Consider the following 288,358-nt stretch of genomic DNA (forward strand, 5'->3'; position numbering starts at 1 on the left):
TGAAAGAGTGCTAAGCAAACACAAAAAAACTATTATGAGGCAACAGGTACAAAAGTGCACACCTAAGCTCTGCTTTAGCCACGAGTGTTTCTTTTAGTGGATGTTCGGATATGTATATGGGATTTGACTGATTAACCTCAGTAGTATAGTACATTGCATTTAACAGGCCCTTAGTACTAATGTTCATGATGTCCAAAGTGTCAAGTATAAGTATAAGTGCGTAAGGATATACACAGACAGCACACAGTGAACACACACTGTGAAGTGAAGCACACACTAACCCGGAGCAGTGAGCTGCCTGCTACAGCGGCGCTCGGGGAGCAGTGAGGGGTTAGGTGCCTTGCTCAAGGGCACTTCAGCCGTGGATGGGAGAGCAGTGCTCAACCACTTCCCCGCCCACATTTTTCCTACTGGGTCGGGGATCGAACCGACACCTTCGATTACAAGCCCAAAGCCCTAACCAGTAGGCCAGGGCTGCCCCCGTCATTGTAGTGATAAATAATAATGAAAACAACAAAGCTACCAAATACATGGGGATAATTATAATAATTTCTTATTGGACCCCTAACAATACTACTACTACTACTACTACTACTACTACTACTACTACTAATATTAATAATAATAATAATAATAATAATAATAAATAGTTTAACAATGTTTTGGTATCTTGAAAACGAAAAGTTGTTCCCTCTCCAAGCTGGATATATTAACAAAGGCAATTAAATTGTTCCCATGGATTTTTTTCCTAAACAATCAGTTCCCAGAGCTGGCTTAAACATACTGTACACACACACATACACACACACACACACACACACACACGCATGCACACACACACACACGCATGCACACACTCACACACGCACACACACAAACACGCACACACACACACACGCACACACACACACACACACACACAAAAGAACACTCACAAATGTGCCCATGCACATTGATGTGATACCATAGCCCACCATGTCCCAACAGCAATGTAAACCTCCAAGACCACACAAAGTGTATTTACACCTCACACATCTCTGCATAAACAAAGCCCTTTATTAATTGAACATTGCCAGACTACTAATGTCCCTGAGTTGGATGGCTTAGTGTGCAAAGCCGTCTCCTGTCTCTCCCGCCTCTAAATGAGTGATCCTGTGCTGATCCTCTGCACATTGCCCTGCGTCTCTATCTCACGGCGGCTATTATCAGGACCGCTTGTCAGCTGTGACTCCTAAACGGCTCGCCAGGAATGCGGGCGGCAGCGGTGGGGCAGCAGGCCCTCTCTGCAGGCCCAGCTTGCACCATCGCCCTCCGGCCGTCAGTCAGCGGCTCACCCCCACCTTCCCCATCTACCATCCCCATCCTCCACCACCACCCAGGGGGCCGATTCTAAAGAACAATCACTCGCTAAGCAGTGCGGAGGTGCCAGGACTAATTTTAAACAAATCAGCAATGCTGCAGAGGACTGGGAGCAGACCACTGGCGTGCTTGTGGTGCAATAAGACTGTCCTGACTCTGGAGCTGTTACACTGACCCTACATCATTGAGATACTGAGAAAGTGGAGGAGCCTCCAGGAAAGCTTGTAAAACATGTCTGTAAACAGTCACAACAATTTCAGAGACAAAAGGGTCTGATCTGATCAAAAATGACCATAGTGCTATCTGGAAATGATAGGTTTGGGTTTAAAGATCACCTTTAGAACATACTAAACTTTAAACTATCCAGTGATCCCAGATTATCTTGAAGTCTCTGTGGTTTAATTAGGGCAAAGAACAGCCTGCCTGCGAGTAATGCTTAGATGTATAGTTGCAGACATGCCTGTGTTTAGGGAGTATAAACAGAAACATTCTAATGAGGAGACACAGCACTCAAAGAATCTCCCATAGAGATGTATGGGGTTAGTTTGTAACGCAAACATGGCAGTTGTCTACACATATTCTGCCCCTTCCCCCGCCAAAAGGTGAATACATTGTGCCAATCATGTGGTATGTGAATACATTGTGCCAATCATGTGCTGTGATCTCGCAGCTGGAGCGAGGTTGGTGTGTCGTACCCGCAGTTCTACCTGAAATCGATGCCCGATAAGTGCCCAAAAATTGTTGCAATATGGCCACCGAGTGGAGGGACTTGCCTAAAAGGACTTTGGTATACGAAGCAAATATGAACAGGAGAAACACCGTGCACCCTTCTGAACTTGGTCTTCTTGGGACATGCCTGTAGGCATTCGCAAATTAGTGCTTTGGTGCCATTTGTACTGTAGCCTTGTTTCTTACTGACAGGCTGAGAATAGTGAGACAGACATTCTCCAGAGCCTGATAAACTTCTCCATCTTCCTCCAGGCCGAAAAAAAAAGGAAACACTGAAATATTTGTGAGCTATCTCATTTTGCAACCCACCCCAGTCCAAGGACTTTTTGTTTATTTTGGTGTCGGCTGCAGTGTTTTTTTTTCCCTGTGAATAATGATTTTTATAAAAACGTGTCGGCGCAGTGTGGGAGAATGGAGAATTTTGAGTGTGTGCCTGTGGACGTATATGTGTGTGTGCGTGTGCGTGTGGACGTTCATGTGTGTGTGTGTGTGTGTGACAGAGAAAAAAAAGGGGGAGTAGAGAGGATAGAATGAGAAACAGAGGAAGAGACATGATTGTGGGGAGGGAGTAATAGTTTCTCACTTGTGTGACTGGGGACTGAACATCGGTGACCTTAACAAAGCTTATGGAGCCTGAGCGATGATCGAGAGATCTGAGGGGAAAGTTGGTGAGGGGAAAACTAACAAAGGAGACGTGTTGTGGGAACAGTCACTAACTATCAAATGTGTGTGTGTGTGTGTGTGTGTGTGTGTGTGTGTGTGTCTACGTGTGTGTGTGTGTGTGTGTGTGTGTGTGTACGTGTGTGTGTGTGTGTGTGTGTGTGTGTGTGTGTGTGTGTGTGTGTGTGTGTGTACGTGTGTGTGTGTGTGTGTGTTTCCCTCTGTATCTGTGTGTGTGTGTGCGTGTGTGTGTGTGTATGTTTGTGTGTGTGTACGTGTTTGTGTTTCTCTCTGTATCCTTCTGTGTGTGTGTGTGTGTGTGTGTGTGTTTGTTCAGCATGCAGGCAAGCATATTTGTCAGATTGCTCCACTCTGGATGCCGTAATGTCCCGGAAATGTGACTGTCTCCTCGGGGGCTTTCAGGCAGCCCCCACCCCCTCACCCCCTGGGCTCTGGACTCTCCGCGTCTCCTGTGTGTAGCACGCCATTTTCCTCCCAGCACAGGAGAGAGGGGTTAAATAAATGTTAGTGGTGTGATAACCAGCCCGAGTTCGGCAGTAGGGGGGCGGCCGGGGGATCCCAGGGGCCTGACAAACAGAGGAGGCCGTGGAGCCGGGCGCTGCTAGTGTGGTGCTGGTGCGCTGCTGCTGGCTGAGGGTTGGGCTTTTGGGGGTTACAGTAGGTGCCCCGACTTGGCTTGCACAATAGATCAGTTACAGGTGGGACTCCCCACACACTTTCAGTTTATCATTGACACACACACACACACACACACACACACACACACACACACACACATACACACACACACACACACACCTATACACACACACACACTCACACACATACATGCACACAGAGAAACACGCACATACACACTCACACACACACAAACATACACACACACACACACACTATCACACCTGTTCAAATAGATAGAGGCCATATAACATTAGCCGCTATATAACATTTCTGGTTGTGTGAGCCCAAACTAAAACCTTTTTCCCGTCAAAGATTATGATATGTGTCAAAAGATTTCAAAAGTTCCTCTTAGTTCATTTTCTTAAAAAACTTGGTTGGCACTAAAGGCATGACTTGCCTTCCTCAAAGGCAGCTCTTCCCATTCTCTTTCCTTTCCTGTTTCCATGTGAAAAACAGAAGGGTGAGGCAAGAGGTGAATTTCAGTTCACAGTTGAAAAGGGCAATATTTGGAATTGCTGGCAGGTATTCAGCAAATAGAGTGCATTTACAGAACCAGTCAGGTTGACGTGTTGCTCTTGAGAATGCTTTGTTGATTTAGTATAATTATAGGGGTGGGTAGTGGCCTAGGAATGGGAGGGGACAGATATATAGCCCCCATGCAGATAGAGTCCGCAGGTGCTGGGAATCAAAGGCTTGAATTCCAGGGCAACACTTGTTTGCTGTTGGGATTGTGTTGGGATTTGAGTTCTCTTGTGTGTTGATCCTCCAAGATCCTGCTAATATGGAATACTGCAGGGAAGCTAGCAGAACCAATTCAGGAGTAATTCTGTGGAATTTGGTCGTCTGTGGAGAAGGCAAAACAGTTACAGGGAGCATGAATCAACAGACCCATTAAAAAGAATGCACTGAGACACACTGGCGTACTCTCTCTCTCCCTCTCTTTCTCTCTATCTCTCTCTCTCTCTCTCTCTCTCTCTCTCATACATACACACTCACACACATACACACACACATATACACACACACACACACACTCCTACAACTCCTTCCTGCACTCCTGGGTAAGTGGGTGCAGGAGTGTAGCAACAAACACGTAAGGCAGAGATGGATGTTGGATGGCCCTGACCTTCGGCACGTACGTGCTGGGGAGGGCACTAGCCCGGCCCTCGCCGAGCGCCACTCTCCGCACAAATTCCCACATTAGGCTCCTGCTCAACAGGAAGTAATGACAGACATCATTTCCTCCGCCATCAAACATTGTTGATCTTTACATTAACGCAACCTGATGCAATCTGCCCGCCGTGCAAAATAATTGAACGTGCTGAAATTGGGAACTATTTCGAGGCACTTCCTCCCTTGAAAGCGCAGATTAGCTTAATGAAGGAGTGAAAAACAGGAAGTTTTAAAGTCATGTCTATAATTAATTGGTTGCCAAGGCCAAATAGTCTGCCTGGTCAGTGGGTGCAAAGATCAAGGACGAAGCCCGGACTCAGTGACGACTGTACAGCACCCTCTGCATATAATTACAAGTAAAAGGAAATGAGCGAAGGTCCAGTGGAAAGACCCTGCTTCATTTATCAAAACGTTAGAGGGTGGAGGATACAGTCCAAAACAGCAATATTTATCCAGAAATAAACTGTCTACCAGGAGTATAATAGAGTCAGAATGTTATATATATATACAGTATATAAATACAGTATATAAAGTGTGTGTGTGTGTGTGTGTGTGTGTGTGTGTGTAGTACTCTGCAAAATACACCCATTAGATTTGTTGTTTTAGCAATGCTATGATGACCATATATGTTTATTTTTCATTGTCTTCACTAGAATACAATCAAAAGTTAGACAGTATATAAAAAAACACAAACATTGTGCATTTCTGGTTCAGACAGTCTTTTGCATCTATTTGACTGGTTATTTTTGCAGTGTTATAATGACCAATCTCAGAAGGGGGAAGCTGAAACCGGTTGGTACTGGTACTGGTTCTGGTTCTGACACATTGGACAGATCAAAGATCTCATTGAAAAGCTACAGCTGGAAGAGTTCATTGCTCACCTCAAGTGGAAAAGTCATGGCCAAAGATTTCTATTCAAAGAGCCTTAATGAGGCAAGATGACTCTGTATTCCTACCTGGGAATACAATGAAGAGGGTCACCAGAGATGTACGGTATGTTTCAGGTGGCTCCTTCACTTTGTGCCATGTCAAAATGCTCTTGACACAGCAGCGTCAGTTTCAGGGTTAGCCACGGTTGCCTTCTCAAAGTAAACGGTAACACTAAAACAAGGAGCTACATTAAGATTCCGGGGGGAACGATCAGGCAGTGTGCTGAGAGACCTACCCCAATAGATGGCATTTGACCGTTAAACCACACAATGATCCAAAATATACAGCCAAACAAGGCAAGAAATGGTTAGCAGAGAACAATATCAAAATTTTAGAGTGGCCCAGCCAGAGTCTAGACCTCAATCCGTCAAAAAAGTGAGCACATGGGCCAGAGTGATGGCAGAGAATTGTTCCTGCCTTAAAACTCGGATTGCTGCTAAAAAGGTGCAGTCTAGAATCATTGTGGAGACATGGAGAGGCTTTGTAGGTATTATAAGAACCATTTTGAGAGCTATGAATGCAAATAAAGATGTTTCCACTGTTTTTTTTAAAAAGGGTATAAATTATTTTGGATAGGCCATTTTTCATAAAAAAATTTAAAAATATTATTTTTGTCTTACAACCTTTAGCCATGTGGCAGTGTCATTTTCAGTCAGAACAAACATATTGATCAAGAGAAAATCAACATTAAATTAATATTTGTCATAATTAATTTGAACTAGATGTACCGCAGAGCGGTACAAAATATGACCGCCACCCAGTCCAGCACATTTTTTCCACAAAAATAAATCATGCTGAAAGGCCTATATGATTCTAACTGTCTCACTAAATTGCATTATCCACACTCAATTCTCACTGGTATCTGCTAGACAACAAGTACCAAAACATGATTAGTTCATAGATTTCACATGTAAAATTAATTTTATGATTACTGTGAATGTATGTGTGTGCGTGTGTATCTGTTTATGCACATGTGTGCACATGGAATGGGTTAACATGACCCCTGGAGGCAAACATACGGAAAAAATTGGTCATCCTAGGCCCTACGGTTCTCAAGATATTCACAGAAAACTGTGTCTGCCCTACCCTCCTTTCAGGGGGTCCAGTACAGCGGGGGGGCTACAGATTAAAACGAAAAACGATGGTTTCATGCTATCCATGTGGGTTACATGCCCACCAAGTTTCGTGTACCCCGGTCTTTCATTGTCCCGGGAATCCTTGTTGGTGTACGGTCACTAAATGTACACATAAATTATTTTATTGTAAGGCCCCCCATGAACGAAAGTTCACAAAACTTGGCATGCATTTGGAGGGTGTCATAATGATCCTACACTTTCAATTTCGTGCAGTTTTGACCATGTCAGCCAGAGATATTGTGATGAAAACAACTACTTTTTTGCTTTTTAATTTTTAACTAGGTGGCGCTATACATGAAATAAGTGGTAATGGGATGGGTTGACATGCCTCCTTAAGACCAACATTCCCGTGTCCCGGGAATCCTTGACGGAAATTTGGACATGCGAAAAAGAAAAAAAAAAAAATCTGACTAAACCTATATGCTGCGCGGCGGTCATAATAATTTTTAAGATAGATAGATAGATAGATAGATAGATACAACCCCAAATCAGAAAAAGTTATACGTTGTGTAAAATGCAAAAAAATCATAATGTGATAACATACAACTCTTGTAAACCCATATCTAGCTGCAAAAAGGACATACTGTAGACAACATATCAAATGCTGATATATGATATTTGATGCTAGCAACATGTTTCAAAAAAAGTTGGGACGGGGACATGTTTACCACTGTGCTGCTTCACCTCTTCAGTTAACAACATTCTGTAAATGTTTTGGAGGTGAGGAGAATAGTTGCTAGAGTTTTGAGAATGAAATGTTGTCCCATTTCTGCCCGATATAGGATTTCAGTTGCTCAAAAGTATGGGGTATTCTAAGTCATGTTTTTCATTCCATAATGCACCTAATTTGACAGGTCTGGAATGCACCTGGATTCCTCCTGTGTTTAAATATGTGCAGAATTCATTTTGCCATTTGTTTTCCTGAAATATTCAAGGTCTTCCCTAAAAATACATTATCTGGATCACAGTATATGTTGTACCTGTATACATCATTCAGAATTAATATGCCTTGCCAGATATGCAAGATGCCCATGCTGTAGGCACTGATGCATCTCCACACCATCATAGATGCTGGATAGGAACTGAGCATTATAATAAGTTGGATAGTTGGATAGGCCCTCTCCTGTTTAGCCCAGAGGAGTTCATAATTTCCAAAAAGAATGGAAAATGTCGATTGATCTCAGCACAAGACCTTTTTCCACTTTACCTCAGTCCATTTTAAACCAGCTCAGGCCCAGATAAGACACTAGCATTTGTGAATTGAGTATCAAACTATGCTCAGAGACTATGCTCCTGTGCCCATACAAAAGACCACAGCCATCCAATATTATTTTTCAGATCTGCAACATTTTGGCAAATTTCTCTGGATTCTCTGTATATTTTGATGTTTTATGTACCATGGATGATGAACTCCCCCACAATGTCATGTTAAAGCATTATAATTATACTGTTTCAACATTTTTCCACATAGGTTTACACAGAGTGATGAATACCTCTACATATTTACTTCTAAGAGACTCTGCCTTTCTAGGATGTTCTTTTTCACACTCAATCATGTTGGCAGTTACCCTAATTAATTGTAAAATATTCCTCATCTGTTTTAATTCTTTATCATTAGGCCACACATTTTCCAGCATTTTCTTGGCCCTGTCCAAACTTTTTTTGAAACTTGTTGCTGGTATCAAATTCAAAATCAACGTATATATTTCCATGAAATAGAAAATATGTAATTTTCAACGTTTGATATGTTGTCTGCGTCCTTTTAGGAGCTAAATATGGGTATGCGAGATTTGCAGATTATCACATTCTGCTTTTATTTACATTTTACACAGCATCCCAACTTGTGGGGTTGTAGATCGATATTAAAACAATCTGATTGGATTATAAAAGCAGCCTCGTTAGACAAGTTCATATTTCAGTTAGCATACCAAACCTCTTTTCAAAGAGGGGACTGACTGTGTAAATATTAAGGACCAAAACACTTCTGTGTGAGTAATAAACTATAACCTAATAATAATCAACTTCATGCATTACTGAGGTCATTTACATCAAATCACTCACATCTCACACTCATGTCGCACACACACACACACACACACAAACACACACACACACACACACACACGCACACACACACACAAACTCACAGACATACACATACACACGCGTACATTCTCACACACTCCCTCACACACACTCCCTCATACACACACACACACACAAACATGCGCTCCTGACCTGGCGTGCAAACTGAGCCACGTTAGGGTCATGTGTGGGCCAGATGACCACTGTGGTGGTCAGATGAGTCTGTGGTTCCTGTCACTAGAGCTCTACTCCTACTGCAGAGGACCCTGTCATGATTACAGCATGTAAGCCGCCCGCTGCTGCTGCTCAATGGCTGATATCAGCACGGGGCCGGTTCCACTCGCTCTCACTTCCACTCATCCATACAGCACGCTGGCCACCCTGCTGATAAGGTGATAAGGTGCCACGCAGAGACACCACGGTAGAAGGGACCACGGTAAAAACAAGAGTGGGAGAAAAGTCACGCTTAGTACAAACTTGGACTGTTGCTGGAGCAAACCAAAATAGAGTATGAAGATGATATAATTGGTGTTGATGTTCATGCAATGTATAGTGTTGAAGGGTATCCTTAATTTCTCTGTTGTTTTTGGAATAAATCCCAGATTTCTTGACCACCAATATCAGAAATACATATAGATATGGAAAGTATGTACACTGCATAAAAGTCTGTGTCCTGACTTGCCCAAACTTATTTACTGCACATTGAAAATACACCCAAATGTACAAAGTACAAAAAAATGCTTCCACTTAAAGAATGATTAGCATGTTGTTTGTTGACACATAGGCAATTGATTCAAATGGGGCTCCAATGAGTTCAGTGATTGTGTTGTTTTTAAAAGGCCAGAGCTCTGACAGAAATACGCCGGGAAGTATTGCATTTGGCGACGAGCACAGTTTCCCATAGACCAATGTGTTGAACTTAGCTCAAGACTCCTTGGACGAGAGCTGACTGTTGAGCTAGTGGGAGAGGAAAGATAGCAGTGACCTTGCTGTGAACCCTTCCAAAACTTGGATTATGTCTGGAGCTTCAGGGAAAATACTTAAATGAGTTAGTTACATGATTTAGTGACGTGATTCACAGCTCGGTCTTTTAAAAGTGAGGTGGTGGTGGGGTTGGGGGGGGGGGGTCGGCTGAGGCAGGGGGATATGTCTCTCTTAAAGAACTCACCTCTCTCTGTTTTCGGCTAATGAGACTGCTTGCTTAAAACACTCGGAGGTGAATGCATTTTTTTGCTGGACAAATAAACATGCAGGTCTAGGTTCTCTTTGTCTCGTCTCAGGGTATTATTTTGGTATGTGTGCTTGCTAAAATAGCTTGTTTTTGTCTGTAAGATATAATGAGAAAGAATGACTTCCTTTTTCCTTCCTCAGTACAGGCAGACTGACTGCAATAAATCACAATTTCAATACAACAAGCAATGCAAAGTCCCACAACATTGGGTATCATTTCAAAAATGTTGTGACACAATCCCTGAAATCAAACTACTTGAAATTCGACATATGGACTATCAAATCGTAAACATGTAGGCACACAATGGGATGCTGTTTTTGAACACAGGACTAATTTTAGCCTCTCAGCCAGTTGTTGCTGTGAACTAAGTTGACTTTGTTGGGTATGCAAACCACATGCCACAACTGCCAAAGTTTATGTGTCCATATTTCCATATAATTCTCTTTCGCTGCTGTCCAGGAGTATGCGTCGGTTCACAAAGCATTCCCGACCAGGTATACCTGCTCCCTCTGCGTTGACTCAGGGTTTGGTCAACAAGAGGCTTGAGCAGATAGAATTGTGAAGTGCCTACCAGTGCTAAGGGAGCAAACACTGCTGAACGTGGCCTATCTCTCCCAAGCAAAGGTAACTGCTAATCTGGCCATCTCTCTTGCCCTGCTCACACTGGACTTTCACACATCTCCAGCACAAAGCTACACACATGTCTTTATCTCTGGCCAAGATTGCGCAGCATGCTTGCGAACCATAACCGAGGGCTCCTTATCTGTCTTATTTGGCTTGTTATTTAGTTATGCAATGTAACCTTTCCCATGTAGACAGCTCTAGTGGAATGTAGTAAAATAAATTCATTCAGGCACTTTTTTTTACCCTGAATAGCAAGGCCGTAGTCATGATGTCAACATTGGGGGGGACCAAATCTGTGGTGGGGTCTGAGGGACCCCCAAACAGAATTTCAATACATTTCCTACCATGCAAAAAATATTATTAAAAATCACAAACAAGTTGTTAGTTAAGTCAGTCAATTAGAGTATTCCAAACTTTTGACGGACATAGGCATGGCATGGATGGATTATGAACCCTTGGGCACAGATTTTAACATATGCAAGATGCAACAACCATTTCTAAGAGGCCTATAAACGGCAATTTCTGGCATTACTACTAGCATATGAATGCATTAGCCTATTTATGTTGAACGACATGTGAAAGAAATGAATGACACAGGCTTGCACGAATTCATCATTTAAAATAAAATGTTTCACTTTCGCTATCATTGTGAGAATAGGCTACAATATGGAAAATGTTTCAAAGTTCCCTTTGAGTCTGATCGGCTCCAAAAATGTATGGGATTTCCTTAGCCTGTGCTACACCTTTCCAACAAGTTTTGTTAAAATTGTACCGGTAGCTTTTGCGATATTGTTGACAGCCCTACCTCACCGCAGTAGGGTGCAGTAAATGGAAACTTTTGATAGCGCACGCCACTAACGAAAAACAGAAAACCACCAGGACAAACCACTCAGGGGTGTAGGCTACTCTGGAGTAGGTCACTAATTTGTGCGTTATTTTCGTTTGATTACATTTCAGATGGCGGTGCGTGTTGGTTTCCTGTAGGCCTATAGCGCTTTTTTCTTTCTTTATTTTGCTATGTCCGTATATTGGGGGGGACATTTTGGTCATATTTGAATATTGGGGGGGACACGTCCCCCTCAATGTCTATGGTGACTACGGCCCTGCTGAATAGGGAAACTGTCTTATAAGAATCCTGATGATTACCCAATTCCACAAGTGAAGTCACCACTCGTACAGTGTCCTCAACGGTGCTATCAAGCTTCTGATGAAGAGCTCAGTGCTAGCGTAGCACACTGCTCAGGTTTGTGATCAAACAAGGGAAACGCATCTCTAACAGAACCCCACAGCATGTTTCAGCAGGTGAAAGCTAAACGCTAAGCGGCGCCTCTTATCTTAAGCGTTCCAAGTGAGGGATTGTGGCGAACTGGAGAGAGACTCGCACACCGGCTTCTTCAGGCCCTTGGTTGTCAGTGGTGACAGATGCCTCCTCTTTCCTTTCTCTCTCTGAATGAAGACCTGTGCTCTTGCCCTTCCTTCATTTCCACCTACAGCACTTCTGACCCCCCCCCCCCCCACACACACACACACACATCCCCTCCCCACCCCACCAACACAGCTTCCTCCCATTTCTCACTCTGTGACAACACTGAGCCGCACACAAAAACAATAACCCCAACCTTGGCTCCACTGTTCCACCTCCGAGACTGAGATGTCTACCCCCCCCCCCCCCCCACACACACACACACCCCACCCCCCTCTGCCTCACGGTCTATGTGTGTGTGTGTGGTACTGGATCAAACAGGCCAGGAGAGGAGTCCTTGTATGACCGTGACCTGGTACTTGAGGAGGTCCCACCAAGAGGGAGTCCACAAGAAGATAACTCTTCCCAGAGAAAGGATGATAAGTGAGGCAAAGTGTGGGAAAACAATATGGTGTTTTTTTCCTGCATTCACAAAAGATGAGCGCTTTTGATAACCGCAACTTAACTAACCTCAACTAAACCATTCAGTTGGTCTCAGTGCTCTTTCACATTACATGCACACATTACACAGAAATTCATTCGGAATTCCTGAAGTATATTACCGGTGCATCAGATGTACAGTGCTCATGCTGGAAGAATGTTTCCCATTAAGCACTTTTACACAGCATTCTTCATAGTCTAACATGTTACTGTAGCTCAAAAGAGGCGCAAATACTTTGCTGGCGTTGAGAGATAAAGGGAGACTACAGACTAACTACTTTCTGTTCTTCTGTGGAAGACATTCCCCAAGAGAACTGTATCCTCATAGCTTTAGCATGTCTGCACTGTGAGCTTGTCATAATCTATGTCATGTGAAGTAAATGGCTATTTTCATAATTTAGTGTGTGTTAGGGCCATTTTCATTTTCCTTTGAAGATGTTGTAGAATTTATATAGTTTTCTCCCATTCAGGCATTCCTCTGTGAAGAGTGGAAGAGTGGAATCAGCTCCAGAGTGTGTGTGTGTGTGTGTGTGTGTGTGTGTGTGTGTGTGTGTGTGTGTGTTTAAATGTGTGTTTGTTTAAACTCTGATATGAGGCAGAATCCTTCTAGGAAACAACTGAAAGCTGACCCAGATGTCATCTCATCCGGAGCCCGGGACCCCCTATCTGCCTCCCCAGGCGCCTCGCCGAGCCTTGCCAAGCCCCGAGCCCCAGAGAGCGCACGCGTGCTGGACGCCACAGCTCAAACAACCCCAGGGCCCTCGCCAGAGCCTCCGCAAGCAGGGCGTGTTTACACTGGCACAGGCTCATGGACTTTCAACTCCCAGCCTGCCCGTTCGTCCATCCGCCCGCCCACCTACCCGTCGGCCTGCCCTCTCGGCCGCCGCAGACGGAGGGGGTGACACTGACCCTCTTACTCACTGTCTAAACAGAGCTGTCAGAGTCAGGGCACCTCTGCCTTTGTTATCAGCCCAACACATGCCACAAACACAGCGGGCCTCGGCGTATTTATAGAGCACACTACCCACAGTAACCAAGCCAGCCGCATAGGTAATCCTGGGTAAGAAGCAGACGTACTACGTGAGAATGTGCATATATACGAAGGCCGAGGGTGGAGAACCCACAGGCATGAAAACCCGGTCCTTTAGTAGGCATGGTGACTCATTGGTGATTTCAGTATAAGAAACACCACCAAGGGAAGAAATGGCGCAGCACACGTGCACATCAAGGTTTGAAAAATATTTTGCTGTTGTCAGGTGCCTCTTTGGCTGCCATGACGACATGTTCTCCTCTCTGTATTGGACTTGAACCATATGTTGATTCATTTCATGCCTGAATAATTTCAAGTGTAATAATCACATCACACAGCATGACCTGATAGCTTTTAAGTTTTGTTCTCCCAATGATAATGTATTTTTAGTGGCCGTATGATACTTACATTGCCTGACTAAAAGTATTCTTCTTGTTGGTCACTTGTGTGAACCTGGCCCATATTGTGTTAGTAAACACTCTCCTTTGGCTCCATGGATACTGCCACTCATACATTTTCAAGACGATAAATATTTGTGCTTAATTTAGTTTTCACTGGTCTGAATTTAAATATTTAAAAAATGGTTTGTAATTTGTTTCAGTTGCTCCGGACCTTACTTGTAGCTTTGTGCACGCTTGCCCATAAATGTGTGTTGAGCTTCATTACCCAACACCTAAAAAGAAGGAGCAGAAGAAGAAACAGTCGGAGTGTACCCGCGTAGGCGCTCCCTCATCCTGAGCTGCCAGGCAGGCTGTAAGTAGTTTGAAAGGCTGTTGTACACATCATCTATCAAATGATATATGAGCTCCTTACTGCAGTCTAATTAGGATAGGCATTGTTTCTGTCGGGGATTTGCCTCTGGATTAGGACAGGCAAATATCAGAAGAATACTTTGGGAGGAGAGATGGCACAATCCTCAAAGTAAAAACTGTGCTTTGATAGTTTGCACTTGAACATTGGCACAATTTCTAAAACATTTATTATATCAATACATAATACAATTTAGTAGTATAATTGAAACTGTTAGCTTATATTTGAATAATGCCATTTCACTTCCTATCAGGGATATGTGAACAGCAAACATCAATCAAAGCACCCTCCATAAATGGCATAGAGAGAGAGAGAGGGAAAGAGAAAGGGAGAGAGAGAAAGAGAAAAGGAGTGAGTGAGGTCATTGCACTAAACATAAAAGTGTTTCAGACCAAGTTTATAGGTACTAAACCACTCACAACACATATTTTTGCTTTGGAAGCTCTCTCACAACGAGTACAGCCACACCAATACTGCCCAGGAGTATTCCACTACAGCCTTTAAAAATGGCCCATCCTGCCAGCATCTTCCACGGATCCTAACACCAATAAAGCCGCCGGTAATATGTCACAACCCGCACACTGATAACCTAATGCCTGCAGATAAATCTTCATCATCCGCGGAGCACGACACAAGAGAGGAGGGTATCTGGAATGCAATGTGACATTATTAAAGCTTTAGTGGGGTTTGTGAGGCCCTGCCAAGCCCATTACTCACCCCCCAACCCCCAGCTCCCGGCCTCTAGTTTGTGTTGTGGCTGGTACCACGCTCCAGTGTCAGGGTGCAGCCGTAGTTCACTGGAATATTTTGGGGAGCGTTCTTGGCAAACAGTAGAGCCGATGCAGCAACTTCATGAGATATTCGCCAGAAATAAATACCCTCCCTGCCTCTCCAACTTACTGTTCACTTTCAACAAAACTATTCAGTTGATAGTCACTATCACACACATATTTTTTCTTTTTTGCATTGGACAACATAGTAAAACCTAATGCGTCATGAGGCACCCCACATTCACACGAGCTAATAAGACCAAATACCAGAATTGGCTGCAGAGTTCAGGGACAGAGGGGACATCTTATTTTTTATTCCTAAAATACGTGTTTTCATTGGGCAGCAATAGCCTGGCTAACATCAGGGCAGCAAGGGGATTCACATGCTTTTAACATTTTAACATCACACAAGAGCAGTGTTGGTAGTAGTTTAATGCAGTAATGCATTTAAAAAGTAATGTAATTACAGTAATGCATTGCTTTTTGCTTTAATGCAGTAATGTAAGGCATTACCAATACAATTTCAGTAATATTTTACTCGGTACAATTCTAAGTAACTGAAGTTACTTTGCTTTTTAATCCACAATTGAGAAATGCTCAATTGGCACCAGAGAAGATTATCCAAGAATTAAAAAAAGTCATCTATGCTGGTCCTGGAATTTGATTGCCTTGTTTAGATGACTGTAGAAAGGGAATTTGAGTTATCTCTGCCATTCATGCAACAGATTTAACATGGTTAGGCTATACTTATACTAACTAAAAGTTAGTTATACTAACTAAAATGTTGCTTTTACAGATAAAGAGCGTAGCCATTATTCTCAAACTATTTGCATCAAGTCTACACCACTGTAAGTGGAAGGAAAGGCAACCAGCAATGATGAGAACCATTTAAAGTCAGCATGCAATTTCACTATGGCTATATTTTACTATATTAAGTTGTGAGTGACCTTTGGGGCCTACATTGTCCCATGAGCCATAACTTCAACCATTATATTGTTCTTTTGTTTATTTGTTCATTATGCCATTATACCACATCACCTCCTGCCGTGTAATGAGCTGCATTGAACACATGAAGATCTATTGAGAACACCAAATCCATATTTCCTGTTATTTTGGTGAAAGTAATGTAAACACAGTGTAATGCCTTACAATTCAAAGACAGTAATATTGTAATGTAACAAATTACTTTGAAATGACAGTAACAAGTAATGAATAATGCAGTACGCTTTTGAAGTAACTCGCCCAACACTGCACAAGAGGGACATTACTAATGTGGGAAGAAAACAGAAAAAGAGAAATATTTGAGCTAAAATCACTGTTATTAAGTTAGGCTATTATGCGTGGCATACTCATATTCATGTTCAAATTCATTCTATACTTGCTGGTGCCCTTACAGAAATGAGATCCCTTTTCCTGAAAACAGTAAAATATAGAAGCCGCCCCCACCCCGATCCATTGTGCTAAAGCTAAATGGTGTTCAAAGTCCAAGCAGTGACATGGCTGATGGACAAAAATCAGTAATCTTTAGCCTTTCGTCATCCAGCTTCCAACAGCTGTTATCAAAACCCTTTCAGACCCTTATCAGGAGGTCTGCAAAACAAACCATTCAACAACAATCCATGGGTTTACCAAACATATTGTTACGCCATAGGAGGTAATCATACAATATCATATTGTTACGCCATAGGAGGTAATCATACAATATCATATTGTTACGCCATAGGAGGTAATCATACAATATCATATTGTTACGCCATAGGAGGTCATCATACAATATCATATTGTTACGCCATAGGAGGTCATCATACAATATCATATTGTTACGCCATAGGAGGTAATCATACAATATCATATTGTTACGCCATAGGAGGTAATCATACAATATCATATTGTTACGCCATAGGAGGTAATCATACAATATCAGCCGTTCATTTTCTGCATAATGATAAGGCTCTTAAAAGCATTTAAATACCTCACTGTGTCCTTACAACACCACACCTGTTTCATCTGTTCTCATCAACTATGAATGTGAATCTTTGCATGTGAATGTTTCATAATAGTCATAATAAACATGTACCCCTCCTACCATGCGCTCACTGGGTTGTATTGTGAAGGGTGTCTTGAATCAGCTAGGTTTTGGTTCGGTTCTGCACACAGGAACACAATGAAATGATGTGTGTAGTCATAAATGGATTATGTTGAGAATGCAGGCTGTTTGCCAGGCCTATTGTAAATATGGAAACGGACACATGCAAAAACTGAGCATGGGGGGGGGCAAAGACAGACCATAATTGTTACTGGAGGTAGCAACATTTCCTTATGTTGAAAGCGTAACCATGGACTATGAAACATAAACAAAAGCTTGTTAAAATGAGAAGAGACTACAGCTCCAGCGCTAACTCATTCTGAACAGCAAGCCTCCAAACTGTGTGATACCACACAATAATAACACACAACAGATCTGAATCACACCCACGTGGAGAGTGATTTAATGCTGCTACTGACACAGATCAAGCACAACATTAAGAGGATGTTATCAAGGAATTTTGGCTAATGCAATGCCATTTTGTCATAAAATATATTGTAAATGTATATATATAAATGTCTTACAACATTTTAAAGTTCTGAAGGAATACTGTTTGTATGTATATATATATATATATATATATATATATATATATATATATATATATATATATATATATATATATATATATATATATATATAAAGCTGTATGTCAGAACGCCTTACTTGCTTAAAGAAAGTCACACACACACAAATGTGTACACACTTGAACATGATTCTTTAAGACGGGAGAAAACATTTTAATCTCAAATTAATGTCTTAGGTTGAACATTCATGACAACAGATTTAAATACGAAAGAATGGAAATTAAATCCAAAGAAACAATCCTTGACATACAAATAACATCAAACCAAATGAAACACATCAAAAAAAAAAAAATTCTACTAAACACAACAAATAAATAAGTCCAGAATACCAGAGGACCCTACTTAACAGGGAAAAAAGGTATGACCATGGAAGCTGCTTGTGTTGGTTACACAATGTTCTAGGTGACCTACAAACTCAAACTGATTCCCCTGGACTGTTTACTCCACGCACTGGGTTGGAATTTGTCTGGCCCGACAGTGGTTCACGGAGCATGCTCACATTACACTCTCTGGACTTCACTTTGGGGCCAAATGAAATACATGGGGAGATTAATGATTGGACAGCCCATACATCATACATGTCATGAGCATCGGAGACTTTTGACTGATCCTGCTTGTTGCTTTAAATTGCAATGCGCTCACGTGTAATGTCTTCTGATTTATTGCATGGTCAGACCGACACTGATTTGAGGCTATAAGCATCAATATAATCCATGAATCCATAACATTAGGCTTAAACTGACCAAGTTGGATCTATGTCTTCATCCAGTGTAATATTAGTGGGTTAAGCCTTTTTGCACAGCCACCAAGGATGCAATAGTGTTTCTCATCATCATCATGTATCTCTTTTACAGATGGATCCCACACAAGGATATTGACCAAACGATGCCTGGTATTTTTACATGTTAATGTTTTGCTCTAGGTAGTTCTGTCTCTGTTAAATCCAGAAGCATTGCAGTAAAATACTGTTAACCCTTAAAGGTGTAGGTTTTTGAACATTCTAAGTTCCGCAACAATTGAAGGTTCTAAAAATTCTATGTTGAATTCAATGAACCCAGATATTCTTTAGAATGTTCATTTCTCAACATTCCCAACTCCTTTAAGGGTTAAACTTCTGTGCCGTAACAAAAAAGATGTCAGTTATCAAATTGTCCTGAGTGCCGTTTGTTCTGAGTGAGTGTTTACGTGGATGCAATTTCACCTCTTTTTCACCCTTTTGTGATTGTTGTCTTTTAAAACATGCTACGATCTATTAAAATAAAAGTATATAAAATAGTACCATTTGATTTGAAATGTTCTTTTTTGCCAATCAAGTGTTAAATCAGCAGGATCTGATTTAACATTGCTCAAGAAGAGTAAATAATCAAACTAAAAGCAGACAACAGAGAGAGTGGCTGTCTTGATCTTTGTTACCCTGTTTAAACCAACAAAATTTCAGTCCCATTCCATAAGAGCTTCATCAGGCAACACGTGCAGATATGTAATCAAAGACAAAAATACACCATGAAAACTAGATCCAAAAGGTTAGACCATGTTTCAAAATAAAGATATTTGTAAGAATAAACATTTCATCCTATTCTATTTGTCATTCCCTTTATTGACAAAGATAGGCATATTTCAACAGCATTTTATAAATATTTCATTCAATCAAAAGGGGATGTCTTGGATGTCTTCATCTTCGATTCCAGTTGCAACAAAATCAAGCATTTCTGTATTTTTGTACGGGTTGTGCATTTACTAAAAATTCTCTCCAGTCCAATCAACAATGTTATCTTCAGCGAGGGGAAATCCACATCCATACCCTTATATATGTATATATTTATATATATTTAACTTTCTTTAAAATTAACATTTCATCCACTAACTCTCCAGAGTGATGCCCCTTGTGCACTGTCTCCAGAGAGTACCAAATGCAAAAGCAGTGTTGTGTTGCCTCATCATGAGTGTTCCTTTGCAATGGCACAGCCAGATTCCGAAAAATATCCGATCCAAATATTCCAGGAAAGAATGCAGTCAACACATGGAGAATGTAAAAATAAAAAGCTGTTGGCATGTCAGCAGCATCCATGAAACTCTCCAGAACTGGAGAACAAGTTTACGGCAATCAGCCAGAAGTGAAATAATTCCCATTCCATTGCCACTTTGAAAGGAACACCAGCGTTATGTCCCAGGGAGAGGAAGGCCAAAATGGAGACCCCGCTCCAGACGACCCACTATCAAGCCAAGGCCATCGGGCACCAGGTCTCTCCTCGGACGGAGGCAGTCCCGTCGGCTGAGGATGTGAGTCCCACACTGGTATACAGCCCCTCCTGTCCAGGGTACTTCACTACGGAGTCGGTCGAGCTGACCACCTCTGCTTGAGCAGCCATGGCAGAGGGGTTCACCTGTAACCAACAAGAGTAGGCAGGGTCATAGTTAGCAGGGTCATAGTTCTTTGTTTTTTAAAAAGTGTGCATAATGTTGTTGAATTTGTTGAATTCACCTTGCCCTTGGAAAAAAATAAACAAAAACATCTCTTCTATCTGCATTAGACTCCATATTGAAATTGTCATTGACTTTCTTAAGCTGTACAGAAGCCTAGATAAGAGCACTTTCAATGCACTGTCAGTATAAAGTTATGTTTGAATGCAAGATAATATACTGACATTGATAAGAAATGTAAAAAGTCAGTAAGCCTAATACAAATTATAGACATGTGATTTGTACTGTGACATACTTACTGGAGATTATAGCCTACTATTCATAAAAGAGACAACAAGGTTTGGCATATGAAGCTTATTTGTTTATCAAAAATGTTTGATATAGCCTACTTCAGTTGTCATATATTTGAAATGTTTTCTTAGCAGCTAATATTTGACACTGGAGTTACAATACATTTGTATATTCAAAGAGTAACATGTGTTTAGAAATAGAGATAAAATGCTGCTATAAAGGTCGTCATCATTGATTAAGGGGTCATAAAAAAACAAACATAACTTTAAAGGATGTTTCAGACAGGCCTAGATATAACAACTGATCTTTGCAAATCAGCAGAAAAAAAATGCATTATAGAAGTGAACATGGATAGAAAGGAGAATGGAGAGAAATTAAAATAATTTACTTCCCCTTTACGCCATCTTAAATTGTAACAAAATTAGTCATGTAGGCCTACACTTACCGAAGACACCTGCGTTGTCGGTGAGCTGTTCTTCGTGCACTCTTCAGAGTTGGAAGACGAGGACGAGGTCGGAGTCATGGGAACAGAGCTGCTTCCTGTCGGAAATAGATAAATTGTATAAAATTAGATCATTTAGGCTATTCATGCATGCTTCAAATTTCGACAGATTAACATATTGCATGCTCCAATATAAATAGACAATCACTTTACCGGAGGATCCTTTGGATTTGTTCAACGTTTTCGGTTTTCGTTTTCGCGTCTGAATACCCTCTTTCTTCATAGCTAGTGGCCGTGGTACCTTTAAACACATTTAATCACAACACATCTTTAATCTCACAATATAATAATAATAATAATAATAATAATAATAATAATAATAATAATAATGGATGATTTTACTGATTTACTGATATATATCAGACCTATATATTCTGTTATTATATTGATCAGCACATAATGGGTAGGTGTAGCCGAGCATTAAGTGAAATCATTACCCCGTGCAATTTCGTGTAAAGTCCGCAAGCGTTGCACACTGGCTCTCCCTCGGCGTTCCTGCGCCACAAAGTGGTGGTGCTGGTCTGGCAGTTGGCACAGGAGAGGCCGATCCGCCTGGATGACGACTGTGTATAAAATTGCAAAAAAATACTCAAAATACCCCTAGTCCATGTTTGAATGTACATATCTATGACACTGTGTAAGTCAAGAGGTAGCCTACAGGAAAAGATTAAACTAATGATTCGGGTGTTGTGTTATAGGCTACTGATGACGTACGGCAGTAAATAAGGAATGACAATGACAGGTAGAAGCCAATGTTTAAATCATGTAGGCCCGTGTGTAAATACATATTCATATGGGGCTTTTTTATGCATGTAGACAACGCATTTCAGGACATTGTGTCATTTTTGCACATGAGCCTCACATTGCTCATTTTAACATGCAATTGCTCCCTTGAGATTCTCGTTGACATTACACTGACCGCTGTGGCAAACTCCAGTTTACTTTTAACATTGTAAAATAGCAAAATACGTTGTCTACGTGCCGTAGACTGCCCATTCTAACCCATCCTGAGCCAATAAAAATAACCTTTATTGTGGGAGTAGGCCCAGGAAGATCCAAGGAGATAACCTTTACCTATTGTTTTAAATAAATAGACAGGAAATTGAGTGGCTAAGTAGTTCGCAAAACGGGTGCTTACCATGCGCTTCTGGGGTTTAATTAATGGCCGGCTGAGTCCATTCATTTTGCTGTAGAGACCACATGCGTTGCAGAGAAAATGACCCGTGCCGTCACGCCTCCAAAGCGGTGTGGATATGGAGCCGCAGTTGACACACTCCCGGCTCTCCACCATGTCATCCAGTATATCTGCAAAGCGACCATAGTTGAAATTTATTTAATAAACTACCAAGCCAAAATCCATCACACATTATCGGTCTTAAATTATTTATGAGCTGTCCTTATTCGAAACACTGCCATGTTTCAGGCCATTGATAAACAGTTATCCATGGACAAATTTAAACATTTAATTCTACACTTTTAAAAGGAATGTGTTTAAAACAACACAACATGTGTGTCCAGACAGGGGCAACACAGTTTGTGTTGTTTCCTTTTTTATTTGTTACACAATATGTGTTGAAAACCACACAACTTGCGTTTTTAATACATCTCTGTGTCCAGATAGGGACAACACATTTGTTTTAAGAGTGTAATGCCAAACGCATCAGCTACAAAATGGTAGGCCTCATATCTTACACTGAGGCTAACACTTATTAAAGTTGGAATAATTACCTATCTGTTATATTATTATACACGCTACTTAATAAAATAATTAATTTAGTTCATTCTCATTTCGAATCTCTATAGGGAGTCTGGTGCGTTAGGTATATATATATATATTTTTTTTTTTGTGCCAAACTATGGGAATGGTGTGCGTAAAATGCAATCGAATGGAAACCTACCTATGTCTGGGCTAATGACTGCTATTAGTTTTAAGAGAACATTGCCTGTCAGTAAATCTGTCAAATTAAGCGAAAATGTCAAGACGTACCTCCATTAGGTCCTCTGATAGATAAGGATGCGCCTCTTGTTTGTAAGGAATGTAGCATGGAGTTTTCAAATGGTCCTCCAGGCCATGGAGTGGACAACTGGGATAGCTGCGGTGCCACATAGGATGGGTAGGGGCTGGTATAGGAACCACTGATCGGTCGGGTAAGGTTATACTGATCTCTGCTGTTGACATTCAGAGGACTTGTATAGCTGCTGTCCCTGGATGTCCCATTGTTCATTGGCGGGCTTGGAGAGTAATGGAAACGATTGGAGGTATGAGGGCTCCCTGTGCTGTACGACGGGCTCTCGGGGGTTGGCTGCGACCATACCGAATGGCTGTTCACCGAATGACTTGGCTGAGACGATCCGTTTTGTAAGTAAGGAAGACTCGGAATCATAGGTCCGACCCGGGAGGTCGGCACATAAACGGGTGAATTCGGGTTGGAGTGCATGTAGCTGGCAGTAGGCGAATCATAACCTGCCTGAGTTTGAGCCGCGGCGATTGCCAGTGTTTGATACATGTCGCTAGGGTCCACGATTAGTCCACTCTTGTGCGCCCCGCCGGAGATGATGAGCTTGTTGCCCTGGTCCAAATCCGTGAACAGCGTGATATCCTCTGAGTTTGGTAGGGCGGTGTTGTGATGTCCAAAGTGAACGTAGGAGTGTAGAGACCTGCCCTCTGTGCGTCGGGTTCCCACAGAGTCAAGATGCGTGTGCAGTGGCGCCGGTGACCTCAACTCATCTGAGGTGTGGCGGTCCCTCCTGTCACCCTGTAGGTAGCTCTGTTCAGCCGGCGACCCTGGGCTGCTGGTGACCTCACGCTTGACCATTGACCAGCTGTTTTGACCCAGGTCCATCCAGGATCCTTTGACTGTTTCACAAACTGAAGAACGAAGAAGGTGCTGTAGCCTGCGTCAAAGAGAAAGTACAATTAACAAACTTAGCAAAGAACAGTAGCCTATTTCCCCATGAGCTTTATCGACAACACAGACACAATTAAGGTTTGATTATCAGAATAGACTGCAATGCTACCATGCTTATTTAGATAACCACATAATGATGGGTAAGCAGTGATCTCAGTTTAATCTCATACAGTCTACATAGCACATGCGATTTAGTTTCATTTTAACAAAGAAATGGCAGGCGCATTCGTGTTTTGCTTAGTTAGTCTGGGCTACTAATGATTGCAGTACCATCACGGTTAGATTGTATGTCAACTCTAACCATTTGTTTTCAAAAAATATTTCATCCTGAGTAGCTCAAATTAAAAGAAACATCTGCGGGTTCAGACATGGCATAACCGCGAAAGTCGAATTTTAGGCTACTTGTAACAACCCAGTCTGGTAAAACTTTATAATTACAAAAAGCAGCATAGTAAAAGATAGGGAAAAAACGCAATATGTCTTTGGAACAAGTAGATAACCGCTTGATAAGACTCGCTAGAGATAAGAACTTCAGGCAACGTAACGGTGACAGAACAATACCCAAAATGATTTAGATTATCCGCAGCTGGTACTTCACGCCACTGTGAAAGACATATTTTACGCCGCCGGTGCACAAACAGTATAATGAAGAAAAAGGGTGAAAACACCTTAAAGATGAATGTGTACTGACCTATAAATGGTTTCCCATCGGTGGTTCGCAGCTGTATCCAACAGTTATGTCGTAGCAGGTCTTTGGAAAGTTGGGAATGGAAGGCTGAAGTCACTCATGACGATTTAAGAGGAGGCGCTTCGTCTTGATTGGAGCAAACACATCAGCTCAATGGGGGTGCTAGCCTGTACCATCAATCAAGAAAAACATACTTTGATCACCACAACATGACACAAATTTAAGAGTATCGCCTAGAATAGTTGTGTGGTTCACTGTTTTAAGTGGACAACATCACAAGTTCTCTCGTGATCTTTCATGCTTCCAGAAGAGGGGATTGTCTAGGCTACAGTCTACACTAAATGACATCATACTTCCAGAATAGCAGTAATGGATTCGAAGTAGCCTCCTATCAATCAACAAATGTAGCCTAATTTCTCTTTTTGTTTTAAAAATAAAGTATTTTGTGAGACTGTTTTTAGAAAGAGTGAATTTGTGGGATTACATTTGTAAATTATGATTATTACTACTACCACAATGCGCAATGGCAGTAAATTGCAACGTCTATTTTCGATTCTTCAGTGTGGTGAGTATCCTAGTTTAAAAACGTATATTTCTTATATGTTTTCATAGGTAAAATCTGTCAGTTCCTTGGAAGCTTAACAGTGTTCTGCGTGGAGATTGACAATGTCATGCAAATGAATACCAATGGTCATTAGTTTATTTAGGACGATTTCATTTAGAACTGAAGGGGTCCTGCGCATGGAAACACAAACACGCAGCGGGGTAAGATCGAAAGATCTGCTTTGAACACGCGATAATTGATTCAAGTCGAATACACTGTAGTGCGCTGATCAAAAGTAAAACAGAGGTGACAATTGAATTAACCCAAGAGGTGCTGATGTTGTACAATTGGGTTCAGTGGGTATAGTGCATTAAAACTTAAAGACCTTGTGGGCTTGGCTTGGATAGACATCCTCTAGCCGAAATATGTTAGGCTATTGTTTTATAGCAATAAACTAGTCAAGAGAGATTTTGTAAGGCTTATAAAGTTAACCTTAAAAATGTAGGGTGAAACATAGGTCATAGACATGATGACGCACAATGACAGGGATGGCTATCTGTTTGTCGACTCTTCATGCAAATTAAGGTTAAATAGTGTCCATTCTTTCAACTTTCTGTTTTAAGGTCCTTTCTCAAAGGGATTTGGTAACAAGAAGTAGGCTACTTTAGCCTACACTCAAACACTATTCTCCTTCAATATTTAGATAGCCTAACTTTCACTCTTGGCCTAAATTAACAACAAAAATTGAAGTCTGTTGGGGAGAACTTATTAGAGTAGCCTATAGCCTACATCAGTGGTGCACATCCCCGTTAATGAAAAAAGCCGATCAAATCAATCAGGACCTAAAATGCTTTTCTGTTGACGATTAAGCTACTCTGACCTGAGAGACACCGAAGATTGAATTATCCGGATGAGTCGTCCTCTGTCTATTTTGCAGTCATTGTGACAGATGAAGTGTTCTCTTGTTGCTGTCATGCTGTGAAGTTCTATGACACTAACTATCGATGAATCACTCCGGGGAAAGAGACAAGACGTCTCTCAGTCGTAGCCTATCATCTGCTAATTATCCAGAGATGCTCAGCACTAATAAAACCAAAAGGGTATAAATACACATGTCAAATCGACGCCGTGATTATGTTTTATGGCATTGTTCGAGCAGTTTATTTAAACAATGAAATAACTGTCTGCAAGTTTAAACAGCCTGTCAGAAACTGAAGCTTTGCAGAATATGACCTAAAACGAAGAACGTCTAACAACAACAACAACAACAATAATAATAATAATAATAATAATAATAATAATAATAATAATAACATGCTAATAATAATAAAAATAATGATAATAATAGCCTAATAATAGGCTAACAAAAATAAAAATAACAACCTGTTCAATAATAACAATGTCTTATTTTATTGTGATTGTGTTATTACAATAACATCACAGAATCGTATTGTTTTTGTAGTCGAAAAACGCCATTGTAAGTTTACATGAATTAGGCTAAATGAAAGTTAGTAGACCAAGGCCAATGAAGCCTACTTACAAATAGCCTTCTGAAAATGATGTGTAGTCTAGGCTACTGATTATTTAATCGAATAATAACGTTATAGTATGACAACCATAATATTAACTAGGCATATTGGAATGAACAAGCTGTGGTTGCATGTTTTCAGGAATAGGCCCAAGCCTATAAAATCAGTCCAAAGATATATATTATTATTTTTCAAGCTGTAGCCACGTGCACTGCTCGTTTTGAAAGATAAATACCTGCAGAGTAGCCTATTTGTAAATCGTAGCCTAATTCATTCAGTAGGCCTATGTGTATTTTTGTGTTTTCCCGATAAAAAAGTAATGTCTGGCTGACGTGAGATGTTACCAATGTATTTCTTCTTTTTCTTTACGTCTGGTGATAATAGGCTATTCAAAACCGAAGTGTTTTTGCCTGTAAATATTCAATAAATTGGTATTACACATTTGGTTATAAGAAACCTGACATAATTTATGCGTTACGAAATTAAAATAACGTCTGCTTTAGAATAAATCAATCAATTTCGATAGTTCGTGGCATCTGAAAAGTAAACCATGGCATTGCAATTATACACTTCACAACTAGGATAGCTCTGCACTCTTCTGTATTGGCTACGTCTATGGGGAGGATTAGGCGCGTGTTTGCATACATATAGGCCTACCGCTTTTTTATTGAATATTGTCATTAATAGCTTGCCTGTTAGACTAGGCTACTTTTAAACACTCCCTTTCCACCAATATCTCAAATTAAATGTAGACTGCATGTAGGCTCTGCTTGCCCAGAAGACCCGCCTTTGTTATAATCTGTCTTCTAACTGACCAATGCTATGTTTTAAAACCGACTCGTTTAGGCTTATGTTTTGTAGGAGACGCAGTTGAGCATCAGCCATCCCTGGCGCTGCTTTCTCACACAGGCTATATGCGAGTGACAGTATTGCCCGTGTCTGAGATGGAGAGCCAGAGGACTCCGGTGCTGTTTGAAATGGTAGATGATTAAACTGAGCAAGCAGGTGTAAAAGCAACCTTTGTCATTTGGACAGTGCGAACCGTCCTTGCTTCCCTCCATGGCCCCGCCTGCGATGGAACGCCCTCACCTAAAAGCTCTCTCTCTCTCTCTCTCTCTCTCTGTGTCTGTGCGATCCAAATGGCTTCTCACAGATTATTCCTCGGTCATTTCCAACATCTATTTCTTTGGTGCCTATGACAACTGAGCACACCTGTGCGGCATTTGTCAACTGAAACGCATAGGCCCAATACAAGAACAATACAAATACGACCATTTTATTATAAACCACTAATGATAAATGAAAAACTTATATTCAGGTTGGTGATGAATACAATATTTTCAGGTGTTTTTTTTTAAAGTTATTTTCCATCAAGGAAAAATCATGTAAATATTGTACAATGCTCAATGCTGCAGTCATTTTGAAAAGCACGTTTTTCTAGCCATACAATGCAGAGTGCACATTTAATTTCACATTTGTGTTTAGTTACACTTGTTTTAAATATTCTCTCGGGTCCAAACTCCTGAAACATAAAGATAGCTATGCATTTGACAATTGGGGTACATTGCAATCAATTCAGAAATACAGCATTACTCTAAGACTATGGGAAGATTTATTCCTATATAAGAAAGCCATATAGTCAAAAATAAGTTAATCATAGTCTACCTGTAAAAATACATTGTAGGCATTTTTTTCAGCCCAAGTCACTGAGGAATCACAATTACTACAATAATTCAAAAATAAAAGAAAAAAGTCTAAAAAAAAGGAAACCTTCTGCTAAAGAAAATATCAGTATGTATATGTAGGTCTTTTAATACCCATTTACATTTAGATATGTATTTATTGGAAACACCCTTTTCTTAGGGAATAGATCACAGTGAAACACATATCAACATTGTATTTATTTTTTAAATCAGATCGACATAAAACGATTGCAATTTTCTCTTATAACAGCAATAAAGCCGCAGTGTATTTTATAACTATATATCCTGCAATCTCTTAAGAGACAGCTAAACCAGGATGCATGGTAATGTCTCCTACTCTCTCTCTCTCTCTCTCTCTCTCTTGACAGGGGCGCTGGTTCTCATGGTGCCTGTGTGTCTGAAGTGGCTCACGTGATACGAGTGCTTCTGACCCACTTGCTTTCGTTCCATTCTGTCAGTTTATTGGTAATCAGATGGCATTCAGCCATCGGCACAGAACAGACTGTATGGCGTCATTCACTTTCAATATCATATTTTATAAAGTTGAAGACAAATAAGGCTCTTTCACATACTCCACAGTCTGACAGACAAAGAAAGCACATGCACTTAGCAACCTAAAATGTTTCCATCATAATATCTTTACAGACTGCTGGGCATACAAAGACCTGAAATGATGAAGCTATTGAGAAGATATTGATGCAAATCCCTGTCCAAATGCAAATCCCTATATATGCCTACAACTAGGCCTATACCAACCTTCGACTATCAGATTCTCTGTGTCAAGAAACTACATTTCCCTTTCACCATTGTGTTCAGCACTATCTCCATGATCCAGTTTCCTTCAGAGCAAGGAATACCTTTTCAGCACGAAAGCTACATTTTACATCTCTCATGCAGCATACTTCAAGCTCATTGCGCTGAAATAAATAATAATAATAAAAAAAGACTGTGGGCTCATTTTTCCAAGGTCTTGTTATTGTTTCCACATTACATCCTAGCGGCCTCCATCCTGTTGCACTCTCCACGTGTTTTGTCTAAGGAGAAGGTCAGCTCTGCTGTCCGCTCTGTGACTTTGTCTGAATCAGCTTATTTTGTGTGTGTGTGTGTGTGTGTGTGTGTGTGTGTGTGTGTGTGTGTGTGTGTGTGTGTGGAGACAGGCGAAGACGGCTGTCTCCAGGCTCAGTGACGTTGGTGATAGGAGGGAAGACAAGCCAAGAGCCAGCCCAGGATTCAGGAGGAAGACAGGCCACACAGATAAGGCCAAAGCAGGCTGCAAGGAGAACTTAGAACTTAGAGCTTAGAACTTGAAAGTCCCCGATCACATGGAGAGGAGCTGGGGGAGGAAGCATCTTTTCTTTGGAACTTCTCAGTGGGAAAGCACTTGATCAAGAGTGTGGGTTGCTGCTGTTACTGTTAAGCACACATGGCATGTCATGGTTACACGCCTTTCTTTCTCCTTCCACTTACTGACAGTCCCGACCGAGAGAGTGCTGCCGTGGCTCTGCGGCGCTCAGTGGGGGCCCTTTGTGGCAGGGAAACAAATGAAAGTGGTGACACTTCTCTGAGCGTCCGTGAAAAGAAGTCTGCGGCCTCGTACAAACACGGCAGCCATGATGTGGCACCGCTTCCCCTTGTCCTTCTGTGACCGCTCCAGGCAGCCAGCTCCTCCTTGTCCCTGTGACCCCTGAGTGTGTGTGTATGTGTGTGTGTGTGTGTGTGTGTGTGTGTGTGTGTGTGTGTGTGTCTACGTGATGGGGTAGGGGGTAGGCACTCGGGTACATACCACTCTCAACAGCAAATACACAATGGAGACATTGAGGTCAGTTTCTATGGCGTGACTGAAGCTTTGTTTGACCAAAAGGAGAAAAAAAGAAAACATATGCATTCGACATACTCCAATTATGTTTTTATCAGAGCTCCATCAAACAGTCAAGCGGTGGTCATTCTTTTGTAGAGTTCCAGCACCAGTGTGCTGTACCAGGCAGTGCTGGGGACGACGGGCTCACTGTTTGCCCGGAACTGTTTACCCATGGCGGGAGTACGGTGTTTGAGCCTAGCCGTGGCCCCGACACAGAGGGAAAAAAGGGGACGTGACCATTAGAAAAACAACGTGTCACTCCCAGCCACTTCTTGGTAACTGATAGGTTTTTAAATTTTTGGTGCCTCAGTCTTGCTCTTTTATATTTCAAATGAATCTTTGCATGGCCCCGTTGCAAACAAATGTCTTTGTTTGCTTTTGTGAAGGCGTCCATGGTCCAGAAGAAGCGGAACTCTCAAAATGGAGGTCTATCACGCTGATCTCAGGCCTGTGAGATTGGAATCCACCGGTTCATTCTCCACCTTCACACCCTTTCCGTGTTAGCAGAGGCTCGCCTGCACTCTATAAAAGCTGCTTTAGTGCCCATGCTTCCCTGTGAGCCATAACGTGGCTGTATGTTGAGCAGCAGAAAGAAGTGGGGCAAGAAACACAGTACATTGTGTAGGCAGCAGCAACTCCATGAACCCTCACCAAAGCTTTTGAGTCACATACAGGTTATGGAAGGTTATGAAATATCTGCAGTTCATATTTGCAATTGACAAATGCTTTTTATTCTGTGAGTGTGTGTGTGTGTGTCATATTTGACCTTTTAGACATTTTGTTTTTCTTTGAATGGAAAATATCAGTCGTTCACAGCCTCTAAATTAGACTCACTTAAATTCGACTCGCTCTCTCTCTCAACGGCACAAGAAGCAGGAGGTCAGTGGGTGCTGATCCGCTGCTGATCCTCCCAGCCGGAGACGTCACTTGTTTTGGTGTGAGGTGAGAAAGCCCAAGCCCCCTTATCCCCCCCCCACCCCACCCCCAGCATGGAGTCCCAGCCCCAGCTTCCCTGTCCTCCACCTTGGCTATTGTGGAAGCTTTTGTTTTGACAGGCCTGGGCACCCAGTGCCAGAGCTGGCTCCGGCCGAGGCTGTGTTTACAGAACTCCAAGACAGAACAACACGGCTGGCCAGCCGACGAGAGCCCCGAGTCTCTGCTACACTGATAACGGCCAGATGAAAAAAGCCCGTTGGTGAGCTGGATGGAGTCAGTAGGCCACTGAGATACGTAACCTATATATGATAGAATTCTGTTGCCGAAAGGGTCAGTGGTCCAGCCTGACCCAAATGAAAATCAGGAAAAGTGACAGTGTGTACATTTGATATGACATGTGAACGTCTTATCAAACTACAAGTTCATAAAGACATTTAATGTTTAAAACAATAATGATAGACACAGGCGGCGAAGATAGTGTGGTGTGGTCATGTGTTCTGTAAACATATGTATCTTTAAAAAATGTCAAAGTAAAACATATAAAGGTGAACAAATAGTCCAGGTTTTGCTGGGACAGGACTTCTTTCAGTCTCAATATATTTGCATGAAAAAAGATATATAATAGATATGATCATGGCAGTGCATGCAATTTAACTGTATGTAAAACTGAGGAGCTGCATGCTTCCAAAAATGTTATAACAAAAGGAGCCTGATAGTGACTCAATGTGATTCATGCTCAGCATGCTTCATAAGGCATTAGCTTGATGAGTGTGTTATTTGTTCTGGTGTTAAGGTTAAAAGGTAATTGATACTAGCCATGTTGTCTCACAGTATTTAAAATGCTTTGATATACAAACATTTGATAACATTTCATATGGTTTTTTGTATTTTACTTGGGAAATGTACTAACATGTAATAATGGCAAATAAGCATATTTGTAGAACTGTTCTATTTGGAACCGTGTGTGAAGGAGACCTGCAGATAGGTCGGGCGTGGGCCTATTCCATTTGAGCATTCTCACTCAGCATATGACACAATCAACAGTGTAGAAGGGCTATTAGTAGACTACACATGCTACAGGTGGGAGTTTGGCATTTCTCAGTTGTCTCCTATATGCTGCATATTTGCATGTACAGACGTACAGGATGTTCTTATCCATCGCTCATGGTGAAGGTTAGTGCCAATACCAAGTATAATGGATTACAACATGTTGATTGTTGCTGGGATGTGGCAAGAACAGTGAAAAGTTGGTGTCTGGTGTGTCGTGTGTTGGCTGCTTAGGACTGCCCTCGTAAGCTATACTATCTGAGCATACGGCAACTATTACAAATTCTTACTGACTGGAAACCCAAAACAAAGAATACCATAACTAACAACCGATTGAACAAAAATATTTGATCATTTTGTCCTATTAAGTGTTTCAGTTTTACTCAAATTTTCAGAGCTGCCATATCAACTAATTTATGTTTAGTTACTATTCTTTTCTGCAGCATACATCTGAACCCTTTTTTAATTCAGTCAGTCTATGTATCCAGTATGTATGCATGTATATCACATGTTACCGAGCCACACATCACATCACAGAGTTTTGCCCTGACGGAAAGCAAAAGAAGTCCTAGAAGTCCCCCTTCACTTCCTGGTTGTTGTGAGATGACATCTTAATGCCCTGGATTTGTATTATTATATTTAGGGGAGCAGGACGAAGGCCACAGTGGAGGTCACAGTGGAGGTCACAGTGGAGGTCACAGGCGTCAGTCACACTGCTGCACCTGAGCCCCAGAGGCCGTTTCCCGACAGAGAACTGGTTCTTGAACTGGTTCTTGAAGTGGTTCTTGAAGTTCAGAATTTTTTTTTAACCTTGGTGCTACATACTGAACCAGAACACATTTCCACTAGTTTTGAACGGAACCAATGATGCATCATCAACTGACGGTGTATGTGTGCTAAGCTAAGCTGCATACTGACCTGTCAGACCATTTCAGGTTTTGAAAAAAAAAAAGATTTTTGGTCCGAATGCTCTGAGCGGTTCAACATTCGCAGCGTAAACCAGAGCAGAGCCGGGTCTCTCGTTGGGAGAGCCCAAAGAGGGGACCGAGAGGGCGCAGTGGGAGAGGCCGGGGTAAACGCCAGGGCAGCGTCCTCGTGGACAGAGGTACCGCACCTCGAGATGTTCCCGCCGGATAAGGAGGCACCTGTGTGTGGGGAAGATATGGCCCAGGTCAGAGAGAGTCTCAAGAACAGGAGGTGTCAATCAGTAACATGGTTATATGCCCTCGTTAATGGTTAACACAGGACCCAGACATGTGCCCCAACAGTCTCTTTTTTACAGGCAAACGCCAAGGAAAAGGTAAATACACCATTCACCCTCTGTACATATAGATGTACTCATACATACAACGGTGTAAAATGTCTGTCTGTTTTACATGCTACATGGAGATAGCATTCAATGAACTTTGAATTTGAATGCTTCATATTTCATACAATTTCATAGGACAGAACACTGAGTAAGGAGTTTGAAGTCACTTACTGCTGTGCTATTCCACTCCTCCACCCCCACGCCTGGAACACACCAGGGTCATAGGCTCCAGGATCGAGGGTTATCTCCACGCCCCCCCCCCCTCTAGTCCCCCAACGCCTCCTGCCCCCAATTCCTCCGTAATGGCCTTGTGTCTCTGGGCAGCAGAGGGAGAGGAGCGCCATCCTTGACAGACATCTTCAGTGACAGACTATCCCCTCTTCTCTCTCTCTCTCTCTCTATTTCATCAATCTCTCTTTCTCCCCCTTTCTCTTCCTCTTTTTCTTACATTCTTTCTCTTTCTCTCCATCCTCTCCTCCCTCTCTTCTGCCAGCACTCTGACCCCCCCCCACCCCACCCCCATTGCCACCCCCACCCCCGCCAGTCTGCCGGCCTGCCTGCCCTGCCCTGCCTGCTTGATAAACGCAGCCGGTGGAGCTCAAACATAGGTCAGGATAACCCCATGGTGACCTAGAGGCTCCATCTCCTGCAGTGAGCCCCTGTGGCCCACCACCACCCCCTACACCACCAACCAACCCCCAGCACTGGTCACCTGCCTCTCCTCTCCTGCCCCCCCCCCACCCCCCTTGCAGCCACACCTCAAGGCCCGCTAGCCTGCAGTGAAAGTGCCCTCGTCAGTCCTCGGCAACGGCATCCCACGCACTGGTGGTTAACGTCAAGATAACGCCCCCTCCAAACCCAAACACGCAAGTTACTCAGTCGCCACCGGAGATTATAATTAGACTGACTGTCTGTGGATTTCAAGGTCCAAAAAGCTTGATATGAACATAATAGTGATATTATGAGGAGGGCTGGACTCAGATTTTGGAACTGGCAGATGGACATGTGTGCACTGTGCAAATAGACCACTGCACATTACAGTCATAATGTCTATGGCAGGCATTGTGGTCACACTGTCCTTGGATCTACATATGCTCAGTATGATGAACAAACTATCTGTTGACACTCTGTTAGGGATGAGGTTGTTGGTGGGGTTAGGTTAAGGTGTTGTTCAGTGATTGTTCAATAACAATTCTACATACTGAACTTGAATATCTATAAAGTCTCTGTAGGCAGACTATCCAAGTAAAGTGCTACTGGCATTGTTACTGTCAAAGTCCAAAACCTCTGTATTTCTCAACTAAGGCCAAAGAGGAACCAAGGGCACTTTGAGGCACTTTGAGAAGTATTTTTGGACAGCTTATAATGACTAGATTCAGAGATGATCTTCTCTCATCTCCAACTGCATGGACCCCAAACCAAGTTGGCCTCTATTTCTCCTCAAATACCCATGTGTGGCATGTATGACTGGTGCAGTCCCAGTCTGTACTGTTATATATAAACACCTCTGTGCTGTACGATAAACCACAGTGTAAGACTCGGGCCTGATGTTGCAGTGTGTGTGCTGCTGGCAAGCCTCAGCGTCTCCTTCTCTCTCTCCCTCCCTCTCTCTGAGGAGTAATGAGGAGGAGCAGAGCTCTTTACAGCCTTGGTCAGAGGGCAGGACTGCGGCACAAGGCCATGGGGCTGAAGGTACACAGTGTTCAGGAGCTGGCATCAGACGAGGAACTCACCAGCGTGAACACCTCAATGTTGCACTTCAAACTGAGGCCAGAATGATACACTATATTGTGGCAAGATTATATAACAGTCTTCATCAGGAAATATTTGATCTTCTATAAATGCTTTCAATGAAATTGTTTACTAGATGATTTTTTATTGGAAAGAGAGAGAGAGAGAGAGAGAGAGAGAGAGAGAGTTCTGTGTTCAATTCTGCAGGACAAGCGTGTCTCCAGCGTGTGTGTGCAAATCTCCAGCGTGTGTGTGCAAATTTTGAAAAACTGTCTGTCTTTCATGTTATAAACAAACAGAGCGGAGACACACAGGCACGTGCTTTGGACTTGAAAGGGAAGAGGACCCCTCTTGGCAGAGAGATCACTGGGGGCAAACAGAGCACAGGCCCTGAGTGTGTGTGTGTGTGTGTGTGTGTGTGTGTCCTGCAGGGCCAACAGACGGTACTTACGGTACCTCCAGTGGTGCTGTCTGTGGCCTCCCTGCTGCCGTTGGCCAGTAGAGCCTGAGCAGCACCCCCCCCTGCTCCTCCTCCCCCTCCTTCTGCTCTCCAGGAGCAGGCACCACGGAGACGCGCTATCAGGCCCAACACCTCATCCATCTACTGGCCTGACACACGGCCTGATACACCACAGGAGGGGTGTGTGTGTGTGTGTGTGTGTGTGTGTGTGTGTGTGTGTGTGTGTGTGTGTGTGTGTGTGTGTGTGTGTGTGTGTGTGTGTGGGTGGGTGTGGTGGGGGCTTTGTAAGACAACAATGACAAATTTGAGTGCATCCAGTGCCTCTCAAAGCTTTGGTGGGCAGTACAGTTTCTTTGTAACTGTTACCATGCATGGCAAAGGTCAGGCATTCCAGCATCCACGCTGGACGTCCCTCAGTTTTCTTTCTGAAGCAAGTGGATGAATCTCATTTGATTCAGGTCTACCTCCACCTGCTCCCTCTCATTGAACAGGCAAACGCGTACACTCGCAAACACAAAAACATGCATGCACACACACACACACACATGCAAAAAATAGGTGCAAACACCCACACACACACACACACACACACACACACACACACACACACACACACACACACAAAAACACATATACACAAGCATGCACACACACACACACAAGAATGCATATGGCCTTGTACTGAGGGGGGAGAGCTGAAGGGCGAGTGGTTGGAGGACGAGAGCGAGAGCAACAGCAGTTAGTGACAACGACTCTCTCACCCCCCCCCCCCCCCCCCCCCCCCCCCCCCCCCGCCTGCCAAACGCCCACGCCCAGCTGCCCGGGAGGAGGAAGAAGGTGAAAAACAGTAACCTTGACATACAGGTGTGAGGGTCCAGGCCCAGGTGTTTCATTCTCACATCTCTACAGGACAGCGTAAGTCATAATGACCTTTACCACGGCCATACGGATGGTGACAAGTAAAGAGTTTACAAAAACAGCGCTTACTAGCTGTGGTTAAATGACAAAAATCACACAGGTTATAGCTATTTCAAGCTAAACATCAACTCAAAATTTGTGAGAATGTTTTACTACAATATGACTTTATAGGAAACAGCTGTTTTACTACAATATGACTTTATATGAAACAGGTGTTTTACTACAGTATGACTTTATACGAAGCAGCTGCAATCAAAGGGCAGGAGAGAAGTGGAGACAAAGAGCTCCACAGTTAGGAACAAAAAAAAAAAAAAAAAAACATTTGCATTTGGCAGGTGGTCCTGCCCAGCTCCCAGTAACCTTGAAGGGAGTGGACCGGAATGCTGCCGCATTATCAAGAGTGAGAGCGAGAGAGCGAGAGAGAGAAGCGTTTATGCTTAGACTCTTCTTTTGTGAGAGAAATGGCGGAGGAGAAAAAAAGAAATCAATATTCCAGAGTCCACTGCTGAAGTCGTTTTTTGCCAGGCCCGTGTGAAACCACAGAGTGACCCCTGCAAAGAAGTTAATGCCTAACTTTCTTATCTCGCTTTTACAGCCAAGGGTTGTACCCCAAATCAATAGATGATGCACGAATATTCCGGTGTGCTGTGTTCTAGACACGGCGCGGTGATGAAGGCCTGAGATCTGCAGAGCCTGCCTGTCAGAAGGGTGTGTGCGGACCCCAGACCCCCGATGCTGGGGGCAGCTGAAATGTGATGAGCACACTGATGTGACCGAGTCTTGCTCCGCAGCTCCAGCAAACAACAGCACAGCTCAAGCCGACCGCCCCGTTAATAGAGCTCGGGCAGTGTTTTATTGCCGTACACTCACAAAATGTCGGAATGGAATTTCCTCATGAGCTTTGCGATGGCAAGAAACAGAGTAGATATCTGAAAAGGAGCCAAGTGCGTCCGCGCCGCCACCTCCTCCATTCCCCTGACTGTTGCAACTCATGGGAGTGAGGACGCCAGCGGCCCCTGGGCACCAGGCCTACAGGTGCTCCAGCACACAGCTGCACCACCACTATTTAGTGTCTACTCAGAGAGATTTGGAAATCACGATTGGGAGATTCTGTTCCCGTTTTTAGAGGACAGACAACGCGGTGCAATGTCTGATAGTCGCCTGAATCTTTTCCTTTCAGAGACTGACGGTGCACATGCTTAAGTGAAAGAACAAGCTCCGTATCTGTCTCTAAAATACATGCTTGGACCATGAGTTTTGTGCAGATCAAGCTCACTCTCTTGCTCACACATTCCTGCGTCACCCACTCTGGGGAAGCACAGTTCCTCATCCTCTCTATCTGTCTCAGCCCTGGGCCAGCTGCCAGGCTCTGTGTGTGTGTGTGTGTGTGTGTGTGTGTATACACCCAGGTTCATCTCCTCAAGTCCAATGCCAGTAGGCATTCTCACCTGCTCCCAGGATGCAGGCCGAGGGCGGCAAGCCGCTGGCTCCCTCGGGATTGGGGTCAGTCCATGTGGTCAGGAGGATGAGAGTCAACATTTGAGAGTTGCACAGACTTATGGGTGACGAACCCACTTTTGGCATTAGAAAAATGGGGATCAGGTAATGTAGGTGGTGCAAAGCTTAATTGATTAAATGATGAAAGAAACTTTGCACAAAACAATAAGCAGCTTCACATGCAACAATATTCATTGGTATTTACTGGGTGAACTATCTATCATTGTGACAAAGCAAACTAATTCGGCTACGAATTTAAATGGAGGCGACAACTTTTTAATATTTATTTTACTTTATTACATTTTTATCTTATCTTATCTTATCTTATCTTATATATCAATATAATTACCATATCTACAAAAAACATATTTGACATTTTTGTAACTGAATGTGACTTACAGTAAATAAACAGCACTGTGGTAACAATTAGAGGAGGTCACATGTGCATAACAGCCATATATCATTAAAGTTGAGGGCTAATAAGTGTCCCCTAATCAGCGATGAACCAAAGGCCGGGTGAGGAATTCGCTGAATTCAGTACGAACCCCTTCATCCACTTTATGACACCTCCACCATCCTGTACCTGCCTCATGGCATGTAGGCAGAAGGAGAGGTGAGAACCCAGCAGAGTAGGGGCCCTGAGGCAAAGAGCTGCTGACTAGTGTTTCTGCACCACGCTCCTCTTCAGCAGATCTCCCTATCAAAAAACTCCTCCACTGGTTTACTGCCCAAGCAAAGGTTGTGTTAGCTTGGGGTTTATAGAATTATTAAGAAAGCAATTATGATAACCCGCTGGTTTAAAGATAATAGAATGATAAGGGCTTTTTTTCTCCCCTGGCGTGCTCCACTCTGCCTGCTGTGAGGTCAATACTTGATGAGGGATCTCTTACCTCCCCCAACACCTCCCCCCAACCCTTCCTCACGTGAGCTGTTTGGTCTTGAGGAGGCCGATCTCAGCATTGGCACCAGAGCCTCACCGAGCGTTCTGTCACTGTGACCCCAATCAGCAAGTGGCATTTTTTTTTTTTATCAAGCCTCATAAACCTTGAATGACTAAATATTGATAAAGGCTGTTTAAAGTGTCATTGGAACGATAACATTTGCACTGTAAATGTGGCCTGCAGGCTCGAGCCACCAGCGCTCCACTGCAATCATTCTCCATTGATAAGGCCAGTGATGGAGTGGCTGAGACGGGGATCTTCAGCTCGTCCACTTGCACAGGCTATTAACCTCCTGACAGGCCCAGCAGGAGCCCCGTAAACATGTCTGGACGGTCATTTATAGCTGGACTACATTTAGGGCCCAGTACTGAAGGTATAGAGCCCCCTCATTGTAACCCTTGGAAACTATAGGAAACTACTGTAACTTGTTCCTGTTTGTTTGAATTAAATTCGATAAATTTGTTGGTCTAAACCTCACTTCATTTGGATATCTTACTATGGGTTAGAATTAGCATCCCTTTCACTCAAATTACAGTGTATACCATGTTTGTTATATGTTTGTTTGATGATGTAAATTCTAATCTTTGGAAAAATGTCTGTAGATTGAGGACATCAAACAGGTGAACATGTTTCATAATGGCAAAATAACACTTGCTCTTAGGATCATACTTTAAAGGCGAGGTTGCTGTCTTTGTTTAGTTTTATTTTGTATTTGTTTGTCATGGAATATTTTATATATTTACAATTATGCTGTGATTTTGTAGGGGTGACAAATAAACAATGTTCCCCAATATTACTGTTTTTTTTTTTTTTACAAAAACCACTGACCATCTTTTAGAAGGTCGGTCCAAGAAGGTTTATGTAATTCAACCACTAGGTGGCACAATAACTGCCAGCAAATTGACCATAAACCAAATGAAATATAAAACCTTTTGTCTTTAACTACCCTAAACATCTGATAGTAATGCAAACATCACCCAACACCCCAATCTGGACATAGCCATTCCCATACCTTTAAATATTGACACCTCACTTGCTACTGTGTGTCCAAGAGCATCGGTAGCATCCAACCACTGAATCCAAAACTGACCCAAATGGAAGTGTTTAGCCTCAGCAACACTATGATTCTGGGCCTCTCCACAGTTGTGTGCAGAGACATTATTGTAACCTAATCCAATATTTGGCCCTTGATATAAATCTGTTTTCATTAGTGTATCGGTGATGACTTAGTGTTTGTTTATTTTTTATTATTGTTGTTTATTGTCCTATAATAAAAGATAACATGCATCTCAGTAACATATATGGAAAATGGCATGAATTTACATAGATAGTTAATATTACAGCAAATTATAGACAGCAAGTCTGAGGCCACCAGACAAGGTTATTTATGCATTTTCTACATAATATGGTGTTTATGTTTCTGTGTGAACACACTAACTAATTTGTTCCTCTTTGCACATACTTACAGATAGGCTACACTGAATCAAATTAATTCCAAAAAATTGGATCTGAAGTTGTTTGACCAAGACTGAAATTGTTCTTGACTCATTCAATCTCTAAAATTCGATCTCTATGACTCCAGAGACAAGGTTTGCGAAAATGCTGAGAAGACTAATATTTCCTCCAGAACAAGGCTTTGAGGCAAATGAAAGAATCAGTGGTGATCATTTTCTCCTCTGGTGAATGTTAATCAGTATGGAAATAACGAAAACTAGGCCAATGGCAGTGCAATCATCAGAGTGTTCTTACGGCTCACAGTGTATGCTTAGTTCATCTGCTGGAGAAGTATCAATTTGTGGTGCTTTTGTAAAAACCGGGTCCAATTATTTCCAGTGTCCATGGCTTCACGCAGCATAATGATGACTATGGTTGATGAGTCCAAATCCAATTCATCTCTCTTCACACAAGATACAGCGGGGAAAATAAGTATTGAACACGTCAACCTTTTTTTCAGTAAGTATACTTACAATGAGGCTATTTGCATGAAAATTTCACCAGACATTAGTATTAACTCAGATAATCCACCCATATAAAAAAATCCAAAAATTAAAGTCCATAGGTAGAGTTATGTGCAATAAAGTGGAATGACACAGAAAAAAGTATTAAACACACCTGCTGAAATTTCTTAAATACTTTGTGGAAAAGCCTTCGTAATGACAGCTTCAAGGCATTTCCTGTATGATGAAACTAATCAGTCACAGTATCCTGGTGTGAGTTTGGCCCATTCTTTTAAACAGATAGTCCTTTAATATTGAAGATTTCAGGGGTCCCTCTTGTGAATCCTGATCTTTAGTTAACTTCCAAAACTGTTCAATTGAATTGAAGTCAGGGCCTCGATTTCCTTTCTCTGAAAACAATTGAGAGTTTCCTTTGCTGAATGGTTTGGATACTTGTCCTGCTGGAAGGTCTAGCCATGTCTCATCCTCATTATCCTGGTGGATGTAAAGATTCTCCCAGAACAAAATGACTCCATTCATCATTCCTTCAACTGTATGAAGTCTGCTAGTACCATGAGATGAAAAACAGCCCACACCATGATGCCACCACCTCCAAACCTCACTGTTGGTAGGGTATTTTTAGGGTGATGCACAGTGCCATTTCTCCTCCAAATATGGTGTGTAGTATGACATCCGAAAAGTTACATTTTTAACCAGAATACATTCTCTCAGTATTTCATAGGATTGTTCAAATGTTGTGTAGCAAACTTTCAACGAGCTTTGACATGTTTTTCTTCAGCAATAGAGTCATGCGGGATGAGCGTGCATAGAGGCCATGGTGGTGGAGTGCATTACTTATGATTTTCTCTGTAACAATTGTACCTGCTGCCTCCAAATCTTTCTGGAGCTTTCTCAGAGTGGTCCTTGGCTCTTGGGCTACTCTTCATGACTATCCTTCTGACTTCCTGGTCAGAAATCTTGCAAGGAGATCCTGTGCATGGCCAGTTGATGATGTAGTGATGTTCCTTCCACTTGCAAATAATGGCTCCAATACTGCTTGCTGGATGATTCTGAAGTTTTGAAGTGCATCTGTAACCAGTTCCATTAATATGTTTGGCAACAATAAGGTTGCAAAGATCTTGGGAGAGCCCTTTGCTTTTACCCATCATGAAATGTTTCTTGTGTGACACCTTGCTAACAAAAAACCTTTTTATAGCCCACCAGTATGTACTAACCCAGCTTATATCAATTTGCACAGACAGGAGAGATAATTCTCTAACTACTTATAGATTCCAGTTTGTTCCTTGCCATTCCTTGCGTTTGTGTACTGCTTTTTCTTAGCATGTTCACTTTTTCCCTGTGCCATTCCACTTTTTTACTCATAACACTACTTTTAGACATTAATGTTTGGAATTTTGTATATGATAGATAGATAGATACTTTATTGATCCCAAAGGGAAATTCAAGAATGTGTGTGGATTACCTAAGTTAATACTAATGTCCGGTGAAAATTTCATGCGAATAGCCTCACTGGAAGTATACTTACTGAAAAAAATGTTGACGTGTTCAATACTTATTTTCCCCGCTGTACTTAATAACTCTGTTGGACTACTCGGAGGAAAGTTTAATAATAATCCTGGTGTTATTATGCAGAGTACAAGGTCCATTCGGCCCCCAAAGGTGATAATGATGTGGTTAACGTATGGAGTTAGTGTAGTTGTAGCCCCACCTGTCCTATAGGGAGTACTGTAGTAACCTTTCGCCCTACACACCAGATCGCATCCTGTCTGTGGCGGCTATTAGCCATAGTAAATGGGGAAAACCGCACTCTCTGCTGGTCTCATCTGCTGGTTTGGAAATGCCACCGTGACACAGAAAAAGACAATCAGAAAAACAGTTACAACTGCCAGCAAGTTACTATCAAGCATTGAAAACATTTACAGACAGACTGGTGACAAAGACCAATAACACTGTATGTGACTATACTCGTCACCCCCTCGCATCTCATTTGGAAATGTAAATATAAATGTAAATCAGGTTTCTTGGCCAAGTATACTTGCGTATACAAGGAATTTGGTCTCTGCATTTATCCCATCCATGAATTAGTGAACACACAGAGCACACAGTGAGGTGAAGCACACGCGAGGAACAGTGAGGGGTTAGGTGCATTGCTCAAGAGCACTTCCCACTGATCGGGGATCGAACCGGCAACCCTTCGGTTCTAAGCCCGAAGGCTTAAACAGTAGGCCACAACTGCCCCATGATTTTAAACTATTGCCATCTAGGTGTCATTTCTGCTTACCCCTGCTGACCAAGAACAGATCCAAATTCTCTTTCATACCACAAGCCATAAAAGCCTTAAATCAGTCAAAAGAAGCTAGATGTCCAGCTGGCCTGGTGATACCCAAGGGTGTCTAGTGTATTGTAGGGTGTGATGTATGTTCTTCATGCTATATATCTGTTGGTGTCTGATGTATGGACTATTTGTTTGTGTCATATGTCTGATGTCCTGTTTGCGACTGCGCCACAAACCCAACTGCCCCACGGGGACAATAAAGTTATCTTCTACTACTACTACTGACTGGTGACTCGTTAGACTCACTGCAGTAAGGTTGAATTGTTCTCTTATGACATCCTCAGACAGAGCAGCGCCAGGACCTGGCTGGGTCTAAACTCCAGCCCTTCGTTCAAACCCATTTTCAGTACGTCTTTTTTTTTGGAAGACAGCTGGTGCGCTGGGTGTCGGGTAGGCATTACCACTTGTTTGCCCTATAGCTCCCTACCCATGTACACACACATTCTCTCTCTTACATACACACACACAAGATCGAGCGAGAAAGGTGCTCACAATCCACCGTTTCGTTTCTTTTTCCCACTTGGGAGGAAGGTGGAGACAGACCTTTTGGCCCAATCAGTATCAATAAAGTAATTGAGGTGTCAGGACCCAGGGCGCCAACAAGGACAGGGGGCCGCAGAAGACACACACACACGCACACACATGCACGCACGCACAGAGGGAATATAAGCACTTTATTGCCTAACAGTGCGGGTGGGGCCGTGTTCAGAGGGCTGTGCAACCGGGGCCTCTGAGTCTCCGGTGGACCAAGGAGTGTCTGTCCAGACATGGCGGCCTTTGCCCGGGCCTGCAATAAACAGCCAAGCAGTAAACATCTCGCCTCGGCGGCGAAGCGCATTGACGTGCGAGGACCTTCAGACCGCATGGGGATCAATACTTCCAACAGGGCAGCTCCACTTCTTCATCTGACCTGTCAGACTGGAGTCCACACAGCATTGTTCAGAAGAAGCAGGCAACCGTGTCATCAGGAGTTCTGTGTGTGTGTGGCTACTGAATCTACATCCAGCATGTTGAAGTTTAAACTGCTTTTTGGGTCTTTAACTTATCATAACAGTGCACTCAGTAGCCAAGTTATTTGTTCTATGAATCAGAGCATACCACAACATAAACCATCAGCACACTATTTAAACTTTAAAAACATTAAATGGAATTGAAGACATATTAAGGGGCACATTGCCACCTGGTGGTGACATCACCACCTACATTTCTGGCTCATCTCTCATCAAGTCATCTTCCCCACTTATTTCCTTTTGCCTGCTCTTCAACACATATGGCTAGTTACCCAATAATGGATTAATCATAGTCAGAGAATAAGCTTTTCGCCCCCATGCAGATTCTCATTTAAGGACTAGACTTAACCCAAGTACAGAAAACCAGCCCTTAAGCCGTGATAGCTGATCATGAGAGATGCCACTAAGGAAGTGAAAACAGTTAAAAGCATAGAAGCCTTCCAATCCTGACTAAAACAGCAGCAATACCCTCAGCCGACCTGGTTCACCCGGCAGGGGGTAGCCTACTGCCAACAATCTGATAACAACTGGAGCCATAACACAGACAGATTGACTTGGGATCTGTGGTCACACACACACACATCTCAAGCCATGAATGTCACTGGATTGTCTGTCTGTGCTGGTGGCCAGGAATCAGGCTGGCCAACTGGACTTATCTGCTGATGAGATAAAAAGCTTCAGATGGGATTTTTTTTTTTCCTTTTTCAAAACAAGAACAGATAACATTCATGTGACGGTTGAAAAGCCAAAGGATGCATTAAACTAGTTTAACACCATGCAGCTTGTCTATCTTCGTAGGACCCAACTGTCTAAAACAAAAGGAAAAGCAACTGCCTTATCAGAAGCTGTTACAGGACACAGGGTGTTCTTGCTTTTTTATGATCTAAAGTAAAAAGCATAAAAAATGTTGCCCTCCCATTTACACAAGGGTAGCCTACTGTTCTCCCCTTCACCGCCACCTTTCATGAGGACCCCTCTGAAGCCTGAGTTAATTGAAGAGATTTCTGAAGAGCCATAAGAGGCATTTTGTCCAGGAATTTGATGGATTCCATGTCTCCCCTCAAGGGCCACTCAGCCTTGGGCTTGACAGCGCTTTCATACACAGAGTTGAACCAGTAATGAACCGAGCGATACGCCATCACCGTGGGCCCCGTAATATCCACCGAGCGCCAACTTTAGCTGACAACAGTGAGATAATGTTACGTTGGGCGCCTGCTCAGCGAATCTCACACTGCAGCACATTGAAAGCCGTACTGTAGCAGGGGGAGAGGGAGCGTGGGGCACTTTGAGAGCGAGGCTCAGCTTTGCACGGGCTATTGTAAACACGGCGGAGGGGCGAGCCAGAGAGAGGAGGGGATTGACTCATCCCAGTGAAGCTAAGAGCCATTAAGATTATGAATGAGACGGGCCGCGGACGAGTCTGATAGGAATGCTTTCTACTCGCAGCCTCTCAAGGCTGGGAACATGCATCAGCGGGTGGCTGTCACGGCTCCCGCTCCGGGAGAATGCATAGCATTATTAGGGATAATGTGGCCCCCCTCTGGACAGATGGAGCTCTACACTACTTACTGTCTGGAGCTACTAGGTCGGCAGTTTTTATTTGCTCATTTAAATTGGACACTCATCTCAAGTGTGTGAGTATGCATGAGTGAGGGATTGATAGAGGAAGAGAGAGAGAGAGGAGTCGCTGGAATGCCATGACTGTAGTAAGCCATTGTCGCAGTTGAAGCCTCCTCTGATGAACCGTGGCAGTCAAGGAATAAGCACCTACATAAAGTGTTCCTTTAGATCTTTATTCAGCGATGCATTTCATTTAAAAGCACTAAACAATACGGAGTGACAGCATTTCATGATACAGGCTGAACCGCATACAACACAAACATTCATGCCAAAGAAGAGAGTAGTGAATTTTTTGAAACCAGGAGAGTGTTACAAACAGAAATAAGGTACAAAACCGGCCTTTACTGTAACACGGTACAATACTACCATTAAAGTACGTTAGTGCATCTAGCTTCAAATGTCAATATGATCGTTGAAAAAAAATGATAAAAAATTGGTTAAAAAGGCAAAGTATGAAGCTACTTTTTCATAATTCTTTTTAAAACAGGACCTTTGCATTGGCAGCCAAGATGGCTGTTGAAACACATCATCAAGGTCTTCTGACTTGCAAGAGGCGGCCAGGTCTGAAATGCTGTTCTCAGACACAGGACTGACCAAACACACCTGCACACACTCACACTCAAGCCAACTCACTGGCATCCTCTTTTCCTAATAATAAACATGGTTGAAGAACAGGACATATGACTCGAGATAGTAATTAGTTCAGTTTTAACTTGTATTAGGCTGAATATAGTCTAGAAAATACTACAGAACTAAAAAAGTGATGTCCATCAAAATCCCATTAACATTTCCTCTTTTTCATTATTTTTTTCCCAGTGAGGATGACCGCTTTGGAGAGAAAAAAAGCTACCCCCTTTAGACAATCTGAAATACCCCTTCTATATCTTGGTAACAATATAAAATAATTTATTCTATCACTACTAAAGTAGAGGCTTTGAAGTCTTGGCTTTATATTAGATTGTACTCTCTAGCTCATTTCATTTCTGTTTTTCATGACGATGCACTTAAATAAAATGGTATTTGTTTAAAAAAAAAACAAGGTAAACGAGCACCTTATCCCCAAGGGTGTTGTAGTGTTCTTTTTGGAAGCAATGGCACAGAATCCTCTATGGTCATTAGCAAACATTTAGAAGGAAAAAAACAAAATCACAAATAGCTTCATAACCTCATTGTCCATAGACCTGTAATGTGACTGTGGTAAGGGGTGAGAATACATGCCTAACCGAAAACAATCCAGTTCCAAGCCTTATTCAACATGAACACACATGTAACAGCACAATTTTGCATCAGTGGTGGGGGTTGAGGGGGTGATGAGGTGTTGCAGTAATACTCAAGGCTTGTGTGAGATTCACTGAGACCAATACTACATGTGAGACGTCATGGGCCTCCTGCAGCCTCCTTCCATTTCCACAGTGGACAGTGTGGGTGAGCTTTGCACCTCCTGTCGGCACTGCGACAGGACAAGACTCTGCCTCAACTTCTTGGGGTTTTTACTACAGGACTCGAAGCACGTCCATTCAGGACTGGATAAAACTTGAAATGCAGTACACTAATATGGCCCCCGAAAGGACTGAGGCGAGTTATAACACGTAAGCGTCTAGCATGATAGTAGGCTTCGTGTGGAAACCAAGCTCTGCTATACTGGCCAGAACATCAGGAGATCCACATCGAGCAGCATCCTCTACAGCTCGGCTTGCATCAGATTACATTATTGTGAAAAAGAACAAGTAGCAAGAGGACAACACAGAGTTTTTTGTAGCAACGCGAGAGTTGAGGGGGGGCTTGGGAGTGAACTGCATGCTCACATATGCAGTGACACTTACAAGGAAGGAGGACTCAGTGGAACCCTTTTCATACACGACCGCATCTGCCATTAGTGTTTACGTTCTCAACAAGGTCTACCCATACTGACCGAACCTAGGACACCAAGGTTGGCAGACAAACGGGGCACCAGTGGCCAGGGGGGGGGGGGGGGGGCTGCTAAAGAGAACTGTTCAGCTGATACACAGACAAGGATAAGGTGTTCTTTTTTGCCAAAGTAGACAAACCAGGACAAGGCTACGCCATTAACACTGATGACTGACAGCTTAGTGGGAAAGTTGGGGGAAGTCTTGCAGACACAGGAGCGCTGTGTGCATGAGAGAAGCGGCTGGCTTGCTGGTTGGTTGACGAGCGGTGAAGAGGCCTGAAGGACGAAGCCTGGGGCTCTAGTAGAGCAGGATGCGGCGCTCGATGGCCTTGCGGCAGATGGGACACTCGCTCATGCGGTCTCCGCACAGCTGGCAGGTGCCGTGGCCGCACATGAAGATCATGTTCTTTAGCCGGTCCAGACACACCGGACACATGGTCTGTGGGAAAACAAAACAAACTCTTAGTTCCACTTGGATAGCCAAGCAGAACTGAATCTATAAGAAATACATAACCACTTTTAACTCACTCCAGGTCGGGAACCACTGCAACTATGTGCTATGGCACGGAGATTACTAAGCATACCCAGAACTCGATGGTGCTGTACACTCTGTGCCTAAGCAGCTAGCACATCCTTCTTGCTAATACAGTCATTTCCTGACGATTAACCACACTTTAATTCAGTGATTTTGTAAACGTTCTGGAGCCCTGCAGTAAATACTCCAGTGTCTTATATGTGTATGATTATATTTTTCTTAATGAGAATAAAAGCAGTATGATCAATATATCTTTTCAAGGCAAAAGTTGCCTTTATTTCACAGTGTCACAAGGAACACACAGTGTCCCCATGTATCAGTACCCCCAACAGTATCCCAGTTGGTCCATATATGAGCGAGTCCTGTCCCTGTCCCTGTGCCCGTCTCGTCACGTCTCTGAGCAGCTCTCACTCACCTGCTCCTTGATGTCCTGCAGCTGCTGCTGGAGTTTCTGCACGTCAGCGTTGACGTTGGTATTGTCCTTATCCCTCTGCAGACCCGGGATGTTGCCGCTGGCTGTGGGGGGAAGGGGGAGAGCACGCCTCATTACTCCTCAGCCAATCAGAGACAGATATGCAAGGTGCATCATGGGACAGCGCTCCCCGACAGAGCTCCAGGGGAGTAAGCTGTCGGAGGACCCTGGCTTGGCCCGCTCTGCACAACCTGAGCCCGCACCCCTCTATAACAAGATGAGCTTTGGCAAGTCTACTGCTAAGAGCTTTATAAAGGCACACTAGCCAATGGGATGGAAACCACCTGGCTCCATAGGCAAACACACACAGATAAAGAAACAGCAGTAGTTCTCCACTGGTGATCAAGATCAATATGCAATTCCGTTCAATCATTGAAAGAGGTCTCTTTTGAGGTATTTAGTTTTCCTTTAAGATCACAAACATTAATCAAGCAAGGATGTGCTTTACAATTCTCAGGGACACACAGATACTCTACTATAATGTACTACTAAGCCACAATGGAAATGTGGTTAGCATTGACAGGAACCTTTGTATTTTAGTGTTTGTGTGTGTGTTGGTGTGTGTGTATATTTGTATGGTGGAGGTGGTGGTGGGCCTCTGGGGCCAAAAGGGCTGGCCCAGTCAGAGAGGGGTTGGGGGGGGGGGGGGGGGGGGTGATAAAATACTTACACCAACTTAGCGCCAGATTGTTGGGCTGGAGAAGCTCCTGCGAACCCCCTGCCACTGAGTTAGAGCCCCCTGCTGAGAAGCAACCAGTCACAGTGTTACGTCAAGCAAAGGCCGCCAGCACCTCCTGAGGCTCAGCCACAGTTTGTGCTCCTCACAGGGAGCAGAGGAGTGGCGGCAAGAAGGAGGAGGAGGAGGAGTAGAGCAAAGGAGAAGAAAATGGCCTGAGCGGCACGCTAATCACAGCAGCTCAGAGACTGAAGGTTAAGGGGTGGGGTGGGGAGAAGATGAGGACATTCGCTGGTGGGGCTGTTTTGGTATTATTTGAATGTGTTGTCTGACCTCTGTGGGCAGTTTTGAGGGAAAAAATGATCTTTCATTTTCATTGATCATCAAGGCAGACAATGGGCCAGCGACTACATTTAGGAGAAGGTAGAGGAATAGGAGACAAACCTAAAGAGCCCACCGTGTGCCGAGTTACGGTGGTTGACTTTACTTAATACATAACCGCTACCAACTACCACACAATCCGTGCCTGTATGTACAAGCCCGGCACAGGCCATGCTACTGTGGCGGGCAGCACAAAGCCCTACATAGAAGTAGGTGGCATTAAAGCATGAAGCAAGGTCGTGTAGCCCTGGCATGGTGCGCAGCCAGTAATGGAGGACATCACGTGAGACGCGAGACGCCTCGGCAGAAACGGGGGGCAAAAAAAAAAAAAAGTTGACCTGCTGCTGGTCCCGAGCGAGCGTGCGTGCGGGGCTGACCTCCCCTCTGGCGTGGCTATTTAGGGTTTGTGGGCCACGTGGAGCGTTTTAAGTCCTTATCTGCCGCTAGAGTCCTGTGCACTGGATGGGATCTGGTCTGAGGGCTGGAGTGTGGGAATGTGAGAGTGCACACAGTGGCCGTGCAGACAGGCTGCTGCTGCTGTACACCACCGTGACTTATGCAGGGGAGAAGAAGCCCTTCTATGGTGTTCTCCATCTCTCCCCCTGCCCCTGGAGTGCCAGACACAGACCATGATGACGCGCAGGGGTGAGGGGACGGAAAAAAGCCCTCTGCTTATCCCTGCTTGTAGGCTTGAGGAAGGAGGGGGGTGTCACCATTAGTGCTGTGTGTGTGTGTGTGTTTTAGTACTGAAGCCTCTTGAAGGGATGGAATTGGTGGATAAGCAGCATTCCACTATTGCTTAGACTATGTGTGCACGTGTATATATGAGTTTGTGAGTGTTTGTGTGTGCGTGAAAGAGAGAGAACGTGTGCGTGTGTGTTTTCTCAGTGGTACTGTTTGAGTGTATACACGGATAGATGTGTTTGACTTGTGCACTTGGCTACATAGAAACAGATCCCTCTGCAGATTAATCTCTTTAAGAAGTGAACTTGCACCAGTTTCCCTTTTAACTCAAATCAAACCAACAAACAGGGACCATAGGAAATGTTCTCCATGGCTACGGAACAAACGGATGATAAAATAACCAACACAACGAGAACTTAATACGGAACAATTTAAAAAAGCTGGATGGAGGAATGATCCAAAAAACATCATTCATAATTATTAAACACTAAAACAATAAAAAGGGAAAAAATAATGATAAAAAAACATGATAAATAATAAAAAAACAGACGAAGAACACATGAAAAGACCACTGAGGCCTCAAACCCATCTCCACCCTATCAATGAGCTCCAGAACCGCAGGATGGAGGGCAGGGGGACGGATGCTTTAATCCTTCTGGAGCAGGGCACACATGAGGCACTGGTCTCGGTCCAGGGCCAAGATAAAGAACAAAAACAATTAAATAATGAGCCCAATTTAAAAAAAAAAAAAAACACTTTTCGGGACCCGCTACTCTGTGGACTTTTAGAATGAGTTAAAAAAAAAAAAAAAGATTAACATGATTAAGTTACATGTTATGAGTTGGGAATGTTCCATGACATTCCAGAACTCTTGGTCAGAATGCTCCAATGTGACTGAACTAATTGAATCCATATTTTTGGTTCTCCCTAAAGGCCCAAGGAGGGGTTTAAGGTGTGACCTGGTCTGGAAACACATTCAGAAAATAACACAGCCATAGGGGATGGGAACTAAAGCATGCGGCACACACAACACAAAAGAGGCACACAAATACACACAATCCAGAGACAAATGGGAAGGTTCAAACACTAGAGGGTAAGCGGAGGAAAAATAAAGAAAAGAGCAAAGAGAGATAGAGAGAGAGAATTAAAAGGGAACGTGTGGAAGCTTCACTCACTAAGGTCCTCATCATCATCATCATCATCATCATCATCATCATCAGTGGCATCCTCCATACCTTTCCCTCCGCAACACATGACGAAAGGAGTGCGCCGCTCCACCACCGTGCGACACTGTACACACTTCTTCATGAGACTGGCACAGTCTGCAAAAACAAACAACAACAAAAACAAACAATGGTCAGGTCAAAGTTGTGTCAATAGGTGATGCCTGCAGGCAACTACTTTGCCCAAAATCAGATCAGGTTTCATTTTTAAATGAATGAGGAGAGATCCGTACAGTATCTCCGCACAGAATGATCTAAAAGTTCAAGTATATCATGTGAATTAATGGTTAAAGGTACTGTCCATGATTCTAATCACTTTAAAAAAAAAAATCTAATTCAGCGAGGGCTGTAAACTGATTGGACGCTGAACTCAAATATTAACAACAACTTGCAAAACCGAATCATGGACTGCATCATTAATGGTGGGAAATTATTGCAAGTGTTGACTTGCTCACTGTATACACCACAAGCACAGAATGAAAATGTGATTGGACTGTTTGGTGTTGTATTGTTTAACATTAGACTGGAATACTCCACATGCCTTACTTTGATTATTGGCTAATCCTAATATGATTTTATTTGGGTAAAGGCAATTAGAAAAGACTATTTACATGGCAGTGTCTTATTTGGATTATTATGGATTGAATTTATTGTCTTAATCGGGTTAATATCGGAATATTTGTGTCCATGTAAACATACTCAATAACGGACTAGCATAGATGCCCATGTCAGTCAATGTGTACTTTAGCTAAAACCCTAAAAGAAATGATTGAAGGTCCACAAGATAAGTGTAAATATTAAAGCATAACAGACATTAATCCGTACAAGAGGGACATGATTGAGCTATCCCCAATTCCTGCTGCATCTGACAAGGTGGACATCTCCACACACACACACACACACACACACACACACACACACACACACACACACACAGCACTGAGTGATTATTAGGCATAATGACTTACTCTCACAGGCGCACATGTGTCCGCAGGGCTGGAAAAGAACGGCTGCTTTCTTATCAGAGCATACCACACACTCCTCGATCTGGGGACACACACACACACAGCGATGGGCCAGGGCAGGTAAAAAACGTTCAGCGTCTTGATTTGCCCTTCAATGTCCCAACACGCTGTCCTGATGCGAATGGTACAGTACAACGCGTTTCTAGGCTACTTATTTTCCCGTCCCAGATGAGATTAGATCAAATCAACTAACAAACACATTCATTGGCATGGTAACAGAATAGAATGCAGTGACTGTGACTGACACTGACACAGCTATCGTTGGAATCCTCATCAGTGTCCAAATATTCTTAAAACGATCAAGAGTATTTGTGAATAGGCCCAATCCGAGAGGATTACTATTCCAGTATATTCCTTAATTCTAAAACGGTCCTGTTCTCAGAATGCAATCTGATTGAGAGCCTTGACTCGGGTATAAACTGCTGGTTCATCACACAATGTGGCGTGTTGCCTTACCTTAGTCCTGGACTGGACCTGGTCCTTGCAGATGAGACACTTCTTAACGCGGGGCGAGCAGAGGGAGCAGGTAGCAATGTGGCCGCAGGGCCCAAACAGGGTGTCCCTCTTCATGTCCGAACACACCATACACTCCTCCAGCGTCTCGTTGTTACTGTTCAGAGATGGGCTGCGAGAACCTACCTGCCCACTGCAGAGAGACAGGGTGGGGAGAGAGAGAGAGAGAGAGAGAGAGAAACAGTGTGAGAGGAGGTGACATACAAACAGCAGAAATAAATCACGGCATTTGAGCCTATGCATGCGTTTTCCTTTCATTGCATGGCCTGGTACTGGTGACTGTACCTCGTTTTCTCCTTGTGGCACTTGGCCAGGGCCTTGCACAGGCTGGGGTCCGGGCAGAGGTCCAGGGGTGACTGGCCCTTCTTGTTGCGGATGGTGAGGTCGGCGCCGTTGGCTGCCAGAAAGCATGCAATGGAGGCGGCGCTCTTTTTCTCGGCCCCCTGGGTCCCCAGGCCCATGATTAACTGTGATGGAGGCAAAAGCACGCACATATGCACACACATGCACACACGCACACACACAGACAGACACACGCACACAAACATACTCATTAGATGTGCAAGCACACCCTCCTCTCCCCTTCAATAGAATGGCGTATCCATATAAAACACGTCGGGCCAGTCTATAGCCCTGAATGTGAAATAATGGATTCTGCACGCTAGTTGAAGTGCCGTGACAGATTATTATTAGATATTTCAGCATACAAATTCCCTGTCTGGAAGTCTTTTAAATGGATAGCTGGCCTCCACCTCGGCCCTCCCCCATACACTACCAGCACCGCGCCTGTGATAATAGGGTGATGGCGTGATACAGGAGAGATTTGTCACTCTGTCTGCAGTAATAAATGACAGGCGCCTGGCCTGGGAGCAGCCTCCTGTCAGGTACGCACTGATTTACAGCAGCCATTGGGGGAGGATGATGAGCGTTCGGCTGGTCCCAGGTCAGCGCGCCAGCGCTAATCTCAACACGATCGAATAGTGGTGATGTGGAACGGCAGACCCGAGACCGGCGTCCAGGGATGGGCCGATGCACGACAGCACCACGCGGTGTGGAGCAGAGCGGACAGAAGGGGGGTGATTTGTCAGCGACAGGTGCAAAGTCGTGGGTGTGATGATGGGAGGTGGGGAGTGGACCTCACTGGGGGGTACCGGAGGTGTCACAGCAGCCCCATGTCAGGGTACTGATGCTGGACAGATACGACAATGTATAAAATAGAGTACGCCAGGAAATTCCCACGGACACAAAAGGCTTACAGCTAAGCTCCTGCTTCGAAGTATATGAGTGGATTTCTGTGTGTGTGTGTATGTGTGTGTGTGTGTGTAGCCCATAAACTTTCAATATGAGCAGTGTGAAATTCCATGTGAGTGGATGGGCCCAATTGGTTCATTTCCCTGATTGCGCTCCGTTGGCGCCTCGCTCCCTCTCAGCGCAGTCTCAGTCTGGGCTGACGGACCCGTTGAGCCGGGTAATTCAATTCTCATCTTGTACGCGCGCGATGGCAGCGCAAACGCACAGCTGATGTCTCAATTAGGCCCTGTCTGCCGCTGTGCGGTCCTCCCCTGGTGACAGAGGACACCTCCCCACCCACCTACGGGCAGGCCTTGGTGACACACACACACACACATACGCAGACACACACACACACACACGCGCAGACACACACACACACACGCGCAGACACACACACAGACACACACACACAGACACACACACAGACACACACACAGACACACACACAGACACACACACAGACACAGGTTTTGTCCGATTTCGGCAAAGGACTCCTACCTGTGCAGGGTTTGTTTAGTGAGCATGTGCTTAGGCAGACAGCTTTGGAGGCGCTACACTGTAAAGCCTTGTGTCTGTCTGAAAGGCCTCATTGGGCAGGTTACTCAAGCGACTGAGGAACACCATGCACAGACCAAGACCCAATCTGTCACCGTTAGCTGGGAGAGATACAACACTACAGCCTGTCCTGACAGCTATGGAGTATAAACTCCAGTAACTTGTGGAAAGAGAGAGAGATTTGGCCTGACTGGGTAAAATCCTGCACACTTTCCCATTTTGCAGGTCGCTATCGCTGTCTATACAAAACACTGCACAGAGGCCACAAAAAGAGTCTCTGCTATTCGGAGCCACAGGATTTGTTTTGCGGTTCAGACGTTTATAATCCCCCAATCTTCAGTGAAACTTACAGTAGAAGCTCCTGGAGCTCTAATTAGTAGACAAGAGATAAGTTCAATACACCTATGTCATAGGTTCGATTCCCTGTAACATAAACTGATGAAAAATCACACCTTCACTGTGCTATAAGATACTTAGATCAATCCATCTCTAAGTGGTTATGTGTGCATGTAAGTGCGCGCTGGTTTGCGATGGTGTTCCGGTGCGTGATGGTGATGGTGCGTGAGCGGCGTCCGTACCGTGTTCTTGGAGGGCTCCCAGGGTTCCACCTTGCTGACGTCCTGCATGTCCTGCAGCTGCCGCAGCTGGGAGAGCGTGTGGTGGCGCAGTGCCTCGTGCAGCGGCGTGTCCCCGTCCTTGTCCTGCACGTCCAGCTTGGCCTCCGCACGCACCAGGAGCTGTGGAGAACAGCGTGGGACGCACCGTGAAAAAAAACCCCTCTAGGTACCATGACGTCTTCTAAACACCATCACATGACATTAGTCCAGCCCATTTCTTTTCATAGATTAATACATTAGAGAAATAATGTTGATCACAAGCATTGATCGCCATCATAACCATAAAAAGTAACCTCCCTCCCTGCAACTGAGCAGGATAAATGATTCTGTGTGGTGGACACTTACAGGACACTGCATTTTAAGAGCCTTTCAAATGAGTCACAAAAACTTCCTGGCTTTGGGTGAAGAGCTATGCTGTAGTCCCATTAGTGTCCACAAGATGGCAGCTCAACAGGCCTTCCCCAGGACTTCCTTTTCCACCCACAGTCAGCCCCCCTGCTCTGTCCCATCCCTGTGCTCCTCCTCAGCACTCCATCAATCAGCACCGAAGGGCTCAGCCTGCCGCAGTGGGCCCACCATCTTAATGTTCACACACACACACCACTCCGAGTGCCATTGGCAGGTGAGCAGGGAGGGCATGGAGGGACGGGACAGAGATAACGGGAGGAGAGGGGACGTGTCAGATGGGCTGGAGATTAAGGCCAGGAGTGGTGCAGGAAGGACAGCACAGAGGGCTGCGGGGGGGGGGGGGTCACACTTAACCTGTACACACTTTACAGATGGTTGGCGATCAGTAGGGGAAATATCCAAATGTAGTGTTACCGGAGGGAGGAGTGGCAGGGACTCAACGAAGTGGAGGACAAAGGAGGAAGGGGAGGAGGAAGATGAGGAGCAGGAGGGCACTTACCCGAACAATCTGGGTGTGTTGGCGCTCCACTGCGAGGTGCAGTGCTGTCTGCTGGTTGACATTCTGGACGTCAAGGCTGGCACTTCCCTGAGGAGAGGAGGCACGGGGACAGGCATTACAGTGTGGACTTCCGTCACCTTCGGTGGAGCCGTTGGCTTGTGTGTACACAAACAGCATAGTGCAGCACAGTGCTGTGCGCTCGCAGACTACCGTTACTAATGTGAAAGCCCAAACACAGTTTAACCCACTCAAGTAATGAACAGCCCTGTCAGACTGGTAAGAAGCATGCTGCCTCCTTCCTTGTTTTTCCATTTGCAAGCGTGGCGTTACAGTGAGTGTGTGGGCTTTCAGCATCAGCAGGACTCACATTCGTTTCCCGGACAGATTCAACGGGGGAAAAGAAATCCAATTTTCATTTCCCCCCTGCTACCTTTCCAAAAAAAAACATTTGACTACAGTGCGCTCCATTACAGGAATGACATATCCTGCAGGCTGCTCTGAAGAGGCGTGTGTGCTTTTTACTTGGTACAGGTCGTTTATATTCAGACGTTCTCTGGGAGAGACACGAGCGCGACGAACCACAGGGCTCGGCGCTTCTGCGCCACTGCAGATTGTGCTAAACCTGCTCCAGCCGTGGATTTTCTGAGGGGCCTGTAAGCCACGGGCACAATCAAGCCGGTCCACACAGCCATGGCACCGAGAGGGTGGCGTCCTCACTCAGCTGCTGGAATGCCGCAGTAACGGCTTTGCACGCCAACGCTAGCTAGCGCCTCCCTGCCACGGACCATTGCCGGACAGGGCCCTGGTGGACCAGACTGGGGGTTGTCTGACACGACGCAGCAACTAGAGCTAAGGGCAACGCTCCAGCTGTGGCCATCACAGAGATGGCTGATGAGGACGTAATGAGCCTCTTTGATGCCCACTGCCGACCATCTACCATCTACCCCCCGGCCTAAACAACCACACTGGTCTCTGCATCTAATGAGCTTTAGCGCTCATAGTTCCATTTTTTTTAATCAAATAAAACACACCATTTTCCAAAATGACACCATTATATTATGTAACATATTAGTTTCCATTTAGCTGTCCCTGATGGTCATAAGCTGTCATTGTCATTGACCAAGTCATGGTTTCTACTCACTAATGAGTTTTTATCTACCGTAGCCTCCTCAGCATGGCATTTTCTATTTACTAGTCAACTGGATATAATCACCTAGAGAACGACATATGAAAATGCTGATGTACGACATAAGCTCATCACACTGACATTTTGACAGAAGATTCTAGCTACTGTAGCTGCATGCAAAACACATCTACATCTGATTGAACACACCTGTATGTGAGCTTCTGCTTCTCGTCACTTCAATATACTGTATATAAAGACATGTGCTAGCTGTCAGTGGGTGTACTTTGATTGGGGGGGTGGGGCTATGGTTATGGATTGGTTACCTGGTGCACCAAGAGTTCGGCCACCTCCACGTGGTTGTTAAGCGCTGCCAGGTGCAGTGCCGTGTAGCCGTCGTCTTTCTTCTCGTCTACAATCCAGGGCCTGGGGAGCTTGGACAGCAGAACACGCATGGCACTGAAGGGAGGGAGAAGAGAGAGAGATAAAGGGAGGGAGGGAAGGAGGGAGGGAGAGAAAGAAAGAGAGTGTGGTTATTGCACTTGTAAGGTGACGTCACTTGTAATGACGCCGGTGTAATTGCTTAAACGTTGCAAGTCCTACTTATCCCTGCTCAGGTGAACGATGAGGGAGCGGTAACTATTAACATGCATCTCACTGCTGCAGTAATAGTATCCTATGCATAATGCGCCTATCATCAGGATGCCCGTTTCTTGCTGGGGGAATGCTAATACGCCAACACGCTGCTGCTTATCGAGAGCCCGCTGAAGGTTCATGAAGGTCACAGGGAGGGGACAGAGCCGCAAGAAACCACGATAAGAGAAACAACGAGATGGGGATGCCTGCACAGGGGACAGCGTGCAAGTGGCAACCAGGGGCTGAGACTCTGTAGGAGCACACCCTCTCTCTCTCACACACACACACACACACACACGAGGAGGCTGATTGGGAATCTGTGCAGCATCTGCCAACAGAATGGGCTGCATCGGTGGGTGAGCAGCGAGACAGATGAGATAGACGAGAGGAAGCCAGGCAAACGAAAAGGAAATGTAGCTATGGCAAAAAAAGAGTGAAGGCAGGAATATGGACATCAAAGAACAGTCTGAGGGGACTCAGGGCGTGATGCACATCACTTCTCTGCTCTCGGAAGGTGTCTGACCTTTCCCCTCTTTCATCTCTCTATCTCTCTTTCCTCCTCCTCCTTTGACTGTCTTCTTCTGTGCTACTTCAGAGTGGTTCTGTGCCACTGGTTCCGTACAACAGAGTGACCTACGGATCCTACACCATCAATGGGCGGCACATTTTATGCAAAGACAATCTGTCTCTGAGTTTGGTAGTCCGGGCCGCGCTCTGGCACTCATTTGATCCCCCCTGTGTCAAAGTGGCAAAGGTAACCTCAAAACGTCATGAGGGCTTTGCCATTACCCTAAGAATTATTCTGAGAACAGCTTTTTATTCTCTTCGATAGCTTGAACATAATGGAGGGAGAGAAAGAAAGAGAAAGAGAGAGAGAGAGAGAGAGAGAGAGAGAGAGAGAGAGAGAGAGAGAGAGAGAGAGAGAGAGAGAGAGAGAGAGAGAGGTGGGGATGATGTAGTGAGAAAGAGGAGAGGTTAATGAAATGTAATTTCTGTGATGAGAAAAGGTGCTGGAGCACAGTCCACTGGAGAGCTGCACTGCTGCAGGGTGGATTGTGCTTAAGCCAGTCTCTGGCTTTTGTGTGATAGAAGAGAGAGCGAAGGGGGGGGGAACAGAGAGAGAGAAGGAGAGTGAGAGAGAGGAGAGAAAGAGGGGGAGAGCGCACATCAGCAGCTTCATACCGACTTGAAGCGCTGCAGAGCAGTGTTGCTGTGCTGCAGTGCATACGCCAATGTGAGTGTGTTCTCTCACTCTCACACACACACACACAAACACACATATTTGCACCTGCATTGCCCGGAGCTACATACATCAGTTCATTTGGCAAAGCCCGATTAAACATCCAAGTGTGACTGCTGCTTTTATGGCACAACTCTAAAAGGAACATAGGACAAGATAATGATCCAGCTGCTCGCTATTGGCTTTTGCTGGTTTCACACGCTCTTGATGATACTGTAAATATTATATGCATATTGAACACGGGCAATCTATATTTAGGAAAGAGATACATTCACTGGGAAGCAGTCAGTGGTAATGAGGACATGATACCAGTTCTGTTGTTTTCAAGGACAATAAAGTGCTAAGTGAAAATACCACACGAGTCAGAGTAAATCTATGGGCAAGGTATAGCTGTTAGGCTGGAAACTGCTCCCATTCTTTCTGTGCGTCTGAATGTTACAGACAAGTTCCAGAGGGGGCTGGACTTTGGGAAGCCTGGATGCATGCTCTGCATTACTGCACATGGAGACTTTCCTAGAAACAGAGTGGGAAAGGAAAAAAAAACCCTAACATACCCCAAGAAGGTTGCGCTTGCGTCACATCCGTGCAATAGTGCATTTGCTAACACACAGATCTGCATTAACCTGACTGACTCCACGGCTGGGCAGAAAACTGTCAGAGGCATCTAAGGCCTGGCACCCCACTGGCGAGGGCTGGAGGGTGGTTGGCGTTGCGTGGACACTGGCCAGGGTGGTTGTGGTAGGGTGGCGCAAGGGGAGGCGGGCCCCCCACAGATGCAGCCTGGACTGACAGGCTCCCTGCCATGTTGGGTGGATTGGGCGGCATAAATATTAATGCACAGGCTGGCACTGCTGCATTGCAGTTAGATATTTGTTAGAAAGGCAAAGAGAAAAAAAGAAAGCGAGAGAGAGAGAGAGAGAGAGAGAGAGAGAGAGAGAGAGAGAGAGAGGAGAGAGAGAGAGAGAGAGAGAAAGAACGGGCCCTTTCTCCTTATGTAAGGATGAGGTTGACATGGGAGCCAAGGTTGAACGGGGCATGGGTGTGCATGCAGCAGTGTCCATGGCTGACAATTTAAGGGTGTGTGTGTGTGTGTGTGTGTGGGGTTCTGTATGACCTGTGTGGCTTATGTGTAGAGTGGGCTTTACAAGATGGGGAGAAAGGCAAAGCCTCAGAGGCGGGTGGGTGATTTCAAGGCAGAAACAGCAGCTTGCTTCCCCTCCAGTGGACTTTCTGTGGCCTATATCCTGAGCATACCGCAAACACTGCAAGCAGAGCAGTGGAGAGGAGAGTAGAGGAGAGGGAAGGCAGGAAGCAAAATGGAGAGGTACAGAGCGAGGGAGAAGTGAAGTGAAGAAGGCGTGATGGAACTGGGTCACCCTGTGCAGCATGCTTGGTCTTGAAATTTTCGTAAGAATCCATAGATGTAAAATATCTACATTGTTTTATTGCCAATATATTGAGTAGTTGTACACGCCAGTACAAACAAAACAGATGCATACGAAAAGAAGCGAAGTAAAAACTTATTTTTCGCGGAAATCCATATATTTCGGTTCTACTTCCATTATTGTCGCTGGATTCACGGTACTCTGCGTGTTCACGAGGCTCTTCTGATTCCATCGATACCAATTACATGTCTGTAGGACCAATGAGAGTCGAGATAGATGCCATCAAAGCCAATGAGTCACGTAAGCGATGAATCTGACAACCAGTCTTTGAATGGCAATAGCGCTGCGTCTGATTGAGCCAATGAGATGGGACCTAGATGTCTGTGTAGCCAATGAGGAGAGCTTTCTTTAGACATGTGACACATCGTCACATTCTACTTCCTTGTCGGCTAAATTCAATGCGTAAAACAGATGCGTAAACATAGTCACCGAAGCAGTGTTTTGGAAGTGTTTTACTGAACAAGCAAGAGGCAGTTTTTGAAGGTTTTTGTTTGTAAAAACATGCCAAAAAGACAAGCAAAAACGAAACATGTTGAACCGGAGGACATCGATGATCTGGAGGAGCCGAAAGTAGTTTCTCCGAATGCGACTCCGAGGAGGAGCACAACTTTTTAGCTGGGAAGGACCCTGATTTCGAGCTGTGAGTATACTACTTATATCCATATACAGTTACAGATACAGTTTCGTTTGCTTTTGTAATGTTTAGTGCATAGTTTTTAGGTGTTAGGTGAGAATGCAGTGTGTGTGTGTGTGTGTGTGTGTGTAAAAGAGAGTGCAGGGGGAGGTGTGAATAGTTCTGGTATCTGGGGGAGGGGAGTTAGGTGAGAATGCAGTGTGTGTGTGTTTGTGTAAAAAAGAGTGCAGGGGAGGTGTGACCTGAGTACACACATTTATATAATTTGTATAAGTTGTTGGGAAGGGTTTTCATATACTTTAGTGGGTCTGAGTCTAACTTCCATCTGTACAATTGTTTCAGTGACAGCAATGAAGACTGGGTCCCACCAAGCAAAACATCAAGAGCTGAGGATCCTGTGTCTGAGGAAGAGGAGCCGGTGGCTGAGACCAGTGGGACACAAAGAGGAAAGGGTGCTGCAAGAAGCAGGGGGAGAGGCAGAGGAAGGGGGAGATAATAATATTTACTATTTTTACCTTTGTTTCATTTTATAATACAAATGTTTGCTGCATTACCTTGTTTGTCATTTTTTCATGGAAATCTCAAAGGTGTTGGAGCAAAAGTAAGAGTTCCAGGTCAGATAATGCATCTCTAAATGTATGGCACAGCCACTGCAAAGCTCTCCAGGGATCACTCCATCATGAGACACAGACTGTAACCTTTCATTTGACACCAAGATCATGGTTCTGCATAAAGGGGTTCTTGTATAGGAAGAGTTTTAGTTTTGGGTAACCAAAGGTCCTTTTGGAGTCTCCAAATGGACACTTAGCAAAACGCATGTGTATGCCCACACAAATATGGGTCCCACACAGTCATACTTCATCCTATAAGGATCTACTTTGACATACAGATTCACAAGACCTGGTAGTGGGCCTCAGTGGTGTTTTCAAGAGAAAATAAGTGACCAAGAGGGCAGAATGTGGTCATTTCTAGAGATGTGCATAACCGCCTATAAAAAAAACTATCATTCTACCCTTTGCCACTCTCTGATAGTTCATCACACAGTCAATCTATTGGTACCAAAAAATTCTACAAGGCCTTAGCTTTCCAAAGAGGTCAGGCACTTGATTGTAAGTCAAAGTATGTGGCAACAGGGCCATTTTAAGTAGGCGGTGTGCAATTTCGAGGAACAACTCCAAAATAGGGGTGGAAATGTATAAGGTTAAGGGTGTGTGTGTGTGTGTGTGTGTGGGGTTCTGTATGACCTGTGTGGCTTATGTGTAGAGTGGGCTTTACAAGATGGGGAGAAAGGCAAAGCCTCAGAGGCGGGTGGGTGATTTCAAGGCAGAAACAGCAGCTTGCTTCCCCTCCAGTGGACTTTCTGTGGCCTATATCCTGAGCATACCGCAAACACTGCAAGCAGAGCAGTGGAGAGGAGAGTAGAGGAGAGGGAAGGCAGGAAGCAAAATGGAGAGGTACAGAGCGAGGGAGAAGTGAAGTGAAGAAGGCGTGATGGAACTGGGTCACCCTGTGAGATGCTGGGGTCCCTCAGGAGCCAACCGGCAGGGCCTGTTGTCTTGTGCAGCCCAGGCGCAATTTGTCATTGACAGGGGAGCTCATCGCCTTTAAAAAGTGGGGAGTGAGAAGCGGCTCCAGCTAAAACAGCACAAACACATGCAAGCGAATAGACCGGAGGGTTTGTGTCCACCTTTTCAACACCAGATGGAAAAGCAAGGATGGAGAATACCAAAAATAACTTGAAGCTGAGCAATTTGCATATTTAATAGCCACGTCCTGTAGGTATGCAATGTCCTGTAGATAAACAATGTCTGAATAGCACGTGTGTGGAATGCTAGCATCCTCACTTGTGCTCCAGGAGGAGAAAATCCTTGAAGTCTAAGAACCAGTCACCGTCCCAAAGGTGGGCTGGGAAGGACTTTAAATAAACCGTAAAATCAACAGTCTGCGCATTATTAATGCCATCAGCGGCTATGTCCCCTGGGAGTACTTCTCCAGACACCATGCTAGCCGTTGGAGAATATGACAGCTTGGGCTCATGCCGTTCATTTGCATGTGCCGTCCTCCTGTGCCAAAGCAGCACCTACCCAAGTGTGACTTGCTACAGTACGTGTGTTTCACTGCATAGGTGTGTGTGTGTGTGTGTGTGTGTAGGGGGTGAGTTTTAGGAGGTGCCCAACAGGCAAAATACATAGAATCAAAAGGTCACTGCAGGACTGTGGGGAAGATGTGTAAACGAAAAAAAAAAAAAAGGCATGCATTTTCTGAGCCCTGGCTGGAAATCAGTTTCTCCCTTTCAGTGTGACCTTACTGCGCCTTTGTCTTCCTTGTGTGTGCGGCTTCATTAAGGGGCATTAGCATAAAGGCTGGGGGTTAACCCGCTGCATTTCTATGATGTTCCCTTGTCAGCGCCAAGCCGAGGCGCTGCTGTTTGTGCCCCGCACCGCGCGCGAGACCACTGGTGCATTTTAAAAGGGCGAGGACTGCACCATTCCACCGCAGAGGCTGAGAGAGAGGTGCAATACCTAGCTTAAAAAGAAACCCTTCATTCATTTTGCATCTCTGAGCTCAGCCTTTTCAAAGCAATCATTCTAGACGGAGTACGAGCCAACAGCCCACTGATACCCACGACCCAATTATTTATGCTCTTCTTTCCCTCCATCAGTTATAAAAAAATATGCTGCTGCAATAAAAAGAAGGCCTTGCTCTGCTAACAGATGCCCCTGATCTCACAGATAACGGTGCACAGATGAAGAAATCAAATCTTGATGGGGAGAAATAAAAATAAAAATACTTATCCATCAGTAAATACTTCAATTTTAAAGATGCAACCCAGAAATAAAAAAAAGGACCAGTTCCTCTGATCTGCTCATCTTTTCTTAGGTTGAATGAGTGTGTCCCATCCTTCTCTTCCAGGAACGCCAGTTGCAGGAATACACAAAATATGACAACATGTCACCCACCACCACCACCTCACTTAGAGAGCATATGGCATTTGACAGCGAGGTATACTGGAGAATTACTTCCTTCATGGAGCAGTGGAGAATTCAGTCTCTGGGAGTAGAGGTGTTCGATCGGCCGCCAGCCTCAGCTCTGTCAACATCAGCGGGTGGGGGTGGGGGGCTGTGGGGTGCTGGGGAGGTGGGGTAGGTGTGTGTTGGGGGAGGGGGGTTCCCGACAGAAGCATTGCTGATGTACGGCGGGGTCATAAATCTCTGGCTCTAAATCACCTCAACTCCAAACTGTTTACCGGAGGTGCTGGAGCTTAGACTGTGCGAGCTGCAGGGGGTTTCTAGTGAGCTTGTTTCTCCAGCAAATCTCCTCTCTTTCTCTCCATCTTGCCCTTAGTCTTCGAAAACGGGGCATAAAAAGGCCCCCTAATGAATTACCGGAAAATTCTCTATGATGCATCAGTCGAAAAGGAAATTGGACATGCTGAAAGTTCAGACTTGTCTTGCCTAGCTTGTCCAACAAGTCGTTCACTACATTCCAATAATGTACAATATATGTAACAGACAGGTGAGGGTGCAAAGAAAGTCTTCAGGAGGTTTTTGGTGGAATCCAATAGTAGTTTGCCACTGTTCCCAAGTGAATGCTAACAATTTATTTTCTGGGCTGGTAACTAAAATGCACAGTGTGAGCTGTTTGTGTGTATTCTTGTTCTGGAACCACACCCACCACACACACTTTAAAAGTTCACTCTGCAGTTGACAGGCTGCATTAGATGACCTCAGAGACGTGCACCTCTCAGGGAACCATGCAAGTTTCCACGGCTACGGAATGCTAAATTATTCAACGGCTAAGCAGAGGTCAGATGTGAACACAGGTTAGAACATGAGGCATGGATCTGCACTAATGGCTATCCAGTCTTAAACATCATTCGAGTGTGTGCCTCCGCCACCAGACACTATAACCTTGCGCAGGCGATGTGTAGTGAAGCCAAACACAGCTCCAGTGTATCAGAAAAGAAGTGGCACAAAAGTGCATGCCCATGCAGCAACCGCTTCACGTGCTGGGAGACGTACCTCCCGGCATACTTTATACTTTAACAACAAGTTTGGGATCACAATTAAAGAGGAAGTTCAGTGACCCTGAGCTGCCACGAGGGGGATGTGTATAAATAAGTAATGACAGACACCGCCTGATATAAAATGAATATGTATATGATGAATTCTCAAATAAGGTTAGAAGATATACATGTACCCTTGTCAAAAGATAGGTGAACTGCATTAATACAGCTCAGGGTGGATGTTTTAATTATTTACAGAGCAAGGGGGAAAAATACAAGATTGATGGACAACAAATCTTGTTCTTTCTAGAAAAGCAATAATCTTTGGTGAACACATGCAGCGTGAGGGTTATTAATCATCGGCTCTAAGTCTGACTGTGTCCTTGAGCAGTAAGCACCCCTCTCTGCACCTCACGCCTCTTCTACTGTACGACAGGGTGCGCTGGAGTTGCCCCCCTTTTTTTGGCAGGGATTTACTCTGGCACTGAGGCACAGAGAACCGCTATTGGTCCACTCAGTCCGTCTAGCTCCCTCCCGAGAGGGCGATGAGCTCTGTGAATGGCTGAAGGTGGTTGGTGTTGCCCAGATATGTGTGCCGATTGGCTTGTGTGCGTCACAGGGTTCCGGCCAGGGATGGTCACATGCAGCTGAATGGAGATGGAGTCATTTTGATCTCTACTCCCATTCAAACACAGAGGTTACCACACGATTGTGTATGTGCTTAAGTATTGCTTAAGTATTGTTCTTCAATGTCTGCATCAAGGTCACCAGTTTGGTTAATCAAGGAAATATTTCATCCATTGGTCATACAAACTTGAGTCATCTTTTTAAGACTGACAAAGTAAAAATAGTTCTGCAATGTTGGCGACTGATTAAAATGGACAAATCTAAGTGCAAACTTAAACTAGTAGCAATTTAGCAATGTGTTCAGTATAATTTATTTCACTACTATTACAATTTTTGGATAATTAAACATTGTGGTCAAGCAGCAAGTTGCATGCTATGCTACAGTCTGACATTCCATGAGTTCATTAATATATGTATTGTATTGGGGAAGTAAAATCTGCAGTTATTTATTCTATTTTATGTAAGCTTACTTAATTTCATTTTAAATATGATCAATCTTTTCTGCTTTTATTTATGTAAAGCAAATTGAATTGCCTCTGCATATGAACTGTGGTATTTAAATAAACATGCTTTGCCCTTAACAAAATGTGAACTTGCCGTAGAGACTCATTAAGTGTTTGTGTGTGTTAGTCTCTGTGTGTGTTTGTGTATGTCGCTGAGGGGTCAGTGACTCTAGGCTGAAAGGTGGCTGCCACAGGCTTCCCCCAATAGCAGCGAAGCTGCACCCCAATAAATCACTTTTACGCTGCTTGCCACTCACCAGCCTGACCTGCTCAATGATGGAGCACTTAAAGGCACCAAGATGGAGGGAGCGAAGTAGAGGCAGAGAATGAGGAGCTGCTGTAGAGTAAATCAAACGGCTACAGGCAATCTCTTCCCCCACGGAGCCCTGCTAGGGGCAATGTCTGCACACTCAGAATCAACATAAAGAAATTTCCGAGGTGTAGTGGTAGAGGTGTTCTAACTTGGGCAAAGGGTAGTGCACTTTGAGAAGAGAATTATTGAACTTCTGTTAGATCACAGACTTGAAAAGAACTAGAAAAGTTCTCAAAGCGATCAGAAGCTTGTTTCATCAACAGAACTTCCTCTGAATCACTTTAGACTGTCGAGTCAATTCACAAGGCATAAGAGTACAGCAATCGTGTCAGATTATTAGTAACACAATAACATGCAATGTACATAATTACTAAATTGATTGTGAAATTGAATACCAATAATCTTTCTCCCAGTGCAATTGACAGGTGACCAAAGATATTTGAATTTTAGCTTAATATATTTTCACTTTCAATGCCTGTCTATAGCGTTGCTACATACATACTAATTCAGACATGTTGAAGATCATTTTCAGCACAACCAAAACTAGGGATTTACTGCTGACCTCCCAAACACCTGTGTGTTAGCAACACAGATATACAAAATTTATTTGCTGAAACAATGTTTTTTAATGTTTTTAATTTTTTTATTTTATTGCATTTGTTTTATTTGCCCCATAACAATGTCTCATAAGAAAGTAAATCTTGCTCCTTGCAACTCTGCACCACTGGTAGAATAAAATCTTACTAGAGTGGGAGTGCAATCCGCTGCCAAAATGAAGCCGAAACCAATAACATTAAGAAAGTAATTTGTCTCTCTGTGCCCCTGGGTCTAAAGCAATTAAAAGACTTGTTTCAAACGTTCACCAATCATAAACATTTGCCTCTTTCAATCCAGCCAGACAAGTACTGACATGATTGATGGTACACTTTATTTTATTGTCAAATGAACTCAAACTCAAGTAGCTACAATGAAGGAGCACCTTTAAAAAACAGAAAAGCACACCAGTTGTTTTAAGGCCAACCTATTTCTGTGCAGCAATGGCAAGTCATTTTTGAAATATTTCCATTTCAACAGAATTATCAGCATAACTGGAAGAATATATAAGCCTTTTGAATGGAAATAACATATACACAAAATAACTACCGTATTTTCCGGACTATAAGTCGCACCGGAGTATAAATCGCACCAGTCAAAAAACGTGTCATTAAGATGAAAAAAACATCTCACACACACACACACACACATATATATATTGAACCTGAGTCGCAGGACCAGCCAAACTATGAAAAAAAGTGTGACTTATAGTCCAGAAAATACGGTAAATACCTCAAGAGACAAACAAACAGTGTCCATATGCATTATCTCTCTGATTGATTAGTTGTTTGGCTTAACATCAAGTGTACCATCTAAGAGCATCAGGCGACATCCAGTCATTTACCTGGCACTCACATCAGGGCAGCTGTAATGGCCTCCTTCAAAAATCACTGTTTGACATCACTGGCTGACGAGACAGATGGTGACTAACTGACTGATTAAGATTGAATAAGTGCAACCTGATATAAAAAAAAAATAAAAAAAAAAGACAGCCCACTCAACCACTTCTACCAATCTGATTCAAGTGCAATAATGTTCAGATGGTAGGACTGTAAACAAAGCTGCACCACACCACACTAGATAGCATGGCACTGTGTATCAATTATGACGTTACAGTATATCCTATGTTAGTTCTGCTCTGCATGTCATGTCTGGTAATCGTGTCAATGACCACCTATGTAAAGCCACAGTACTGGCACGAAGAAGCACAGCACTGAGGAAATGTTTTAGACAAAGACGCTGGCAGGTGCACACAGCAAATGGTGTTGGAGCAGCAGCCATTCAATAGTTACACTTGCCTCATAAGATGGAAGGTTAAGCTCTAAGTAGATGCATTAGGCTGGCTCATACCTGGCAAACAGTCAATTCTTGTAATAGTCATAAACACAATGCAACGCAGTGGCAATAAATTAGAGCGGCAATGCATTAATTGAATTGCATTCTGCCATCCAAGCCAAAGATTCATTAGAGAAAATGAGGCCTCTACTGAGCCACTGTGACAGAGGAGTGATTGGCCATACAATTCTGTTTTAGCACCCGCTATTAAGAGAGCGTGAACAGCAGCCAGATAAAGAACAGTGGCATTAGGTCCGGTCTGGATGTATCCCAAACGAAAAGATGAGCAACAACCCTCGCCCTCATTCAGTGAACAGCATGGGAATCAGCCCCTTATTAAATCAAACCTTTGATAGCAGGTGCATATTTGGATGTCTGGGGTCTAAGGCCAGCTTATTCCTCTCTAGTGGGTTTTTCTTTTCTGGGGAGGGGGGTTCCCTGAAGGGCAGCAGACATGACAGTGAGCACTGAAGAGGGATGGGGAGAATCCAAGGTCAACCCGCTGTTTCCTCAAACCCCATTATTATTTAAAAAGGGACGCTGCGCTAAACGGTGAGGAAATGTTACGCTAAGAGATTAGCTGATGCCTCCAGCAGTGCAATTAAGATGTTGGGAGAGTGGGGTAGCAAAGGCCTGGCTTTAACCAGAGCTGGTGTGGCGTGTTGTGGAGTGGTGTGACGTGGATCAGGGAACAGAGCACACTTTCGCTCAGCCAGCCAACTTCCTAATTAAACAGATATTTCAGCAACTGTGCCGTAGGAAATGAGGAAAAAAATGAATGAAAACTCCAACATGAGGGGGAGCAGGAGAGGAAAAGCATGCACCACGCAAGTAGTAAGATAAATCACAGCACACACAAAGCTGTGTGCATGAGAGAACAGGAGGCTCTCGGACTGTGCTGAGCCACCGGACCAGCTGCAAGAGCAGTGTTGTTGTAAGTTTGGTTACAGGTGTGATGTAGTGCACATAGCTCTCCTGTGCCTAATAGATTTCCCACAAATACTGCCACTATCGCTACACTTCCCTCCCAAACCCTCCTCCCTCCCTTCTCAGACACTCAACTGTGCCTGTTTCTAAGTATAGAGTTGAGCAGTAGCAATATCTACCATATCCAGCATGTTCCCGAGCTATTTAAAAGAGAGGGAAGTAGCGTTGAAAATGAAAGAGACAGAGGAGATGGAGAGAGGAGAAAAAGAGAGAGAGAGAGAGAGAGAGAGGGTGAAGAAGAGATGAAAAGAAGATGCAGGGAGGAGGGAAAAAGAGAAGAGACCACTTTATTTGGCAGTACTAAAAATAGTGCAGCAAATGGCAGCCAGGGCTGCGCTAACATGGGCTAGCTCCTTGTTGTACAGGACGTGCAATCGATAGGCGGAGCGCTGGATGGAGGCTTCCCGGAGCATTCAGAAGGGGGGACAGCTGCATGGGGGAGGCTGCTGGGGCTGGAGCCGGGTGGTGGTGGTGGAAGAGTAGGAGGAGGTGGAGGACGAGGGGGGGGGTTATTTTTTGCACTGGTTGACTAAATATGGTCACAGGGAGGTGAGAGAGACACCGGAGAGGAGACCGTCGACTGGCCAGCACATGTTTTGAATGCCTTCCTGCCTGCCTGCCTGCAAAGCTCAAACACGGTTTAGTTTTTCTTCCCTGAAGTGCAAGCACAGGACCTACAACAGTTAGCCTCTTCCTCATCTGCCAAACCCTGTCAACGTCAATCCCCCCACCCCTCCAATGACTCGACTCTTTGACCTTTTTCCCTAAGGAGAGACCAGCTCCTGGAAAGCCCCCACTGGGGGAGGAAACCTCCAACTTGCATCAAGCCTCAGGTCAGACACACTGGGCCGCCATCGTCAACCTCTGCCCAACTCTCATTTTATGAAAGTAAAATTAGCCCTCGTCAAAATGTTGAAGTGACATGCAGAATACTGAACAGCACTACACATAAAAAAAAACTATAAAAGTGTATATGAGGCTTATATGGTGTAACGATCCTGGTTCTCATTTCCTTCCTAAAATTTGTAACATTTTGACTTTGTGAAGCTTTCAAGTCTCCAGAGTTTCAAAAATCATATTTGACATGGCAAGCAACTCATTATTTGTCTGTTGACAGAGAGAACAAGAATGGAACATAAACAGGGTAGAGCGTCCTACAGTACAGTCCTGCAGTCCTGGACATCCTCACAGAAAACCCAGAGAATGCACATGGTGGAGCCGGGGGTGGGGGGGGGGGGGGGTGCTGCAGTTCTTTTTTTTTTTTCCCTCCCTCCTCCTCTCCCTCTGCCTCATTTTTAGAGCAGCAGCGGCAGCTCTGCGTGTCAGCATGATGTCTCTCCCCTCCTAAAAGGTAAGGCGTGAGTATGCTTTCTTCCTGCAGCTCCCTTTCTCCTCCTTTTTACCCCCCTCCCCTTGCAGCTCTCTCTCTCTCTCTCTCTCCCCTTCACTGTCTCTCCCCCATTCAGCATGTTCAACTCCCTCCCCTGCACAGCAACCCCCCCCCCCGCCCCCCCCATCAGAGGCGCTGATTCAGCGAGTCGAGCATGCGATGGCTGCAGCAGCTGGAGCGCTCTGGAGGTCATTATGGCTCTTCACACACACTGGATGGAAGCGAGAGGGAGGAGCAGGGTGAACACGGGGGGGAAACTGAGCTGACAGGTAATATATGCCGCCTGTGCCTGCCTCCCCCTGGACCAGAGTTTACCCCCCAGCCGGCCTGCTCCGCACTGACGTCTTCCTCGTTCTCCGGTGCGCTCGCTCACTCGTTCTCTCTCTCACTCCCTCACTCACTCTGTTAGCTCGTTCCCTCTCTCCCACTCTGGGTTATTAACTGCATGTCTCGCCTTGCCCGTGTGTAGCGTGGTCGGCATGGGGGAGTGGAATTTACTGTTCTGCAGCGACACTACGAGACGAACTACTTACCGGGAGAGAGAGAGAGATGTTTTTTTTTTTAAATCTTTCTATGGCTTTTGCTTTCCTTCTATCTCATCAAGGGAAAAAGGAAAAGGAAGAATGCGGAAGCATGAGGAAGTACGGGACTATAGAGGAAGAACAGGTGAACGAGGATTTGGTGGGTGGGGAGGGAGGGCTGCTATCATCCACATGGATTTGCCTTGCTTGCTCATTCTCTCTCTCTCTCTCTCTCACTCTCCCTTCCTCCACTCTCACTCTCTTGCCATCTCCCTCTCTCCCTCCCTCCTCTCTCCTCCTCTCTCCCTCCCTCTCTCTCTCTCTCTTGCGTTAGCTGCGCCGGCCGCGCAGCTGCTGCAGCAGAGTGCTCTCTGGCTCATTAGCGTCTCATGGCTGCAGCGCTGCTGCTATCTGATGCCGGACTCGTTGACTCACAACCGCTGGGCTAGGGACACAACAGTCTTTTCTTTAAAAAAAAAGAAAGAGATAAATAAATACAAAAAACAAAAAAATACAAATAAAAAAGGCCTCTCATTCCTGGCCTGGATCAGATTACTTTCAGCCACTTGTGATCGGATTCACTGTGATTCTCTGCTGGGACATTTGCTTCCCTCTCGGATGCCTTTTTTTGGCCCCACCTCCTCTACTCTTGGCTCTTGGTCCCCTCTTACTTCCAAAAGGAGTTACAGGACTTCCACTTTGCCGAAGAAAAAGGATGGGAAGGATAACTCGATGACGGCTGAAGGAGAAATATTGGTATCATGGTGGGACGTGAGTTTTAAGGGAGGGCAGTCTGTGCATGTGCGTGTGTGTTGGAAAGGATAGAAAGCGGATTGACGGCAAACAGCTGTGGTGGTATATTAACTGTGGTAGCCGCCATAGCAGGAGGGCGGGCGTGGGAGGGAGGGAGGGGGACATGTGGGGTATGTGTGTCACTGGCTGAACCCACGACACTCAGGGTAGTAACCCAGTTTCTGTTGCTCTCCTGCTCTCTCTCTCTCTCTCACCCTGCACTCATTGTACCCTGCACTCTCTAATCACTAGGCAGAGGCAGGGGCACGGCCGGAGTGCTGCAGTGCTGTCTCCATGACTGCAAGTTAGGCGAGCCCGGCGACTACCCACCCTTCTCCTCCACTTGTGTTCCCCGTCACAAGGAGTCCATGCACAAGTGGAATCAACTCCAACGCATCCCACCGTATACTTGCCTTCCCTCCCGCCTCTCCGTCTCACTCCAACCCGCCCTGGGCCTCTCGGGCCGCTGTGACATTTCCTAAACAGGACGTCATACCTCAGACCCGCACCAGTTAGCCCCTTTGCATTCCAGAACTTAGCAACACCGCCGCGTCATCTCAGCCTCCGCCATTCATCCCCCAACTCTCCCACCCCCCCGTTCTAGATCATTCTCGCCAACATATCTTAACTTATCCAACCTTGAGCTCCTGGGCAGGAGATTCGTTAGTGCCCAGAATAGCACGTCTGAGTGTCCTTCCACTTATGTTTTTTCCACCAGTGCCCCAACTGGGTGGCCTGGTATCTAACTGAAAAGCCCAGAGGTGCCTGAAGAAGAAGGGGGGGGGGGGGGTGTTGACCTGTGGAATGTATAGGGCTGGGGTAAAGATTCATTAGAGAACTACTGAACATTTCACGCTGCCACGCAAACGGGTATTGATCTCTTGTACCTCAAGTGTCACAACTTGAGCTGTTGATCACAAAGCAAACAGCCAGGTGAACCAGCAGGGAATGGGAGATTTGAATGAGAAAAATCCAGGGTGGGGAAAGTATAAGGGGTGGAAAACAGTGTGTGTGTGTGTGTGTGTGTGGGGGGGGGGGGGGTCGTAAAAAATGCACAACACCCAGTGCAATCCGATCCACAAGTGCTGAGTGGGCATTAGCGCTTGCATGTGACCTCTGCCCTGGTCTGTGTGCCTAAAGCCCAAATCCTGCTCACAATAGCTTCCTGTTCTACTTGGATCACCCTCGTTTTCAAACATCAGCAACCAGTCTGATGTCTCTCCTGGGATGAGGTTAAAACGAGAGCCAACTGCATAGAGATGGCGAGAGACAGATGGATGAAGTGGGAGAGAGTGAGTTAAGGAGGGAAGAGGGAGGGATGGAGAGAAGGAGGGATGGATGAAGGGAGGGAGAGTGAGAGCGGAGGGTAGTGAAAATGTGTGCAATGTTGAAGAGGCCATTTGGCTTCAAACGCACCTATTCCCAGGACAGTACAATCAACTTTCATGGACGACAAGGAGTACAGGAGCCAAGTCGCAAGGACATTGCACAGAGGGGAACAGTCTCCCCCATCTCTTGTAGCCACAGCCCAACCTCCTTCTCTCTCTATTTTTCCTCCAGAAAAAAAAGCAGCAAGGACAACCTTCTTTTGCTGCAGAAATCCCAGGCGCTGTTCTTTTCTCTGCTCCCTATGGACATCCCTGGCCCGCTCGAGGACAGCTGGGGTCACTAGGACACAGATACCAGTGCTGACCAGAACACACATGTAGTGTGCTGTGAAGGAGAGTCACTTCAAAAAAGCCTTAACTGTTTCTCTGGACTACTGCCGAAAGTCACCTTTAGGTCTTCGATATACTGCTGCATTTCTAATTGTATGGAAAAAGAACAAAAAATGGCTATGCTGACAGTCTACAGTAAGTGAATGCAGGGGTTTGGTCTGTTCGAAAAAAAAATTGCGCCGACACCCCGGATAAGGTAAGGACACAAGCTGTGCTAGAGGCTGCCTACTTGGTGTACATACTTCTTTATGTGCCCATATGAACATATGATAACTATGGAATGTAAAGAAGTATGTATTCTTGGTCAGGTCCTAATCGTCCAAATAGGACATCAATGAATAAATATTGCTAATTGCTAATTTGACTATCATGTAGATGTTGTGGAAATATGTGGGATGCTGCAAAGGGAGTGTGGTGTAGAATGCGTTTACAATCGGGGGGTAGGCTGTGTGCTGACTGCAGTAAGGAGTAAGACAGTGAAGTTACTGCTATACATCAGTTTTAAATGAGTGTTTAAGCGCAGTTGTGTGCAATTTGCTAGTATCAGTTAACAATTAGTTTAGTTATGGTTATAATCTAAAAACATAATGATCATTGATGGATCATTCTACACAGATTTTTTTGTTGTGAAAAGGAGTGGTCTGATTGAGCTTTCACGTGCTAATCTAGTTGCCAAAATATGCACACTTGCCTTAACGCGAAAAGACCAATGATTGGGCCGAGACATCTCCATAGGAACAGAGGTTCCTTTCATTATTGGTGAGTCTACTGCATTACAGGCCTTGAATCTTAGCCAGCCGCAACTTATCCTTACTTCCGCAGGCATAGTGGTATGCCACGGCCAGTCCAAATAATTAATACCATAATCTTTTCCAAAGGTCCTTTCCACCTTTCTCAGAATAAAATATGGGGGAAGGAGCATTGGGTTGTACTCGCCTTTTATTTTAGCACACTGAAGGTGTGGGACCAGTGGCACAGAGCTGCTGAGGTAATAGATCCAGAAAGGTGCAAAGCCCTCATTTCTTTCTTTTTTTTTTTTTTTTAGTTTATAGCAACTGGCCTCCCAGTACTGCACCATATGGTAGCCTGTTTTAACCCTTCTCAGTGCCCCCGGTACACCCCTCGACCCCTCAAGCTCTGATTCCTGGCCCCATTGTTCAGGTTTGCTAGGCTTGCCAAATGCTTTGCTCGGCCGCATGGCAGCCAGATTAGAGCAGGAGCAAATGACAATGCAGGATCAGAGTGGGGTCTGCCTGTCAGCTGATTCTAATTGTCGCCCGGCTCGCACAAATGCGGGAGGTGGCGGGATAGGGGGAGTGGGGTGGTGGCGTCAGCAGCTGCAGTCATGCCCTTCTCCCTATTCCAGCCCACAAGCTGGTGCCCTTTCCAGAACTAACACTTTCCAGAACTAACACTTTCCACTCGTCTCTTTTCTATTGTCAGTATTTTAGTGGTGTGTTCCGACAACCAACAACACTGAGCATTCTATCCATAATGCACAACGCTGGAATATTCTCTAAACACGCTCAGGTTATTTTTTGCATGCACTTTTCTGGCAGGTGGTTGTGTGGAAGCACAACAGAGGTGGCACATCACTCTCACTTAAAAGCTATGGTGTTTTCATCACAGACCATCAAATGCAGTTAATTACAGTGGAAAAGGCAAAAACACTTGCTAGTTTGCTACCAAAGAAGAAGAGCTGCAATTTGTAACCTACTTTTCACATTTGAATGTGCTCCACATATCTTCCGTAGTGAGGTCATATTTGATTTATGAGCAGAGAGAGTCTAGGATTAACCGTTGGCATTTCAATGCCTTGCTTTAACAGACATGTTAACCTCCCACTACCATGACACTGCCCCGTGTCAACTAAGAGGACCGGCTAATAAGCGCTTCTGCAGAAGCCAAAATGAAGGACATATCTTTTTGACAATGCAAGGTGAAATGGCCTCAGTGAGTGAACGCTGGCTGGGGTGGGTCAGTGGGGGTCTTTCTCGCCTGCTGTCTTCCAACACTCTTCTGCATAGGGTAGTTTTAATCTTGCCGTCATGGCAATGCCTGCTCTTACTCCCTTGCCCCCTCCCTCCGCTGTCCTCTTCTCTTGCATGAGTGACACACACAACAGATGCTGACATTATCAAATGTTCGGCAGTCGTCCTTGCCTTTGCCCTGTTATGGACGATGCATTTGGGAGGAGAGGTGGCTTTAACCACCTGATCCAAAGATAGCATGCAAGTGTGTTTTACAGGGGGAGAGGGGAGCAGTGGTGAAAATAGCACTTTAAAAGACCACTTTACTAAAAGGAACCGACTATAGCATCCCTCTGTAAATACACAGCTGATGTTCGTTTATGTTTTTTTAATTCAGAAACACCAATTTGGCAAGTTAAGGAAGTAAACACAAGTTAATTGCCGTGTAGAAAGTAGTTTCCGTTTGATATCAACTGACAAAACAGTAGCACCAGGGACACACATGCTCAGTATATTTGCTTATTTACAGCTGCTATGGGACACGGCCTAGAGACGTGGGAATGCAGGTTAGCTTCCTCCGTTTCTCATCAGCTGAATTTAACCAGAAGAATTACCACACTGTCGTCCCTGCATGTAGCCTGGAAAGGCAGTATAAGTGTGAGTGTGTGTGTGCCACAGAGAGGCAGAGCGGTCCCTTCTCAGTGGTCTGAGCGGCACTGTGCCCACACCAGCCTTCATCCATCAGCTGCTGTAATTGCTACATGACTCCCGGACATTTGACTCAAGTGCACCACGACGGATTATTATTATCCTTTTCTCTGGGTACAATTTTTCTTTTTCTACAGAAGGGGGGCCACGACCACTGGATAGGGAAGGGAAGAGGTACTGCCAGAGAAAGGGGGTAGCACACTGGCTAGAGGGGGGGGAAGAACGGAGGCACATGGGCATAAGGTGAAAGTGAATAATGTGGCCGTGGCACAAAAAGAGCTGTGGAAGAGCACTCAAGGAAAGGGCACCCCTCGCTGGTTTTCAAAAATGAAGTACTACAGGGCGGTGATGACTAACCGAGGCACTTTTCAAAGGAGTTTTCGCTCTCTGTCGCCCTAGCGGAGGTGGTTTGTCAGCTTGAGTGCTTCCAGTGTAAAAATGCAGAACCAAGATTCATATTCAGATCGAGTCTCCTATTCAACAGTGCTTACCCAATGCTTTGCTAAAGCTGGTAAAATGGAACCAAATCACCTGTTCAATGGATTTGGTCCCCTTCAACCAGCTGTAGCTATGCTTTGATGACACCGAGAACAGCAGCCATGTTAAGCTTGTGTTTTCTGTTCACATATATTCCTTCATCTCCACATGTGACAGGGTTGACTGTGTGACTGCAATGATTTCATGTATGCTAAATATACTAGATATTTTTTTAAATAGCACTTCATTAGCCATAATGTTAATATATTCCATGTCACCTGATGTAAAGGGTAGAACTGAAGTTGTAACTGCATTTATGTGTGCCTGTGCTGTTTTTCTCTAATTGGCTTAATATGATGAGTTTTTATAGTTTTATTATGTTATGCATAACAGGAAGAAATAATTAAATCTACTTGTGTATGTCAAACTTAATTCACATTTTCAGCACTTATCCTTGCCACTTTTGTTATGTGAATAGAAAATCCAATGCTGCCAGTGTGATACTTGTACATTAATTTGCTGGGGTTTCAACCGACACAATTACACACATTCTCTGTTTTATACTTTTTGTTTTTACAAAATAAAAATCAGGTAGTAATTTTAAAAAGTGCCGCCATGTTATTATTTATTACACTGTTATTCACCTCGACTTATTTGTCCTTCTAAGCAGTTGTTCAAAATTTTGCAGCCTATGTATAGCCAATGGAGATATGAGGGGACACATAAGCTCTGACAGGGCTTGCATGCCTCTTTGAGAATGCAGGGCAAGACTGCAAGAGCTGAATGGGGAATGCTGGGGGTGTTAGCAGCACAGAGCAATGAGGAGTGGGGTGGGGAGGTGGCTCCATACAACCGGCTAAGAGACATCAGAGAGAGCCTTTTACAGACTTGCAGAGTGAGAGCAAGTGTGTGTGTGTGTGTGTGTGTGTGTAGGACACAGGCAGACGACTGAGTGAGCAAGAGACAAGAGAGAAAATGAGCGTGAACATGATCTCACTGCGACACATGCAGGCAGAGTAGCCACTGCTCGCCTGCCCCAGCCCAGCTCGCGACAGCGGGTGAGGAATGAGGATGGAAGCCAGATGCCTCCAAATCTGGGAGGGGGGTTGGGGGTGCTGGACACACAAATCACTACAGCACACCCTTCAATGGCTGGCCCTCTCCGAGTGTCGCAGCAGCGTGCGCACACACACACACACACTTTTTACACTGCCTGTGTTGGAGCAGCCCCCACATACACCCCCAGAGCACTAGATCACGAACACACGCACACACTCACTCCCTCCCTCCTAACTCCACTCATCCTCGTCCATGTTGCTCTGACCCCTGCAACACACACACACACACGGGAGGCTGAACAAACATACCTGCTTCTGACTCAGACAGGCAGCTACAAACAACACACAACACATCCAGCCTGGGACATGCCCTGGAAAATGGATTGAAAAAAAAAAAAAACCCAGAATGCTCCCATTTACCCAACCCAGGGCAACGAATCAAGCCCTAACCACAGGCGACAGCATTACACAAGAGTAGCAGCAGCAGCAACGCTGCCAGTGGCTTTTACATTAGTCAGCACATTCAAACATCTGGGGTAGGACAACTGGCAGGCTCCGGGGCCAGTCAAGCCAACTCCACCAGCGACTGGGAGCAAACAGCCGGGGCACATGTACCAGGCAAGGGCTGATCAGCTTGAGCACGCTTAGGTACCTGTGCAATGTACCGTCTGCTCATCCCAGGGACCCACTGCACCCCATAAAGCACCTCCTCTAGAGGACCACAAACACACCGCACACCGCGAGTAATTACGCTCCCCGTAACGACTGCGGGCGGTGGCGGCCTCTATTGGTTCTGGCAGAGTGAGCCATCAAAAGGGGTGGGGGGGGGGGGGTCCTTAATTATTTTTCTTTTTTTCCCGCTTTTCCTGAATCACACTGCGTTCCCACGCAGTAGGAGGAAGCCACTCGGTGTGGTAATTAACAAACAGGTCGGCCCATTTGTTGGCGAGAGTAGAAAACGGGTGAGAAGCTTGTAAATGTGTGTGTATGGTGGCGTCTGCCTGGCACCGCGGGGCCAATCTGTGTGAGTGAGCGGCCGTGTGTGTATTGGAGTGAGTGTCCGTGTGTGTATTGGAGTGAGTGTCCGTGTGTGTGTGAGTGATTGAGTGAGTGTTTGTGTGCAGCACTGTTGTGAGTCATGGGCTATTAATCGTACCGTTTACAGTGCTGTAACGGCACTGCCTCACCATGCTGTGCCAGAGAGCCACTGAGAGTAACCAGTCGTCTGCTGAAAGCCTGAGGACTGCTGCAGTAAACACTCTCACACACACACAAAGACATGTCACAAACAGAGCCACAATGCCTTCGACCAGACAAAGACACACACAGTCTTCCATATAGACACAGATGCCAAACAAAGGCAAATATGCCCTTAACCAGAGCACACTTGAATGTACACAACACATCTAGGGCAAGATGGGAATGCTTCCATCTTTTATTGATCTTTGGTTCTTTGATTTTCCTTTGCCCTGTCATTTATGGTTATGAGTGATGACACAGACTACAGGGGACACCTTGGCTCTCTGATGTTTCCAGTGCTCAGAGCCACACTCTTGCGCCTCACACAGAAAAAAACTGTAGGTCCCACTCGTCTGACAACAATCAGTCTGTTTATTTGATAAAAGAACTAACTTCTGTTTTTTTATTAAGTATAAGTACAAGTATATATACTTTTTTTGATCCCGTGAGGGAAATTTGGTCTCTGCATTTATCCCAATCCGTGAATTAGTGAAACACACTCAGCACACAGTGAGGTGAAGCACACACTAATCCCGGCGCAGTAAGCTGCCTGCAACAACAGCAGCGCTCGGGGAGCAGTGAGGGGTTAGGTGCCTTGCTCAAGGGCACTTCAGCCGTGCCTACTGGTCGGGGTTCGAACCGGCAACCCTCCGGTAACAAGTCCGAAGCGCTAACCAGTAGGCCACGGCTGCCCCCGAGTCAGTATTATTAATAAAATTATTTTTTTTTGTGGAAAAAAAGAACACCACTTATATCGATCCTGTATATTGACATTTTGAAAGGGTTGCGTCACTGGCCGCAGACTGGAAAAGAAATGTCCACTAAATGGAATACCACTGTGCTATTGCTAGAATATAGTAATTCTTCACAGACTTTGCTGCTTGCTCTTAAGGCTGTCAGGGCAGACAAAAAAGAAAAATCTTGATTGCAAAGAATTCTAAGAAGAATAAAACAAAAGTATCCAGCTTCGGCATTTAGACTATGTGACAACTGGAAGCAGTTCTCATTTTTTTTTTCAAAGTCAAAGTCAGCTTTATTGTCAATTTCTTCACATGTTCCAGACATACAAAGAGATCGAAATTACGTTTCTCACTATCCCACGGTGAAGATTTCAATGCCACAGACTGAGCATATGCACATCCTAAATCATTAGCGGAGGGTGAACAAACCCTAAATGCATTTTAAACAAAGGAAACAATACAAACGAGCGAGCCTCAATCATAATCCAGTCTCATACTCAATGGGCACTTACAGCATACTAAGACTATTAGATGTGTCTCATACTGATAACAAAAGGGTAGAGTAATGTATAAAACCTGTTTACCTCGACAGATCTATACCATCTAAGGCCATCGAAGCAATCAGCGCTGCATTTCTTAGAGAGCAAATGGCTAATTAATCAGCAACAAACCATATTAGCCTACATTATTACATCTTACATGCCTATACATCTCTGTCACCTTTCTAAGTTTGAGCCAGGTTTATACACCTGAGAATTTTAAAAGAGTAAATTGCCAATGAAGTTGCACCAATTGCCAGCCCTGTGACAACAGCCCTGTGACAATCAATTATCACACTTAAAATAAATCTCTCTAAATCGTTCTCAATTCTGAAGAGGTGCACACAGTTTAGAGCGCAGTGGGGACGCTCCTGTTCAGCGTCGCCACATGGAGACGGAGGAGTCTCAGCCAGCGCGAAGGGGGAAAGCGAACTTTGGGGGGTGGGGTGGGGTGGTCGCAGGTCTCAGAACGGTGCACAGGGCTACCTCCAGGGGGAAAAGAGAGTAAAAAAAGATGCAGGCATGGGAGCTGAAGCGAGAAATAAGAACTAAGAGTAAATGGTGGAGGGTGGAGAGCTATATATCTGCAGGATTTTCTGATGGCGAGGGGACGATGAGCGCACCAAAGCACAGCTCTGCTGTACAAGTGTGTCATAAATACTGACCGCGGCGCTTTCTCATCGGCACAGTCAATAAAAAGGGATTCCCGTGCTGCCCACAAGCGAGGGAGGCAGAGATTGCAAAAATTCAGAGGTAATGCTAGAGCCCCTTAGCACCTTATGCAGCTGTACTGCAGACTTCCTTAACAGCATAGCAGAGGCACACAAACACACAAACACACACACACACACACACACACACACACACCCACACATGCAGACAGACACTCACCTCAAACAGCAGAGGGAAAGGTGAATTTGTTTCACTAAGTTACACTATTGCTCGGCAATGATTCTACTGAGCAGGGTTGTGCACAATTCGAATTGCAATTCTGCTTCCTGTTTGCTACCTCAATTGTAATGCAAGTGAAATTCAAGAATTGAATTGGAATTAAAGAGACAGTTTCAATTAAATTCTGGAATTTTGCACAAGCCTGCTACTGAGGAATATGAAAAACGAGTTGCGATGCATCTGCCTGCACTAGCTCATAATTGAAACGTCAAGCAGAGGCTGACTGCTCTCCCTATTGCCATTTATCAGTGAGGGGGGAGCGGGATAGGCAGGGGCTATAGGCCATTACAGCAGGCGCACCCTAACCACCATGACCCCGATTCCCCATGTCTGGGTACCGAGGGAATGTGTGCCACCACAGACACGGCAACTGCTGGGGTTTCTAATGGCACACGTGAAATCACCCTCTGGAATTTATGGCCTCTTCTAACGGTCGACCTTATCTAACTGATAAGTGTGGCTTCTCGGGTCGACTGCAGGTAAGGCCATCAGTCCATCTCATAGGAGAGACATGGCGGCAGCTGGGGGGGTCGGAGGATAGGTATGATGAGGCAGGTGGAACTGAACACTCACATCCAGGCTGAAATCAAGGGCAGCTCTTCGGCAGAGGGACTCGAGACAGCCGCAAGCACATCAGATAACAACAAACATAACCTGCCCCCATTAAACGCAGACACTTTCTCCTCTCAGCAAGGGATTCAGTCTCAGTCAAAGTGCAAGATGCATCAGGCTGTTCTCAGTATGTGTGTGTGCACTCGTGTGTGTGTGTGTGTGTGTGTGTGTGTGTGTGTGCACTCATGTGTGTGTGTGCGTGCGTGCGTGCGTGTGCATGCGTGTGTGTTGTGGTACCTAGGGTTCCCTCGCAGGGCTGCGTGGTGCAGGGCGTTGAAGCCGTTGTTGTTGGTGATGGTGACGTCAGCGCCGGCCTCCAGCAGCACGGACAGCATGTCGTCCCGCTTCTTACTGATGGCGTCGTGCAGGGGTGTGTCACCCTCAGAGTCCTGTAGGGGGCAGCATAGAGTCAGCCAAAGCAAGCTCACCCACACAGACCAGCAAAAGGTCTGCCACTAACAAGTCAAAACCTTCCAATTAAAACATTACCTCTTTGCTCTGTGTGTGTGTGTGTGTATCTAGGTATAAATAATAAAATGGTCATGCAAGGCCAATGTATTCTGTTGGAATTATACAATTACTTTCAGATATGACATGTGCATCATGCAAAAGCCAAAAAGGGTTAGGGGTGGATCCTGTACAAATAAAATCATTCTGACACCTCTAACAGGTAGCACACTTGTTTGGATGATGAAGAATCAGAATGTGTAGCTAAAGGTAAATGTATACATTATCCATGCACTGCTGCACTAAACACATGAGCGATTACTCAGTTGTAGGATAGCAGCCAGATAAGGATGCTGATTCGTAGTAAAAACCATTCTGTGTTGTTCTGAGCTGAATGAAGTGAAATGTGCCACAGCAGGGTACAATATCACCTTGTAAGAACAAGTCCTACATCAAAATAAAGAGTAAAACAAAACCAAAAATAGATCTTAGAATGTCTGTCACTGATTTTCAGTGTGATCTAGGATAATAATAATATGATCTCTTTGGGACACTAGTACATTGTTTTCTGCAAAGACAACTACTCTTTTTTTTTTTTTTAAAGAATTGACGCAATCCAGACTTATGCTACATTAAAAATAAGGAATACTAAATAAGCTTTCATAACTACAAATGGAACTATAAAATACCCTGCCCAAGATGAGAAGTCCAGGATAAATGTTCACAGTCCTGTAGCAACAATGATTGTTGGTGTTAACTGGGCCTCATTTGGGCCCTATACATTTTTAACAAGGTTCTGTACATAATATGTGGAAAACATGTCTCTGAGTAAAGCCAGAGACTTTCTAATGTGGAGACACAGCACTCAAAAAATACTCCACAGAAATGCATGGGGCTAGTTTGTCACGCCAATATGGCCGTTGTCTACACATATCCCACCCCTTCCTCGGCAAAACGTCGACATGTGAATACATTGAGCCAATCATGTGGTGTGATGTGAAGACATCGTGCCAATTATGTGTTGTGATCTCGCTGCTGGAGCAAGATTGGTGTAGTGAAGCCTTGCGCACGCGCAGTTCGACCCAAAGACTGTGCCCGATGAGTGCCCATAAAACGTTGGTATATGGCCGCCGAGTGGAGGGACTTGCCTAAAAGGACTTTGGTAAAGCTAGTCAAAGCTAAAGAAAAACAAATCAGTCTTTCCATCTTTAACAATAAAATGATCTTTTCTGCAGACACAAATAACACTTGTTCCCTCATTGAAGAAACTGTGCTGTTACAGTAAAGAATAGTCTGTGCAATAAATAGGAGGAGCTAAGTGAGTGTGTTCAATAGGAGGAGCTAAGTGGGTGTGTTCAATAGGAGGAGGAGCTAAGTGAGTGTGTTCAATAGGAGGAGGAGCTAAGTGAGTGTGTTCAATAGGAGGAGGAGCTAAGTGAGTGTGTTCAAGCGGAGACTTTCTAATGAGGAGACACAGCACTCAAAAAATCCTCCATAGAAATGCATGGGGTTAGTTTGTAACGCCAATATGGCCGTTGTCTACACATATCCCACCCCTTCCTCGGCAAAACGTCGACATGTGAATACATTGAGCCAATCATATGGTGTGATGTGAATACATTGAGCCAATCATATGGTGTGTTGTGAAGACATCTTGCCAATCATGTGTTGTGAACTCGCCGCTGGAGCAAGATTGGTGTCGTGAAGCCTTGCGCACGCAAATTTCTGCCGAATAGGATGCCCGATGAGTGCCCAAAAAGCGTTGCATTATGGCCGCTGAGTGGAGGGACTTGCCTAAAAGGACTTTGGTTCAAGTGGGCCTGACACATTTCAAGTGTCACATTTCACATATCTTTAGGTCACTTCACAAATTTCTAATGCAAAAAAAAACAAAAAATTACCTTCACTGAATACATAAATATAAATATCATATTTTTCTTCTCCATCAGCCAGACATCAGGCTTCACTTTCTGAATTCTCCTCTCTCTCTCTCTCAAAGGTCAGTAAACTTGAAGATCATTAAACAGCATGCAGCATGGTGCTCTATGCATATGAATCATTCTTTCGAAATGCAAGGATCAGATATGCCTAATGTGACTGGTGGCGGCTAAACACCATTTCAACAAAAAACGAAACAAAACCATAATCTGATAACATAATCTGTGATATGACATCATGACCTGCTAGTTCTTGTGGCCTTTAATTAAGAGAACTAGCCGAGGGGACATGTCACGTAACATAACTCAAAAAGTTGTGTCTCATGCAGTAACCTATTACTTGGCATACGCAGTGTTATTCTTTCCTCGCCAATTGACGCTAACAGGGCTAAAAGGGTTTCTGTAGTGCTAAGTGAATGAGAGTTGTAGACTTCCCCTGGATGGGAAACCGGTCCATTACAGGTTGGTACCCAATTTACAGCTGAGTTTACTGCGAAAATCCAGATGAAGTGCCTTGTCTACATCAAGTATCTATCTGTGATTCGAACTGGCGATTTCCCAATTACCATCCTTATCTCTTAAACCACTGAGCTACACATTCTGTGCATGATATCAAAAACACATGAATGTCAAAACACCATGATTGGCTGGATTACAGACCTAAAGGGATCAATGAAGGCCGATTCCAAATTTCCCCATTTAACATACTGAATGCTACAGTCAGATAGGAGCCCCACACCTGCCCCAAAGTCGCTGTGTCTGACTTCCACTGGACAGTGCAACTTGTGACGTGGCCACCGTACGCACCTGGAGGCTGGGATGACAGCCCAAGTCCAGCAGCGTCTTCACCACCTGCAGGTGGCCCTTGTTGACAGCGATGTGCAGCGGCGTCTGCCTGCGCTTGTTCCTGGCGTTGAGGTCGGCTCCGCCCCGTTGAAGCACCTCGATGACCGAGCCCTCATCCCCAAACGCCGCGTGGTGCACGGCCCTGTCCCCATCCTTGTCCTGTGGACAAAAGAATGATCAGTTTTCAGAAAACAAGGCTACCTGCAACTCCTGGTGTAACAATGACGGCTGTTGGTGTTAATTGGGGCCATATATCTGAGAACATCTTCATCTGGTCCGAGTTATTTTTTTTAAACAAGTTTCTCAAGGCCAACATGAGTGACATCAAGGAGCCTAGACGGCAGACAGGGACCCTAGCAACTGTGTTCTCAGACCAGACGACAGGGGAAGCAAGGCGCTATTTTGTAAGTGTACATGCTGTCTGGACCTGTCTGGGTTGGCTATCTGGGTCCCCAGTGAGTCACAGATGAATTATCAGGACACGCCATGAGAGCTCTTGCAAAATGCTGCAAGTGCTCATTCCTACCCTACAACATTTTCACTGTGCTCACATAATGGTTCTTATGCAGTGGCATCTAACATTATACCCCAAAAGCTATTATGTCACTCTAAAATATTTTATTACTGTAATCTGAAACCTTTTATTTAATATAGAAGTGACAGGATAAAAGAATATCACAGAACATCCCAAAACAGATATGTGAACAAAACGAGCCACTGGTAAAGTAAAGCATGCCTGTGATACACTCCACAGCATCAAGCACCTTCACGCTCCTGAAATAACAATAGACATGAGACCATAAATATTCCCTCTTGATTGCTGGCGGAGGAGCATTCACGTGGGAGGAATAACAATGGCTGTCTCACCAGCTTGCCTGCCCCCCCCCCCCCCCCCTTCATTTAAAGTAAACAACAGCAGCCGGCCCTGCTGCATGCTAACTCCACTCCCCTCGTCCGGAGGAGGGAAGTGGCCCTGCAATCAGACGCCTCAGGGAGACGAGGGCCAGTGATTTACTCGTTATGGGAGAGAGAGGGGTAAATGTCTGCGCTCCGTGCTGACTGAGCAAACATGTTAGCTGGCTGTTGGAGGTAAGGGATGAGGGAAGGGACAAAAGGCCGAGGGGCAGACGGGGGGAAAAACTCAATTTGTCTGACGGCTGAAGGTGTGTAATAAAGTCAGTGCCACACTGAGAGAGGAGAGCGATCTGCACTGGTGATACAGGTCTGGGTTAGGGAGAGGGATAATGTTGGAGAAGGAAGAGGAACAACAGCACAGTGGGTCAGAAGATGGGTAGGAGTACAGGTGACGTCACACACACACACGCACACACACACACACCTCGGCTTCCAGATCGACGCTGTATTTGAGCAGCAGCTTGAGGACGTCCACATGGCCGTTCTGACTGGCTGCCTGCATCGCTGTGTGGCCCGCACACTGCCCATTCACCTGGGAAAAGAAGACAGACACAAGTGTAAGAATATGTGTGTGTGTGTGTGTGTGTGTGTGTGTGTGTGTGTGTGTCTCAGTTCTTCAGAGACAACCCAGAGCAGCACTGCGGAAAGGTAAAACAGCGGGGGCTTGCTGGTGGTGGGGGGGGGGGGGGGGGGGATGAATATTGATGCGGGCCTTGCGGGTATTTGCAGGACACGTCTTGTGTCCTAGCGGGCGGATCGCTTGGCTAGTCAACCCTGCGCGCCCCTTTCCCTCTGCCTGCACTCAGCCATTACTCCAGTGAAAGGCAGCGGGGGCACAGTGCCAGCCGTCAGCACGCTGGCACCATACACGGCATGCAGTTAATGCCTAATGCCTCAGCCTGTAATGAGCCTGCAGAGGGAGCAGGGGAGAGGGTCACTGGAGAGGGAGGGAGGGAGAGAAAGAGACAGAGAGGAAGGGAGACAGAGGGAGGGAGGGGGGACGGAGAGAGAGAGAGAGAGCGAGAGAAAGAGAGGGAGAGCAAAATGGAGGGGGGAAGAGAGAGAGATAGAGAGAGGAAGAGCAAGAGGAAGTGAGGGAGAAAGGAACTGAGGGAGAGACAGAAGAGAGGTAGAGTAAAATAGAGAGAGTGATAACAAGAGGAGAGAATTAAGGGAGGAGAGAAACTAAAGACAGAGGAGAGCAGGAGTGACTATCTAGGAAGCAGACTGGGAAGACTGCAGTGTATCTGGGTTAGTCACAGGACAACACTGCCCTACTGCAACTTTTAAAAATGGGGCCAGACATCTGCATGGGCCCTCGGGTTCAATGCTAAACCCACCGGAAATGTTCAAAGGAAAAAAATCCTTCTACTGCTAATCATTTGGTAGTCCTGCCTGGACAATTACAAATCACTACTTTGCCAATTATGCAGCAGACAGTCTGGCAGTTTGCGGGGCCTGTTTCCACTGTTATCACCAAAAGGCCACTTACGTCCACGTCAGGTCTCTTCATGATGTCCTCTACTTTGGCTAGGTCACCGTTGGCAGCTGCCTTCACCAACTCCTCGTTGATGTCACCCGACTCCTGGGTCTCAAAGAGCTTCTTGAGCAGCTGAGAGAGACGCTCTGGGAACATAAAATGACATATTGCATTAGTCAGGATACCACTCACCAACAGGAGAGTGTGGTGGTGGAACACAGCGGCACAAGAGCAGAACTAAATTTCCCTGTACATATTGCTGTATATCTATAGATATCTACATAATATATTTATATTTAAAAGGCAGTGAGGAGAGTGGCATTTAAGACACGAGAGTGTATGTTAGGTGGCCTGACTGCAGGCTGGTTAGGAAGCAGCTCCTCCTCCTCCTCCTCCTCCTCCTCATACCTCCAGAGGCGTTGGTGACGGCCGAGCCAGACGGAGCCACTTTGGTCACGGCGGCCGGGTTGTACGTCCACGAGGTGCCGCACACCTCCACCTTCAGATCGCTGTCCGAGTAGATCTGCTGCACGCGGCCCACCTTCCCCAGTGTCTGCAAAGGACATAACGCACAAACGGTGAGAGGGAGTGTGTGTGTGTGTGTGTATGCGTGCCTGCATGCTCATAAGCTCCCCTATCTCAGAGGACACTGCCCAGAGCGTTCTCAAAACATGGATGAGAGAGGAAATCAATAACTCCACAGTTTTCCTTTTAAAAAATGAGATTGGCTTATTTAAAATAAGAATACCCAGAGGCCTCTGGCCTTGTAGGACCATTTTTCATTTCTATTGCTCATAACTGGATCTATTGGAATTCTGTTAAGCCTCGTCCACCGAGAACAACAAAAATGTGTGTGTGTGTGTGTGTGTGTATGTGTGCCTGTGAGTGTGTGTGAAGAAATATAAACCAAATGTGCAGACCAAGGGCACTTAGCACAAGCTCTCACACCTGCCTGCCTCCTATTTCTTGTTCTGTGTTAAACAAAGAGATCGTCCAACAGCATAAAGGGAAAGCTGGGACGCAGCAGTAACTGCCCATAGCTACGGTTTAAAGCTCATCAGCTCCTGGAAGTTATTTGGCGTGGGGATGATGTCTGTGCACCGCGAGCTGTTGTTGAATCACAGTGTGGTTTTTACGGCCAGCTTATATGGTGGAGAACAGAGCACATTGCTGGGTCAGAAAAACAGCAGTTTCCAAGGCACACTGGGGCCCTTTAAACAGTGGGGCTAATATTGGATAGACAAAAGGTTATGAGGCTGAGGAACATTTGAGAGCCAAGTGGCTGTGGCATCCCAATATGAGATGACAGGATACTTGGAATGACACCAGAGACCGAGATGGGCTTTGGACAGATGGCTTTAAATTTTTAATTCCGTGGTCGAGATGTGCAGCGGAGCCAGGTGCAACACGAGGGCCTCACAAAGAAAGCTGCATCATCACAAACACGGCTAAACACACCGCCGGGTACACCAGGGCTGCCATTTTCAGCCACTGGCCAAGGGTGTATCACTTGCGGAAATAATATCCCACCCCCACCTCCCTGGCAGATCTGGGGCCAGATGCAGTCTGCGTCCAGGAGAGGATGCAGCTCAAATCGTCATCATGATATGACATCGTGCTCATAGCCAACCATTTGGGGTGGCAATCACTATTAGATTGGTGTCAAATTCACTGCAGCCTTATGATTCACCAGACTTCCATCAGCTTACCCACCTACATAGAATACAAAAATTATAAGCTGTTTGTTATAGTCTGTTTATTATTATAATAATATATATTATAGTCCGTTTGTGCAAGCCACATCAGCCTTTACACAGAAGTGTTAGCTAGTGTGATAAAGCACTTGTAGGCATCTCTAAGACTTCACTTTTACTTTACTACTTGCACTTCACCAACACTCAGAGTTATGATGCTCCATGGGGTCATTTAACTAAAAACATAAATCTCAAATTCAGTTAAGCAGGTTTTCCAGAAAAACTGAGCTCTCTTCAGGAATAACAATAAACTGCATTTAACTGAAGTGTCCCCTGTGCCAAAATGTCATGTCACAGCTCTAATTTCATTAATATTTCTAAAAAGACACTACATGTGCCCATGCAGTGGAATTTTATAAGATGTGTAGCCAGGAAAGGGCCTCTGGCATGTTCGTTTGAAAATGAAAACCCTACGAAATGAAAACCCTACGAACATGGAATGAAATGAGATGGAACGCATGGGAATTACTTGGTCATTTAGTGAAACATTTGGAATTTGCCAGGGCGCTGGATGCTGTCAGTCGTCCGGGGGGGGGGGGGGGGGGGGGATGCAACCCAAATCAATAGCAGACTTATCCCTCAAGGCAAATGAAATGAAGAGAAGGCTCCAGTTCCATTTCAACTTCCCCTCATTAAAAGGGCTAAATGGCACACTGAAGACCAAAAGCCTGTGTTCAAGTTGAGCTCTTTCTTGTGGCCGTGCTGGCAGTAAAGGATGCAGTGTCCTTGGGCTTTCACTCTTCCCATGCGCTAAATCTCCTTATTGAACCAATAACGCTCCGAGTTAGATCTGAGTACACAGATTTGGCTTCTCAGCTCAGTTCGATAGGTGAAAGAATGAACTGATTCAGGACTTTAAGCCTAGAGATGGATGGACAAGACCCACTGCAGTCTGCACCAGCAAGGCCTACAAGCACTGCAGGCTACTACTGGGAAGAATTACAAGTCTTCCATGTGAAAAATCACTGCCATGGACGGTCAGTCATGACCGTTGGCAGATAATGATATACTATACTTAAGTTTGTTCACTATGAAATTTGTACTGCATGTGTTTTGCCATCATTTGAGCGTGAGTGATGTTAGTATATCTCCATGCCATATGACACTGTACAACTGCACGCTGTTGTCTTTTCTGAGCTGGGAGTGGAAGATTAGGGGTCAGTGCACCGGAGTGTGATGGAGGACTCACCGGCAGCATGGCTTCAGCCCACTCGCCGTGGCCTCTCTGCAGCAGCTTGATGCGGTCGATGTCGTAGCAGATCTGCACCAAGTCACCCACGAGGAACTGGGAGGCGCCACCCTCCGCGCCCGCCGGGACCTCCCCGCTGCGCACCACGTTGGCCTTGGTCAGCACTGCCGGGTTGAACGTCCACCTGCACACGACACACACAGGCATTTAATACATTAGCTAGGATCAATAATAATGGCATGGCAAGGCAAGGCAAGTTTATCTATCGAGCACAACTAAATTTAATGTGCTTTGCATACATAAAAGCAAAGGACAGATCATAATAATATCAAAATAAAGTTAAGTAGATTAAAAAAAAGAATAAATGACAAAGTAGTGTATGGTACTCCAGAAATGAATTCCTTATTTTAGCTTATCTTATCACCCTTGGCATAACCCATCAGTGTTATCAACATGGAGCTGAGTGGTGGTGACTCACCTATTTCCACTAGGATACTGGACAACAATGTCGTGGTCTTCGTCGATCCCGCACACGGTACCGGTGGTGGTGAGCGTCTCAAACATGCCGTCAGTCCAACCTCCATGGCCATGCTGCAGGGACTGCACGATCTCCAGATCCAGGTCGATGTTGACCAGGTCTCCGATCTGCAGGCCCCCAGGATTCCTACTGCCATTCTGCTCTCCTAGGGTTAACACAGACAAATAAGACATCAGCTCAACAACCAACATGGATGCACCTTTCATAGGATAAATGTTAGGCTTATCCACCCAGAAATACACTTTCATGGGATAAAATGTTAGTGTACTTTGACATTTCCTTTTGCATTTTGAATTGCACAAATATTTGACTAAACTCTGATAGAGAGTGTGGTATGCGCTGACGCACACATTCTAGCAGTGTTGGCCTACTGCACCCAGTCTCCACACAAGTTGAGACAAGTACACCGAGGGCCTTCATTCAGGCGTTTATCTGAGAGCCAACGAAGGTGCAGATATTAGTCCAAATAACTTTCCAGTATGAAACAAGTGCTGTCCATAACTTTCATACTGGTCATTACTACGTGACACACTAAAATATTGTGAATGTCTTGTTTTGTGGTGCCATCTAGTGGACTTGCATTGAAATATAGTCAAAAGTTCATGGTGCCTGCAGTCATGCTGTTTCTAAGTATCTACTAGTAACTTCACCTTCTTCACCTGTAAACCAGGTGTATAAAAAAAATATTGCTCTATGGCTCTACCAGGAATTGAAGTATTTGCTGTATGTGTCCTCAAAGTGCAAACCTGCTCTGCCAACACTACCACCAATCATTGTCACTACTTACCCAATACTGGGCAGTGGTCTCTGTAAAAGGTGCCTCCTTTGGCATCTTGGACACATTTCAAATCCGACTGAAAAAAAGGAAAAATATAAGGATCAACACCCAAAAATTGCATAAAGAGATATTTTTAGAATATTTTTTAGAATATATGGAATATGTAAGTATTCAAACACCATCCTCTTCTGGCAGTGAATACCAGAGAGATACCTATTCAGTATTGCAGTATAACTACCATTTACAATTATGTTCAACAGTAACTATTACAAGACGACGGTCAGGCCTAACGTGTCTCAGGAAATAAACTGACTTGGGAATTGGGCTATCTAGTCTTTAAAGTATTTCAAGAATTTCTAAAAAGATGACAAATGATCAACCTACATGACTATTTTTAGTAACGTTTCATCAAAATACAGCATCAACCTCAGAATCTAATCCCTGATCCATACACAACATGACACAAAGGCATGTGGCTGTGATTTTGTTGCAGGACCAAGACCATAATGTGTGTCAGGGAAGTGCAGCTGTGCTGATATTCAATATAACAGCACAACTTGTGATCACTGGTACTGAATGACAGATCTTTAACAGGCTTTCATCTAAAAAGGTTAATTTGACACAATGTCTCTCGTACATTATTTCTCTAAACCAGAGTTTCCGCTAGAAAAAAATGGTGCCGGTCAAAGTGACCGGCAGAGGTTTCGTTTTCCGGACATTTTGACGATATGCCGGTCAAATATCCTATTATCGCTTCTTAATTAGTCAAGTTGAGGAAAACTGGAGACAGGCTATGTAGCTTAAAGAATGACAATCAGGCTGTATAGAATGCAACATGTTCATTAGCCCAACTTAAACATGCCTAACAAGATCTAGCCAGTAGGCTGTAGCAAGAGTCCGCTTTGTTCGTTGTTTTAAAAAGGCTACGTTGTTTGTTGCTGCTACCCACGTTATCTCCAGTGGTTCCACTGTTTAACTTGCACAGATGTGCACACATAAGAATGAGCGCTCACACCACTACCCCCTAAGGCTATGCCTCTGTATTTGATAACAATAAATTATGAAATGTTTCCTATTCTGGGAAATGTTTAGTTTCTTTTTCTTTCGGTCAGCGGTTCAATGATACCGTTTAATTGTGCTGGAAATTATCCGCGGACCAGCAATCTCCTCGTAGAGGAGGCCTAACCCTGCAGATCATAGACAAAGAAAGCATAGGCCGACTGTATGCTTTGGGTACAGAACACAGTTGCATGTCCAGTGTACACGAGAATGACAGTGTCTTGCACGGCCACACCCCCCACAACTCCACTTCCAAAGTCACTGATTCTGACAGATTCGCCTGACACTTCTTTTTATCTGGTGGTGGTGGAGTTGACTGGTCATCTGAGGCTTCAGACGTTACCAATGTATCATCATCCATCGCGTCTGGCCTCTGAAAAACCTTTAAGGCTAGTCTGCCAGGGCCTGGCCATGTTTGAACCGCCTCACTCATTTGTTCGTTGTTTAACATACGTTTTAAGCGTGTGCTTCCTATTTGAAATGCAGCATAGGCTATGCGTGTTGTTTAATAACTTTCAAACGGTAGAGCCTGTTCATTTAAAAACATAGCCAGATGACATATTGCTTTAATATAGGCATACATTTTAAGGCTTATTCTCAAATTTAGATTGCGTTAGGGCCACGGGATTATTAGCCAATTTCAATCGGACAATTTGACCGGAGAGATTTAATTTTGTCGGACATTTCATTTTTTTCCCGGCCAATGTCCGGTAATTACCGGACAACGGAAACCCTGCTCTAAACACAACACAAGCTGTGCTACAGTAGTCTTAAGGTTTCCTTCCCAAACTTGTTAGGGAAGGTGTCTTTTGGTCATGTTGTTGGCGATATTGTGCTGTGAAAGCTTTAGCTTTTCTTATATTTTTTGCAGTGTGGTCTAGGGATCGACCGATATGGTTTTTTCAGGGCCGATACCGATATCAATTATTACCAAAACAGGAGGCTGATAACCGATATGTAAAATCGATATGTCAGTTGTCAAAAAGGGGGGTAGGTAGTAAAGGCGATATGCTGCAAAAAAAGAATTCAAAAGCATTTAATTATGCAAACTTTTCTTTCTTCTTTTGATACACAATTGTCAACTTGCAAGTGTAAATCCTGTGTATCATGTTAATCCAAGAGCTAAGTGATAGCAATTACTTTCATAGACTAGGCCAACACAATGGATATGTGCTTGTTAAGGGACCTGTCACAAAGAGGATGCTTTGCCATCGTGTGTGTGAGTGCACGAGAGAGGGAGAGGAAGAGGTGCATGCGTGATGGCAAGTGTTACGGTTGAATAGTTTAACAAAACAGTTTTAAAATAGTTCTTAAGCTATTTAAGTATGCATTTTGTGTCCATGTGTAGGCTACAAGCTACACTTTTGAGAGCCTAAAGCTCAGGACGCGATTTAGTTCAGGTCGGATTAAATTACGGCTGGCCCTGGGTGCATGTTGTCTTTTCTGACAGTCCGTTTCAAAAAGGAGCAATTAGACTTTTCGACGTTCGCTATCGCATAATTTAGGACTGGTCTGTACTATATCCGCCGTGGTGTCCCGTTATTCACAATTAACGAACGAGGCGGAGGCAGAGAACTCCCGACACGCAGCACCCGAGTTTGTAGGCTAACTAGTAAACAGCATCAGTAACGTGCATCAATCGGGAATTCGCTAAATGAAGGAAGTGGGTGCTTTACTTATTGATCCGGATCAAAGAGACAATAGCTTACAAAGTGGTGTTTTTGTAACTTCAGTGTAGATGATTGTGATTCATTGCAACTTCAGCAATGTAGGCTACCTTCCTTACCTCCGTAGGCTACAGCTGAAGCCCAGTCTGCCTCAGTGAGAATCCTAAACTTTGTCTGTGTTCAGTCTTCGATCCTGATTGGCTGCATTCGTGCTAACTAACAAATCAGACGGTGTAGTGGGCGGGACAATGCTCTTGACCATAGAGTAGCAAATGCAGGGAGTGAGAGACGTTTTACAGACAAAGTAGCGCGTTTCATTCTTCATCCATTTCAATATCGGCTTATCGGTGGAAAAAATGACCGATACCAATTATTATAAAAATGCTAAATATCGGCCCTAATAATCGGCCAGGCCGATAATTGGTCGATCCCTATTGTGGTCCAACCCGAAACACTGAACTACATAGTGCATAACCTGGGCAGTTTATTTTAGTTATCCTGTCCAGGACCATTTTAGGTCAAAATTAATTTACAGAAAATTACAAAAGGAACTCCTCATAAATATATACCTCAAAAGTGGCAAACTGTTACATAGTGTTACTTTAAGGAACAAAGTGCAACATGTAAGACTAAATGGCAACAGATATCGTTATTCCTACACTGTACAGAGTTTACATTTGACATGATTAGGGTTAGAACTTGTGATAGCAACATGTGAAATGAGGTTTCAGATCAAAAGTAATTTATAGGCTATTTGTTACTTCTGTACTGACATAATACCCCGCCCCACACACACACACACACTCAAGAAGAGTCTCCACAATGTCTCTTTACAAATTGTGATCTTTTTTTTTTACACCAAAATTGCATATCTCAAACTTGACAGTAGTCCAAATCAGACTCAAAACATTCCATGCATGTTTGAAAAACTGAAACCTTTGAAGAACTTGATCTTAAATCTCCTGAGCTAACGTATAATGGAACATTGCCTTTCAAAAGATTTCCACTTGAAACAACTGAACTATGGCGGTGCTGTACACCTAAAATGACCATGAATGTCACACATGAGTGGCACAAAGCATGGAGCATGATTTGGATGAATTCCCTAGCAGATGTGCCCAAGAATCTTGTTGACATCCATTTCAATAACAAAGGAAAAGCTGTTACAAATTCAACTCAGCAACTGGCCAAATTCAGATGATGCATGACTGCAATCAACCAATAGGGGAAGAGGAGGCTGGTCAGCTAAATCCAACAGACCAGGGGGAGTGATGGGGGGGCAAGTAGACCCCTCCCTCATGAGTGACCTCCGTGTTCTCCCTATTGGTTCTTTATAAAAAGGGGGAGAGGGAACAGATTTCTTTTTCTCATGCAGATCTCCCCCTCCAGCTGCTCACACAATAGAGCGCACACATGCCGGCTGCGTGGCCTTCACAAAGGGCCCCGACCACGGAGCACCACTGAGGCCCTTTGCTTTTTCTTCCTCTGTCGTGGACAGACACAAAGGAGAGCCAGCACCCACCCCCCCCCCACACATCTCCTTCCCCTCTCTTTATGTGCGGCTGGCTGTGGGCTACTCACCATGCCCTCGAAGCCAACTCTGTAGAGGTTCTTGGCTCCATTGTCCCAGAGGACGTACGCCGCACTGTGAGGGCTGGCTGCACTCCAGTCCTGGATCTCTGTGACCTGGCAGACACGAGGAAGAGGGGATCAGAGAGAGGGAGCAACAGATTGATTTGGGGGGGGGGGGGGGGGGGGGGGGGGTCAACAACACAGATATGGAGAGACACATTCTTGAACACTTATGAAGAATTTTCCCCCTGTGTTCTTTATACAATTGAACACACATAAAAGACAGCCTCTCCAAGCCTGTGTAGCTTGACTTTTCAGAGCTACGAGATCATTTACATTTATTATAAGATTTATTACTTTTACACATGTACTTTCATTTGCACTTTAATCTGCTTCCATTCTATGTGATTTATGGAGGCATCATGCAGGACAGGCTTCTCATTTATGCACACACTGGGAATCAAACCCATAACTCTGGTGTTAATTCACACCTGGCTCTACTAGTTGCACTAGCAGAACAGTAAATGACACAGTAAACTCATGAAGTCAAATGAAAACATCTACAACATATCGTCCACACTTGCCAACACACAGAAGGCAGTCAAACATGAGTACTAAATGCTCTGCCCAAATGACCTGAGAGAAATTCATCAGCCGTGCCAGGAACTTCTGGCGTTCATCGGTCATCTCAAAACCTTCTCAAGTCCCTAAAACCTAGTCACTACTAAGACTGGACGCAGGTGAGAAGCTACCTTGCCCCTTCGGCCATTGCCACCATCCTGATCTTCCCACTGCCAGTCCACTCCCCGCACCACCCGGCCTCCGGTGAAGATGCCGCGCGCTGTGATCTTCTTGGATTTGCGTCGAGATTCGAGGAGGACCCTGGAGAAAGACCGTTGGAAATCAGTGAGGAAACGCCATCCTGGGAGGCAAGAGCCTTACATTCAATCATTTACTCGTCCCAATTGATTATCTGATTTGTTTTAACACTATTTATTTCAGCTTGCCGCACGAAACATCTTGCACAGTAAAATACAGCACATTAATAAGTCAAACATTAGCTACTTGGTCTCTAGAGTGTTCTCTAAAGGAGCACTAACACGACCACTAAGACATCAACAACAGGCAAACTGTTGAGTGTGTCAATCTGAAGAGTGAGTGCTCATTATTAAACAGCTGAAAGTATGCAATAATTCTTCATAGACGACGTCCCATTTCTTTCAGGGCCTAATCAGTGTGCAGAGGGCAAGCTGGTGCTGATGAGGCTGGTGGAAGCTTCTGGAAGGAATTAGTGCTAATGCAGTGAAAGGAGACCAGTCACCACAGCTACTCTTGGGCTAACAGCGCTGTAACACATGTCTGCCACATCTAATGACTGGATTTCTGGCCATGCAGTACTGCACTGCTGCTATTACCATGCTCCCCATACATTTTCATAGCAGTTTGAATATTTTTGTTTTCTTTCTTTTTTTGAAATGCACACAAGCAATGAAAAAAAAGTTACATTGGTAATTTGAGTTCATGTGCGATTAAGACATGCCACGTCTCATTTCAAAACATGACTTTAAATGTTTAAGTGAGACAGGCACAGCTTGTATCAAAAGATCACAAATGGTCGCCACAAGTGAATAGAGTCGGGTGACTCAATTGGGAAACGTTTGTAACACTTGCACTAACTTTGAAATCATTGGTCCAGCCTTACCAATCACATTGATCAGAGATTCCTAACGTTACTTCCCACTTTGCCTAAACTTAACAAACTGACAATAAACAGCATTAACAGTCAGGAAACAATGTATGTGGGTCTACCTTTGCTGTAAATAAATTGCTGCATTTTCCCAACTGCATTTTTTGATGTTTGCTGGTGTTGCTGCTTCTGTTTATCACAATAAGTTTCGGTTTAGTCTTCCCTTCTCGTCGATGACTGGCCTATTTTTTTTTCTTGTCTGAGGGAAACGGTTATGAACTATGCTGTTCCATACCAGATCTCCCTGAAAGAAGATCTAGGTGGGCAGGCCCAGGCTACTATGTCACACCACAAAAGAGGCAAAAACATGCAGGATTTAATGAGATAAAAATCAAAACGATAAAATTTAAAAAGTTACAGAGCTTGCAATTCCTCCCCTCCATTTTCTAGAAGCAATGTGCTAGATAACTGCTGGTTTTGCAATATTACGTAAACAGTAACATAATTCTGGGCTTGCAGGTGTGGCAAGAATGATGCATTACATCCTGCCTCTGATAGTTATGTTATCAGCAATAGCATGCATTTAAAAGCCCAATATTTTAAATTGTGATTTAAAAAGAAAAAATCAGGAAGTGGATAATGCAGTCACAGTGTTATCAAAACAATAATCCAGCCACTAAAAATTGTGGGGGTGAAAGAGGTAAATGAAATAAAGAAATAACAACGCTGCACAGCCATGCTTAGTCTGCCATCTGGAAGCTGACCCATGCATTACCACAGCAGTCATGGAGCAGGCCGGCCAGATGGCCATCTCTGATCCACCGAGCTTTACAGGCATGTACGTTCATTTTTTTAAACCTCTACCCCCGCATACATCTTATCCCCCTCCACTCCCACACACACACACACACACACACACACACACATCAGTAACACCCTCAACTCCAGGGCCATGTCAACCGAAGCACACAGGAACCCAGAGTCATCAAATCCAACTCATGTTTAGACATGCAATTGCAGGCGTTACAGGGTGGGGCGTTTCATGTGTGTCTGGCTGGGGGGGGGGGGGGGGGGGCTGATGTGTGTGTGAGGGGGGCAGGCTGAAAGGCTAGTGTAATGTGTAAGGATCTGTATCTAAATTCTTCCCGGAGATGAAAATGAATGATTAATCAAGGAAGTGATGTTATGAGGAAAGTTACACATAATTTGCCTGAACTTCACAGCAGATCAAGCCTGAATATGTACACAAACAGACCTGGCAAAACAATTGGATAGGATATTGAATGATCTTGTAAACTTAGAAAATATTGTGTCTCAAAATGATGCATTCACTCTGGATGGAATTAGTCATCAGTGTAAATGTAGGAGTAGAGTTAATACATAGCCACAGGATCAATTTCTGCTAACGTGAAATCCTTTATCAATGGCATAGTACTTAATAAGACAGATGTATAACCCATTACTAATTATTCACACACTACAGTACATTATGAGCAGATAAGCTCTGCCAGATAGCCTGGTTGGCCCATGGGCCATGCAGGTTAGTTTATGAGCATCAGAAGAGGTACACGACTCATGAGAGACAGCCTTGATAGATAATGGCTCTCAAAGGGATTCCAGTGTGTATGAGATTTAATTAAGTCCTCTCACAGAACTTTAACTGATCGAGTGGTGTTTACACATGAGCAAAGACGAAGGCTGCATTTTGATCAGGCTGCGCTTTTGATTCATGATAAGAGTCTGAGACCGGGTGCATTTTAACAGAAAGGCTCATGCATAATGCCCTAATTCCCAGAAACAAGTTCATACAGGGAAATGAGAAATAGATTTCAATTACATTGAAGAATATGTGAATTCCACCGCGTAGTGAACTGATATCAGAGGGGGAATTTGTATTGTTTTTTTTTGTTTGTTTTTCATTATTATGGCCCGGTCTGGTTTGTGCGTCACTAAGTGTTAAACACACAGAAATGACTCTTGCGGTGCAGCAAGTGTGGCAGCTGGCTGGTCGTGGGCCATCCCTCATATGTATGCCTTTGCCCGCCCTAAAGGCCCTGCCGTCCAGACTGAGCAGGATCTGCCTGACAGCTGCAGGAGGAAACACCCCTCATCTTTGTCACGGTCAAGCGTGCCATGGACCCCCGCCAGCTCAGTTTGTTGAAATGCAATGAAGCTGTCTCGCGGGAGATGAAGTCGCACGTGGTTGAAAGACTGCCAGCTGTTGAGCCGCCCCATTGTTTCCCCATTTTATGGAGGCCAGTTGTGGGTCAATTCCAGAGGAAATAGCTATAGATGTACTGGATGCTGGCTGTCATCAACATTAGGCAGAGTGTTATAGCACTGCAAACACCTTCGTTTCTATTTGTGTCTGCTTTTATCTGAGGTGTATTGCACAATTCTTTGAGGAACTTCTTAGGAAATCTGAGGTTTTCCCCCCAATCTCACAAAAAGGATGGGTAGTGCACAGCACATTCCAGCAGTGAAGAAAGTACACTGTAGGCTTTGACATAGTATGCAACAGCTCTAATGTATTAGACAGGGCTTATTACCATGGAAAAGTAACCATGAAGGGGAAGCAGTAAACATTAAGGCCTAGTCCACACGTACCAAACCGATCTTTTTTTTCCTCCGTCTTCCCTGGAACCGTATCAAGAATATTTGCGTCCAAACGGATCCATCTCAACAGAGAAGCCCCTGGCTGCAGCTTGCAGATCGGGGCTGGGCCCAATGTGGGGCGGAGCGCAACGTTGAGCTCAGCCCACCTTCAGTACGTCTTCTCACGTTGACCATGTCCGTAGGGCCTACCTGGTTTCCTACAAGTTATATTTCTCAACATAATCTCTAAGAAGAATGCTTAAATCTAAAGGCATTTTCTCAACTTCAAGAGAAAATAACACGGAGGTTAGATGCTTCTTAGGCTAACAGTAGCCTACTGGGTAGGGTAGCTGCGTAGGGGAGAACTGGTAGCCTACAATTGTAACAGCAGTACAAATGTAACAATGTTTTATTCTCAAGATATGGTGTACAGAAAGATCATAGCATGTAATTATGTATAATCTTACAGCCATCCAAACATGAATGGTCTACTTAATACGACCAGAGATAAAAAGGTGCAGCATTCTTTTTGTGCAAAATTCGTTTCAACTGTTTGTTTAAATTTGCTTTGTGAAATTTGAGCGTGTGGAGTTCAATCACGTCATTCATATCTTCAGTCTCTCTGTTTCAAGTTAACATGAGTGCCATTTATATAGTCATATCAAATGCAATTAAATGAAAATAAAAACACATGACCTGTGCGGGTCAGTTGAAACCCGTCTCTATGGCAAAATGAACTGATTTTTCATGACGCTACTGTTACAACTGTACTACACATTTTTATGGCTGTGTCAATGTTGTAACAAAGGTATGCCAATTAACAACATGCACATAAACAATGCTATATAGAGGCCAATATTATGTTATTATATTATTGTTGTATGTTCCCTTTGGGACTAGCACAGGCTACTAAACTATTAAAGCAAGCCTGATGCTTTTTCTCTACGAAACTCCCCCTCTGCTCGGTCTGAAGCGCTTTTCCTTTTCTAAGCATCTTCCGTCAAGGGTTTTCGCTGCTTCTTCGCCGGCTCTGCCATTATACACACGTTTGCAACAATCGCTAGCGTTTTGTTACCCTCCCTCTGTGCTGTGGATGCAGGATGGAAACTGAAACTGCTTCGGTCGCCGGGTACGATACACTGAACTTGCAAGCGGGATATTCTTCCTACAGGCAGTAGGGGCGGGCGAGAGAGTCTTCATTCGCCCTGTAATGAGTCATTTAACCATATACCGACTTACGAAGATGAGTAATTAACACAAAAACCTTGCCTGGTGTCCCTTTAAAGAAAATACCGAAATGCTAGAGATAAAATGCATTGATAATGATAATTGCCATATAGGCCTATGTATATGCAGACTGGATGTTATGATCTTTATAGTGTAGCTTACTTAGATTACCCAAGAAACGCCGATGGTGTACAAATTCTAGAAGGCTAGCAGGGAAGGGAGGGACATGATTAACGTGGGCAGTAGTTCAAGAAGGATACGCTTTAGTGAAGCATTCTTCCTTAAGAAAAATTGAACTCCGAGTCCGGGTAAATAGACAGACACAGGAGGACGGGGAATGACGAGCTGATTTTGGGCTGAGCTCAACGTTGCGCTTCGCCCCACATTGAGTCCAGCCCCGATCTGCAAGCTGCAGCCAGGGGTACTTGTCTCAACACGACTCAACACGACTCAACACGTTACTTCATACCCCAGGCCTATAGGTGGCACTGTTTCTTTACAGAAATTGACCCAAACTTGCACTTTACAGACAGAATAGGCTACGACGAAATGGCTAGTGCAAGGAAACCAGAATTGTTTGTGTAGACTGATGGTGAACTGTCAACTGTAGTCAACTGTAAAACTAATAAACTTTATTTTACGGTTTGTGAAGGGTGCAGTCCCGTCCTTTATTTGGCTAACGCAGGTAAGCCTACTAATCACCTTTACTTTCTTTGGTTGTAGGATAGTCCGTGATTCACATTAGTTTTGGCTGTCACCGCAATTAGGCTACTAAACGCAAGGCATAATCAAGTTCTAGGCTATCGCCACATTTATAATATTGCTATAAAACCTTCGTTAGTAACAGTCAATACTTTTGCCTGCATCAAATCGCGCATTCACATTCAGTGTGCTACCATCGGCTTAACGTGAGTTCTAAGCGTTTTTGTATGCTTATCTGATTTCGACTGTGAATGCATGTATATATGTTGTAAGACATGTAAAATAAATGAATGACACTGGCACTACGCACAAATTAATGTAGCCTAAACTTACACCGCACTTTCCTAATAACTTAAGTTCTCTCGCGTCACTGACAGTAGCTAGAATGTATAAAAAAACCACCGGGAAAAACAGTGTTCAGTCCACCAAGTCATAAGCTATCGGCGCTGCGCAGCACCAGTTGAGATATTTATCTTACGGAGTGTAATCGTAGGTAATGTCATGTATGAAAACTAGTATTGTTAGGCAATACTATAAGTGCAAGTCCAGGGCAGCTGAGGTGTGGCGATGACATCATCGATACGCAAGCAGGATGTGCGGTTTCGCTGTCTAAACTAATTCAAACGGGCTACGGTTTCAGATTTTTCCACTCTGGGACCAGGTTTCAAAAAAGTGCGGTTTCGGGCAGTGTGTTTACAGGATTCGTTTGGACGCTCGGCCAAGACGAAGCAAAACCTCTGCGCTTAACCTAAAGAGCGTCTCCGTGTGGACAGGCCCTAAGACTGGAGTTGAGTACACAAAAAGCAACGCACAGCATATGTTTCAGCGGAACAAGGTCATAGTACTACAAACACTGAAAAGAAATCGGCCACTTCTACATTTCAAGCAGAGTTCTAATGCGTTGGGTAGTGGTGCAGGTTGGAGCCATGCACTAAAGGTTTATCCAGAAATTCATAGTTAATATAGACTCATAGTAACAGATCAGAAACTCACATTCCATGTGAAATAACCCTGAGGCTCACAGTTCACCCTCAGAAAAATCTGATGTGCTCCTATGCCAAACTTCCCAAATATTGTGTGTCTTGATCACTAATAGTTTTGAAACTACAGCGCAACCTAATTTCATAAAATGGTGGCATGTTCCTTTAACAGGATTAAAAAAAATGTTGGTGTTGTTGGTGAACCTCTTTATTGACATATGACATATCAAAACTACTTTTTTTCACTCGTTTACACTATTTTGTTTTGAAAGAAATGGCTGATCTTTAATGCAATAACTACATTGCCCATTATCAGCAACCATTCATCCAATGGTCCAAAGGCACATTCTGTTTACTAATCTGATATCATTTTAAAAGGCTAACTGAGGCAACATTAAAGAACCCTTTTGCAATTATGTAAACACATAATGTAATCTGAAAACTGCTGCCCTGATTTAAAAAAAAAAAAACAATGCAACTGATCTCAGCTGGTATTCTGTCTAAAATAGAGTGGAATGGAAATTTCTAAGTGGCCCCAAACTTTTGACCGGTAGTGTACATTTAGGTATTACTGCTTTAATACATCGCATAGCCAACTCATGTTTCACTGATGAAAAATGCATTTGTATCACACCTTTTTTTCTTAGGTGGACCTTATTATAATTGATGCCTGGTAGCCTGAATTTGCAACGCTAAATTTCACTTAAATTACAAAAAAAAAATTCATGATGACACTGTAATGATGACACTTGGGGGTTGGGCATCCCTACTTCATTCAGTACTAAGTAACAAAAAAAAACTCATTCATCCACCAGATAATTTTAAGCTGGTTATTTCAACTCATCTCCTTGTTATGATGTTAATCCATTATCTTTATCCAGAATCAGAGCAATGTGCATTTGTTGTCTGTCTGTGTTTACCAGACGCAGCTTCCATTTAGCCTTTGGTCCTCCCCTACTTTTTTATTGGATAGCCAGGCTACTCTCATTGCTGACGGGATTTTGAGAGAGCGGAGGGAACTAGAGCAGATGTCTAATGGTCCATGTCTGAATTTCCAATTGTATCAAATTCAGACATTTGGAATATACTGCAATCTAGGAATCTGCTTATCCTGGCCGCTGGGCAAGTGATTTGTCCACCTCTTTGAAGCATCATGAAGCAACCACAATTTGCCCTGCCCTACACCCAAGATTGAAATTCCAATGGTCCATAAGCTTGTGGCATATGAACACAGAAATGGATAACTCTCTGATAATTAAAGTAGAGATTTTAATTTGGTTTTGAAGAAAAACCAAGACAAACGAGAGAAACAAACAGTTCTTCAAGCAGATTAACTCTAAAAGCAAGGCAACATGAGGAGAGGAGAGCCCTACATTCATTCACAGGCAGAGCTTTCAGTGGCTTGTTCAAGCAAGCTGAGATGTTTAGGACACGCTGAGAACCACTCTTATATTCACAACCTCCAAACACCTCATTATAATTTGAGTATATAGTGTCCTGATTACATGGCTGCCTTAAATGAGAAAGCTGTACTAAATACAACAGTCTACAATACCAAATAAGTCTCCTGTTCCTAAGCATTAGAGCACACACACAATGGTCATGAAAAAATACAGCAATGACTAACCAGTGAAAACAATGAATCCCATTGCATTGGAAGGCTATTTGAGACACATAAATAGCTTAAAACCACAGCAGATTCTATGGTGAAGTTTCAGGATCATCACACGGTTGTCTCATCGATGTGCCCTGTTAAAATACTAAACTTGAATTAGAGGACGTTGTAACTTGTCTAGCAAAATTCAGAGCCATTTAATTCTCTTAACGCTACAGATGCACGTAGCATTCTCAGGGGATATAATGTCGCTTCAGCATCTTACATTTTCAAAGCACTGTATTTTCTTTCCAGACAACCCACAACAAAACATAGACTATTCCATTCCTACCCAAAGCCCACAATGCAATCAGCATTATGTACCAAGACTGGCAGTAGAGAATTGGCACATGCAGCCATGTGATGGAAAGATACCCGCCGAGGTTCACAACACAGTTCTATTTCTCACAGCATATGTCATAGTCTCTGTGAGACCACATCAACTGTGAAAACACAGGCACAACAAAATCATAACAAAACTCAACATTAACACATACATACATCTATTACTTATGGCTGCTAGAGGCTGAATCTTACTGAAATGCATCCTTCAAGCAATCTAAAATCCCACTGCAACCAAGTAGAAACCCTGTCGACTTATTTTCCATCAATACAGTGAATAATGTATTTTACCAAACATAAAACAGCAGTGTTTTAAGTTGGTGTTCTTAATAATTCTGCAAGGTACCCATAATAGCTGGTCTGCATTCTTTTCAGCCAAGGCACCCTGTTGTACTGCTGACAGTGGAGGAAAGGCTTGTCGCCTGGCAACCACTGCCAAGGGGCTGAGGACATGTGCTCAGCCTGCATGCTGTGTCAAGCTCATGTCCTGCCCTCTTCACTGGCAAAGGCAAAAATGAATTAAGCCTGGCATGGCATTGGCACACAAAACTCTTGAACTCGAGACTGGAGGAGAGACGGAGGTCTGGGGGGAGGGGGCAGGGTTATCCTTACCTCTCACTGCCCGGTGTGGTGATTCTGTAGAACCTGTGTCGCAGGTGGTGCTTGTCTCCATGGTAACATGTAGTGCAGAGGTCATAGTTGGTGCACTCAGCGCACTTCCAGCGGATGCCGATGATGGGCTGCTGACGGCAGGTGTCACACATGGTGCCATCATGTTTAATACCTGAAAACAAAAATACCATTGCATAAATGTAAGTAAGCATTTACTGGTATTTAACAACTAATATAAAGCAAAACCAAAATAAAAGCTTCTTGATTTTCAGGATAGTAAATCAGTGAAAAACATGGTAGTTGGGAATGATTTGAGGGTGCTAAATCACACTAAAGTCAACATAAAACCCCTCTGCCATGTAACTCGCAGGTTAATGATCAGCCTGACCAGACTGCAGGATGTCCACTGAATCAGAAGATACTCAGTGCTCGGACTAACTGCAATAATCCACTAAGACAAAAGTCTTCTCACCTGTGGGTGCACTGTCCAATATCCTCACGTCGTAAGCTCCAGAACAGCGATAATTGGCAGCGGTTCCGTTATCCCAAACTACCACCACTTCCTCGGGACTTTCAAAACTTCTCACTGTTCCAACATGTCCTTCTCCACCGTCCTGTTTTCCCCATTTCCAGTCCGGTCCACGGACAACTCTAGCCCCCACTCCTTCCATCATGATTCGGTTATTCCTTCCGGTGGTCATTTAAGCTATATCGCAGTACAAAAATACCAAAAATGTAATAACTTGCAGGGTTTAATTAGTCCTGGACTGAAGAAAAACCATTCGCATCCCTTTAGTGGCAGAAAGAAAAGGCCTGAATATGTTTTTATTAACTCACCAGTAAGACAAATATGATAGCTAGCCAGCAATGTAACTTAAATTCTAAACCATTCAGCTCGAAGACAATTCATTCATCTAGATTTTACATAATTTAGAACGAGACGATAACGTTATGCTCGAATAAGACTTGACATTTAGTCTAGTGTTGCTTGCGGAACTGCCATTCAGTGGTTTGAGTTACTGTTCGGCTATCTCTTGGTAAATTAAGGACACCATAAATAGCACAAATGAACCACAGGACACCGAGTGATAGCTGACTATTCTTTTAAAAAAAAGTTTGGAAAACGAGCCGCTTTGTTTGAAGAGGCAATGACCCGACAAACTGTTTACTGTAACGTTAGAACTAGCTTACAGACCGTTAACGTTACCTAGCAAGCAGCAAGCAAGCTACTCTCCTCTGATCTTAACATTATCAACCACTGACAAGAATCTATAAGAGTATGTTATGGATGTGTACCAAGAAAACCTGTAACTAATGCTATATACGTATAGAATATGTATAGGCTAGTTAAAATGAATAATAACACAATATGATATTCAATAGGCAAGTTAACGATAACGTTAAGGTTAGTGCTAAACGTCACGCGACAAACAAGCGGTTTACACAGCAATAAAGTTATCGTAGTTAAAAAGTTAACAGTTACGCGTGTTGGCAGACGGGCTAAGCAAAGAGGTGCAAATTATCCTCAAGTCTGAAGGCTAAAAGTCTTGGCTAAACAAAAAAAAGTAGCTTGCTAACTAATATTGACTGACCAGCCAGGTGACAAAGCTAGCTAATGTTAGCCCGTTAACTTCACAAGCTAACGTAACAAGTCCTGACGTTTTTCACATCAAATGTTCGGTAGTTGCAAGATGGATAATTCCTCCTGTCAACGCGCTGGAGTTAGAAAAAGAATTAGAAAAAGATTGGTTTCTTAATCTATTGCAAGGGTTGAGTTTGATGAAACATAGTAAAGACTCAACAGATGGATCCAACTTCTTGTGACGCGTTTTCCAGCTTCGTCGGTGTGCTTTCCATGAGAACGCCTACAACAATGGGGGGTCGATCTCAAGATGGGGGTGTTAAAGCTACAAGCTAACTATCAAACTATGCGACTAGCTAGCTCTCGATTACCATTATGTAGCTCAATGTTGAGGTAATGACTGATGTATGCTTATATCCGCATTCAAGCCAGACAAGCTCGGTTTTGCCAATGCTGTTGTTTAAATCCCAACATGTGAAAAAACACCATCAGAGCTTGCCACCGAGTAGCCACATCGCCACGGAAAGGGAGACCTTTGTTCAAAATATTCTAGCTAACGTTACCACCATAACTTCAGCATCCCGCGCCTTTCGAAAAATTACTTACTTTAGTGGTATATAGGATTTCCTTATTTGTGTATTTAGTGTAGGTGAATTAGAAACGCCATTCGCAAGTGTTGTTTTGGTGGAATGTTTCGTTAGAGTAAAACTGAAGTCGCCATTACTGTCAATCAGGGCTCAAGCAGGCAGAGGAAGGAATTGTTTGGTATCGTGCAGTTCCCGTGGCGTCAGATGACGCAATGAGTGGTTAACCCTCTCCTGACCAAGAACATTCCGGTGACATGGGGTCCCCCTGCTGGTGGTCAGTAATATTTGCGAGATGCCACTGCCAGTGGCAGCGGAGTAGGCCAAGTAGGCATGGCATAGGCGGACGGACCACCACTCTCAGCAGGGATGGATTACTGCACGGGCCTACCGGGCCCAGGCCCAGGGGCCCAAGGGGTCAGGGGGCCCTGAAGACCAAGCCTTTGCATGGAATCATTGCCTCAATATCAACAAATCAGGATATAGGCTATGAATCTGATTGAATGACTCTCAGCATCACACACACTCACAGAATTTTACTGTAGTCAATGCCATCGAGCAACTCATCACATAAGCACCCTACAACACCAAACAAAACCACCAATAAGCTTCGATATGTCCATAACTTAATTGCCCGCCTGCTCACCTCCACCCGCCGTCGCGACCACATCACCCCAGTCCTCCACTGGCTCCTGGTCACACAGGAAGACTTCTCATCTTCAAAGCACTCAATAACCAAAGCCCTCTATAACCTAGTCCTTCCATACCTCTCTGACCTCTTAATCTGCCACAACCCCACCCACCGCCTCAGGCCCAGCCCACCAGGACCAGGCTACAGATGGGGCGACAGGGCCTTCACAGCTGCTGCACCCTTTTTTTGGAACGCGCTCCCCAACCACATCAAACAATCAAACATCCTACCATCCTTCAAACAGGCCCTCAAAACCCACCTTTTACTACTAAATGGACCCTCCCAGCTCTTCTCATTAATTGTGAAACCAAAGTTATCTGCTATTTTAGCTTGGATCAGTGAAGATGAACCAAAACTGATACTGATCTGTTGGGATAGCTATTACTAATACTAGAAATCTAGTTTTGGAGAAATTGAGCTGAAGGTGTCATTATTTTATCCAGACTGAAATATCATCTGCATACAGAGCAAATCCTTGGAAGCGAATGATCTCACATAAGAAAGGGGCCCGAGTACTGACCCCCAAGGTACACCTGTGGTGAGATCATGAGACTTTGATACCTGTCCTTGCCAAGACACACTGAATGAGCGTCCTTTCAGAAACAATGCAAAACAATTAAAAGCTTTCCTAAAAATTTCTCACTTAGCGTTTGAACCATGACATTCTCCTGTCAACATTGTCTGTGTCAAAGGCTGCAGATAAGTCAAGTAAAACTGATAACTGAGTAGAGGCTGATACTTTGCTTCAGTCATAAAATAGCAATTTTAGGTAGAATTACCTGAATATTTGCAATGAACATATTTTGCTTTAATTTGGCATTATTCTATATTATCAAATGGCTACAAAGGCATGCCTAACTGTACCTACACAAGGCTGAGAACCATAAACTGCACATTTCCCCCCACATTGTAACCTTCACAAACCAGGCTGTGTAAAACAAAGTGGCTAGGACTGACTTATGATGCATGCACGGTAGGGATCAAATATCAACAATCTTTTTCCAGTATTGCAGGCTGTTACACTATTATGTACATAGATTAGGAAGTTTTTTTTTTTTTTTTTTCATTTTTAATTTACTTAAAATGATCTTCCCAAAGTGACATGCAGTTGAGTGTGTGCTCTGACTGCCATACCCCTGGCCCTTCTCTCTCTCTCGCTCTCTCTCTCTTTCTCCCTTTCATGGGAGACCAGAGCCCACTCGTTACCCAAGTCAGTCCAGGACTCAATTTATTGATGCTTCAACAACGCCTTCTACAGTGCTTATAATTACAGGAGAATAGTTTTCAAAATATTCTTGCATGAAAATGTGGCGGAAAACTTTATGCGACTGTATTTACAGCTTAAACCAAATAGCATCACAGATATGAGTCTCACTCACAGTAGCCTAATGCAGTTTGCTTGCCTATACAGAAAACGTTGTGTGCATGATCACTGCAACCACAACACAAATGCAATAACTGAATTACTCAATAGGGGGCGATGACCGTTCTACAGGCAGGCGGTAAACTTGAACAGAGGGCGAGGTGTTCTAAAAGGTGTTTGCTTGGTGTAGGCTAGGCTACCAGAGGAGTCCTAACGGGGTATTACTGAAATAGATTAAATCAACGGGATACATTCTCACGACAGTATGATGTTGTTGGTAATGAAGTGACTGAAGGTGAAAAACATTGTTATTTCCATCCGATTTATGTTATAGCCTAGGCTACATTAGGCCTATGTTATAATAGACTATTTTATAGCCTAGGCCTAGGCCTACTGGTGTTCCACTGGTCCCAGAATAGGATAGGCCTACCGAAAGCCAGCTGTCCGCAGAGGAACCTGCACAACTTTATTCCCATAAACATAAAATTACCTGCCTTGATATGACTGCGTAAAATTAAAGTTAGGGTGATGAAAGGGCGCCACGCAGCGGCAAGATGTAGTATAGTCTATATAGTACCATTCCCCTTGACTCTCCTCTGCTCAATTGGACACGAATCCGGCAAAGAGGCGTTGATTGTCTCCGCATCTATCAAACGCGCGAGGTAACAGGGACCTGGCAATGATCTCACTGGAGCTCAATTTCAATGTTTTGACAAGGGATCTGTCACATTATCTGGAAAACCAAGTAAAAGTTGGGCTTTTCGGTTCTGGAGTAGGATTGTCACTGGTGCTCGGCTTCAGCGCAGCGTATGCCTGCTACTACTTGATCTCTGTAGCAAAGGTAGGGTGACAGTGAGACGTCTTTTCGGCCACTGAGACAATATACCATCCACTGAGACAAACCTAACCTAATCATTTCATTAAAACAAAAGACATGAAAAGTATACACTGTATTTCAAAATGAATGCGATACCGCTACGATGATTTGCTGCATTCACCGGTATTCGAGAAGATCCCACTGGCAGGAAACATAGCCTACTGTCCTTGGTCCTGAATTGCTCTTAATCTTAATTAACATCGCTGTAACTACTGCTTTTGTTCTCGAAACCAGTTATTAGCACATCGATAACATAGGCTAATGTCGCTTTTTTATTTTGTATGATTATATGTGATTTCTGTTTGTTGGTAGTAGCCTAGTCCCTACCATAGCTTTTGAATGGACTATAGGCTAGTCTTGGTTTAAGGCTATGTCTTTTAATGATGTTAACAGTAAACGTTTTTATTTTGTCAAATTGTAAATAAAACTGAAATGATGTAGTAGTTTGGTTTTAGACTAAGTAAGTACAGAGTTAAGGCTTTCCCCAAATGCTGCCCTGCAGTCTAAAGCAGGAGAGTGGGGAACATTCTGTACTGACTCTAGTACTTTTAGGTAGGCCTAGTTTTTTTCCTCCTGATCACTGTGTATGTTCTGAAGTAACAATGGACAGTATCTTCTGTCTGTTTCATAGAAGCCAAAGCTTGTTGCTGGTGGAGAAAAGTTCTACAGGTTCCTGAAGGAGCAATGCCCTGTGGTGTCAGAGACATACTACCCCACCTTCTGGTGCTGGGAGAGCCGGGTTCAGACGCTGCTAAGACCCTTTGTCACAGCAAAACCAGGGGTCATCTATCGGAAGTAAGACCTCTCACTATTTTTTTAAGTTCATGATGTGTTATCATAGTAGTTAAAAGTGGTAAAACAGCTATTGTTATAACAGTAGGACGACTACTAGTGTGCTGTTTGCAGTGATAGTTTATAGCAAGTACATAGAATGTATCACCTTTTTTCAATGAGTTTTAAAGTCAGAGAGTGGCATGGGAATGGAAATACAGTACACTCTGTGTCGCAGTGCTTTGACCATCATCTCACCGTCATCACACCTGACACTCCAAGAACACCAGGCCATAGGCTAATAAGCTTTAAATATCAAACATGTGCAATATAACCTCATAGATAAGATACAAGTGCACATGCCACTGTTTCTCTGTATTATGTCACCTGCCAGAATAACCTGCCTCTGTTAATGCAACAGCAGACCCAAGCCTGCGCTTTGTTTCATGGAGCAAGTGAGGTCAAGGCACTGAGTTACGGATGCTTTAATCACCCTCAAGCACAATATTTCTGGTTGTTTGATACTGCTGCTCTCAGCCAGGGCTTAGCTAAGAGATGAAAGGAGCCCTTTGTGTGAAGATGTAGGATCAGGCTTTCTGTATTGCTACAGAACATTCCTGTGAAGATTACTGTGTGCATTGTCAAACGTTAATGAATGCATCTGGGAGAATTAATTATGCTAGTTTATCCCCTCCTGATGAGGTCAGCAGGAAGTTGATATGGGCGTGTTGTCACAGGCTCAGCAGTTTAACGTGTCATCTCATGTGTCCAGAAGGTGCAATAATGCAACATTTAAATTAGTTATATAACAGTGATTATTTACTGAGGTGACCACACTGTAATGTGGTCTTATTTGTGACTTATCAAGCCGTTGATGAGTGATCATATAATGTATGGCATGACTGTGGTGAGTCAGCTGTTGGACTCCTCCCGTGTTGCTTGTTTACACACACTGAGACACACACAAGGCATCACACCACCAGAGCGTTCCATACGCTCCAAACTGATTTCATGATGTCGGCTGAGCATGCCAGAGGCTGCCTGAGCTCTGCAGGCTCACCACCTCACGTGTGAAATTGAGACTCGTGAATGACGGCTGCGCCTTGCTGTGCAGGAACTGTGAGTTCAGAGAGAGAGAGTGTGTGTGTCTGTGTGTGTGTGTGTGCGTGCGTCTCAGAAACACGTGAGCTATGTTCTGATCTTCGCACTGTAGAAATTGGGGACTTAACATTTCTATTAAAAGGTCCTGTTCTTGCTGAGAGAGTAGGGCAGTGCCAGGGTTACGGGCGGCTGCACAGCCTGACCCCAGCTGCATATTTAATGGAGCCTCTGAAATTTCATGCTGCTCTGTCAGCTTTAGCCAAACTCCCATGGAGAGTCCAGGGCTGCATTCGGACACAGTATTAGTCCTATGGGGCAGAGGGAGAGACTGGCCGGGGGGGAATAACCCAGCCTGCTAGGGAACACACGGGGGGGATTTAGACTCCAGGTGCATTTCCTTGAACATAATGGAGCAGAGAACGGGTGTGGATGGGAGGACGCACAGATATTCATGTAGTTCTGAGAACCTTCACAAACTTGTTATTTTCAATAATCAGTGTTTCCCTTAAAAATGTATGTGTGCTCTCTGACTTATTTCCATGCATCTACACATGTCCTGTTCACAAACATTTACATGTACAGTCCATTAAAACCCACTGAAATTGGGTCTGCAATCCCATCTAAAAACATTATCAGTGTCTGTTGTGTTAGCTACAGCGGCTAGGTATTGTGAGGCTGCGTCCGGCTTTATCTGTGTGTGTGTGTCCCGGGTGTCTGCAGTGAGCTCCTTAAAGCACCCGATGGAGGACAGATCTCTTTGGATTGGGTAGACAACGACGAGAGCGCCTCCTACCCAGACACGTCCACGCGGCCCACCGTCCTGCTGCTCCCGGGACTGACTGGCACCAGCCGAGAGTCCTACATCTTGCACATGGTCCAGCAGAGCTGCGATCTGGGCTATAGGTGAGTGTCTCGGACACAGTCTCCCACCCCAGAACAATGATGTCATCATTCTTCTCTTTGAGTAGTCAATGTAATTTAAAAGTAAAAAAAAATCACATCTTTTTGCTATGCATGTTTTTTTTTTTTTTTCCGAAATAATTTCATGTAGTTTATTTATGAAAGCATTTAAATATATGAACCTAAAAGTGAGTTCATGCACACACAGGGAGATTTTCCTAATCCAGTAAAGGAATATGTAATCTGACTATGGTATTTCTACTGAGTGGAGATGTCTGCACATGTGTTCTGTATTCATCATCGCAGTACTATGCTGGTGGGGGGTGAGAAGGCTGTGTCGTAGTCACATAGCTCACAGACAGGTGCACTTCAGGAAGAGCAGAGCAGCTTTTATGGCAGGACTAAAGAGCTGAGCCTGGCACAAAGCAGCAGGGGCTGCAGAGAGAAGCACTTTTCCTCTCTGGATGAGAGCGGACCTCATTCTTCTTCGAAGGGTGTCTGGAGCAATGATGCAAAGACAGGCAAAGATAGCCTGCAGAAAGAGAGGCAAACTCAGCATTTTCTCTTTTCCACTCTCTGAGCTTAATGAGTTACAGCTTACGCTTAAGCTTTGCAGCTTACTAAGAGAGGCTGCCCCACACTGCAGCGAAAGCAGACCACTCTCTCCGCTCTTTGCTTAGGCCCTCAGATGGCGCAGATAAAGGGGGACTGCTACTCTTTGATAACCAATAACATGTGGTCACGTGATGTGGTCACAGCACTAAAGCTCACTGTTTTCAGCTGATAAAAAGCAACAACACTAAATATGTATGCATTTATACCTAATATGAATATGTATGATTATTTTGTCATCACTCATTCTCTGGCATTACAAAAGACCACTTTGAGTTACACAAAAACTGAAATGGGACTGTCTACAGAACACATGAGAGGCCAATGAATTAAAAATCTATTTCTTCTCCCACAATGTTTCCCAAAATAGCACTGATCATTCTTGGCTTTACTAGCCCCTTGTTGTTATCAGGAGAATATGCTGTGTCCGATGTGTGTATTCCGTTTACGTTGTTTTTGTGTCATGTTTCAGATGTGTGGTGTTCAACAACAGAGGAGTGTCTGGAGAGAAGCTCTTGGTAAGGCCATAATGTTATGGGTAAATATGAGTGTGTTTACAGCAAGGGGTCTGTCTAGGACTGACAAAGAGGGTCAGACCTTGAAGCATCCATATTATATCGGATGGTTTCAAGAATTAGGCATTTTCAGGTATGTAGACAATATGCAATACGATTATTGTAATGTTCAGAGAATGTATTAGTCGTTACATTTAGTGTGGAGTTCTCCTGCAAATAGAGTTAAGATATATTCAGTAATAACAAGATGAATTTTATTGGCAGCTCTGAGTAATGGTCTTAGGGAAGACTGAAACTGCAAATTCCAGCTGAAGATTTTTTTCCCCCTGACACATCAGTGCCCCTCAGTAAGGCGAGTTGGTAGCAGATATTGTGTAGAAATCTGTGTCACCACATAAGCAATATAGCAGGTTGACTTTGCTTACGCATGGCAGTTTCTCTTGGCCTATGCTGTAAATGTTTTTGACAAGCTGATAGGATCCACATATAGTGATGTGCTGGGATGGCTAACAGGGATATACATTATATACATTATACATTAGCCCTGTGGGTGGTAAGTAGAGGAGAGATGATGCCAAATGCGTTCTTGGGTAGGCAGAAGATACAGTAGGCATCAATATTTAGACCAAGTAGCTGAACATCTACAGCATGTCCAGTTGCTGGTGTGCGCACAGTAATAAACTATTGATTTCCTGTATGCTGCATGGTTCTTTACCGGAGCTGCTTTAAGAGCTAAATGCGTTCGCTAAAAGCACTACACAGTGCAGTGCGTGCATTAAACAGTCCCCCGCAGACATATTTTGTATTCTCATTTTTTTTCGCCTTATACAAGATCTGCAATGCATTTGACCTTTTTCTAATATGATGGTGTTTGATGTAGATTAGACGTTCTTGAAGCAATGGTTATGCATTTGAAATGAGAACAGCAGGGAGGTTTAAGCTCCTAGTTTGTACAGCAAAGCTTGCACACTAGGCTTGTTCATAAACTGAAACCCCCCACCCCAACCCAAGATTGAATAATGGTCCACATTAAGACAACTTACATTGGACAATGACACTGTTGAGTGTGTGGCCACAGCCGAAGGCAGTGTCCTGCTGCAACCGCTCAGACTTATAGCTCAGACTCAGTACAAATTATTTGCTCGGCAGAATTGCTGAGTGCACATTCTACAGTGCATGGTGTAGTATCACTTTAAAAAGCTGAGCACAGCCAAACAGCTTGTTCTAAATGCACTTGAGTAAGCATAAAGAACTATTCAAAAAGATTTCAACACACAAAAACACTTTAGCATTTTCTTTGAAAAGGTTATTTTTAGGGCTGTCAATCGATTAAAAAAATTAATCTAATTCATTACATACTCTGTGATTAATTAATCTAAATTAATCGCATATATAATTTAAGTATTTTAAATATTTAAATTCAAATGAATCATTGAATAATCAGCATTAGTGACATTAAAGTTCAAAACCTCTTTATTATTATTTTCACTGTTCAAATAATGGCCATAATAATCTATGATATGACCTAATATGCTGAGGAAATAAATTCAAAAGGTCTTCGGGAAGAAGTTTTTTTTACATACAAGGCATTTCAGGCCACAGATATATCCTAGGGGACACAATGAAAATAAATTAACACTCCCCTCAATGTCAACACTTATTTCTTTGCATTGATGTGCGACTATAGAGTTGATGAACTCCGGTGATATGCAAATTCCTTGCTGCAGACATTGCAAAGGACTTTATTTTCAACACTTTATTTTTACCAACACCATCAGGCCATTTTTTAAAAGTCAATCAATGATCCAGGCAGCACGTTTTCTTCTCTCTCCTTCATTTTACAGTCTAATTTTTACTGACTAGAACGGCTCGGGGTCAAAGGTCATACGGAATCGATTAATCTGCACTAATTTTTTTAATCAGTTATTTTTTCTCAAACTAAGTAATCGAAATTAATCAGTTATTTTGACAGCCCTAGTTATTTTGTATCAGTTTTATTTATTTGTAAATGCAAAAGCTTTTCTTCTCCTCAGCAGAGCCCTTTAAAGCGTTGTTCAACACAAGTTCACAAGTTGAACATTCACAAGCTGTTCTAACTGCTCTGTCTGTGACCAGTCACTGTGAATGTGCCCTATTGTTAATATAGGGCAGTGGGCTGCTAGCCTCATTCCAGAAATCTGGACATGATTTTTGGACAGCGGCTGAAATGCTGCACGCGCTAAGTTGCGATTGGCACATCTTTTCAGCAAGACTTCCAATGTAGGTTAAATTTGATTCAGTGTTCCAAAGCCTATGGTTGACCAAAAATTTTGATTTGTTCCCTCATGCAGACCATTAATGCAGCTCTAGAAACCCTCAGAAGGAAGGTGGCTGAGGAGCCAGATGCCTAATGACCTGGTTACTAATATGGACATTCATTCAACAGAATAGGGCTGCAGCTTTTTGCACTGTTGCATCAGACCTACTTTTGTTGTCCTTAGATTACTTTTGAACTCTTGCCAGAATGTAGTCAAGCTCCAGATACTTCAGCCATAATCAGAAGTTCAGTGGGCCTGTGTGTCTCCAAACTAGGCCAGTTACTTTGGACATGGCACATTGTGTTTAAACAGAGGTTAATCTTTCCTAAAGCTGGGGCTAAAATGGGGATGCATGTTAAAAATGTTGTTGGGGTTTACCCTCTGAGATCTGGGACATGCTGTGCCCTCCTCATACATACAGTAAGCCCACAGACATTCCTGGGCTGAGGCAAATGTCTGCGATTTGTTGGCTTTGCTGCATTAATGCTGGAAAAGTGTATCTTATCACATAAATACAGTATGAGGGACATCTTGGCCTCTATGTAACAATAGGACAAGTGAGTTAACAATTAAGGAAGGATTAATTATGTGTTGCCTTAAATCCTTTTTCCTCAAATGAAATGTAAACAGTTTTAACAGTAGTTGATATAATTACACATTGGACTTTCATTTTAGCAGCAATATTCCATAGAGAGGTCTGTAAAAAATATACTGTATATATTTTAGTTTTAGTTTCAGTTATTTTATTGTCTGTGTGGTTGTCATCTAAGAATGAGTTTTATGGTGTCTTTATGATGTACTACCTGGCAGGTATAAAATCTGTAAAGCAATAGCCTATGCTTGAGTTTCACTTTGAGGTTCATTAGATATTGTAGGTACCAGAAGCAAATATGATTTCTGCCCTTGATCTCACTTGCTACAAATATTTAATAATTAATTAATTTGGGGAAACTGGACATGAATTTGAACGAGTTACAAGTAGTTCATGTTCCAACTGGGTATCTGAGTTTAACTGGGCCTCTTGAAGGGGCATTCTGATACGCTTATCTCAACTTTTCACACCTTTTCACACATGCAGTTTTTTAGTGTGACATGTGACTACTAGTATTTTTGCTCTTGGAATTTTCATAATGCAGGTTTTAAAGGATTAAAGGATTTGAATGATCCGGTTCCATTGCCTCTCATGCTGTGTAAAAACTAGTTAATATACTGCAGCATACATAACAACAAGGGAGGTAACTGTAATGCAGTTGTTCATCAGATTCATGAACACACTGTATATTGAACAAGTAAGGTATGCCTACTAATAGAATATTCAATGACTAACTTCAATTACAATAGAGCACACCTTTTAGAGGTCAGTGGTAATGGTTGAGATCTCAGACAAATCCAAGGGTCATCAGGTATGTATGGAAGACTCTCAGTACATATGTTGTATGCATATGCTCTTGTCTTTCCTCAGACCCCAAGGACATACTGTGCAGCCAACACAGAGGACTTGGAGATGGTCATTGACCACCTCCACAGACTGAATGAGAATGCCCCCATTATGGCTGCAGGAGTGTCTATGGGAGGGTACGTGTCACCATACCTGGGGCCTCATTTATAAAAGTGTTGCGTAGAAACCATCCTTCATTTGATCTTAGATCATTTCTGAAATGATCATACGTGTGATTCCGAGAACACGAACGTACGCACAAAAAAACGTGCGTACGCCACCCTTCCAGATGTGCCCATTATAAATCACAAATGAACGTCAACTTGTGCGCAGCCGGATGGTTTTAGGTCTCCGCCTTGTAAACACCCCCTCATCAATATCATTAGCATATGTTTTAATGAAATCAATGGCCTAAAAGCTGTAGCCTATGTAAAATTATATATTGAAAACATTGTATAGGCCTAGCCTATGCCATCTGATGTTAACTAGCCTATATGCGTCAGTTCGAATAGCTTAACTAATTATGTTTTTTCCAGCAAAGCTTTCTGGAAAGAGATCGTATGCATCCATGTCCATTGTCAGTGGTGGAAGAAGTACTGAAACCCAGTACTTAAGTAAAAGTACAAATACACAGAGAAATATTTACTTTAGTAAAAGTAAAAGTACCACAATGACAACCCTACTTAAGTAAAAGTAAAAAGTACCTGCTTTTAAATGTACTTTAAGTATTAAAAGTAAAAGTATTTGCATAATGATTTATTCTCTTAATATCTATATTCTAAAACGAAAAATCAGTATGGGCTGTGGCATTTTAATTAAGCTAGTTTTAGGTTATACTCGACTAGATAGTTTTAAGCTAATCCAATTGTGCTTACCATCTGTGGCCCAGTTTACATTCTGACCTACAATTCTAGAGACTGTAATTCTGGTATCATAATTCATTCAGCAAAACACGAGAGCCTGAAGTTTAACGGGGTAGACAAGGGAAACGTCGGGTGGATCGTAATGCCAATTATGCTGATTGAACAGAAAAGTTGCTGAGAAAGGTATCTTTATGATTAGGTTCAGTTTCACTTGCGCAGACGTATAGACATTGAATGAGCGCTCACATTACTACCCCCCAATTGTAGGCTATGCATCTTTATTTGATCACACACAATTAAGGAATATTTCCTAATCTGGAAAATGAAACCACCGGTTCATTAATAGTCTACCATTCATTTGTGCCGCAAATGATCAGACGTGTGACAGAAGCATGGGCATAGCCTGTAACTTCGCTGATCCGCGGATAGCAATCTCATCGGAGAGGAGGCCCTAACGCTGCAGATAACAGACAGAGAAAGGCACAGAACACAGTTGCATGTACAGTGTAGCCATGGGTCTGGTGAATATAGCCTACCGAATGCAGATGGCTACAAGCTCACACTTTGCCTGGTCTAGACTAGAAGCTTATGTTTCTAAGAATGCACGTAGCGCTCCAGAATCTTTGGTAGCAACCCCGCCCCCTGGTAAAACAAACGTGTTTGTCAGAGAGAAAAAAAACTGATCATAAAATGTATCGTAAAAAGGAACGATGGTGGAGTAAAAGTACAGATAATTGCTGTAAAATGTAACGAAGTAAAAGTCAAAAGTATGCACTATAAATTTTACTTAAGTAAAGTACAAATACGTGGAAAATTTACTTAAGTACAGTAACGAAGTATTTGTACTTCGTTACATTCCACCACTGTCCATTGTCCTCTGCTCGCTTTCATTCCTTTTGCTTGCAGTAATGTGAATAATCAACATTTAGTAGCCTATGTTTAGGCCTACTTTGTTGGAAAAAAAAATTGGGTAGGCCTACCTTATGAAGGAAAGACCTAGGCCTACAGCATAATCCTGTACGTTTCCAATATGACCCAGGGTAATATGCTGATTTAGTCTACAAAACAGAGGAAATAAAGCGTGTAAATTAAGCGTGATATGTCATGTAGGCTTAACGTTTCTTTTAGGATAGGCTATGTTTTTGCTGAAAAAGTAGCCTAGTTCGCCGGTCATTATTCATTCATTCTGCATATCTTTGCTATCGTTTTCTTTCAATAATGTCCAATGGCTTAAACATTGTCCTTTATTGTTTGCTTTAAGCCTACCTTTATATTTTAGCCTACATTATCCAACTCACGTATTGTCATCTGATCTTGGGCACTGCGAGTCAAAAAAAGCAAACAGGTGCGCGCTCTGCACCTCTTTACGCAACTCCGACGCAACACTAAATATGAAGATGCCCTACTTTCAGAGGATAACTTCTGTTTCTTTGTTGTGCTATACAATGTAGGCTATAGATATTTTATATCATATATAGCCTACATTGTATAGCTTACATTCAAATATTACCTTTCTGTTACGAAGCTGGGAAGGCCTATGAGCGCAAATTAGGATGTAGTGGAGGCTAAACGCGAGTAAACGCAGTTTATCTACCTCTGACATTTCAGAAATTTCAGAGTTTAGGTAGCCTGGGTGTTCCCATGCTGCCTTGCGCGCGATTTGATTCACGCTGCTAAGGCAGCCTGGAGACCATGGAGCAAATTTTCGCCTGAGATAGGGAACCAATCACAGAACGGGGGAAAGCAAGACGATGATGAGCTATGCACAGACGCATTTGATAGACATCCGTGGCACCCAATAAACGGATCTGGGCATTTTTTTTTTTCAAATACGAGAAAATGAACGTTTGGTTCCCAGACCACGTCTCATTGAGAAGTGGTGGCGCTAGCCAGGCTAGAGTTTAGGCCTACCCACCTCTTATTAGAGTGTATCCACCTCTCAAAAGAGTTTATTCACTTTTAACATTCAAAACTGTATTATCCAATACTATCCTATAGGCCTATTCCCAATACTGCATAATAACCTCCACCATTATCAAACATGTTCGAATGTCTTTTTTAAAAATCCGATAACGCATGGCGCAGTCCACCTCACCGAGATCGCAGAATTCATAGTTCACCCACCTCTTATTTTACCACTACATCCCTGGCACAAATGTACTTTTCCTCTCCTAAACGAGGGCAATTGGACATTTTATGGTCAATATTAGATTGGTGAGAACACCAAATATACTAGATCACCTGTAAAAATGTTTCAATTATTCCATCGTAGGTCTTGGTGTTTTTTAGATATTATGAAATAAGTAAGCTATACGTTTTTTCACTTTCTTAAGTGGGCTATAGTTCTCATTAGCAGTTTTATGCCAAACCATGAAACATTAAGCTGCGTCCAAAAACGTCTTTAAAAATCTTCTGATATTGATCATGCATATGGCAAAGAAAGACATGAGGTCGTTGGTCTTGGAATTTTGAAAATGCATCGCACTTAGACCTCAGATTACTTGCAGTACCCCGGCATTACCACAAGGAAATGGTCGTACGTCAAGTTTGAACCTGACGTGGATAAGCACTTTTCCACGTCAAAGACGGTTTTTATAAATCTGAGCGTTGGCATGGATTTGAGCGTACGCACGGTCTAAGATCAAATCTGTGCGTAAGAACGCTTTATAAATGAGGCCCCTGCACTTTGTTCTCTGGGAAACAGATTAGCATGAAGTCATTTCTCACAGTTATTATCTGCATGGCTACAGTACAGAGGCTTCTCACACATCTGCCCATCAACGCTGTCCAGCCCATAATACAGTAAAGTGGCCAGTCAGGCAGGAGAACTCAACATCTCAATAGTCTACAAAGGACAGACATTTCTGTGATGTGATTTTTTTTTTATTTCAAATGATTGTGATTACTGGGAGAGCAGCTTCTGCAGGCTCAACAACAGCACAGCATGGCTGCTGAGGCATCCGTTCTGTAATACTTAAAGCAACACCAAAGCACTTTTCCTCTGTCGCACGCAAGCTATTTGTTTATCCATCACTGGCTTTGCAAATAACATGTCCACAGACAAGGTAGAGTATGTTGCATGATTTTATGAAAGTATGATGTATTGCGACATCAGAATTTGTAGTTTCTCATGTCTCATTCCATCGAACTACAGATCCACTACCCGATCTGGCAAACTTACATAGTGCGGTTATAGAGGGCCGCAAAGCGAATGCAGAAGTTCCGTTCACTCTGTTACGAGTTGATGAACCACTGAAACTATTTTGGAAACATTATTTTAAGGTACAAAAAACGTCTTAAGTGTTGCTTTAAAACTGCTGGCTTTAAAAAAATCAATCATCATTAACTTAGCTCTCCTCTTTTGGGTTCCCTCTTTGCATAGGATGATGTTGGCCAATTACTTGGGCCGTAAGGGACGAGAGACATGTTTGAAGGGGGTCGTGGTCTTCTCAGCTGGTTGGGACGTGTTTGAGTGTAGCGCTTCACTAGAAAAACCCCTCGACCGATTCCTCTTCAACTCCTACCTCACCAGCTGCCTACAGGCTTCTGTTGATCGGTCAGTATTTGTGTGTGTGTGTGTGTGTGTACTTGCACTTTTATGTTTACCAGTGCAGGGTCACTCCCAATAAGCTGGGGCTAAACATGCATTTTGTCCAAGCTCACAGTGACATCATTGGCCTAGAGCCATGGTCTGGTCAGCCTGATCCTTCATCTGCATGTGTCTGCCCACAAGACACTAGTGAAGTGCTAATGTTTTTGTTTCTCTCGTTTTGTTTATTCCAGTCACCGGCCTGTTTTCGAGAAGCTTTATGACGTTGACCATGTGATGAGGGTAAGGAGTGTCTGTTCTCTACTTAATCATTCATAGGTCTTTAAGGCCCCTTAACTCTCTAATGATATCACCTTCAGGTATTCATCTTGGGCAGCCACATTGTGAAGACCTATCTGTTGAAACCCACACAGAATTGAATTTGCCCTTGGGGATCAATAAAGTATCTATCTATCTATCTATCTATCTATCTAGAAACATAAGAATAATTTTCATTCAAAAGTTTTTGGATGTTCCTAAATTAGCCATTGCATTCTTCAGGATATTACAGTGCATCCACACAGTCAGCACAGAGAGAAGGAAAAGCTAAAAAAATAGATGATTTCATAACGTTTCTCTGTGAAGTCTGTGCCCATATCTGGAGAGACAGTGGAATGCCAGGGCTTGTGATGAGCACTAGAACATGGTGGGGCTGTCTCTTGGAGGAGGATGTGCTGCGTTTACAATAACAATTTTTAAACACAGACGTGCTCACTCTCTCTGGGATCTACGCTTCATAGGCTAGCAGGAACTAGGGCATGAGGCTCTTCATAGTGTTTAGTGTGCTGACATGCCGATCATCAGCTTAAGCAATAATCTTGTTTTTCTAAATACCACATTTTACATGTAGCAGCAGAAAACCTTTGCAATGAACTTTGTGACCCTTTAAAGTTCTTTTTAATATTTCATGCTTATTTGAAATAATAACCCCCCCCCCCCCCCCCCAACCAATCTAATGCCACTCACAGGCCAAGACTATACGTGAGTTTGATGAGCGTTTCACCTCGGTCATGTTCGGCTACCCAACCAATGATGACTACTACAGAGATGCCAGTCCCGTCCATAGGCTGAAGTCAGTGCAGGTGCCAATGCTGTGTCTGAATGCAGCTGATGATGTCTTCTCCCCAAACCATGGTGAGGCACCACACTGGCTCCTCATGCTCAAACTGTTGACTTCAACTCATTGCTAGGCCTTAAGAAACATTACAATGATTGACTGTTGCATGGAGTATGTTGCTATTAAAATCATGAACTGCAATTTTAGGGCCTCACTATTCTGTCCTTTTTTCACTTTTTTCAACTATATTAGGTTCTTAAACACCTTGCCAATTCAGACAACTGTTTTTTTTGCTGTAAGCTGATTTTCTGTGCTCTCCTCTTCAGCCATTCCAGTGGAGGCGGTAAAGCAGAACCCCAACCTGGCCCTGCTGATCACCTGTCACGGGGGCCACATCGGCTTCCTGGAGGGCCTGTGGCCCCGCCAGAGCACTTACATGGATCGTGTGTTCAGGCAGTTCGCCAAGGCTGTGGTCGAGCATGATGGCAACCTGAGTGACCTCTAACACTGACCTGGGAACAGACACCCCACCCTCCCTCTCTTTCTCCCACCTATTATCCTCTGCCATGTGCAAAAAAATGTACATTTCCAAAACAGAGCATTTCTAAGGGCACATTCTGTTTTAAAACAGTCCATGCTGTTTGGTCTTTGCTGTTTTGTTTTTTTTACTTTATGTGAAATGGTTTTCTTTTGTTCACTTGTGCACTTCAACTCTGGTTCATTCATGTGTTCATTCATTCATTCATTCATAGTCATTCAAAGTCAGTTTAAATTTCTTTCTTTTTCTCTCTCTCTGGTTTCTGTTCTGCTGCCTTGGTGTTTCCATTTATGCCTTTAATAGCTATGGAGAAGATATGCGATCTCAAAAGAGGTATGAACCAACTGTTTGATGATCTCAGAACCAGCTGAATTCGCAGTTACATCAGACTGAACTAAATTGGACAGGAACCTTTAGACGCGAGGGAAAGGACCAGGACCTAGATAGAGAAATCCAGAGACAACCAGAGAGGAATCGTCCTGTGGATTGACTATTTTAGAAGCGCACACAAAGCCGCCCTCAGCCTTGGGTGGTTCAAACTAACTCTGTCTGTCATCTTATGTCTGTGTAGTAGCTTGTGTAGCCCTCAGGGATTTGATTTATAAACATGCGTACGTAGGTCCATGTTTTTTTTAGTTTTATCTACGAGACCACTATTATTTATGTTTTCTGCATGCACTTTCCCCCACTCGCTGAAGCTCTGTGCACATTGCGTAGCTTTTGAGTGTACAGTATGTCTAAAATATAATTAAGTACTGACAAGGAATGTGAAATTGCACTATATTTAGTTATGGCCCCCATACCTAAAACTTTCCAAGCAGACCTTGACCTTGTAGCTGTAAAGTCCCTATAAATTCACAGATAAATATGACATGGGTAGATACTTATCCCCTTGCTGACAGGTCAGCAAAGCCTTAAAGTTAATGCCAGCTTGGCGTTTGCTCTTCTATTATTTAGGTATACAGCTGGATTTGGTTGAAGCCCCAGTAAAAGATGCTATCCAAGCTAAGCAGATCTAAACACTGACAGTAAAGGAAACAAGCTGTGTATTAGTGAGGTCTTTGCTTTGTCATGCATATGTGGCTGTCAACATTTGCGTTATCATGACTTTTCCCATGTGGAAGATGTATATTACCTCATCTTGCTTTTCCCATGTGGAAGATGTATATTACCTCATCTTGCTTCTTAGATATTGGATATAGGAGTAGCATGAGCCATCTCTGCCCAGACTGTCTTGAATCGTATTACTAATGTTACATATCTCAGAACCTGTAGCACAAAGGTCATCACTTTCCATCAAAATATCTGTCCTTTTATAGATCCATAAAAGGATGTTCTGTTCAACATGTGCAGCAATAAGATTTTAATATAAGATGTACTGTATATGGAGCCTGGGTATATGTAGTGTACGTCCACATGTGCATACATATGCCCATGTCTTAAATAAATTAAGTCTTTAAGGCGTTCAGTGTTCTAGCCATTTGTCTGTGGAAAGTGCAGCAATTGTTTTTGAGCGGATTTGCCACCTGTGAAAACATGAGTGGCTTTGATGAACTTCTCAGCCCACCCGTCATGGGGTTTACATGAAGGTGTCCAACAGCACGTCTTCCCCAGCGGGAGGAACCAAGAGAAAAAGGCTTTAGCCTCTGGCCAGCTGTGAGCCGCAGAGAGATGCACACTGACCTTACAAGCGAGTCACTTAGGGCTTTATGCGAAGGCCACCGGCATCAGAATTAAGGCCGCTGGGGAGAGAGTTGATCCCTGCAGAAGTGCAGGGAGGACAGCCCATTCTAATACTCTCCTGTCCATGTGCTGCATTGCCAGCGCTTTGCCTCACATCTGCCACATCAACAGCGCACGTGCATGTGTGAGAATGTGTGTGTGTGTGTGTGTGCACTAGGCTGTGTGCTTTTTCTCCCCCCATCAATCTCATCTGTACGGCATGCTCAGGGACCAGATTGGCCATGTCCCCATGTCCTGGTGTCCCAGCGCACTCCTCTTAAATATAATCCCATCAGAGAGCTCTCAGACAGATGGTTGCATGCTCCCATTAATGTTTATCATAGGGGACGGGTAGAGGAGAACAAACTGATTTTAGTAAGTGGTGGTTGGAGCGCTTGTGGGCAAGGTGCAGTAACTGGGTGAAAGGTCAGAATGCTTTCACACACTCTCATTGGCTCCTCTTTTGCAAATGCAAATATGGCCCATGGTGTGATCCAATCACCAGAATGAAACAGGAATAGGGTCACTGTCACACGAGTTGTATGTTGACAAATAGGCCTATACAAGTAGTGAAACAAAGGTCACTGAGTACAAAGTTACAACTAATTTGTCAAACTTATCATAGCTAAAGACATAGCTCACAGATGTATTCACAATAATATCTTTGTGAAAGATCTTATGGATCTAACTCTTATTACTGGAGTCACACAGCATCACACCATATACCCATGCAAGTATCTGGTTACTGAGCAAGGACTTAACAGCACAAAGGACCACAAGGCATAGCTACCATCTGTCTAATAACCCTTCCTACAGTATGTTTAAAACTGAGGGCCCTCTCACCCGTGGGTCTACCAGGGCACTGATCATGGCCATCCTTTTGGTTGCCATTAAAATGACTTATTGAACTTGCAAAAGAGACGGGCCCGGATTACTTCTGAATGCCGTCTATCTCTCCTTCCCCCGGTGGCACTGACTCCAGCACACTCTTATCCAACTCCTCAGCTGCACACCTTAAAATAGACTTGATGAGGCTTCACCAGGGGGCCCTGATGTCAGTGGTGAACTGTCTTAAAATCCCCTCCTCAGGCAGGCACAGAGCTGCAGCTAGCTATCTGCACATCGCAGCTTTCAGCAGAACTTGTTTTGACAAGACAGCAAAATAACTCAAGAAATAAAAAATACTTGGTCGTGATCCATTATGTTGAGAGAGATGTCACATTTCTGTTATTACATGAGCAACATGATTCTAGTTTCATATGGCTGCCTAATATAAGTGTGTACAACTTGTGTTGAGATGTGACCTTATTACGGCTTATTGTCAAATGGATGATGTACTCATACAAATGACAAATTATTAGTGAAGCTGATCATCAGATGTCACCATTGCATAGAGTTGAATGAGAGTGGCTCGTCTCTGTCTGTGGCTGTCACTTCAGAGTAGTACGGATGACAGCCTTGACTCTCTCCTACGTCTCCTAGAGTACCAGCAGATCCGGAGGAAGATAAAAGGAAATAATGCACAGCCTTCCACATTCCTCAGCTCCTCTGAGTGCCTGAGCCCAACCACTCAAAATAATTGCATAGAGAGCCACAATGCAGTTTACGGGACATTTTTACTGCTGGCTTTTCCACAAAGACTGTGTTCTGAAAAAAAAAAAGTCATAACTTCTTTTCACTATAGTCGGTTGAGTAGGTTATTTAAAGACATTCATCATAGCTATTATATGCTGTTTTGAAAATCAAAAGAATTTTGAAATTCTTTAATTTATTTTTTAAGGATATTTTTAGGATCGTGTCAATCAAGGACAATCTAATGTTCTCTCTCCCCAACATTAATATGGCCTGCAAAGCAGGCATCTTAGCAGCAGCAGTTCTTAACTGGACATGTTTGATCCCAGCACTTTTTCAACAGTCATCAGCTGAACATATTTTAGACTTAACATATTTAAGTCTTAACAAAAAGGGGGGCACTTTTTCCAAGCCACAAGGCCAATGTCCCCAGGAGTGCACATGAGAGGGAGAAGGGGGGGGGTAAGTACTCTATTGTAACAGAGCATGAGCTGTATCAGAGAAGACAGCTACAGTGTGACTATGCATCACTTTGTCATAAAATGGCAGTTAATATGATGGGAGACAATACAGGAAGGTTTGAAAGAGAGGAAGCTATTTATGCATGTCAAATAAACAGGCCCTTCACAATGTACATTTGTGATACTACTATTTCACAGGTCTTTAAAAAAATGACACATTGTCCAGGTTCAATTCAATGTCATTTTAATACATACATACATTTAAACCAAAAATGCATCATGTCTATAGTCAAATGTTGATTAGTTCACAACCATAATGGAAGTTGATGAGGTAGATAATTCTAACACCAACACCTTCTAACATCAGTTACCTTTGTATGCACAGCAGATCCATCTGTGAAGATTGTGAAAAGCAAATTGCATAAGTTATGTGCACGTGACACTATCTACATACAAGACACATTCTAGGGGTCACAATGTCAGTCGGACTCATGGCTTCTCAACCCTTCCCAGAGGTTCTCTAGCTTTGTTAGGCCACTCAAGACTGTTTGCTAACAACGGTATCATTTGGCCTCTTGTCTGTATAGTGCAAGTTCACAATTTTCATTTCAGAATCTTTGGTAAATATCTTTTCTACATGCCCTGTTGGTACCCACTGATTATAGTTTAGCGCACAGACAACACTAAACATTCACATCCTGATTATTAAGTCCAAACAGGCCGAAACAATAAATAAGAATCCCTCAAAAAAGGACTGCTCTTCATTTTAAATAAAAGCAAAAACAGGAGACAGGCTCTAAAAGAATGGTTAAAAGAAATCTTAGGTAGATTCTTTGTGACTTGGTAAAACAGAATGCTGAAACATGTAAGCATAAGCATCTAGGCGTATGGTTCAAAGTGACTTATCAGTAAAAATGTCGGTCCCCAAATGAGAAAAAAAGCTCAGATTAATATATTAATAGACAGCTTTCACATGTAAAGACATTTTGCGCATTGCTCTCTTCTCACCTAACCATGTTCCTCCTGTGTTAAGCTAATTAGTACTTTTCCCATGTTAAAAGCCCAACCCTTTTTTTGTTGAGACTTTTGTATACACAGTGGTACCAGGCTAAATCAAAACACATTAGACATGCTGATTGGACACATTCAGAGGAAACATTCTTCCCTTTTCAAGTGTGTAAAAGCAGGATGACTCATCTAAAAAAGGCAGAGAAATAAAAAAGATAAAAACATTCTCCTGAGCAAAGTCTATGAACAAGGCTGTCGCTGAAACAACACATTCAGCTGTGGGCAGCACAAGAAGACCGAGGCACAGGCACAAAACATCAGGCTCGGAGAGACACACCGGCACTCACAACACTGGTCAAACAAGGCCAGATACAAGACCAAGCTGGGTGCTATGGTGCTCTTCCAATAATGTAACAGATCATTTTGACTATTTTATATATCTAAGACAGGAAGTTAATTGTTCAGTGTTGGTAGTTGCAGGTAGTGAGAGTTTTCTGCATAGCAAAACACAGCAAAATTAAACATTTCAGAGAGATTGAGTCATATCAGTTGAAGACTCTGGTAGATGCCACATTATGAAGGCACAACAGTCTGACAATGAGGTCTGCAATGGTGACCTGATTTTACAGACAATAGGACCCACTGTATCGCTGTATTGTATGTGACTCTTTGAATGGAGCACTGGTTGTTACCCTGAACTAACCCCCGAACAAACAAAAACAAGTTCATGTGCATCTGGAGAAAAGAAAACCATGACGTTGTGTCTCTTCACAATTGACTCAATTGACTGAGCCTTTAAATGCAGGGGTGGTCTCCACATGAATCCACTGTGACCTTCAGCGTGTCCACTGTGAGTTTACCAAGCGTGTGAATGGGACATTCATTGTCATTGCTGCCGGCTTGAACTCCGTAACATTCACCACAATTAAATTACTGATTGACAAAGTCCACTTCCAAGCAGGGGCAACAGAATATAAACCTGCATGATGATTCATTCATGAATAGCCATTGGGAGATTAAGAAAAGAGAATAGTCTTTGATGAGTCAGGACAGGAGCTACAGAAACGATCTTGAACAATGTGCTTGGAAAGGCAAAAAATTAACACTATGAGTAGAGCAAAGCAGTAGTAACAATTTTCTAGGAAAAAAAACCCTGAGATGAAAAGTATATCCCATCAGAGACATACCAGAACCTGGGGACAGTACCAGGTTTACAATCTTTCAATAGAGCACACAGTCCTTTTGGAGTTCATAGCATCAAAAAAGCATTGAGGGCTGTATTTTGGGCACCAGCGCATGGCGTAAAGTTCGTTTTTCACCCGTGCAAAGTTGAATTCGGTATTTTACACGTTTATTTTTTAAAGATTGCGCCCAGGGGTGTGACAATTAACAACCTAGGGAGGGGCCTAGCGTGTTATCTAAAAATCGCTATCATACACCACCTAAACCTGGTCAGAAGTCAATGGCGAGTTGTTCATATGCTATTTTAAGAGTGCATGTCAACAGTCATATTGGCAGGTGCACGCACCATCCTTCTATCATTCATGAACGCACACCAGCGCACGTCCATGCAAAGCATTACAAATTGCACGATTACAATGGGAAACATAATTAGAATAAAGATATTACGAAATACTGTACATCTCATGATGAGTAGTTATTCACCATCATTTGCAAATTGGTAATGACGGTTAAAAGTGATTAGGGGAGAGGCAAGAGACACGTATGGAGCACAGCTGAAGACGCACTGTCACGAGATATAAGCAACTCCTCTGCAGGATAAATGTTGTTTCATTCAGTCATTTGAGCAACATTAGGGTAAGTGTTGCTTTTTCCAGCCTATGTTTTCGGTGGTAACCCATTGTCAGTCAATAGTGAAAGTAACTGCATATAACTGTCTTGTCGTTGACTGACTCCTTGGTGAAGTTAGTTTCACTTTGCCAATGAGTTCAAATAATAGACGAGTGCAAATGCGTGAAGGCTATGCTAGGTTTTAGTAAAGCATAGTTTAAGAATGACTATTCCATACGGTCTTGCAAGCAGCCTCCTTCAAATGCGCCATTGAATGCCAAAATACAGATGCATTTATTTGACATATTGCGCGTTGCGTCGTTAAAGGGAATGCCAGATTCTCATTGGTTTAAAATGATGTTACGCCCCAAACACACCCATATGACTGATTAAAAAACCTAGGAACACCTTGTTGCGCCATGCGCTCCACGTTTGATAACGAAACCCCTCCCAATGTGAACTGGACATCCTACTAAATTTGAATAGACTTTTGACGAGTGAAGATGAACTTTAGAATGTCATGATAGGGCCCTGAATCATTAAAGAACTGTGAGCTTACCAAACAGAAGCTCTGATTGAGACGTCTAATTTCCAACGAGAGGCAAGTCTGAGCTAAATTTTGGCCAGGCATTTTGGCAAGGTTAGACACCTCACGAACGTCTGTGATGTAGGCCCTTCCTGTGTGCGGTGCAGTAGTGCAGTGCAGGGCGAAAGGTCACAGCCATGTCCATAGCCCAAAGGTCTACATATCCTGGTCGGCCTGCACTCCACTGATAGAGCCACTGACCAGGTGGAGGTGAAGCAGGACGCTCCCCGTGGTCTCTCCACCTGTCTCTGTGCGGGGTCAGATGTGGCGTCCGGTCAGGAAGTAGAGGGGCCGGTCCTCGCTGCAGTTGGCCGTCTGGAACTCGTCGCGCAGGCGGAACTGCCACTCATCCTCCAGCTCCAGGCGCACAATGGTCTGCCTCAGGGAGCTGCGGTCCTGGCAAATCACGCAGAGCGTGGCCCCTACACAACCACACATACAGGGTTAGCACACAGTATACACACATACAGTATTAGCATATACAGTATTAGCATATACAGCGTTAGCGTAAACATACAATCTTAGCTTCAGAATATATGCTGACTGATAAATCCTTTTCAAGTTATGTTTTTTTATGGCTTCCAGTCGTTACTTGACAGGACAGTGAAGACATGACTGGAGATGAGTGGGGGAGAGAGATGGGGAGATGGGGAGTGGGTTTGAGAAATAACCTCAGGCTGAACTTGAACCTGGGTCTTCATGGGCACTGAGCCTGTTTGCAGTATGGGACACCAATGCTACTGCTATGACTAAGGATCCCCCCAGACAGATGAGTACGTACAACACACTACATATCCTCCATTTTACGTACATAACGTACACTGTGGTACAGCACAGAACTCAACCTCAGACATGGGGGGAGGCATGCTTGCAAGGAGGCTGAAACCTATGGGTGCAAGGGTCTGTCAATAGCATGCCCAGTGTTTCCCATACATTCCCTTATTTGTGGCGGCCCAACACAATATCAACATTGACCACCACACAATGATTTTCCAGGTTGTACTAAATTGTGCTTAAATCTGGTTCATCATAACCACGCTATGTTAATTTGTTAAAAACTGTTGAATCCAAGTTAATTCTGCAAACCTACCCCCACAAATAGAATTCAGTTCGGGGGGGTTGGCGTAAGGTTCACTAGCTGCACAGTGGTTATATCATATCACACACATATACACACATATGCATTTGTGCTGTGATATACAGCAATTTAACATTGAGCAGTTATGGGGAATACTGTACAATTAGGTCTCGGTGCCATAGCAAGACAGGGGGCTCATTATGACAGTCTAAAGCGCATGGTCACTGGCGAATAGTTTAAACAAATAACCCTAGGTTGCAAAATAGCGCCTTGATGTTCGTCCCCAGAACATTGGGGTTATTCTCACCTTTCAGGAAGCGGAACTTCTTCAGGAGTCCAGACACCACAAAAGAGTCGCACAGGTAGAGCAGCAGGCCGCTGAAGACCAGGCCCTGATGGTCCAGGTTTACGGAGTGAGGCCGCGAGCTCACGTAGCACACTGACACCTGAACCAAAACAACCAAACACAGACTCAGAGTCAGCAAAGGCCCGAAGTGCTTTATAATGAAGGAGGGACCACCAGGAGACTGGTGGCACAACACTAGTGATGGGCCAATGAAGCTTTAGTGAACCGCTGAGCCACTGCAGTGTGAAAAAAAAAAATGGCTGCCACACATACATTTTTCAACATAAAAGTCCTTAAGTAAACCAGTATTTGTGGTTACATATACTGGTTTGGGTAAGGACTTTTATGTTGAAAAATCTACATGTGGTGGCCATATTGGATTTTTTTCATTAGTGTCGATAGCTTCACACTGCTATCTTTCAGTGGTTCACCAAAGCTTCATTGGCCCATCACTACACAACACTACCACTCATGGAGACCTATGGTTGGCCCCCAGGGTGCCACCACTGTGGGGACCACTGAGTGGTCACTGGTCTCACCTCTGGGCCCAGGTTGAGGTAGCTGTCGATGGACAGCACAGGGTTGCTGGCATTGTGCAGGGCCATGGGGAAGAGCCGGTGGCTGCAGCTCTGGAGGAACTTCTCCAGCAGGAACTGGGCTGGGGCGGCCAGCAGGGTGTGCTCACTGTCGGGGGCGCACACGTACTGGGAAGCACTGATGGGGGTTGAGCTCTCCAGGCCCTGCAGATGAGGGAGCAGGAGGGTAGGGGGTTAAGGAAGGAGGAATACATTTCACTTTAGCAACATCAAACCTCTAATTTCAGATACGACCTCGATCAGATAAAATGTGCCATATTCTATTATTGTATATAATGTATGATTTATTTATGACATTTTCAACATAGAAAACACATGTACAGAAGTCCTCATACATATGGATGAAAAGAATATTCATTTTGGGTATTCACTTTGCAGAATCAAGTACTAACAAAGGCACAGATACAACTACTGTATATTTTTATAATATGGAACCTCACCATCAGTTTGGGTTTGATGAGGAAGTCTTTGTGGCCCCCGATGGGGATGTGCTTCTTCATGAAGCTGAAATGGTTGAAGCGACAGACCAGGAGGCCGCTGCTGTTGGCCCTGAGGTTGAAGTCCACCTCCTCACACGTGTACCTGAGGCAGAGCACAAGGTCAAGGTTTCGTCTCTCTATCTCTATCTCTATCTCTCACACACACAGGCAAAATCTGTTTGGACACTCTCTCACACACATATACACACTCTCTCACACATACGTATACACACTCACTCACACACACGCACAAATCAGTTTGCATATACACACTCTTTGTCTGACACAAACACAGGCAAATCTGCTTGCATTATGTAACTCACACCTGCACACATGCATAGTCTTGCCTTGGCCTCGTACCACCTGAACCAACTAAGCCAATGCTGCATATAACCCCCCCCCCCCACCCCCAGTAAAATGAGTATGCAAAAATACCTAAATGAGGATACCCAAATATGCCCCTATCCATTACTGTGCTCATGAAAATCAAGCCGTGCGTGCTCACCGGTTGAGGTCATACTGGACGTTCTGCGTCAGGTCCACGTTGAGCATGACGAAGTCGTGCAGGTGGCAGCGGGAGAAGGGCACAGCGGTGGGCCGTGAGGCCAGGACGCTGCTCCACTTGCGGACGCCGCACATGGCGTATGAGGAGATCTTTGGCGTGGTCTCCATGTGCCTCAGCACGGTCTTCAGCGAGACATTGGTGACCTCGGGAGCACTGTGCAGGAGAATGCAAGAGAGACGGAGTGAGTTGAGACACTCACATGTAAACACATGCACAGACACACACACACACACACACTGTATGGATGCAACCTGCTCTGACCACAGGCTCTGACTGAAATGGACACAGCACAGGACCAGGTGATCTTCCTCTTTTTTTGGCCACCAATTTCATAAAATCTTACATCAGACAATTAACACAATTAACTATTGGTGTGTTTTCAGAAGAAACAAACATATAAAGTGCATTTAGAGTTTACAATATTATTATATTGATATTAATATATATTGTGTGTGTATGTGTGTGTGTGTGAGTGTGTGTGTCTGTGTCTGCATGTGTGCACTACTGTGTTCTTAAAAATCTGTCAGCAGTAGTGTAACACACACACACACACACACACACACACACACACACACACACACACACACACACACACATGAAGCCAGAAGAGGGAGCATGCAAAGGCATGTACTGTATGCACTGTATGGCCCTACCCGCTGCTGTCCTGTGCGTAGTGATGGGCATTCCACAGCACGCAGGAGTCGTCCATCATGACGATGAAGGGCCAGACGTCCTGCCTGCGCACCCCCTGCTCCTCCTGCCGGTTGCGCTCCAGCTCCAGGTTGTGGTAGGAGAGCTCCTTTATCATGAAGCGGGCCGCACCTGGGACACAGCACAGCACAGCACAGCACAGCACACACGCTCAGACTCTCGTGCCTTTCTAGCATATGAATACGGTCTAATAATGCTGTACACAGGGATATGTGAAGCAGGTGACCCCAATGCAGCACAGCACAGCTCACACGGTCAGATTTTCATGCCTCCACATGCCTGTTATACTGACAACACGGCAGCAGTCTCAATATGGCAGATGTACCGGACTTCAACAACACTACTACTTGATAGACAATCGTGGGCATATGGTCCCATGAATAATCCTGTACACAGGTATATGATGAAGGTCCAATGACAGTCCAGTGAATTACGCAGAGGTATGTTCACAGGGGTGTGTTCAACCTGCCTCTGTGCACCATAAGTACACTGACCAACAAGTCTCTGGTATGACGCGAGGTGGATACTCACCCACTCCGGAGCTGTTGAACATGGCGGGCAGCACAAGCAGAATGTGGTTGGGCCAGTATTTCCTGTAGAGGGGCATCTCGTACTGCCTGACCACCAGGATGTGCAGGTGCTCGGAGCCCTCCATGGCGTGGTAGATGTTTAGCAGGCCGTGCTCCTGACGGCCCGTAGTAGGCGTGAAGATGGGGCTTTTCAGGCCATGGTCCTACCACACAATAACACACAAAACAACAAAATGAACAAAATATACAGAAAATATACTATAAAAACAACAATAAAAATATATAGAGAGAATATCATCACCATGCTCAGTGGAGACAGGAATAAGCATTTATTTAGAAAATTTACATAGAAGATAATTTTACTAAAATTGGCTTTAGATGTGAAAGACAAATGTTCATATGAAAAGGTGCCATTCATGAAACACCTGCACAACAGTGACCCCTATTTTGTTGGATCTGAACTCTGAGAGTTGAGTCCTGTGGCCTGCAGTGACGCACAGAGCAGTGATGACCGGGGCTAGAGGACGCTCATGCATGCTCTGCTGAGCTCACCTTGGCGGACAGCAGGGGCAGGCGCATGCTCTCCAGGTGTCTGCCCTCCTGGCTGAAGATGAAGTGTCCCTCCTTGGCCTTGGGGATGATGAAGTGCAGCTGCACCTCCTCGCCCAGCATGGACGAGCAGAAGGTAAAGGCGTGGAAGGTGCACTCCGAGAGCTGGGGGCAGAGAATGACACACACACGCACACACACACACACACACACACACACAAATACAGACATGCACGCACACACACACATACAGACACACACACAGAAACATGTCAGTTGCAACACTCACAGCATATGCCTCAGACTTGGCAACACAGACTCAAGTTAGTGAGATGTCCGATGTCCCCTACTGTAATGCATTTGCAATAAAGCCGCTCACCTGGGTGGCCGGGCTGGCCTCACAGTAGTGGTGGCAGTGCTCACAGTGGTGAAAGGCATTGTGGGCTGCATATGTGCTTTGTCTGATCGACACTGTGTTCCTTTTGGCAGCAGTATCATTCACAGCTTCAGTTTTCAACCCTGCACACAAACACAAACAAAACACGTCATTACAGGGACCAAGCCTTTGTGCAGTCGGTTATGGAACAAAACATTAGTAATATCAAGTAGGCTTATGTTTGCTTATGGTCTTAAGTTTGCTTTTCAGCAATGTGAACTGACAAACTGATGTCCTTGTGATTATGTGACACGGATGTAAAGGACTCATCTCATTTATTGTACCATGACATCCAACTATTTGAATTACCTGTTGATGTTTTGGCCATTTTCTTAGAATGCAAAGGGCTGGAGAGTCGGAACTTGGGGTCACGAGGGACTGGGTCAAAGGGCATTTTCCTGATTTCCTCCACATCTGGCCACCTAGTGATGGTGGTGGGCGTTCCGTCGGAGGGCTCCGCCAGGTCCTCCTCCAAGTCCTCCTCATCGTACACATCCACCTCCAGCAGGCGGATCAGCATGCGGAACAGGATTCTCAGGAACTGCAGGTAAGCTCCCGTCTTCCCCACCTACAGGGGGAAAAGGTGCAATGTAGAAAAAAAGCACCAGAAAACAAATATAGGACAGTTAGGAGGTACTACAAAGCACAACATCCAGGAAAGGAGCTGAAGCAAGCAACAACAACTATTTTACAGAGTATTAGAAGTTTCTAAAAATACAAAAGATATAAACAGAAAATGATATTTCAGTCTTCTGAGAAAGAGATGGTGGCGTCATGGTGATGAATTCTAGCCATGATCGCTACATCAGCTACAACAAAGGGGGCAGTCACAGACTGCCGATGAGGCAGCATTGAGGCTCCCACCTGTGGTGGTCCGCTCAGGAGCAGGCGTCTGGGGTGGGGTGTGGCGGGGCCGTCAGAGTCGGCGTGGTGCTTGCGGGCGCAGGTCCACTGGCGGTAGTAGAGTGACTGCTCGGCGCTGCTCACTTGCTGGGGGAGGGGCGGCCTCAGAGGGCTGCTCCAGACCATGTCGGCGTGGGGAAGCAGCGCCGCCGAGCTGGGATGGTCCCGGGCGCCCGGCGCCAGAAGCACGTACGCGGCCCGCGAGAGGACGGCCGTGCGCGGGTACAGGTGGCCGTGTCCGGCGCCGCGCCACTGCGCCTGCGTGGACTGGCTGGGCCGCTGCGCCGCGGACGAAGAGGACGGGGAGGAAGACGAGGAAGAAGACGAAGAGGAAGCGGAGGAGCAGAAGGAGCGGGCGCTCGTGGACGGGCCCTGGAGCGAGTCGCACTCCTGCTTGACCCGGCGCGGCGAACAGCTGACCTCCTCGGTGCCACTGCTGCCCGTCTCAGTCAGCGAGGACGAGTGCGAGGAGACAGAGGCCTTCTGGGAGGTGTCGGGCATGCCGGAGGAGCTCACCCCGTTCTCAGTCAGAGAGCCTGAGAGAGAAGCACATGGAGGAACAAAGTGAGAGGGGTCAGTGCCATTTATTCACTGCAGTCTATGGTCAGCACCTTTCCTAGGTGGCCAGATCTTTGCAGCAATATGTATGACTCATTGTGAGGACTCATTGTGAGTGACGATGGTCGGTTAGCTCACCTGAAGCCCTAGTGACCGCGCTGCCGTTGCTGTGGGGTCTCTCCAGGTCCATGTGCGCATCATCAGTGGGGCTGGAGCCCTTCTCCTCCTCCTGCTCCTCGGGGAACCTCCTCCTGGGCTCTGGTACCACGCCCTTGGTCACGTAGGTGCAGGCCAGACCCACCTCCTGCTCCAGGGCAGTGCGGGTCAGGTAGCTGGAGTCGATCAGGCGCAGGTCACAGTACTTCAGGGATCTGCAGCCAGAACATATCAAATCAACACTCTGTTTGACCACAGACCCTCCATCACAGGGGACCATGTTTCTGCACAATGTTTGTTCTGTCAATCTTACAATAACATACGATATACTGATCTTACAATAGCATACTGAATGTAATGTATGTTGATCTTATATAACATACTGTATGTTCTAAGTGTATATAGTAATACTTCTGAGACACAAAGACATATTAGTGAAGAGTGCTAAGCCAGCAAGTGTGAAGGTTAATACTACAGTGGACAGAGTCGTGGTCAGCACCTGGGGAAAGTCTCTCCTAACGGGTCTTTTCCTGTGAGGATGACGATGCAAGGCAGGCCCTCGAGGTCTTCGTACGTCTGCGGCACCCAGTCCTCGTTCCTGCAACCGCGCCAGGCCTGCCAGACACACAGCAGCATAGTCAGCCACGTCCAAATAGCTCAAATGTGAAGTACATCACCTAGTTAATGGATCATGGAAAATCCACTTGAAAATCCTAAGAGGAATCTGAGAGTCTGGATCAGCTCGGAAAACATCAGTAATTACTTTACAGGGCAATTCTGTCCTTCAGTGTGAAAGTAACTTGATATATAGACAAGCACAGTACCACAGCCTGGATTAGTGTCTGGCCTCTCTGGGCTGCCCTTAACCATTCCACGCCTCCATCTCCTCCCTCCCTTCCTCCCTCTCTCCATCTCCTCCCTCCCTCCATCCCCTCCCTCAATCTCCTCCCTCCATCTCCTCCCTCCATGGCTCCCGTGTCCTCTCTCACCCTGAGGCGGTTGCAGAAGTGGCGGGGTAGGCTGAGCTCGGCGGCAGGGCTGCCCAGCAGCACGGCGAAGCGGTACTGCAGGCCCAGACGGTCACGCGCCTCCTCCAGACGCTCGCGCGCCAGCATGGCCAGCTGCAGCGAGGGCACGCGCACCAGCAGCATGTGGCCACGGCCGGACGCGCTGCGCCCAGGCCCGCTGATCAGGTCCTCCACCATGGTCAGCGTCTCGGGCGTGACGTGGTCGCGCAGCGGCGGCGCCACAGTCAGCGCCATCATGGCCTCCGTGTACTGCTGGATGAGCAGGTAGCTGCGGATCACCATGCTGTGCAGGTGAGGGTGCCTGTGAGGAGAGCAGTCAGTCAGCTGGTCCATGACTGAAGCATACCAACTTCATGACCACACAATGCATAGTTAATGCAGTAAACACACAGAACCACAAAATATCGTATCATGACCTCAGTCATGTAAAATCACACCCCATGTTAATAACGCAGACATTATCATGCGAGTTGTAAAAGCCTTTGACCAAAGACCTTTACCCCCTGTGGTGCCTCACCTCTCCAGCAAGGTGTTCACCATCCTCTCGAAGGCATCATCACAACGGAGAATGGGGCTGGCCACACCCCACTGCAGGGAGCTGCTGTAGTCACTCAGGCCAAAGTACACCAGGTCTTTGGGAGAAGGATCGCCCTGACAGCAGCAACAAGAGCACTCATATCAATGGACTGGATATTGTTGCAATGTAACTTAAGCTTTATATGTACTATTGTAATAAAGTATAAATATGGCCCTTGCAAATCAGTGAGCCAATAGATATATTTTCCTTCGATTTTTGGTTATTTGTTCCTAACGTCATTGGAGAATCATTCATTAAGTCATTTATGATTCTTTTTTTAAATGATCAGTCAGCAGACCTGACAGGCAATATGAATTTACACCACTAGGGTGTGCTAAACATCAACTCCAGCCACTCTGTCATCACTGACAACTGACCAGGGGCCATTTTCACTCCCTTCTCACCCTACACCATAACATTCAAGACAGACACCACCACACTGGTCCGGGATCAGTGCCTGACCAGCCGTGTGACTCACCAGGCTGTCGCGGCTGGGCCAGTGCACCTCGTTGTGGATGCTGATGCGGGACTGGCGCGTCTGAAGTGTGTGGGGGAAGCAGCTGACCTGCAGCACCAGCAGGTTGACCGCCTCCAGCACCTCCTGGCAGTTGACCACGCGGTCGGCCAGGCCCTGCAGCTCGCCATGGCATACAGAGCCAGAGAGGGCGCTAGAGAGCCAGAAAGCACCAGCAGGGGGGTTAGTGTGGGAAGTCATAGCCAAAGAATGTCAGAAAATACGGCCTGCTGTACAATTCAGTGACTTAAATCAGTCTGTTGACTCAAACATTACATAGGGACCGTATGTCTTCAACGGTATCTTTGGCAAGTGTCTCACCTGGTGAGGTCGACGTGAGAGTTGTCATGGATGAGGACGAACAGGGTGTAAGGGTTCATTTTCACTTTCCTCATGAAGGCCTCCATTTTAGCGTGAACATCAGTGTCCAGTCGCACCACATACTTGTCTGATTTGAGAAGGGCAGACGCAGCATCCTCCATGCCGAGGTCTACCAAAACACCTAAAAAAAAACACGGACCCAGTCAGCACCAATCGGAACTAACATTCTAACCACTCTCACAGACACAAGAGTGACCCCTGACGTCAGCTGACCTCAGAGAGGCGTCCGGTCTGACCTGATTGTCTGATGCGCTGGGCGGTCTGGTGCACGAGCACATGGGAGGGGGGCACCAGCACAAGGAAGTCCACCTTACAGAAGCGGCCCAGGTCCAGGCTCTGGCTGCCCGAGTCTGCGATGGAGCACACCTGGGAGAGGAGGCTGCGCGCCACGTTCAGCTGAGGGGGGTAGATCTGGAACACCTCGTTCAGCAGGTCTGCCCAAAACAACAAGGCCACAGTAACGTCAAGGCTCAGGCTAGGCAGTCAGCCCTTTTCAAACAAAGTAGCAGCATCAGCTGCTGACCAAACAAACTTTTAAGTCAAACTACAAAATAGAAATGCTTCGAAAAACAACATGCAGCTCGCAGTCTGACCTGCTTTTGAGGCTGGGACCATAGCCACTGCCTCCTGTGTGTGGACGTAGTCTGTGACGTCTCCCTGGAAGGGCTGGATGACCTGCTCTTTACGCCGTCGCTGGTACTTCATCAGCTGCTTCTCCAGGTTGTCTCCTACGGAAGACACGTTGTCATTTTCACTCAGTACAGCAACTTCCCCGACCGCGAGGAACATTGTCTGAACATTGTGTGATTGTTGTTGCGAGGTCTGACCTCAGTGTTAAAGTAGTGCCATACTGACCTAAAGAGGTGCTCTGGAAGTGTGCGGCCAGGCCGCTGACCTTGCCAGTGATGAGCTCGTAGCTGATCTCCTTGAGGAACTCGTTGGTGGTGAGCATGCCCTCAGCCAGTGCTCGCGCTTGGTATTTTCCTGAGAAACACACCAAAATCAAAGGTCTGCTTGACAGGCTCCAAATACACCTAGTACTTAGACTGATAGGCGTTTCTATTCCTCACTCTACTGAATCTTGGGTAAATCCCAGTTGTAATGCAACAATGCCACCAACACTAAAGCCCTTCCTTGTAGAATCCTAGGTTCCCAGGAGAATCCTACTTACCAAGCACAAGAACACAGAACTCGTTCCCACTCATCTTGGAGGCACAGATGATCACTACATAGTTGGGCAGGCACTGCGTGTGAGGGCCCTCGCTCAGGGTGCGCAGGGACTCGGAGATGCCCTCACCCAGGGAATTGTGGGTGACAAGGACCTGCAGGGTGCCGCCAGAGACGCTGGCCTCCACGCGGGCCAGCCAGGGCAGCTGGGCCGGGGACACGGGGGGGCCTGGCGGCCCACACAGCATGGCTTTCAGCACGATCTGCTCAAACTCCTCCCGCAGCGGGATCACCTCTGGGCCTGGGGCAGGGAAAGAGAGAGAGAGAGAGAGAGAGAGAGAGAGAGAGAGGGTGAAGAAAAGGAGAGAGGGAGACAGAGAAAGAGAAAAAGAGAATCAGTCAGTGACAGAAGATACAACCCACACAATGTTTTGTCTCGATCAGGATGAAATGTGCTCTTAGAACAAAAACAAGCCCCCTTCGACAAACTGCTTTAGTGACCTTGGCCAGATTTGTGCTCACAAAGAGATGCGATGTCTACATGGCCACAGAACACCTAACTGCATTTCATCTTAGACACAACACTTGTCTTGTGCAAACACAATGATTGTGATGGTCATGCAGCTCGAGCCAACTAAGAACTGTTTTAAGGTTCGCTATCCGTGTTGTAAATGTGTAACTATATACAGAATCGGCGTGTAGTGCTTGTTACGGCTTGTTAGAGTCGGGCAAGGTACTGTAATTGTACGTGCAAGAGAAGTATAAAGTATTATTAGGTCTAAATGTTAGTAGCTGAGTTATGGATCAGACCATTATCACATGCAAGCAGTTATATTACATTACAATATATGGATTTTCAACAGCGTACAACAGGATAATAAACTGACATTATGCAGGCAGCAAAATCATCTCAACTTAATATTCCCTGTGAAGTTACTTATTTCAGTTGAAAGTGACCACATGCTGATCCTGATCATCTGGATGATAGATGATCTATCAGGCCACTAAGGGTTCAATTTTGTTTCTGCAGTAGTTTGCTGGACTTTAGCCTTTTGCTCTCTAGAGTTCTGAGAGGGGAATAGAAGTGAGTGGACTGACCTCCAGTCCACTGTTAGCTCATGTCAGTGGGACTGGTGTTATTCACCTACGCAGGTACATTTCTAGTTAAGTGGCAGAGGCTCCGGCTCGGCCCCACGTTAGACTCGGCAGAGTCAGCGTGCAGTGTTTGTTACGGCTTATTTACCTAGTCGGGCAAGATATTGTAAGGTGAGCAGGGCCATGGTTTCCACGGTGAGGAGCTGGCTGCTGGTCATGCCCAAGTTTTCCAGGGTCTTCTCAGGCAGCTGGCTGCCCTTATAGCAGCTGACCAGCAGGGGGCTCACCACTATGTCTCCCACATTGCCATAGAAATATGGTAAAGTGCCTTGGCCTGAGAGAGAAACAACATGAGCACTCATCTATATATGCGCTGTTCAAATGTGTAACTGACCATTCTCTGCAAAAAGACACATTTATCCAAAGCACTTATACAGTAAAGAATGATGTTTTGTTAGTGTGGATGTTTGCAGTATTTTGCTCTGATGGTTGATGTAGGGTTAAAATTTGAGCTCCCTACCAATGAGGATGACGGGCCGGACTCCAGAGATGTTGAGCAGGTTGTCAGGAACGATGACGGTGTCTCCTACTGTGACTGGCTGTGGCTGGATCAGGGTGGACACAGAGGGAGACTGGGGACTAGACAGTGCCAACAGAGAGCCTGCAGAGAGATAGCGAGAGATAGAGAGATAGAGAAAGAGAAAGAGAGAGAAAGAGAGAGAGGAAGGGGATATAATTATAGGAGAAAGATGGAAACCTGAGTAAATGCTGACAGACAGAGCTAACATGAAATGGGAATGCTTGCCTTACATACAATATGCTTCAGGAGATGCTGCCTCCTTTCTGATCAGCATGTGCTGAGCTCCATAGATGACTATTGTGTTGCTTTGCTTTGCTTTGCTTTGCTTTGCTTTGCTTTGCTTTGCCTTGCCCTCTGCTCCTTAATCCATTCACTCAGTTAGGGTGAACTCTGACCCTCGTGTATTTGTAGCACCACATACTCCGGCTGGGAGAAAATGTCAAAGTCCTCTCTCCATGTCATCAATGAGAGAGACGAATGTGTTTAATCAAATCCGAGGCCAGGTTAGCACCAAAGCCCTATAGAAATGCACAGACAGTGCCTGCACTCCACAAAGATCAAGATCACTTTAACCCACCCACACATCAGCTAGATAGATAGATAGATAGATAGATAGATAGATACTTTATTGATCCCCAGGGGAAATTCAAGCAATTCAAGCATTTAATAAATGATCTTCCTGACTGAGGAAGCATCGCCACCGCAACATTCAAACATTTCCTTTGCAGAGGGCACACAAGCAGCAGGCAGTGTCCAACTTCAGATCAGATGAAGTATCCTAATGTGTTATGTAACCATATTCCATATGCTTGGCAGCTTTGATTCGTAAAAGGTTAAGTGAGGCGTGTATGTGGCCTATGTAGCCTACCTATTTTCCAGCAACAATCACAACAAAGCTATCTGAAGGTTGAATATGCATATGCATATATGTTTTCTTCTCAAAATACCAATATGCATCTATATTTGATGAAACTATGATCATATCAGAACAGTAAAACATGTTTTTCAGTATTCCTTTGATCTCCTTTATAATTGTCAGTGTGCTTTAATATGGTACAAATATGTAATTTCATATACACATAATACTACATTAGGATGTTAGAAAACACTGTTTTACATTATGTCTTGAGAACTGTGTAATTGTTGCGTATTTAGAAATATTTTGATTTGCGCTCAGGCAACAGCTTTTCTTTCTCACCTGGAGTGCACACGAGGGGCCGGATGGCGGGGACAGGCACAGCCGTGGAGGGGACGGGCACCACTGTGGACGCAGGGTGCCAGCTGCGGTGGCGCTTCTTTGGGGGGCCGGAGGACATCGCTGTGGAGGCTACGGAAGAGAAGCACAGCCATTTGATTCAGCGGTCAATTAGCACTGTCTTCATGGCTCTGAGTTAAAGGGAAGGGGCTATGTGTAGTTGTGCAGGATTTGAGTCTACTTGAACACAAACATACAGCACCCTTTCATTGAATTGCACTGTGTTACAGTAAATACAGCGCCACACGTGGTGAAAAAGGGGTATTGCAAGAGAGCTGGCACTAGCTGATTTGAATGCTAACTTTAATGGTAAAGTGTGAAACACAGAACATAGCCATTTTTGACATTGTGTTTTGTCACTTTTTGTTTCTATTTCTAGGTGAACGTTTTAAACTTCAAAACAAAAAAACACACACACTGCACCTTCAAAGTAAAAACTGTGCACTATGTCACTGTCTCACTGGTGCCTGTGTGTTTCGGGGCCTGTTTGTAGCGGTGCCAGTGAGTGGACTCACCTGGACTGTCTCCGGGCTCTAGGGGGCGGTAGGTCTGGGGGGGCATGGCCAGAGGGGTCAGCTGCGTGGGACTCAGCTGCACAGGCCTCCCCTCTGCACCAAGCCCATTGGTTAAGCCATTCACCCGCAGAGCAGTGGGAACTAGTGGCAGCACAGGCACACACACACACACACACACACACACACACACACACACACACACACACAAATGTAAAACATAGCAAATATAAGAGAAAGAAGATAGTGGAAAGCAGAATCTAGTGATTGATTTCCTTTAACTGTACAGGCCTATTGATAATGAACTGCAAAGGCACTTTCACATCTGATATTTCTGACCCATTCGTTATAGAACACATTGATTGATATGTGTTGCCTGTCAGTCTTAAGGAGGGGTAAACGTGGGTAAATGGATGGACAGGACTTAAAAACTCATTACAGAGTCTTTCCTTGAATATTGATGTCAGCATTTCTCCAGCCCTCAGAAGCACCTAATCCAGATGACCTTCAGCACACTTGCTCCATCTGCCCGACCAGGCAGCCAAGTCCACACACACACACACACACACACACACACACACACACACACACACACACACACACACACACACACACACTTCACACACACACACACTTTACACGCGCCCACGCACAATGCTAGCTAGGGATTCCCTAAGGTCACCAGCACAGGATGACTTGGTGAGCATATGTAAATAATCATGATTACATTAGTCAATGATATTTGTAGCATTTTAACACAATTATTTTCACTTTTTTTTTCCAGTGTGATGCTAACTGCATATTGTAAAAGGAACTTTTGTTTGTTTTTGTGAAGACAGTTCAGTTTATTCTACAAATCCACTGTGCTGAGTTCATATATTAAAACAAACCAGCTGGGATAAGTTTTGCGTACCTATAGGCAGTGTCTTTGTACCCTGTGTGGCCAGTGGTTTGATGAAGCTGCACTCTCGGGGCAGGTCTTGGCCTCCGAAGAGACCAGAGGATCTGGACTGGACATGAGCTGGTGGGGAATCTGCAGGATGAGAGGACTGTGTTTAGCATTTAGACATTTGTGCTGCATGGTATTGTGTGATATTATGAACACAGTTCATGCACAATGTACACTCCTTGAAGACCATAATATTCTCATACAATAAACAAAGACAATGATGAAGTGACAATGTAAGACAGACAGACTCCTATCTCTTTTTTTCACAGGAAACCTGAAGCTGAAAACCCATTTGGTGACCAATGAGGTGGCCAGTATTGTCTTTACAACACAACACCACAATGCCTCTCATTCATTAAGCCAAGACTGTGGTGTAAACAGAAAGGGCCTCTGGCCAGATGTCCCTGATAGCAAATGTAGAGATCCTAACCCTCCCCCGACCTGACCCCCACACACACACCCCTGAGGGAGAGTGACCCCACTTGAGCTCAAGCCCACGCTCTCTGCATCGCTGGCCTTCACCTAGCGGACCCTGCTGGGCGTGTGGCCCTGCTTGCACTGGTCATCGGGGGCTAAGGGCTGGATTGGGGCAGCACAGAGGAGGGAGGAGGGAGATAAAATGGCCACCTGACCTGTGATGGAGAGTGGTGAGGAGCTGTGGCCGTTAGTCCCGCCGTTCTCTTTGCTGCTCAGCGAGGAAGAGGAGCTGGGTTTGGAGGAAGAAGTGCTGCTGGAGAATTGCCTCGTTTTACAATCTACAGAAAAGGGAAACGAGTAGTTAAAAAGTGATTGATGCCTGACATGTAAAATGCTGAACTGAAAGGATTTAGTCATGGTCTAATGGATACTGAAATACCTTTCCAGCAGATCAGTGGTCCTTTGCACAGAGCACCCTGAGAATTCTTCACCAGGTAGTTTTTTAAGTGCTTCTGCTTCTTGGGCTGAGTGGCCAGCTTCAGGTTAATATGGTTGGAGAACTCTGTAAAGTATCTGAAGCCTTTCTCTCCACAGCCCACGCAATTTCCCGAAAATCCTGGGAAATACGGGAACGTTTACTTGGAAAAATGCTAAACAAACAAAGAGTTGGCAAAATGGACCCTTCTACAAATATGTGCAAAATAGACACACATGGACTGCAAACACTGGTAAAAGTCTGGCCAGCAACCCATTCAGACAACATTTCAATAACTATGAGCAGTGGCTGGTTAAGTATAGTTCTGAAAGAGAGCTAACATGTTTACACTTCATAATGTCAAGGGATTTAATTTTTTTACAGAATATTTTCTATGTGTGTTGTCATGCCTGAATGGTCTTTTTGTAACAGCATGATTGTGGTTCCAAACAGGTCCTCACCTAAAAGTGCATTTTTTCCATTCTCGTCTGGAAGAAAGCGCTTGTCCACTGCACAAACCAGTACGTGCTCGGGGATGCTTGGGGACTTAGCCCCCACCAACTCAAATCCAGGTGGAACGTCAATGGCCTCTGTTGTCATGGAGACCAGTCGCAGGTCCTTCCCTGCCTGGCAGAAGCCTGGTGACAGAGGGGGTTGAGTCAGCACAACGCTTAATGATTTCACTCTTGCTGCTTCAAGTTAGAGTGGTTTGTTCATTGTAGACAGTTGATCGTTGACCATACATGTTACTAATGCAGAAGAAAGTCTGAACAAATCCTTCCCCTGTATTCATGCTGACTTCCTGATGTCATTGTAAATGTAACACTTGAAAATAAGGGCAGGGCAGTACACCCCCCTCCCAACACATCCAGTACTTGTGCAATACATAAGTTAATATCTCCAGTTTTCACATGGGTAATACTGTAATATAATGATCAAGTCATAGCTATTTTTATTTTACGTGCACCAACACAGTGCCCTCTCGACTCTATGGACTTGATTCAGTCATTCAATAAAGGGCAGTTCACAGTGCAGGCAATCTGACAGCGCTAAATTGTGATCAGCAGCAGCTGGCTGTGGGTGGGTTAGTGGGCTATGAGAGGGGAGCACTCGTACCATCCATGAGGCAGCAGCCATCAGGGGCCAGACCCTGCAGGTAGGGCAGTGGTGGGCTGCTGGTGTCAGACTCATCCTCGTCGTCCAGGTCATCCATGTCGGGGGAAGCCTGGCTGCTGACCAGCAGAGGGCCGTTGGTCTCTGCAGACCGAAGGCCCGGCTCCCCTTTGACTTTCATGTCTGCCCAAGTCACCCAAGATGACCATTTAGAGTGAAAAGCACCGTTAGCATACATTTATCATTTGAATGAAGAGATAAAAAAAGCCAGGACTGACTTACCCTCCATGTTGCTAGGGTACTGGTCAGGCTCAAGATAAAGCTGTGTAAAAATGGGCTGCGGGTCGCCACTGCTCGACCGCAACGAGGCCTCGATAGAGTTATGGAGAGCCTCCTCAAAGCGAGCCGACTTCAGCTGCCCTGCGTACGAATTCCCCATGATCTAGAACATAAAAGTATGCACAATTGAACAACAACAACAACAACAACAACAAACATTTGCATTTAGTCACATCTTCATATCTCCACACTTTGAGTATTGTCTCATCACAGTAGTGATAGTTTCGTTTCTGAAATGGGAATAGTTTAGTCACGTCCACCCCACCCAGGACCGGACACAAACTCTCGGACATCTGCCAGGGAGTGCTTAGAGAGGCGGGGGCCATGATTGGCCAGGCTGCAGCAGGTGGCAGCTGGACAGGGCACAGGCCATCCATGTGGCCTGCTGGCTTCGAAAAGCTCCCATTCAAACAGGCTCGAGCACAGCTAAAGCCCATAGACCACAAAGCTGCTACTGAGATCAATGACGGACACACACACATATTACATATCTAAGGGACCACTTTACTAATTCACTTTTTACTTATTCCTGAGGATTCCCTGGCTGTGTTTGACAAAGGTGTTTCTATGGAGATAGCGGATTCTGAAGCTCTCTGTATTTGTGTTCCTTTGTTTTGGTTTGTAGTTCGGATTGATCAATTATCAGCCTTAGCAGGAAAAAACAGACTCTCATAGGGGTCAGAAAAAGCTGGCGTTTAAAATGTTCCAGGTAGAAGACTTACATTGAGAGATTAAGTGACCACTACTCTGCTTGGCCAGAGATAAGAGGCTTAAGGAATGGAGCTTCAGTATTTCTTAATTTCAACCAGAACTGGTTGGCCAAGGGACACAATTGCCTTCCCAACTGTAATTAGCTTTAGCCTGCAAACAACAGGCACCATTAACTCTGAAGCAATACTGTGTTCTAAATAGGTGTTGGTTTTAGGATGTTATGACAATGTTTTGGTTAACGAGTCAGCTAAAGGAAGGGAAGTCTTACTCTACTTGTTTACTTACTTTGTGCTTGTTTGCTGTTTTCTCCGATATGAAGGAAGTGGTTCACCTCTGCTCCATGGCAGCTCAGTCTTCAGCTGGAGAAATGCCTGGTGTTGCCATCACGTTAAACCTCAGTGCTCCTCACCTAGAGAACACACAAACCAACAGTGGTTACTAACATCACACGCTTACGGACACATCTAACTGCATATAATATTAAATATTAAATTAGATTTTTAATTGAAATATATCATGCTACATTATCTGAGATAAATATTCTTAAATAGTAATATTATAAAGTCATTAGTTCATACACCAGCACAAACACTGCAAAATGGACTATTCATAGAATTTGTAATAAATATGATTGTAGCAATTAAATAATGAAACTCTTGTAGCATTTGGGGACCATCAGCACCGTCAATGAATGCACACATCTATCACAAATATGGGCAAAAGAGAGATTGATCACTTGCATTCTGACTTAAGGTACATGCGTCTGTTTAGGTTTGTTACAACAGATTGCAACACTCCCTGACATATGTAGCCGTAAACTGAGAAGGGGCCAAAGATGGGTGATGTGATAGCATGGAAGTTTTAGTAAAATGCGCTGCACTCAAGACAGCAATTAAGTCCCTTCACCTTCAACTGTTAATGATGACTGATGAGATCTAACACACATTACAGTGCTTTTACGCACACACACACACACACACACACACAAGCTGGTCAAATCTGAGAGATTCTGCCATTTGAAATAGTATACAACACAGTCTGTACTCATTCTCTGAATTGCTCATGCAAGTCTTGTATCTGACTATTCAAATAATTAGACACAAAAGAGTTCTCTTTAATCAAATGGATTAAAGACCCAAGAGGGCTGGAGCGCTGCACTCCATTTTAAATCCATGACAATAAAACAGAGCTGAATGGAGATGGGGGAAAAAAAACAATAGATGAGACCCAGAGTCTTTTATTTCCTCTCTTAGCTCCTTAAGGTTGTCTGTTGATGACAGAGTGGATTTGTGGTGGTTTGGATGGAGAGAGGATGGGGAAGTGGTATGGGAGCATTGCATCAGGCTAAATGAAGACAAGACCGCCGACTTGAGGTCATTTTGGCCAACCGGTAATCTAAACAAGGCTTTGGCTACCTGCTCTCATTTTCACTTTATGGCTTGTGTTACATTCTCTGTAAATTGTTAACATTCCTCCTCCCCGTTTCTAGGACACAGCAATCCTACCATTAATAAGCGCTTCCGTAGTATATGCGGACGGTTTGTCAAACGGAGGTCCTACCCTTCGGATGATTCAGATATGACGCTAACCTGCGGACCTTATACTGACATTATACGGACCTATGTGTGAACTACATACACGCACATTACAGAATCTCCGTGTGGTTGTCGAGTGAGGGGTGGGGGCTTGTAGAGTTCACAAGAGGCGAGATATGACGCAGAATATATGCGGCCGCTGTCACAGCTGCTGTTTGTTTACAAAGTGTATGCATTATGTAGACTAAAGAAAAATCTATTGTGCGTAAGCTAATACTTGAAGTAGTCACGTAACGTTTCAACGTTATATAGCAGAATTACTTGGCTATGGAACCCCAAATCTGGTTTGCGTTGGAGAGAGCATGTAGCCTACGAACTTTATGGTACCAGCCAATTCAGTAGGCTAACTCAAGACTTCAAGGCCATCATTTTTAAGTAACAAACAAAATACTAACATAACAGTGAAGTGGTTCGTTTTTTCATGGTTTATTTTTCTAAAAGCATCCTCTCCCCATGTGTATTTACATAGATCCTTTTACGCAAGGAGCTTGGAACAAAGTTGGGTTTTCGGCGTTTTCATTTTCTCTAGGCATATTTATGCTCAACGAATATCAGCTCAGCAGTGAGGTCATGAGAAGGCTATCAATGAACAGAAAACCGACCGTGTTGGCAAACAATTTATTAAATAGCCTACTCCTGTTATTGTCGTCAACGACGTCGCTGTAGGCTACTGCCTTTTCAGCGCCTTCTGTTTATGATGATTCGGTCTTTTGAATTAGTTTGGCCTTGCGATGCAGTTGTAGGCTACATCAACGTGTCTCTTGCTGTTCCCTTCATGTGTTCTATCACAATGTTGTCTGCCCTCATGGACAGTAGCTCCGTGATGTCTGCATCTTTCCAGGTCGGAGATTTTCTGGACAACACTATGCCACTCCATCATAACACTGGCATTTAAGTCAGATTTAACCACTGGACGCACGAAAGAAACGTCACCGACACGCCCTTTCACTAGGTGTGAATTTTAACCGAATGTTCTATGCTTCGTTCAAACACAGCACATTTACATAATGTCAGGAGGAAATACTAGAGGGGGAGTAGGCCTAGTAGAACAACCGGCTAAATTCGGACTTCCATATGACCGGTTATGTCGTTCATAGGCCTACTGCCCCGCCGTTTAACATCAGCAGAACCTCCGGTCTTACACGTATGTCTGAAGTGATATATTTTTCATGACCACTTTCATATGTCCTGAAAAACCGTGTAATATACAGCATAGGCTGTGCAGCTGTTAAACAGCATTGAAAAGTACGCCGTATGCAGTCATAAAATTAAACTTAAAAAAAAAATATTCCAAATCATTTGAATCAACATGTACCAGTACAGCATTATGTCAGAACAGTAGCCAATGCTTGGTAAATATCATGTTAAATGAAAAGTAATGGACGTTGATAATGATGTACTGATAGAACGGGGATAAGTATTGAGGACAAGCTTAATCTGAGTGTCTTTCCTGGCCCTAACACTCTCATAGCAGTATGGGATCCCACCCCTCCCTGTGGTGGGCTCTTTCTCTCCTCCTGCTCCTACTTTTGTCTCTCTCCAGTCCGCATAATTACATTACTTTACTGACAATGGGAGAAGAGAGCTTGCATCAAATTAACCTCCAATCCCCAAAAGTAATTCTGATAGATTCTACCCAACCTGTAGTTATCAGGCCCTTGCAATCTTAAAGCAAGCCATTCAATCAGGGCACACACACACACACACACACACACACACACACACACAAAGCCACTAGTGTGAGGTGAGTCACCAAACAGCCAGAGAGTCACATGTAATAAAACTTGACACAGGGTCACTGTCCAAACAGCCAGATAGCCCAGCAAACCAAATGATTTCATTGATCCAAGCAAGAAATCTCAAAGGTTCAAGGCTGTCACAGGATGCAGTTGGCGTAACCCACTCACAACATTTGTCCTCAGACCATAGACTTTTGCAAGAAACAGAACTGCCAAGCCAAGCATTTTGAGAGAATCTCAGAGAGAGAGAGAGAGAGAGAGAGAGAGCACAGAATGTGTATAAGAATACATGTCAGCATGGAGGGGAGGGGGAGGGGGGGTCCTATGCAAAAAAGGCTAACATCTCTTCATCGTCAGTCCAAATGAGGTGTGAATGGCTGTGGCCATCACCAGCACGTGAGCCAAAAAGTAACAAATGACAGGGAAAGTAACACAGCAATCCTGTACCTTCACTGCTTGTGTGGAGAACGCTCTATCCAGCCTACTCCTGTCTTAGATCCCCAACAAGGAAGAGCAGATCCTGGTCTCAGTTGACTGGTTACATCCCATAATCCACAGAGGCAAATGAGTCCAACATAAAACAAAAACACAAATATCCCTGGAGGGGCTGAGAAAGTCTGTGTGCTAAACCACTGGGCTCCTGGTCATGATATTCCTCACGTTCAGCCGAAAATGCGTTTCTCTTTCCTGGTTCCTGGAGAGCCCCAGCAGCTCCTCTCTCCTTCTGTGTTGGTGTATGTGTGAGAGAGAGAGAGATAGAGTCACACCGGGAGAGTCAGTCCCCCCCCACACACAAACACACACACAAACACACACACAAACACACACACACAAACAGAGTGACCCTCCCCCACACTTAGTCTCCTCCCTCCAGCGGCCCATTTGCTCAGAGAGGTAGGCAGCGCTCCCTGAGGACTCATTCATCTTGGCCAGTGTTGACCCCCTACAGTGACAGATGCTCTGGTGGAGAGAGGGCCACGCTGGCCAAAGCTGACCACAAAGGGGATAGAGAGACACATACACACACACACACACACACACACACACACACACACACACACACAGAGAGAGCCATTCATTTAATTCCAGTGGTGAATATGCTACTCTTCAAAATAATCGCATATCACTGTAATGGCCAATGGGGACATAGGCTGACTGTAGCCATGTTATTGGAAGCACAATGTGTGAGATGGATTTGATAAAAACAATTTTCCCATCTACCCCTGGGATCTCTCTCTATTTTGGGCCCCTCTCTCCCTCCTCTTTTTATTGGGGCCAATATATAGGTAGGGCAAACCCATGGCAAACTGGGGACACTTGGTCAGGAATGTGGGGTAAAGAGACTATGCATTATGTCTCCTGCCCTGGCCTTGCACCCCCCCCCCCCACACACACACACCTCCCTTTGGCCCAGGATTGACGATTCACCGAGAATTTACCCCTGCTATAAATACCAGAGCGAGAGCTCATGTGGTCAAAATAAATAAGCTGGAGTACGTCACAAGTCCAAGGGAAGCAGTGGCACAATTTCCTGTTGCTGGCTACTCAAGAGAGACTCTGAAGGTGGTGGACCGGCCAAAGGGGTCGGAGGACAACTGCAGCAGGATCAGTTTCTGTGCTTCAGGCACGCATACCTCATTCTTCATGTTCATTTCCGACGGGCGACAAAATATTGTGACTTATCAGTTAACCCTTCACGCCAAGGAAAGATTGAAACCTTCTGACATCTGACAATGATAATGGCTGATATACTTGTAAACCTATAAATAATAGAAATAATAGTAATAATACAAAGGTTATAAATAGGGTTCTCTACCTTAGACACTGAAGTAAAAGACTACCTCTTCATCAGCCCCAATCATATGACATGGTGGGTAAATAAACAATGCAGATGACCAAGTTAGATTTAATCAGCCTGGTGGGGAATCTGTTTTGACTGCCGCTTAATAGCACACTTTGTTAATTATTGATGGTGGCTTTGCCAATATGCAGAAAAAAAGAAAACAAAACTGATTACTTGACACCAGGACACAAAGTGCAGTGACCTTCCAGATTCACCCCAGGCAATCCCTGCAGTACAATACTCTGTTAAGACCAGGTCCCTAAGAATCTGACAAGTAAACAACGAAATGGCCAATGTCAACATATTGCCGCTCAACAGCACTGGAGACAAACTCCTAAGCGTCTGGCTTCTCTCCAAAGGCATGGCACAAATCTAAATTTGTATTCAGCTCCTTGTGTTCAGTAGCCAAACACCAATGTAAACAATATTTGAACAACCAGACTGGTGGGTCAGTGAAATTGCACATGCAAATTGGAAATGCAATTTGTATGTCACTTTGGGGAAAAAATGTCATCTTAGTGAATAAATGTAATGTACATGCAATTCAGCTTCCTTCATTATGATACATGTTACTGTGTTACTGATACATGTTAATTTGTTAATGATTTAAATTTGAATGAAACATTCACATAATTTGTATTACTTGTGATGCATTTATTTACCTAATTGTTTACTTATTATTACCCATTTGTGTTATTTATTTTCCTTTCCCCCATCTGATATGGAGTCAGACACTGCAAGTGAATCACAGGGTAGTGCTAAAGACCCACACCACAGTTTAGTTTAAACTCCCGCCCCAAAACAAACCCACTCCATATTGGTTTAAATGAGGCCACGTAGCTCTTCTCACCCAATCATAAATTGCTGGAGGGAGCTAAACCGCCGGCTTTGGACAATAACATCCCCTCAATGAAGGGCTCAATTAGAGCTAGTCCCTCATCAATGCAGCCATTCCAGCTAATCTTGTGTCTTTGTCAGATCACTGTGCTGAAAGGAGCTGTGAAGTTTCCATTGCAGAGCACATTTGGACCACACATGTCACATTTGGGAAAAGGGATTTGCCACTATTCTGACAAATGGTAAAAATAAAAGACATACACAATAATTGTTTTGCTTATATTAAAAACATGTTTCTTAAATTGTGTTTGATTTACTTGTGTTAATGTTAATAAAATGTTCAGTTATTAGTTATGAGTAGAGTACCATTCTTTAAGTGTATCAGAAACACCAAATAATTGATCTGGTTAAGATCCATGACAGAGCAAGTTCAACTCTTCGGAGGAAAAGCTGCCATTTTGATTTATATGCTGAGCCCCTGACTTTGACACAGCCAGGGCTAAATAGGCCATCTGAAATGGAGAAAGGGAGCAAAAGAGAGGTTTCCCATGCTGGGAAGAGGTGGTCCCCAAAGACAATGGGGGAAATGAAAGAGCAGGTCCGCCTCCTGTCCCATCCCTCAGCAGGGATCTCTGTCTCAGACCCCCCCCCTCCCTCTCCATCCTTCCCAGAGGCAGCCACAAAGGGAAGCAGCCCTTCCACTGCCACCTGAGAAAAGAGGTGTCATGCGGAGGCTTGTGCTGCTACACCCCCCCCCCCTCTCAAAAAGAAACTCTTTCAGAGAGAGAGAAAGAAAGAAGAGAAAGAAGTCCTGCTTTGTGTTTTCCAGAGTCTCTCAGTTGCACTGAGCCATGTAGCCACATTCCGCTGCTCATGGAAGGAATACAAAATGGAAGGGCCACGTTCAGGAGGAAGGCTGAAGTGTCATTTCTGAGAGTGGATTTAAGGTGTGACGACAGAGTTGTTTCTTTTTCTTTTCTGTAGCATGACAAATGAGCATCAGGTGTGTGGGAGGAGAAGAGAGGTGTGAAAGGACACTGGTCAGGATGGCCTTCTGGACCTCTCACTGTCCGCGTCAGAAAAAACAAACCATGAGCTACCGCTGTTATTGTTAGATGAGGTGTAAGAAAGAAAGAAAGAAAGAAAGAAATATAGAAACCCTTCCAGTGTTTGGGCTTCCTACTGGCACACAAGGCCTGATTGGCACCATGTGGCATGAGCCCTGGAGGCCTGGCTGGCGAGGGCCCATCACCTGCTGGCAGCACTACTCTCATTTACCTTCAAAAGGCATCGCCAGGGGACCGCCTACCGAGAGCCCTCAAGTGCAAACACAGGAACCACCAGCAGAAGCGAGTAGACCAGGCAGCCACTGACTTTGAGAAGGTCCTTCAGCAGGTCATACACACACTCACACAAACATACTCTCTCTCTCTCACACACACACACACACACACACACACACACACAGGAGGTCAGCTCTTCAGCTGAATGTCAATGCTGAAGTCAGCAATCGTAGAGAGAGAGAGAGAGAGAGAGAGAGAAAGAAAAGAAGGAGAAGAGCTTGAGGGAGGGATTATCCACAGGAGCATAAAGGAGGGGGGAGGAAGGAAGGTTGACTCAGGGTTTAGGGGGGGGGGGGGGGGCAGAGCGAGAAACAAAAGGAGCATTTGGGCAGATGAAGAAGTCATCATCATTAAGCTGGAAGTTTACTGTCCAGTTATAAAACTCATTTCAGAGTGAGCGTGGGAGGTGGGGTGGGGCCTGAGAGGGCAGCAGCAGGTCTCGGAGGTGCGGTCAGTCGCAGCGCTTCAGGGGAGACTCGGGCTCTAATTCATTAGAGGGGAACAACCGGCCTTTGTGTCCACGCCGAGCTGATTGTAGGCCTGACCTTGCCGCACACCCTGGAAGAGCGGATGGGTTTAAGGGCAAGGCATTTAACCTTAAACTAAATCCTGCGCTGAGACAAAGGCCCTGTGCCATTTATTAACAAAGGATCCTAAACAGCCCTCAGAGGCCACTGTGTATAATGACCATGGGTCAGATCAAGGTGGCCATGCAATTATATCATGTTCTTTTGATAACTTTACACTCACAAGAGACAGAGAGTGTCTGAGTTTCTTTTGTTTCAATCTGGTTGAGAAAATAACACAATGAATAAATGAAGAGAATGAAATGAATATTTTCAAATTGTGAATTATATCATGTTCTTTTGATAACTTTACACTCACAAGAGAGAGAGAGAGTGTCTGAGTTTCTTTTGTTTCAATCTGGTTGAGAAAATAACACAATGAATAAATGAAGAGAATGAAATGAATATTTTCAAATTGTGAGAATATACCAAATACAATTAAGCTTATTTTTATTGATGAAAGGAAGACTATTGAAGAGCAGCCTGGCTTATTTTACAATAGATATTTTTCAATTAAAAAAGTTCTCAAAAGGAGTCATATGGACAGAAACACAAATATTCTTAAGTAAGAGTGGATTTAAATAGCTGATCACTACTGTTTATAACCACAAATCATTTTAATTGCAAACAATGAATTAACAATGGACATTCCCAACAGAGAATATTCACCACCATCTATCTGAGCATCTCTCCAGTTGAATAAATAGAAGGAGAGGTGATCACAGTGGCATGTGAGCCAGGCAGGGCCATAAAACCGGAGACCTGTGAGTGAACCCAACTCTGCATTTTACAGCTGAGAAAGGCCTGACCACTGCCCTGTCCAGGACCCAAACAGAGAGGAAGAGGGCCAATGTATTTATGAGCTAAAGATCTCCTTTAAGTTTCAAAACAGGGAAAACAGCAGACACATGGTTTACAGAAATGTGCAATTAATGGGGACACATGTTTCCCTTCTGTACAGATGTGCCAATGACTTGATTGATGACATGATTCTCATGCACTGTAATAATTTTCAAAATAAACCTATCCATGTTTAAAGTATTCATACATTTAAGCTTATAATTTGCATATTCCCTTAATATTTCAAATATGTATTTTCTTAATGTAGGTCATCAAAAGCTAATGGATTCAACTTCACAAACACCTTTTTTAATTTACAGCTGTGCACTCACATCTGCTCAGTGCTTTCACATACACACACACACACGTCCTTTAAGGCTGGGTTGACTAGTCTAGTCCACTTAGTTCAAACAGCTTTTCAGACAGGCCAAGGCTATTTGTTCTGGAGCATAAAGAGAGGTGCTCTAGAAAGATCATGCATCATGTGAAACGAACAATTACCAAAACACTGAAGCGGATCGAGTGACGAGAGCAGCAAAGGGTCGTCCACTGCTCCCCAAGTCCCATCAGAGCATGAACATGATGATCAACAGCAGTTGAGGGACATGCTTTTTTGGTTCCTCATTTATTATCCTTGAGAACAAAAGTGAGTTTAATGAAGGATCCATGTAAAGACTTTTTTTGTGGCCGTCCTCCTACTGTGTTATTGTATTCTTGTGTATTGATATTGTTTAATTATGAAGACTACACTGCCAGTAATTGATTATATGCAGACAGATGGCCCTATATTTAAATTGTTCCCAATATCTGTATTGATGGACTTGGAAAATGCATTCAAACAAATGGTGTGAAAACCAACAATAACAGAACAGGCAAAGACATTACCAATCCATTCTGCATTGCCACGAAAACGCTTAACCAACAGTTTGGCAATCTGTAAAGAAAACAAAGATGGCTTCCATTCACTATCCCAGAGTGAGCTGAATGCACCCGAGTGACACAGAGACAATACTGTTCCCTAACGTTCAGAGGAAAGAGCCTCTCTTCCTGACACTTCCTCAGTGGGCGCTCAGTCGCGTCCATCATGCCCTCCTTCCTGACCCCGGGCGGCCTCTCTGTTTCAGCGCTGTGGGCAACAGCGCCGGGGGAGGGGGCTGTTGCCCCGGGAGACAGGATGCACACACACACAACACACACTATCAAAAAAGATCACACACCCCCTTCACTCCTTGAGGTTTCAATCTAGGAACAGGGTGCTGCTTTTTGTCTTAACAAGACAATGGGCAGTTCCTATTGTCCATAGTTGGGCACACACACACACACACACACACACACACACAGAAACCCACTTAGTGATGAAGAAAGTGACAGTAAGCCCATTTGGAACTGTGGAGCCGTCATGTGCATTGATCAGGCATTGAGGCCCAGGGCTCCAAGCAGATGTGTCCCCACGGCTGGCAGCCTGTGTGCAGCGTGCAGCGACAGACTCAATGGGCCTTGTCAATGAGCAGATAGAGCAGAAGATACCTGTTAATTAGTGACTGGACTCACTGGAAAATCAACTGCCAGCTGGCCGGCCGAGATGACCCATCTCACTGGTCATGGCTACAAACCAACGCATACTGTGTCCAAACCCTGAGGATGTCTCTCAACACATAGGCATGTGGGAGAGCAGGGGTAGGTATGTGTTACCCAGGCCTGTGGGCAACACAAGCAGCTGCCCAACAGGCTTTCATTGGGCTTATCTGGGGTGGACAGGCCATGCGCTGTTCGCTTTCTGCTAGCCCGGGTTAATATTTGTCCTTGTACTTATCTGTGCCCAAAGGCAGAGGGTCTGGATGCTCCCTTACGAACAGAGAAACAGGGAGAGTAGACAAAACAGACATTTTTGAAAGCAACCAAGGAAATGGGGCCAGGGAGAAAGCTACGGCAGCACAAAAACAGCTGGAGCTCCTGACAAAAGCCTGACAAAGATGGTGGTTTTAAGCTGTAGGAGTCCTGCCACATGTTGAGCTATATGTTCCCCCCATCATTCCCAGATGTCATCCAAGTGCACCCCCGTATTGATGGCAATGGTGGTGCATATCATCCTGTGAGTGGCCCCAACCATTGGCAGTGGTGTACATGTTAGCAAGGACACACACACATACACACACACACACAGAGAGAAGAAAGTTGTGGGAAACTACACATTTTCCGTGTTTATTTGTTAAAATGGCATGAGTGTGTGTACAAGTTCAAATGAAAGAGAGAGAGAGAATGAGAGAGAGAGAGAGAGAGAGAGAGAGAGAGAGAGAGCTAACCAATAGGCCATAATAGCGTGACCTGCTTTGTGAGGAACGCAGAGTCTTGTTGAAGGCTAGTCTAGGCTAAGCTTGGCTGGGTCCTGGTCACCGTGGCCTTGGACAGTCTGTGACAGCCCAGAGTGCAGTGCCTCCTCTGCACTTGTTTCACCCCACAGTCTTGGCAAACCACAGCTCAAGTGACCTTGGGCTTCAGCACACAAAATGAACAAGGCAGTGTGTTTGTACACATGTACACACTGTGTGATTAAAGAGGGGAAGAGAGAATGAGACATAGAGAGAGAGAGAAAGAGAGAGAGAGGGGGATAAGCACGCACAAAAAACATCCAAAACTGTTATGTTCTCTACAACAGACACAGAAGAGAACATTCTCTTTCCGGGGCTCAGTACATCCTGAAGCCTGTCTGCATATTTTGGCTGATGAGAATATGTTCCACAAGACTCCCAAGAGCAACCAAGGAATAAAAAATAAAACATTTTTACAGGGACGTGACCAAACAAAACACTGAGAACTCCATATATCAATTGCTATTTCACTATTTTCAATCTAATTTTGCCACACAGAAAACAGGAGTATCTTTTGTATTTCTGTCTGTGTGAGATAAAGATGGATGCTTAAAGGTCATTCACAACAAACCTCTGCATTAGGTTGCACAACCCATCTCCCTCAGATACACTACAAACCTCTGCATTAGGTTGCACAACCCATCTCCCTCAGATACACTACAAAACACTTACACCAAGTTGAATTATCAGGTCATTTTAAAAGACAAGTATGACCTTAGTTTCCAGGCAACCATGTCCCTGTAAAATAAATAATGTGAGCACAACTAACAACAGATAGCATAAATACTTTAGTATGCAGTAACCCTTATCTAGAGAGCCTCCAGTGACAGACGAAAAAAAGGGCAAAGCAAATATTTACCCTGACCTATGTGGTTCTGGGAGTAATACCAGCACAAATACGGTCTGTGCTGCCTACCAATAAATTCTGTAATAATTTGGCTCGTGCATTCAGCAGATGGGACACATTTCCAAAGAGAATGAGACATTAGAGGCTATTCAACAATGAGACAGATGAGAGTTATCCCTACAAAGAAAAATACACCCTCAGCAAGATGCACTGCATCTAGCAGGTTTTGAAGAGCTTTGGCTCTCTACAGTGTCCTGCTAGGACAAGGACCACTGTCTCACTAACAACAAAAGTGCAGCGATGTAATCAGCCATGTTAATCACATTTGTTAAACTGCCTGAGGGGGTGCTCCCCTCCCCTCCCACATGCCCCAAAATGGCCGCCTCATCCTTCACCATGACATCTCTTCCTTCAAGCTGAGCTGCTGGCAACCCCCTGCCTTGTTCTGGACATGCTTCCTGATGAATGACTGGAGGCCGGTTCAGATAAGTCCTGTTCATCCATGTTGGGGTGACCCCCCCCCCTCCCCCCCACCTCCCTCTTTGATGTGACATGGGTCTGGACCGGAGGGGGAGTGGATGGGCGCTCGAGCTCCAGCAGATAACGCCTGTCCTCCACGCTCTCGGGCCTGGGTTAGCCAGATGGCACAGCATTACCACATATCTGTCACGGGTCATGGCTTCAACTGATAGGCCTTCACAGAAAACACCTCACTGCTGTATAACTGTGGCCTTTCTGTACACTGGGACAGATGAGAGTGGCTCTTGCCATATCAAATGCCCATGAAGCACAAATTCTGTCAGAAACGGCTACACTGTTCCCTATGCCACCAATGATAACTGTATTTGCAAATACTTCATGTCTCTCAGAAAAGTTATCAATTTGTGTTTCTTCCCTTCTGTGGGAGTTATACAAGTGAGAGACACACATTAATAATGCAGAATTTCTGGTATTGTGATTCAGACTATCCTCACACCTCAAGGTCCTTCTCAGTCAGCTACTCACTGGAGCTGAGAAAGAAGCTGACAATTAGGTGCGGCTTCTGAATGAAAATCTATGACCAAACTGCATTGACAGAAAATGTGGCTAAAGCTATAATCCTCCTTAAAGCATGACTGCCCAAAGGTAAAACATAGCCCCCGGCGTGGCTAAGCAGCATGTCATCCATTTGAGCCCAATGTATGACAAAAGCCTTAACGTCAGGCTGCATTGGCCAGTGGTGCTGCTGCAAGCATAAAACCAGGTCCAACCTGCGAGTGTGGCACCTTATTTCTGGCCAGGTCATAAACACCAGGGTGTGAAGTATACTGACACCCAAGTGTGCAACTCCATGGTCAGGCATTTGCAGCGGACCAGGCTGAGGTGCTTCCCCATCCAAACAACATTAAAAGAGACACACAGAGGAGGAAGAAATGCCTTTGTTTCAAGGTTATTAGATAAAGACTAATATTTGGCCTGCACACATTACTAGATTCTACTCTAGTTAGATCTATCAAAGATTGCATGAAATCATTCAGAGTCAAGTTCAATATACATGACTCACCTATGTGTACACAGTTTATCTCTAAAAAACATTTGAAATCACTGATTACAAGATATGTTATGTTTCATACAGAGAGACATATAGTTTGTTATAGTACTGCAAAGTCCAAACTATGTCATTACAATTAAGCTATAAATATACTAGATTTTAAAATTACTACAAAAATGTTTTGACCTGAATAAACATCAGACGTAATAAACATAAACAAACAAAGAGGTATTTTAAAAAAAAAATGTAATAGACCTAATAAATGACATGACATTTCATGAATGTGTTTTTTAGATCTAAAAACTTGCCTGCAGGTAATATATATATTTTAAAATTACTATAATGTTAATGGGTATTTATGTAAATGAGTCTAGATGACTATTTCCTAGTTATTTAAAACACATCAGTGAAAGTTGTGAAGAGACTCAGTCACACAAAATACAGCTGCATGATACTGATCTTGAGTCTTAACACAGGTCTTCACAGCGAGAGTAAAGCATAATGAAGAAATGTCTCCCAATGTGTGAGGCTGAAACAAAGATATTACATGTGATAGGAGAGGGCTTTGGAGAGACAGCCCCTCCTCCTGAAACAAAGATATTACATGTGATAGGAGAGGGCTTTGGAGAGACAGCCCCTCCTCCTGAGGACGGATCAATGCACATGAAAGCACAGGGTCACAGACCTTTGACATCCTCATTCAGATGGGGGAGGGAAAGGGCCTTTTGTGAAATTAGCCCTACAGATGCAATTGTGTAACAGTGTCATACACAAATTCAGACCTACAGTGCATTTGCATTATTTTTTACTAATGTAAACCACATTAGGCAATAACAATCTCACTAAATCTTAATTGTTCTTTAAAATATCAATCACCTATTTCTGAAAACTCATTTGTTCTTGTCAAATCCAACTGCTTATTTTTTCAGTCAAAGTCAATTAAAAATATATTAAGTGCAGTACTTCACCGCTGACAACTTCACAAAAGCATTCAACGGATATTACTGAGTTCTGTGTTACAGATATACAATTCTCCACATCTATTGTCAGCACATGTTGAATTCTAACCACTGCCATCCACTCTCAACCACTATTGTAAAACAGAATGTGAAAATAAAGACAAGGAATGCTATAGATTTGTTTCTATGTTTGCAACATTTCATATCTTTGAAGAAAAAAAATAGTGACTAAAAGCACTAATGTAAATAACTTTCTAATCAGGCAGTATTAAGAATATTCTCTCTCTTCTTTCTCCCTCTCTCTCTCACTCCTCCTATTACACAGTGCTGACAATGCAGAAAAGTTCCAGGCATTCTTGACCCCCCATAAAAAGGACAGGTTAAAAGTTTACAAGCATCCATGCAGAAGACACTCATGTCTCCAAAGCAACTGGGGGAGACGAGAGGTCAGGGGTGACGGCAGATTCCCATCACAATCAGGTGGGAGGGATCAAAGGCCGCCGCCCGCTTGGGAAACTTCAAGGAAGCAGCCTTAACCGCGAGGTCTGAGCACGTCACTAAGCAACGCCCCACCAACACAAAACTATCTTCTGCAGAGTGAAATCAGAAACAGCTGTGCTACTGTTCTTTAGATTACTCAACTGATTTTCACTGGGTTTATAAAAGTGTATAGAATCAGATGCATGTGTGTTTAGCCAGAAATTACATGTTGCATTTAGAACAACAAAATAGATATGTAGGAATGGTACATATGGCTACTGACATCCAGCAGCTCTTAAAAGAGCAAGTGATTGATCCCTCATCTGTGTTGTTTATTGAGTTGCCTTACTCACCACACACACACTTGGCAAAAAGAAGACAGAAATATTATCTCCCTCCATGACTATCCAGTAAATCTAGTTTTTCCTCATGGCTATTTAAAGGTTTTCTCCATTCTATACACCATGATAGCTGAGAGAATTATAATGAGTGTTTTTTTGTTATAGAAAATCTGTTTATGTGACATTTTTACAAGAATACACCATCTAAATCTAGAGTATATTTAACACATGCAATTAAATAGTATGTGGATAGTACTGTACTGCATTTGTTTATGCACAGCAGACAGTCACACTTAGCCATGGTTATACCTGAACAAGCATGCAGCATTCTGGAGCAAGCTTGCATACTAGTTCATGAGTATGAGGTCAGCATTCACTGTCATTGAACATGAACTTCATAGCCAACCATCACTGCTTTGACCTGCACAGAACCTGAGGCATCGCCTCAGACTTACCCCCAGTACCCCCATGTTGCTTTCACAACTGACCTATGATCAGGCTTCCTGAGAAGGTGACCGACTGCGTTCAGACAACAGCCCCTGGATTGAAGCAGTCATGAACACAGGCATGATCTGAGGTCAGCAGGTTCAAGTCCTACGTGTGTGTGTGTGTGGGGGGGGGCAATTTGTTTGATGTGATTTCCTGTATTCTGGTGCATTTTGGGAATGGACAATACTTTAATTCAATCAGATTCATAGCCTACATCCTGATGTGTTGATATTGAGGCAATGATTCCATGCAATGGCTTTGGCTTCAGGGCCCCCTGACCCCTTGGGCCCCTGGGCCTGGTAGGCCCGTGCAGTAATCCATCTGATTCTTAAAGTAATCCAAAAGGAGCTGTTCAAATCTCTGCTATGTCTTTCATAAATCCTAGCACCTGCACCTATGTCCTTACTGTTGGTTTTGATAAGGTTTTACATTATTTATTAATTATCAAGCGACTCTACAACACTTTATTAAAGAAGAAGTAGAGGAAGAAGAAGAAGAAGCAGATACTATAGATAATGAAATACTGTGGCTTGACAGCCATACACTATGCCATAGTACGAATCAGTCTTCATTGCCTATCAATGTGGTATGAAGATGAGCATTTTACAGATAATCATATTGAATAAGCAAATGTATTATGTTTTTGCCCAGTGTATAAGGTATTTATAATAATTTACCTTCATCCTTAGAAAATACTTCCACCCCTTTCAAAACGGTATTGATCTCTTTGTAAGGAAAGAAATGAAAATGAAGAACTTAAATTCCTCCCTTTGTGACATTATTGATAATCGATTGATGCTATAAATATACCTAATATCCATTTCCTCTCCCACTGTTAATGCACAAAGCAGTCTCATGTATACTTGTCAAAACAAGAACAGATAATGATGATGAATTAGATCTTGTGTGAGGCAAATACACAACAGAGGGAAAATACTGCTTGGGGTCGATTGTATTGAGGATTGATTGAGCTGGTAAGGCTTTTGACTGAGCCTACAAAAAAAAACATACCAGCTCAGAGTTAAACAGAAGTGCAATCTGAAAGATACTGCACTAAGGCTGTCACAGGCACAAGATGCATTGATAAAATTGTTACCTCGGTAACATCAGCCTAAAATAAGACAGAATGAACAATAGCAATTGATGTCAAATGCAGCAACTGCATCCAAGAGCACCTTTGTCCTTCCCCACAGGTTCTGCCAATGGATGACAAAGGGGCTTAGGGATAGCAATAGTCCTGACTCCAGAGTCTGTGTGAAAGCCTTGCTACTAGGCCTGTCTGCTCCCAGGAACAACCAACAACAACCAACGTGTAGCTGTGGCACACTGTGGCTTCCCCTTCAGACACTGCAGTGCAGATATGCATTCGAGTTTTTAAAACAGCTAACAGATAGGCACTCCCTCATTTATACCTGAGCCTTGTGACAGGAGACTTTATGCTGGTTGGTGGCAAGACATTCAACATCAAGTGCTGACAATGATTTGCAAGAACACAGTACTACAAACCACACAGAAATACATGATCAAACATGAACTGGTGATAATTGTAATACCAATGTCAGGACAATTAAAAAACAGCAAGAGGCTACTGTATAGGGCTAGCCTAAAAGAGTGGACATAGAAAATGATGGATTTGTGAGTGTGAGAAAGTAACAGACAAGGAGAGAGAGGAAGAGAGAGTAATAGAGAGAGAAAAGGATGTCTTTTGCAAGGCTGTGGGATCTATGTCCACTGGTGGCGGTGTTACACCAGCTATTCTTATCTCCTCCAGATTAACTCCCAATTGTTCTGCACAAAGGCTGCCTCTTGGGAAGTGAGCCCAGCCCCCCTAAAGGAGCCAGATGGCCGCCACTCAGAGACCCCTGACCCCACCGCTCCTTTGAGAGCGCGAGCTGCACGTGCTCAGGGCAAGACGGGGCCACCCAGTAAAGTTCACCTCCTAAGCCAATCAGAGAGGGCAGCACCCCAAGCTTGCACATGGTCAAGAGGTGGTAGCCTACACAGACTGCTGTGTGTATTACATACGGAAGTAAAGGCTATGATGTGCAGTTTTGATGACCGAAATTAAGATTTTTATCTGACTAACCTCTTCTTGATGCAGAAAAGACTAAGTACACAAATTAGTCAACAGACTCAAAATGGATGACCATCTGATGTTTTTTTTTTCTTGTTGAGTGTGATCCATTTTGCATAAAGATGTAACATAAACAATGACTTTTTGCACAAGACCTCTAATGTAGATTCAGTTCAGTTTCACATCCAAATGCACTCTGCTGGGCAAACTTTGCTTTCACAGAAAGGTATTTGTTGAGGGCTCCGAAGTGTCTGTGACCTCCAGATTCTAAACAGAATTAAGGGGAGGGGTGGGTGGGTGGTTGTGGACTTGCTAGCTAGGGGTGGATAAGTCACCAAGGAATGCAACCAAAGCAGTCTCTGGAGCCTTTGGTGTCCAAACACCTTGAGGGACCCAGCCGAATGTTCACTTCAGATTAGAATCTGCTAAAGATGGACAAGCTTCTGAGGTCCTCCTTGAAGCAGACATGTCTTGAGCAGACATGTCGCCAAATCATAAATCATCTCTCTTGCAGACAGATTAGGTTGACAAAGATTGCTGGCAACAGAGGCATTTATTATCTGGCAAGGCAAGGAAAAACTGATCAAAAAGATGGATTTTCTCGACAGCTCCTATAGGATTCTGTTCCAATCTAGTTTAGAAGAACTAAAGAAAGTGATTTACCCAAGGAGAACATTCTTAACTATAGCCTAGGTTACCAATTTAGTCCTGTTCTGATCAAATCAGCATTCTGGTAAGACTAACGTGTAGGCTACAGAGACTTTCCTGGTGATTTGGTGGTAGGCTGTATATGTGGATTTACAGAGAATATTTATATTTCTAAGGATAGCCAATCGATCACTGGCACATAATTACACACTGCATTGTCTTAAATGCTTAGTAATTTATGAAATATTATAAATGGCGCGATTCCTATTCTGAGAAAATGTCCAGCCCTTAGCAGTCTGGCAAAAACTAAAGCTGAATAAAAGGGAAACAGCGCTACTACACACACTCAACCCTATCGGAAAAAGTCACTTATTTGCAAATGACACATCAAACTCTCATTCATTGAAGTCAAGGAGATCCCATCAGTCAAGAGGCTTTCATAACGGCAACGGGTCTAATACATTTTGGTCGATATGGCAAAAATGTGCAAAAAGTAATTTTGAAAACATAAAACTTACAGTGTGCGATGTTCACAGAACTTCAAATGTGGCGTAATGCGTAGAGAGATCTGATCAGTCGACCTCGATTCATTCCGTGCCGAACGCACTTTCTTCCTTGCACCGGTTGGGTAGGAGGTTCGGCGTGACGTCAAAGAACGAACTGTCTGTAGCCTACCATTTGGTTGAGTGGAAGGTGAGGAACATTTTGGCCAAACGTTTAGTTCGACTCAAGACATTAAGAAGCCAATTAGAAGACATTCTGTTCTGTCCCATATTTTGCAAAGGGAGAATGTAAATGGAGGAGCTAAACACAGAAATGTTTTAAGGTTAAACGTTAGCTAGTTTAGACTGGCCATAATTAGCCTAGGCGACTAAACTCCCTATTTTGTCCCTATTCCCCAGTGTTAACAGACCTCACCACCATACTGGCCCAATAAAAGCATATAATCCATTAATCATTTGAATCAGAAAACCATACTTGTTTACAGGCTATATGTGATTATTCTCAGCTACCCTTTAACATATCATAATCAAACATGGTACATAGATTCATGACATCATCCTGGGGATACCACAAAAAATGGTGACCTTTGACCTCTGTGTTTAAACTGTTTATTACATTTAAAGTGTATTACATTATTGGGAAATGCACTTTATTACATTATCGGGAAGTTATTACATTATCAGGTTTTATTACATTTTCAATGGATTCAAGTGCAAATTTTTATTACATTATCGTGGTTATTACATTATCTGGGATTTATTACATTATCAGGTTCTACACATGTACAGTACACCCCTTTACCGGCATGTTAACCCAGAGTAAGTGGTAAACCTGGGATTTCAGTTCCAAAACATTTAAAAATGATCAGGCTACTGGGGGATAGAGGTTGGACATAGCGTTGTCTGGTGATCTAGCTCAACTCGTTTCACTAATGCCAATCCAGGATGAGTAGGAGCGACTAGGATAAGCCAGGTAAGTAATTCAGGATACATGTGCGTTCTCGTTTCTCCCCCAAAGAAATCACGGTTGGAATAAATGAGACACGGAAAATAGTGTCATTCACACAAGGTGAACAACCGCTTTTCATACAGACTAACAATGAAGTAAAGTTTTCCTTTTTTGAATGGGGAATCATGGCTATTTCTGTAAAAACAGCAGGAGTAGCTGTGGTAGACTAACTGAATGCAAATGTGTGCATGCATAAGAAGAAATCTGATGGCCAGTCCCACAGGCATTCTGAGGAAACTGCAGGAAGCGCTTGCCACTGCAAAGATGCACGTATATGACTATACAGTTTTTACCTTTTTTAACCAAATTAGTTGAAAACACCTTCAAAAAATTGCCCTTCCACTTTCAATCAACTTTTACAGTAGGCTATTAATCAACAAAAGAAACAAACAATGAGTAGGCCTATGTTAATAATTAAAAGGCTACCATAATTAAATACATGTAGCAAATAGTATACAAATGGAATAAATCTCTTAAAAAAGAAATCCCCATAGTAATTTATGTGCCATCTCTTTTGTGAAACGAATTCATCCAGGATAACCAAAAAATCCCAGCTTAATCCTCTATCTAGGTTTTGTGAAATACCCCTCTGGTCTCTGAAGATGATGTAATGCGGCTATCCTTCCTTACTGAGTGCGAATTTGTGAGTTGAGAATTTCTGTGATGAATCTTGTTTGTGCTATGATGTGCTTTGATGTTTCAATTGATTGTTGATCTCTAGTTGAGATATCCTGCCTTTGGAGGCACACATGAGAATGGGCATTGGCTTAATATTTACATATTCCACAGTGCTTTAGTTGGAAATTAATATCTTAAATCTTAAAATACTCAATGCTGCAAGATAAGAATGGGGAATGCTCAAATGTGTTGAAGGACATAAGAAAATCGCTGCTGCATTGAAAGCATGATATCGTCATTATTCCTGAAGATGTCGGTTTGTACCAGTTAAAGAATTTACAAACACCCTTGGATCCGACCGCCCAGCCCAACTGACAAAGAGCCAAAAATCCTATGGTCTTCATCAGGCAGCGCCAGAAAATGGTTGTGCAACACATCCCTTCTAAACTGGCTGAGCAAAGATGCTGAGAAGAATGGGATAAAGTTCCAATTAAAGGTACCCGAAGCTTGCAGAATCATTCCTTAGACAACTTGAAGCTGCCATCACTGACTGCCAAAGTGCTCGCACTACCCAAAGAAATGACATACATACTTATGTAGGCTAAATGTAATATTCAATTGAAAAAACAAACAAACCAAAAGAAACAAAAAGGCACACAAACAACATATGCCTTTGCTGTCACTTTATGAAGATTTATGATACATTTATAAATTGATTTCAAGATTCATATTATCTAATTTTTGAGAATAAATCACCTTTAATTTGATGACATTTCAGATGATGTCTGTGCAGCAGCTTTAATCTTATCATGTTTAAATCTGCATTGTGCTTGTAAACCAGAGCACAACATGAGTTTGAAGCCTAAGATCTTTTCATATCAATAAGTAAACAGCCCCTACTTGAGTATCGAGATGGCAGCGTGCTTCCAGCTACAGAATCTTATGTAGTTTTTCCCCAGTCAGCAGCGCCCACTACTGCCAAGTCAGGGCACTTCACTCCAGTCTCCAGATTAAAAACGATAGACCTCATTGATAGACTACACCACTGTATGTATGCATGCATGTCTGTGTGCATGTGTTGCTGTGTAATACCATCAGAAAGCACCCTTTTACATGAAGCCATTGCATCTTTTCAAATGGATGTACAGAATGGCCCTAGTTTTGTGTGCACAGTATCACAGAGCCTTGCTTTTTCATTAGGGAAAAATTATCAGGGAAAAACAAATCTGATGAACTGTCTAGGAGTAGCCAAGACCAGTGAAAAAGCCACGGTATCTGTTGCCAGATAGATGCGCAATGCCAAATATGCATTGTAGGCATGTAAATATTATTATTACCATAATAATCAATAACATGTGCAGTTTGAGCAATGTCAATGCATGTCAATTTTTGATACATTTCCTGTTTATGTGATGAAATATTGAAATTCATCATATTACCATATTATAACCTAGCAAAATGACATGACATGAATCGGATCAAGCGCATACAATTCTAAATACCTCATTACCTCTTGGGCGTGACTAATGCAGTATACAAAAGTCGTTCATCTTGGGAAGTTACACACCTACCAAATTTGGTGTGTGTAGCTCAGAGGTTATGCTAGACTTTTTTTTGGCCGGATAAAATGTCCAGAAATAGCCTATTCTTGAATTGCCCCTTGGGGATCAATAAAGTATCTATCAATCTATCTATCTATCTATTCCAGAATATTGTAATATACAGAAAATCTGATAGATTGTTTTAAATAGCCATAGTTGCCTATACATTTAAACAGCACTTACAGTAATCACAATGTCAAATGTTAAAACTTGTGTCTCACAGATAGATGGCTTAGAATCTTTTCTTCGTATTTATCCATATTATTTAGGCTATGCCCACACCCACTCCTTGCCATAAATGCACATACATGGAACAGCTTGGTATGAGTCATTAGGTTGCAGAATTATATTTGAGAAATGTATCGTGGAGAAACATTAAGATCACTACAAATTGTATCTGCTTTATTGATGGTTTTTGATAGTTAAGTCTTTAATCGTTTACACAGTCAACCGTCTGCTGCTGTGTCTGGCCCCCCTCCTGGTGACGGAGCCTTTGTGGTTCTCTCTGGTACTCCAGAAATTAGCTTCCCGCTCGGCCTCCTCCTTCCTGTCTCCAACCTCTGGCCTCAAGACTCTCTCCTTTTCTCCTTTGTCTTTCAGTCCTATGAAGCTAAACATAATGGGGGAACAATTTATTAAAATTCTGAACCATTTTGATGTTTTAAATGTGAGCATACTTTTTACGTAGCCCACTTATTGCTCCGAGCTCAAGTTGGTTCTGATGATACAAGGCTACTTCTTACACTCAATAAGAGCAGATGTCTTCTACTCACCCAGAGTCGAGTCCACTTTATCTAGGAGACTGTTGAGCACAGCTTTCACATCATCATCCCTCTGTTCATTTCTCTCAGAGTCTTCCAACTCTTTGTCCAAGAATGCATCAAGGTCATGAAGAACATTTAGGACGTCTTGTGGGGTCTCAATGGGCAGAGTTAGTCCTTCTGCCCTTTCCCTAGCCCTCTTGTCCAGACCAGTTCTGCTGTCCTCAACCTGCTTCAGCTCCTTTATTAGGAGCTTTTGAAGTTCCTTTTTGGTCTTTTTGTTTTTATTTTTATTTTCATCCATGTCTTGTCCATGTCCATCAACGTTAACCCCCAAATCCTCCAGCTCTCTCTTCAGTTCCTCCAGTCTGTATTTTTTCACACGCTTTTTAATGGCTCTATCTGAACTGTGCTCATCCTGCCGTGCTGCTAGGCAGCAGGCTAAGAACCAGCAGAACCATTACATTAATACACAGGATTAGATGTTAAAATCCCTTGTGCCAAAATCCAAGGTAAAAGCACATTCAGAAGCCCCTGCTCAAGTTTAACTTTAAAAAGCACTACCCACAAATCCGCCAACAAATGGTCACAAACACAATACAAATGGCCCATCCAACAGCAGTATATAGTATGCATCAAATAAAAAAAAAATCAAAGTCCGAAAATCAATTTATCAACAAATCTGAAACCAGCCAACTTCTACACAAACTCAAGAAAGAGTGAACAAAAGTTCCTGTTTACCCTGTGCTATGTGTGTCTATAACATTCTGATGTTGCCTAGCCACCTTTGTGATCCTAAACGGAATGGTATGATACAAGACTATTGTTACCAGTTAAATGCATCATTCAATGGAATCTTTGTGAAAGGTGGTAAATTAGATGTACCGCATAGCGGTATAAAATATGACCACCGCTCAGTCCTGTATATCCATTCCGCGAAGCTTAAGCTGCCACCTCTTGGTGAAAAGTTAATAGTTTTGCATATCAGTAGTAATACATTTCACGCAGCTGTGTGAATCACGGAAAGCGACACTTCTAAATGGAACCCAACCCACTGTACAGTAGCTCAAGGTCTGTGGCTAAAGCAGCCATAATGAACGCGTTATCATTGTTTGGATACTTCACACACACACGTGTTTTTTAATCGCATAGACTACTACTACCAAGCTGGAATCAAAGCACATCGACTCCCCTCTCACACCCTAAACACGCACTTCGAACAAACAAAAAACATCTCAGTCTCACGGTATAGCCATAGGCAAAACTGTATTGGACCGGTGTAACGTTGGTACTAAATCATCTATCGCAAAGAATGATTTTTGTAGCACGTGCAACAAATATGTGTAGGTACAGCCCTGCCCTATACATCTATCAACGTGCGCTCTAAAACATTTGGTTTAAATGGAGATGTAGATCACGGGTGCGTTAATAAATCTACATTGCGGCGAGTTTACACAAATTATTCACTTTGACGAATTTATGTAGTTTCTAGTTACTTTACTTTGAGCCATGCTCTTCCTTACATGAATCACCTTTGAAAATAGAGGATTGAAGTAGCCTATATGGGTGTTTGGGAATGAACGTTGACTCAGATGCTTTTTGAGACTTTGAGCTAAATGTCCCAGCCCGGTGTTTAGGATGCATCATAGACAGGTTATCTTTCAGGTAGCCTATATTTTCCATTAGAAAAGCATCATGTTAGCGAACGTGTTGTGGCTAACTCATTTAGCTCCTGTTAGTAGCCTACTAACAGGAGCTAAATGAGTCTAACGTTAGTAGGCTACTAACAGGAGCTAAATGACGCATCCCATTCACTTTACATGGGCTCACGTCATCCGTTGCCGAACTGAATTGTGGGTCCGTTGCGTCGCGTTTCTCCCGCCGCTCGCGTTGAGAAGTTCAGCTGTTGCTGCACCGACAGATGGCACCGGCCAATCAAGCCAATCGACGGACGGCACCAACCAATCAAATTACGGTTTTACTTCAAGTCATTTGCATAGCTACCGTCGGGAACACCCACTGGAACGCGTTGACGGAACGCAACTGTGTGTAGGAGCCGTAAGTGAGTTAGCTACAACACGTTCCCTACGTGATGGTTTTCCAGTCATAAGCAAATGAGATGACAGTCGAAAGATGCAATTAGTGCTGTTATCAGTTTTCTTGGTAGCCTATAACCGCATTTATGGTTTTCTACAAATACATCAATAATCAAATTGGCCTCCATCACTCAACCAATGCTAACGGTAACATTATTTTACCTAGGCTATTGATATAATTTAAGATTAACGTAGCCTACCTGCAGTAAAAACCAAGCATGTCCGATAAACATTCTCAGATTTATTTCGGCTTCAAGAAGAAATGGGAATTACATGTCATGCAGAAATCATCCTACCCTTATTAGACGTTCTCTGCGGTAAACTACTGCGGTCTTGTCCTTGTAGGAAGCGTACTCTTTCCAACCCACTTTAGATTAACTTCCAACAAAATTACGTCTCACTGCAACGATGCGCCATCTGGTGGACAATCGACTACGTGACGCCAATACTGGAAATGCAGCCAAATTATTATGAGTATTTGGTTTTCCTTTAATCCTACTGAATTTGTAATTATGTATCGGCCGTTGTAATTGCCGATACTGATGGTATGTGTGTGCCTGTGTGTGTGTGTGTCACTAAATGTACACATAACTTAATTTTTTTAGACCCCCCCATGGATGAAATTCTACGAAACTTGGCATACCCCCCAGAGAATGTTAGGTTAAATCATACACATAAAATGTGGTGCAGTTCTGAACATCTTAACTGAAGAGAGGGGCGATTAAAGCAGAATTATATTGCATTTTCATTTTTTACCGGGGGGGGGGGGTAACAACATTTTTCCGTAAATGTCTAGTGGGGCTACATACCCACCAAATTTCATGTGCCCCGGTGGTTCAGTGTCCCGGGCACAATATTTTCACCAGGCATTAGTAATAACTCAGGTAATCCACATATAAAAAATCCAAACAAGTCCATAGTAATGTGTAATGAAGTGGAATTACACAGGGAAAAAGTATTGATCACGCTAAGAAAAAGCACTAACGGTGTGTTTCCACACAGCGAAACACCTCGCGATTTTCGGCCAGCGAAATTTCGCCTCGGGGGCGTGACGGCGAAACCGCTAACCTTTTGACTGCAGTGTCTAGCCAGTGGTGGCAAGCGAGCTAATTAGGCTAATCAGCTAATTCAAACGTTTAAGTACTTAATGAAGATATCCAGGGGTCTTTATGACTCGACTAAGACTATGTTGCCTATAAACAACAATTCATGTTCATAGAAACAACAAGGTGTGTGTGTGTGTGTGTGTGAGGTGTGTGGTGACTAAGAAAATACCTGAAAGCTCCACACAGCTCTGTGGAGAAAAGGTCAGTTGCCACAGACAGCCGTCTGGCTGCTGCGGCCGGTGCTCCAGCTTGACTCCAGCCTGGCAGCATCGCAGCAGGTGATCACTTCACAGCTGCAATATCACACACTCACTCTTCTCAAACATGTTTAGCCTAGTACTCAAGGTGTTTACAATCTGTGGCATTCTACGACACTTAGAAAAGCAAAACAATGCCAGTATGCAATAAAATCAATGCTATATTGCCTTAGAAGGCAAGGTTAGTTACATTACATTTTATTAAAAAAATAATTACAATACATTTTAATATTCACAGCTCAGGCCTGCAGCACATTGACCAGTGATAGCCAGACAGCAGCAGACATCCTGTGACATGGTGGTGTGATTAAGAAAGGAGATCCCTGGCCTAGGCCAACTATGCCGGGCCCAGTTTCCCGATAACAACGGAGACACACTCTTAAGAGGGTTTTCAGACATAATATATTTCATACCTGTGTTGCAGCATGTAGCCTAGCTGTCTAGCTAGGTTTACAATGCAATCCAATGTCCTAAAATACTAGCATTTCGCCTGTCAGCTAGCTAAAAAGATCGAGTGCTTAAACTAACATATACAGTGGTCTATTTAGTGGTGTATGTGCTCTGACTAAGTTTGTGTGGCATATAAACCACAATTCGTGTTGATACAAGTGCCAATGTTCGTGTGACTAATATATTTTGTCATTCAGGAAATGTCTTGAAGCTGTCATTACAAAGAAGGCTTTGAAGAAATTTCAGTAGGCACGTTCAATACTTTTTTCCTGTGTCATTCCACTTTATTACACATAACTCTTATGTTTGGATTTTTTTATATGTGTGTTAATGTAATGTGTGGTGAAAATTTTGAATAGACTCACTGGAAGTTTAGGCTAATTACTGAAAAAAAAGAAATAAGTGTTCAATACTTATTTCCACCATATATTTATTTTACCTGAATATTTTAACTTCCAAATTAAATGTCAAAATGAATGTCAGACGAAATGTAAAGTTTGACTGACTGGATTTTGTATACAAAACATAGTGAAAACTGTCTAAGGTCACTCTCACTCTCCCTTGCTAAAGAGCTAAATGGTTTAGTCCGCCTGCACGATTCATAAAGTAGGCCTAGTCTATCTTTTGTTTATTTAGTTAGAGCATCGCTAGTAGTGGACCGCTAATTGTTGTGCTGCTGGTGCAATGTCTTTCTACAAGAAAGCCAACCAAAAACAAAGGCCAAAACAGGAAAAAGAGACATCAAAATGAGGGGAAACAACTGCTAATAAACTTCTTTCCAAAGAAAGGTGAGCACAAACGTCAAAACTAGGGCTGATTAATTTTGATTAATTAATTTCAGAAAAAATAACTGATTAAAAAAATTAGTGCAGATTAATCGATTCCTTATGACCTTTGACCCGAGCCGTTCTAGTCAGTAAAAATTAGACTGTAAAATGAAGGAGAGAAGAAAACGTGCTGCCTGGATCATTGATTGGAACATTTACTTTTAAAAAACGCTCTGATGGTGTTGATAAAAACAAAGTGTTGAAAATAAAGTCCTTTGCAATGTCTGCAGCAAGGAATTTGCATATCACTGGAGTTGAAGATAGAAATTATTAGGACACATAGGCCTACTTGCTGTGGCGACGACACACTCTATAGGCTATTCAGAAATGATTTGCGAGATCATTGCAGCCTGATTATTAGCCTATATTTAAAGCCTAACATCTCTGGCCGCACACCGCACTAAAATGACGAATTTAGCAGTCAAAATCCTAAACATGTCCAGGCGAGGGGGGGAGAAATCGTCGGACATCCATTATTTTTGTTATTCAGCACCCCTGGTCAAAAATAGGTTCCCGCACGCCTGACCTCTGGTCAAATCCATGGGAGCGAATGGTCTCACCTAAGGAAGTGGTGTAAATAGAGAAAAGCAAGGGTCCTAATACTGATCCCTGAGGCACACCTGTAGTGAGGTCATGAGACTTAGATACACGTCCCTGCCAAAATACGTTGAAAGAACGCCCTTTAAGGTAAGATTCAAACCAGTCAAGAGCTTTTCCAGAAATTCCCAGTTCAGATAGTATAGAAAGGAGAATGTCATGCTTAACAGTATCAAAGGCTACTAAATCTAGTAGAATTAATACTGATGACTGATCAGAGGACTTAGCTACTCTCAATGCTTCAGTCACAGACAGAAGAGCAGTTTCAGTAGAATGACCACTCTTGAAACCAGACTGCATAGGGTCTAGTAGATTATTCTGATGAAGATAGTCACAAACTTGCTTGAAGACCACTTCCTCCAAAACCTTTGACAAGAAAGGAAGAAGGGAGACAGGTCTGTAGTTCTTCACCTCAGTTGGATTAAGTGTACTTTTCTTTAGCAGAGGTGTAACCCTAGCCTGTTTAAGTCAAAGTCAAAGTCTGCTTTATTGTCAATTTCTTCACATGTCAAGTATACAAAGAGATCGAAATTGCATTTCCTACTATCCCACGGTGGAGACAAGACATATTTTACCAATTAGGTCCACAGACAAACATAACATTCAAGTAAACAATATAAAAAGTAAAAATAAGAAGGCACATACAATGAAGAAATAAGAGCAGCAAATTTTGGTAGAAATTGTGCAATTGTGCATACAGTAGACAGTCAATATAATAGTGCAAAAGTCAGGCCAATAAATGGCTGAGGTAGTTTTGTTTGACCTAAGTATGCAAGTGGCATAGTGGTGCAAGTTATGTAAGAGCAGCAGAAGTGTGTTCAGAAGTGTTCAGGACAACAGGACAACAACAACAAGTTGCAAGTGTGCAAGTGTACAAGTGGAGTAGTGCAAGGCAGCCATTGTGGGTCTAAAAGTCCAGGATGTTATGTAGCTAAGGGTGGAGGGGGGAGAGGCGGGAGAGAGTTCAGGATCCTAACAGCCTGGTGTATGAAGCTGTTGGTGAGTCTGGTGGTGCGGGAGCGCAGGCTTCTGTACCTCTTCCCAGAGGGCAGTAGATCAAACAAATTGTGAGCGGGGTGACTTGCATCACTCACAATTGTGGTCGCCTTGCGGGTGAGGTGGGAGGTGTAAATGTCCTTCAGGGAGGGGAGTGAAGCACCAATAATCCTTCCAGCTGTGTTCACTATGCGCTGCAGGGTTTAAAAGAATAAGGACTTATTCCAGAACTGAGTGAAGCATTAAATACATGTGGGACTGCTGGTAGAACAGCGGGTGAGATAGACTGTAGAAGAGTGGACGGGACAGGATCCAGTGGGCATGTAGTTGGACAACTTCGCTGAAGCAATTGAGAGACTGCTTCCTCATCAAGAGGAGAAAGAGTCCAATGATGCTGTCATACTAACACAAGGCAAAGCCCTCCTTATAGGTGCATCAAACTGAGCACTTATTTTAGCAACTTTTCAGTAAAAAATGTTGCAAAGTCATCTGCTGACAGTGAAGTAGTTGATGATGGTGGTGGAGGATTGAGAAGAGATTTGAAAGTAGAAAAAAGTTTTCTACTGTCAGTGGCACTCTCAATCTTGCTTTGATAGAATGCCTTTTTTGCAAGTGTAACAGTGGATGAAAAGGATGAGAACCTGATAAAGTGATGATCCGATACATGTAATGTATTAACCAAAAAGGTATTATTTTCAGTTACACGCTCAATTTAAATTTAGATATTTGACATTAATAAATGAGTCAACTATCCAAAATATATGTATATTGTAGCGTCGGTGGATGTACATGTTTAACGTTGAATGAGTGTCTCCCAGAATGCAGTGCGAGTGAATGCTATAAAGTGTAATGTCGGTTATAATAGTTGTAGTTACGTTTACCATATTGTGTATTTGTTAGCGTGTTAGTCTCTTTGGTTGTACCTCATGTGTTTATCCTCGTGTTGATGTGTGTGGTAAACCCTTATTGTGTGTTGCATGTGCGGCTGAGACTACCCCTGTGTTGCCCTGTCCTAGTATGTCTGATTGTGTCTGAGTCTTCTTGTTCCAATAAATGGCCGTCCTGACCAAAGCTGAATCTTGTCTGAGGGTGAGATCGCTACAATATGTTTTTATGTTTGTTTAATTTGAAGCCATTTCAGCAAATAAGGCTATTTACTGGTCAGAGCATAGTGTGTTATACAGGGACGGACTGGGACTAAAAATGGCCCTGGACTTTCTTCCAAATAGGTCCACTACCATACACAGTAGACGCGCACACACACCCTTGTCCCTTGCTGTCTCACATACTTTGTCATTCAAAAATAAAATAGGTGGTCTGGTCACATTTTACACAAATTGAACGAGGCACTGAGCCAGGCAGTCGACGGCCGTTCGGGACTTTTCCAGAACGCACAGATTGTCAGTCCGCCCCTGGTGTTAGAAGCTTAAATAGCTTTTTAAATAGCTTAAAAAGTTTTTTTTAAATATATGCTAGTAAGAAATTCTAAAACCTTAGACCCACCTTGCAAACGGAGTGCATTACCACCACCATCTGCTGGACTGAGGCGTAGTCTAATGGCAAGTGTACCCCTCAGCCTCGTTATCGCAGCCGGGTGAATAAGGCGAATAGAAAGCTATGAGTGAGTCTTGAGAGTCCTGTGGCATCTGTAATGCTGCACCAAAAACAACATACCAAATACAGCTGCAAGATTAAACAGATTAAAACTTTAGGCATGTTGAATTTTGTCCAAAAATCCAATATGGCCAACATATTCCAAAATGCCAGGCTGAAGATGGTGTTAGCATAACGTTAGCCAGCTTGGTGAGCTCATTGATGATGTTTGCTTGCAGCAACAGCCATTCGCGCTGTTCGTCCGAACAACGGTTAATGATAGTCAGATGTGACTTAAAGTTAACTTATATCAATATTGCTAAAGTTAGCCTATTAAACTCACAAAACCGTACATGATTACGAGGAGTTAACGTTACATAAGTTAGCAGCTAAACCTCCACCAGAGCCCGTCTAGACATTCTCTGCCTCCACGTTAACGTTAACCAGTAGCACATTATCTTCAGCCTAACTTTGTGACAGTAGCTGCTAACATACTAGGCCTAGCACTACTAGATAATGTTTTATATAAATTATATGAATATAATAAACTGTTACTTACTGAGAAGTAAGGTAGGCCTAATATAAATGAGACTGCCATAACGTTAACGTAACATAAAACATTAACGTTAATGCCAGACCTTCACAGCAACTATGATAGCTAGCCTAACTTAACGTTACTTAACTTACTTAGTTGATCCAACAAGCATAGATGAGTTTGTAAATTAGACAGTACAACGTACATAGTCTGTACACATACCCGAATTTAATGTAGAACTAGTACAATTTCACAATGAAACATTAACGTTACATAAATAAATGCTTGCTTAACATTAAGGTGGAGCTGCGAACTTGACAGAGTGCTGAATACCGTTGGTCTGACTCTGACTGAACTGTTGCTCAAAAATGATCTCCCGCCGGACAGTTCAAATGTCGTCGCGCGGTGCACTACGTTTCAATCAACACGTCAAAATAAATCCACGACTTTTCAATATCTTTTCAAAATGATGATTTGGATGGAAAATCAACATAATATCAATGTCACCTTGCTATCTGGGAGCTTAACTTTGTATTTATGTGCAAAAAGAAAACAGAAAACCCCAACTGATTTTCCGCCATGTTTTTTCAAAATTTTCAAAAAGCTGACAAGAGGAGTCAGATTTATTACTGTGTTATGATTCGCAGCAATTTTTTATTACTGTAGTTTGACTATTTTTGACCATAATTCATAGCGAAACCACAGCAACATACTGTATTCACAAATACAGTACACATTTTCCCCAAAAACAGCAGTGATGCTGTGAAAATTACAGAATCTTGTTAGTATGCTCAGTCATAAGACTTACCTGCAGCCTTTTAGCCTGGGTGTTCCCATGCTGCCTTGCGAGGGATTTGATTCAAGCTGCTAAGGCAGCCTGTAGACCATGGAGCAAATTTTCGCCTGAGATAGGGAACCAATCACAGAACAGGTGGGAAAGCAAGACGATGATGAGCTATGCACAGACGCATTTGATAGACATCCGTGGCACCCAATAAACGGATTTGGGCATTTTTTTCAAATACGAGAAAATTAACGTTTGGTTCCCAGACCACGTCTCATTGAGAAGTGGTGGCGCTAGCCAGGCTAGCAGCCTTTGATACTGTAAACCATGGCATTCTCCTTTCTACACTGTCTGAACAGGGAATTTCTGGGAAAGATCTTGGTTTGAATCCTACCTTAAAGGGCATTCTTTCAGTGTGTCTTGTATGAAAGTATCATGACCTCACCACAGGTGTGCCATAAGGATCAGTATTGGGCACTATTTACACCACTTCCTTGGGTTAGACCATTCACTCCCATGGATTTGACTCACTGCTATGCGGACGGCTTTACCTGTCTTTACCACCTGAGGACTGTTTCCCTTCAGATTTCTGCATGCCTGATATTTCAGTCTGGATGACAGACCGACACCTTCAACTTCATCTCTCAAAAACTGAGCTTTTGGTGTTTCCAGCTAAAACAGCTATTCCCCAACAGATTAACATCCAGCTTGACTCCTCTTCACTGACCCCAACTAGATTGGCACGTAACTTTGGCGTCATAATTGATGACCGACTTAATTTCTTTGAACATGTAGCCTGAATTGCAAAATCGTGTTGGCTTGTCCTTTACAACATTAGGAAGATCAGCCCTTATCTGATACAAGATTCCACACAACTTGTTGTGCAGGCCAAGGTTATATCCAAACTGGACTATTGTATTTCACTGTTAGCTGGCCTGCCTGATTGTGTAGTAAGATCATTTCAAATGATTCAGAATGCTGCAGCACGCCGGGTCTTCAATCAGCCAAAAAGGACACATGTAACTCCTCTCCTATTCTACCTTGACTCCTTATAATAGACCTTGGCCTATAGGACACTCTGGATCTGCTTACGGCTATCTCAATTCTATGATCCAGCTGTACATCCCCAACCACTCACTGGGGTCATCTGATGAGCATCTGTTGTGTCGACCAGCCATAAACGCTAGATCAGGGGTCTCAAACTCAAATGAGCTGGGGGCCAATTCTGCCAACGTCATCTGATTGGAGGGCCGGCTATTTCTGAAAATGCAATGTTCTTTTTTTCAAATACCACACACAACTGCAAACAGAAAGTGCAAGTGTTTTTATCTAGTTTTAGACACCTGTGCTAGCAACCTTAGCTAATAAATAAAATAATGATAAAACAAATATTAATACAAATTATAAAACAAATGAAAAGCATAAAAACAGGTATGTGTGTGTTTCACACCAAATAAAAATATTTTCCTCTCATAACTTTTTTAAACCAGGCAAACTGGCGTCAGGGTTAAGGAAGCAACACCATTGGATTTTTATATCAAATTTTCAAAAGGCCATGGCTTGAAAGTGGTCAGAGATAAAGTCCTACTGTAAATGTAAAAATCTTTGAGTAAAACAAAAGTTTATGAAGGGGGTAAATTTACCCATCTAATTTGCCACTGGATGGCAAGCACCTCAAATTGCACCTTTCTAAATACTGGATGAACATATTTTGGTTTACCTTCCTTTTTTCATATTACCCACATAACAAATTAACAGGAAAACATATGTATATGGTTTCTAAACCACAAGGCCTACAATAAAGTATTCTGGTCAAATCAGTTCCTATCGCGGGTAATCAGAAGTTCGCATCATATTGCGGGTGACTTTGTAGTTTAGAGCCCTATTTCTACTAGCCCTGCTGTCTGTACCACGTCCATTACGGGCACTATCATCACGATTACCACTGCAACCAAAAGGATATTCTCCTTCAGATTTAGAATAGGTGAAAAGCATAGCCTACCTAAGACTTCATCACACGTAAACGTTTTTCAACATTTGGTGCAGGCCTATTTCTGCTTCAATTTATGCAACACTATGGCCTGCATCGCTTCCGCGTCATTACAAATGCACGTCTTTGTGTTTCTCGCGTGTAATACAAGTATTTCCTGAAAACTTTGCGCAGCGATTTTGGGTTTGAATGAAGCTCTGGATGTCTAGCACATAATGGACCAGAGTACAAATGAGATTTGTCACCGTGTTTGTCGCAATTAAAAATAGTCTCAAGGGCCGGATTACATTATTATTTTGACATACGTCGCGGGCCGGAATTGGGCCGGACGCGGGCCGGGTGTTTGAGACCCCTGCGCTAGATCAAATTCAAGACTCTTTTCCTCAGTGGTAACTCGTTGGTGGAATGAGTAGCCCAGTGCTCTCCTTCCTGTGATAGTTTAGGCCCAAAATCCCACATTTTGGGAATATTATCGAATTTATTTATTTTTGGGGGCTTTTCTTATGCAGAGTGACAGGAAGTGAGTGGGAGAGAGAGAGTCAGGGTGGGATCCGGAAAGGACCACGGGGCCTCGGTTTAAGTTAAGGTACCCAATTTATTTGAACTGTATTTAACCTGTAAGAGGTTTATGTTTGAAGAAAATTTGATGATTTCTGATATTTGACAAATACTGTATCTGACAAAATTATAAATTTTTAATGATTTAAAATTGTTAGAAAAATACTTAGGGTTTTAAAATCATCAGTTAACCTCTGTAAATATGTATTTGATAGAAAAGAACAGTTTTTTGCTAAAATGACACTGTTTTTACCGGAAATGTCCCCATAGCATATCAAGTGTGTAAAAATGTGCCATTTTGGAATGCGGCGGCCATATTGGATTTTTGGATAAAATTCAACATGCCCCAAGTTTTAATCTGTTCCAATAGGGGTTCTGACCAGGAATCCATGGAGAAAACTTTGACCAAAAACTAGGCCTAATTCCAGCAGATGACCTGTCTAATACGGGGCAGCCGTGGCCTACTGGTTAGCGCTTCGGACTTGTAACCGGAGGGTTGCCGGTTCGAACCCCGACCAGTAGGCACGGCTGAAGTGCCCTTGAGCAAGGCACCTCCCCGATCGCCGCTGTTGTTGCAGGCAGCTCACTGCGCTGGGATTAGTGTGTGTTTCACTAATTCACGGATTGGGATAAATGCAGAGACCAAATTTCCCTCAAAAGAGTATTTATACTTAATGCGGTCACTTTCTGTTTGGCGGTTTCGCCACCTATTTTGATTGGCTGTGTTGGACGAACGCTTGTGAATATGGCTTCAATAATCAAGATATATCTAAGGCTCAGACTGAACAGTATTAAAAGACTAGTAAGTTTTAATTTCAAACACATCAAAAGTTACAAGTCAAAATGCATCTGTTAATTGCAGCGGCCCCTAGAGGTCAAAGATCATCACATTTCTTGAGCGTCCTCCCAATGGGGTCTGAAGCCCACTAAGTACACTTTTGATACATGCAAGAGTTGCTGAGATATGAGCTCACTTCCTGTTTGGCGGCTTTGCCGCCAATTTTGATTGGCTGTTATGGGCGAACCTGAAATTGTGACCTGTGAAAACACATGTTTTTATTTAAATCCAATATGAGCTCACTTCCAGGTTTGGCAGCTTCACCGTTGAATATGATTGGCGGTGACAGGCAAACACTTTCAAAAATGAATACGCAATGGGATAACCCCAATAAGCTGACCTGACTTGGCCCCCAATAAGCTGACCTGGCAACAATACTTTACTAGTATAAATGTAGTTTCTCCAGGTCTTAGCAATTTATTAACATTATTAACAGCTGTGAAGTAAAAGCAAACTCTTAAATGAACACAACAACTCTTTGGGAAATAAGCTTATTTGCAGTCAACCCAAGTTAGATAGGAGGATACATACTACTCATTTCTTCTCTGTTCTTGCAATAACACAGTCTGATACCAGTGAATAATGCTAAGCTTAGCTAGGCTATTGCATGAACAGCGAAGAGAAGCATATGCATCCTCTTGTATAACTCGGGGGAAGACAGCAAATGAGCTAATTAGTGTGCTTGCTGAAAGCACACTATTGTTCTTAAATTTTCTTCTTAATCATTCTTATTATTCCTGAGTCCCTAATATTTGGCCAGCTCCTGCCCAAAGACCTTTTTTGAGGTATCGCCACCGGACCAACTCTGAAATAACACACGTTCACCAACTTTGTGGTAGTCTACAAGTTCTGGCAAAACTATTTTAGGTTAGTTTGTCAACTGTCTCTGGGTCTAGAAACTAGAGATCAAGTGAGAAGGTGGACAGATCACAAAGTTATTTTTCTCTTTATCTATTTCGTTGGAAAATACAATTTCAATGTCGGAATGTTAGGAAGACATAAGACTTGTAGAAAATGGGTTTGTAACTTACATTGCTGAATGTAGGGAAATTCTGCAGATGAATACAAGCTAATATTTTTTTTCTATGCATGCAGGCACCAAAGAAAGGGCTGTATTACGCACATGTCCCTTGCTGGCCACCGTTATTTTAAAATGGCACACGTATATGGAGAGTCGACACTGCGCTATGTAAATGTAAATGAGGATTTCTAAGGCAAAAGGTAGGCTTCAAATTGGTGGTGGTGGTAATTAAACATGAATGGGGCCACATTTATGAATGGGAGATGTTGATTTTAACAACTGAAAATGTTACACAGGGGACCTTTAATGCATGTAACCTTTGACCCGTATGCCTGATTTAAAAAAATTAGGTACCGTTGGAATCCTTGGATCAAGTAGAGTTCAAGTATATTTCACTGTTTGCTCCCATGGTGAACCGCACCTGAGCAAGCACACTTTGCAGTTCCTCGGTACTGCCTCTAGTTTCCCAGTTGGCATCTTCCTTTAAACCTTAATTTACACAATGCGACCCAGTCATCTCAGTTCCCATCAAAGAGATACACATGTAAATTACAGGTATTGTGAAGCTTTGCCTGTAAACGGGAACAAAAGTGTAGTACAACGTAAAAGACATTTTAAACGATAGATAAAGATATGTTTATTGACACATATCCATCAGTGCGGCCTCCAATGCAATGAAACATGCAAGTCATCCAAGACAAAACAGAAGAGATCATAGTTCCAGTGCTTCTTTTACTGAACACGTATGTAAAACCCATTTTTGATAACTGTGGAGGTATTCATGATCTTTTGTGTCTGATTATATACACTGAGGGGGTTTGTGTCGACAAGACAGGAAGTTACCCATTTCATCTGATTATGTTGGCAATAATGGGAAGAGTTCATGGAAGGGAACCTTGCCTTCATTAGGGTACATTATCCATAACACAGGATACTTACTCATCTCTGGTACTTTGGTTGATATAATATGCAACTTGTTGAAAATAAATGAAGGACTTTTCCATTTCACACCAGAGGTTCCAATAAAACCACAACGTGGAAGATAACCCTTTTTTTTTTTTTTTTTTAAAAAGATACAGAGTTAAGATTTGTCTTGTTTGGAGTTTAACACAGACAGATATGGCAGTAAAATCGTTATCCAAAAATTAAGGCACTAGGTGGGCCAAATGCTACACCAGTTAAGTCTTCTACAAATAATTTACAATTCAAACAGTGCAGTTTTACATTTGTTAACTTAATGTTTCCTTTTGAACCATTTTCTATGAACCAATGTAAGGCAATACATTACAAAAAAAAGAAACAAAAATGAGACAAAAAACAAAATAACACACGTAAAGGAATAATGTACCCAAATGAACAAACAAAATGTCAATGGTTTCTATGAAGATTTCATTAGGTCTCCTGATGCCATTACAATGGGGATTCCTATGGCTTGGAGCAAATATAATAATAATAATAATAATAATAATAATAATAATAATAAACAACAACAATTATTATTCTAATATGCATAGAATTGTAATGATGATCTTGCATGCTCCTCGAAAAAAAAAAAAAAAAAAAAAACAGGAATCAAAAAATACAACACGCACACATACTCAGTACCCAAATACTCTGTTTGATATCGCATTTCCTTTTAGACTTAGGAGGGAGAGAAACATTAAGGCAGCCCGAGTTCATGAAAAGAAGGCATGTTAAATCCGTTGAGATGGAAAACAGGTATGCTCGCTCACAACAGTTTTTGATCCCGGGCAGAAGAAAATAACCCAGTTTTAGCACCCCCAGATACCCCCCTCTTCCCCTGTTGCATCACCCTATTGCATAAGACCTCCCTTATTGACCTGGAGCATGCACCAAAGGCCAGATACCCCCCCCACATAGCGTCCGCCTGAGGCCCGCACAGAGGAGCTCAGCCTTGGGGACAGATGGGCCGCTTCCCTAGGCTCTCATCCCAAGGTCAGAGCAAGGTCCCTGCTGTCCACTTCACGCCCGGAGGACAGAGATGGTGCGGAGAGGTTGGAGGAAAAGGAATCCCAGTCAAAGCAGAGAGAGGGCGGGATGAAGGGAGGGAAGGAAGGAGGGAGGGAGAGAGAAGGGAGTGGAGAAGAAAGGATGCCTTGTATCAGGCACTGGTCCCAAATATCCAGCGTTGGTCAAACTGTCTCTGTATTAACTTCTGAGTGAGTGAAAGTGTGTGTGTGTGTGTGTGAGAGGGAAAGTGTGTGTGTGTGTGTGTGTGTGTGAGAAAGTATGTGTGTGTATAGGTTAATTGTGTGAATCCTTTTTTAATGGTTTGAGAGTATTTTTTGTTTGTTTTCTTTTCTATTTTTTTTTCTTTTTTGAAGGATAATAGGTACAAAGTCCCAACAGAATCCAATGGATCAGATGGTTAGCTGAAAGAAAGCAGACAAAACAGATGTCCCATAAGAGCGCTTTTAAAGGAGTAGGCAAACACAATGGGTTAGTCAAAGCCGCTGTATGCAATATTTTGTATTTATTAAGCTATTATACCTCCATGATCCAATTCCTAAAACAAACAAACAAATACCAACAATATAGGGCTCTATACTCTGTTGGGCTCTCCAAGCTGTAAATAAAGACTCAACTAGCTCCAGATGTCCCAAGAGAAGAAGTGGAAACATTCAGTTATGTTACAGCAAAACCCAAGGTGCGTCCCAACATGAGACCAGTAAGTGATGGCTCTGTGAATAGGTGTATATTAACAGGCATAGCTTGTTAACACTGGACTGCTACTGGGTAATGCATGTGACTGAGCCGTGAACAGGCTGGAGGTAGCGTAGTGATTACGGAGCTGGGCTAGCATGCAGTAGTCAGAAAAGTTGTGAGTTCAATTCCCGGCTTCCACCATTGTGCCCTTGAGCAAGGCACTTAACCCTGAGTAGCTCCAGGGACAATGTAACAATGCCCTTGTAATATAATTGACATATGTAAGTTGCTTTGGAAAAAGCATCTCATAAAATGTAAATAAACATAAAACAACTGTGCTTCATGTCCTGCAGGGGGCAGCACAACACTGACTGCAGCTGTCCAGCGTGAAAACAGCTCATGAAAACCCAGTACTGATCTGCAGCCTCTTAGTCCTCCATCAGTCCTCTCACCGAACACAGCAAACACCACAGATCACCCTCAGCTGATCTAGAGTCAGTGACAACGCACCATTAGTGCCCTATTGAACCACAGAGAGACCCAGATGTGAGTGAGAGAGAAGGAGCAACCCAAAACAGTACCACACAAGAGGGTTAAGAACATGAGAGAGGGAGAGAGAGCGGGGCCACGAGGAGCTGGCTATGGACAACGCATGGGGGTAGTAGTAGTGGTGGTGGTGGTAGTAAGATTCCTCTGAAAATAAGCTGTGGCCAAGGACGAGTTGTGTCAGCATGTACTGGATGTTGTGTCTGCGTGCTCAGAGTCGGCCAGTCTGATGCTTGACTGCTTTCTGCGACAACACAGGAGATAAACAGCGGGGTCACCAAACAATCCAGAGTTTCTGGCCCTGCCAGACAGGACATGGGCTTTCCTAGCTACCGCTGAGCCATAAACAAAACACAGGACTGGGTTTACACATTTAAAACTACAAAGAAACAGCAACGTATTGTTCGTGCCTTACCGATCAAACAGTGTGGTGCATGTCGGGGTGCATGAACGTTACCTTGGCTTGCCCGTGATACTTTTGGGGTTCTTGCGGAAGGACTGGTTTGCTACGGAGCGGGTGGACATGGAGCGAGGGGAGGCCCTGGAGAAGGTGGAGGGAGGGGTCTTGGGAATCTTCTTGCCCAGGTGACCGATCCACTTCTTCTGCTCATCTTGAGTTAGGGCCAGCAGCAGCATATCCCTCGCTGAGGTCACGTCGTAATTCACTGCATCACACAGACACACACACAGACGCAGATACACCAACATGTCAACTGTGAAAGTTCTCATTTCTCAACTAAAAATTGAGGTAAACTTTTAAGGGAGGTAAAAGTAGCATATTCTTTGCTATAAAGCAGGGGTTTTCAACTGATTGAGAACCAGGGACCACCATTCTAACTAATTACGCAATCCCAGGACCACCACTGAATAAAAATACTGATTCCCACATTGAAACTACATTACTGAATGCATGGTCAGGGACCACCAGCAATGTCCTCACGGACCGAAGTGGGCCGCGGACCACTGGTTGAAAACCCCTGCTATAAAGCAAACCAACAACCACAATATAAAGCACAGCTGCCTAAGACATCACTAACATACCACAGCCTTACTGGCACACAAATCCCAGACACCTGCAAACTCCACAAGGCACCAATAACTTCAAGGCGTTCAAGATGCAAAGCATTTTTCCGCCTCTCCTCACCTTTACAGGGCGCAATGACGTCCTCCTTCTTGTCCAGGTGGTCCTTGTGGCACTTGACGTGGCAGCGCCGGCACTCGAGGGCGGGCGGCGGCTTGAAGACGTGCCACAGGGGCTTGGCGCAGGCCTCGCAGTTGGTGGGGAAGTGGTAGAGTGTGGGGATGAACTCATGGCCCTTGTGGGGCAGACAGTTGGTCTTGTCACCCTGGGGAACCGTCTCCATATCCGCCTCCTTCCTGCACTCGCCCTCGTTGGCATAAAGGATCTGAGGAGACGAGGACAGTAGAGGTGCATCAATGACTCACGTCATAATGTGCAATAAATAAGACATTTACATTATGCTTTACATTGGCATTAATAACGCTCCTGTGATAATGGTCCTATTAAGGTTTTTCTGATAATACCCTCAATGAATCAAGTGGCCATACAATCGAGCAGGAGAAATATCAATTCTAATTCCTCAACACAGTGTGTGCAGAATGCCAGGATTGGCTACTGGTCTGGCATGCTGGTTGGAGAGGCCCTCATGATCTAAGCATAGGGTAGCGCCACACACAGTAGTGCAAAGGTGGACTCAATCCAACATTCATAACATGATAATTTTTACTGTTTTTTTACAGCAGAGGAGAATTCTATTTTTATGAGAAGTGCATCCACAAGAGACACACGTAAGGCAGAGATTAAGCAGGAGTAGAGGTCACATATGTCCGCAGCTGTGCATTGCATAATCCTGGCCAGCCTTCATGGTTTACATTAATGTGGGGCTAGGTGTTAGCTGTGGTTTCTGCTGTGCTAACAGAGTTCAAGTCAAGTGATAAGCTTCCCTTATGCGGCAAGCAACCCAGCTGATGTCAAAAAAAGCCAAGCCAGACAGGAATGTAACAGACGCATATACAGATTTAAATAGAAATCATTCACAATTTTTGTTAGTCCTTTTACACATAAATGAGGTCTTCTAGTGAGATTAACTAATAAAGGGTGGTGTCAGGAGGAACATCTAGATCAGGGGGTTCTCATTGTTTTTTGTAAAATATTTTCTGAGGACCCCTTCATAACCGTAACAGTTAAGCATGCTATTTGTATTCTCCGAAGTTGTGGCCAGCTCCACTATTCCGTGCTTTCTGGCAGGTGTGTAACTTGGTATTTTGTCAATTTGGGACTTTGAATCACTTGTTGACATGGACTGACTCAAACATTTCTACACATTCATCAGCTAGCTAGCTGACAAATAAGCCAACCAAACAGCAGTAGGAAATTTGCTTGCTTTATGGGTGAAAAGGGGCGTCATCTGTAGATACATATCTCTAAAATGATAAACCTCAACGTTATCATTTAAAGCAAATTATTTTGCGGACCCCTTGGCTATGGGATAGCAGACCCCACTTTGAGAACCACTGATTTAGATAACTGATAGAAATAGTGTAAAACTGCAGTTTGTAGTTTCTTCAGAGGGGGCAGAATGTGGTGGCCAAGGGGCTCAAGTAAGAATTACCTGGCAACTACTTTAACTAGCAGAGAGATTTCCAGCCGACACACATTCTCCTCCATCAGAGGCGTGTGGATAAAACACACTCACCTGGAATATCCTGGGAATCTCGTCAGTCTCTGCTCGGTACACATCACCCTGCGTGACCGGACGCACGTGGAACAGTTTGCTAGAGACACAAACACAAACCGACAACACCCATTACAAAGCTGAAATTTCCCAGGTCCATATTGAGACAAGACAAGACAAGATCTGACCGTAGGTCCTTATGCATCATACTCACTCGATATCAAGTACCATAGAGGGGCTGGACTGCTCTTTGTCCTGCTCATCATTGTAAAAGATTATTTTCTTGCTGCTGACCACAACATACTGCGAGAAAGCAAAGGCAACTGGATTAAGAGCGGCAATCAACAGAGGCACTGCAGTAGCTGTGCTCTCCCTTCATACCACTTCAACACAGACACACAGGGGGTCTAGGTGCCACCTGAAGTAATATTGAAACTGTCCATGAGCAACACAAACGTCTTCATACTGCCTGGACAAACACGGGAAATAACCACTGCTTACTTACGAACAAATTAAGAAGTGAGAGATGTTACCTGCTTCTTCCAGCCATATCGTTTTATGTTAGCACGGTTCGGTATCGACAGCCAGCCTTCCATTCTGGATTCTGCAGAGGGAGAACAGAAAAAGGCATGTAAGAGGACTGTCTACCTCCAGACTTCCTGACAACAACATGCTCCAAAAAATAAATAAAATAAAATAAATTAAAAAAATAATATAAAAATAAAATCAAGCATCACTACAGCCTTGTTAGATCACTCTTCATAACAATAAGCCTGCTGCAGAGAATCGGCCTCCACTCCGTCTGCCTGGTCTTTGAGCTCGGCAGACACACTGTGTGTGTGTGTGTGTGTGTGCGCCTGCACGTATGCGTTCGTCAGGTACGTTACGGTCTCACACTTGGAGCCATGCTACCTCCGCCCTCTGACAACCGTTGAGCAGAGGCACAGGAACTTAAAACAATCACGTCACCCTCGCCGACGCCACAGCCGGGGCGCGACCAATCCAATCATCTTCAGCCGACTGCCGAGCACAAAGACTTCCTGTTTTGGTGGCGGTGGAGGAGGAGAGGCGGGCTGCTGCGGTAGCTGAAAGCAGCCTCTGTCCTCCGCGCACTTTCAAAGGCCACAACCAGCGGCGCAACCGACCGCTATATTAAACTGTTACTAGTCAACTCCCAAGAGCGTGTTGTGAGGCAGCAGCAGTTAGAAACAGAAACGGTGAAAGGACATTTTTTTGTTTTTTTTGCTTTTCTCTGTCAGTGTATGAGACTAGGGTGGTTCATTCTCACAGGACACACACGGACACACACACACACACACACTGGTGGTTGGTGGCATGCTGACAGAACACTACAGTGTTGAGACACAAAAAGAAGTGATGGTGCAAAAAGCAGAAGTGGCTGTGGGAGTGTTAGACACTTTTGAAAGGTGCTCAGAGCCAGAGGTTAAACACACACAGGAAAAGTACAGAGAGCAGAATGCAGCTCTGGCAGGTGAAGGGCCTGCAGTCTTTGCTTTGGGAGAAGTTGGGCTTCTTCAAAAGGCCAGGGCTCTAATGTCAACAGAGCATTGTTAAGTGAAAACAAATACAGAAATTCTGGCGGAGCAGAGAAATGGTTTAGCAAATATATGAAGATAAAATGTGAAGTTAGTTGACTTTTAAATGTTAAATGAAGCCATACTGAAGCACTAAAGGGGTGACTAATATATTATTCATCAGAGAGAGAGGAAGAGAGAGAGAAAAGAAAGAAAGAATTATGATTTATTCTAAAATATATTCCATGCTGAAGTGTCTACAGGGGGTTTCAATTAGCACATTATAACTGTTGCCACTCAACACACTGCTAGACATCAAATCGAGTTTGGCAAACCCTTGATGTATCAGGCTCATAATTTACAACATGTCGCTCTGGGACCAACACTTTCAAATGCATCACTGAACACAAACACAGGACAAAAAACGGCATTTCCAACCAACGCACAACCAACGCAACCACAACAAAAATCACTCATAACAGAAACCAAACATTCAGAGTGTCATCATCACCACAGGCCAGGCATGAGGAAAGCATCCCGGACTCCAAGCTACTCACAGAGAAGACAAAGTACAGCAGACAGAGAGAAGGGGAGCAAGGACAACTGACTGGAGATGGAGGGAAACAAGAGATGAAAGAGGAGTTGAACACATAAGACATCAGCAGTCAAATGTACAGCATCCACCTGCCGACATGGGAGCCCTACGCCCTACACTCTGTCTAGTGTCTACCATTGGGTTAATGTGCCATCTATCCAAATGTGACGCTAATCCACTAGTGTTATACATTAAACAAGGAAAGCAGGAACAGAAATTCATGGGAGGTTAGCACAACAATGGCTGATAGCCAAGGCATCGCAGGGCAGAGAGAAATGACAAATGAATGACACTAGCTTTGCCTGAAGTGACATTACACTTACATGACTATTTCTAGTGAATGAAGAATGACTGGGCTTGCCCTTTTCTTATTATTATTTATTTTTCTTTAAGGCCTATTCATGTAGTTTTGTAGTACAAGTTTATGATTCTGTTGAGATCCTGAACTTATGTGTTTAGGATAAACACAATTTGTGTGCATTCTCTTTTTGTATGTATTGAGCAAAAGCTTTAGATTTTCACCCAAATTTCCATACTTTTCCAGGTCTGAATGAAATTAATCCACAATTATATACTTATCTAAACTTTCCAAACCTGTGCAAGCACCCTAGGTTAACAGCACACATATATTTATTGGGAAAACTTCTAATCCAAGGCTAAGAAGAGTTGAGGTGTAAAGCAACCTGACTAAGCAAACCCACAATTTGAGAGGAATCTGAAACATGTAGGCTGTGGAGGGAAGATGGCATGATGCAACACAGATGGGCACTTGGAGCAGGAAATGCAACACGGGGCCCACTGATTCTCCATGCTGAATATCTCAGCAGATGAGCATTCATCAGGAGAGGAATCACCCCCACTAACGACTAACGACTACCACATGGACACGTAGCCGAGCATGGGGTTCATTAACACTAACAGTAACAGCCTGTGATTATAAACTATAAAGCGCCCAAATTACGGCAACCACCAAAAAACAGGACGCATCTTCTAGACGAGGGTGCGTCCTCGTCCACTTTGGTTCCTCTTGGTCAACATGCCCCCAGAGGGGCAACACATGACAGCGGGGCTTCCCACTGTGCGCATGTGTGTGTGAGGGGGCGCCTTACCGGCAATGTTGCTGTCGGTCTCGTCCGTCTGCAGGCTGGTGACGCTGGAGTTGTCCATTCGCAGCTGCAGGTCGTTGAGGCGCTCGCGTAGCTGCTCGATGTCGCTCTCCTTGCTGTCCAGCTGCATCTGCAGCTCTGTGCGGTACGTGCTCTCCTCGGCCAGTTGCTGCAGGAGGATTGTGTAGTATTTAATCATGTGGTCAACATGTAATTTTATGAGTCTTCATGTATTTATGTAACACGTCTTATTCCTTCTATTTGTATTTTCACAAAATGGAGCTGCCATGCTATATAGACACAAGAAAATGTTTCAAACGTGTCTTACAATATAATACAATAAAGCATTATCTAATCTATCTACTGTAGGGAGAGCACTGGGCCAGCTAAGGAGAGGAGTGTACCAGCGTCTCGACTCTTCCCATGAGTCAGGTGCAGCTAGGAGCCGAATAACAGCTAGATACAGAGTACCCACCACAACATCATTGGTGACTAAAAATCACTATGCTGCTTTAGGATTATATAAAAAAAAAGCAGATCACACACACAAAAAAGAATATTTTTTGAAGTGGTGAAAGCATAATAAATATTAGATAGATAGATTAGATAGATATTAGATAGATATATAATCCTATGAAGTAAGACAGTCAGCCAACTCTAGCCTTAACGCCCGGTCAAATAATTAGCCTCCCTACTCTAGTAGTGGCATGCAAAGTGGAGCCTGTGTACTGAGCTGCATCATGAGAGCTGCGGAGGGAGGAGAGGAGCTCACCGCCTGCATCTCGCTCAGCTCCTTCTGGTACTTGATGGCCATGTGGTTGAACTTCTCCTTCTCCTGGTTGAGCTCCAGCTGCAGCTTGCGGTTCTCTTTCTCCTTCTTGCGCAGGTCGGCCGTGCTGCCCTTCTTTTTCTGGTCCAGCTTCATGTCCTTCCGGTTCATGATCTCCGCCAGCTTGTTCACCGCCTGCAAGGGCGAGAGGGGACGCAGGACGGTCAGAATGAGGAGAGGCTTCACGTCATTAAACGGCTTCAAATAAAACCATTTATCACAAACCATGGATGGAAATATTTAATTCAATTCAATTAAACACTCTTAAATATCTAGAGAGTGTTTAAACTGATCCCCTGAGAAGTGTCATATTTCTCAGAAGAGCCTCCAAACCCAGAAATACCATGCAGCCTGCTGTTTAGGTGCTTGAGTAGAGTCTGGTTGATTTGGTCAAGCGTACCTGGGTCTTGAGAGTTCGTTCCGTGTTGAGCACCTTCTCATAGTTGGCCTTGATCGAGTTTGTGATTTCCTCTTTCTGGTTCTCATACTCTGCAGAAGTGTGAGAAGAAGATTTTGGACAGGGCACTCAGTTTCAAAGAAGGACGCGACACAGAGAGGGAGATTGGGGACACGTTTCTCATAACAGATGCCATAACTACCTTCCGTCTGACCGCGCAGCTTGTCATCCAGGTCGGCCTTCTCCTTGCTGAGGGTCTCCACGTCTTTGGTAAGGGTTTTATTGGATTCCTCGAGCTGGGGGAATTTAACAAGGAAAAAAAACATTCACACTTTAACCATCCCACGGAAACTGCTCCACTCTTAACAGTCTCCAGATGGGCTAACCGACATTCTGATGAACAAGCATCACTCAGACAACGCTCTGAGATTGGGCTCTAACCTTTGCTTTGCATTGTTTGGTAGGCAAACAGATCCAGACCAAAAGCAAAATAGTATGATTCTATTGTGGGAGTAGTATGTATGGGTTCTACACTGGTATGTTTTTACTGGTGTCTTGGAGTGAACTTTATGTGGTAAAACCTATTTATGGATGCAGCTAGCACTGTGTCCGTGTGGATATCTGTGAGTGTGTGTATGTTTACTTTGTGTGTGTGTGTGTGTACTTTGTGTGTATGTGTATGTGTGTATGTGTGTGTGTGTGTGTACTTTGTGTGTGTTTGTGTGTATCATTATGTTCATGTGTGGGTTAGCCTGTGTGACACTGACTGTGTGTGTGTATGTTTATGTGTAAGTTAGCCTGTGAGTGCAAGTGTGTGTGTGTGAGAGAGTAGTGTGTGTGTGTGTGTGTGTGTGTGTGTGTGTGTGAGAGTAGTGTGTGTGTGTGTGTGTGTGTGTGTGTGTGTGAGAGTAGTGTGTGTGTGTGTGTGTGTGTGTGTGAGAGTAGTGTGTGTGTGTGTGTGTGTGTGTGTGAGAGTAGTGTGTGTGTGTGTGTGTGTGTGTGTGTGTGTGCGTGTGCGTGTGCGTGTGTGCGTGTGTGTGAAAGAGACACTGACTCGGGCGATGGTGGAGTCCTTCTCGGCGCTCTCCTGCTTGTGGCGGGCCATTGCCTTCTTGTTCTCCTGGCTCAGCTCAAAGTACTGCTCCTCCTGCAGCGCCCGGGCCAACTGCTCCGACTCCGCCTTGGTCACCGTCAGGTCCAGTTGGGCCGACAGGGAATCCCTGCACACACACACACACACACACCCCAGTCAGGAACACAGCACACATCACAGACCTGAGCCCCAGCCAAAAACGCACGCAATGCCACACAGACAGCCACATCCGCCATCATCTCATGCTGCCTTTTTAACAAAAAATATCTGCTTTCAGTCATACAATCGCATTCCTCAGCGCCGTTAGGAACTCATTCATCAGATAAATGCACACATCTGTGTAATCCTACTTTAATGCATTCTTAAACTGTAGTTAACAATCAAAATAGCAGTTAAAGTGACGAGTTAAGACAGCAGAAGAAAGTACGGTCAATCTCTCTGAATGATGGCACGCTTAAACTGCGCTTCCATTCCCTTTTGATTAATGCCGGACTCATACATGGGAGAGCACAACCACTATTTCACTAGAAGGTGATTCAAGTTGCGTCTTGCCACGGATCGCTGATTGCCCAATCAGCAACTCTCTTAGTCTCAATGCAACATATAATCTGTGCTCCAGGGTGGATGAGAGGTTGCAGAGCTACTGTAGCAGTCATGAAAGTCCTGACTGGAATTGTCGGGTCATTCGGAGGTCAATCGGGGCGGCGGAGACAACACTCACCTTTCGCTGTGCAGCTCCTGCACCTTCTTGTGGGTGTCCTGCAGCTGCCTGTTCTTCTCCTCAATCTCCTCCTTCAGCTCCTTCACCTGAGTTTTGTAAAGCGTCTAAATGAAAGAAGAGAGGGAGGGAGGGGGGAGAGAGGGAAGACAAAGGTGAGGGGACAATCTGAAGCATGCATGACTTGCCGTCAGTGATGCAGCATGGGATTCTAGCAAAGAGACGTGTGGATATTTGGAATGTGCAATAAGAAATTCCACACACACTTGCCATGTCTTAAGATAGTAGAGATAATCATTAATGGAGTTTTTTTTTTTTTTTGTCAGAGAAACCAGTTCACACTTAATAGAGCTGATGGATGAGCAAAAAGTATTTCGAGCACCTGCTGTGTCACGCTTCTCTACTTGTGACTAGTGGAAGGAAAGGAACGGCGTGCTTACAGAGAAATACTGTTCGGCCTCCAGCTGGTCTTGAAGCTCTCGCATCTGTCCTTCGTTCCCCCTATATTGCCTGAAAAAAGAACCGGACTCCATCAGAAACCTGTCAACTTACTCCATCTCAACACACACACCATCCCACTCCGGACACATGCCAACTGTGTCCCCCCTACCCCAACAGCAGTACAAATACGGCCGTTAAGTGGCTGCGGAGGGCAGGCTGGGTTATTGTTCCTGGTGCTGCAGACAGGTATTACAGGGCCGGGGGCAGGGGGATTAGCGTGGGCCAGGGCGGAGTCAGACATGAAGTAATCCCTAATCCTGTGGTGTAAATATTGGCAGTCCGCAGCTTTGGCAGTGTTTGACTATAAGCTGGAATAATAGCCTTTTCTGCAATAATGACCAGTAATGGACTAGTTAAGTGCACTGTGTCGAGAGGGGAAAAAAAGGACACGAGGGAAACGGGTCACAGGCTGAACAGAGATGTGAATGCAGTGGAACAAGCGTCTCTGGGACAACCCTGAGGCAAGAAACTGCATGGACTACTTCATTAGGGTGTGTGTGTGTGTGTGTGTGTGTGTGTGTGTGTGTGTGTCACACCTACAGCGAGGCGGAAAGATGAGCCTGCAGTGGGACCTGAGCATAGTGAGTGCAGGGTGTGTGTGCGCGCGTGTCAGTGTAAGGGTCCTTACTTCGTGAGCTGGGCGAGCTGGAACTCCAGGGAGCGCTTGTTCTCCAGCGCGGCGTTGATCTCCTGCTTGAGCTGCTTCTCCGACGCCTTGAGCCGGTCCGCCTCCACGGTCCAGTTCTTCAGCTCGCTCTGGGTCAGAGCCCGCTTGCCCGACTCTTGCTCCAGCTGCACCCGCAAGGCCTTCACCTGAGGGGTGGGGGGAACCAAACACACAGATCGTCACACACCAACGCCACCAGAATCTGAGATCAGGAGCAGCCTACAGTCCCAATCTAGTCTCCAATACCAGACCAAATCTGGTCTTCTGTGGATGAAAGCCACAGCAAATCATCGCGGCTCAAGTGTAGTGCATTTGCTCCACCAGAACAAGGACACCACTCTATTGTTGTTTTGGACCATTCAAACATCTAGTAAAAGATAAATGTTAGATTTTGCTTGTTTGTTTTTAAACTGGGTTATCTGCGCTCGGCTCCTCACCTCGTCTTCTAGCCGCTCCTTCTGCTTCATCAGCTGCTCCATCTTCTGCACCGACTGCTTGAGGTCGAACTCCAGCATGGAGCACTGCTTCTCCACCTCCACCACGCGGCTCTCCGCCCGCGTGCGCGCCACACTCTCCTCCGACACCTTCTGCTCCACAGCTGCACGCCACAGGGAGAGAGAGGGGGACACATCAGCATAAGAGGGACACTAGGTCTGAACGGTGCCATCCCACACCAGATGCTTCAAACAGTGAATCTATGAACCAGACCCCTACCAGATAGTGAAACCATGCATGTGTGTGTACACACACACACACACACACACACACACACACACACACACACACACACACACTGAATATATAGCATATGCATTTAGCAGGTCACAACTAAACATATGGGGACATATCAAAATGAGGAAGCACACGGATCTAAGGGGAACAGCCGTCAGATTAAGATGGTAGAGTAGCTCTTGCGTGTACTCCACGTGTGCAGTGTCTGGGCACGTCAGCGGCAGCAGACTGCTCACAAGATCGCTCTCAGATTCGGCCTGTGGGTGTGGTGAACTGACTCAGGTGGTGAGGCGCCGGGCATGCTAGGACGGAAAGACACACACACAGCGCAGAGAGAGAGCGAGAGAGATACATACCGTGCATGGCAGCTGACTTGGCCTCCTCAATGGATTCGTACTTGTCTGTGAGCTGTGCTCGGGTCACCTTGTGTTCAGTCAACTCCTGGTCCAGGCGCTGCTGCATTGTCTTCAGCTTGTAGTTCAGGTCAATCTCCAGGTTGTTCTTTTCCTACAAAGACAAGGAAATCCTTGTGGTCAGCCATCATGTTGGATCACCTACTAATGGGTAGGATATTAAAGTTGAACAACATACACACACACAGTCATCAGCGTTCAGATGGGTTTACCTTCTCCAGATTATTGCTCCTCTCCTGTGCCTGCTTCCGTTCTGCCTCAACTTTGGCAAAACTGAGCTTCAAGTTCTTGTTGTCCTCTTGCAGACCAGTAATCCGTGCTGCAAGACCAATACATTACATTCAGCATCACCACTTCTTGTCCAACAGGCCTTTCTTGGGCTTGCAGTACAAGCCATTCAGCAGAACAACTCTTGAAATAACACACCAACTTTTTGGGACATTAGCTTATTTGCTGTATACCTGAGAGTTAGATAAAAAGCCTTTCTCTTCCCTTACCCTTCTCTTCTCTGGGCATGCAATAACCCGGTCTGACACCGTTAGCCTAGCTTTGCATACTTCACTGGAACTGGGTTATACCAGTTAGCCTACAGTTAGTAAATAAGCCAACTTCTCCAAACATTGGCGTGCTCCTTTAACCCTTAAAGGAGTACCGTCACACCGGTGTGACAGGAATGTTGGGAAATTAACGTTCTAAAGAATATCTGGGTTCATTGAATTCAACATAGAATTTTAGAACCTTCAATTGTTGCGGAACTTAGAATGTTCAAAAACCTACACCTTTAAGGGTTAAGAAACTATGATATGGGAAACATCAGTACTGTCAAGAGGACTTCTCCTGGTCTCATTTTGGCAGCCAGACTGAACTTCTATAAGAGGTGGACCATCCCATTAAAAGCCGCCGACTACACCACATCAGGGTGACACTGGTAGCCCAGCTCATGGTGGTTTTTGGCTCCACATTCTAATTATGCACATTAGCACGCAAGCCACTCGTGGTACCATCACAGACTTGTACGTGGTCTGCCAAAACACAGGATTGAGTGCATCTGTGTGTGTGTGTGTGTGTGTGTGTGTGTGTGTGTGTGTGTGTGCGGCGTGAGGACGAGGCAGCCGTGATGCCCGGAGGACAGCTAGTTTGTTACCCTGGAGCTCGCGGATCTCCTCGGAGCCCTGGCTGCAGTTGCGTCGCTCGGAGTCCAGCGTGCTTTGCAGCTGCAGCAGCTCCTTCTCCAGCGCCAGCTTGGTGTTGTCGGCGGCGCGGCTCTTCTCCTGCAGCTCGCGGTTCAGGCCTTCCAGCTGGCTCATGGACTTGGTCATCTCCGTGTGGTTCTTTCGAAGGCGCGCCGCCGTGTCCGACTCCGCTCGCAGCAAGTCATTGGCCTCTTCCAGCTGCCAATCAATGTGGACACGGGTTAGAGGGCGGGCAATGTTTTTAGAGTCGATTAAATCAAATAATACTTCATTGTCAGATGACTGAAATTCATCTTGCATCTATAGCACAGCAGCTACAAAATCTGTATAAATGTATACATTCATCGCATGATTAAACACATCACATTTCCTACTGCATACAATGCGTATACTCCTGTGCTTGAATTTTCACAATGCCGTGAATGAGTCACACGCGGTCACGTGACCAGCCATTCTCTGAGGTGACACACTGCTCAGCATGACTCACTCTCATGACTACACTGCTGCCCATAAGACTGTCGTCACAACATCATAACGAGCATCCCTTCCTTCCCATTACAGTGCATGTGAGGTGTGGCACATCAGAGGTTGCCTATATTCATACCCTCAGTGGCAAACATGAAACGCTTCCTTTCCCCTCTGGAAGGAGGGGACACGTTCTACATCTACAATAAGCTCTAGGTAAAGCTATTATCATCATGTATAATTGAAATACTGTAAATAGACATTTGGTGAAAAATATAGATTGGCACATGTCATGCTCCCACTGTGTGCTCACCATCACCTACACAGGGAAGGCTGGGACTTTCCAGCAAGTGCATGGATTTCATATTGGAACCACAAGGATGTTACGTTAACTACATCATTAGTTTCGGATAAAAATCTCAAATTGAATAAATGCATGTACATAACCGGCTGTCCTCATTCTGTCATCCCATCATAGGTCATGAGTCATGACCCGGTGCTGAGGGAACACTCCTGGCCATTATCAGAAGGCCAGAAGCTCAGAATTGAGAAGGGCACGCTGGCATTAATTCACTTACTTGATTCTGCAGCTGTGCTATCTTGTCATTGGAGGCCTGGGAATTCTGGCTGATTTTCCGCATGTTTTCCAGTTGCTCTTTCAATGTGGACACTGGGGAGGAGTGAGAGAGCGGGATTAGATGCACACCCTGATCCCACACAACCTCGTAGGCCTGTCAATCTGAGCCGCCCGCGCTGACCTCTTCCGGGCTTGCCAGCGCTCCCGCGCTGCGCTGTTCTGCCATGTCACTTCCTGTGGCGCGGGCGATCTGTTTACAGGCATGGCCCTGCTATCAGGTGAATCAGGGCCTTAATGCACGGGGATCCACTTAGTGTGAACCGCACGCCACTAGAGCCTCCAACGCTGCTGCGCTTGCTTACGCTACAGCAGGCAGTTGGTGCAGGGGAGGGACGAGTCACCAGGGGTCAGACAACCAGGTCAAGCTGCTTTCTGCTGCCAGTAATCCACTTGGGCTAAACATCTGTTTGGGCCCACAGTTGGAGAGCCAGGGAGAAGGGGGAGAGCGCGCGCGCGAGAGAGAGAGAGAGAGAGAGAGAGAGAGAGAGAGAGAGAGAGAGAGAGAGAGAGAGAAAGAAAGAAAGAGAGAGAGAGCGTGCGTGAGAGTGAGCGTGGTAGAGAGAGAGAGAGAGGAAGAGAAAGAAAGAGAGAGAGAGAGAGAGAGAGCGTGCGTGAGAGTGAGCGTGGTAGAGAGAGAGAGAGAGAGAGAGGACAAAGGCGAAGGGATACTAAAGGGATTTGGAGTCCACTAAAATCCAAAAACAACTCAATACAAACAAACCAATGCCAGTTTAGCTGTGAAATTACGACGTGTATGGTATGTTTGAACGATTTCTTAACCATTGCGTTTATTTTTATATGACACTTCTATAGGCCAACAGGGTTTCAAAAACTGACTGGACTCGCAGTATATCATAAAGACGACCGCAACCCAGACCAAGATAAGCCAAAGCCATGGCCTAGAGAAAGGGCAGCAGGAGGAGTGGACAGAGGACAAAGCTCAGACCTTCATTCTCCACATTGCGCCTCTTCTCGGCCTCCTGGTCGGCCTTTCTTTGGTATTCCGAGGCGCGGTGGTGGATCATCATCTTCTCCTTCTCCAGCATGGACAGGGACGCCTCCACCGTCTTCTTCTGATTGATCTGATCAGCGGAGCGAGAGAGCAAAACAGCACATCACACGTGGCTCTTGCAAAAAAAACACACACACACACACACACACAAACAAAAGACCACCTCACTTACCTCCTCATCTAGCTCTTTCATGATTTTGTCTAATTTTGTATTGGATGTCCTAAAACAAACAAAACGAAAAATCACTTAAAGAACAAAAAATAAGAAACTAAAGAGCAACAGTGCTGGACAGGAGCGGAGAGAGCCGTGCTGTGTGGCCCGTGAGCCGGTGCTGACCTGCACTTCTGCTCCATCTCATCCTTGAGCTGCATCTCACTGTGGAGCTGCTCCTCCAGCTGATAGATCCTCTTCTGCAGGTTCTCCAGCTGCACAGCAACACACACACACACACACACACACACACACACACACACTTACACTCATTCAGAGTTTAACTGGGCTATTTTTATGGCAGTACACTGATCTGAGCTTGATGAACCATCATAATTGTATACGTACAGTGAGTCTCACTTTTAATATCATCATTACAAGATTACTTTTTTCCCTATGCTACTCTGGTGCCCTCTGAACTAAAGACTGACTTTGAATTAATTGAATACATCATGGTGTTTCCTATGTTCATTTGCATTATACAGCCCTGCTGTAGTGGTGCTCACATGGCTTTTGTCCTCCTTGGTGGAGCTGCTACGTTTGTCACTCGTTTTTGTGCTCGAGGTTCGAAGAAACCTAAAGAATACAATGGAAAAAAAAAACCAAACAGACAAAAAGCATGAATGCATACAGTAAATTAAATAAATAAAAATCAGGATATCAAATTTTCTGCTTACACAGACATTTGGCATGCTGCCAAATACATCATCCTAAATAGACATCGGCCAGTAAAGAAAGAACCGGAAACAAATTCCTATAACACTCCAGCTTAAATATAGCTGGGAACAGCGCAGGACTCCTTGAAAATGAGCGCAGACTAAACACGGTGATGTGGCCTGTACTCATCCAGCCCCCCAGACACACCTCTCTTCCTCCTCCAAGAGCAGCCCAGGGTACTCACTGGTTGTAGTAGGTGAAGCCTACGAAGGGAAGCTGGTTGCCCACGAAGGCCTTGGGGATGGGGAAAGTCTCCTCCTCGCCTCGGTCCTCCTCGATGTCGTCAAAGTTGCTGGTGTCCACGTCGCTGCTCAGCTCGGGCACAACCGGGGCAGCCGCTGGGAGAGACGGAGAGAGAGAGACACTATGTCAGAGGGAGGCTTGGCCAGACAGAAAGACACAAAGGCTGTTCTATACAAATGCAAACAAACAATACAAATAACCAACATTAACATTTTGTGTATTGAAAGAGCTTCAGGGCAGAATTTTCCAGTATGCTTGTATTTACACAAATGGCATTTGGGTGCCACAGTAGTTAACAAATCTCCTCTGTATCTTTAATGTGCAACAGCACATTAGAGATGTGATGTGATGAGATGAGATGGGGTTACCATTGGTATGATGGTTGTTTCCATACCACCATGCCTCACTATGTCAAGAAAACACCAACTCAGCCAGCAGTTTGACTAGTAATGATGTTTACAAAAATTATCTTAAATGGATGGGGGATTGAGGAGATTTAAAGGGGCTTTACAAAAAGTGAGATCCCAAAATGGAGCGCTTCTACATACATTACACATCCTGTTCCAAATCACACCCAAACTGACGTGGGAGAAGGGGGGAAGGGGGAGGGGTAATGACTGACTGACCCCAGATGTCCCGAGGTGGATTCTGGGAGTTGGTGCACATGTTTGAACACCGGGGCAAGCGTGCCAACTCAGAGCGGCTGGCAGCTGGTTCCACAGCAGCAGCCAAACTGCTGACTCCATCAGAGCCTCCAGAGGACTTATGGAGGCATTTTTAATTCTGTCCATTCCAGCAAATAACTCGGAGTGGACCGCCGCAGGCAGTCTACAGCGTCTGTGTTGTGCTATGCTGTACGGCTGTTGGGAGACCTTTCTATTGAGCCTGTCTAACAGACGTCAGATGGGAGGGGGTGAGTGAGTGGCCCGAAATGAATGTCCGGCTTGGAATTTGACTCACTGTCTCTGATGCTGTCCCACGTCCACTGGTCATTCTTGAAGAAAGCGTGTCGCTTGATTTCGTCGACCCCGTTGCGGCCGAGTCGCACCTCCCTGGCAGACAGACAGAGGCACGTCAGTGATGTCTTGTCAAAATACACAGATTGGGCCTCGGAAAAAACGGCTAAAATCAACAAAGACATGATTTATACACACATCTGCGAAACGAGTCAGGGGAAAAAAAAAAAAACACGCTGGCAATCAAGTCATTTCCCCACTGTTGGGATTTACCTGTCGGTTAAGAAGGCGCAGATGAGGTTCTTGGCGTCCTTGGAGATTTCGCTGTCGTCGGGAAAAGTCAGGGCGTTCTTGTGATTCATAATCTTGCTGTACGTCCCAACCAACGAGTCGGCATAAAACGGCGTGTCACCTGCGGGGTTAAATCATCAGGAAATCCATTTCACAGGGGCAAAGGGCCGCCAGACTACAACACAATTAACTCAGGAAGCCTGAGGACCCCGGCGACTCTCCAAGGCAAACATCCAGCCTTTCACCGGGTCAAATGAAATGAACTACAGGATGTCGTAGGTGCAGTTTCAACTACATACAATTTTATGTTAGAGTTCTGGTTCAAATACACTGTAAGCTACAGTAGTCTGACTGCTTTTCCAACATATAGGCCTAACTGTCTCCACACTCTGAATTAGACATTCCATGTCTCACTCATTCCATGCACCCAAAGAAAACAATGACTACAAGTTTGTTGTGGCTAACCTTAAAGCTCCATTGTAGGACACATGTACATGTCCAATAATGCAGACCAATCTGCCAATTCTAATGTCTCTATCAAAACATGTTTGGCCAATTTCCCATACATGGATTAAACCTAGTCCTAGACTAAAAGTTTTTTTTTTTCAACAGGAAAAAAAAAAGACCTTCCAATGAAGCTTAATTCATGTAGGAGAAACCAGCCCATAGTGTAGTTTTATGTAACCACTTACCAACTAGCATTTCATACAGAAAGACTCCAACCGACCACCAGTCGCATTCTCTGCCATAGTAGCCATCTCCTCCTTGTGATTTCAGTACCTCAGGTGATATGTAGTCAGGCGTTCCTACTGCAGTGTCGCATCGTACCATACCGTCCTGTTGCAAAACATGATACACACCAAAAAAGAGTTAGCAAGCAGGCAACCAAAACCATGTATAAAAGTGTTAAAAAAAGAATTTTCAATATAACTGTTTATCAATATAAATCTTTTTATGTAAATATTTATCCTGCAACTATTATTACATTGATATCATTGAGTTGATGTACCTTATTCATTTTCATACAGGTTCCAAAGTCAGCCAGCTTCAAGTGGCCTGATTTATCAAGCAACATGTTGTCAGGCTTCACATCCCTAAGGGGGAAAAAAAAAAGGTTAAAATAAAAACTTGGTGATGTATAGAGTGTGACGGCTACCTCAGGCTAGAGGGGACCTTTCACCGTGTCTGGAAAGCAGCACGAGGCGGCGGCGTAACAACAAACCAGAAAGGAAGAAAGAAAAGGGTGGAGGAAAAAAGGAAGAGTGGAAGAAGTAGAAGAGCGTAACCTGTGGATGAAGCCCATGGAGTGGATGCCGTCCAGTGCCAGCACCACCTCGGCGGTGTAGAAGCGGGCCCACTTCTCAGGGACATCATAGTTACTCATCAGGTTGACCAGGTCTCCGCCCGGCATGTACTCCATGACCATGTAGAGGTAGCGGTCGTCTTGGAATGCGTAGAAGAGCTAGGGGGGAGAGGACAGCAGCTTAGTCAAGGCCGACGATGCCCAACATGGGTGAGAAAACGTGATGCCAAACATGGACTTTGGCTCACACCATGACTACTGGACCTCAGGTAAGGGGAGACTAGACAATCAACTTGAGTCTGATCTAAGAAAGCTTCATTGCTTCCTATGTGTACACAGTTCAGTTCATGTCAACAACATACCTGCACCACCCAAGAGCTGTTAGCAAAGGCCATGATGTCTCTCTCTTCCCAGAAGAAAGCTGAATCAGACCTCTTGATCATCTCAAATTTGCTGAGAAGTTTCATGGCGTAAACCTTCTGCGTGGCTTTATGCCTCACCTGGGGGGAGAGGTGGAACATCCATGAGCTCAAAGGCATGTCGGCACACAACACATACCACAACTAATTACGTGCACGATACACTACAGGGCATTGGAACTTTAAAACACACACACAAATTGTGAATTGTGCGGTTACGAGATCATCAATTATTTTAACCCTCTCATTTTGGAAAGTAGAAAAGCAAGATCACTCAAGTCTGTGGGCCAAATTGAGGTATTTTAGTAAACAAGTGAATGTACTGACCAGCTGCACTTCTCCAAATGCCCCTCTGCCGATGACCTTAACCACTTCATAGTCCTCCGCCTTCATGCGCAGGTCACGGATCTTACTGATGGTGTCCTTATCTGTGGGCACAAGGATTGAGGAAGAACAGTTAACACACAAACTCTCCCCTTGGTGAGAGCACGTTGCGAGCTGATGCTATGCTAGTGTTTAAAACAGCAGTCATCAGTCATGATGTTCATTAACTCTGCCTTGAGGGACGTCTCTTCAGGATCGTTTGTGAAAGCTTTCCACTGAGTCACGGCGCAGTCTGTCGATTTGGCCCGACTGAGCTGCGTACCCACGGCTGTTTGCGTGAGAGACAATCATTGTTCCAGTTTGCAGCTTTCTGAAGGACGCCGAGGCCAGACTCATGAGTCGACTCATGCCGGTCAAAGCTGAAACGTCCAAGCGAGGGGCAACGCGGAGTGGGCTACGCTCAAGCACCTACGCACCCCCAAGAAGCCTTGGCGGTCATTAGGCTGCCATTCTTCAGGCCTCACACCCCAAAATTGGCTGTGGGGGAAGGTTCCCATCACTGAGATCGCTTCCACCGCATTCATGAAAGAGGTCCGTGGGGGAGCTACCAACGATGACTCATGCATCACCAAGAGCCTTTGTCAGAGCAGGCGAAGCGGAGAGAGATGTGTATTTGTGTGAGTGTGTGTGTATAGAGAGAAGGTAGCAGAGAGAGAGGAAAAAGCCCAAGCTTTATCTCATGAAACTGCTCTGTCTCCCCCAGGGAGAGATAACATTCAGCCAAATATGGTCAGGGTTGAACGGCATGGCTGCCCAGTGTATTTGCATGGGCTACAACTGCCGCCAGGATGCATGGAGAGATGATGGGGTGGGGGTGGTGGTGGTGGTGTGTGTATGAGTGTGTGTGAGACTGTGTGTGTGCTGGGGGGTGGGCGTTGCGCGGATTCATGCAAATGATCTAAAAATAAAAAGCGGGGTATTTAAGAAAAGTACATTAGAATGTGAGCCGCTTCATGTTGCAGCCCAGCTCCAGCTTCAGCTAATCCCGTCGACCAAACACTACAGTTTCGGATCCCGTCGAGTGGTTCTTTTGAGGGGGTTTAAGCATTACCATTCACACACACACACACTCACAGAGAAATTGAGTTTGTGTGAGCAAGTGAGCGAGCCTGCGCAGAGGCAGCATGGCTGGAATTTGCAGACACCAAATCAATTTCCCTGGACATGCGTGGCAGAGAGGACGCGCTGGCGCTCCAGCCATGTGTGTAAAATGCCACTCAGGGCAAAATGCTAGACTGCATACTCCAGTTTCCACAAAGAAAGAAGCGCTGAAGGCCCCTCAGGCAAGCAAACCGCTAGTGACCAGTCTCTCGACAAGAAACGTTGATCTTTTCACCCTCAATGCCCACGTCCACACACTTTGAATTCATGAGCGTAAGCGATTACAAGGGACCCTTCAACTTTTCAATCTCTCAATCTCTCTCTCTCTGATGTACACCACATCAATCCCAATGAAACACATCCCTGCTTGTCCTCAGTTGTTCATAAACCAGCTTTGCACATTTATCTTTCCTGCACATGTGCGGTCATCTATGCACATACGGTAAATAGAAATTAAGAGTGTTCATTTACCTTACTGTATAAACAAATTAAGGACAGACCTGAAAGGCAGGTTCTCCTTTGAACTCAGTGAGAGTCTAAACGTGTCGGGTCATGGAGTCACTAAGGTGGCCATCTTCAATGGTAACATTTTCACTCTGAACACATTATAAACACCAAGCAGGTTGCCTATAAAAATCGGCAGAGTGTGTTTGTCTACTACACTGAAGAGGCAGCTCCGCCGTATTCCATGAGGGTTTACTTGGACGGCGCCGCAGCAACTGGGCAAGCCGCTGCGCTGCTGCTCTGAGACAAGCTCCCAATCGAGATGGTGGCATCAGTCTTGGAAAATCCAAGCCTTGAATCATTAGGTGTTAGCCCCACTGGGTAAAAAAACACATTTGCAGATGAAGCCCAGGCTGCCATGATGGGATGAAACTTACTGGCATTAATACCCTGGACACTCTGTGAAACTCTCTTGTGCTCCTAGCAGCTGATGCGCTGGGTGCACCTGGAGGCATATTCGAGGCCGTAGCATAAACAGTAGCCTACTACCAGGCTTTATGCATACATTGAGGAGGCTGGAGTGCATGTGATTTCTCCCCACATTCCCACACTATAATCAGGTAGCCTGAAATGCACAGGCCTATGTTTGTCCTACTTACTAGCTTCATGTTGCAGAGCAAGACTTCAAAGCCCCACTGATAAGAGCTTAAGAATCCTCATTAGACTTGGTAGCCTATGCCAGTCTTCAGAATCACAATACATTCCAAACATTTAAAAAAGCTTTTTTTTGCCAAATTTATTAATTTGACTTTACACTGCTAAGATAGCAACAAAGCTGCAAACTATACACAGATAGGAGGCAATGTGCTACACAAAAAGCGCTACACAGTTACACTCCAGACCTCCGGTCCCAGACACAACAAAAGCAGTGCAGATAAATTACTCAACTGGAAATGGTAAGTTTGTAATTAAGGCGAGCGTCCCAGACAGTACAGCTTGTGGTCTGTCTCTCTCGTTCTCTCTCTCTCTCTCTCTCTCTCTCTCTGGCTGTGATATGATTAAAACGGTGAGTCATACACATCAGAGATATATAAACTCCAGCTTTCACAGAGGCTTCCCCTGTGATGGCCAGGCGTGTGAGGGGGATCATGTGGAACACCATGTGGGTCATCCCGCTGCACTGAAAGCCCTTTTGTTGGTGGAGGAGCGTAGAGCACCAGACACAATGCTGTCCGGGGCCGGGACGGGGGGTGCTGACCCAAAAAAAAGGCCCCTGCCGCTAACCCGACCTGGAGATATTGTTTAGATGCGTTTTGTCGACAATTATTCAAGTGACCGAACAATTTCTATCAAGACAGATCCAGAGAATGATTGGGGAAATGAAAACATGCAGGGTACTCACATCTGTTCAAGAAGTTGTCGATGCTCTTGTTCTTCCTCAGGGCGGGAAAGTCAAGGTCGTAAACTAATGCATCCAAACCATCCTGGGGAGCAGAGAGAGCATTATTAGTTCCTACATCCATACAGCTACAGTTATTAACAATTTACAAACATGATATCGACACTGGGTCTCCCGGTTTAGCATAGCTCAAAAAATTATTTTTTGGTTGTAAGAAGCAAATGTCCACTTATGTCCACGCTAAAATTGTGCTAGTCATGTAGTTATTATTAAAACAGACATGATGTAAAAAGTAATTTTTACTATTTCAAAAAGGTTATCACATAAAAGCATAACCTTGGCCTAACTCTGCCTATCTCTGCAATACCCATATATAATACAGCAATCATGTCTTTGATCACTTATTTGTTAAAACAATAGGCCAATAAACAAAACAAGTCTACTCTAAGGATAAAAGTCATAAAGTTTATCAAACGTAAAATAATTGTTTTGTTTTGTTTAATAAATGCTGTTTCAAATTGGTTATGAGACCCCAGCCATCATCTGTCTGGAGGACAGAGGCCAAAAGCCACCTGTGTATGCACAACATCCCATTAATCTAGGGATGCACGATATATCGGCGGCCGATATATTATTATGAAAAAATGAAAATATTATTATCGTTCCGATAACAGAATTCTGGCCGATAATTTGCGCCGATATTTTTTTTTGGATTTTTAAGTCCTAATATAGGCCTACGTCTGGCTACACTGAGCTAGCCTACTTGAGCTTGGTTGGCTATACTTTTTCCTCAATATAATGTCAGCGGTGTGAATGTATTTCACCACTCTAACAAAATCTGTGGATATGCGTTCATTTGGGAATCTGTCCATCTCAAAATCTTCTCGTGAATGATCCGCCATTTAACCTTAACAGAGCGGAGCTCAGCCCTATCTAGAGCCGTCTTGTGCTGGTGTGTTTGCACTTTACCGCGCTGGTCGGGGAAACAAATAAACAAACTCGTTAGTGGGACGAGTACATAAGTAGGCCTAGTTCTAAGTTGTGTTTTAGTATTATATTTGCATTACTTTAGCTTGGGTTTTGTATTATTACCTAGAAATAAGCTAACCATTTGTGCTTCAGTTCTAGACAGGTCATCATAATAAGTTATTAAAATCTTCGGGGCTAACGCCTTTCATTTCTGCTGCAGCAGGTTGTGCGCAACAGAGTAGACGGACATAAGATACAGTCTGAGGAGTTGCAGCTTTATTCAGTTACCCGCAGTTGAAACTAAACCTAAGTTTCCCTCACAAACTCTGATTTGGTCGCTATACTGTAGCTTATTCCAAGCTGAGCCGTTTATGAGCGTTTAGTCCTAAATGAAAATGATTCAAACTCTCTAGCCACTCACTCGCAATTCACTGACGTCAGGTTCACTTAAAGGAGCCACACATACTGTAGGGCTAGGCTACTGTTATGTTGTTGACTGCTGTACTATTGAGGACTATTATGAATTCTGTCCATCATTTGGTGGTAGGTAAAATTACTGCAATAAAAATTATGCTTATTAAATGCTTTCCCCAAATCACTTTATCGGTTATCGTATCGGTATTGGCCACAACAAACCAATAAATATCGGTTATCGTTATCGGCCCATCTCTACATTAATCATTTACAGACACAGGGCTCTGAAGACTTAAGCATCATTACAGAGTTCCACAGCAGAAGCGAAAATGTAACAGAAAGACGATCATAATAGGCTGATAACCACAACAAATTCAGCCAACATCTTGCACATAGTGCCATCAATAAATGCAAGACAGAGATGTCTTCAACTTGTGATCCTTTTTTGATAGTAATGACTCGCAGACAAACACAAATGCTGACAAGTCTCTTTCTAGAACACTTAGGCCTACTCATGTCCCAATTTTCAAAGGAGAAAGTGGGAAAAATTTTCAAACGGCAAAAGTGAATTAGTGGAAGCACCAGCATGCCCAAATGATCAAACAAATCCTCGATTACATTACAGTCTTTGGAGCTTTGGGTCTCTGGGTTAGAAATCCCTTGGTAGAGGCTTAGGCGCAGGCCGGCTCAGTCTTGTTTAGATCCAAAGCTAAACTTCAGTGGCACTGTAAACATTTGTAATTCTCTAAACTGACTTTGACCTGATGAGGGATTTCTGCATATTTTGCATTACATCACCAGCAGGGCAGTTCAGTGAAACAGTGTAATCTGAGGAATCCCACCAAATAACAGTGTGCACTACATACTCAATGATAAAACAAATAAACACACAGACACTGACAATTAAGAATAAAGAAAGTATACTAGCATCTCAAATACTGTTGCAAGAGGCTCAAACTATAGACTAGTATCCACATGATGAACCAAATTCGACAATTCATGCAAAATGTAAAATCAAGTTTCTAGGCCAAGTATACTTGCGTATACAAGGAATTTGATCTCTGCATTTATCCCATCCGTGAATTAATGAACACACATTGAACACACAGTGAGGTAAAGCACACACTAACCCGGCGCAGTGAGCTGCCTGCTACCGCGGAGCTCGGGGAGCAGTGAGGGGTTAGGTGCCTTGCTCAAGGGCACTTCAGCCGTGCCTACTGGTTGGGGATTTACAGGCAACCCTTCGGCTCCAAGTCTGAAGCCCCAACCAGTAGGCCACAACTGCCCCAAAAACACACACTACCATAGTAGTGCCATAACCTAAAGCAGAAATAGAACTGGATTCATGATTACAAAGCCAGAACAGATAGGCCGTGGTAGCTGGAGGAGTGGGAGGAAGGCGGCCTACTTTTTAACTGAGGGATTAGGACAAGTGTTCTCTTCAGCTCTGTTCCCCAAGTGCCATTACCAACTGTGTTTCACTCTGGGTTACGAAAATACACAGCTACACCAAATCATGCCCTTATTCACCATTTTGTCCAATCTGAGCAGTTTTCCCCTACCTCGGCTAGCGCTCATTTAATCAACCTTAAAACAGTCATAATGTCATCGGTTATGGTCACGCATAACACACTCAACCATATCTTTCATCTTTTCATTCATAACACACTCAAAATGTAGCATTTTGGCTGATATGTTGTCCCTCAAAACACAACAATGTGTAATTGTACTTCTACATGTGGTTAGACAACCTGGTCCAAACAAGCCCTGGAATTCCCAAGATTCACTCTGATAAGATATCAGAGGCCTAAATGTCAATCTGATTGTTTTGCAAGGGACAGTCCCCTCTTGCACAGCAGCACAGGAAAATACTGAACATTCCAAAGTGTCTGCATAACCACGAAGACTGTAAGAGGATAGCATGTTCAAACAATTTATTAGCCTAGCACAATTATAAATGATTTTTTAAGGGAAAGCTAGACTGTCAACAGTGAGTCAACAGCTGTACAGCAGCTCAACTCAAGTGTTGAGTCTGAGCTAATGTGAGCAGATTCCTCCAGTTCCACCCTCTCAGCTAGTAGTGCTTGAGTGGCATCTGAGCAGCAAACATATTAAGAGGTGAGCGATGGGAGATGTGACCAGGCTGCAGCATGAGTGACATCAGCAAGATTTAAACTAATCTACTGTAATCCCGGGTTGTCTCACACAAGCAGGGCATTTAGTCAGAGTCAGTGATTTAGAGTGGAGAGCCGTGCTTATTTGTTGGCCTACACATGGGACTACACATAGCTCTTCAGGAATACTCTAGGTGCCCAAATAATTGTCATTGTATATCATATGATTTACGCCAGCCTTTGTGAAACTTCTTTGACCTGAGGCCCGGTCATGTCAGATCCACATGGTCCCCTGATGATGTTTGCATGAGAAAAACTTCCCAAAACAATGGCAGAAGTGATATGAGTAGGGACATCATCCGCAAATTAGGCAAATTAAGATATTAAAGGAAAATTCCGTTTTTTTAGCACTTTAAGGCCCTTTTCTGGTTTGTTTTGGATGAACTAGAGTGGTGGACACCGACATTTTGACGATTGGTCCTGACTTTTCTGACTCGTTTTGAATCACCTCAGACTGCTCAGGGTGGCTGCCAACAGGCATAGTGTAGTAGGCTACTCAAACATATCCAAAAACAACCCTTAACGTTCGTTTTCAAAACTGTGCAACTCACCGAGTGGTTAGTGGTGTTCGTTGATGTTCCAAAACAAGTAGCGTAGCGAAATACAGTTTCTGTCGTGTTTTATTTGGCATTTTGTAAAATCCCATTGATTTCTGTTGGAAGACTCATTGCAATGCCCAATGCTATACAGGTATTTTTCTACATTGTTAGTTATAAATAGCTTGGATGAAAAGATATTCAGTCTGCGATTTCTGCAGGTTGTGCAAAACAAACATGAAAGTGAGTGGTATTTACACCCACTCGATCAATTTGTTTCCTAGCCTAAAGAAGACATTGCTGTCGTTTCTCTATCGTCATTGTGTTAAACCCGCTTGGTCTCCGCAAAACTGTAACGGAAGCAGGAGAGAAAGATGTACAGGTTTCCAGCCTGAGCTGCAGGGCGAAACCAAATCGCCGGCAGATCGGGTTGGGTTTACCCAGTCTAGATGAAGGAATAACGGCGACGAAGTTGAGGCGAGACGGGCGATAACGAAGGCAGCCAACTAGGAGGACCCGACGGTAATTGTAAAGCAATTTACAAAAGATTCACTGAACAAAAATGCTGATGTGAAAATGGTTCTGTTATTTTTTTTAATGAAAGTATTTCTTTCCTCAATTCCCTCCTTCTTAAAACTCCCGAAGTGATTCTAACAATTAATTTTCAATTTCATTGACCACAAAGTCCATCTTGTACCCATGTCCGTGCACACGCCGATGCCAACTCCAGAGGGCAAAATGAAATAGTGGAGGCAGCGCTGTGAAACAACCGGTGAATCAGCAGCAGAGGCCGGACTGACAGCTAGCGAATCCTTTCAGGACTCTCAGTGCTAACAAAGGCAGGGCCCTTGCCACAGCACAGCACAGCACAGCACAGCGCAGGGCAGGGCAGGGCAGGGCAGGGCAGGGCAGGGAGTGCCCTGCTGCAAACATGGCCACTTTAGAGAGTGAGAGAGAAAGAGCAGGATGGGAAGAAAAAGAACCATTGGAGAAGGAGAGGCAGGCAGGGAGGGGGAGAGCAAGAGAGAGAGTGTGGGGGAGGGACTTGTGAGATGGATGAGTAAGGCAGTATAGTCCACATCCACCCTCAGAGCTTCTCTCTCTCACACACACACACAGAAGATTAACGAGAAATATCTTGAGCCACATTAATATCTGAGGACAGAATTAGCCACATCCATATTTCAGGAATGGCAAAAGAACAAGGGAAGCAAATCTGGTTTGCTGGGAAAGGGCAGTTATAGCCAAACAGCAGTCTTCAGTTTTAAAAAACCTCTGCCTCCAGCTCTCCCTCTCTCCAACAACCCCTCTCTCTCTCTCTCTGAGTCCAGGATGGTAATCACACAGCTCCATGCTCAGCAATGCACGTTTGCATAACTTCCTGCCGCAGAGAACTCTGGACAGCCACAGTCACATTCCACAGCAGGACGGTACACGTCAGAGTGCTATTTTAAGAATGTGGCCAAACAAGCTCTCGACAAAGTGATGGGGGGTTGGGTGGGGGTAGGGGTGGGGGGGTGGAGAAGGGCCAAGTACAAAGTCACAAAGCAAATCTTCTTCTCAATTAGCACTCATGAGTCAAGATGTAACATTACTGTGAGGGACAGAGGAAAAGGAAAGCCAAAGTCAGACAAACGAAAGTGAGAGAGGGAAGCGAGAGGAAAGTCACAGGAGAGGAGAGGAGAGGAGAGGAGAGAGGTGCAGGCTCGACCGATGGGCCACGGCCGAGGAGAGCAGTCTCAGAGGGCCAGGGTTAGGAATGAGACCAGCGTCCAAAAAAAGGGCCGACAGCTCGACCATGGCAAAAGCAAAAACAAATAAGTCCTCATTCTTCATCTGGTTTTCGGCATGTCGACTACCGCACTACGCGCAAACACAATGGCTTTTTTGTGAACTTGGAGCATGATGGCACAAACGTACATTAGTGCTCATGATGGCTTCATTGATAGTCAAAGAGAAGACGCCAGAAAAATATGGGATTGAAACAAATAAATAACCAATGCGTTCACCAAATACTGCAAGGTAGAAAACTAAATTGATTGTATGTAGAGGGCTTTTTTTCTATCCTTCCGGTCAGCTCAGAGAGACATTTAAAAAGCTGATCTTATTGAATCTTAGTATTAAGCTAATTTGATTTTATCGCATCCTGGAGACTTCTCTATAATGCAGCATGTAGTTCATACATAACTGAGGTGCACACACTCAAAACTAGTTTCTACATTGGCCTGTTAGATGCCAGGACCTAGGAAGAAACGCTTCACTGACTTGTCACTTCAATCAAATCAATAATCTCTCTCTCTCTCTCTATCTCTAGCAAGATTCATCCCTGAGGGCTGATCCAAGTTCTAAACGGTGATCTGAAGCATTACCGTTCCCATCCTCCCTGCTGTGTCACATTCCGGCCCTTTATTTTCCAAATTCTTCTCTGGCAATTACCTCAAAGTTCCCAATGTGGCTCAATAACTATGTCAACCTGAGGAGGGGAGGGGAGGGGAGGGGGACATTTCTCTTCATTTGTGGTGAGAAGTTCTGCATGGCTACTGTCTAGAGAATATGTTACAGAGCAGTTACACAAATCTGGGACTTGTTTCATCATTTCCTCAAGAGTCAGTGCAGTGCTTATGAGCCTTCCTGCTGTATCTGACTCATGTTTGAATGGCGGTGTTTTTAAAAAGCGCAATATGCTTCATCTTTGTGGTATCCTATAATCTGATGCCTACAGAAGACATCCATACAAGGAGCCACCCGAGAGACTGATTTTACAGTATCAGTTATTAACAGCTACGAACAGTTTTAAATTAACTTTGCCCAAATTACATTATAACTGTCACTGAAGGGATGCCAACACAGTCATTGGACCTCAATCAGAACATTTTAGCACAAAGCTTTTTGTGATCATATTAAGAGGAGCAAAAAAAAAAAAAGACCAAAAATGTGTAATAAAAACAAAGGCTGCTCGTTGCTGTTGTGTATTTTGTGATTAGCAGAGCCGGGTCACAGACTGGCTTTAATCTGTCTAGCGCTCCAAGCAGAAGGTGCTGTCTGCCGGGGAGCAGATGGGAGCTCACGCTGAGGCCCGGAGCACGCCGCCACCCCTCAGCTCTTCCAGGGGGGGGGGGCCCCCCCTCCCAACCTCCGCATGACACAAGCAAATTTCATTTCCATTTCTCAAGAGGTGGAAAGAGATGCAGTGGTGTTGCACTGAACATACAACTAAGCACAATGAGTCTGCTCTAATCGCCTGAGCCCAACTTTGCTTCAGGTAAGCAGGAAAAACCGCAAGACTGAGTCAAAGAGGACACAAAGCCACAATGTTTTAATTGAAACTTCAGGGCAGTGCAAGACCTTCAGGAAACCTGAAATCAAGTGAGAAAAGTCCAAGTCCGGTGCACCATACCTTTTAAACTCGGCTGGATAATCAACACGTTACACTTCTGGCACTGTGCTGTGATAAGTAGCTACAAGTCATTCTCACTCCTGAGTCTACTGCACAATCATTAGCTAAAACACATTGTTTAGTGGGCCTATTTAATGCAAGTATTTTTGCTGATGTTGCTATGAGTGGCAAAGAGGTTTAGTTATTAGAAAAGCACATGCAAATCGGTCCCTTTTTCATTCAAGTGGCACTCAGAAGTACATAGAAAAACAAGAAATCTGGCTGCTGACATAAAAACACAGCAATTATTTTTATTAAACCTTGGGAAAAAATCCATACAACCACTTTTTCCAGCCATCCTCGGTTTAAGTTGAAACTTTCCATGGGCGACCTGACCACATCATTGCTTTCCAGATGACTGGCAACGTCGGCAAGGCAGGGAGGCCTCTGAGGAGCGGTACCTCTCGTTTCCTATCACCACCTCCAGCTCATGGGCAACCAGACTTGGGCACCACAGCTATTCCTACATTCAAAAGTGCTCACTTAGCATCCTAAATTAAGCACAAAGGTTTGTCTTCCTGCAGTGGATAAGCTCACAGTGTGCATCCAAATAAATAACTAAATGCAAAATAAATAGATAAAAGGTGCTATCTTGTGTCAATGTACAACTTTTGAATTATAAACCTAATACTCATTGAGGTAGTGCTCTACTTAGTAAATAAGCTGCAGCGTTATCACATCCATGGCTGCGTGGGAACTGTCACGCCTGCATGGGAACTTGTCGCCTGCTCACCTCTGGGGACCGAGTGAGTACGAGGCCTAATCCAGTGGAATAAAGGCCAGTGACATCTAATGAACCCCAGCAGCATCAAACATGCATTCCATCTCCTTACGAGGACCCAGAGAGAGAAAACCAGTGTCACAATTGCTCTCATGTCAAAACATAATTGACTCAAACAGACTTGGATTCATGAGTTTCCGGCTGGGCTGAAATCCAGAGCAAACCTTTTGACCATGTACTTCATTGACAAACCTCCAGAACTCCCATCAGAGAGAAAGAGACAGAGATGACCCAGCAGAGAACATGCCCATGACTAACATGACCAAACATGCCATGATGATCTGCATCTAGAGCAAGAGGTACAATCACATCTCCAGAGAGGAGAATGCTCTGTGTATAAGGTAAGGCATACGTCATGACAACCAATCAGCCATGTTTTCAATGACTCACATCAACCCATTCTCTGCCAATTACTTTTGAAACCTTTCGTAAAGAAACCAATATGATTCCTTTAAGTACATGATGAGCAATTTTCCTCACATACTGGGATGAATGACCAGTAGCTGAAAAGCCTTCACATATACCGGACAGGCTCATACGGACAGGGGTCTGGTGCAGGGGTCTATCATCTGAGGAGCACGGGAAACTACACATAGCTCTGTTCATTGTTGGCAATGGACCTGCAAATGAAAACGAGCCCAGAGGTAGTGAAACAGCTGAGCAGTGCAGTTTGGAGAGGATGGCTGGGATCTGACGGGACAAAGGGGGCAGATGCGTCGCTAAGAGCCCTGGCAGAGGGTGGCTCGCTCTCATTGACATCTCCGCTCACACACAACTGACGGGCCGCTACTGGTGGACACGGGACCTCCGAGTGCCACATCAGCTGTAGACTATCTGTCCATCTCTAGTCACTGGCTGAAAATAGATAAAAATGAAAAGCAAAACATGGGCTTGCACGAGAAAGTCAACATGCTAGCTTTCTGAAAGGATTGGGCGATCCCTGATCTTGAAACACATCTCTGAAAGTGATCACCAAAGCCAGATGCATCTGTTAAGAATTGAACTTCCCGGCTACTGATAAGAAACTCAAGATCAGCAGCCAAGATCACAGTCCACTTTAGTCGATGAAGTAGCCTAGAATTCTTATTCAACCTCTGTAGCTACCATGTATGCCTACACTTGCTCACCCAGTGTGCACCATCACTTGCTTTATGACATTGAAATAACAAACTAGCATGGCTATATGAAAGCATAATGTAGCCTATATGCTCTGTAAACAAAGCCTTCTATTTGAGCAATTCTTCCAACCACAAAGCCAGAAAATCTTTCGGTGCATTCCCTCTCAAAGGCAGGGATGTAAAGCAGTGCGGCTTGCTGGCTGCACACAACAGATAAGACGCTCTCCAACGGGTATATCTGGACAGAGGATAAGGCTGAGTGTTTGTCACTCTTTGCAGAATGGCATACAGTGGTCATTTGTCAACATAACTAGACATGGCCTAGCCTCCTGGGAGCATAAAATGTGGGCTAGTACGCTTTGTTTAGTCATTCGCCAAACAGAGTTCTCCTCTGCCCTGCTTCACATGGAAATGGACATGCCATAAATTAACAAAAGCACAGAGACAAGTAAAAACACCTCCACTTAAATAATAATTAATAAGGAGGATACTCAGTACTGTAAGAAAAAAGGGCTCAGGTTTGTTGTAGCACACAATTAATAACACATTATCAAACCTCCACAACCCTATGCTCCAGGCTATCTCTTCTGGAATCTTTTTAGGACTTTGAATCACTGCAAACCTCCTAAATGATGAAATTGAGTGGTCATCTTAAAATCCAGTGGTCGTCTACTCAAATGGAAACTCCTCAGGACTTTAATAACAGAATGTGACAGAAGGCAGATTAAAAAACATATAGTATATACAATGACAACATGAGCCTTGGGGTTGCAGGTCTCACTTCAAGGTGAATACTAGCTTATATCAACACACAAATGAGATGACTTTAAGAGTTTTGGGTTGATTAGCTTTACAGCATTGGCCTGTAGAAATTCTTGCCATGATATAGGCCTAGGGGTATTATTGCTCTGTCCAGGTTCAAAGACCCTTTACAAAATGGTCACACCGATGGTCTGTGTGTGATCACAACCACAGACCCAATAAATGCCACCCAACCATATACTCCACGCTTCACCTCTACACTCTACTCTCACAGCTCTGATTAGTGTTGTTTTCTTTATTGGTCCTCGTCACCTCAGAGCCATAGTGTTTTATTCTTTGGTCATAAAGAATGACTGGGACACACAAACAGCACTGCCAGCAAGGCCGAGACAAGAGGTTATTTGATTAGCACGGAATTTTATTAAGTAGTGGGTGGAGCAGCAGGGTGGTGGTGCTAAGGGCTGAGCAAAGGCCTCCATTCATCGATCTGACGAGACTTCTGAAGGGAAAAAACAACACCCTTGTGTTCGGCTGCCTGCTATATAGTACCCACAGATCATTAGTATTCATGTTTGGGCTGTGTGCATGATTAGGTGAGGGCAAGTTCCCAGGCAGAAGCGAGCGTCACATTCCACCGCTGGTTAACTCAGCTAGTTTGAGAAGAGAAGTAAGAGGAAATGGAGGGGAAAAGCTGACACAAAATGTTTATGTCATATGGATATTCCATATAGTCATAAGAGTACAGACTCCCATAGACAATGATTCAAGTGTACTGCCCAGCTTACTCTTTAGGACGACTACCATCAGGATATTTATGTGAACTAATATTTTTTGCCCAATAAGCAAGCTGCGTTTAAGGACCTGCAATAATGTGCTGGATTCATCCTCAAGAAGGAAGTATACATGACAGATGATAATAGTCATGTGTCTTTTCAGACTTCCTGAATCAAATGTACCCTCCTCAGCTTTCATACACACACACACACACACACAGAGACCTACAGACCATCTATAAACCCACATAATAAGAAAAAAGCAATGCCACGCAGCAATCATTCCAGCAAATGGATAGAAGCTCAAGTCCCCTTTATGAAAGCGTAATTATACAGGTCAGAATGGTTCAGTGAGGAGATGCTATGCGCTGTCCTACTGAGACACAGAGATCAGTAATAACTCCTGAGTGCCCACAGGGAGTAGTGGGAGGGAGGCGGGGGATGCCTTGCATAATCTGTGTACCTCATGGGCGAAGTGCAATCTGGAGGTGTGTGTCTGTGTGTGTGTGTGTGTGTGTTCGATTCACCCTGCACGTGGCAGCCTCCCCAAACAAGTCGCATCACGAACGCAAGAGCTACAGGAAGCAGTGGAGGCAGATGCACGAGCAGGTGAATTGATGCAGATGAGAGGACAGGCTCGGGCAGGCTGGGGAATGATACGAGCTGAAAAGAACAGACCCCACTCCGTCGGCTCTTGACGTAGGGCCCAGACAGTATAAGTTATCGAATGCCATTGTAACACAGCCTTCCCATGGCTGGATAAGGAAGCAGAAATCTCAATCTCTCAATTGTCTGCGCAATCATGCTGAAAGTTATGGTTAAGAACCTCCATGGCTGTCACAGTTAATATCATAAGATGTCATTACAGTGGTTGACTGCTTCGTGAATATCTAAGAAAGCATCTGAAGAGCTTCAAAATCTACACTGTGTAACATTGCTTTATGTTGTCTTCATCACAATGTCATGGGAATACACAGAAAAAACACTCTGTAAACAAATCAGTCATTTGTGATCTTCTATGATCTGATACAAAAACACTCATGTTATGGGGTAACAGATAGGTTTGTAACCCATTATTATATTGATCACAAGTTAGTTTTTTACAAACAACAAGTTCACATTGACTTTAGATTATGTACATTCTAAACGTACCTTCACAAAACATTCTCCCCACGTCCTCCTCAACTTAGCGTTAACTCCTTTTGAATGAGACTGTTCAACGTCCATCTCAAACTAGCAAAGCCTCACCTCAACACTCAGTTGCCAAACATCAGCTCATTTTGGTATTTTGGTAGCTAGCAAACTCATTGGTTGAGAGGCAAGTGCCCACATTAACCAGCTAAAGTTAGCTGCAAGAGAAGTGCAAAGCCCTTAGACAGTAATTTAGCTAGCATAGGTAGTTCATGAACTAACGTTAACGTTTGTCATCCACATTAACCGACATGCTAACGCTCATTTAGGTTCCTTTTCCTTTATATGCAGTCGTTCTATAACATCACCATTGCTAAATGAATCAGCTGACCACTGGTTACATTTCATGCTTTAAGTTGGGTGCGTTAGTCACTTCAATGCTTTGGCGTTATTCATTTTTCACTGTAGTCCAAATGGATAAGTTACGATCAAAACAAAGTTGTAGTGCTTATATAATATACACAACAGTCAAAATGCTTACCAGTAAGCAGTCGGTGTTGATTTCTGATTTAGGATCCTTCAACATGGCATCGATTTTATCGAACCGAGCCGCCAAACTTTCCTCCGAAGACATTTTGCTGTCAAACTGAGTTCCACGCCGGCGCTAGCAGTGATTAAAATATTGTGGCTAGCTTTGTGAGCTAGCTAGCTTACTGGTAAGCCTGGTCAAACTTCTTGCTTCGCGTTGAGTTGTACAGTTAACAGTAGTGGATGAATGATCAGAGAAGGGTTGTGTGTCTTTTCAGTTTTTCACACTCATTGCAAGGTATAAACGAACATCGGATGACCAAAATCCACATTTTAGGAAAAACAAAGACTTGTTGTTTCCGCAGAGTTAACGTTGGTATCGCCAATGACAACTTTGCTAGCTAGCTAGCAGGACAAAAAATGAAAAGAAAAGTAGAGGCTAGCTAGCTAGCTAGCTAGTAGCTAGCTGGCTAGCAGCAACAGATTATCAAGGCTCTCCAGACTGCCGCAGAGGGATCAAGCGGTGTGCAGCACAATTTAAATGAAAAAGACCTGGCTGTGTTCATATACCAAGTATATAAAGCAGAAGTTACAAAGACGGCTTGCAGGGTAGTCACATTACTCCAGGCCCGTGTCCATATCTGTGCCAGGCCCTTGCAAGAAAAACGACAAACGAGTCTGACAGCTGCAAAGTAGAAGTGGCGAAAAAAAAACTTCGACTTCCAAAATTCGATCACTTTAAAACACGATCCTGTTAAAACGCCCCATTGCAGTCCGCCTGTCTTATGTGTAGTATCTTCACCCAACAACTAGTCTAGTCGATACATGCAGAAACGTAAGTTCACACTTTAAAATATACGTATATTTAAGGCGATGTTATTTTTCGAAAAACAGACTGTGCCCGATTTTCTCGCACTGCCTGGCCAATATGTCCGCCTTCCTGTTCAAACACCCCGGAGAATCAACTTCGAATGGACTCGAGTGCGCATGTGTTAAAGTAGAGGCGCGTTCGGGACGAAGAGAGTTGTCGTTCCAGGCAAGTACCCCTGCTTCTCGTTCAAGGGCGCGCCTGGTAGCCTTTACAATATTTAAAGGTGTTTGCAGATTCCGAGGAGTTTGAAACACATAATGCTACGTATGTTCTTGAAATTATCATATTGTGAATGTATTCCACATACAGTGTAAAATACCTAGGATCTCACCTAGGATCATTTTAAAGATTAGGCTCCAGATTTTATTTGACATCACATCAGTCTCCCGTGCCAACGCTGTCACAAACGTTATGGGTGCAGACGAAGAAAACGAGGGAGAGCTGTGTTCAAATCATCAACCTAGTCAAAAAAGTCTGTTATAATTTAGCATGTCCAAATAGGCCTAGCTATTATCTTAGATAATACCTAGGCCTATTTGTCCGTTTGTCGTTTTTCTTGCAAGGGCCTGATAATATCTAAGTATTATCTAGATTTCAGAACATTATTCCTACTTCTTGAGAACGTCCTCATAACTTTGCTGAAACCTCATGTAATAGGCCTACAATGTGTATCAGAACCCATTTAGCCATACTTTCCATATATGGGTTTACAAATCATAGCCTGTATATAACTATGTTTTTTATTTGTGAGTCGCTTGGCCAAAAGTGCCAAATCCCATAACCATAAATATATAGGAAAACGAAAATACAACTGGAAACTTTTGGTGTGTGCAAGTATTACAGTACATTATTGCATATTTCAGTAGATAATGGCTCATCATTTAGCCTACATATTTGTACAAACATTTTTTGTAAGTACATTTTATCGATTTAGGTAAATAATCAGTTGGGGAAGTTTTGTGGGGATATTAAGACGTTTTTACCATATTCACCTGTAATTATCCCTGCATTGATATCGACCTAAACAGGGTGATTGCACAAAAAAGCTTCCGTGAATGCAATGGTATCTCATATTTTCTAATTCTGGGGTGGTATAGCCTACCTTGCCAAAAATCACTACGACACTTACTCCCCTCGAATGTTTGCGGATGGACCTCTGGCTAATAGGACTCAAACCTCTCCGGCTATTTCCACAGCCTCAGCTTCGCGTCTTTCGGTATAAGGGCACCCCCACGTGGACATCGTGCAGAATACCAAATTTAAAAATAAGAAGCGTAGGCTAGATACTACCAGGCCAAGCAAATGGAAATGGAGAACATCGATTTGGTCAGCGTGCAATTGCAGCGTCATTGTGAGAGGTTGTTTGAATGAAGTTGATAGTGTTCACTGAAATCTGCAGCAAGAATTCGCGCCCGGTAACAGTAATCAGAGTTAAGCTATTAAATAAAACATAGAAAAACATGCCCGTCTTTACAGGTACGTCGACTCTCCCTTTTTAATCATTACAAGTTTATACTTGACGACTTCTACGGAAATAATATATTTTCCATGAAAAGAGCTAACTTGCTAACTTATCGTTAGCTTCCAAGTTTATAAGGCCTACTATGGTCTGTGTTCGCTTGTTAGCTTGCTAACGAAAGCTATATAACGTTACGATATGCTAACAGGTCTACGAAAACGTTAATTAAAAGAATGAATAACGTATGGATATCGCACAATCATCTTTGCTTGTTATCAGTTGTCTGGTCAAAATAACCGGCGTGTACATAGGCTTTAAACTAATGTTACGTTCACGTTACCAGCAGTGTGAGATGACACATTAACGTTAACCTCATCTCAAAATGCTTTGCTAGCTGGCTAAACAGAAACTATTTCCTGAATGATAATGTATAGTTTGAAGTAGGTAACGTAACAATTTACAAAACGACATTTAACAACATTTAAACCCCATTCCATGTTGTTGCGTCTTAAGGCCCATGTGTGTGGAGATAATGTCTAGAGCATTAACTAACCTTAGTCAACACATTACTTCGTAACTAGCTGTAGCAAAATTGGCTAAATTGGCAGTGCTAGCTTGCTGTAACAGTCTAACGTTAATGTTAGCGGGTAAGTTTGTGATGAGAAACATTATTTTCTAAGAGCAAGCTCTGTTTTGAAAATATATTTTTTCAAATGTACTTTAGGATGGTGCATATACCTCAGATCTTTCACAAGGGACTTCTTTTTCACCCTAACTCATCACAATTTAGCAAGACAATCATGTGTTCGGTTTCCTTAAACGTCAATAGCTAGGTACTAGCAAACGTTAGCCTGATCTACAGTCAGCTAACTTATATTTCCCAGCTAACGTTAGCTACTAGTTAACGGTACTAAACAAAAAAAAATAACATTGGAAGATTATTTTGTCGATTTTTCACATTGGTAAGATCGGCAACAGTTATTTAGCAAGTGCATTGGTAAACATGTATGTTAGACAATGTGTAACGCTTATGGTCTTTGGCTAGTGACAGTGAATCTGTGCTCTGCCTCTTCTTATCAAGGAGACTACAAAAGTAGCGCTGCCAGCGTGACATGTTTTTAGTGGAGACTTCATTTGTATCACTAGCTGCACTGTTTGCACTAAGTGTAGCAAACCCTTTTGACTGATTTGTCAGTTTAGTACGCATCCATCATTCACATCACTGTCTCTTGTAGCTGTAGTGCATGTTACTGCCAAGTGTTTGCTGTGTCATTCTTGCTATACCGTGCCAGTTCTGTGACATGCTAATTTCTTGTGCTAAACCTATGTTTGGTCAGGTAACGTTAACATGACATGTTTTGTACCCGGCATGTCGATTTATAGTGAATGTGAAATGGGGAAAGGAGAAGTTCGATGCAGTAGAGCTCAACACCGAAGAACCACCTATGGTCTTCAAAGCCCAACTGTTTGCTCTGACGGGAGTTCAGCCAGACAGACAGAAAGTTATGGTCAAAGGAGGAACCCTGAAGGTAAGGCCTGATTTAAAGATAAGACATGACCTGGGTTTTCTTGCATCTAACATCTTTCCTTTATTTATTTAGGATGATGAATGGGGGAACATCAAACTAAAAAATGTAAGTGTTGCTTGGTTTAATTTTCCTGTATGCATCAGTTCTGGATTAAGCTTTACCTTTTGTTTAAATACAGCATTCATTTGGTAGAATTTGATTTGATCCTTCACAGGGTATGACACTGCTCATGATGGGCTCTGCCGAAGCCCTTCCCGAGGAACCTGCTGTCAGACCCATGTTTGTGGAAGACATGACGGAAGAACAGCTTGCCTCTGCCGTGAGTTTTAAAACAGCACAATAGTGGTAAAGCTCTAACACTTTAACTCAGTAGATAATCCCTGAATGAATCTTTTTTTGCTCAGTTTCACCTAGCACCCTGGATTAGGTATTATGACAAATGGCATTACATTTAGGAACATAAGGCAAACACTGATTTTCCCTTTTAGATGGAGTTGCCCTGTGGTTTGACAAACTTGGGCAATACCTGCTACATGAATGCTACTGTTCAGTGTCTGCGGTCTGTTCCTGAGCTCAAAGTTGCCCTCCAGAGGTCTGTAAAGCTCCTTTCACATATGCTATCCATGACAATGTCAGATTAAAAACAATCAGTAGCTAATAATTAAAGGGCATTCCCACTAAACCTTCAATAAGAGCAAGGGCAAATATGTGCAAATTTATTTAAAAGAGATATACTTTTTTATGTTTTGTGAATCGCTTTGGAACATCGTTTTAACCAAGTTGAATTTCTCAATCAGCTCACCCTTAATTGACAGCCTTTGGCTAAAATGATCACTGCCTCTTTCAGATTATGTTAAATGGCTTCTCCACATAGCCATTAAACAATCTTGAGAGAAATAATAGGACATCAATGGTGCAAGGGCTTACTTTGATATCACTGTAGTAAATGAAGGGGAATCTCATTGCTCGCATTCCCATTCATGCTATTGGAAAGGATTGCTTTATTATATTATTATTATTTGAGTAGAATTATGGTTTGACTTAGTTTAACAACATTGGCTCCTATTCCTGCATGACATTGAAAACATGGTGTTCAATGTAAGTGGAAATGGGCTGCAAAATACTAAGGCCCGTGCCAGACCATGCACCTCCCCTGTGAATGAGTGTTGCAGAATCTATTTGATTTCATTTTGGTGCCCATGTTAACAGGTTAGAGCAGCTGCAGACTGCATAAGATGTGTACCTCAGGTGTGGCTTCTCAGTGTGCTGATTGGCATACCATCAGGAATGCAATATAACGTGACGCTGTACTGTTACTGGTGTGAGATATATATATATATATATATATGTATGTATGTATGTATATGTGTGTGTGTGTGTGTGTGTGTGTGTATGTATGTGTATATATATATATATATATATATATATATATATATATATATATATGCAGTAAGTTTTAAACTATTTTAACTAATAATATAATAATATATATTTTTAAACCAGAAGAGAGATAATACATGTGAACTAATTGGATAATATAGCCATTAGTGATGCACGATATACCGGTGGCCAGTATGTTACTGGCCGATAAGTGAAAAAAATTCAATATTATTGTTCTAATAACAGAATTTTGGCCAATAATTTGCACCGATATTTTTTAAAGCCCTAATTTCCCAACTACGTAAGGCCCGCCTGGCTACACTGAAAGCGCTTTCAGACATACGTGTAAAACTGGAGGTTCTGCGGATGTTAAACGGTGGGGCTGTATATCTGAACAACATAACCGGTCATATGGAAGTCTGAATTTAGCCGGTGTTTCTACTACCCCATCCCCCCCCTTAGTATTTCCTCCGGACATTATGTAAATGTGCTGTGTCTGAACGAAGCGTAGAACATGCGGTTAAAATTCACACCTAGTGAGCGGGCGTGTCGGTGACGTTTCTTTCGTGCATCCATGTGGTTAGATCTGACTTAAATGCCAGTGTTATGATGGAGTGGCATAGTGCTGTCCAGAAAATCTCCGACCTGGAAAGATGCAGACATCACGGAGCTACTGTCCATGAGGGCATACGACATTTTGATAGAACACATAAGGGAACGGCAAGAGACCCGTTGTAGCCTACAACTGCATCGCAAGGCCAAACGAATTCAAAAGACTGAATCATCATATAAGCAGAAGGCGCTGAAAAGGCAGTAGCCTACAGCGACGTCGTTGACGACAATAACAGGAGTATTTAATAAATTGTTAGCCAACACGGTCGGTTTTCTGTTCATTGATAGCCTTCTCATGACCTCACTGCTGAGCTCGCAGTATTGTTGATAGGCCTATATGTTGAGCATAAATATGCCTAGAGAAAATGAAAACGAAGAAACCCCAACTTTGTTCCAAGCTCTTTACGTAAATGCAATAGACACATGGGGAGAGGATGCTTTTGGAAAAAATAAACCATGAAAAAACGAACCACTTCACAGTTATGTTAGTATTTTGTTTGTTGCTTAAAAACGTTGTATATGATGGCCTTGAAGTCTTGAGTTAGCCTACTGAAATGGCTGGTACCATAACGTTTGTGCATGCTCTCTCTCTCCAACGCAAACCAGATTTGGGGTTCCATAGCCAAGTAATTCTGCTACATAACGTTGAAAACAGATAAATGTGTTTATTCAAAGCACACATACAAATACTGCAGGTCAATTTCAAGTGCGCACTTACGTGACTACTTCAAGTATTAGCCTACGCACAATAGATTTTTCTTATAGTCTACATAATGCATACACTTTGTAAACAAACAGCAGCTGTGACGGGCAGCGGCCACATATATTCTGCATCATATCTTGCATCTTGTGAACTCTACAAGCCCCCACCCCTCACTCGACAACCACACAGAGATTCTGTAATGTGCGTGTATGTCGTTCACACATAGGTCCGTATAAGGTCAGTATAAGGTCCGCAGGTTAGCATCATATCTGAATCATCCGAAGGGTAGGACCTCCGTTTGACAAACCTCCGCATATACTCCGGAGGTTATATCTGAAAGCGCTTTGAGTTGCTTGAGCTTGGTTGGTTGGCTCTTAACATAATGTCAGCGGTGTGTATTTCTCAGCCTACCTACAGTGGGTTGCCTCCTTGTGCTGGTGTGCCTGCACTTTACCACGCTAGTTGGGGAAACAAATAAACAAACAATTTGGTGGGACGATTCAGTAGACAAGTTGTATTTTAGTATTATATTTGCATTTCGTTCGCTTGGGTTTTGTAATATTACAGAGAAATATGTTAACCATTCTTGCTTCAGGTCATTGATCATTCGTTATAACTTATCAAGACCTGCGGGGCTAACCTCCTTCACTTCTGTTGCAGCAGGTTGTGAGCAATAGAGTAGACAGACACAAAAATACAGTCCAAGGAGTTGACAGCAATTGAAACTATGCATAAGTTTCCCTTCAAGAGAATATTGGTTATCGTTATTGGCCCTAAAATTCCATGTTGGTGCATCTCCATTAGCCATAACATGAACCCAGTGTAAGTTATAGGTGTCCATAAGTTATAATGACGTTCATTATTGATGGCCATAATCAAAGCCATATCCGATATAGAGAGATGGTAAAAAGCTGGCAGTAGAGTTGACATCTCTCTATATCGGTCTCAATGCTGGTGCTGTGGAGTCGTGCGAGCCACAGCCGCTAAGCCAAGGTCAGTCACACACAGGGTATGTGGCCGAGGCTCATGGGGTATGTGATTTTTTTTCCCCCACCTCTTCTGAATCCTATTGTGAATACTATGTTTTTTCAATTAGGTATTCTGGTGCCCTCCGATCTTCTGGAGCCAATGCACCATCCCAATACATCACAGCAGGTCAGTACCAGCAGCTGATAAATACCAAGAGACTTATTGAGTTAGTGAGTTTTGGGTTCTTTCTTTGCTTTAGTTTTTGTTATAAGACTGTTTTCTCTTGTCCTCAGCCATGCGTGATCTATATGAGTCGATGGACAAAACTTCCTCCAGCATACCACCAATTATCCTCCTGCAGTTCCTGCACATGGCCTTCCCACAGTTTGCTGAGAAGGGGGACCAGGGCCAGTATCTACAGCAGGTACACAAGACTGCCACTCAGTACTAGTCTACATCAATAGCCTTCCCCCATTAGACTTATTTGCACACACTGTCTAACTTATTTTTAAGGCATAATCCCAGTAGGGTCATTCCTCGGGAGAATTGATGTCTCATACTCCGATAACCACTAAATGCCACTAGCTCAGTTTCCATTCTGCTCATTTTGAGGGTATTTCTGAACAGCGGGATCAAAATATAAGGCCGTATGGGCAACGTTTACGGAAAAACATTGAAAAGAACTTAACAAATGTCAATATATGCAAGTAAGCTATTTCCATCAATATGTATCACATTATTCCTAATGTCAATCGAGTTAATCTACCCCCTCTTGCCAATCGAGTATTCCGTGTCATGTTGTGTAATGATAGATAGGCTTGGTTGTTGATTGGACATAATGAGAGATCCCCTATCTACAGCACACACTAGAACACCTCTTTTGTGTGTATCTGAACAAATTTGAATGGTTAATGTAGTTTTTAATACATTAAAAAGTGCAATGGAAACCCAACTACCGCAGCTGATTTTGATGAATTTGAAGTGTTGACAGTATCAGTTCTAAATGTCTGTAATAAGTCACTTGTTGAGGTGATGTAACCAAGCTCCTGCTTCCAGGACGCTAATGAATGCTGGCTGCAAATGATGAGGGTGCTTCAGCAGAAGCTAGAACCGCTGGAACCTGAAACTCCAATGGAGGTGAGTGAAATTTCAATCAAGAAATTATGGCATTTTCAGGATCGGGTCCTTCCATAAATGTCTGCCGTTTTTGGAGAAAGCACATTTCTGAGAATTTGTTTTCCTTTTTCCCCCACAGACCGGGGATGACCGTGGGGCTGCTACAGCCTCAGCAAAGAAGAATTTCATCGATCAGTATTTTGGAGTGGAATATGAAACCACGTATCCTTTCTAATGTACTATTATGACAAAACTTTCTCTGTCATTGTCGTTTTTCATTTTCGACAAGTTGTTTTCTGTTGCTCCCTTAACTCCTGTTGTTGCTAGTATGAAATGCACAGAGTCAGAGAGCGAGGAGCCCACCAAAGGGACCGAGAGCCATCTTCAGCTCAGCTGTTTCATCAACCAGGAGGTCAAATACCTGGCCACAGGGCTCAGACTGGTGAGTACGGGAACAAACAGCTGCACTATCATGATGTAGACAAGATATAATTAAATATTTCCCAGTTAGAGCCCACAGCAATTTGACAGTATTGAAGTATTTTACTTTGGGTATATTACCTTATTCCAGTTGCAGTGTTAGTATGATTATGTATTGATTATGATTTGTATTCCTTTCCAGCGACTACAAGAGGAAATCACAAAACTTTCTCCATCCTTAGACAGAAATGCCCTATACATAAAATCAGTAAGTTTATCCAGGTGGTTTTTCCATTTTTGTCAGTAGTTTATATGAAGCTTCTGTAGTTTTTAATAATCGTTTTCTGCTACATTGTCTGAAAATCTGTGGATAGTTCCTTTGTCATAGTTTTCATGTGATGGGACAGTGTGCATAGAAGTTTCATGTGTGAAGGCCTCAACATGTTTCGTACTGTACTCTAATTTTTTCAGTCTAAAGTCAGTCGACTTCCTGCATACCTAACGGTTCAGATGGTTCGCTTCTTCTACAAGGAGAAAGAGTCAGTTAATGCCAAAGTCCTTAAGGTAAAATCATATAAATCTCTAATGAACATTTATTGTGTCCATTTGTCTTTTTATAGCAATCTGTGTGTACATTTTACAATAGAGGTAATTTCAGTGCATTGTGTTCTTTTTTGTGTCTAGGATGTCAAGTTCCCTCTCATGCTGGATGTCTATGAGCTCTGCACAAAAGACCTCCAGGACAAAATGGTGGCAATCAGGTCAAAGTTCAAGGAGGTGGAGGACAAAAACCTAGAGAAGCAGCAGAAAAAGGCAAGTATGATCAGTTCCCGCCCATCTTTGTCAAGTTTGCTATCAAGCCCTTGTGGGAAAAAAGACCTTGTCTGGATTCTGCTGATTGAATAATCCTACAACGCTAATAATTCCGTCTTGTAACAAATGTTAATCATATGTCTTGTAACAAATGTTAATAATTATCAGATACGATGCTGGAGATTTAAGACTTGGCTCTTTTGTGTTTTGAACAGGTGGAAAAGGCTGGTGCAGTAACAAAAGAGCCTAAATACGAGCCCTTCTCATTTCCAGATGGTGAGTGAGCACACTGCCCTCAGAGGCTCTTCACTTAGAGTTTAATCACCTCCATACTTTCATTTAACACATGGCACAGGCCCCCAAAAGCACCACTGCACATCTCACTGCTGTTCCATCACTGTGCAGATCTGGGCTCCAACAACAGCGGCTACTATGACCTGCAGGCAGTGCTGACACATCAGGGAAGGTCAAGCTCATCGGGCCACTATGTCTCATGGGTCAAAAGGAAAGAAGGTAGGGCATCCAAGAGCCATACGGAGCCGGTTTACATTTGATTTCAGATTTGTTTCAGTGATGTAGAATGTAGTAGTGTGTGTGTGTGTGTGTGTGTGTGAGAGAGAGAGAGAGACTGACATTTGAGCTGTGTGTGGCAGATGAGTGGGTGAAGTTTGATGACGACAAGGTCAGTGTGGTGACCCCTGAAGACATCCTGAAGCTGTCCGGCGGTGGAGACTGGCACATAGCGTACGTCTTGCTGTACGGACCCCGCCGTCTGGAAATTCTTGAAGAGGAACAGTAATCGGGAAAAGGAAATAAATTAAAACCAACCAACTTCAAATTGCCATTTCAAAGCACTGTCTGCATAGATGTGCAATAAATCCCAGTGTCTTTCAAATCTGACCTTAATTTTTTTTTTTTGTGTGAAGTGACATGAATGCTTCTTACTCTAATTTGTGCACCACCGCTGAAGCAGCATGTTGAGAGTGGGGGAGATCATTCCCATTTAAAGGAGCAGATTGTGAAATAACAAGTAATCCAAGGGAAGGGTGTGGAAGTCGATTTCCTGTTTCTTTAATGTTTTATATATAAACATTGTATATTTTTGAAGCCTATGATGTTCATGCTTATTCCGTAGTACTATAGTATTCAACGGACATTATAGAGAAAATATAATGGACTAATTGGTTTGTACAGAAACACTTGGTAAGGTTACAGTAATTGTTCACAGGATCCCTTGCTGTTGCCCATTTCAGTGCTCATCCAGAATGGGTTTTTTTATTGGTGGAACTTCACCTGCTTTTCCCTTGCTACAATAGTGTGCAAGGAGCCTTACTACTCATGAACTGTGTCTTTGGAAAACCTGAGACTTAAAGATCACCTGCACTTGCGCACATTGTTCTTGTTGGGCTTCTATCTTGCTGGGTATGTTGTTGTACACACCCATGGTTTCAGATCTGTATCACTTAATGTCTCCCTAAAATACACTTTGGCCTCATTTGTGTAAAAAACAAAGGCTACAAATGTTTCTGTAATAAGTTATTGACTGCTGGCTTTTCATAATGGGTAATAAACTTATGCAAAGAAATTGTGGCTTGTCATTGACACACTTGGCTAGGTTTTTATGTTAACATTTATTTCCTAAAAAAACAAAAGAGGAAACATCTAAAGAATGACATTTTTACAAAATATTTCATGAAACACCATAATTAAATGCCATGAGACGAAGCAAGATCCAAAGTCAATTCATTACAAAAGAGGGAGGGCAGGGGTGGCACAGGCCGACATGTTATGTTTCAGTGAGGATCTCAGCGATTTTGGCGAAGCCGGCGGTGTTGAGTGCAGTAACTAGGTTGTCCACTGTGGCCTGACTGCCCACGCGGTCCTGCCACGCCACCAGCAGCATCTTGGCCTGCATCTCGGCATCCTCACTGTCTGCCTCGATCTCACGCAGGTCCACCGCCTTCACCTCTAGGTGCTCAGCGAGCGTCTTCCACTGGCCTCCCAGCTTGGCTGCCACCTCATCCATCTGCTCATTGGTCACCATTTTGTTCTGCATGTCTGGGCCTGGGGTCAGACAAAACACCACATAAGAGACAATGAGTCATTGCACAAATTACCTGTGAATTTGATACTCTCAGATACAGAGCTTTCCTACTTCACGTATAGTGCTTTGATAAATGACACTGGGTTGTTTTTAAGCTATATGAGTATCAATAGAACTTAAGAGAGTAACTTTAGAGTCTGAAGATGTTATGTATTTTTCAAGACACGATGATAATGCGTCGTTCTACAACTGCCTTGTAGAGATGGCCTAGAGAAGGAGCTGATCAGGAACTCACTATCGCTGCTTTGCTTCAGAAGGGTGTCGCCATTCTCGTCCTCGTCGTCTTCCTCTCCAGTCTTGATTTCCTCAGACGGGAGGTCCTTCTGTGGGGGTTAAAATAAGCTAATTAATTACGGGAACCTGCTGCAAACATAGATATTTATAAAAATAATTGAGTGTTTTTCAGGGGGGCAAAAACAACTTACCGGTAGCTCTTTGGCTAACTTGATGACCATGTTCTCTAAATAGTCTGCCAGGTTCTTGAACTGCTGGTTTGTGGGTTGGAAAAAATGTGGACTCCTTCTTGATAACAGCCGCAGGGCACGCCATCCGTAATTCGAGTTTCGCACAACTCTGCAATGTAGAGAACAAACATGTGGACTCCTCTTAAGGCAAACAGATGAAAAGTCGAACCCCATATCTTTCCAAAATATTTTCAAGGTGAGTAGAAAGTAATGATTCTCTCAGAAAGCAAATTAACACATACTTGTATTCATCTTCCACCATGTTGGCTGGGTCTGCTTGTTCAATGGCCTCTTCGAAAAAGTCTTCCAGGGATGGCATGAACTCTCTGAGGAACACCAAAGAACTCCCATAAGCTTCTCAATAAGTTATGAACTGGCTACAGTATGCGTTACATGACCAGCAAGCTAGGACATCTAACATGGAAATATGACAGACCGTACCTGTTATCAGACTTGCATGCATCCATGTTGTCATGACTGAGATTCCATAGTCTTGTAAGTTCATCACTGTGAGAAAGACAAACATCCCACAATTTTTAACACTAAATCATGAACAAGAACAGACATTAAAAAGAAATGAAAATGGCTAGATTGGCAGGAGAATCTTCTTACTTTCCCATGAAGACCTTTCTGTCTGGGCCCTTGCCCAGAAAGTCCTTTGGAGCAGGTCTCTTTCTAGTGGGTCGTGTGGGTTTGGTCTCTGCAGGTCTAAGGGAATGGGGGTGGTGGGATCAACATGATGGAAGATTAATGCAGAACATTTCCAGTCCCTGGGTGTACTGTTTGCTTATCTGTGAGAAAACACATATTTCCATAAAAGTTTTGAACATACCTTTCTTTCACAAAGCTGGGGCATCCCTCATTTTTCCACGAATTCCAGTTCTCTTCCTTGTTCAGGATGTGCTGCAGAAATTCCAGAAAAGAGTCAATGTTTGAGTCGTTACGTTAACTTGGAAAGGAATTCTTAAGGGCATCCACAACATGCTTGAGAGAGTAATTTCTAATCAACTAACCTCAACCATAGCAGCAAAGCCCTCTCCATCAGGGGGTGTTTCTCTCAGCAACTGGTGTGGGGAAAACCACATACTACAGGATCAGTTTCATTCTGTTACAAACTTTTGCATGTACAAAGTGAACACTGCAGAACACAAATATTGACTACAACCTCTGTGACTATCAAAACATACCTGATAAACTAGTTTAGTGGTCTCCTCCATCCATGTACACTGATCATCATTCAGAACACAACTGGAGCTGAAGGAGAGGGAGACAGAGCCGACATGGAACTCAGTCATCATGAGTCCACAAACACAGAGCAGAGTGAGGGGGATTCCCCCTGCTTACCTTCTATTCTTATTATTTGTTTATTATTTTTAAGTATATGTTTTGAGCTTTTTATGGAGATGGGATTGGGAAATGTCCCAATTAGACTGGGACCTGGGTCCCCCTGGGCACTTGGAATGTGGTATGAGTGCTGTAGCCGCTTGGTCCACAGCGTCCCCGCCTCTGCTTACCTTTTGAATTTGACCTGGCCCTTGAGGTACTGAAACAGGATGAGGTACTGCAGGAGGATATGACGTCTGAAGTTGCTGTCACTGAGCTGAAGATCCATCAGCTGGGAAAACAGCAAGAGAAACAAAGTGTGCATTATTAAAGCTGTCTGAAAATCCTAATGCTTTTCATGACCACTGATGTTAACTTCATTCCAATGACAAGATTAGCAAGCATCCAAGGCATACGCAGGTGTCCGAGGTTGGACTACCAACCTTCTCGCTTGTGAGGAACTTGGCGAAGTAGACATGCTCGCCCCCCGGAGTTCTCAGCTCATTCAGCTTGCGCTTTGATGCTTGAGTGTCGTCCAGTTTATAACTTTTGAACACTGCAAGGGTCTCATCAGAAAACTATGGCAAAATCAAGCACAACAGAGTCAGTCAGTAAACAAACAAACAAACAAACAAACAAACAAACAAGAGCATTAAGAGTTTAACAAATTCTCACAAACGTAAGGGGTGGGTTCTCAGGCGAGTAATGGTTCCATTTGTAAACTGGAATGCCACATCAAACAATGTAGGTTCTAGAGCAGGGGTCTCTTTCTTTCTCCGGGAGCTACTTTGACAAAATGGACATGGCCAAGAGCTTTTATGTTAGTAGTAGCATGCCATGTATTCACATAGCTGATCACCCAAAACTGATGAATACGATTTGTATGCTTTCTAAAAGGTTCCTTTCAACTCATTTACCTTCTCTCTTTATAGACTGTGAATATGATTTAATAGGAATTTTAGCATGTTTCCCAAGTGACTGGGTTTATTAACATCTTCCTCAAACTTTCTGAAGAGCTACTTAGAAAATGGTGGGGAGCTACTGGTAGCTCTCAAGCTACCTGTTGGAGACCCCTGTTCTAGAGTAAGGATAAGGGTGTTTTCTGGAAACCATCCATTTATTCCATCCATATAATACTTCGGATTTGTAACCGGAGGGTTGCCGGTTCGAACCCCGACCAGTAGGCACGGCTGAAGTGCCCTTGAGCAAGGCAGAGACCAAATTTCCCTCAGGGGATCAAAAGAGTATATATACTTATACTTAGTCTTTCATACTTTAAAAAAAAAATAATCACCTTGAGAAATGTCATCCATGAGAATTTGTCATAACACTGGACAGGGTTTCTGAAGTAGTCCTGGAGAGTCCAGAATTTTCTGTAGAGGTTGTAATCAATGGGAATGGAACTGCAAAAAAGTAAACAACAATTCAATATTATATTTTTCACTCTGCTGATCTGACCATTAGGAAAGTTAATACTGATACTGCAATCATTAACCCTGTTTCCAAAACATGATGTAAAATGCATCCCATCTCTATTGCGCTGTTGAACCACAGCACCACACAGGAACAAACGGGAACATGAACTAGTTTCTGCTGAGGAGCTTGCAGCCTGTAATTCTCTCAGCTCAGCTCAAAAACATAACAGGTACAAACTTATGGGGTTTTACCATGTGGCTGGCTCATCCTCATCCCCCATCTCGCCCTCCTCCACGTCCATCCCATCCTCCTTTTCCTCCAAGTGCTGTGGGAAGAAGGACATCTTCAGCAAGAACCATTTTACCATCATTTACTGAATTGTCAACACGCCTGCACTGCAGGCAAGAGATAAGAAGCCAATCCCCATACATGACAACACAGTACAAACAAACAGCTATACTTACTCGTTGGCCGAATGTGCTCTCCTGTTCATTTTTATTAAATACAGTGATGTTGTCAAGATTAAATTGACTCTGTAGGTTCAGACCTGTGAAAGAAAAGAAGCTATGAACACCACATCAATACATCTCCGACCCAAGCTTAGTCTATATGCTCAAGTAAGGAAACACTGACATGATCAAAACATCACTGCCCACACTCTGTTACATGAAGGGCATACCTGATTTCTCTGAAAGAGGAAACAGTCTTGCTAGAAAGAGCTGGATTCGACCACAGAAAACTGTGTTCTGAGACTTGGAGAGCCGTCGTAGAAGATCTAAATAAAACAGTTTCTATGAAGCAGGTTTTTCATTGCAAACATCCACTCAATGACTGGTGCTCTTAACAGAAGGTTCAAGTATGAAAAATGTTACAAACATTATAAACATCCATTACCATTGCACATTCTCAACAAGTAATTTTTCCCGGCAGAGTAAAAGGAATTCTGTAGATGAGAAGATGAGGTGGTTATTGTGTGAGTATGACATAGGTGAAGTATTTTCTTACAAACTGTGCATTCTTCACCTAAACTTTAGGCCTGGGACTGATATTGTTTATTTAAATATTAGTTAAATGTGAGCTATCATTATAAAATAAAATATTTTTTTTCCTTTAAACAAACTTCAGTGCAACCAGTGAACCCTGAAGAGGTCTGAACCTACCGACTTCCACGTGGACACATTTTTCTCCACAAAAGAAAATATTTTGTCACACTGGTCGAGAGGGAGACAGTCAAGCACATCGCCCAACAGCAGGAAAGGTGTTGTTGCAGAACAGACGCCTAATTGAAAGACAGTAAACAATAGTCATTCACATTTGGCAAGACATCATCATCTACAGTTATTACAACAGAATCCCTTCCACCCACAAGTTCTAATCATGATATGTTATGCATGCAACCAGGCCAACACACCTTCAGTGACCCCATCAATACTGAGGTAAATGAGAGCGAGGAAGTCATCTGAGTCAGCCTGCTTCACCTGCAACACAAAACAATTACCATCCACAGGCACGTGCTTCTTAGCACTCAGCAGTCTAAGTACTGTTGTTCATGCTTGTCTACTGAGTCAACTCACAATCTCCAACTCAAGGAATCCTCGCAAGGCTTGGTCGAGTGTGCTTTTCTTCTCTGCTTCACTACAAGGGTCAGACATGACAAATAAGAGCAAGTCTCTGAACACCTGTAGCATATTAGTATGAGATGCATGTGAGGTATCTTAGTTTAACCAACACTTACTTTCCAGGTAGATGACTGAACGCATGTACCAACGGTTTGCTGTTTTTAATGTCCAATGCACTTGTAATTGCAGCCTGTAAAATGTACAACCACAATATATCATGTTAGCGACTTAGACAATGCAACATTCTCTCTTACATGCAGCCCAACTGATACAGGACAAAGAACTCAACTAACGTTACTGGCGTTAAGTTGCTGTTCCCGTTATTGCAGTGGGACAGTAAAGGTAACCTTAACTTAATGTTAGCTATCACTAGCTAGATTTCTGAATCGGGCAAATCCAGATTAAGTAAACAAAATCAACGCACCAGCTTATTTATTGTTTCAATACAGAAGATAGATTTGAGGTAAGTTACTGTTGAAGCAATGGAAGATTAGCCTGATCTTAACTGGCTAGCCAAACAGCTCTGCTACGTTAACGTAGTGTGCCAAGTTAGCTGGCGTTATACTAGTCCGTTTCATTTTAGCTGCTATGTAGAAACTCCACAATGAACATGCAAACCCAATCATAGTTCATAGGTGAATATTCACACACTGTTACTGTTTGTATAATTAATATCTCATTGTAACACACCGTAAAGGTGTCCTTAGCTTCGACGAAGTTCAGAATAGACGGAGACATCTTGATATTCCGATCGGTTCCGATAGACAACTCGGAAGAGTGTACTTCCGGTTGAACACAAGGTAGTCTCAGAGAATGTCTAATATCAACGTAAAAGTCATAGAACATTGCCAGTCACCATGGCAGGTAGCAGTTTCTATTCTCTACTGCTATAACAATAGTTAGTATGACTTAGACTACTATAGATATATCCATTTGATTTACTATGTAGTCAATTAAAATACCTTGTTTGTGATACCAGAGAATGTCTGGTGATACTCTAGAGTAGGACAGACTTTTATAGAGCTCAGTATCTATCTGGAATCGGGAATCTGTCACCTAAGTCCACTAGATGGCAGCAATTTCCACTACATCTCACAAGGCTACTTTTGGTCGGCAAACATCTATGCTTGTAGCCTAGCCATCTGCATTCGGTAGGCTATATTCACCAGACCCATGGCTACACTGGACATGCAACTGTGTTCTGTGCCTTTCTCTGACTGTTATCTGCAGCGTTAGGGCCTCATCTCCTATGAGATTGCTATCCTCGGATCAGCTAAGTTACAGGCTAGGCTATGCCCATGCTTCTGTCACACGTCTGATCATTTGCGGCAAAAATGAATGATAGACTATTAATGAACCACTGGCCGAAAAAACGTAACATTTTCCAGATTAGGCAATATTTCTTAATTGTGTGTGATCAAATAAAGATGCATAGCAATGTATGTGCGTCTGCGCAAGTGAAACTGAACCTAATCATAAAGACACTTTTCTCAGCAACTTTTCGGGTCAATCAGCAAAATTGGCATTACGAATCACCCGACGTTTCCCTTGTCTACCCCGTTAAACTTCAGGCTCTCGTGTTTTGCTGAATGATATTTTACTTAGCAGATCACCCTAGATATCCAGAATTACAGTCTCTAGAATTGTAGTTCAGAATGTAAACTGGGCCACAGATGGTAAGTACAATTGCATTGCTTAAAACTATCTAGTCGAGTATAACCTAAAACTAGCTTAATTAAAATGCCACAGCCCATAGGCCTACTGATTTTTCCTTTTAGAATATAGATATTAAGATAATAAATCATTATGCAAATACTTTTACTTTTAATACTTAAAGTACATTTAAAAGCAGGTACTTTTTACTTTTACTTAAGTAGGGTTGTCATTGTGGTACTTTTACTTTTACTAAAGTAAATATTTCTCTGTGTATTTGTACTTTTACTTAAGTATTGAGTTCCAGTACTTCCTCCACCACTGCTGGCGGTCCGCTGGCATTTTGCTTATTGGTTCTCTGGCGGTCCGCTGGCGGGTTGCAGACAAATTGCCCAATATATTGGTCTAAAATATTTTTCATTTGTTCAGTTATACTCCACATATAATTTTATTAAATTTTCTTAATATTCATGACAAGTTAAATTTAAAGAGATGGTGGCCCAACTGTGTCTAGCGGCATGCCACCAGCGGTCCACTATCTGGGCAATACCGTCAATAGGCCAGGCCTACTGTGACCACAACAAGCAAAAGCCCAGGCTACATAAAGATCTCAGTCTTGTGCCCAAAGAACTACCGTCCCATCTATAAACTCCCATTTGTGTCAAAAATATTGGAAAACATTGTCTTATCACAACTTATGCCATTCCTAAATTCAGCTGAAATCCTGGAGCCCTTTCAGTCAGGCTTTAAAACCGGCCACAGTACCGAAACAGCCTTGTTAAAGGTGGCTAATGATCTGCTCACGCTAGACTCTGGTGATAATGCCATATACGTAGACCTCAGTGCTGCCTTTGACACAGTCGACCACAACACTCTCCTGGTACGCCTTAATGGTTCAATTCTTATCACAATCACAGGTCATTCTGTGTCCAAAGGCCAGTATTCCTCTTCCACAGCCCCTGTGTCTTGGAGTCCCCCAGGGATCCATTCTGGGCCCAGTTCTCTTTTCCCTGTGCTCCCATTAGGTGACATCATCAAAAAGTATCAGTAATATATTTTTTCACTTTTATGCAGATAGATTCACAGCTGTATCTCCCACTTAAAGTGTAATTCCGGAGTGATTTCAGCCCAGCCCAGTGGGCATTTGATGTCAATTCAACATCAATATGACATCAAACATTGACGTCAAAATTACGTCAAAAAACAGGTCTAGAATGAAAGTTGTATTGACGTCAATGTACTGATGTCAAGATTTTGACCTCTGCAATGTCGTTTTGATGTTATTTTGATGTCATACTTTGTTGGCATTTGATGTCAATTCAACATTTATTTGACGTCAAGATGTTGATGTCGTTTTGATGCTATTCTGACATCATTCAATGTCAAGCTTTGATGTCAATTCGACATTTATTTGACATCAAGATGTCATGATGTTGATGTCATTTTGATGCTATTCTGATATCATTTCATGTCAAGCTTTGATGTCAATTCAACATTTATTCTACATCAAGATGTCATTTCCATGTCAAGCTTTGTTGGCATTTGATGTCAATTCTACATCTATTTGATGTCAAGATGTTGATGTCGTTTTGATATCATTTGATATCAAGCTTCAATGTCAAATAAACATAAATGCGACAAACATTGATGTCAAAATTACATCAGCATTTATTGACATATATTTTGATTATTTGTGCAGAATACAAGTACAAAGACAACAAAATGCAGTTTGTGTCTAACTAGAAGTGCAAAAAAGCAGAAAAGTGATATACAAAGTATAGACAGGTGGTGCATAGACAGGACAAGACATAGTGCCGTGTAGACAGTAGTATACAGTTGGTTTATAGAAGGTGGTTTAGAGTAATATAAATGAAATATGTGCAGTGTATTAGTAGTTATCTTATAAGGGCAGAATAAATATGGCCAAATATGAACAATGTATGACAACATGTACAATGTAATAACAAGTAATGGAATGTTTGAGAACATTGAGAGATCCAGTTGAATGGAGAGAGACAGAGAAAAGGTTTCTTTTAACAGAGTTCCTACACATTTTCTATTTCAAAATCCCATACTTTTTCCATCCTTTAATTTACAAACTTCTTGGTAGATTTTTCTGACCATTCTCGTCAATGCCACTCCAAAACCAAACGTTTGTCTCAGCATCCAGGAATCGTTGAGCACCTACATTTGTGCTTTAACGTTGATGGTGTGCCACTTTTTAAATCCTCCAACTTCCAAATGGGTCCCATATTCTTTCACAACTTTCACAACTTTGCTCCTTTCATTGTGGCCATCTACTGTGGAGTTGCTAAACCAAATTCAATGGAAGAGTACTTAAGTGACTTTCTCCAGGAGTTGCAGCAGTTACAGCAAGATGGCATTGTTCATGGAGGCAAAGCACTTCAACTGTCTGTGAAAGCATTCATATGTGATGCTCCTGCCAGGGCATTCTTTAAGTGCATTCTTGTTACCATTCTTGTGAGTGATGCACTATCAGAGGCACCTATGACGGAAGGTCTGTTCTTGGGGCAAAGAGCCAGGTGCGGTTCCAAGGACTGAAGACTGTTTTGTTTAGGCCAGCTCTGCTGCCACACTGCCGCCACCGTACTGCTGCCACTCTGCCTCCACCGCACTGCTGCCACCTGTGGACAAGGAGGAGTGAGAGTTATACAACAAAATTAGTTATTAGTTGTAGCACTAGTATAAAACCTCTAAAATCTAATACGAGAAAATGAATGTCTAAATCCCAGACCCTATCTCAATGAGGTCTGACGTTAGCCAGGCTAAGAGCGGCTATTCATGGAAGAGGCATGCGTGTTGGAAGTAGTTTTCAGCTAAAGAGACACTGAAAACATGTTTTAATCTGTATACCATTAACATTGCATAACAAATAACAAAGTAAAACATTAATTTGTATAGTACCAAAACCAGACGTCTTTTGAGTGTAATCAGATTATGGCAATCATTTTTACAATTGTTTACAACTTAACTCTATGTCCTCACTTTAACCCATTTGCAAGGATGGACGATGCTGAGTATAGAACGTGCTGGCAGCGACAGATAACATGTAAACGCGCCATATGTAAACGCGCCATAGCAGTGATGGGACGCACACACCATACAATCGGCCTGACATTTTGAGTGAACTTAAATGAACTACCTAGCAACAATTCCAACACCCACAAGTTAAGGATGTCTTCAGAGAGTTACACTTGATAAGCATGATAGGTCTACTTTCGGCGCATCAACAATTGAAATGGAGGGGCAGCGTGACTATTTCGGGAAAGGCTACAATCTTTGAAAGGTGTCATCTCAAAGAAAGTTCACTTTCTCCATCATCGAACTCTTGAATACAGTGATGGTACAAACCAATATCTGTAATGCAGTGGGTAAATTAACGTTACGTTAGCAGTAGTTTTTACGTTTTATGCATAAAATATATGGTTTATGTAACAAACCCTTCAAATTTGAGAGAGACTGAACAAAAATATGAGTTTATCGTATAGTTTTTGATGGGGAATTCAGAGAAACCCATGTAAAAAAAAAAAAAAACACGAAAAACTGATGCATTTAGTCCAAATTAACTGTGCTAAAAAAGTAAAGTGAATGGGTGTCCAACTCTTGAAATAGCATGCATCCCTTCCATGCAATCCCCGCCCCACCCCCACCTTTTTCCCACGCATAATGGTAGTGTTAGATAAATTACAATACTTACAGTATTTGAAGTAGCTGCACATTGTGCACAACCATGCTAAATAGTATAGTTATGGCACACAGTACACAAAGACAATTCTGCCATCATACCGGAATGTAAACTATACTCGTAACCGTGCTAATTACCAACCATTTTGTTCGAAAATTCTAAAACAACAATGTTTTTTAATACTTCAAAATAACATTGTGGGTGTGTTTGTGTCTTTACCTGGTGAGTGAACTCTCTTACGAGCTTGGACGTGGCACACATTTGGAATATTCCAGAATGCACTTAGTGTTCTTAGGGCAGCAGTCCTCACAACACACCACCTGCAAACAGAGGGAACAGAGGGAGACTAAGATAAATACGTTGCAAAACACACAAAACATGAAAAGACCATCACTGAAGCACTACTACACTCACATGCATCTTAACACATGCCTCAGAGCAAGTCAGGTACATCAAACAAGGGGCAAATAAGGGCTATGAAATGAAGAACATGTAGCCTAACACTACCCTTCACAAACTAAAGATCCCTTTACTTGTAGGCATGATATTGAGGTGCCACCCACCCATCACACTTGCCCCATTCACATCCATTAAATGACAGGTAAATCAGTGGGTAGATAACTGATATATTACTTAATTCATACTGGACCTCTTTGCAGTTATAGCAACACTACATATATTATGTATCAACACTAGCACTACATGTATTAAGTTTAAATAATGTGACCTACCTATGTCCCATGGAAGTTCGCAAGGTAACGTTAACCGTTATTAATTTTAACGTTAACTTTCATCTGTGTCTGCTAGCCTGCATGGTAACAGCCACTTTAAATGTAGCTAACGTTACTTTAAATGTATAACGTTAGCTAACTTACTTGCGCCTGATATTTCATTCTAAAACTAACAAACAGACAAACTTCAAACAAACAGATATTCCACATAATAGTGAAGTTAGTTACTGGAAAAGTTAACATTAACAGCTAACATCGCTAGCGTTAGCTCACTAGCTAATTCTAAACATGACTAACGGCTTTGATTAACATTCCATTATGAAAACAATATATTTCGAATAAATTCACGTTTTCAATTGGCATACAAAAGTACTGTAATTCTTACCTGGAATATGATGTCGGCAGAGTTTGAACAGCTTACACATTCAGTCAGAGGCATGGCAGAAAAGTGACGGCTGAAGTCACTGGTGACTGCAGTTGAAAAGGAGCAAACTCAGCAAAGATTCTAGAGTGCTACGCGAATTTGAATTTGATCAGGGGGATGGGTATTGCTGTGTGTGCGCATGTGCTTATCAAGTGGCGATAAACATCCGTTAAAAACAATCGTGAAAACGATTACTGTTGGCTTTTTAGTCTGTTATATTACCAGACTGATTGGTAGAAGTGTCAAAACAATAGTAACATTAGCCTAGTGGGCTATTATTACTACTATTATGATTATTAACATTATTGGTTCTCATATGGTGGTCAATTCCATATCATTTTCTCATAGCAACACTTACAACAAGTCTTACTGATCCTAGCACTCACCAGCCGTTTTAAACTGACAAGTAACTGTTAAAAACAGCACTCACCGACGCACTTATTCTTACTGTACTCTAATGTTTTTTTAAACTGTCCTAAAATTGTGAGAATTGTTCTAAAACTTACTGTTTACCATGTTGTTAGTCGCTTTGGTTAAAAAGCGTCAGCCAAGTGTAATGTAATGTAATGTAATAATTTTGACGCCCTTTTGCTTGATATCAAATCAACGTTGATTTAACATCAATCATATTGACCCAAGTTTTATAGACCAGTGACTACATGTTAGATTGATCCCTTGTTGGACCTCTTTACAAACACAAGCAAGCCATAGCTTGTAATGCTAAAATAGTATGAAATTATAGATGCTCAACATGGTGGTCAAAACCTTGACTAATTCTTGACATCAAATTGACATCACGGTGCCCGCTGGGAGGGTCTATTTCACCATGACAATGACTTGAATACACCGTTGATTACGTTCACCAACGGAGTACCAAGTTTGACCAGCTTCAGGGCCTCTAGCCAAAAGGCTAACAGTGGAAATGCTTGGGGCAGGCTGCCAAAGTATCCAAAAGGAATGTTATTTAACCACTTATGCTCAAAATATCACCATACTTCTGCAGTATGAATATGGCCCCTACACATAAAACAAAGCATCAATAACTTAGTAAGTGTACTAGGAGATTATTAAAAAGTGTTTTACAAGTCCTTATGGTTGCCTCCATCTTGTAGGGAAAGTCCATACAAGTTGATTACCAAATGCACCGGAGTTCAGTTCAAGGAGGAAAGTTTGTGAATTTATAATTCCACGGAAATGCATTGATACTTGGCTGTTTCTGGCAATACCTAGCGAGTAGCCTAGTGACACAGAAATGAAAGGAGTTGCATATAACTAATTACAGATAAAAAATGGTTCTCGCGTGAAACGTTGTTGCCGGCTGTTCTCTCTCCCTGCTGGTCCTTACATCTTGTTCCTGCAGCTCTTCCTCGGTGTACTCAGGCCTGAATAGGTATGGCCGCCCATTGAAATCTAGGTAGTCGTCGGTGTGACTGAAATCCACGTCAGACTTCCGGCAATAGACGTCATGGCAACAAATACCTTCTCCACATCCCCCGCACTTAGCTAATAAGGCATAAAGGCGACATGAGCCTTTGCAGTCTCTGCTTCACGCTTGTGGAATAAGCTGCCACCTGATAGAAGAATTGCCCCCTCCATCACTGCTTTTAAATCCAGGCTCAAAACCCACCTGTGCTCTCTGGCTTTCTCTGCCCTCTAACGTGCTATGCTTGCTTTCTGTGTCCTGCTGTTCATTGTTAAATGTGTATGTATACTTATTTTATTTTTATTCTTTATTTCTGTTTTGAAAACAGCACTTTGGTCAGCGTAAGCTGTGTGTAAATGTGCTATAAAAAATAAATTTGACTTACTTACTATTAAAATGAGTCAAGTTGCCTAATGGTCTCCCTACACCAAACAACTTTGACAAGATTTGGGAAAGATTCTTGAAAGATTAAGTCTTTTAACTAATGCCCCCCCCCCATCCAAGCTTTACTCAAAAGACTTAAATTTGATCTTTTTCAAATCTTGTCAAAGTCGTTTGGTGTAAGGAGGCCATAGGTTGTCAAAACCTATTCTAATATGTTTACACCTATTAAGACCTTGATAATCATTGCCATTCTCCTTTCTGATAATGATTGAATATTCTAGCGCCTAGAATCTAGGCAGTGCCACCAGAGTGTCACCATGGAACATTTTAGGAAAGGCCTAATTAGTAGGCCTAATGATGAACAATAGCCTACATCCACAAATGATAGAAGTTGTGGTTTGGTTGTTTACAATTTCATCTTTGGTTCCAAACCATGCACTGTGATGCACATGGTCAATAATAACTCAAAGAGACTGGAATTAGCAGCCTATTGGCCTGCTGAAAGGACAACTCGGGTCTAAGAACAACCTATTTTGGAGTGTAAATGCCGGTAATGTCCTGACTGGACAAACAGTCCTTTTTTATACCCTTTCTGTAGCCTCTGTCTGCAGTAGCCTATCACAGATGTGTAATGATATTCTGAGCCTTGTCAGTGGCTTAAATTAGCGATTAACGTAATAAGCTTGCCCCCAAGGTTATTGAGATGCTATTTCATTGTGCATATTATTTTCATAGTCTTACTCACAACCACTCCGATTAACATAGTCCCCACCGAAAGTTTACACTCATTATCATCCAAAATAGACCCTATTTGTTCTAGACTGGAGTTGTCCTTTAACATTGGATGTCAAAACATTTCTATCTATATGTTTGGTAAGAGCAATGTTCTATCTTGTTACATTGAGCAGCCATGCTTTTACAGTTGGGGCAGAAGTTGCTGACGGAATGACAAAAACTTTGTTTCTGCCATATCAGCTAAAGAGAAGCAACTGTCAACTGCACTTTTGGGTGTTATGTCGTTGAAACGTGAACATGAGTGTTGTTCTGTGTTTGGGAAAGAGGAACCAACTTATGGCTCAAGTTGAGGCTTGCAGAGGTGAACTTTCTGGGATATATAAACACATCAACCCACTGGCACAATTTGTAACTGGTTTATCATTACTGTGGCCATTATCTCTCTTATGAAAGTTCTGAGTGATCATGTTCGCTCCCTCTATCTTTGTTTCTAAACAAGAGGAGCAGTAAAGTGTGTGGGGGGTCTAAGAAATTTCAGTAATGGATTAGCAATGGATTGGGTCTTACTGAGTGCATGCCTAGGGCCCAAACATTGCAACTGAACACTCATCAGTTGCCTCTGGACTAGGAACCCTATTGCCAAGAGCTGACACAGAGCAGACGGGGGGGTGGAGATGTGAAGGCATGCTGCTGCCTCTCCTTTAAGGGCCTGCCATTTGTCAACACAGGGAATGTGCGGGGAGTAACTCTTCCATCCACCTTGGTGTGCAACCCTCACTTACTTCACCGGCTCATCTCTGCATGGCCGTTGATGATGGTCTGTGATGCACAAATAAAAGCGAGGGAGGATGCCTTAAAATTGTTGTTTGACTGAAGGAGAACAAGGGCTAAAGGTGTGAGAATAAGAGGAGATGAGTGGCTAAATGGGTAGGTGTAACCGAGAGAAACAGGAAAACAAATGTGGAAAACAAACATGCAGCACAATGTGAGGATCTGAGAGACATATGAGGGGAAGTTAAGGTTTTGTAGAATTGACATAAGAGGATGTTATTGACAGACCTGTCCATGTGTTTAAGTCCATCTATGCTTTAAGGGGCCCAGACGTGTTGACACATGAGACTTTGACAATGGAGAGCAATTGGTCATTTGACAGCTTCTGTCAGATTCGGTGGAAAACAAAGAGAGGAGGAAACTGGCCTATTTTTCTTGACTAACTTTTTAACGCACCTTGGGTAAACTTTGTCAAGATAAGCTACTATACGTCTAGTCAACCCACTATTTGTTTTCAGACACCGTAGACGTCAGGTGATGTAGTTGAAACAATGGGTGTAAAAAAAAAACAGGCTTTGAGGCCTGTGTGGACCACAATTTGTAAGGTGTGGTCAATTGTAAATGCCAAAATTCATTGGAGAGACACACTCCACGAACATATTCCTTTATAAAACAATACAAAACATTAGTCAACCTTGATACAGAACAACACGGTATTTTGTAATTCTTACTACATCCTTCCTTTTGGTCTAGCTGTGGTAAATAATGCAATCAGGTAGGAGTCCTTTCCAACACTTTCCTTCCATTACCTCAAAAGTGCAGCCAAAAACAACCAATGGATCAATGCTCTGTCCGCCCACTGTATCTTTCCGAGTTATGTTAGGTAAAGCGTTGATATGGCAGTTCTTTAGCACTATAGTGATTAGTACATGGGGTGGGGTGGGGGCTATTAAATTCCAATTTAAAGAGTACGTGAGCCCACCCATGTCCTCTATACAATGAAGTGTGAAAGTGCCAGCAAGGAAATTAAAGCCTGCCGATTTCTATTATGTCAGCAGGTACACTTCTTGTTACTGTTGTTCTAAGTGTTCTTTCCCTTTTTAAACTTATACGCACATACATCTACCCTTGCATTGAATTATATCTTTACCTTCTGGGAACCCTGCGGTGAGGTTAAGAGGGGGCTTTGGAGACCTTCCAGCTTTGTTAAATGACTGTCACTCAAAACACAGGAAGTTTCATTTTTAAACTAAGATTGCAGATTGCATCGTACTTGAGACAGCATTGGTGTGATGGGGAAAACATATTTTTTAATATTCTTTCACCATAATTATAGCGATCATGTTTTTTTTTTTAATACGTTTTGCAAATCTTGCTGTTAGGATATATAAAAACAATAACAAAAACATTCATTAAGTCATTTATTTCAATTCTATTGAAATCCTCATAATTCCAGTATCAATCTATTCTACAGAAGAATGTAAACAGATAGCACTGATATTAAAAGACTGAGGTACCAAATCAAGAAAATACATGTAAAGAATAACAAATAAAAACATTAAAAGGGGGGATGATTTACTACAGTTTTGAACATTACAACATAAGTGAAGACTGCCATCATCTTAATTTTAAGACTGACACGACAGCATATGGCTTTATCCACACATGGAGACAATGGAGCAATTTCGTCATTGCCTGCTAGGCCACTGACCAGCAATCTCTGTTCCCTCTAATACGGCGAACTGCTGAGTGGACTCAGCGTCCTCTCCGTTGGTCAGTACAGTCATCCGTGTGGATAAGTCCTCTCGTTTAGGGTATATCAGGAAGTCATAGACCAGAGCTGCTGTAACCCCTCCGCATATAGGGCCTATCCAGTACACCTACGTTACACAAATGATAGAATTAATAAAAAAATAAGAATGGGCATACATTTTCCCTGAATGCACATTTGAGGTGAAGCTTGAAAGTAAATACACACAGTGTTTCAGACCATATGAAGAGTTTGGTCCTAAAACGCTATATCCACCATTCTCATAAATACACAATTAAATAGCCTGACTTTTTAATGTTTTTAAAAATGGAGATATAGCGTTTTGGAAACAAACTCTTCATATGTACTCACCCAGTGGTTTTCAAATGACTCCACAACGACTGCAGGCCCAAAGGAACGGGCAGGATTGATACCACACCCAGTGTAGCTGATCTGCAGAAAGAGTTCATGGTAAAGAGGTTTTGAAGTTGTATATTAGAGCAGTGTTTCCCAAACTTTTTTTCTGGGGACCCACTTTTTAAAAATGACAGACCATCGCGACCCATTTCACCACCAATATTGTTTTAGGCCACAGGTTCTCCAACTTTTCTATGCCTTCCCCAACTATGCATTGCTATAGCCTAGGATCTAGACAGATAGATCCTGCTTTGAACACGGTTGTGTTGCATTTTGAGCACCATCAGCGTGAAAAGTTGGAAATGACTACTGAAAAGATTGGGGAAATTCTCTGATGTTGCGCAGTCATCATTCGTCAGCATAGTAAGCTCTTCCTGTATTTCTAAAAAAAATGTTGTAGGCTACGTCGCGTTGCAGACAAATGGGTCCATAACACTGTGGACGTCAATTCCGATGTAAACAGCAAATAACTCAAGTCGTTATATTGTATTGTTGTATAATATTATATTGTATAGTCGTTATATCAGAACAAGAGGCTTTTGCGCAGTAGCCGGAAGAATGCGCCTTTACTTTGGAGTTAGCGAGGTAGAAAACGAGAGAAATAATGTGTTTAAAATGTCCATTTAAATTGTAGCCTAATATAATGCACTGTTGTGCATTTTAAATCAGAAATAAGAATGTGAGGAGGTTGCTACCTTTAAAGATGGCATCTAAAATCGAAACTATCTACATGCAAATGTAATGGCCTTATGTCCGGTTTATGGATGTCTGCTTTAGTTGACAGCATGGTCACTAGATTTTAATCGGTAAAGTTATCTGTGGTATCTGATGTTATCTGTTAATATTCGTGCAAATAGGCGGATTCATGTCCCTTGTAGTTTGCAACTGCGAGGTACATGGCAGGCGCCCCACAGAACGGTTTCATTTTGAGAGGTAGATATCCATGCTCTGGCACCCCCTCTGCGATGCGTTCGTCCCCCAGTTTCATGCGCCAGTTTCATGAGCTTTTATGACAAAATCGTGACTGTGGTAGTTAACAAACTACATCCTAATAGAAAACTGTTAGCTTTCCTGGTATCAAATGACAAATGGCATCAGTTAGGCCTATAACACAACATAAATTGTGCTGGCGACCCAAATAAAATCTCCTGCGACCCACCCGTGGGTCGCGACCCAGACTTTGGGAAACACTGTATTAGAGTAATCAGAGACATATTTGCTTAACTGAGTTTACAATCTTAATAGATGGATAGTGAACAGACTTGATAGTCATAGTCAACAATAGTCATCATCATTTTACCATCTTCAGATGGTGAACAGACTGAATACTGTACATTTTATTAGGTAGAGGTACAGCTTATGTAAACACAGGACAAACTGTTTGTCCTCCATTCCTGTGCCTCCCTTCCTCCCTACAAAATATCTCAAACCTTTCCACCATTTTTACAAGCCACAATCTGTCTTCTCCTTCATTTTTATCTCTTCTCAACACCCTCTCCCTCACATGACCTGATAGGATCCAATATGACCCTTCTTAAAGTGGTCCTCTTTGACTTTGCGTTTGACACTATTTTTGGTATTATCTACTTCAGCACTATCCTGGCCCCCAAGTTTGTGAAGCATGTTTATTCAAGTTATTTCAAGCAGATGTATGCTGTTTTTACAATGTGCCATTTGGTGACCCTAATAGAAACCAGAGCCTTAACATGCACTCCTGGAAATGTTGTGTGAAATGTCTTCACTGATACGTTTCTGTTCCATTACATACTGTCCCGTTACACTCAGACGACAAGTAAAATAAGTGTTTTGTTGATGGATGTCTAAACTGCATTTTCTGACTCCCATACTCAATAAAAATGACTCATTTTCTGACTCCCATACTCATAAAAATGACAGTAGCAGGTCATCAGTTAGATGGTGTGTACTTACAAGGGCAAAATGACCCAGACCCACAGAGAGACCTATTGCAAGGGGAGCTGAGCCATTCACATCAGTGCGCCTTTTATCGGTGGTGGCCAACACACACAGGACCAGCTGGAAGGTGCCTAGAAGCTCAAGTCCGAACCCTTGGGCTGGACTTATCCCAGGTGCTAACTGTGGGGAGAAAAGAAGAGCAGAAAAAACAATTACGACAATTACAATAACAATTCTTGCAATAAATCTAGACAGCCATAGAGTTCATGGGATCAGAAATGTAAATTTCTGGCAACAACCTGAATTGCGTGTGGATATCTGTGTGGCAGTGACTCACCGCGTTGACTCCTAAAGAACTACTGTAATCAGGTCGAAGTCCGTACATGATGGCACTGGCTAAGACAGCCCCCACCAACTGAGCAGTAATGTACAGCAGTGCCCGCAGCAAACTGATCTGGCAGCTGACCAGCAGGCCCAGGGTGATGGCCGGATTGAGGTGTGCCCCGCTAACGTGCCCTAGGCTTTGGGCGAGTGTGGCAATGGCCAAACCAAACGCCAGCGCCACCTTGACCTCCTGGTCAGGATCGCTATTGTTCTTGTTTCCAATGGCAGATGCAATGCCAATGAATATAAAGAGGAGCATTCCGACGAACTCTGCAAAGACAGCCCTCCAAAACGACCAGCTTTTCACCTCGCTCACCATGGCCAGGCCGTTGTAGCTTCTTCTAACACAACTTGAAAAACAAAAGTCTGCCCTGCATGAACAACCATCTATAGCACTGCTGACAGTTGCACCTCTCAACTTTTGCACCCACAAACACTGAGCATGTGGGTTCTCGACTAGTCAAAGCCGAAACATCATACTGCGCAAGGCTTGAACAGGAGATATTTTGTATATTATCTCGCAATTCTGAAATGGCTCCATAAATCTTTGGAGTTCTTGATAGATGCAATTGTAGGCTTTATTACCATAATAAAAAATATAGTGTAATAAAATGTTATAATAAAAACATTTATAAGTAAAAATGTTTCATAATGAGTCCGACCTGATGCTAACTAGATGTACCGCAGAGCAGTACAAAATATGACCGCCGCCCAATCCAGTACATTTTTTCCACAAAAATAAATTGCACTGAAAGGCATATATGATTCTAACTGTCACTAAATTGCATTATGCACACTCAATTCTCAATGGTACAGTATCTGCTAGACAACAAGTACCAAAACATGAGTTAGTTCATAGATTTCACATGTAAAATTAATTTTATACAACCCCACCCCCATCTTGCCTGTTCATAATTCTGAGAAATTCTTGAATTATGTGCATGTGTGCGTGTACATGTTTATGTGTGTGTGTGTGTATGCCTGCGTATGTGCCTGTGTGTGTGCATGTGCATGCATGCGTACATATGTCTACTGTGTGAGTATGTGTCATACGTATGATTACTGTGAATGTATGTGTGTGTGTGTGTATCTGTTTATGCACATGTGTGCATATGGAATGGGTTAACATGACCCCTGGAGGCAAACATACGCAAAGAATTGGTCATCCTTGGCCCTATGGTTCTCAAGATATTCACAGAAAACTCTGTTGGTGTACGGTCACTAAATGTACACATAAATGATTTTATTGTAAGGCCCCCTATGAACGGAAGTTCACGAAACTTGGCATGCATTCGGAGGGTGTCATAATGATCCTACACTTTCAATTTGTGCAGTTTTGACCATGTCAGCCAGAGATATTGTGATGAAAACACCTAATTTTCAGCTTTTTAATTTTTAACTAGGTGGCGCTATACATGAAATAAGTGGTAATGGGATGGGTTGACATGGCCCCTTGAGATCAACATACAAAAAAAGGTGGTCCTCCTAAACCCTACGGTTTTCGAGATATTCACAGAAAACTGTATCTGCCCTACCCTCCTTTCAGGGGGTCCAGTCCAGCGGGGGGGCTACAGATCAAAACGAAAAACGATGGTTCCATGCTATCCATGTGGGGATACATGCCCACCAAGTTTCGTGTACCCCGGTCTTTCAGGATCCCGGGAATCCTTGACGGAAATTTGGCCATGTGAAAAAGGGAAAAAAAAAAAAAAATAAATATCTGACTAAACCTATATAAACGCCGCTTCGCTGCGCAGCGGTCATAATAATTTGACAGCACTCTCCATTCTCCATTCCGTGGTCAAAATGCCTTCTGCTGATGTTTTGATGTACTCTCCATGAACTACATCGCTGGTAACTGATGTCTACCCCTTGATGCATTAGAGGAATACATACACATTTATATTGGACTTCTGAATGAAGATGTTTCATAGTAATGGTTAGGCTTCTATTAAATCAATCAGAATGACATTTGTGGTGTCAGAAAGTCCATGTTTTTTCACATTGTGACAGTCGGTCACAATACAACATTCAACCTGTTGAGCTATGAAGGCTGACGGCAAAAGCAGCCACCTTCCCTTTCCAAATGTTGCGGTTAAATAGATGCAGACACATTCAACAACATTTGCTCCTATTCCTTTTTTATTGCCATTTTCACAAAATCAGGCTCCTGAAATGTGCATATGTTTTCACTGCTTGGTCCACTGGTCTCCCTCAGCACCATCCAGCAGAGGTTCTCGCTCACTTGCACAATCACCGTGGCACAAGACCTTGAGATTCTTGGGAAGGTTGCCAATGTTAGGACACACAAGCAGGTTGTAGAGGAGGGCAGCCACAATACCCCCACTCATGGGACCAGCCCAGTATACCTTAAAACAAGAAAGGTTTTGAGATTTTTTGAACACATGAGCACAAAACTTTAAATACTGTGTCTGTTTGGGGGGGGGGGGGGGGATGCTTTATTTCCACTTTGAGAGCACCTCCTTTGAAGACTACAAACTACTTTGCCATAAACTTACTCTGGCACATCTGCTAGTCAACATTTTCATGTCACTCCCAATAGTGAAGGCACAGAGGAACGCACCAATGCACACACACACACACACACACACACCTACCCAGTGGTAGTCGAAGTTCTTTAACATGACTGCTGGCCCGAAAGAACGAGCAGGGTTAATGCCACACCCTGTATAACTTAACTGTAATGAAAAGAAGGCACAGAACCCCATATACAGAGGGCATAACACATTTGCTGAATCTGCATGAGGTAAAGAAAGCAGGTTTCACAAGCCTCTTGTTAATGGTCAAAGCAGCATTTACTCACGCCTCCCAGGTGTCCGAGGCCCACAGAGAGACCAATGGCCAGCGGTGCTGAACCGCTAACATCACATCGCCCTTTATCTGTGGTGGCAATGACGCATAGCACAAGCTGGAGAGTGAGCAGGAACTCTATGCCAAAGCCTTGAGCAGCGGTGACTCCATTCAGCTGTGTTCAAAGAGGGAGGGAGAGAAAAAGCTTATTATACACACACACACACACACACACACACACACAATCATTCACCTTCTGAAATGAATACAAACTCAACCACACACACTTTTGTGGCAAACATCTTAAAATCACACATCAATTAAAATACATTTAACACGTATTTCAATGCCCCCCCCATCAATTAAAATACATGAAACACGTATTTCAATGCCCCCCCCCCCCCCCCCCCCCCCGTCTTAAAATCACACATCAATTAAAGTGCCCCCCCCTCCCATCTTAAAATCACACATCAATTAAAGTGCCCCCCCTCCCCCAGCTCCACATGACCAGTTATTTATTGTAAACAAATTCAAATTGTGATGTGAAAAAAATAACTCATAGCTGTAAAGTTTTCCACAAAAGGCAGGCATAAAATGATTACAAGGCCTTGAAATTTAACCTGACCCACATATACAACCTGTTCAGAAATTATTTAAGACAGTTATGCATCAAATTATCTTCAAATAAACAAGCAAACATTTGTATAGATTCCGTGCACGTTTGTTTCATATAGGCCTACCTGGTTCAAGCCTAAAGCATTAATGCTGGCTGGCCTTAGTCCTAAAATAACAGCACTGGCTAAGACAGCCCCTAGCATCTGAGCGGCGATATAGAACACAGCACGGAGAACACTGATCTGGCAGCTGACCAGCAGGCCCAGGGTCACGGCTGGATTGAGGTGTGCCCCGCTGACGTGCCCCAGACTTTGCGCGAGCGTGGCAATGGCCAACCCAAACGCTAGTGCCACCTTGACCTCCTGGTCGGGGCCGTTGTTGTTCTGGTTTCCGATAGCAGCCGTGATGCCAATGAATACGAAAAGGATCATTCCAACCAACTCTCCCAGGACAGCGCGCCAGAATGCCGAAGTTTTTACCTCGCTCGCCATGCTTTAGGCTACCAGTTGTTTTTAGTTAAAACCAGATGGAAATGGAAAGTGGAAAAGACATGGGCCAAGGAGCACTCACACAACACAGACAGATTAGTAAGTGGATCAACTTCGCGAGCGCAGATATTTAAATCTTCTGGCGGAGAAGCTGCGCGGATTGCTAACAGGTGCAGCTAGTCTCGTCTCGCAGTCCAATTAGCAGCTTCAGTTATAAAACTGTTGCACCTGTGTTTTTTTTAAATTATTATTTCAGCAGGATTAGGGTATGGGAAAGTTTGCAACCTGCTTTTCATGAAACTTGGTTGAAGGACGCATGGCCTTGGAAAAACCCATTACATTTGGAACTGATCTCTAAAATCCAGATTAATCCAGAATCTAGGACAGACCTCTCAAGTCTCACGCATTGAGCGTGAGACACACGCATTTCAGTGTCTTCACACGCTCACGCCACACATGGCATTTCTCACTCCGAGAAATGATTAACTTGCCCGCACAGAAATTTCTAAGGGCTATATTTTACAAACGTGTCACACAACGTTGCTGTCTGTGGGCTCATAGTTACTAACCTATCGGCCAATAAGAAAATAGGATGTCTCAACCAATCAGGAAATAGTTTTGTTTTGATGTGGGTCCGCAACGTGGAGACTGCTGGTCCGCGGAGTCGTGGAGTGAAATTAGGCCCGGTGCTTCGTCTGATAATTTGCTGCGCAGTTGATCAAAATACCGCGGACCGACAAAAAAAGAAAACAAACGTTTCTGCTATCGATGTCATTAAACATGGAGCCATACAATAAAGTGGTGGTATGAGCGTTCATTCAATGCAGGCGCCTGCGCGAGAGAAACTGAAACGAATCGATAACGTTGGTATCAAAGCTCCGCTTCAACCTGTTGAATGCTATTTAATTGTTTAACGACACTTGACAACAACGTTAATTTTTGGAACTTCCATAGAAACAGAGCAGAGACTGTATAGCACTGAGTATTGTATAGTCAAATTTGAATATAACGTGGCCAAAAGCTATCGTAGCCTTCTTTCTATCTGTTAAAGATCAACAGATCAGTGATTTAGGCTACGCCTATCTGCTCGCCAAAAAAGCTGGTATTGTGTTTCCTGAATCCTTCAGGCATTCAAATTAAACTTCATTAAAAAACATGTATTTTTTTTTCTCCATTTCCTACCAATGTATGATGCTTGCATGAGGGAAACAATATAGGGTAGAGTGGGGGAAAACGCCCCCCTTAAATGTGATATTTCTGTGAAACAAAAAGCTAAATATGTGTAGAATTGCTATCTTAGTTTTGAGGGACAATGTCATGAATTATAAACCAAATATGAAAATTGTCCAGAGTTAACAGTTAATTAGTATTTCAACAACAACAAAAATTGAGCAAAAGGGGCATTTTGCCCCAGCGGTGGGGTAAAATGCCCCCCAAGGGTGGGGTAAAATGCCCCCACCCTGTCAAAGCAATGCCCCTCATACATTAATAGCAAAACCAAAAGTAAACAACTAACACAATATATTGTGGAGCAATAAAATATAACTAGAAAAGCATTTCCTGAAGGAAATACAGTGCATGAAAATACAAAAAATATGATGTAAAATATCGTACAGAGTAAAAATAAGCTATATTGGTTGCTAGGTAGATGAGGTTTAATATAGTTGGAATGACTGAACAGTTAAATAGGTGGATAGTTTATATGGTTAAATTATTTGCTAGGTAGATGAGGTTTAATATAGTTGGAATGACTGAACAGTTAAATAGGTGGATACTTTCAATGGTTAAATTATTTAGGTAGATAGTTGACGATAACTGACAGTTGGAATGGCTCTAATGTTTGCTAGTAGTTATGCTAACTATGTTAACAAAGATAATAATGCTAACAAAGTTACTATGCTAACTAGCATGCTAACTATGTTAAAATGCTAACTATGTTAACCATGTGACTTAGCTAACTTAGCTAATCATTTTTAACAGTTATGCTAACTATGCTAACTAGCATGCTAGCAATGCTAACATGCTAACCATGTTACTTAGCTAACCTAGCTAATCATTTTTAGCAGTTATGCTAACATGCTAACTATGCTAACCATGTTACTTAGCTAACTTAGCTAATCATTTTTAGCAGTTTTGCTAAAAATGCTAACAACGCTATCAATGCTAACTATGCTAAATAGCTATAGTGGGTAGGAGTCATAGTTGATGACAAGTAACAGTTACAATGGCTGAACAGTTGAAAAGTTCAGTAGTTTAAAGGGTTAAATTGTTTAACAGTGAAATATTGTAGTGAGGACTTTTATTTTGAAACAGTTTTTTGGCAGAGGAAGCAGTTGAACAGGATGTGTAGTCTTAATAAGGCCAGTTTGTATGCTTAAAGCCTGAGACTGGCAGTTGATCCAGGTGACCTGAACACCTGCCATAGGATTCTAATTGCTTAACCCTCTAGGCGCCACGGTCGACTTTAGTCGACAAGATGCGGTACTGAATAAAACGGGCGATTTAGTCAAATAGGGTGTCATATTTCGTTCGACCTCCACTCCACTAGATGGCAGACATGTCATACGTCATCCCCGAGTCGAAAAATAGGCAGGCTTTAAACAAAACTTTCGAGCTACAGCGCATTGAATCAGTGCGTGATATATCGGAGCTAGTGTGTGTGTGAGCCACTTTGTCAGAGCGATATTGTCAACGTCAGCGAGTATTTGCATTAGATTATCGTCTAATGGCATCAAAAAAGTTTACCCGAAATTAAGTGTTGGGTCTTCTATTCGCGGACCCTGATTCTGAAGGGGAATATCTGCCTTCAGAAAATGACGGTGATTCGTTTAGTGAGGCTTCAGATGCGTCCCTGCCTTGCAATGATGCAGCTGGACAAAGTGAAAGTTTACTCCATAGTTTAGCTTACACCAAGCACAAACGTTGAATCGTTTGCCCAATGTCACTGGTGGGAATAATGTTTCACGGGTTCGGAGTGTTCATCGGGAAGTTAGCAGGGTGTTAGTGGTGTGGCGAACGAGGCTGAAGGTAGCCTAATGTCCATAGCGCTAGCTTCTGTCTTTTGAACGTGTGCCTCTCCGCAGTCGCGGCGACAGTAACGTGGTGGAGCCTTTGTCTAATGCCACTGGGTATGTTAGGCGAGGTCGAAGTGCTCATAGGACAGTTAGGGGGGAACGTAGAGGCAGTGTGGGGAGTTGCAATGAGAATGACAGTAGGCCTAGTCCGAGCTGCGCAAATTCTCTCCACTCGACGCTAGCGCGAGGCAGATCTGGCCATGCTGCTCGCAACAGGAGCAGAGGTGGTGACACGGGGCAGGAGAGCCATTAGGCCATGCATAGTCTATCACAAGATGATGGGAATGCCGGCACTGTATGGATAGGATATGGATATGGATAGTCATTATCTCTACAGCAAAAGGCCTGCTACATAAAAAAAAAAAAATTGTCAGCCATTTATTAGTAATGATTTACACTGTTGATTATCTATTTCCCTGACCATTTAGGACATATATGTGTTCTTTTTTGTGTGTTCATGTCCTTGTGATGTGTGTGTCTTTGTCAGCTAAGAAAAAAACAACAACAAAAAACATCAACAAAAACTACAAAAAGAAAACAAATACTAACATTGTCTCTTGTCTTGTCTCGTCATCTCACTCCTGATCTGTGCCTTGCCATGGCAAGTGAGCTTTTGAACTAAACAGGTCTTGTCTACTTGTGTTTGTGTGTCATCTGAATAATATATATGTGCCCCATACATGGAATCAGAGTGCCTACTGTATGTAGTAAATGGAAAATCTCTACAGCAAAAGGCGCCTACTGCTACATGCATTTGGTTTGTTTCTGCCATTTATTAGTAATGATTTACATAGTTTATTTACTACTTAGTATTTACCTGAGCATTCAGTATTGTGCAATATAGCATACAGAAGGTGAGGGACATTTTGGGGAGAAAGAAGTGGTGCATTTTATCATTCAAACATGCGACTTTTCATGAAAATTCTATAATCCAAGATGGCCGCCACCATATGACGTCATAATATGCAAATTAGATATAAACATTTAATCCCTACATGAACTTTGGGTCAACCTTAATATTTCTGTAATTTACAGAAAGTCTCTATCTCTTATCACTTTTAAGATATAGCCTTTTGAAATGAAGATGTCAAAATCGAACGTTTCGAGAAAAAAAACCCTCTGGCGCCTAAAGGGTTAATGGCCGTATTATGATGTCACAATCGGCAATGTTAAGTCTATGGGGATTTTTAAAAAGTTTTTCTTTAATAGTTTAAAAAGTATAAAAGTTTCAAAGTTGAAAAGACATAGCAGTTTGGTCCGTTTGAATACCTACGTTACAAAGTTTGAATGAAGTTTCTAAGTTAAACTGTTCAAGAGAAATTGCGTATGGAAAAAGTGGTAAGCGGAATAAATAATAAGAAGTTGTTGTTGTTGTTGCCTTGGAAGAACAGTACAGTGCATTTTCATGCACTGTAACTAGAAAAGCATTTCCTGAAGGAAATACAAGTGCATGAAAATGCAAAAATATGAGGTAAAATATCATACAGAGTAAAAACAAACTATATTGGTTGCTAGGTAGATGAGGTTTAATATAGTTGGAATGACTGAACAGTTAAATAGGTGGATAGTTTATATGGTTAAATTATTTGCTAGGTAGATGAGGTTTAATATAGTTGGAATGACTGAAGAGTTAAATAGGTGGATAGTTTAAATGGTTAAATTATTTAGGTAGATAGTTGACGATAACTGACAGTTGGAATGGCTCTAATGTTTGCTAGCAGTTATGTTAACTATGTTAACAAAGATAATAATGCTAACCAAGTTACTTAATTAATTTAGCTAATGTTTTCTAGCAGTTTTTAAAAAAATGTTAATAATGTTAATGCTGTTAACTATGCTAACAATAATAACTATGTGACTTAGCTAACTTAGCTAATAATTTATAGCAGTTGTGCTAAAATATTAAGCATGCTAACCATGTGACTTAGCTAACTTAGCTATTCATATTTAGCAGTTATGCTAACTATGTTAACCATGTGACTTAGCTAACCTAGCTTATCATTTTTAATAGTTATGCTAACTATGCTAACCATGTGACTTAGCTAACCTAGCTAATCATTTTTAGTTGTTATGCTAACTATGCTAACTAGCATGCTAACAATGGTAACTATGCTAACCATGTGGCTTAGCTAACCTAGCTAATCATTTATAGCAGTTTTGCTAAAAATATTAACAATGCTAACATGCTAAAACTATGTTAACCATGCTAACTAGCTACAGTGGGTAGGAGTCATAGTTGATGACAAGTGTTGACATAGTTGATGACAAGTTAAAAGTTTTTGATAGACAGCTAGTTTAATAGATAGTTTAATAATAGTTTAAAAGTAGACTGTTGAAAAGTTGAATGTATATAGTTTAAAAGTTTAAAAGTTGAATGTAGATAGTTTAAAAGTTGTTGATAGACAGCTAGTTTAATAGATAGATAGTTTAATGATCGTTTAAAAGTAGACTGTTTAAAAGTTGAATGTAAAAAGTTCAGTAGTTTAATGGGTTACATTGTTTAACAGTGGATTATTGTAGTGAGGGCTTTTATTTTGAAACAGTTTTTGGCAGAGGAAGCAGTTGAACAGGATGTGTAGTCTTAATTGACCCAGATTGTATGCTTAAAGCCTGAGGCTGCAGGTGGCCTGAACACCTGCCATAGGATTCTAATTGCTTAATGGCCGTATTATGATGTCATAATCGGCAATGTTAAGTCTATCGGGATTTTTAAAAAGGTTTTCTTTAATAGTTTAAAAAGTATAAAAGTTTCAAAGTTGAAAAGACATAGCAGCTTGGTCCGTTTGAAGACCTACGTAACAAAGTTTGAATGATGTTTCTAAGTTTAACTGTTCAAGAGAAATTGCGTATGGAAAAAGTGGTAAGCGGAATAATAATAATAAGTTGCCTAGGAAGAACAGTACAGTGCATTTTCATGCACTGTAATAATAAGAAGTTGTTGTTGTTGCCTAGGAAGAACAGTACAGTGCATTTTCATGCACTGTAATAAGAAGAAGTTGCCTAGGAAGAACAGTACAGTACTGTAATAAGAAGAAGAAGCCTAGGAAGAACAGTACAGTGCATTTTCATGCACTGTAATCAATAAATTGATTACAAGCTACTATATTTGATCAATATATTGACAATAGCCAACTCTGTTTTAGTGACTGCTGAAAAACACTTGCCTAAAAATCAATTTTTCTTTTGTTTTCTTGAAGTACAGAGCATGCATCCATTTTATGGTGGGTACTTGTACATCACCATTGTCAACATAGTGCATAGAAATAAAAACAACATTTTACTTAATCTAGTGATTAGTTTGTGAAATATAGGAGGGGGGGCGTTTTACCCCAAGGGGCGTTTTCCCCCACTCTACCCTAATTGTTGCTGTTTTGAGAAGTATTTCTTCTTATGCAAGCATCATGCAACCATGCAAAAGCAATGAAACTAATTATATCTTACATTAGTAAAGCAGTCCTCTGATGTGCATGTCACAAAACAAAACAAAAAGTGAAAGTGCATATATAACGATATAGGCATAATAATGATTGTGATAATGATAATGACAATTTGATTTGGAGGGAGTGGGGTTGGGTACGTGTAGATGAGCCCTATGACCCCAAAGTCTGCCATAACTGGGCCTCAGGTCAAAGAAGTTTGAGAAAGGCTGGTCTACATAACCTGCATCAGATTGAGGTTTGCAGTGATGCGCCTGAAGGCACGGGTTGAGGACCCAGTCAGTTACGTCACAATATGCACATTTGTTTAAATTCATACCTACGTAATCACCATGACCAAAATTGTACTTTTTTTTTTTACTTTGAATATTAAAAAAAAATATAGCCTATTGACCTACCTACCGACCCATTTTTTTTTTTTTTGGCTGTTACTGCAAACAAGAATATTTTTAAGGATGGCCTCATGACTGTGAAAATGGCTGACATTGAACCACAGTGCTTTAAATGGGAGCCCCCAGTATCAGTCATCAAGGCATCAAAATCTGCCACAAACACAACACACAACATCACTCATAAACACACACACACACACGGACAGAACCACCACTGTTCAAAAGACCATTTTGGGGCTAAATGTGCTTTTTCTCATTTGGTTGTTTTCTGTTTGTTTAGAGCAGAATGAGCCACTGCTGTTCAAAGGGCCCATTTGGGTGAAATTATTATTATAATTTATGTTATTATTATTATTTACTATAGGGTTCTAGAATAAATAAAACAGTGTGTTTGAAATAATGGAATTTGTGCTCTCTCATGAAGCTGGGTCGATGGGTTATGGGGAGGGTGGGTCTGTTGATCGGGGGGAGGGGGTGTGGTGCCACGAGTAGTTCAAGCAGACGTAGGATTTTCATGTACTTCGATCAGGGGGGAGGGGGTGTGGCACTGTGCCAATGCCACGCCCCCTCCCCCCTGAGAAACAAAGTCTCACTCCTTGCAAGCTTCAAAACTTGAGAGCCCTGATCTAGGACCATAACAATGCACCGTGGCACGAAATTTGGCGCTTCAAAAATACGAAGTTGCTCACCATTGGAGTCTGTCGGTAGCATGTGCTTTTGCAGGAAGTGCAATGCAATATTTACAGTTGCAACAGCTCTCAGCAATCAGGTAACACACAGATGCTGGTCCTTGATTAGAGCACGCAGAAGGAAAAGGAACACGGGCCCTCAGGGACATCAACATTAATTCAAACAATAAACAACCTGTCCTCCACCTTGTCAGCTAGATTGGACTTAATCTATAGCAATAACAATAATCATATATGCAATGTATCGGGGGGAGGGTAGATGTTAGATGTTATAGGTGTGAACTTCTATGAATGGGTAGGGAGAGGCTACTGAGACCAGACAATGAGCATGCTATTCTTGAAAATTTACACAAGCATATTAGACTTTATCAAGACTTTACATAGGATTTCACTAAGAAATATAAATACATTTTATAAAGGGAGGCATAACATGTTTTGATTTTGACACGATTATATTGTAATATTTCATCGTTGGTATTTGCACCCTGAAAACTTTGAGGCTTGCCACTGGCCATAAAGACACACAGGGCCGTAGTCACCATAGACATTGAGGGGGACGTGTTCCCCCCCCCCCCCCCCAATATACGGACATAGCAAAATAAAGAAAGAAAAAAGCGCTATAAGTGTAACGGATGCCAGCTAGCTTAGCTGTGCTTGTGGAACGTTGGTAAACCTCACTCCCCGACGCCTCAAGAGTGCTTCTGGCATGCGAGCCAGTAGCCTGGGCTATTGGCTCAATTGTTAGCACGCTCGCCTCCCGATCCGAGGTGCTGCTGTTCGCGGGTTCGAGTCCGGGCGTGTGCACAGCTGAATCGCGCAGGTTCAACACAACGCAGGTTACATAGGCCTACAGGAAACCAACACGCACCGCCATCTGAAATGTAATCAAACGAAAATAACGCACAAATTAGTGACCTAGTGATGGTTCCAGAGTAGCCTAGACCCCTGAGTGGTTTGTCCTGGTGGTTTTCTGTTTTTCGTTAGTGGCGTGCGCTATCAAAAGCTTCCATTTACTGCACCCTACTGCGGTGAGGTAGGGCTGTCAACAATATCGCAAAAGCTACCGGTACAATTTTCACAAAACTTGTTGGAAAGGTGTAGCACAGGCTAAGGAAATCCCATACATTTTTGGAGCCGATCAGACTCAAAGGGAACTTTGAAACATTTTCCATATTGTAGCCTATTCTCACAATGATGATATAAGTCTTGATGGCTATAATTTATATAGAGCAGATAGAGGCAGTCATGGTGGAGGAGTTGCTACTTATGTATCCTCAAGTCTATCTTCTGAGCTTATTATTTCAAGAGAAAGCCCCATGCATTTTTGTTAGAATATGTTTTCATCAAAACAAACGGTTGATGTTAGGAAACATTTATAGACCCCCTAACTCTCCATCCGAATCAACAAATAATATTCTTAGTACTATTAATTCTTTAAATTGTTCTGATGAAATTATAGTATTGGGAGATTTCAACCGAAATTGGCTTGATAGGTCCTCTTTGAAAGAGAGGAATCAGTTTGAAAGCCTAAATCTTACTCATTTAATACGGGAGCCCACTAGAGTGGTGGGGAACTCTAGGTCTCTCTTAGATTGGATCCTGGTCACGCACCCCAACAGAATTGCTGATTCAGGTGTTCTATCTGATTGCTTCAGTAACCACTCAGTTATCTTCTGTGTTTGGAAAATAAAGCTACCTCATCTGCCACCTAAAATAATCAAGGTAAGACAATTCAAATATATGAATAATGATGCATTTATTCAAGATTTGTTATGTATTAACTGGAACAGGTTGGAATTAATTCCTTATGTTGATGATGCCTGGAATTTCTTTTATACTGAGGTACTAAAGGTTATAGATAAACATGCACCATGGGCATCAGTCAAAATGAAGGGTAGGCATTTACCATGGATTGCTGGTGACTTAATACATCTCTTTAAGCAAAGGGACAAAGCCTGGAAAAGACACCACTTAACAAAAGATCAGGCAGATTGGATTGAATAATATAGCTGCAAGCAGCAATGAGGGGGCCAAGCAGATAGGCCGGAGTAACCATGGCAACGAAATGCTGTTAGCTCAATGCTGCAATCAGACGTATGGCCATAAGCTGTCAAAGCAAGTTTCACGTCTAGCACGTCAAAAGTTACAAGGCAAAATGCATTTTTGCTAATTGCAGTGACCCTAGAGGTCAAAGGTCACAAAAGTTCTTCGGCATTCACCTGATGGGGTCATGAGTCCATGTACCAAGTTTGGTTTTGATACATGCAACGATTGCTGAGATATGAGCTCACTTCCTGTTTGGCGGCTTCGCCACAAATTTCGATTGGATGTGACGGGCGAACGCTTCTATCAATTGTTACAGAAATAAATGAAGTGACAAGGCATGGTCTGAAGATGGTCTGTGCCAATTTTGGTGAAGATCAGATGAAATTTGTGACCTGTGCGAAATTGTTGGTGTTTTTGATCAAATCAAATATGGCGGCTGAATAAATTATATTGATGTGACAAGTTGCCCTCAGTTGACCTAAGGACCTTTCACAGTATTACCAGACACCACTAGTACAATTTAATTCTAAGCACAGCAGCTACAGGCCAAAAGGCATGTTTGTGAATTTCAGCGCCCCCTAGAGGTCAAAGGTCACCAATTTCTTGAGGGTAGAAACACAATGACACACACACACAGCTTCGCTGCTTGGCCCCCAATAAGCGATTAAGAAATGAGTGTACTGTTAAAACAAGAAAGGCCAAATCTGACTATTATAAAAAATCACTGTCAAATGATTTTACAAATCCAAAACATTTCTGGAAAAAAATACGCCCACCTGATTTCTGTTACTTCAACCACGTAAATAGTAATGTAGCAAACAGTTCTTTCTCATTTACCACAATACTTTCCATTGAGGTACAGCAGGCAATCTCTGAAATTAAAGCTGGAAGTGGTGCTGGTATAGATGGTCTGGAGATGAAGCTTATCAAGATTGCTTCTCATGTTCTAGCATACCCATTATGTGATCTATTTAATTTATCCATATCTACTTGCAAAGTTCCAGTCATGTGGAAGTGTGCTAGAGTAACACCTTTGTACAAAAGTGGTGATCCACTTGATCCTAATAATTACAGACCAATCTCAATTATTAGTAATGTAATAAAAGTATTTGAAAAAATTATATTCAAGAGACTGTTTAAATATATTAACGAGTTTTCTATTCTTTCTCCAAACCAATCAGGATTTAGGCCCAATTATTCCACCACTACTGCATGCTCTCACTAAATTTGTTAATGATGTTACATCGTCTTTGGACAATAATATGTCCACTGGAGCAATATTTATAGATCTTACCAAAGCGTTTGATCTAGTTGATCACTATATTCTCCTTGATAAATTACATAACATTGGTCTTTCTGAACAGGCCATTTTATGGTTTAATTCATATCTTCACTACAGACGTCAGTGTGTACTTTTCAATGGTGCTCTGTCCCAGTTCACGATAATGGAAAAGGGTGTTCCACAAGGTTCTTGTTTAGGCCCTCTTTTGTTTTCTATTTTCATTAATGACCTCCCACAAATGTGTTTGGACAGTCAAACTCTCCTGTATGCTGATGATACAGTTATTTATTCATCAAAACATGAAATTAATTTGATTCAATCCTCACTGCAACTTGATTTTTAATACTATTCAAAAGTGGTTCTCAGATAATGGACTCATTCTGAATAAAACAAAGTCATACAGCATGTTATTTGCCACTAGTTCTGCCCGACATATCCAAGGTAATAGTATAACAATTAAATTCTCAGATGGTACTTTTATGGAGAATGTTGGGGAATTTAAATATTTGGGCCTCTGGATCGACTCCAGTCTTTCCTTCAGGCCTCATATTGACTCTATAGTGAAAAAAGTAAACTATAACTTAAGATCGTTATACCGTTCAATAAATTGCTTCACATAACAGATTAGATTAAGAATTGTAACTCAGCTTTTATTTCCTATTATTGATTATGCTGACATTGTTTATATGAGTACAACAGAATCACACTTTAAATCCCTAAATGTTGTCTATAACAGTCTCTGCCGATTTGTGTTGAGATGTCCGTTCCTAACCCATCATTGTCATATGTATCAGCAATTGAACCTCTTATCCCCAAGGCCAGACGACAGCTACACTGGTTTCAGTTTGTTTATAAATGTATCTTTTTTAATTATCCTTTTTATTTGAAGCAACACTTAGTCATATATAGGTCAACTTATGGCCTTAGACACCTTGATTATCTCTTTTTTTCTGTCCCAAATATTTGTAAAGAAATCGGAAGATGTGCTTTCAAATTCAAAGCCCCCTCTGACTGGAACAGTTTGCCTTGTTCCTTAAGGTCTATCTCTTCCTTTCCACTTTTTAAAGCATCCCTCTTATCTTACTTGCAATCCGGTGACCAATGTAAATGTTTCCCTGGTGTATGACTTGCACTTTTTTTCATTAATGCACCTTCTCTCATTAATGCCCTTATTAGAATATTATGTATGTATGTGTGCACTAGTGGATATGTGCCTTTATGTGTACATGTGTATGTACAGTATGTATGTATATGTATGTACGTGTGTATGTATGTATGTATATGTATGTATGTACAGTATGTATGTATGCATGGATGCATGTTTGCATGCATATGTGTGTGTGTGTATGTATTTTTGTATATGTAAGTATATGTAAGTTATATATTTGTTTGTTTTGGTGGCTTTTCTAAATATGGTTCTCTCCTGTAATATCTTACCATATTGATCATGTGAATATGCTTTGGACAGTGGTGGGACAGGCTGGGGTGGTTGGTTGTGAGGAAGAGCTTTGTGTGTGTGAGTGTGTTTTGTGTTACTCTGAGGACCCCCTCGAAAATGAGATGTCTCAAGGGGTTATCCTCTAATAAATGAATTTGAATTTGAATGATAGCGAAAGTGAAACGTTTTATTTTAAATGATGAATTCGTGCAAGCCTGTGTCATTCATTTCTTTCACATGTCGTTCAACATAAATAGGCTAATGCGTTCATATGCTAGTAGTAATGCCAGAAATTGCCGTTTATAGGCCTCTTAGAAATGGTTGTTGCATCTTGCATATGTTGAAATTGTGTGATTAGCCACCAGCATAATAAAATCTAAATTAAAAGACACAATCTTATTAGGCTATAGGTCCAAACCTATGAGTCTAAGCCTTAGTTAAAAAAATCTTCAGGTGTAAGTAATAAGTCAAAGAACCACATTCTGTGTAATATAGAGTAATATCTTTTAAAGTATACATTTTGAAGACAAATGGAGTCATACCACAGGTCCAGGGATGGATTACTGGATTACTAAATGGGCTTACTGGGCCCAAGAGCTCAGGGGGCCCTGAAGCCCAAGCCTCTGTGTGAAGTTGGTTCTTCTCCATCCTTCTCTTTTCACAAAACTCCCCAGAAGTCATCTTCCATGGGAGAATGCCTCAGGACCCCTCTATCGGGAGGGGGGGGGGGCATCTGTGCCCAGGGGTTCATAATCCATCCATGCCATGCCTATGTCCGTCAAAAGTTTGGAATACCCTAATTGACTGACTTAACTAACAACTTGTTTGTGATTTTTAATAATATTGCATTGCATTGCATTTGCATGGTAGGAAATGTATTGAAATTCTGTTTGCACCACAGATTTGGTCCCCCCCAATGTTGACATCATGACTACTGCCTTGAAGACACACAATCTACTTCACCCATTGACAACAGTTTCCTGGTATGTGTCTAAAAATAAAGGGTGTATGCTGCTGTGGCAGATATTATATTGCCTGTGACCAAACTTTAGTGCAGGTCATAGTAGTCCCTATAAAATATGTTGAAAGATTTAGATTAAAGCTACTGTTATGTATGAGGTTTAACAGGGCTGTTCAGTGGTGGTTCTGTGGACAGTTGGAATACTAAATTCATTACAATCCTAAATTCATTCATTCCGAAGGCAGCTCATTAAATGATGCAGAGATGGTTCTCTGCTGTTTGTGTTGTAGGAGTACAGCAACGTTCACTCTGGTGTTAAATTGTGTGCTTATACAGGACCATGAGGAGGAGGTTTGAAACATAATTTGTTTTTCTAACTCTACATTGTAAACACTTAACCACAATTATACTAAGACTAACACTCATCTACAGGATTAAGAAAAAAAGCTTTAGAGGTATGAATCCATGCATACAGACCACCAGATGGCAGTAGCCAAACTGACAGGAGATAAAGTTATCACTGTTTTGGTTGAAAACCTTCCAACATAAGTATCATCTCTCCACTAGCAATGTGTGATAAGGTAGTTAACTGTGTGCAAATCTGCATTCACATTTGTCGTGTCTTGCAGTACATTGCAGCTACCCTGAACAGATCCACAGATGAGTAACCATTCGGCATTCAATTTAGCACAAATCAGATTCTCAAGCTCCTCTTTTTTTCACTGCCTCCCCTGGCAGTGTGTGTAAAGTGTGTTTGTTCTGGCTTGCTTTGCAGGAGTGCAAATGTAGCTGTCTTGTATTGCAATTGTATGTGGTATATAATGCATAGGCTATATATTTTTGTAAAATAGTTTACCCCATTGGTTTAGAGTCAGGAAGATAGAAAATGGATCTGAAATATCAAGATGACAAAGATCGCCTGCTCTTCCTCAGCTAGGTCATAGTAGTATGAGAGATGTTATGACATTTTACAAAATGACAAAGTTTGAGCACAAGGTTCTTGAACAAGACAAGGAAAATGACATGATGCTTCTGCTCTTAAGCAGCCATAAAATGGAAGCCATTCCATACCTTTGGCAATTTATTTCAAGGCTCAATTTATGACTTAAACAATACAACAAAAGCTAAATCCCCCATGGCTTTAAGCAAAGGGAGCGTATGGGAAATGGGAGGCATTGAACTGCTTCAAACTGCTGTGCGAAGGGTCACTCTGCCCCAGGATTAATGCATTTAAAATACGCTGAGGTATCAGACAAAAATACCAGACATGTTGTTTTCACTGGCTACTGATAAAAGGCGCGAGAATGTTGGGAACATCTTTTCAGAAGGTGGAGGACTCTGATACATTTCCAAACACCATCAGAGAACATCCAAACAGTGTGTTGACATTTTAATCATGTTCATTTGCACAAGAAATTAACTAAAACCTTTCTCAAAACGTGTTTCATTAGCAAGTACAAACTGATGTTGCTGGTTGTGATGGTATGTTTACTTGTCTAAAGGTTTAACTCCCCAATCATAATCAAATAGTCTTATTGCAGGCAAAAAAATGTCTGGCCAAGTAGCCTAAATTACCCAGAAATGCATCTAAATGTCAAAACAAATATATATCCAGTCAGACAGTTTCTATAGCATTTTTATTTTCAAGAACAATGGGAAACAAGTTTTCAATAACAAGTGGAAAAGAAATAGCTGTTACATAGCCAACATATGTATTCTCATTTACTTACAAAAGTGGAGACAAGGAATCCAAGTGCACACAGAGTACATATATAAAAGGATACAATAAGCATTTACATAAAAAATAGTTTACAAAAATATGTGATTCTACATCTAGAATACTGACAGTGAAGCCTGTTGTTTGAAACAGTAAAACATTATCTTACATTATCTGTAACAAACATGCCTTGTTTGAAAGGCTATTAACAATTTCTGAACAGACAAGCGTGAATTCAAATGTTTGTGAATATTTTCTCCTGGACTAAAGACACTTTCAGATGAGACTTCCCATGAGTTGTAATCAAAGTAGAAAAGTTATTTTCCAGACATAAAAAATAATCTTCACATGTATGGATAGACAATTTAAGAGACTGTACACAAAATGTAGGGGTTGGCAAGCTTTCACTTTGACGTCAGCTCAACTCCTGTGGGGTCCTCTGCCCCGTTGACATCGTAGTCTTTAGCCGGTCCGCTCATGAGCACCTTCATGCGGTCGGGGAAATCGTCCGTTTTTGGATATAGCAGGAAGTCATACACGAGAGCAGCAGCCACGCCTCCACACATGGGCCCGACCCAGTACACCTGTCAACAAACGGATGAGCATCGCTGTAGTCACGGATGCTGAATGTAGAACTTGGCTGGTCCTCAGCAACCCTCCATGGTTTTACTGTAGTTAATCATGAGTTAATCATGAACAAGCCATTATATCAAGGCCATGCACTTTGTGTTCTGTCACCTCAGACAATATGTGGCAGTGTTCCTGTCACTCTGACGCATGAGGTGTGAGTTTTTGACTTACCCAGTGATTTGCGAAATTGCTCGTAACGACGGCAGGACCAAAGGACCGAGCAGGATTGATGCCACACCCAGTGAAACTTATCTGCAAGGCGTGAAGAAGAGAGGGACTGGTCATTAAGTGTCTCAGGGCCACAATACAGACACCACATGCTTGCAATCTTTCTTAAACTTCACTATAGCCACAGAGTTAAGTCATCAGCATTCATCTTTAAGGATATAGAATACACTTTGCATGTGAGGCTCTGAGCGATACATAAAACACCACCTCCAAAATGGCTGCTATTCACACAGCAACAACAATAGCACTTTTGGAGGAAACACTGCCGTCCTCTCGTCCACATACACATGAGTAGGGAAGTGTTTTTGGCTCTACTATTAATTACTCACGGCTGTCAAGTGGCCCAGAGCAACAGAGAGACCAATGGCCAGGGGGGCGGAACCTGTCACATCCCGCCGTCTTTTATCTGTGGTTGCTATGACACACAGGACGAGCTGGAAGGTGGCCAGTAGCTCGATGCCAATACCTTGACTTGGGGTCACACCAGAAAGCTGCATGAGAGAGAGAGAGAGAGAAAACATTAGACAATAAACAGTCTGTCAAAGTACATCAGATGGATGAATGGCTTTTCATAATTGTGATTTTTCTCATCAGAGAAGGACTGGCACGACCCTGCCTCGGACAAAGGACACAAATATGCAGACATTAAGGGTGTCTGATATGCATATTCATTGAGGCTCTGTTTTTCAACACAGAATTTTTTGTCATGGCTCTACCTTTCAGATGAGACAGACTGAAAAAAAGTTTTTTTTAGAATAGGGGGCAAATAGAGATGAATGGCCGGAGTTGTATTCTAAGCTAAAATAAAGACACATTGAATTCACAAGTTACTTGCTCCTTGTTGGTGCCCCCCACCCAATCCCAATCCTCCCCCACCTTTTTTATGCAGCCCTTGCCACTTAATCTACTAAACCCTTCTTCTACTGCACTTTTTACCCCCCCCCCCCCCCCCCCCCCCCATTAATGCACAAATAGGCTGACACCAGACATAATTTCACTGCATTTCTTACTTCCAGTAACTATATGCATGTGACAATAAACTTCCTTGCCTTGCCTTGCCTACTTCAGAATATTTTACAAAATGACAGGTCACAATGAATACCACGGGATAATGTTCTGATGGTCACAGAGAAAAACACTGACAAAGAAAACCGGCAAATACGTCAGCAGGAATTGGTTTAAATAGTCTCACATGCTGCTTTACCTACCAGCAAGTGCATAGAAAATAATCTAACTGGATCAGCAGAATTCACTTAACAAGGGACTCCCCGTTCTCTCCATGAAGATATATTTTCAGAGACACGCGTAACCCATGTTGGAGTGTTTTTTTCCCTCCTTTGACTCAAGGGGCAAGGGGTCCTTAATCAGTGAGGCAGGCCGTTTCACTGAACTCAGCAGATAACTTATTATCAGCTTTTGGGACTTGCAGCACACACACACACACACACACAAACACATACACATACACACACACACTTGCAGTATCCTTAAAAGACAAGGTGGATCACATCAGGTCATAAACTGCAGTTCAGCACACATACTCAGTACAGTCTGTTATTTCACAGAAACACATCCTACACACAGAAGCCTGCTCTAAATCTCCATTTCCATGTGAATGTCACCAGTGGGAGAATGGAAAGAATGGGAGAAGATTTGGGTGGGGGGTTGTGTGTGTGTCTATGTTTGTGTGTGTGTCTGCTTGCCTTTGTGTATGCCTGTGTCTTTGAGTGTGTCAGTGCATGCTTGTGTGTGTCAGTCCGTGTGTGTGTATGTGTGTGTATGTGTTTGTGTGCAGGCATGCATGCGTGAAGAGGGGGAGAGTTGTCAACTCACACTGTTCACTCCGAGCTTGTTGTTGGTGTCCGGCCGCACTCCATAGATGATCCCGCTAGCCACGGTGGCTCCCAGCATCTGTGCCGCCATATACATGACCGCGCGCAGCACGCTGATCTGACAGCTGGCCAGCAAGCCCAGCGTGACGGCCGGGTTCAGGTGGGCGCCGCTGATGTGGCCCAGGCTCTGGGCCAGCATGGCGATGGCCAGGCCAAAGGCCAGCGACGTCTTCACCTCATCCAGCTGGTCGTTGCCGATGGCGGCCGTGATGCTGAGAAAGATAAAGAGGGTCATGCCCAGCAACTCGGCCAGCACGGCCCTCCAGAATGCCTTGCTTTTGATCTCGCTCATCATGGGTGCAGGAAGAGGTTGGTGGTTGGTTGTGGGGGAGCCTGCTGGTGTGTAGTGGCTCTGTGCGTGTGTGTGAGAGAGAGTCTGATCACCCCTGAGAGGCTGTGAACTAACATCATGGCCAAAGGCCTGCATTTATATAGGCCGTCGGGCTGATAATGGTGGGGAGGCGGGTTCAGAGTAGAGGAGGGAAGGGCATGCAGAATTAATAAGAAATCCTGAAGGCCTTTCCTCTCTCACACACACTCACTCCCTCCCTCCCTCACTTTCTCTCTCTCTTTCTTGCGTGCACACACACACACACACATATACAAACACCCCCCCCCCACACACACACACACACACACAATTTCCTTTCTGGTCACACTTTCTCTCTTCCTTTCTCTCTGAAGTCCCTCAAATTGTTAGTCTCAACTTTGGGCCAGTGATGTGCACCATTTTTTTTGTTTTTTTCAACCACTATATATGTTTTGAGTTAAGTTTGAGCTGTAGGAGTTATACTGATTACAGGGTAAGTAGCTCACAAGGTGTAGACCGAAACCCTATTATTATTTTTTAAATCATTAAATCATGTTTTGTTTTCTCTCAGAGTAGCCGGTCAATTTTGGATAACTGTCTTGACTATGCTCTTTGGCAACGATTTACTGTTATTCCGTCATAAGACAATGACAATGAGTCATAAAATGCTATTCATACTAACTCAGAGATAGATCCATTCTGACCCATGCTGACCTTGGGAGGATTACACATCAAAGAAAGCCCCAGACACTTATTAATCATATCAAATGAACTGAAAAGTTAATTTAACTCTTTAAATCTAATGCACATAAACTGTGTGAGAGAGTAAACACTGGTGTTTATTTAAGACACCAAAAGGTGTTACTGTTGTGCTATATTGGTTGCCAATTAGGAGAAGTTGTCATAGAAACGATTAAAATATCTGTTATTGTCATCTGAGATCACTGCACCCTTCTGCTTCGTGGTCTCGTCCTTTAAAGGAAGACACACGTCCTTGTGGGTCAATAAAATGGCTTTACACTTTCTAGAAGGTTTATGAATACAAACAGTGCCGTTGCTGGCCATTTGGGTGCCCAGAACTGCTTTGTGGTCTGTGCACTCAACTGCTACGAGTAACAACCTTTTTGCCAGGCCAATATGGCTAATAAACTCTAGCGTCGTTATTAATAGCACAAAATTAACAATGATATGCATAATATTAAGTTGGTATAAACAACCTGCATTGCTTTGTAATCGGAAGCATGATGCTATCTAGACATTTTCTGTTTGCAATTAAAAGTGAATTATGAGCCTGGTAGCCACCTAGCCTGTCTGAGTGGAATGCGTTTCAATCGTATATGCTTCATGTAAATGCTTAGTTTAAGGGAACGAATTATTGAAGACTTCAAGTCAAGACTCACCAATTCCATTACACACAGGCTAAGGCCACTCTTTATATTACAGCCTAGTCCATTCTCCATTAAAGTGCCCTCTCGGTCAAGGCCGTAGCCAGGATTTTTCAAATAGGCCTACAAAGGTCAGGGCGTCGCTAGAAATGTTGCAATAATTGATATCATAATTGATATCATGACAATATTTTATGTTTGGGCCATGCTTAGATATATCCATAACAACATTAAATATCCATCCTTTATAACATTAATATAACTTAAGTTTCAGTGCAGGTTAGTTAGGTCATACCTGTCAACATTCAGCTTTCCAAAAACGGGAGATTTTTTTTTTTTTTTTGGGGGGGGGGGGGGGGGGGCAGTGTTTATACCGGATCTGTGTTTGCATATTTAATACGTTTCATACACGTGTTTCAACACTGCATTTCGGTCGTTGCTTTTACCTTACCACCTTACCCACACAGCAAAAGGACTCCGCGGCGGATCCGCCGCGGAGGTATGACAGCTTCCGGAACGGACCCGCGAAACGGACCCGTATCGGAGTCCAGATGCTCTCAGGAACGGATCCGCTACGAAGGCGGATCGCGGACCCGCCGTGGCTCCGCACTGCATCCACTCCGCATCTGCGATTAAAACCTTACCTCCGCGGCGGGTCCGTTTGGGATCCGCAAATCGATACATACATCCGCCGCGGACCCGCAACGGACTCAAAGGCTCATCTGGCCCGGGTCCGTTTTGGACCCGTTTATCTCATTTTCAAAATTCCTTCTGTTCTTGCTGTAGGATAAAACTAGGCAACTATAGGATAAAAGTAAAACTATCACTAGGCCTAGCCTAGGCTACTACAGCAATATAGGCCTACGATTAATCTGCATTGCCTCGTATTTTTAACTTAACAATACTGTCAATAAACCTAACAGAAAAGGTTTAAGTCAAGACATCAATTTACTGTACAAACGTGATCACTACTCAATGGAAATATAAAATGGACATTTAGGGAAAGTTACAGGTTATAAGCTATTCTGTTTTTGTTAAGTAGCCTACATTGCCTAGGCTACTTTACATTCATTTTGTGGTCAAAACCTAATTTAGTGCTTTATAGGCCTAGGTCAGTGCAGACATTAAATATTTTATCTAATAGGCTACAACTTCAATGAAATACTGCGCTATGCACAGCTAAAATATCAGAAAATGAATAACTGGTGAATGACAAGAAGTTCAATAAAAAGATTGTTTAATGCTTATTTCTCCTATTACTCCATTTGTGTGGATGGAGGCGGAACACATCTCCTTGTTGCCCGATCCACCGCCGGTTGAAACCATGTCACCATGTTTTTCCTCACAGCACCTGTAATCAAACAGACAGATATGTTTATGTGTATGGTATGTAGCATCCAAAGCCAAGTATGCTTACACAATACAATATATGAGATAGGTATTAAGGAGATTAAATTTAAAAAGAAACATGACTTACAAAGCTCCTCTGTTCGCTGCACGTTGAGGGCTGGTGTGGGGGTGGAGGGAGTTGAGGAGGGACTGCCGTTCCTGGCCCATAGTGAGGTGGGCGGTGTGCGAGAGGGGGAATTTTTTTTTATTAAATGGTAGTATAAAATTGTATTAAATCTGTTAACCATGACTGATAATACACATGGGGCCTTTCTATTCACTAATATTTCAGAGATCAGTCCCTACCTTGAGTAACTCTCCGTATGTTAAATGCAGGTGCAGGTGCAGGGAGTTGAGGTGGTGAAGAGTGTTGCGGTCCTGCCCCATGGTGAGGTGCTAAGGGAGATAAATGGTTGTGATCTGTTAACCATGGTAGGCTGAGAGCTACAGGGCCAAACAATGGCAAACAAAAACAAATCTCTGGTCATGCTGGACATGAATTTGTATGTTTCAATATTTTGGTATGCACTATCTATATCAACTCCATGAATGGATTGACATTGAAATCAATGTGTTTCAATACAATCTGATAATAATGAATGAACTTTTCAGGCAATATTGCATGAATGCAGATGTTTTAACTGACAAAATATTTGGCTGAGATTTTGAAAGTAATGGATAAAGTATGCAGAAAATCTCAGATGGTAATGCAGATGCAATCTGTTGATCTGAAATGGAGTGACTACTGCTGTGTTAATATAGATGGGGCCACTGTATTCAATATTATTTCAGAGATCAGTCTTTACCTTAACAGTTTTCTCCAGGTTGAGGGGTAGTGACTCGGCTGCCTGGCACTCGGCGAGATGGTGGAGCTGGAGGAATAGATACAAAGAGAGGGGAATGTCTTTAGCACTAAGAATGTTAACCATATCTCTAATATTAATATTATGATTTAGTTATTTCAATGTTAAGAGATTATTACTTACTTTGCCAGTGCAATTGGCTTGGGCTTGAGGGTTCAACTGATATACCAGGCGAGTTGGAAGGTACCTCAGAGATGCAAAGTCACCATTTTCTGGCTCTTCACTGTCATCAGAGTCCCCGAAACGATGGCTGTTACATAACGATATCATTATGGTTATTGCAATCCCAAAATTTCCAAATATACATATAGTACAAGCATCTCTGGTCTATTTTGGAATGCTACGGGAATGTGTTCACATTACATTTTAACAATCCAGAAAGTATCTTACTTGATCAAGCAAAGCCAACAGAGGCAATCGTAACGTTAGATGCTAGAATCCAGCCGATAAAAGTTGACGCTGCAGAACAAACAAAATAGAAGATGGGGACCAAGTTCCATACAGTTAAGTTACGTTAGCATAATAAATCACAAACCGATGTCAATAGTTGTCTGAACCGACTTAAACCGTGATTAAAATGCCGAGGCTTTCATTACAAAGATGGCAGATAGACACTAAAGTTACGTATGAGACCAAACTTGGCAAAATGCAAACGTTAATGCACAGCTAGCTAGAGGTTAGGGCTAAACCATTATCAGTGAGTCAACATGCTAAAGTTGTAGGTAGCTATCATAGCAGAGTGCTTCACTGACTTCATTGACTGAAATACCAGTGCCAATATCACCTTAATCAAGGTTTGCATCGCAAACGTGATTTCAATATATGTATAGCACTAATAGACATTAGCAATAACTTATGCAATTGCGCCTAGCAGCATGCTAGCTAGCAGCTATATGCCGCTAGCATAGTAGCACTATATGGACAACAGCGACACATTAAAACAGACAAGACCAGACTAATGTTAAATAACAATGTGTGTTTTTTAAATCACACTACCATAACATATTCTGCCGAAATTGCTATCCCATTTTAAATCAGATAGGCTACAGACTCATATGAGCATGACAGCTAACAATAACGTTAACTTTGCACAAACTGTTGCACAAAATGACAAACGTCTCTGGTTGCACTAACGTTAACGTTAGTCCTAATATCAAACAACGTCATTACAATTAATAAACATGATGATTATAAAACCACAAAGGCCAATGTTTAGCTTTTTGTCGCAATATATTAATAAATATCACTTACTCGAGAGGGTTCAGCGCAACCGTGTCCCAGCAAAGAAAATATCCACTAGTATGACTCTTCTTGGCTCTTGGTGTACAGTCATGGTCAACCGTTACAGTAAATGCGCGTCCGCGCCCGCGGATCCGACATGGATCCACTCAGGATCCGCTGTTTGACAGTAGAATTTACTGGGCCGCCTGGAGGCGGAGCTGATCCTCTGTGCGGCACCAAAACGAATGCGACAGTCACGCGGGTTTGGCGTCTTGAAGGCGGATCCGCCTAGGAGTCTACTGCTGTGTGGGTACGCATGGCAGTTATGTATCCACCAGCTGCCTGCAGCCTACTTCCAAAACTCCAAAGCTGCTTGCTGTCAGATTTGGTTCCGAGGGCACAAGTTCAGTGTATCAACAACACTCAATAACAGTTTATGTGATGTGTTAATCAATTAAATTCCCAACAATTTCACAACAGCTAGTTCTGGAGTAGGCCATTCAACTAGCCCGCTTGCTTACGACGAGACTCACGCTGCGCAGTCGGCACCCGCTTCCTTATTTGTGTTTTGGGTTGCCAGGTTTTAGCCTATGACAAAACGGTTGAAATTGAAACTAAGTCATTGTGTATGTGTAGGGTGTATTTCATACACAATCTGGCAACCTGAATGGATCAATGATTTTAAAATGAAGTTTGGCCATGCAAATTACGGGAGTTTTCCGGGAGAAATAACAAAACGGGAGGATGCTGGGAGATGACCTTGAAATACGGGAGAAACCCGGGAAAAACGGGAGTGTTGACAGGTATGAGTTAGGTGCTTCTCCGCTGAATTTCAGCATAACATTTCCAGTAGGCTAGAGGTAAGCATCTCATTGGTGGCCCTATTGCATCTTTATTGTCTATGTGTAATGGAATTAATGTGTCTATGTTTCTCATGTGTTTTATAGGCCTACTACTCTTCAGTGAGACCAAATATAATGTTCATGCAGGCATGGCAGCAAAGTATATTCATTCATTCATTCATTTAACCATTAGCTTTCTCATAGGTTTTGACATGTCAGAGGTAGCCTACGCCCATGGGCGGATTATGAACTTTCTTTGTATGTATTAAGGGCCCCCCACTAATTGTCGTATATGTGGGAGGGGGGTTTGGGGGTAGGGATCGACCGATATGGTTTTTTCAGGGCCGATACCGATATCAATTATTACCAAAACACCAACCCCCCCCCCCCCCCCCACACACACACACACACACACACACACACACACATGCGTGTGTGTGTGAGAGAGAGTCTGATCACCCCTGAGAGGCTGTGAACTAACATCATGGCCAAAGGCCTGCATTTATATAGGCCGTCGGGCTGATAATGGTGGGGAGGCGGGTTCAGAGTAGAGGAGGGAAGGGCATGCAGAATTAATAAGAAATCCTGAAGGCCTTTCCTCTCTCACACACACTCACTCCCTCCCTCCCTCACTTTCTCTCTCTCTTTCTTGCGTGCACACACACACACACACATATACAAACACCCCCCCCCCCCCCCCCACACACACACACACACACACACAATTTCCTTTCTGGTCACACTTTCTCTCTTCCTTTCTCTCTGAAGTCCCTCAAATTGTTAGTCTCAACTTTGGGCCAGTGATGTGCACCATTTTTTTTGTTTTTTTCAACCACTATATAGGTTTTGAGTTAAGTTTGAGCTGTAGGAGTTATACTGATTACAGGGTAAGTAGCTCACAAGGTGTAGACCGAAACCCTATTATTATTTTTTAAATCATTAAATCATGTTTTGTTTTCTCTCAGAGTAGCCGGTCAATTTTGGATAACTGTCTTGACTATGCTCTTTGGCAATGATTTACTGTTATTCCGTCATAAGACAATGACAATGAGTCATAAAATGCTATTCATACTAACTCAGAGATAGATCCATTCTGACCCATGCTGACCTTGGGAGGATTACACATCAAAGAAAGCCCCAGACACTTATTAATCATATCAAATGAACTGAAAAGTTAATTTAACTCTTTAAATCTAATGCACATAAACTGTGTGAGAGAGTAAACACTGGTGTTTATTTAAGACACCAAAAGGTGTTACTGTTGTGCTATATTGGTTGCCAATTAGGAGAAGTTGTCATAGAAACGATTAAAATATCTGTTATTGTCATCTGAGATCACTGCACCCTTCTGCTTCGTGGTCTCGTCCTTTAAAGGAAGACACACGTCCTTGTGGGTCAATAAAATGGCTTTACACTTTCTAGAAGGTTTATTAATAAGTCGTATATGTGGGAGGGGGGTTTGGGGGTAGGGATCGACCGATATGGTTTTTTCAGGGCCGATACCGATATCAATTATTACCAAAACAGGAGGCCGATAACCGATATAAAAGGGGGGTAGATAGTAAAGGCTATATGCTGCAAAAATTTAATTCAAAATCATTTAATTATGCAAACTTTTCTTTCTTCTTTTGATACACAATTGTCTATCAACTTGCATCACTTTGCAAGTGTAAATCCTGTGTATCATGTTAATCAAAGAGCTGAGTGATAGCAATTATTTTCATAGAGTAGGCCTGCACAATGGGCTATGTGCTTGTTAAGGGACCTGTCACAAAGAGGATGCTTTGCCATCATGTGTGTGAGTGCACGAGAGGGAGAGTGAGAGGAAGAGGTGCATGCGTGATGGCAAGTGTTACGGTTGAATAGTTTAACAAAACAGTTTTAAAATAGTTCTTAGGCTATTTAAGCATGCAATTTGTGTCCATGTGTAGGCTATAAGCTACACTTTTGAGAGCCTAAAAGACACGTTAATAGCTCAGGACGCGATTTTGTTCAGATCGGATTAAATTACGGTTGGCCTGGGTGCATGTATAGTCTTTTCTGACAATCCGTTTAAAAAAGGAGCAATTAGACTTTTGACTTTCGCTATCGCATAATTTAGGACTTGTCTGTACTATGTCCGCCGAGGTGTCCCGTTATTCACAATTAACGAACGAGGCGGAGGCAGAGAACTCCCGACGCGCAGCACCCGAGTTTGTGGGATAACTAGTAAACAGCATCAGTAACGTGCATCAATCGGGAATTCGCTAAATGAAGTGGGTGCTTTACTTATTGATCCGGATCAAAGAGACAATAGCTTACAAAGTGGTGTTTTTGTAACTTCAGTGTAGATGATTGTGATTCACTGCAACTTCAGCAATGTAGGCTACCTTCCTCACCGTAGGCTACAGCTGAAGCCCAGTCTGCCTCAGTGAGAATCCTAAACTTTGTCTGTGTTCAGTCTTCGATCCTGATTGGCTGCATTCGTGCTAACTAACAAATAAGACGGTGTAGTGGGCGGGACAATGCTCTTGACCACAGAGTAACAAATAGACCTCTCCAGAATAAGTCCCGCCTCCTAACTTCCGTATCCATCCAACCTTCGGTAGTCAAATGTCTATGGGAAATAACATGGCGTTTTGAAAGATCGTACCTGTCAAACTCTGTAGGTGACAAAGTAGAAAAAGCTGCTGGGCAGATTGGCCTACACACTTCTGCCATCTAGTTTCCACTGGATTTCTTGATTTTCGGTGTGGTTTAAGTAGTATAGTCTATAGTATACTACTTAAAGGAACCGTATGTAGGATTTTGGCCAAAACTGGTACTACAATCACTTTCAAAATACTGTAGAGCGGTGTACACCGCATATGTGGTAACTAGAGCAGAGCTGGCAACCCAGATGCCGAAACACTACTGACTTTGTGATTACTAGATAGGTGGAGGGTGGTGGATCAGGCTAAAACACAAATATGTAAACATCAATATCAGTTGAGGGCTGCAACTTCACTTTTTTAAATGACGATATCCTGGCCGGACTACTGTTGTCAGTGATATAAGTATTTGAAATTAGCATGATTTCCTAATGTCTAGTGACAAATCAGGGCCATTTTATGATTAATTGAATTACATTTCTTACATACGGTTCCTTTAAACGGCACCGACAATAAAAAAAATCCAGTGGAAACTAGATGGCAGAAGTGTGTAGGCCAATCTGCCCACCAGCTTTTTCAACTTCGCTACCTACAGATGTTTTACCGGTATGATATTTCGAAACGCCATGTTATTTCCCATAGACAATCCACGCCCGGAAGTTGGATGGATACGGAAGTTACGGAGGCGGGACTTATTCTGGAGAGGTCAATTCAGGGAGTGAGAGACGCTTTACAGACAAAGTAGCGCGTTTCATTCTTTATCCATTTCAATATCGGCTTATCGGTGGAAAAAATGACCGATACCAATTATTATAAAAATGCTAAATATCGGCCTTAATAATCGGCCAGGCCGATAATTGGTCGACCCCTATTTGGGGGTCCTCCCCCAGAACATTTTTTATTTGTTTGATGTGATTTCCTGTATTCTGGTGCATTTTGGGGATGGCTAATACTAAATTCAATCAGATTCATCCTGATTTGTTGATATTGAGGCAATGATTCCATGCAAGGGCTTGGGCTTCAGGGCCCCCTGACCCCTTGGGCCCCTGGGCCTGGGCCCGGTAGGCCCGTGCAGTAATCCATCCCTGCCTACGCCTTTCTGCAACTACATGTCACTTGACGGTGCGTTGAGGCAAGGATAATTGTCATGCGGCTATTTTTAGCCTACTTCATAAATGAAACGAAACTTGATACGGCCATGTAACTGCAACTAGGCTACGTGTCATCTGACGGTGCGTTGAGGTCTCGTCGGCTATTTTACTTAATAAATTAAACAAAACTTAAAGAAAGAAATAGCCTACTGCGGTGTCCTCTATGGTAGATACGGCCATGTGACTGCAAATAGGCTACGTGACACCTGACGTGCTTTGAGCAGGGGCGAGGCCAGGATTATTTTATAGGGGGGCCAGCTGGGTCCAGACTTTTTATTGGGGTGGCACATGAGAACCCAAACTACTATATGAAAACCACTTAAAATGTTTTGAAGATTAGGATAGCCTATTTTAA

General features: G+C 43.4%; 10 protein-coding genes and 1 long non-coding RNA gene across 22 annotated transcripts; 2 read left to right on the forward strand and 9 right to left on the reverse strand.

Annotated features, from left to right (window-relative positions):
- Positions 1 to 17,929: 17,929 nt before the first annotated feature.
- On the reverse strand, positions 17,930 to 24,780 carry gata6 (GATA binding protein 6). 3 transcript variants are annotated; one of them, XR_006034407.1, is made up of 8 exons: positions 24,630 to 24,780; positions 23,017 to 23,924; positions 22,168 to 22,334; positions 21,467 to 21,592; positions 21,183 to 21,270; positions 20,973 to 21,067; positions 18,928 to 20,199; positions 17,930 to 18,789 (listed from the first exon to the last, which is right to left on the reverse strand). XR_006034407.1 is itself a non-coding variant. In XM_042105692.1 (7 exons), exons 2-7 carry the CDS (start codon positions 23,870 to 23,872, stop codon positions 20,032 to 20,034), a joined length of 1,500 nt encoding a protein of 499 aa, XP_041961626.1. In that variant the 5' UTR covers positions 23,873 to 23,924; positions 24,630 to 24,780; the 3' UTR covers positions 17,930 to 20,031. The 3 variants fall into 3 exon arrangements, 2 of the variants coding, with proteins under 2 accessions (XP_041961626.1, XP_041961638.1); XM_042105692.1 differs by having other exon boundaries at positions 17,930 to 20,199; XM_042105704.1 differs by lacking the exon at positions 24,630 to 24,780 and adding an exon at positions 24,500 to 24,587 and having other exon boundaries at positions 17,930 to 20,199.
- A 21,394-nt stretch (positions 24,781 to 46,174) lies between these two features.
- mib1 (MIB E3 ubiquitin protein ligase 1) lies at positions 46,175 to 109,323 on the reverse strand. 8 transcript variants are annotated; one of them, XM_042087388.1, is made up of 23 exons: positions 109,140 to 109,323; positions 107,424 to 107,657; positions 106,952 to 107,123; positions 97,902 to 98,034; positions 97,162 to 97,266; positions 92,864 to 92,930; positions 92,017 to 92,221; positions 91,539 to 91,722; positions 89,004 to 89,148; positions 88,608 to 88,741; positions 87,540 to 87,647; positions 86,162 to 86,359; positions 83,208 to 83,359; positions 58,262 to 58,394; positions 56,813 to 56,899; positions 55,867 to 56,025; positions 53,726 to 53,907; positions 53,384 to 53,573; positions 52,871 to 52,949; positions 51,855 to 52,001; positions 49,609 to 49,680; positions 48,882 to 48,982; positions 46,175 to 48,370 (listed from the first exon to the last, which is right to left on the reverse strand). In XM_042087388.1, exons 2-23 carry the CDS (start codon positions 107,650 to 107,652, stop codon positions 48,230 to 48,232), a joined length of 3,123 nt encoding a protein of 1,040 aa, XP_041943322.1. In that variant the 5' UTR covers positions 107,653 to 107,657; positions 109,140 to 109,323; the 3' UTR covers positions 46,175 to 48,229. The 8 variants fall into 8 exon arrangements, with proteins under 8 accessions (XP_041943322.1, XP_041943328.1, XP_041943325.1 ...); XM_042087394.1 differs by having other exon boundaries at positions 108,754 to 109,323; XM_042087391.1 differs by having other exon boundaries at positions 108,544 to 109,323.
- A 2,438-nt stretch (positions 109,324 to 111,761) lies between these two features.
- On the forward strand, positions 111,762 to 127,193 carry abhd3 (abhydrolase domain containing 3, phospholipase). Its single transcript, XM_042091654.1, has 9 exons — positions 111,762 to 112,012; positions 112,680 to 112,843; positions 114,641 to 114,823; positions 115,905 to 115,950; positions 119,707 to 119,819; positions 123,928 to 124,101; positions 124,329 to 124,377; positions 125,103 to 125,268; positions 125,518 to 127,193. Exons 1-9 carry the CDS (start codon positions 111,851 to 111,853, stop codon positions 125,694 to 125,696), a joined length of 1,236 nt encoding a protein of 411 aa, XP_041947588.1. The 5' UTR covers positions 111,762 to 111,850; the 3' UTR covers positions 125,697 to 127,193.
- A 5,278-nt stretch (positions 127,194 to 132,471) lies between these two features.
- Positions 132,472 to 170,033, reverse strand: greb1l (GREB1 like retinoic acid receptor coactivator). Of its 2 annotated transcripts, XM_042091632.1 has the most exons (34): positions 169,909 to 169,982; positions 154,671 to 154,947; positions 151,175 to 151,298; positions 150,122 to 150,281; positions 149,843 to 150,022; positions 149,188 to 149,364; positions 148,691 to 148,867; positions 148,467 to 148,589; positions 147,799 to 147,918; positions 146,889 to 147,029; positions 146,317 to 146,445; positions 145,059 to 145,199; positions 144,687 to 144,872; positions 143,448 to 143,744; positions 143,132 to 143,260; positions 142,870 to 143,004; positions 142,513 to 142,710; positions 142,217 to 142,397; positions 141,860 to 142,049; positions 141,322 to 141,455; positions 140,766 to 141,105; positions 140,276 to 140,391; positions 139,759 to 139,991; positions 139,024 to 139,598; positions 138,469 to 138,727; positions 138,103 to 138,242; positions 137,727 to 137,888; positions 137,176 to 137,377; positions 136,587 to 136,755; positions 135,874 to 136,086; positions 135,330 to 135,471; positions 134,833 to 135,033; positions 134,255 to 134,393; positions 132,472 to 133,291 (listed from the first exon to the last, which is right to left on the reverse strand). In XM_042091632.1, the coding sequence occupies exons 4-34, from the start codon at positions 150,276 to 150,278 to the stop codon at positions 133,128 to 133,130; spliced, it is 5,850 nt and encodes a 1,949-aa protein (XP_041947566.1). In that variant the 5' UTR covers positions 150,279 to 150,281; positions 151,175 to 151,298; positions 154,671 to 154,947; positions 169,909 to 169,982; the 3' UTR covers positions 132,472 to 133,127. The 2 variants fall into 2 exon arrangements, with proteins under 2 accessions (XP_041947566.1, XP_041947575.1); XM_042091641.1 differs by lacking the exon at positions 154,671 to 154,947 and having other exon boundaries at positions 169,909 to 170,033.
- Positions 170,034 to 188,138: 18,105 nt separating this feature from the next.
- rock1 (Rho-associated, coiled-coil containing protein kinase 1) lies at positions 188,139 to 226,373 on the reverse strand. 2 transcript variants are annotated; one of them, XM_042094070.1, is made up of 33 exons: positions 225,436 to 226,373; positions 212,804 to 212,885; positions 209,800 to 209,900; positions 209,416 to 209,553; positions 209,037 to 209,212; positions 208,760 to 208,844; positions 208,443 to 208,587; positions 207,733 to 207,871; positions 207,464 to 207,555; positions 206,445 to 206,598; positions 206,050 to 206,119; positions 205,670 to 205,758; positions 205,505 to 205,553; positions 205,267 to 205,402; positions 204,262 to 204,353; positions 203,170 to 203,416; positions 202,238 to 202,344; positions 201,969 to 202,119; positions 201,318 to 201,478; positions 200,842 to 201,026; positions 200,153 to 200,222; positions 199,716 to 199,819; positions 198,956 to 199,121; positions 198,104 to 198,197; positions 197,905 to 197,993; positions 197,448 to 197,639; positions 196,679 to 196,844; positions 193,973 to 194,043; positions 193,654 to 193,742; positions 193,461 to 193,539; positions 191,888 to 192,149; positions 191,201 to 191,408; positions 188,139 to 189,923 (listed from the first exon to the last, which is right to left on the reverse strand). In XM_042094070.1, the coding sequence occupies exons 1-33, from the start codon at positions 225,526 to 225,528 to the stop codon at positions 189,920 to 189,922; spliced, it is 4,086 nt and encodes a 1,361-aa protein (XP_041950004.1). In that variant the 5' UTR covers positions 225,529 to 226,373; the 3' UTR covers positions 188,139 to 189,919. The 2 variants fall into 2 exon arrangements, with proteins under 2 accessions (XP_041950004.1, XP_041949998.1); XM_042094064.1 differs by lacking the exon at positions 188,139 to 189,923 and adding an exon at positions 189,930 to 190,987.
- Positions 226,374 to 227,605: 1,232 nt separating this feature from the next.
- On the forward strand, positions 227,606 to 236,879 carry usp14 (ubiquitin specific peptidase 14 (tRNA-guanine transglycosylase)). Its single transcript, XM_042093374.1, has 16 exons — positions 227,606 to 227,769; positions 229,136 to 229,281; positions 229,354 to 229,386; positions 229,496 to 229,600; positions 229,770 to 229,873; positions 233,073 to 233,131; positions 233,239 to 233,369; positions 234,002 to 234,082; positions 234,201 to 234,283; positions 234,389 to 234,503; positions 234,684 to 234,749; positions 234,953 to 235,045; positions 235,166 to 235,294; positions 235,510 to 235,570; positions 235,700 to 235,807; positions 235,948 to 236,879. Exons 1-16 carry the CDS (start codon positions 227,754 to 227,756, stop codon positions 236,091 to 236,093), a joined length of 1,476 nt encoding a protein of 491 aa, XP_041949308.1. The 5' UTR covers positions 227,606 to 227,753; the 3' UTR covers positions 236,094 to 236,879.
- A 27-nt stretch (positions 236,880 to 236,906) lies between these two features.
- On the reverse strand, positions 236,907 to 243,017 carry thoc1 (THO complex 1). The gene is made up of 21 exons (XM_042093365.1): positions 242,911 to 243,017; positions 242,337 to 242,410; positions 242,176 to 242,236; positions 242,013 to 242,079; positions 241,762 to 241,880; positions 241,496 to 241,544; positions 241,281 to 241,376; positions 241,066 to 241,148; positions 240,853 to 240,926; positions 240,480 to 240,588; positions 239,629 to 239,763; positions 239,377 to 239,477; positions 239,050 to 239,116; positions 238,876 to 238,926; positions 238,695 to 238,765; positions 238,475 to 238,570; positions 238,304 to 238,369; positions 238,105 to 238,188; positions 237,824 to 237,971; positions 237,634 to 237,721; positions 236,907 to 237,358 (listed from the first exon to the last, which is right to left on the reverse strand). The coding sequence occupies exons 1-21, from the start codon at positions 242,956 to 242,958 to the stop codon at positions 237,081 to 237,083; spliced, it is 1,965 nt and encodes a 654-aa protein (XP_041949299.1). The 5' UTR covers positions 242,959 to 243,017; the 3' UTR covers positions 236,907 to 237,080.
- Positions 243,018 to 245,768: 2,751 nt separating this feature from the next.
- LOC121709789 lies at positions 245,769 to 249,055 on the reverse strand. Its single transcript, XR_006032032.1, has 3 exons — positions 248,696 to 249,055; positions 247,799 to 247,899; positions 245,769 to 246,518 (listed from the first exon to the last, which is right to left on the reverse strand). It is a non-coding gene; the product is annotated as an uncharacterized LOC121709789 (long non-coding RNA).
- Positions 249,056 to 253,605: 4,550 nt separating this feature from the next.
- On the reverse strand, positions 253,606 to 257,035 carry aqp1a.2 (aquaporin 1a (Colton blood group), tandem duplicate 2). The gene is made up of 4 exons (XM_042093382.1): positions 256,466 to 257,035; positions 256,144 to 256,308; positions 254,170 to 254,250; positions 253,606 to 253,927 (listed from the first exon to the last, which is right to left on the reverse strand). Exons 1-4 carry the CDS (start codon positions 256,829 to 256,831, stop codon positions 253,736 to 253,738), a joined length of 804 nt encoding a protein of 267 aa, XP_041949316.1. The 5' UTR covers positions 256,832 to 257,035; the 3' UTR covers positions 253,606 to 253,735.
- A 1,278-nt stretch (positions 257,036 to 258,313) lies between these two features.
- Positions 258,314 to 260,566, reverse strand: LOC121677521 (aquaporin FA-CHIP-like). Its single transcript, XM_042056280.1, has 4 exons — positions 260,064 to 260,566; positions 259,337 to 259,498; positions 259,131 to 259,211; positions 258,314 to 258,881 (listed from the first exon to the last, which is right to left on the reverse strand). Exons 1-4 carry the CDS (start codon positions 260,427 to 260,429, stop codon positions 258,702 to 258,704), a joined length of 789 nt encoding a protein of 262 aa, XP_041912214.1. The 5' UTR covers positions 260,430 to 260,566; the 3' UTR covers positions 258,314 to 258,701.
- A 14,797-nt stretch (positions 260,567 to 275,363) lies between these two features.
- On the reverse strand, positions 275,364 to 278,623 carry LOC121720897 (aquaporin-1-like). The gene is made up of 4 exons (XM_042107371.1): positions 278,154 to 278,623; positions 276,650 to 276,811; positions 276,264 to 276,344; positions 275,364 to 276,046 (listed from the first exon to the last, which is right to left on the reverse strand). Exons 1-4 carry the CDS (start codon positions 278,505 to 278,507, stop codon positions 275,867 to 275,869), a joined length of 777 nt encoding a protein of 258 aa, XP_041963305.1. The 5' UTR covers positions 278,508 to 278,623; the 3' UTR covers positions 275,364 to 275,866.
- Positions 278,624 to 288,358: the final 9,735 nt, after the last annotated feature.

This window comes from Alosa sapidissima, chromosome 1, assembly GCF_018492685.1.
Source record: "Alosa sapidissima isolate fAloSap1 chromosome 1, fAloSap1.pri, whole genome shotgun sequence".
Lineage (NCBI taxonomy): Eukaryota > Metazoa > Chordata > Actinopteri > Clupeiformes > Clupeidae > Alosa > Alosa sapidissima.

Excerpts from the sequence above, each read along its gene's own strand:
- gata6 (XM_042105692.1), bottom strand. The coding sequence starts at position 23,872 with ATGGACCTGGGTCAAAACAGCTGGTCAATGGTCAAGCGTGAGGTCACC. Across the intron at positions 21,593-22,167 it reads TTAAACCCCAGAAGCGCATG|TCGTCATCCAGGCGGATCGG; the intron begins GTAAGCACCCGT and ends TTTTATACACAG. Across the intron at positions 20,200-20,972 it reads CGACAACGCAGGTGTCTTCG|GTGAACCCCTCTGCCATGGC; the intron begins GTAAGTGTAGGC and ends TGTTGGTTACAG.
- mib1 (XM_042087388.1), bottom strand. The coding sequence starts at position 107,652 with ATGACCACCGGAAGGAATAACCGAATCATGATGGAAGGAGTGGGGGCT. Across the intron at positions 92,931-97,161 it reads GAGTTGGCTTCGAGGGCATG|TCGGATTTGAAATGTGTCCA; the intron begins GTGAGTAGCCCA and ends CCTTTTTTTCAG. Across the intron at positions 58,395-83,207 it reads GCCCTGCGAGGGAACCCTAG|TGCCATGCGTGTTCTGCTGT; the intron begins GTACCACAACAC and ends CCCTCCCTTCAG.
- abhd3 (XM_042091654.1), top strand. The coding sequence starts at position 111,851 with ATGATCTCACTGGAGCTCAATTTCAATGTTTTGACAAGGGATCTGTCA. Across the intron at positions 112,013-112,679 it reads ACTTGATCTCTGTAGCAAAG|AAGCCAAAGCTTGTTGCTGG; the intron begins GTAGGGTGACAG and ends TCTGTTTCATAG. Across the intron at positions 112,844-114,640 it reads CCAGGGGTCATCTATCGGAA|TGAGCTCCTTAAAGCACCCG; the intron begins GTAAGACCTCTC and ends GGGTGTCTGCAG.
- greb1l (XM_042091641.1), bottom strand. The coding sequence starts at position 150,278 with ATGGGGAATTCGTACGCAGGGCAGCTGAAGTCGGCTCGCTTTGAGGAG. Across the intron at positions 136,756-137,175 it reads GTTCAACAGCTCCGGAGTGG|GTGCGGCCCGCTTCATGATA; the intron begins GTGAGTATCCAC and ends GCTGTGTCCCAG. Across the intron at positions 133,292-134,254 it reads GAAGTTCCGCTTCCTGAAAG|GGGCCACGCTCTGCGTGATT; the intron begins GTGAGAATAACC and ends GTGGTTGTGTAG.
- rock1 (XM_042094064.1), bottom strand. The coding sequence starts at position 225,528 with ATGTCTTCGGAGGAAAGTTTGGCGGCTCGGTTCGATAAAATCGATGCC. Across the intron at positions 207,872-208,442 it reads TCTGTATGAAATGCTAGTTG|GTGACACGCCGTTTTATGCC; the intron begins GTAAGTGGTTAC and ends TTAACCCCGCAG. Across the intron at positions 205,403-205,504 it reads TGAAAGAGCTAGATGAGGAG|ATCAATCAGAAGAAGACGGT; the intron begins GTAAGTGAGGTG and ends TCCGCTGATCAG.
- usp14 (XM_042093374.1), top strand. Across the intron at positions 229,387-229,495 it reads GGAACATCAAACTAAAAAAT|GGTATGACACTGCTCATGAT; the intron begins GTAAGTGTTGCT and ends GATCCTTCACAG. Across the intron at positions 233,370-234,001 it reads AGGGCCAGTATCTACAGCAG|GACGCTAATGAATGCTGGCT; the intron begins GTACACAAGACT and ends TCCTGCTTCCAG.
- thoc1 (XM_042093365.1), bottom strand. The coding sequence starts at position 242,958 with ATGTCTCCGTCTATTCTGAACTTCGTCGAAGCTAAGGACACCTTTACG. Across the intron at positions 239,478-239,628 it reads AGTTCCTCACAAGCGAGAAG|CTGATGGATCTTCAGCTCAG; the intron begins GTTGGTAGTCCA and ends CTGTTTTCCCAG. Across the intron at positions 238,370-238,474 it reads AGAAAGGTCTTCATGGGAAA|TGATGAACTTACAAGACTAT; the intron begins GTAAGAAGATTC and ends TCTTTCTCACAG.
- aqp1a.2 (XM_042093382.1), bottom strand. The coding sequence starts at position 256,831 with ATGGTGAGCGAGGTGAAAAGCTGGTCGTTTTGGAGGGCTGTCTTTGCA. Across the intron at positions 256,309-256,465 it reads GTTCTTTAGGAGTCAACGCG|TTAGCACCTGGGATAAGTCC; the intron begins GTGAGTCACTGC and ends TTCTCCCCACAG. Across the intron at positions 253,928-254,169 it reads AGTCATTTGAAAACCACTGG|GTGTACTGGATAGGCCCTAT; the intron begins GTGAGTACATAT and ends TGTGTAACGTAG.
- LOC121677521 (XM_042056280.1), bottom strand. The coding sequence starts at position 260,429 with ATGGCGAGCGAGGTAAAAACTTCGGCATTCTGGCGCGCTGTCCTGGGA. Across the intron at positions 259,212-259,336 it reads GCCTCGGACACCTGGGAGGC|TTAAGTTATACAGGGTGTGG; the intron begins GTGAGTAAATGC and ends TTTTCATTACAG. Across the intron at positions 258,882-259,130 it reads AGAACTTCGACTACCACTGG|GTATACTGGGCTGGTCCCAT; the intron begins GTAGGTGTGTGT and ends TCTTGTTTTAAG.
- LOC121720897 (XM_042107371.1), bottom strand. The coding sequence starts at position 278,507 with ATGATGAGCGAGATCAAAAGCAAGGCATTCTGGAGGGCCGTGCTGGCC. Across the intron at positions 276,812-278,153 it reads ACAAGCTCGGAGTGAACAGT|CTTTCTGGTGTGACCCCAAG; the intron begins GTGAGTTGACAA and ends TCTCTCATGCAG. Across the intron at positions 276,047-276,263 it reads GCAATTTCGCAAATCACTGG|GTGTACTGGGTCGGGCCCAT; the intron begins GTAAGTCAAAAA and ends GTTTGTTGACAG.